Consider the following 201,958-nt stretch of genomic DNA (forward strand, 5'->3'; position numbering starts at 1 on the left):
AACTGGTTCCGTGGTCTAGTCGAAAACGCGAAGGAATGGGACAACTTTTGTGGCCTAAAGTTTCAGGCGTTTCTCTCTCGTGATAATAGCCGTGCGCAACGCAGGAACAGGAGCTCCTTCCAAGCAGGATAACAAGGATAAAGACAGCTGACGACAGTTTGTGGCGGCATTTAAGCTCTACCTCTGTCGCCTTCACTCGGTGGTGGCAACTGTGGCGAGGGGGCGACTTCAAAGTAGCGCCCCACAAAGTAGGCGTCACAATGAGTAATGGCAGATCCTGTGGAAAGGAAGGTAGCGGAACAGCAGCACGCCTCATAACGCATCCTTCTCGCTTATCCGTGCCTTATCCCCCATCCTTATTTCGCGTGAATTTTGCATTAGATTCCGTGGTAATTGAAATAAAAGACGCAGCAGCCGACGCGCTAATGGCCACGCACGCAACGTCTCCACTCCGCTCCGCAGATTCTGATTCTGGTTCTGATTCCAGGAACCGCAGAGACCAGAGACTGCAGCGCGTGGAGGAAGGAGGAGGACAAGATGTGGCACCCAAGTAGAAGTGGCATTCATCACAATCCACGAGTACTGAGTGGCAGGGAGAGGCACTGGCACTGCTACTGGCACCGGCCAAGTTAGCATATCTCTGTCGAGCCATCTTCCTGCCTCTCTTTGTTTTTGTGCCCCACTGTTTCACTCTTATTCCCCAATGGCATTGGGGCAAATCTTTCGGGGAATCTCAAGCATCTGAAACACGCGCTACGCTGCCTGACAGTCGCTACCCCATGCCCCATAACCCACTCCCACTCCCACTCCCGTCACTCCACTTTCAACCCACTTTTCAACGGAACATAACCCTTGGAAGGACACTGCCTCCCGTTCGTCCTGCCACTCGGGCTCTCAATGAAGCGCAAGTGGATCCCAGGGTCCGGTTCACCAGTTTTGCCTTTGCCTTCTTTGGTTGCGTATCCTTTTGCGTGGCGCTGCGTGGCGTGGCGTGTGGTATGGTGCGCAATGGTGTTGATGCCACAGAGGCTGCTGCTGCTGCTGCTGCTGCTGTTGTTGCTTCACCTTCACTCATAAATTGTACAACGAAAAATAAATCAAACTCAGCCTCAGAGTCGAGACTCTGCTCCTGATGCTCCTGCCTCTGATGTTTGCCTCTGGCTATGGCTATGGCTGGGCTTGGGCTTGGGCTTGGGCCTCTGCCTCCGCTGTTGCTGCCTGAGACGTTGTCAGTAACAAATCATGCTCAGGGCTACAGCCAGGCCTGGCCGGCCCGCCCAGTAGGAGCCACAGAATCAGAGCCATAACCCGAGTAGGAGCCATTGCTTGTAGACTTATTTACGGGCTTAATGCGGCATCCGAATCAGGCATCAGGCAGCAACCAGCAGCAACAACTTCCGACTAAATGATACCCCTGCAAAACATATTTGTACTTGCTCTCTCCCTCTCTCTCTCTGTCTGTGTGTCTGCCACTCTGCCACTTGTTCATGCAACGCACATACGCTGCTTGGAGAGTAGAGAATGATGTAATTGGGATTCAACTTCGAGGAAAACAACATTCCGTTCGACACTGATGTGGAGCACGGGGGCAGGGCCTGCAGCTAATGCGAACCTAGTGGGATACCCTGGGAACGACAGACACAGGCTGTACTCGCATGCACATAGGTATAAAAAGTGCGTATATGCTGCATGAGGAGAAGTCTTTTGCGTCATCCGCAGGAGCAGGAGCGGGAGGAGCAGCCAGAGGTGCGGCATGGGCAGCAGGGAAGGAGGAGCATCAGCAGCAGATTCGGAATCGGAATCAGCAGCAGGCGGAAGTGCGGAAGTGCTGGCTGTGCGAACACGACGCAACGACGGCGACGACGACAGGGACAGGGACAGGGACAACAGACGCAGGAGAATAGAGTATGAAAGAGGGGCACAAGGGGCAAGCGGAACGGGCCATGAAACGGGGCAGAAGGGGCAGCAGTATTGTGGAGACACTACGGGGCGTAGTCGCGCCGGAAAACATTTAATTACTAATGAGTTTTTCGTGCTGCAACAGAGACAGAGAGAGAGAGAGAGAGAGAGAGAGAAAGGAAGAGGAGGGACAAACGCTTTAAAAACTAAGGATTTTTAATTTGCTAATTAGGAGAAGCGGCAGCAGCAGCAGCAGGACCAGCAGGACCAGCCGAAAATGTTGATTGATTGGGTGTGTAACATGGCACATGCCATAGCAAGAGTGCCACAAAGTGAGTCGAGAATCGAAGTCCATCGGCGGTGCCATCTATTGATGGAAGTTTAAGGAGAACCATCAATTATTTAGGCAGGCATTTAGCAATTGATTATCTCAGGTATGGCGAGTATTCCGGGCAACACGAGGCTGTAGGCTGTGGGGGAGTGAGTGTCCTGCCAGAGTGTCCTGTTCGCATGCATAAGTTATGATATCACGCAGAGCAAACAGAGAGGAGTCAACAGAGAGAGAAATAAGTTTCTGACATCCACAAAAACAATGACATCTTTCGACAGCATTTAAAAGGCCTTAGTCATCGTTAAGAATCTCGTCCTGGGTTCTGCGGCCTTCGTCCCTGCATGCTCCTCGGAACTGTATGGACTCCAGGAAAAAGTTTATCTTCGATATTTGCGAATATTATTATTGGGCCATGGATGGCTCTGTCTGCTACGCTGTGCCTTTCGTTGGCCATAAATCAAATTAGTCCTCCGCCTGACACTTGGAAACACATAACAAATGCAAAAGATTCCATTAAATATACAAACAAAGAAGCAAAAACTAGACAAAACTAAAGCAAAACTAAGGAAGTAATTGAATTGTCAAATTCTCTGCTCAGCAGAACAAAAGAGGGAAGAATATCCTTGGTGTAAACAGGGCCCATCCGCAGGACACCCTTGCTGCCATGATGCTCCAGGAAAGAGTATTTCTGGGCAGAAAGGGGGGGCCTAGGAAAACATTTATCATGCGATTTACGGTTAAGTTCATGCCACACGACTTTTGCTTTGCACACAGGATAGATTTAAGTGATTTGCCGACTGGCTTTAAAATCAAAGTGCGGATAATGAATGGCTTCTACGCCACTCTCCGCACTCTCTCCGCACTCTCTCTCTCTGTCTCTCCCTCTCTATGGGTCGTTGGAATTCGGGTATCCTCTATTTGAATTGCTCGCCAAACTGTTTGTTTGGGCGGCGCCTCAATTTAAGTTTTGTGGCGTTTTGGGGCAGTGCAAAAGTGTGCAAAGTGTGCAAAGTGGCAGGCATTTTGCAGCAATTGCAATCCCCACAAGGGGGTGGGCGGGCACAACTGTCTGTCATTCTCTGTCTCTCTCCCTCTGTCTTGCATGCCACACGCCATGTGCCATGTGCCATGTGCCATGTGCCATTGCCTTTCGAGGCCATGTTGCAATTGGCATTTGCCGCGAGTTGCACTCGCAGGCGCAGAGCCGGCAGTCGCTGGTGTCGGACGGACACCGTCGTGTAGGTTAATCTGCAAACAAAATCGTTTGATCCATATCATCAAAAGCGGAGACTGCTGCACGCTACTACTGGCTACTGGCTACTGGCTCCTGGTTAGCCCCACCCCACCGCTTTGACAGGAGTTTAATTTCCCCCAGGAAGCGCCCTTAAAGCGGCAGCAAACAGAAAATAGCAGCAGCAGAGCGCTGGCTCAAGGAAACTCTCACATTAACACAAAGCCAGACCCAGAGACCGAAAAAGGCGAAGGGGAAGCCACCTGCTTGGCAGGACTCCGGCAGGATTCCAGCCGGCAGGCAGGCAGGCAGGACTCGACTCGACTCGATTCCTTTGGAGGAACCGAACAATGTGGAATTACCGCCCTGAAATACGGACCCCCACTGAGATTTTATAGCATTCAACTTTGAATTATTAAATATGTATTTCCCCCCTCCCCGTGCACCCTTCCCGGTTACCGGCATAAGAAAATGCCAAAACCAGAGACGCTTAATCTCTCTCTAACTTCCCTCCCTCTAAAGCGGAAGTGGAAGTCAAAGAAGAAGCAGAAAAGTGCGTTAGATTCAAGTCGTCCCTGAGGATATTTAAGAAAATTTCCCTGAATTTTAATCGACGTTTTAAGGAAATTCGCCACCTAGGGCTGAAGAAAACAAAATGAGGGCACCACCTATTGGATGGCATCTTTTATAGCTTTTTTCATTCTGACAAAAGCTGGCTGTCATGAAAGTGTCAAGGGAGTGTTGCAGCTAACACGCCACCTATCGCTGAAGAGTGTTCTCTTAACAGTGAGCTGTTAACTCTATGCTGATGCTGAATGTTAGCGCCCTAGTTAAACGGTTCTGGTGCCCCCTTACAACCCATTCCTCCGGAGGAATCATTTGGTGGCAGACAAATGACAGACCATTAAGCAGTTATGGCCTCAATGTCCTCGTGGCTGTAGCACGACACTGTTAAAACACATTAGCAGCTCCTCCTTCTGGTGCCACAGGCCGCTAATAAATATACACGAAGAATATTCCACTCAAGTATAAATTCTCATTTCTCTCCTCGATCGCCTTGTTGCCTTGTTTCTCACTTTTTCTATTCGTTTCGGCTGCTCTGCAGTCATTCGCCTTCCTTATTATGACTTATTTCTTTTGCAACTGCACTTTTGCACTGCGAGAAAGAGTTATGGAGGATAAATTCAAGTAAATAAATCAATGCGAAGGAAATATGTTTCAGCAACATAAAATATACTGAAAATTATATTTCAGTAATTATACCCGGTACTCGAAGAGTAAATAGGGTATATTGTATTTGTGCGAATAACGGTTGTATGAAACGCACAGAAGGAAACGTTTCCGACCCCATAAAGTATATATATTCTTGATCAGCATCAATAGCCGAGTCGATTAAGCCATGTCTGTCTGTCCGTCCGTCCTTCCGTCCGTCCGTCCGTCTTGTTTGTCGGCTAGTTCTCAGAGACTATAAGAGCTAGAGCCACCAAATTTTGCATCCAGACTTCTGTATGCTCACACTGTTATAAGTGTATTTCAAAAATTAGCTCCGCCCCCGCAAAAGGGCGAAAACCTCCCAAATCTACAATTTTGAAGATAAAAGAAAACTAAAAACGCCCTTCTGTAAAAAATGACCATATCTATCAGATCACCAAATTGGGATCCGATTGGATCATTATTATAGCCACAATGGAGAAATTAATTTTCAGTGGCCAAACCCACCCCGTCCCGCAGCATTCACACTCTGCTTCGCGCTGTTTATGGCCTCTGCCCCTGACACATCTCTGCCGCTGCCTCTGCCTCTGCCGCGACTCTGCAGTGTGTGTCTATAGGGGAGGGTGGCGAGCTAAAGGAGCGTGGTGTTGGCGTGAGCAGTGTTGTTGATGTAGATGACAGATGAAGAAAAAATGTAAAATTGGACAAATAACCGCTAAAGTGCAGATGTAGTACTGAGTGCCGGGTATAAAAGTTGTGACGCGTAAGAAGCGTCTCACACGTCCCTTTTCGTTAATTTTTATTTTTAATTTTTAATTAAAAGAAACACAATGACTGACCTCTGCCAACATACATATTATGAAAGCTCAAAATTAAATATAAAGGAAAATAGTAAAATCCTTTGAACTCGTCTTTGAAGGACATGCGTAGTTTAACATGAAAGGTATTCTCTCAAAGCACACCACTCAGTTCAAAGGATAATCAATTTAACTTTTATTTTTAACTTTTAAAACAAAAGTTACGGAATAACTCTTATTTCCAACTTTCAAAATAAAAATCAAAAACAGCTCTTGTTGTATATAAAAAAGTTTAAAATAATTCTCAGATTGCAATTTTTACCTAAAATTAAACTTATAACAGTTACGGTCTTTGATTAAATACATACATACATATGTACATATATGTACTATTTATGTATATGTAAATTATATATATATACCACATATTTATAGTTATAGGCTTATTCACTCACCTTTATTACACATTAATTGCTTCCCATCTCTGTCCTTGTCACTTTCAACTTCTGTTGGTTTGTGCCCTTACGGCTTTATGCTCTTTCTGAACTCTTCGCACTCGAAAAAAATCACAAAAACCGTTAGAGAGCCACTTCTTTCACATGCAACTCGTTCTTTTTACACCCCAGCACACACACACAAACACACACACACGATACCACGAACCCCCAAAACCGCGTGACCGAACGGAAACTGGAACGACGGACTTTGCTGTACTGGCATTCTTCCTGCATACTTCAAAAAAATAGATTAAAACTTCATAAAATAACTGTTTTTCACATACAAGAAATATAAAATAAACTTGTTGCACTGCATCTGGGGCCCGATCTGCCCCTTTTTGTGGTTTCGGGAAATACATATTGTCACATACCCACTACACCACACTACTGCGCGACAATTTTTTCTGATATTTTGCACTATTTTTCACCTTTATTCCGTTTTTTACTGGCCGAAAAACAGAGCGACCGCCGCACAGTGTCGCCTCAGCCGGAAAAAGTTGGCAAAATTCACCTTTGATTTCTTGATTCGTTCAAAAGTAATTAATGTAGCAAGCTGCAATGGCCGAAGTCCCCACTGTGCGCCGCAATAATTATAACTGGGAGAGAGCGGCTCAGAAGTGCGTACTTAGGTGTGTGTTCGCTCTCCTATGCTCGCACTTCTTCGCTTCTCTACTCATCCTACAGAGATATCAGACAGATCAAATGGGAGTATGACAGGTGGATCCAACTCTTGTGTAAATTCTGCTTTAAATAGTACTACAGGAAGCCGAAAGGAACCGAAAATAACTTGAAGGGAGAGAGCAACTGAATTAATATCTCAATGGTTTTAGATACATTTCTGAGTGATCCTAAAGGAGATGCAGTCAGTTTGATATAGTTAATAGCGACTGAGAGAGTTTAACTGCCGTATCCTCATCAATTGTTCTAGGCCAGAAAGTGCCTCCCCCTCTCATCTGCCACTCCTGCGGTCGTTCACTCTTCCGGATCATCACCTGTGCAAGCAATAGCAGCCGCTGGTTGCATTTTTCGTTTACGCTGCTCCTAATTTTAAAGTATCATCAAGTGGTGTTGCTGCTCTCTTCAGCTGTCTCCCTCCCAACCTCTCCCTTCTTTTTCTGCTTTTCTCTTGCATTTGCTTGTGTTTCTATGAGTCTGGGTGTGTGTGTGTGTTTGTGTGCGGCAAACATTTGCAAAAAGCGACACACGCTGCAAAACTTCACAATTTCTCCCTCTGTCCCCTCCTGACCCATCCTGAACCATCCTCCTGCACATTGTTGCCTTGTAGCTTAACAAAAAGCATTAACACAATGCAGGCGCAGCATGACGACGGCTACGACGACGGGGGCCACGTTTTGGGGCCACAGAGAGCTCCGTGGAACAGCAGCAATGGAGCAAGGGCTCCACACGGGTCGTGTTATGTACTGTACCGACATTGTCGTACATAGAGAATACGACACCAGGAGGCAGTGAAAAAGGCTGAGAGTTGCAGGGGGCGGAGGCGGGGGCAGGGCAAAGAGAGAGTGCAGCTGCTGCCGGCGGCATTGCGTGGGACTTCCGCTGAAATGTAACCACAGCAGAGAAAGGAGCGGCTCCAGCGGTGGAGATATAAGCAGCCCCTGCGGATACTGGTTGGGGTAGGGCAGGGGAGTTTCTCGGGTTGCCAGACGAATTTGCAAGCCGAGAGTGGGGTCATAGGGCACAGGGCCGTAATTGCTAAGCAATTACCTTCTTTCCCAAGATTAATGGTCATGGAAGAAACTTGAAAATGTTGCCGCAATGCCAACAATGACCCCAACACATGACATGGCTCTCTGCCGCTGCTGCTGCTGCTGCTGCTGCCACTGCCACTGCCACTGCCACTGCCGCTCTGGATACCGCTCCTGGGTTGCAGCTTCGTTGAGGATTTACTTTTTGTTGTGGGTGTTCCTTCCCACTCCCTTCCTGAGCCGTGGCAGGGATAAATGAGGGCGTTATGGCATTAATTAGATGCACAGTGGGCGCGGCGACGCTATGGGATGGGATGTGCGGATGTGCGGATGTGCGGATGTGTGTGCTCTGTTTTCTGTTTCTGTTGCTGTTTTTCTCCTGTCAAAAGCGTGCAGCAGAAAAAGTTGAATTATGCAAATTGCAGCGCGCATTTATTGCTGCACCATGCCATGCCACACGCCGATCCGTTCGACCTCTCTGGGCTTTTTCCTTTCAGTTTTTCCCATTTTCCGCACTCATTCATTTGCAATTTTTGTAATTCGCACCGGATATACGTACTTTCAGGGCATGTTAAACTGCAATCCCGATCCCGATCCCAGTCCCAATCCCAATCGGAATCCCAATACGCGACACCACAATCACCTCACCCGAGGAGTGTGGGGTGCCGCTGCCGCTGCCGTTCCAGTCTCAGCCTCTGGGGCTTCCCATCGGAATCTGTGGCATCCACAGCCCCCTCCCTCTGTCGGTCACCCACTGCGCTTTACATAAATTATATTTCCGCCGGAAAAATTAACATTTTTATGAATTTCCTTTCAGCAGACGCGCGTTGTGGTGTCGGGCGAAAAAAACCAAAAAAAAAGCGAGAAGGAAAATGTCAGTGCACTGCACTACACTGTACTACACTACACTACACTACAGAAACACAGAGCGGGAGAGAGAGAGAGCGGGTGAGCGGGTGAGCGACTAGAGCGCACTGTGGCGCCAAAGACTTAGCCGAGGCCTCGCTGCTCCCCAGAGAGTGTTTCTGGCTTTTTGGCGAGAGCTATGACGAGGGAGAGGGTGTAAGGGTGTAAGGGTGTAAGAGAGGATAGGCTGCAGGGGCAGGCACTGCAAGCTGCGAAAATGAAATGTTGTTATTGAAATTGGCAAAGTTTTATGTGCGCACTTTTTACATAGAAATGTTTGGCCATGACTTGCTGCTGCCGAAACAGAGTCCCTGCGCCAATCCCTCAGTCCCCAAAGCACCCAAGTCGTCGTCGTCGTCGTCGGTTGGCATTGCCATTGCCTATTTATGCGTGGTTGAGGTTAAAATGAAGCGATTTCCCCCTCCCACCAACTTTCTCTCTCTGCTTTTTTTATGCCTCTTTATGGCTCGCTTTGGTTTAGGTTTTAGTTTTTGTGGCCTGCTGCCCCCTTTTTTTGTTGCGCCTTTTAGGGCAGTGTGTGATGTCCGTTCTCGTACATTTGCGACCAGTGTTGTGTTCCAGTGTGCCGTTTGCCTTTTGCCCTTGCGTTGGTGTAAAATGCCACAATACGGAACAGCAACCAGAGAAACGGCAACACATTTAATATCTACGCATAAAAATAAAAGGGAGCTGGCAGGGAGCCCCGGACCCTGGTGAATGGAAGAGTGTCCAAAGCGAGCGGAAGCAACAAGAGAAAAAGAGACAGCAACAGCAAGCAAAGTAACGGACAATGTCCAAGAAGAGTGAGAGAGAGAGAGACAGAGAATGTCGGTTGGAAGGTCTTGTTTATTACGCTCGCATAGCCAAATGCATAAATTTACGGACCGATGCGTGCAAACTGTAAAAACTAAAAAAAACCTCCAGAAAGAGGCGGTGGAAACGAAGGAAACGAAGAGGAAGAGCGAAAGTACGGTAGGGGGAAGCGGAGGCGCTGCAAATGAAAAAGCGCACGAGAACGAGAGCAGCGACAACAACAACAACAAGAACAAGAACAACTACCAAGCCGAAGCTTACATGCACTGTGCGTAGGAGAAGGAGCGCGTGCAAGAGCAAAAGGGAGAGAGCGTGCGAGTGTATGTAGGAAATTCAATTTTAATTTAAATGGAGAAGAATTACAGCCACAACCACACTCCCACACACCTACTCTTACATATATGTACATGGAGAGAGATGAAAAGGGAAGGTACATACATATGTACATACCTAATGGAAATAGATTAGCCAAAAGCAACATCAAACGGAGGAGGAGCTGAACCCCACTCAGATGCACGTGTGCCCCACTATTATTTAAAAGAGGAAATTCCCAAATAAAGTTAAGTGAAATTCTCGCAGTGCACAATTTGCACTTGCCAAAGAAATTACCCAGAAAGTCAAAGGAAAGTAGATAAAGGCTGCAGGTACGAAGCTGCAGAGTAGCGAAACGAATGGAAAGTGTGAAAAACAAGGGAAAAGGCGATCGAGTCGATTCGATTCGAGTTAATGCTTATGAGTCGAATATTCGTTGCTTTCCTGCCCCGTCCTGCTCCGCTTATTAATGCACACATAAAGATGTATGGAGCCTTCGGCCCTTCCGGCTTGCTACATTAATCAATTTTGAAAGAATCAAGCTTTCAAAAATTGTTCGACTTTTGCCATCTCTTCCCGGATGAGGCGCCCCTGTGCGTCGGTCGTTGCAAGTCATCTTCCGCGTTTTCGGTCAGTAAAAGCGGAATAAAAGTTGCAAGTGAAAAATAGTGCAAAATATCAGAGAAAATTGCCGCACAGTCGAGTGGTGTAGTGGGTACGTGACAATATGTATATCCCCAAACGCCAAAAAGGGGCTGGTCGGGGCCATAAATGTGTGTGAAGATGTGAAAGTGCAGCGCAACAAGTTCATTTTATATTTCTTTTATGTGAAAAACAATTATTTTATGTATTTTTAATCTATTTGTGTGAAGAATGCAGAAAGACTGCAGGAAGAATGCCAGTGAAGCAATGTCAGTCGGTCCAGTTTTCGTTCGGTCACGCGGTTTTGCGGTTCCGTGGTTTCGCGGTATCGTGTGTGTATGTGTGTGTGTTTTTGAGTGGGTGTAAAAAGAACGAGTAGCCTGTGAAAGGAGTGGCTCTCTAACGGATTTTGTGATTTTTTTCGAGAAAATGCCACAAAGGCAAAATAAACAGAAGTTGAGATTGACATGGACAGAGACATAAAGCAACTATATAAGGAGGTCTCGTCGGCAAAAATAAGCAGAACTTGCGAGTGCAAAGTGCGAGTGAAAGGGCTCTCGCTGTAACCTTCCGCATTGACAAGCAAACGAGCACTCAAAATAGGCAGAAGTAGCGAGTAACTCTGCCACCGACGAGACCTCCTTATATAGTTTCTTCATGGACAGAGATGGGAAGCAACGCGATTGTACAAAGGAGAGTGAGCGTCATAAATAAATGTACATACAGCAACGCAGCTTATCCTCTTTTCGTTTAAGAGCTCTCCTTTTAACAAATTCCAACAGCTCTCGTATTGAAGTTGCCTTCTACACAATCACTAGATCTCCCACACGCTCTCTTCCGTTGGGCTCTCTCTCCCACCACGCTGATCAGCTTATAATGAACCGAAAGGAACCCGCCATGGCCGCTCTCCCACTCTGTTTTCCTTTCGCTGGAATGGCGCTTAAACTCAAGCAATTAATGCGAGTAAAATAAAAAGCAAGTGCCTCTGGCCGATGGCCGAAAAGATAAACCCGGAATTGTCCGGCTTTTTGTTAGCTCTGTGGAATGGCCAGCGTTTTGACTTTTGTGATACTTTCGGAGATAGTTCTGCCCGATAAAGGGGCAATGGAATGGGACTCTATTCTCCTATGTTCTCCGCATATAAATACATATTTGAATGGCCTCGAAAGCTCCTTCAACCAGGTCCTAACTGTGCCACAAGCACACGCACACACTGTGTCACACTCTCGAAAGTTTGGTTCGTTTGTCGACACTCGGCGGACGACACGGTTCAAGCTGGAAACTCAAATAGGAAACTGCAAGGTATTTACCTATGCGCCACACTCTGAAACCCCAAAACCCAAACCCTGCAACACTCCAGGATCCAAGTCCAAGACTCAACTCCAACTCCGAACTCAAACTGAAACTCCAGCTGCCAGAACAATGGAAACTTTTATGCCCAGCACCTCTCTCTCTCTCTCTCTCTAGTTTGCTGTTTACCTCTCTTTCTTTCTCCATCTTACTCTTCACGACAACTTGCAATTTTCCAATAAGAGTGGCCGTTGGGCAGAAGGGGGAATAGGAGGGGAGGGAGGGGAGGGAGCGAAGGTAACGCCGAAAAATTGTTCAAGCACAAACAACGCACGTTATAATATTATAAAACGGAAGGCAGCGGCAACTTACTCAAGCGATAAAGTTAGTGGAAAGGAGAGGGATAGAGAGGGGATTCGGGGGGGATGCGGAATGCGGACCCATCAAGAAGTAAAACAGCTGCTCTTTGGACAGAATCCTGCTTCAGTTCAGCTTCTTCTCATGGCTCCTCCTGGCACCTCCTCCTGGCAACAAATCGTTGAAATAAATGAAGCGCACTGGGCGAAATCAGCAAAGTTTTCTACAATTTTTCTTCACTTTTGCAAGGCGCCCAGCCACTCCCTCTCTCTCGCCGCTCCTTCCCTTTCCAATGCGACATTTTCGGATTTCGACTAATGCTTAGTCCCGCCCCTACCCCCGGCCACTCTATTCCACTCGTTGTCCTGTGCCCTCTCCTTCTGTCGCTCGTTCTTTCTTTCCTTCTCCATTGTGTTGACTTACAAATTTAGGTTTCGTTCGACGGCAGCAGCAAAAGTTTGTTTTTGAATTGTAAGTAATTTCTGATACCTTCCGAAAATCTAAGGAGACGCAGAGAGGTTGTCTGTGCCGGTGTGAGCGTGAGCGAGCGGTAGAGGGGAGGAGGGAGAGGGAGAGTATGCCAAGTACATATGAGTGCATACATATGTGTGTGTGTGTGTGCATGTGCGTGTGTGTGCATGTGCGTGTGTGTGTTCTCAATTTCATGTTCCACTCAGATTCAGAATTTCAGTCAATTAAAGTGTCAGAAACCAGAAACCAGCGGCATATGTTTTTGGCTGAATTCACCACCCACCAGCCAGCAGCCACCACCCACCGCTAACCGCTCTTCATCCTTCGTCCAATCCCCCTCTTACCACCCGCCATTCTCAGCAGTTTGTCTCATAAATTTGTGCATATAACTGTCAAAAGCAATTGCCCTTAGCCTTTGCGGCAGTTTAAACTTTCTGGATGATATATTTGTATATGGCATAAATACGTATACGTATACGTATACGCAGACTCCCACGCACTCTGACGCGAGGCATGCCACAGCGAGGTAAGATCGAGAAGTTTCACGGAGCAAGAGAGAGAGCGAGAGGGCGCGCGTAGTTTCAATGCCAATATCTCTCGTTCTGGAGAGAGAGGGTGAGATCTCTTTGCAAAGAGAAAAGAGAAGAGCCTAAGAGAGAGGAGTTTCAAGAGAGAGGCAGATGGGAAAGGACAGTTGGGAATCCAGCTCGGACTGCAAATTGAATCGAGTGAAATGAGGGATATCCTAAGTGACTTTCCAGAGCTATTCGGGAGTTGCAAGGAAGAGATGGAAGTTCTACGATTGAGTGGAATCGTTGTCAAGAGGATTTCTCTTCGGGCTGCTGATTTTTGAGCTGCACATAGTGTGTACAGCTGCACAATCGCGATCTATTCCGAAAGTTTTGTGGCCAAACACGGGCCCCAACGCCAACAACGGCAACAACAAACCGCCAATGAACTCCTGCCACTCCCCCAGCCACTGTTTTCCATCAAACAATGAATAGTTGATGCGCGGGCGGACAGCCGCAAACTGAATTTTCCCAATTTCCACGTGGCTTTGCTTTTTTCTGGTGCTTGTTCGATGTTTGTTGTATTTCCCATTCGCGGAGCACGACGGCGCGGATGCGGATGTGGACGTGGTGCGGAGCGGAGCTTTGCTTTCGTTATTGCACAAAATAGTGAATTTAATTTGCATCAATTTTTAAACGGTTTAGCAGAGCGCGCGCACACACTGAAATTGCCAGAAATTGGCAGGAATTGATGGAAATTTAGTGGACGGGAGAGAGGGAGAGAGAAGCGAGTTGGTAAATAAATGTATTATGTACGCAGCTGCTGCTGCTGCTGCAACAACCCGTAGCACACTCCGTAGTAAAGTGAGAGAGAGAGAGACAGAGAGAGCAAGTGGGTGGGACGTACTTTTTGGGGAAAACCTGTCTATGCTCCTAAGAGGATCTACGGAGATCGACGCACTGCATGCATATTGTATGGGGAAAACTGTGTTTATACTTTCCTCCTCTCACACTCCCTTGTCACTGGCCATTTGCCATTTGCCACCTGCCACACCTACTCCAGTGGCAACTCTCGCGTGACAGCCGCTGTAATGCAAATCGGCGTATTGTGCCCTGACAATAGCAGATGCCGTGACATTGTTGTCGCTCTATTGTGCGGTTCTCCCACAGCGGAGCACACGCGGAATGATGGTTCGTTCTGTGGCATGCACCCTCAACCTCCCTTCTCCAGAGAGAGACAGAGACAGAGAGAGAGAGGTGTCCGTGTGTGTGATGGTGCCACACGGTGGCGGCCACTCAACACGAAAGTCAATTTATACTAATTGTAAGTGTCACATACATTTGTCAAAATTTAAGTTATGGTCTTTCTCCTCGACGTTGGGTGTGTGCCTCTGCCACTGCCACTGCCACTGCCACTTTCCCATCCTGCGGTTGTCCTGCGGCTCCCTCCTGTCTGCTTCTGATGTTGCTGATGTGGCTGCCACACTGTGGATGTGCTGCTGGTGCTGTCGAATGCCTCTCCGCTCTTCTGTTCATCTGTGAAAAATCGTTTTATTGTAATCTGTTGTCCAACAATGTTTGACACCCAACGGGGCAGGCGGAGCAACAGTATGCCAGAGGTGGGGAGGGGAGGGCGGAGGGCGGAGGGCGGAAAAGTTAAAGTGGCTTTAAATACTTCACAGCTGTTTTCCCTCCAGAAACTTCGGCCATTCTCACTGGCAAATGTGCCAAAAATTACAGGGGAAAAAAGAAGTTTTGTAAGCTGCTTAGCTGCAACTTGTGATTAGCACACACAGAGAATGCGCCATGCCCCTGCCACACCCAGCCACACAAGCTTGCGGCTGGCGTCCTTCATTAAGGGAAAAAAGAAAAGCAAAGCACCACCCCCTGGGTGCCGCCGTGGCAAATGCGGGACTCCTCCAAAGGAGGAGGAGGAAAAAGGCCAAGAAAATGGAATGAATTTGTGGAAAACCGAACGAAGACATGCACTTAATGGGCGCAAAAGAGATAGAAGAGATAGAAAATCCAAGAAACAGACAGAGACTGAAAATGCCTGGAATTCCATTCATTGAGCAAGGAATTTCCACCCATCTCATGCACACACAGAGACAGGCAGGGACAAAGCAGAAAAGCCCCCAAACAAAGCAGCAAAATCACACACAAAATTAACAAATCAATAAAATATTTCTAAATAGCATTGCAATGGCTCTCCACACCAAATATGCACACACACACACACACACACACACACACACACACACACACACACTCACAACGTCTTTCGTCGTCTGCGGCAGTGTGTCCGGAGAGACTCCGGACGGAGATTAAACACATTTCCACATTAAATATGTTTCGCCTACATTTTCGGCATTTAATCCATTTTAATTGAGATCTCGCTCTACCATCTGCCCCCAGATGAATGATGTCGCACAGGGAGACAGGGAAAATGGGGAGACAGTGAAATATTTGCAGAAGAGTTTGTTAAAATCTTAAAACTACTCAGAAATGAATTCCACAAAATGGATTCCACATCTAAAATGCGCTGCAGTTCGGTGATTGGACAGAGGGAGATCGATTAAAGGAAGAATAATCAATCCTTAAGGCTTTCTAAACTGTTCCCTCTACTTCCCGCTTCTCTCTCTCTCTCTTTCCGCGGCGGATCTCTTCGTGGAAGTTCCATTCAACTCCCGAATAAATATCTGCTTCCAATCATCGAGCCTTCCATTCAGAGCTTCCAATTAGTGCCCGAAGCAGCTCCAGCTGCCTTCCAATGTTCCAATGGTAACAGCAGCTACTTTTCCTGCTGGCAGAGTATAAGCCTTCTACATTTTATACCCGGTACTCGAAGAGTAAATAGGGTATATTGTATTTGTGCGGATAACGGTTGTATGTAACGCACAGAAGGAAACGTTTCCGACCCCATAAAGTATATATATTCTTGATCAGCATCAATAGCCGAGTCGATTGGGCCATGTCTGTCTGTCCGTCCGTCCGTCCGTCCGTCCGTCCGTCCGTCCGTCCTTATGAGCGCCTGGATCTCAGAGACTATAAGAGCTAGAGCCACCAAATTTTGCATCCAGACTTCTGTATGCTCACACTGTTACAAGTGTATTTCAAAATGAGCCACGCCCCCTTCCGCCTCCGCAAAAGGGCGAAAACCTCCCAAATCTACAATTTTGAAGATAGCAGAAAACTAAAAACGCCATTTCGTAGGGAATGACCATATCTATCAGATCACCAAATTGGGATACGATTGGAACATTTTTAAAGCCACAATGAAGAAATTAATTTGCAGTGGCCAAACCCACCCCGTCCCGCAGCATTAACACTCTGCATCGCGCTGTTTATGGCCTCTCCCCCTGACACGTCTCTGCCTTTGTCTCTGCCTCTGTCTATGCCTCTGCCGCGACTCTGCAGTGTGTGTCTATAGGGTGGCGAGGGTGGCGAGCTAAAGGAGCGTGTTGGCGTGAGCAGTGTTGTTGATGTAGATGACAGATGAAGAAAAAAATGTAAAATCTGACAAATAACCGCTAAGTTGCAGATGTAGTACTGAGTGCCGGGTATAAAAGTTGTGACGCGTAAGAAGCGTCTCACACGTCCCTTCTCGTTTCTATTTATTTTCCCATTTTTTCGGTCGGTGAGTGGCTGAGTGGGTGGGTAGCTGCTTTGGCTCCTTTGGCTGCTCCACCTCCTCCTCCACCCGCTCCCCTACCCACTCTGCCCGCTGCCTGGGCAAATTTAAATGTTTTTAGTTAAAGCGGATTAAAAGTTCGCTGCATGCCGCACATACATAACCCATGCCCATGCCGCATGCCTCATGCCCCTCAAGCCGTGTGCCTCGTGGCTGGGCCGCCTGCTGCTCTCACTCCTGCCTGCAGCAGCAGTACCAGCCCAGCACCAGCACCAGCACCAGTTGACCCTCCTCGCATCCCCGCAGCATTCCTCCCCTCTAAACCATGTGGCCTACTTTGGGTTCGGGGCTCGGGCTATGGCTCTGCTAACCCCATGCATAATTAACGTGGCCCTGGCATGTCCTGCCACTGGTGGTGGCACCGCCAAAGACCTCTTGCCCCTGCTGCTGCTGCTGGTGCTGGTGCTGCCTCTGGTGCAAGGATCTCCTCTACGCACATCGAATTTTAGGCACGAAATTGATGGCCAGGCACCGAATAGAACCAAAGCTGAAGCGATGCAAGGCAGAGCGAGGCGTGGCGAGGCGAGGCGTCTATTTTATTGGCAAGGCATAAATTATGTCCCCGAAAAGAAGAAACTTGTAAGCCGATGGCACACAATTTTGATTGTCTTTTCAGCTGGAATAGGCCAGGGAGGAGCGGAGGAGCGGAAGAGCGAAAACTTTCCCAAGAAGCTCCATAAATTGTGGGGCCTCTTCCTTTCAATTGAAAATTAAATACTGCCCCGGATTATGTCCAGCTATGAAGTGGTGGAAACAGGCAGGCAGAGTGACAGGAAAGCAAAAAGTATAAAGCGACAGGACATCTGGTTTGGGCAACTGATTTAAGGGGATGCATGGACATACATACATACACACATACCTACAGTGTATGGTGCATAAGTAGGCGCGTTGAAGTTGAATTTACAATTGATTTAAAAATCCCCCAACAAAAGCCACTGTCAACAGCTATCTTTTTCTCCCTTTCTCTCCCTTGCCTCTCCCTCTCTCACTCTCTTTGTGGCATTCTTGCATTGTCATTTGGTCCGGCAGTGTGCACGCCTCCCTCCTCCTCTCTTCCACACCCCTTTCGCTCTCTGCATGCATTCATGCATGTGTGGAGTCAGCGAGAAGCAGCCCGCCCAGCTCCCATCTACCACCCATTCGAAACCCACTCGAACATGGAGCTCGAACGAAGTGAGAACGGCAGGAGGGGAGGGAAACGGGGACACGGGGAAACGGGGAATTACGGTGGAATGGCGGCTGCTAACGGTAACAGTTTTCAATAAATACTTTTGCCTACGTGTGTCTGTCCCGTCTCTCTGTCCCCCCACTCTCTGTCTCTCTGTCCATCCATGTGCATTTGTCGGTTCTGTGTGTGTTTGTGTCTGTGTGCGTGCATAAGTGTGCGACTATGAGGTGTGTAAGTGTGTGCGAGTGCAACGCTGAAAACTTTTTTGCCTGCTCATTTCACCCGTTGTTTCTGCTGCTGCTGCTGCTGCTTCTGCTGCGGCGAATATACCCTGCCAAACGGAACGAGGGAATGGTCCATGAACTAGCGACTGATGGAGATCAAGATTCGGCTGGAAATGGAATCGAATCGAATCGAATCGAATCGTCGAATGACAGATATGGGGTGCTCTCGAGGAGCTCCACTTCGGGAGAGAATTGTGAGATTAAGTGAGTGAAATCGGAAGCGCGAGTGACTGATCGCGAAATCAATTGAAATCACTCTTAAAATCCACATTGAACTCAATTGAATTTCCCTCCAAAAGCAAGTAAAATAAATCCATTGATGGGATCGCTTCCAAAGGATCTCAAATCTCCTTTAAATCCTGCCGCAATCCACTTGTAATTGTGTCCCAGGGGCAAAAGTCATGTCTATCCGTGGACTTATCTGCGGCACAATATTGTTGGCGGGTGATTTATTCGCCGGATGCAACGGATGCGGGTTACGTATCCGACGGAATGTACATATAACTAATTGCCGGGCGGACAAGTGATTAATCCCGCAATCGAATGGCTTTCAGGAGAGCATTGAAGCTTCGATTTACCGACTTTTGCGCGCTTTCCCCGACTTTCCCGCTGAATAATTCAGTTTCTTCGGTGCGATTTTTTAGCTTTTTCCACATTTTGCTCTGCTCTTTTTGTTTTTTGTTTTTTGACTGCTCATTTCCATGACGCGCATTGTGTAGAGGCGTGCCCCAGAGCGGTACGGCAGGGTGGAGGGGCGTGCCGGGGGTGTGGCGTGTGCTGAAAACTTTGCGCTTTGTAATTGTGTAATTATGGGAAATTAAAACTGTTGGCAAAACTTTTCTGCACACACGGTGGGAAAGGAAGGGGCTGCAAGAGGGATTCGTGTGCCAGAGGGATGCATATACATATGGATATGTGTATGTGTGAAGGGAAGGGGCGGCATAGAGATAGTTTCGCAAATCGATAAATGTTTTGCATTGCAGTTGCAACTTCAGCTGGTTTTTCCACGAGGAAAGGCAGCCGAGACCTCCCTGTGCCCGGTACACGGCTCTGAATCTGTTACTGCCTCAGATTCTGTTACCTGATTCGGTTTCCTGGTTTCCTGGTTTTCTGGTTTCTGGTTTTCATTTTCTATCCACGTGTTACCCCCCATCGCTCTCCATCTCTTTCTCCGTTGTCTGTCCCTTCATATCCCCGTTTTCTCATTCCCCTTTTTATTTGTTCGAATTTATGCAACTGTTTTCAATGAGTGAGCGATTTATGTTAAGTACACATGTTCTCATTGGATTCTCTTGGTTCTAGAGGGAGAGAGAGAGTGTAGAGGGGGGCACAGGCGAGAGGAGGGACAGTGTGTGTGGCATACACATAAAAGACATCTGCAGAAAATGAGTGTCGCAAACACGCAAACAGATACAAGGACAAGAACAGAACACGAAAGAAGAACGTTGCACGTGTGTGTATGTGTATGTGTGTGTGTGTGTGTGTGCCCCATAACAATAAAAATTTATTTTCAACTTTTTATCATACTCCCCTCCGTCCCCCTGCATACCCTTGAAAGGCAGCAGTCCCTCGCCCCCCCCCTCCTTGAATTCCACTGAATGTGGCAGCAGTGTCTCTACCTCTCCTGCTGTTTTCTCTGGCCATCGTTATGCTGCATATACGTCGTACGTATACATATTATTATAACGCATTCGCCTAGGTGTACGGCCATCCGCCTGAGCAAGAGAGCGGAGATTTCCCTTCGTACGTTTCGTTGGTGCGCAATTTGTGTGCCACATGCCCCTCTTCTTCCGCTGCCGCTGCTGCTGCTGCCTGCTGCCACTGTGTCCTGTGCCTTTGGTTAACTGCCCCATGTGTGTGTGTGTGCGTGTCTGTATCCTTGTGCCTGCAGCCAAAATGGAGGATGTGGCACTGGGTTCTAGGTACGTACAACAGTGCCACATGGACTATCAAATTGTATTTGTAGCCAATACAAATGAGCATACGGCAGGCCATTTACCAAAAGGCAGGAGGATCCTACGCCCACCCATTACCCCCACTCCGTGCTGCCACTACTGCCCCACACGCCCCTTGTGGCAGCAGCAGCAACCACTCCCACTTCTCTATTCATGATGCAGCATGCCTCATGTCCATGTCCATGTCCCTGGGAATGAAATGAAGCGATTTGGGGCTGCCATTTAACCCATTAACGACGACACCTACCCCACAGGACGGAGCCACCCCCACAGCTAGAATGCTCTCTAATGGAATAACAGTGATAATGCCCCATGCCACAACACCCTGCCACACGATACACAACACACTGGCAATATTCATGAAGGAGAGGCAGGACTTAAGGCAGAGCTTAAGCCCAAAAAAAACACTGGAATACTGGAAGAACATACAACTCTTCTGGGCGGTGGGTAGGGCCATGACAGACTGCCTCCAGAGAAATGGCAGTCGTTAAACGGAACATCAACCGTCAAGAAGCGACCGCAAATTAATTCGTGTGTCATCAAAAAAAGAAGAGTCCCTCAGAAAACACACACACAACAGCAGAGAGATGCTCAAGGATCAGCGGCTGGCGGGATTAAAGTTTAAGGAGTGGAGCCATAGACTATTACACTTCAGTTCAGTGTTGCCAAGTGTATTTCAGTGTTGCAAAGTGCACATTGCACATCCCAAAGTGCACAGAATATTATTTAATTCAACAAAAACCAAACGGAACGAGAAACAAGTGACAAATGAATATGTGAATAAGTGAATATTTGTTCCGTAAACACTCTTGAATATTGGATGGCACTGCCACTCGTTGCACTTGTGCACGCTGTGGCGGCGCACTTGTCCAGCATCTAGCATCCACTTCCATTTGAATAATAATTTCGTGTATTTGCGTGTAGTTGTCTCTGGGTTCGTGTTGGGTCGCTTGTCCGGGATGGGGTGGATGGGGTGGATGGAGTGGAGGCGTTGTATGTTGAATAATTAACCCGAAACTTGATTGCTTTCGAATTGGCAATCACTTGGCCGAGCATCTAATCCTGTTTGTGCCGGCATTAGGGGGTTAAGCTCTTCTTCTGCTGCTGCTGCCACTAGTACTGCTCTGCTCCACAAAAATTCAATTGCTGAAAGAAGGAGAAGCGACAGTGGATGTGGCAGTGGATGTGGCAGAGCCCTGAAGCAGCAGCTGTCAAAGCTTTAAGCAGAAGAGGAAACCTTCGTTATTTCCAGCATTCCACTCAATCTCTAGTTGGATTGAGCTTCTGTCTCATACCCCACCGTGCCGTGCCGTGCCCCTTGCCACATCCTTTAGGGGGATGCTGCTGCTGCTGCCACTCGTCATAGCAGACGTCATCGTAGATGCTGCTGCTGCTGCTCCTGCTGCAGCAATGTTGCATGTCAGCTTACAAGCGTCGCGCTTTTTATTGTAATGTCGTATTATAACTGTGCAACGTCTTCGAGGAGACACGACTGACTCCTGGGAAGCGGCAGAGAGAGAGAGAGAGAGAGAGGGAGTGGCAGAGAGGCATCCGCATCCATTGAAGACAATTGCTGGTGCACGCTAATTGGAAGAGTAAGAGGCAGCAGCAGCAGCAAGGCAGAGGCATGAGGCACACAATTCTGCTGCAATCTGATGATGAAAATGGGGTTTGGGTTGTATTTTTTAAAGACCGAATTTTCCCCCATAAATCCCATAAATTTTGCTGATGGCTTTTGCACCCGTTTCTTGTTGTTGTGGCTACCACATGCCCCATGCTCCATGCCCCATGGCCTATTATGTATTATTATTATCCCTTGCCACAAGGGGTGGTTGGTGGCATGCACCTGGCCACAGTCATAGCTCTACCCATAATCATAGCTAGGAGAGGAGTGGGAGAGGGAGGATGAGGGGCTTTATGTTCTCTCTTTTGGCCACTTTTCTGGCCACACGGATATCCTGCGGCCCAAACACCGACACACAGAGATAAAAGAGTGAGGGGCCGGCACGGTGGCTGGGCGGCTGGGTGGATGTGGCACGTAGACAGAGGCTTACGCATGCCGCAATAATCCATGGCATAAACATTGGCAAATCCGTTTGCGTTTTGTACAAACATGGCTAAAACGTATTGGCAACAAAATTGGTCTAAAAAGGCGGGCGACACAAGCGGCGCAAGTGGCGCAGAAAAAGAGTCAGGGCTGCTGCTGAGAGTTGGACGATTATTTCTGTGGCACGTGGATGCGTTTGTTAGCATTAAGTCATAACAAAGTGGCAGGGGGATGGCAGGGGGACAAAGCAGAGAAAGTGGAGAGTGGGTTGTACAAAGAGAGAGAAAGGAGAGAGGACAATCGAGTAGAGTATTTTCTATGGAATCCGAAAAAGGGAGAGAACTTAGATGGAAAGGGGAGACACGCTGGGAACTTGAGAAAGAAATGGAAGTGGCACACAACTAGAGGAAGTTGTCGAAGGACTAAGGACTCTGCCATTGGCATTGTCAGGCTGTTTATCGTTTGCTTCTGAAGCTCCTGCGGAAAGTCACTCGCATACCCCGAAACGGAAAGGAGGAGACAGAGACAGAGACAGAGACAGAGTCAGAGCCAGAGCCAGAGGAGGGGGGAGGCGAAGTGTATGGTGTGTATGGCCACGGGGCAGGCAGAACACAATGGGGCAACGCTTTGGGGCCAATTGCAGGGACAAACACACGTACACGCAGACAAACAGACACACACACAGCCAGAGGACTTTTGGTTGCCATTCTCCACCTGCGGAGCTCCTTCCGCCCCCCATCTCTCATCTTTCAATCTAGCAAGCAGCAAGTGGTTGCCCTCCCCATCTGCAACCCACTCTTCCTTCCGCCGTCCCTTCTGCCACCATCTACTTTCCTTTTGTTTTCCCTTTGCAAACTCTCCAGCAATTTTGTGGTTCCCTTTGTCTCTGAATCTGTCTTTGGGCTCTCTCCCACTCTCTCTTTCTCCCTGTATCTATGTGGCATGTTCCATTCATTCATTGACAGCAGCAGCAGCAGCAGCAGCAGCAGCAGCAGCAGCAGCAGCGTCCTTCGCCCTAATGCAATCTCACCTTGTTATAAACTTTTCACAGCCCCCATCTCCACAGAGAACTGCTGCCTCGGAGAGGTGCGGGGAAGTGTTTTCCTTATCTGCTTGTGGGCCAATTATCGGCTAAAATATAATCGAGTGGCAGAGACAGAAACAGATAGAGATAGAGAGATAGAGATAGAGAGAGAGAGAGAATGGTAGATCCGATAAACCGATTGCCCCGCAGCCGCAGAGGCATTTTCCACTCGATTGATCTGCTGTCAGAAACAATATGGGGATTATGCTGTTACCACCCCCTTCAGACAACCCTCCCTTCCCTCTTACAGGATGAGGCAGAGGCATGCCTCCTGTGTTTACCTTCAACGTAAAACGTATCCCCGTATCCATCGATAAATATGTATCTTTTTTGTCTACGAGACAAGCATATCCTCTATGCAAATGTCGATTGGGAGACGGAGCGGATAGATAAATCATCCTACCCGAGAGCCGAAAAGGTACAGAAAGACAGACATTAGGGGGGAAGAACATTAGAGATGAAAAGGGGCAACAGCAGAGGGCGTATGAAGGTATGGAGGTTGAGGAAATTAGCCTAAAAGTTTTGTCCCTAATTATACCCCCCGTAAAACTCGAAGAGAAAACTAAAAACATTCCGTAAGGGGACCATATATTGAATTTGAATTTTGAAGATGAAAAAATTTTAAACAAAAAACGCCATTCCGTAAGGAAGGACCATATCTATCAGATCACCGAATGGGGATTATCTGTCCGTCCGTCTGTCCGTCTGTCCGATTGTAGCCAGAATGAAGAAATTTTGCATTAATTTTCAGTGGCAAAAAACTCCGCAAAAGTGCGAAAACCCCCAAATCTACAATTTTGAAGATAGCAGAAAACTAAAAACCCCATTCCGTAGGGAATGACCATATCTATCAGCAAATTGGGATTTTTTATTTGTTGCACAATTAATTTTCATTCACACTCTACTTCTGCAGTGTGCGGCCTCTGCCGTGCCTCTGCAGTTTCCGGCTCTAGGGGAGGGCGGCGAGCTTAAAGAGCGTGTTGGCGTGAGAAGTGATGATGTGGATAACAGATGAAGAAAAAGTATAAAATGTAACATTTAAAATTTGAAAAAACCGCTAAGGTACAGATGTCCTACTGAGGGTATAAAAGTTGTGACGCGTAAGAAGCGACTCACACGTCCCTTCTCGTTTAGTTGTAATTTTCTCGCATCTGGGGAGTTTCTTCTCCACCAACTCTCTCCATGCTTCGTAGGGTTAGGAGGAGCTTTTGGTATCTGATTTCGGGGTGTGTGCGCTTAATCCCCTGCTAACTGCTTGTAGAACTAACTTTTTCTCAGAAGAAACGAGACAGAGACAGAGACAGAGAGAGAAAAGTACTCCTGCAGCAGCAGCAGCACACGCATTCTGTTGCACGCACACAGTTTTCCACACACTTTCCATGCAATTGGCCACCGAATTATTTTCCCTTCATTTCCCAACCGACACTTCTGCTCGTTCTCTGCCTCACTGCCACACTCCTCCTCGTCTCGTAGAGCCCACTCTTGTTTGCATCCGATTAGCAATTTCCATGCACTCCAAAGAACTGTGGATGAGATTTCATTATGAGAGTTCCTTATGTTCTTGCTGTTTCTTCTGGTTTCGCTCTCCTACTCCTTCCCTTTACTCCATTGGGCCCTTAAGCACTTTCCATGCATTTAAACAATTTTCATTCTATACTATTTTCCATTTTGCAAATGCTTCTCCCGTTTCCTCCTCCTTCGACAAGGAATTTGTTGCTGTCAAAATTTTTGATGAAAATTTCATACATTTATTTGTCGAAGGAGCTTGGGAATATTTGAAAATAAGTTTGCAGCGCACCCAGCGATACCCTGGGCAACTGTAAAAGTTTAAGGCTTTTCGGAGCCATGCTTTACGGCAGATCCTTGGGTTTTAAATTTAAATCATGTTTACATATTGGGAGAGATTTCTCTCTCTCTTCAATTCGTATAAAGATCTGAGAATTATCATGAGTATTGATCCCATAGGGGGGCCTAGGGTATGAGTCCTGTCGAACCACTCACTTTTCTCCATCTTCCACTGCTGTTTGTTGTTGTTGCTAGTGCGTTTCACTCGCTCGTACGTTTCTAAGCCATTAACTTTGCCACACCACTCACTTGCGGGTGGGGGGGTAGCCTCAGAACCAGCCAGCCACCGAAAAGGGATAGAGTAGAGGAGACTCCACACTGTGCATGCAATTTGAGTGAAGAGAAAGGTAGAGGCACGGAGGGACATGAACAAGTTGCACATATCGTAAAATATTTAACGCTTTTAAGAGTTCGGAAACTGCATCAGCAGCAGTCGGAAGGTACTCTCTCTCTCTCTCACCCTCTCTCTCCATCTCGGCCTCTCTGTGTCTGTGAAGCATGTCCCCTACCGTAAGTCATCCGCTTACGAAAAGGCGACCATTTGTCTAAGTCTCTCACTCTGCCACTGACCCCCCACACACCAATGTCTGCCACACTTGCCACACAGCATTTTATATTAAATTTTTGGGGGGGAAAAAAAGAGAAAGGGCTGTGCCATCGATGTATGAATATTCTCTGACCTTTCCTCAATAAATATCGTTCGTTGCCTTTCCTCTCGTGTGGCAACGAAGAAATTTGGACGTGATTTTCGCTTCACGCACGCATGCCGCACCTAAGAAGAAGAAGGGAAGGGAAGGGAAGGGGAGTTGGGCCAGGGGACATGGTCTTGTCTCAGGGATTGGTTACGTTGTCCCATGGTCCCTCCTGCCACGCCACGCCACCTCCTGCTCCCGCTCCCGCTCCTGCTCCTGCTCGTGTGTCCTTCCTTTGGCTGTTTTCTATGTCATGGCACGTATTTTGGATTTCTGCTACATTTGAACTTAATATTTCTACCCCTCCCCCCTCTCTGCTCTCCTGTGGAGAGTGGAAATTTGCTCGCTTTTTTGGCAACATCTCTGTTTTAGCCAGGGGAATTTCCTTCGTTTGCTTTTCCTTTGGCGTGTTAATGCCTTTTGGCTATCAATTGCCCATTATGTGCCTGGGAGGGTCCTGTCCCGCCCGCCTCCTGCCTGGCTCCACTCTGGGCTTCCCTTTCTTCCGCTACACAACCATTACCAGAGACTCCTGTAATTCCGTTGTGATTTGGGATTAGGTTTGCTTCTGGTTCTGGCCAAAAGCCGAACAGAGACAGCAAACATCAGAGGAGCAGAGCAGACCGGAGCAGACACATGAACACGCCATAAAAATATCTTGGCCAAAAGGCAATTGAATAAATTGTGACCTTTACATTGATTCCACGCGCTCTCTCCCCCTCTCTCCCCCTCTCTGTGTTGCAGCATCCACTGCTTGCCCCTCGAGTAAATAAAAGTTGAAAAACCATTTATTTTCTTCGACTTTTGCACCCTTTTGCATCCCTCCCCCAGAAGCACGTAAGCTGCTGCCGTTACAGTTTTTATAAGTTTATTTTCTCCCTCCCTCCCTTCCTTCCCTACCACCCACATCATGTCTCTGTATCTGTAACTGTAACTGTAACTGTATTTGTGCGTGTGGTGGCTGTCTCTGTATCTGTGTATTTGTGTTTGTAGCTTTGTTTTGCTATTTTTAAAATGGAAATATAAATACATGTTGGTTTAGCCACTCTCCTGGCAGTGACTGTTCTCTCTCTCCACCCGCTGAGTGTAGTTTTTGTATTTGTATCTACAGTTGTTGACCCGCCCGCACACACACACACGCACACACTCCCGCACACTCTGAAACATGCCTGAGTCCTGACCACAAACTTCGGTCTATTAATACGCGCAAATAAGCCGCTTAATTAGTCTTTCATTTTCGGGGCCAACATTCGGTCGTCGTGCCACACCGGGCTCTCTGGTGCTGGCTCTGGCTCTTGTTCTGTCTATGGCTCAGTGCTCCGTGGCTCTGTGGCTCTGTGGTGGCAGCAGCACAGCTCTAGTGGCAACCGCCGACTGCGGCCAATAGCTGTCGGATTTGCAGGGGGCATGTGGCAATGAGGCACTGGGCGTATGCATAATGAAGATGATCGAATCGAATCTCCAACGCCCCCAAAAAAACCAACCGAAGCGACAACCAAATCGGACGTTAATTAAACGCCTCCCATAATAGGATAAAAAACTTTTGCCCGCTCTTTGCCCTTCCCATCATATTGGGCCACCCCGTTAAGCTGCCACAATCTGTGGCAATCCTGCTCCTCCTGCCCCGCGGCCAGGGAAATTAAAGAACATTTAATGTGATGGAAATGCTAAATGGTTTTTTTAGTTAACCAAAAGCAAGTTTTTCAATCATTTTCCGTAGTTTCAGCATTCGATTGCACTGGAAATAGTAGAAAGTAAACTTACCTTTTAAGCCACTCTGGGAGAGAGAAAGGGAGAGATAGCTTAGCTGCCACAAATAAGAAGGCCAGCAATTCCCTGAAGTTCGCTATTTAAAAGCGTTTCAGCCATTAAAATAAATTAAAGAACGTTTTCTTTTTTTTTTTAACCATAACCATATTCTCATTTCATTTCTTTATTATGAAGAAAATTTTGTTTTTGTTTTTGTTTGTTTGTGTTATTTTTGCATTTTGCATTAAAACAGAAAAACATTCTTTTAGCTTTCATTCTTTCTCTTCTTCCTTTTTGTTTTGTTTTTGTTAATAATTTCTGTAATAATCTGTCTATTTTGCGGTTAGCAAGGGATCGTATCCAACCATCCAATCCTTCCGCTTACAGCTTACGTTAATGCGTTAATACGTTAATCCGTTTAACCCTTTCAAACCGCACTTAAAATCGAGAGTCTAAATGTACAATTTATCAGTAAATGAATATTTTACACAGTAACTAGATGATGGACTCTACGTAGAACATTTTCGTTTTGTTTTGTTTTCTTTCTTTTTCTTTAGCGGTTGACAACCAGATAAAAATCCTATCCATAAAATACACCGAATAATCGTCTATATAACTTGTCCTCCTTTTTGTTTTTTCATTTAGAGTGTGCTGCGTGGGGATGAGGCATACAATTTGGAAGAATTCAAAAGTTAAGTCAATCTTTCATAAAGAAATCTCAAGGAACGAAGAAAGGACTTTTAAGAGTTGGAATTTGATGCCTAAACTGCAGGTATTTGTGATCTGGAATCCAGACATTTATCTAAAAGCAGGAGAACCTTTTTCTTTTTCTTTTTCTGTCGAGGCACAATCGGACGCATTTCTGTGTCGTTCATTTAAAACTTGTAATTGCAAGAAAAATAAGAACCTTGAAAGTGGTTTTAGGATGGGGTTTCTATGGGAGGCACATGCTGTGGGAGGAGTCCTCTTTCCTTTATTAAGAGTATCTTCCTCTTCCTCGCAGCAGGCACCTCTACAGTGCGTGCTGTTGCCAGAGGACTTGTATCTCGTTTCCTCTGTTTTCCTGGTTAAAAGTTCCATCGTAATACTGCCACCCGCCTGTTAGTGCTTCTGCTTCTGCATCTTGCAACAGGGATGGATGGGATGTATACCCTATACATATATGCATGTCTTATAGATAATACTCTTCGTTCAAAGGACACACTGTATATACACTATAGTTCGTAATAAACGCCGCCTCTGCTGCGAGTCCTCTGGCTCTCCGCATTAAATGCATTCCTTAAGGAGCAGCAGGAGCAGAAGGAGCTGAAGCAGGAGGAGGAGGAGGAAGAGGAGCAGGAGATGCAGTCATGTGGCAGCTTCTGCTCTGGATGTTGCTTCTGCTTCCTCTGGCGCTGTTGCATCAGCTCCAACTGCAGACATTCAGGAGGCCTGCGGCAATGTTGCTCCAGTTGCAGCTGACAGCCGCCGCCAACAACCACATCGTCGTGGCGATGGCGACCAGTGGCAAAGGCAAAGGCACTGCTGATGTGTGGCGGAGACGGAGGCGGCGCAGGAGGCAGCTGGCGCTGCTGTTGCCATGTTGCATGGCCGCCGGGTGCTCACCGTTGATGACGTGCACCACCACCGAGGCAGAATCTGTATGGAAAGTGATGGCGGGGAGAATGCTGCAAATGTTGCTGGAAAGCCCGGGGGGAGGCTGGGGAGACTCACCTGAGCTGCTCGGGGAGCAGGTGTAGTTCCCAGAGTCCGCAGGTGTCGCCTTGGCGATGAGCAGCTTGCTGGTGCGCGTCGAGCGCTCTGTGATGACGTTAATGCCACCGCGTTGCGAGTAATTCATCACCCGCTTGCCCTTGTACCAGTAGATGAACGACGGGGGCACTGGCGACTGCATTGCGAGGCACGTGAGATTGATGTCGCTGCCGCTCTTGATGAACAGCTCCGCGTTGCCCAGAATCTTGGCCCGCGACACTAAGAGTGGTAGGTGGTAGGTATGGCCCCGAAGGGCACGACTCAATTAATTACTTGGGCCCCTTGTCTCTCCTTCTCTGTGCACTTACCCACGACATTCAGGCGAAAGCCCTGGCTGATCTTTGGCTCTGTGGACACCTGGCACTCGTATGTGCCCGAGTCCCTTGGCTGTGGCGACGAAATGCGCAGTGTCCACTCATCGGATCCCTCGGAGTGCAGCGACTGGAAGCGCTGGTCATTCGTGTACGTCAGAATTCCCACCGTGAGGATGTGCAGGTCCCGCTTGCGTATCCAAGAGACCTTCAAAAAAACGGAAACAAAATCAGAGTTTTGTTGGGGGAAACGCACACAGTCGTGCCGCTCTTCAAGGCCCTAAGGTTCCGTTCCCTTCCAAACAAACTAAAACAGAACACACTCTATTATTATGAATAATACGAGCACTGCTTTCTGTAAATCATCGACCTTTCGTGTGTGCGTGGGAAGCCAGCCGGAGTCCTTTCATTGTAATTGGAAAACTCTTGACGTCACTAAGAACACAACCATATTATTCCACAGTGTTTAAGTGTAACCCCACAGATATTAAACTACAAAATATTCTCTCGCTTCCTCGCTTCTACGCTTCCTTCGAGAGGGAGGAAGCCTTCACATTGGATCTATTCTTAGAATTGGGAGAGTGGGAGACCTCATAAATTAGGCTACCTGAGAAACAGAGCCAAAGAGAGAGAGAGTCCTGCTTTCACCTCGTTCGTTCGTCCGTTCGTCCGTCCGTCCGCCCGTCCGTCCGTCCGTCCGCCCGTCGGTTGGTTGCAAATTGAGCAACTTTAAATGCTGCTGCCCCAAAAACTTTTCCCATTTGCGGGGGAAGAACGAAGGAGAGGCTGGAGAAGAAAATTCATTAATTGCCTGTTTGGGGGGCTTTGTCTGGGATCTAATTTATGGCTGCATTTTCGGGGGTTACTTAGTGTTCTGTTCGCTGTTCATTGCTGTTCGGTGTTCGGTGTACGGTGTTTGGGGAGTAGTTTACTTTAGTTTACTCTTGAATTCCCTGCTGTTTTCCCTGATAGTTTCCCCCCTGGAGACGTACTTAATTCTCCGCCATTTGTTTGGCTTCAATTAATTATGGATTAGCGCCCGACCGGGCTTAAAACCGAGCACACAAAAGAGCCTTTTGATTTATTTTTAAAATTAATATGCATTCATTAACCATTCGTTTCGCTAATTTTCAATTAAAATTAATTGCATTTTACCTCCACCACCTCCACGCCTTCACGCCAAATGCAAATAAGTTCAAGGCGACAGCAAGAGCGAGCGCCCGAACGCGGCTCGAAAGTCGTCCTTCCGTTCCGTTCCGTTCCCTTCTGTTCCGTTCGTTCATTAATTGATTAACGCTCGTTCGTTCTTGGCTGGGCAAGAGGTAAGTGGAGGCAAGTGGCAAGTGGCAAGAGAGCGCATGAATGTGTGTGTATGTGCAGCATGACGAAACAGATCTGTCTTTAATTATGATTGATGGGGGGATTCCATTTCATTATGTCATTGGTTCAAAGGATCATTTAATGTTGGGGCCTGTACATAACATGACACAATTAAAGCATAAATCATGCCAAAGAGTGATGGTGTTAAAGAGACCATTATAAAGACCATTAACTACTCTCGATATACTGACATTTTCCCAGTCATAGACTATCCAATTTTGTCAATAACTTCCACTCTTCCACTAACATTTTGTGTTATATTTTAATTTATTGTTTGTTTCTATTAATCCAATCATTTTGGTGCATTTCCTGGGTTTTTCATTAAGTGATTTTTCTGGCCAATTAGCCAAAATTTCTCTTCGAGTTTTCTGGAATTTGTTTTTATACCCGGTACTCGAAGAGTAAATAGGGTATATTGTATTTGTGCACATAACGGTTGTATGTAACGCACAGAAGGAAACGTCTCCGACCCCATAAAGTATATATATTCTTGATCAGCATCAATAGCCGAGTCGATTGAGCCATGTCTGTCTGTCCGTCCGTCTGTCCGTCTGTCCGTCCGTCTTGTTGAGCGCCTGGATCTCAGAGACCATAAAAGCTAGAGCCACCAAATTTTGCATCCAGACTTCTGTATGCTCACACTGTTACAAGTGTATTTCAAAAATCAGCCACGCCCTCTTCCGCCCCCGCAAAAGGGCGAAAACCTCCCAAATCTACAATTTTAAAGATAAAAGAAAACTAAAAACGCCATTCCGTAGGGAATGACCATATCTATCTGATCACCAAATTGGGATCCGATTGGATCATTATTATGGCCACAATGAAGAAATTAAGTTGCAGTGGCTAAACCCACCCTGTCCAGCAGCTTTTGTTGCTTTTACACATTCTCTCATTCACACTCTGCTTCGCGCAGTGGCAGAGGCCTCTTCCCCTGACACGTCTCTGACTCATCCTCTGCCACGACTCTGCCGCTGCCTCTGCCCTGACTCTGCAGTGTGTGTCTCTAGGGGAGGGTGGCGAGCTAAAGGAGCGTGTTGGCGTGAGTAGTGTTGTTGATGTAGATGACAGATGAAGAGAAAATGTAAAATTTGACAAATAACCGCTAAGGTGCAGATGTAGTACTGAGTACCGGGTATAAGAGTTGTGACGCGGCTTAAGACGCGTCTCACAACGTTCCTCCTCGTTTAATGTATTTTTAGTTATTTTTTAGCTAAATGTGGCTAATTCGAATTTTCTTTCGCTTGGGTGACCAGCAATTATGAGCTATGAGTGTACATATTTTGCAGAAAGATATCCCCCAACTGCAGTTAAGTTTAAGGACCCCTAATCGTCCCTTAGGTTAGAGAGAAACGGCTTCAAACTACTTGCAGCAACTGGTTCATGGGACTTGAACTAGTTCTCAGAACAGCAAGCGTGTGGCGTGTGGCACACACAGCTCCAACGGTGATTAGGCTTCACTCACTTTTCCGTTGCACTTTCTTTTGGCACTCGTTCTCTTGAAGCGTGCCACACAAAATGTAGAAAAATCCCATTTAGAGGCAAATTTCGGTGTCGTGCTGCATATTGCGACTATCAATTAGCACAGAACGAAGGAGGCACGGAGGAGCAATGAAGCAGCAAGCAAGCTGAAGGAGTCATGAGGCACGAGGGGGAAAAAGTTTCTCCGTTGCCACATCTTTGAAAGTGAATCCCGAGTTGGGAATCGTGACCTGTGCATTGGGAATCATCGTTGTGAGATGCGAAGGATGCGAAGGATGCGCAGGACGGAAGGGGAGTCTGGGTGTTTGGAGACATTCGCCAATTAGCTGCATATAACAGGAGACAATGCGTTGTCAGGGTCTTGTCCTGTCCTGTCCTGTCCCTTCTCATCCTCCTTCTCATTCTTGTGGCATGTGGATTAGGGGCAAGAGTTTCTCGGCTCTGCCTCTGCCTCTGACTCTGCTGGGGCGTTAATTACTCAATCCGACGACTGACTTGCTGAAAGTCGGACGGGGGGCGGCTCGGGACGGGGCGTCTTGTCTGTCGCCACGCCACGCCAGGCCACGGCAGTGAGCGAGCGCTGACATCGTTGTCGCTTCCTGGTTCGAACGGAGGGACGCAGGGACTGGCGGAAGGGGGGGTGGGCGGACAGGGCAGGAAACGAGGGGCACGAACTGGTGGCAAGACACGGACAACGTAAAATTTATTACACCGCATAATTGCACAGCCACAGAGCGCTTTCAGGACAAAGAAGGGTGCCTGCCACAACGGGGTGGCACTGTGCCACTATGGCTGTGTGTCTGTGTGGCAGTGTGGCAGGGTCCGCCGCCTGTTGTTGCATTGCTAACAAATCGCTCGGAGCGGAAGCCGAAGCCGTGTTACAAATGTGCAAACCAGAACGAGCCGCAAACCATGAGAGAGCGACTGAAACTGGGGGCATGGGGCATGTGGCAGGGACCAGGGACCAGGGAGAGACCACCAACTTTATGGCGTAATCTTTTAAAAGTAATCTACAAATCTGCCACACGACCACCGCCGCAGGTCGTTTGTTTTGCCACATGGCCCCGCCCATCGTCCCTCGACCCTCGTCCTCGTTTCGTTTATGCGAATTTAATGCTGCACCTCCCTCGACCCTTGACCAGTGGACCCTCTGGACCCTCTGGATTGACCCCCACTTACCGCTCGATCGCCCAGATTGCGAACGCGACAATGGAGGAGCGCCGCCTGGCCCACGGTGGCGGTGACCTCGCGCCTCGAGGAGTTGTCAAAATATGGCTGTGAGTACGGCGTCTCCCAGTAGTGCGGCGGCACCTCGCCGAATACCGCCATGCCGCCGCAGTCTGTGAAAAGGATGCACATATGGAGAAGCACTCGAATTATGCTCTATGCAGTAGATCTCACCCAAGAGGAGGAGCAGCAGCAGCTGCCACAGCCACAGCGGCACACAGGACATGCCCATGGCCGTGCCCGTGCCCGAGCCTTTCACCGGTCGCTGGTACTCCTTCGGCGACATATTTCACGTTGCTCTTCTCCTGTTGATGGATTCCCTCTGCGGATGGTATTCCTCTTTCGTTTCTGTTTTACGATTTTAAGGTTTAATAATCTGCAAAAGAGAAGAAAGAAGGAAGAATATTATTACCAACGCTTTTTATGGCTGCCAAAAAAAAGGTGAAGGCGGAAAACAAATTATGGATCCCAGCTGCCAGATGCCAGAGAGAGAACCCACAGATAAAGAGAGAGAGAGAGAGAGTGAGAGATTGGTAATTGCGGTTCCATCAAAGAAATTGCATTTAAATTGCGTTTCAGGTATACAAAAAAAACCCATGAAATTTTTAGGAATCAACTTTGGAAAATTACTTAAAAAATGTACATTTTCATTCGAGCTCTAAGCAATAATGAATCATTAAAAAATGATTAATTAAACTACTCGACACGATTGTGTCGCTTCGATCCAGTCCAACTTTTTCTGATAGAAATAGGGCTAAGAAATGGTTTGATAACATTTTGTTTTCTATGACGGAACTTTTTTAAACGAATTTTTAAAATCTTTTTTTGTTTTTTTGTTTTTTAGAGCTAGCACTTATTTTTTCACATAACTTAAGTATCTAACGTCTGGTTGTAGTGAACTTAGCCATTCTTTAAAGCTGAGAAATGCATCTATAATGTATACCCAAACACTTAGTGTTTAGTGTTTTTGGCATACCGTTTGAATAATATTAAGCTTTGAAATGCAAAAATGTTGATTTTTGTGAGGTATTTTTTAGGAATTAAACCAATTAAATCCTGTGTCGATTTGATCGAGTGCGTTATCAATTATACCACAAATTCTGTCATCTAAATGTCATGTTCTGCCATCCATAATATAATGAAATTAATCACCAAATGGATTTCCCTATTGCTTTAACCATTCTCTAGCTTCAGTAATCTATTATATATCGATTCAAGACCGCATTCCAAATGATATTTGACCCAAATCGGAATCAGTTTATGGCCTGATTCGAGGTCTGCAATTAATTCTCGTATGGCGTTCCCTCATTTATCGAATGAAATCAAGAATGGAGATAGGAATACTGTGGGTGGGCTTTCATTAGCCATTCGAAATTACACTCTACTAGTAATTTTCACGTAGAAATAAATTATATTGGAACTCTTTAGAGGTGGAAATATGAAAGCGAACAAAATGAATGTCCGGGAAACTCAATGGAGCACTGCAAAGGCATTTCCGCAGAATAAATTCTTGGTAATTTCATTTCCGATTTGACGCACAAACTGCATTTCCAAAAAGGCGAAACAACACAGATTGTTGCAACAGCACGAGCAGCAGGAACGTGCAACGCGTATCTTGCTGCAGGAATCACAACTTCTGCTCCAACTCCCACCTCCTCCCTCTTCATGGATGTGGATAAGGCAATTACGAAGTGCCACAAAGAAGAGAGGGGGCACGGAGCGAAGAGCAGAAGGAAAAACTGAGTAAAAGTCAAAAACTTTGTGCAGGATGAAATTAAAAGTTTCGCCTGCAGTTCTCCTTGGTGTGGCATCATCAACTGCAGTGCCAAAGCCCAAGCTAAACGACCTTGTCAACGATATACTTTTCCATCTTTTATCTACTGGATAAATCAGATGGACAGAGATATCATATTAGGGGGGAGAGAGAGCTATCCCTGACACTTCTGCCTTGCCCTCCCTTTGTGCTCCACCTTTCTCCTACCTCTCGTCCGTTTCTCTCTTGCGGAAATTTGTCAGTCTGTGGCCTGCGGGAGTCTCCTCGAGTCTCCTCCGCCCTGCTGGCACTCATTATTTATGACTCCAAACTGAGTAATCAGTCAGTGGTCGTTATCCCGCTCCGCATTCCCTTTCGCTCAGAGAAAGGGGCAATAAAAGTCCGCTCTCTCTCTCGCTCTCTCTATCCCTGCCCTCTCCACAACCTCTAGAATGGAAGGGTCTTTCATAATCCCGGGTCATTACTCAAAAATATACATTTGTTGTCACTCCAATTAGCTGCGTGACTCCGACTCCTTGCCAAGGGTCAAGCCACGTTCAACGGGTGGCACGGACTCTCCTTTGTGGCTCCACCATTTGTTTTGGTCACTTTTTCGTTCGTCGGCCTTTGCCGTCGGCTTCTTGACTGTTTTCTGGCTTCGTTGCCTTCTTTCGGCGCTGCCTTTCGTTCTGTGTTGTTTGATGAAGAAAAAGGTTCTCATAAGCAGCATTTTTTCGCGGCTATTACAACGGAATTATCGCCTGTCCAGGGTGTGAGGTGTTTCCTATCTGCCCCTCCTACTGCTTCGCCCACAACACGCCCCCTTCTACCACCGTTCTGTGGGGCTCCTCCGTTTTGGCTCCTTCTGCAAATTAAACAAAAGTTGTGTGTTGTCCTGTGTTGTGTCCATTTTTTATCCGTCTAGCAGCGAATAACATTATTCCGGCTGTTGTTCTTTTTCGACTTTTTCCAGGCCGCCTGTCTGTCAAAATGAAAGGACGAGGAAGGGACAAGCGGACAGTGGACCTTTGCGGGCAGGACACCCTCCGCTACAGTGGAAGCCCAATGGACAGTGGAAGGGGCAATCTCCCATCATTGTTTGCTTTTTTCTGCCTCTTTGCCACTCTCTCCCGTGTCTCTGTCTCTGTCTCTGTCTTCTCTTTCTGCCTGTTTTATCTGCTATCCTTATCCTTGGGTATCCGTTTGGCGCATTAAATTAAATTCCTCTTCTCTGTCTCTGACTCTACTCTGTGTCTACTCACGGCTTCTTTTCGCGAAATGACTTCCAAATGACATCAACGTCATCATCATCGAGGGTCCTTCAGCGAGTCCTGCCTGTTGGGAAGTTCTGCCTGTAGTCCTGTGGCTCCCTTTGGGGGCTCCTTTCTCTTTGAGTTTCGCTTCTTTCTTTATGTTTTCAGCCAACAATCGAATCGATTGCGCAATGCGCCATAATTAGCCAAAGGCAAGGAATTCACGGATCGACGAGGCCGGGGAGCGCGGCCCAAGCATTGCCGCCTCAACAACTGTTGCCTTCAATCAGTCAAACCGAAACCGTCAATCTACCAATCAAATCAAAACCATGCAACAATCGGAGTCCTTTCTTTTCATTTCTTTTGGCTTGTTTTTGGGATTTCTTTTGAGTCTGTCCGTGGGTTAATAACGCCACGGATTTGGGAAATATTTCCGTTTAGCAGTCACACTGGGGCACGGACAGGGACAGGGACTCACAGCTATGTGGCAGCCACATAATGTGGTAGGGACATGGACATGGACACGCACCGATAGCACAACCGACAACGACAGCGACAGCGACGATGGCGATGGCGACGACAGCGACAAGGACGAGGACTTTCGTATTATTATATTCCCACCGTTGTGGAATGTGGGATGTGATGTGTACTCGTATATATGTTGTTGCCACATTAGGTGGCAAAGCCAGCCCTGTAGGACACACACACTGCCACAGACTTAAACGTACACGTACACGTACACGTACAGGTCTCACTGACGCACACACGCGAACAACGAGGAGGAGGACGGTGGCCGCAGGAGCAGGAGAAGGGCTCGAAGTCTCATTTTGTGTATCCGTCTGCCTGCCTGCCCGCCTGCTTGCTCGCTTGCTTGTCCAGAGACGTGACCAGCGGCGCCTCCAAGGGATTTAGTTATTAAACGGCTCTTGGCCCTTGCATTCGTCGCTCCTCCGTTCCCGTACCCGTTCCCGTTTCCGTTTCGTTACGTTTCGCTTCGGTTTGTTCGTCTCACTCTTTACTTCATTTTTAAATGTGGCACAATGTAAGAGTGATTGCCACTGCTCTTGCCGCTGCCTCTCCTGCTGCTCCTGGTGCTATTTCTGTGGCTCTTGTGCCTCTAGGAGTCTAGGAATCGTAGGAGATGCCACGCGCACGTTGCATCCTTGCCGTAGGATTCGCGTACTGGAACTGAGACCATCTCGGAGGAGACCTTCGCAGGACACGCTAGAACCTGCCACACACCGTACACTGTACACGGTACTCCGAAACACTCCGAATGCCGAACGCAGGCGCAGGGAGAGAGCGCGAAGAGAGGGCGGCAGAGAGAGAGAGAGAGTAGGGAAAGAGAGAAGAGAAAGCCTTTCCTTTCAGAGAGCATATCAAATATTAATTTGCCATCCATTTGTTGCCTTCTGCCTGCGTCGTGTGACGTCGTGTGGCAGCATGCTTAATGAGCAGTTTTTGTTGTTGTTTTGCATTTTTAAAGGCAAGGGTTTGACTCCCGTTTATCCCTTCGGTCGCTCGGTTGCTCGGTCGCTCAGTCGCTCAGTCTCTGAGCCTCTGGGCCTCTAAAAAACCGCAGAGTAAGTCGCAGGATCTTGGTTTGCTCTCTCTCTCTCTCTCTCTCTCCATCTCTTTCCAGCTCTGTCTCTTGGCAGCCGCTTTCTGGGTTATTAGCACAACCTGCCTCAACGGCCGCATGCCGCACGAATGAACGAAACAGCAGCCCCGAGTTGCGAGCAGGACGAGCAACCTGCAGCTCTGAAACGAAAGCGAACCAAAACGAAGCGACTCCTGGCGAGGCGAGACGAGACGAGACGAACATAATATGCTGAATAGTCACGTACAAATGAATATTCGTAGTCGTAGTCGCCTCTCTCTCACTCTCTCCCTCTCTTTCGTTTTCTGGCATATTAATATAGTCTACATTTTGGGGCACCAGCCGCAGACGTACATCGGGCAAGTATGGAGTGGGGTAGGCCTCCTCCTCCTCCTCCTCCTCACATGAATGATTTACACTACGACCCATGTTTGGGGCATGAGACTCATGGAAATGTGATTTTTACCGCAATATATAGGTATGTATGTGTGCATCCCCCCACCCACCATTACACGGATGCCCCTGTAGCCAACCTTTGGGATGGCAGAAACAATTGAACAGACAGTTATGGGCCAATTTCGCAGTTTATGTACATGCGTCGGCAGTCGTGAGAGATTTGTGGCGCCTCCCCCTACATCCAAAGGGGTCTACCCCGGGGAGGGGTCTGCAGCACCTGTCCCTATAGCCTGGCTGCCTCTCTGCTGGTTTGGTCTCTCTCTCTCTCTCTCGACCATGTCAAATGTTGCGTGTTATGGCCCGCAAATGTTCCTGTCGAAAGCGAAACCCCTCTCCTACTAGGTGGGGAGGGGGAGGTGGTGTGTGTGTGCAGGGAGGCCTTTCAACGCATACGCCTCTTTGGCTTGGAGCATCATAAATAAAATGTCTGCCCTGATGGTCTTCCCCGATACTAGAAGGACACAAGTGCCGCCAATGCCTCTTGACTGAAGGAATGCCCTGTAGGGCTACTTATGCATCCTCCATCTCTCTCTCTCTCTCTATATCTCTCTCTCTCTCTATGTGGGAATGTGTAATGCAAATTAGAGAGTGGGGGGATATGGGCAAGGGTAATGGGTGCACCGAATTGACAGACAATGGGCCCTGTAATTGACACAGCACCTAGCGGCACATTACGAATGATTAACAGAGCACATTCCACCCATCCCCCTCCTGCTCCGTTTCAAACTTCATCGTGCCTCCTGCCTCCTGCCTCCTGTAGATGCAGCTATCCTATGGTCCAGTGTGTATGCATTGACATTTGATTATGGAATTCCATTTGGCAAACGGCAATTGAAAAGGGAGTTCAGATTCAGGGATCACTTTGGGGAGCCACACAATTTCTTAATTAACGGTGAATTGTTGCACCGACACTTGTGGTACAGAATGAACCTTGAAACAATGGACTCGCTACATTTACAGGGTATCCCATGACCGCCTCCATGGGGCTCTATGGCCATGGGCTAGGGGGCGATACTTAACGCTTTCTCCTGCTGGCTGCCTCCTAAAACCCATTCAAGAAATCAAATTAGTGGAGCAATCTATCCAGCAGCGGAGGCGCCTCCCGCCATTCCGATACGATTACTATCTGGCTTCACCTTTTCGCCAGGCGAATTTATTGTTGCCAATTAATTTGTTAAAATTAGTAGAGTCTTGCCTCGGCGACTGCGCCTGCCACTGCCACTGCCACTTCCACTGCCTATTGTTGTGGTAGTTTGGAATTGCCTGCTGCCACTGCCACTGCCACTGTTGCTGTTGCATGCCCCCGATTCACACAATGAACGGCCTATCGATAAGCGAAAGTGGGAGACGCAGACGTCGTCGCCTCGAATGTGCCACAGAAAATGTATTCCACGTACACGTATTTATCCATTGCTTAGCCTCCATCCATCCATTCAGCTACAGCTACAGGGGCAGCTACAGCGGCAGCCATTTATTGCCTGCCTCATTGGGTGGTGGGGGGGCAAGAAGCATGAATGGGTGTCTCTCTCCTGCCCCTGCAACTGCTTCCGACTCGTGCAGCGCCTCGTCGTTTGCCTTGAATGAATGCTAAATTAATTTCAAATGAATACAAATGGCTTTTCGCTTTTAAGACCCAGGCCAAAACGGCTGAAAGTGGTGGGTATGGCGGGGAGCCGTTGGAGACGCAGCAATAAAGCCTCCTTCTCCATCGGATCTGAGACTCATTCTCTCCTTCTCCACCTCGCTGTTTCTGTTACTCTGTTTTACATTTCTTGCCTCGCTTCCTCCTATTTCTGCTCCACAACATTGGGGTATAACTCTTCGGGCCTCCCCAGGCCTGCTTCTCGTTCGTCTATCTCCCGGCCTAAGGCCTCATCCTCCGCCTCCCACTTCGCCTCTAGCTGTCGACACGGCTCACCTCTGGGCCTCTGCATCGTGTTTTTATCAGATGCACCTCCTGCTGAAAATTTACAGCGCCCGCAGTCGGACATCCCTCGCCCATGCCACAGGCAGCACAGCACTGCGCTTGGCCGTTAATTCAATTCATCGTAAGTTGCAGAGCACCCCTGCCCCATGCCCCATGCCCCCTTGTGGCATGAAGCTATTATCCAATAACTAGGAAACGCTGCTAATCGCGTGAATAGTTTTGGGGGCGGCGCGTAATTGATGTTTACGGGTAAGCGGGGCACACACCCTCCCTCCCTCCGCTTCCAACGCTTTGCTGGGTGGGGGAGGGGTGGATAAAATTTCCATTTCGTTGCCTACTTTTTGGGGCAGTGCCGCACACACCTGCCACCTGCTGTGTGTCCATGGGCTCTTCTGTGCGCCTCTGCCACTCAACGATGCCTTGATTTAATGCATTTCATTGAGCAGCGATACGAAAGGGAGTACGAGTCGGGGTAGGGCGTGGAGTGCTAGCCACGCCCACTGTAAAATCCACTACGCCTCTAATTCAGTGCAGGAATGGGCCATGGAATGGGGCATTGGATTGTAGAATGTAGATTCGAAAGGCACTCGTCGAATGCCGGCCACTTTGCATTCATTATTCAATTTGGAGCCGCATTTAGATGCGAGATCCCTGATTAAGACTACCCTCCCCCCGCACCATCGCCATCGCCATCCATCTCTATGCCAAACAGAGGGGAGAGATGGGTAAAGGGATTAGAGAATAGGTTACGTTGCAACAACAGCAGCAGCAGCAGCAGCAGCAGCAAAAAGCAGCAACACACAACGAATATATCCCCTCCATAAATAAACGATGCGATTCCCTTTGAGGCTCCTCATTTCAACGCATCTGGGGACGGTAGGATGCCGCACTGATTGGCCCTCCCTCCTGCGCTCTCAGGACTCCATTCCCTCTCTGACTTTTTGGTTCTGGTTTTCGGTTCAGTTCAGTTCAGTTTTTCTGTCTGTCTGCCAGGTGGAAGTCGACTCCTCGACTGTTGCTGATTTTAAGCCATGATGACGGTACAGGCACAGGCAGAGGCAGGGGCACAGGACGGGCATCGCATCGTTTTGGTCGGATGCTGTCCGAAAAGTGGATCGAGGAGGACGGGGGGGTGATGCTGCTTAATTGAATTAATGCGAAATACGAAAAACGAATTGGAATCCAGAATCCAGTATGCTCCATTTTGGATGCGGATTATATAATAAATATTCATTAAGGTCTTCAGGTCTCGGCGAGTAATATAATAATAATTCTGCTGGGAAGTACGGGAGAAATGAGAGACGGAGAGATCACACTCTCCCCTGTCCACACTCGCTCTCCACTGATGTGATGGCCATAACAATTCATTTTTCCCTCGCCCCCCCTGGTTGATACCCCTCTGTACTTTCTCCCACATACAGAAACACACACACACACACACACATTCACATATTTATGTGTCACATGGACTGTTAAACTTTGTGCATTGGCTCTTCCGCTCTTCATCTGTGTGTATCTATTGATTTATGGCCAGAGCACAGACAGCAGATATACATTCACATCCACATCCACATCTACATCCACATCCACATCCACTCAGACACCCACACACTGACACACAAAGCAAAAGGCCATGAAGGAAAAACAAAGAAAATTGCATACAGCACAGAGTGCGATAGGAGGAGGGAGAGGGAGAGGCAGTAGAACAATATTTATTTATACAACAGACACACACAATAATTAATTACTTTTCTTCCATCCGTTTTGTGCAAATAACATCATGGGCATGGCCAACAGACAGTCCGTTTCATGGCTTTAGGGCCAATTAGCAGCAGGCGAATGGAAAGTTTTAGCCCCTCGATGATTCGTAAAGTGTTTGCCACTGCAACAACCACACACACACACACACACACTACCCGAGGGGCTGACAGGGGATGCACGGTGATGCGGATATGCCTTCTATCCACGCTGTGGCCATTTGTTATCGATTGAAAGATCGATGATTTGATATGTGTATCGATTAATGCCTTCAAAGTGATCATAATTGTAAGTGGAGGGGAGCTCTAGAGAAAATAATTACGAATCTACGATTCCCATTAAACTTTATTTCTTTGTTTCTTCTTCTTCCACTTAGTCCCTTCCTCTCTTTAAATCTCAATTACCAGCATACCTTTCCCCTTGTAAGTTTCATTTTAGCTCTTTTAGTTGTGTTTAGCTCTCATTTTCCTCAAATATTAGCCTAACATCTATAATTCCTGCATGTTCGCGACCGGTTCGGTTACATAAACACGTCGCGCGTCATTCGGCAGCGCCCCTCGGTCGGTGTGGCGCGAGGAGGGCTGCGATTCTGCTTGGTGTCGCTGGGGCCTGGTGCAGTCACTGCAAATTGCATCGTCCAGGCGATTGAGAAATGAAAACTGCTTCGATTTTTCATCTCTCTAATGCTGATGCCACAGTATGACCGTAGAAATAAACAAACTGTATGTTGTGTACATTCCAAATTTGGATATGTCATTTTCCCAGAAAACATTCGAATGCCCGTTCGTACTTCAGATTCAATGAATGTTCTTTCAACGTCTGGAAAACGAAATGGAAAATCTGTCTGCTGCAGGGGATGTTGTTCCACATGTTGTTCTTCCCATACTTTTGACACGCACTGTGTATGCAAATACACACAGGGTACAGTGAATGTCTCCTCCTCCATCGCTGAGGCACCCGTAGTGCACCCGAACTCGATAATCCCCCTGCTTAGGTTCCTCCCTACCCCCTGGGGGGCATTTACATAGATGGTTGAACAGTGGCGCAGGGTGAGGCAGAGGGGCATTCGGACGAGCATAAGCATCTGATATGCATCAAAATCTCTAACTCGATTGTTGGGACAGCGGGACCCAAAGAATAACCAGGAAATACTTGCGTTTCGGACTCTCGGACTCTGGGAAAAGTTTTGCTTCCTTCCTGTATACCCCCCCGTTACCCGTAAACCCTTGCCATCGCATGTCCACTGAATGGCTGCTGGCCTGCTGGTCTGCTGGTTGGCAGGCTGACTGCTCCTTGATGTCCTGCCTGCTGATGTCCATCTCCAGTCGACATTTTCCTTTCATTTGCGCCAAGTGGCTCAGGCGCTTGGCTTTTTATATTGGCATCCTGGTGGCAGCAACAACAACCATCCGATCCCTGTCCCTGTCCCTGTCTCTGTAACTCCTTTTCCTTTTTCTGCCTTTCTATACAAACAAAAACAACGTCAGTCGGACGGTCGGTCGGTCTTTGTGTATTTACATAAGAATTCCAGAAAATACAGACAGATAGACGGACCCTCTCCTCCACACATACAATGTACATGCATGTAGACTATGTACGTATGTCTGTGACTGTATATAGTATATGTACATATAGAAAATATGCACATGGCTGTCGCTCTTTGGGGCTGTCTCTTCTGCTCTTGAAGATATTTGGCTAAAGGCTTTTAGGGACAGCTTTCAGGACTCCTTCTCGTCTGTTAGCTGCCGCTGCTGCCGCTTCAAGCGAACATAAAAATGCCCTTAAAAGCAACAGAAAAATCTCAACAGAAGGGAGACTCCAACAGAGCCCTGCCCGCTTTGGGGGGAACAAAGAAAAACATTCAAATATAAAAGTTATACCCAGAAAAGGGATTGACGGATATAAATGGTGATATGACCTAAGGTCATTTGTATAAAATTAAGTTGGAACATCATAAAAAATAGACATAGAGAGAAACCAAAGAGAAACAAACGACACAAATGACAAAAAACTTTCAGCCTCAAGGGGCGTGCCGCCTACACCTCCTCCTCCTTCTCTTGAAGGAGGAGTGTCGGGATGTACACGCCCTCCAGGCTATGGCTATTTCTGGGGCTTAATCAAGGCAAAACTTCAATTCGATTTACAATAAGCCGCTGTCTGTGGGTCTGTGCTTCTGTGCGAGAGGGCCGGGAACAAGCAGGAAGCAGGAAAAACTAAATTGCGATACTTACACTCCACGCAGGACTCTCTCTCTATCCCTTGTGCCCTTTTCCCTTTTCCCTTCCATCTTTCCCTTTTAATAAACATTTTTATATGCCGTATGCTAATAAGAGATTTTTCTCTCTTCTCTGCTCTGTGTCTCTTTCTCTCTGTCTCTCTGTCTGATTGTCCGTCTCTCTTCTGCCTCAAGCTATTTGCCGGAGCTGCGGCCCGGGCGAGAGCTCCAGCCGCCAGGCCTCAGCTCCACTTTTAATATTCAGCCACGTATGTCATGGCAAGGAACCATTAAACACAAAAACACAAGGCAGAAAAAAAGGAATGAAGGCGAGCAGGAAGAAGGGGCCGAGTGGAGCCAAAATGGGAAGCAAAGCCAAAAGGAAAAGCCAAAGCAAAAGCCAGGCAGCAGGCAAACAGCGAAAGCAAAAAAATTATGCCCCAGACGCCGCTGAATTTTAAATGAGCCTCCTTTATGGGCTTCATTTCAGCGTGTAAATTATCTCATTTGTCAGCAATTGCGCCCCTTGCCGCATGCCGCGAGCCGCGAGTTGCGGCACACACTGTGGATCTGCCTCAAGTGGCAGCGACTAGACCTATAGCTCTGTGCCGCCTCTCTCTCTCTCTCTCTCTATCCTTATGGAGGACACACCGCCCACACCTCCCGCATGATGTTCATCGACATGCGACATCCTATCCTCCATGTACTTCAGCCATTTGTGAAATGATTCAATGACGTCTCTGTCTCTGGCATTTAATGAGATAACACGCTCGCTCCCTCGCTTTCCCGCATCAGATAAGATGCGATTTTCGTATCTTTCATATCGTACTATTAAATATTCGAGTATGTGCGCGCCTGCGAGCTTGTACGTCCATCATCCTCCAACGACGAGTGGGTTGATTCATTAATTTTGAGACCATTTTTCACATCTTCCAGCATTTTATTTTCTCTCCTCCCCTCCAACGTAAGTCGCATAAAGTGATGAAAATCCCTTGCAACGAGCTTAAACGAAGCTTTGCTTCGGCATTTCATTTCTCTTTTCCTCGTCTTGTGGCGTCAAGAAAAACAAACTTTTTGGCATGGAGAGTATGTTGTTGGTGCCAGAACAAATGTTGGGTTAAGCAGCCTCTAGGAACCACTCTGGATCCTCTCTGGATCTCGATCGTTTTTTATTCAATCACTCCATCGCAATGCCCTGAAAGGCCCAGTGCTGTTAAGGTGAGTAATTCATTAATCAGTTTTTATTATCACTTTTCTCCACTTTATCTGAATTTACGTACCTCTCAAACGAACCCTGGAAGGCGTGTGTGTGTGGTGTGCCCGTTCCAAATTCCAACGCCCATCAATTAGTGTTGGGCAGTGTCATGGCTAAGCCTTGTAAGTGCCAGTGTTGAGTAAGCTGCACTTTCTTTGCACCAAGCAGCGGGCTGGACTACTGCACTACTCTCCATTGAGCACCGTTCTCCATTGATTGTCAGCTTAATAGCAGCTTAGTTGGGGCTTCCACTGGCAGAAGGGAGCGAGAGTGCTGCCACAAATACGGCTCAATGATACCGTGTTGCAAGTGGATCCTGTGGCACAACACAACAAGCAAACAAAGAGGGGGCTAAACCCAGCCTCTGCCACTGCCACTCCTTTCGTGGCAGGAGGAGTCGTGTTGCAGGTTTCAGTTTGGTTTTTTTGTGCTTTTTTTTCGGCCAAAAAGTGAATTTAATGGCCGCTCAAGTGGCCGAGTCGAGTATAACTTTTGTGAGTTTCCTTAGTTTGTGAGCAAATATGAAAAGCTCTCCGCTGCAATGGGAAAACTCTTTTCACTGGAAGTGGAGCCAAGCCTCCTCCTTCTTTTATCCAGTGGCGTGGCATTGATGATTCCGCACTTTCCTGGGCCCCGCATGCATTTGCAATCAATGGTGTGTATTCCAGACGTAAGTATTTTACGGAAACCTCCTCCACCGATCCCAATGGCCAGATTTCATTTCTATATAAATTTGTATCCAAAAAACGAACAAAAGGAGCAGGAGCCGTAGCCGTAGCCATGGACAGAAATGGCATTCCTTGGATGGTCCCGGGTCCTGGGTTCCACCTTTTGACAAGGGCATAATTAAAGCATAACAGCAGGAAAAACAGATGGGAGGGCCCGTCCCAGTGCCCCCTCCCAGGCAGGAGCAGCAGAAGGAACGGAGACCTCCCTGCGACACAAAGACGGCGAGAAACGACGATGGCTGTGGCGATGTATGGCGTTACGGGGTGAAAACAGGTTGTTACTTCCTTGCAAACAAGGTTCCGTTACCGTTATGTACACACACATCTACATACAATCTGCATACACACACATGTGTACCTACATATGTGTGATAAATGTCTGTGTGTGTGTGGCTTACACATACATATGCATGTATGTAAAAAGAAAAGCACGTTATTGCCAATTTAAGTTACATTGTGCATGTGTCTTTAAACAAAGATTTATGTACCCAAGCGTTGCATGCACACCCACCCCCCAGCCCTCTCGCATGCCAGGAAAGTACGACCCCAATCAGGAGTCCACGATCCCTCTCCCTCGTACCGTAGACATACGATATATTTGCTGGTCTGGTCCGGGCTCTTGGGGGTCAGGTGTGCGGGCAATAACTCGCTATAGATGGGGAGCATTACTTATATTCGTACTCGTGTGTGGTGCTCCCTGTGTTCGCTGTGTTCCACACACTTAAATCAGCATAATGATATGCACTTATTGTTGTGGCAAATTTGTTGCGGAAATGCTGTGAAAACCGCACAGGCCACAAGCAGCGGGGGAGGTAAGACCTACAGGCCACTGAGCCACTGAGCGCCTCTGAGCCACTGACTCACCTCAGACCTCAGCCCTCAGACGAGGCGACCGCATGTCGATGTCGATTTCTTCATTTGCCTAATACGAGTCGACGCCGTCATTAATCTAAAATATGACAGACTCGCACGCACCCACACACACACGCACTCATGCTCATGCACGCTCTCTCTCTCGCTCTGTCTCGCTCTGTCTCTGCATGTAATTATGTTCAGGGAGCGGAAGAGAGAGAGTGTGAGGGAGCGACGAGGGAGGCAACATACCACAGAAGACACACATTTGCGTAAGCCTTGTTAATCGTGACAAAAGCTTATTGCGGGTTATTTGGACTACTTGTTTCGCATCCGGCGTCGTCGTCATCGTCAGGCGTCACCAGCAGCAGAACAGTGTTGGTTGCGAAGGGGGAGTGAGAGGTAGAGTGAAAGGCATAGAGGCGAATCAACATTTGCTATGTACAAGGTATATTTTCGGAGTGAAAAAGACTCGTACAATAGGCTAAACAATTACCAAGATCATGCATGAGGCACCAAAAAATGCTTCTCTGTGGAAGGGCTATGTCCCTCAAGCTGGACTTACCCTTCTGTTTCATGTGACTTTCACCACACACAGACGACTGCGGGGGGAGATATCTGTAGCAGTAAGCACAACAGTTATGTGTGTGTGTATTTCTGGTGCGTTTGAGCCTGTCATCTCAAGCACAAGAGGGGTGAGGGGAAGGCATACTAGGCATGGTGGCGGAGGGAGAGTGGCCCAATAGGGAGTGTGTGGGGCCCTTCTCGCGTCACTTGCACACATAATAAACATTTTAAACATTATTCTCGTGTTAAGCAGCTTCTTGGATTGCTGTTGCCCGTTGCCACATGCCACTGACTCTGCCACTGCCACTGCCACTGACTCTGTCTCTGCCTGTGTGCGTCTCTGCTGTTCGTTTTCGGTGAAATTTACGGGTTTTAACGAATAATGGTGCATGTGGGAAATGAACGTTTTGTGTTCGCTTTTGCTTGTCATCGCAGTATCCACACATGCATACATATACACACACACACATACGCACACGCACACTTGTAGGGATTCCAAAACATTTGCCACTTTATCAGCATTTTACTTTAGCCGTTATTACCAGAGAGATCCACTCAGAGTACATTAGTACGCCCCCACACTCACACTCTCACACAGATGCATACGCACACTCGCACACACACATACTAGCTCTCTCTCTCTCTCACAGGATGGCTCTCGCTCCCCCCCTGACACGCATGTGTGCGCCTCTTCTCTGCGTGAAGGTTGCGACTCTCCAAGGAAATTAAAAAACAACTAAAACATATTAACAATGTAATGACAAAAGTCTTATGCCACAAATGTGGCAACGGTTGTGGCAGCAGCGGCACACAGAGTGCCACACAGCGGCAGAGCTGCAGGAGAAGCACGAATAATAAGCAGTCGAAGGAAGCGGAGCAGCCCAAGGACATGGATTAGGTCTCGCAGCTAAATGGCAAATCAAGCATTTGCACAGAAATTGAATTACCTACCCAGGCACAGCTCCGGACCAGCCACAGCCACAGCCCCAGCCCGAGCCCCATCACCATCACCGAGCACCACCCACGTTAAGTATACGCCATGGATTTCAGGCCCAATTGGCACTGGAAATGTGAATGGGAATGGGAATGGCACCAGCAACAGCAACGCTTTTAATGATGATCGATTTGGGTAAACAATGAAATTTCCGCATTCAAATTTTATTGCCGGCAATCAGAAGAGCTTCCTGCAGCAGCAGCAGCAGCAAAAGCAACAGCAACAGCGATAGAGATACACCACAAACATATGCCCCCGACTCGGCGATATATGAGATGGTGATGGTAGCAGGAGAATATGGGGGTTATGGTATATGGTATGCTTTAATATTAATCTATGGGAGCAACGCCTGTTTGCTGTTTGTCGGCTAAATTTGAGTTGGAGTTGAATGATGGTTGTTGTCGCTGCAATTACCATATAACATTTACATTATCGCACTTGCAACCCACCACCCCTGCCATGACCCACGATCCCATGTCTGTCATTACATGGCTTTCAAAACGAGAATGAAATTTACATTTATTGAAATTGAAAGACAATTCAAATGTGGCGCCAAACAGCAGAGCCGCAGCTGTGTGGCCAAAGCATGTGATATTGTCCATGCAGCCGACCGAAATTCAAGTCTCGCGCGCTTGAATTATATCACTTCTCCTGTCACTTCTCACTTGTTAAAATTCATTATTTAAATGATTTAATTGATCATTTCAAAGTATTCACAGCGTTCAGAATATCGAAAATATCAATTTGAATATATCGATACATGGAATTCTTTGCGGTATATGGAAGTGTGAACGTATATTATTTTTGGTATATTTAAGTGCTCATTTTTGAAACGCAAAACGAAGTATTTTTTTGCATTTATTTGGAGTTTTCTCATTAGTTGTAAATTGAAGAGACGTAAATGGTCGCAATGGACTTAAAGTATTTATTTTCGATATCGAATTTAAAGTATCTGGCGGGCTAACTTCAAATAGGAAGAAATCTTAAATCAACAACTTAAATGCTCAAGTTAATTAACACCAGTTCTTAGGTGCTTGTCCTAGGGTCTGTCAAACTTACCAACATGCTCAGCACCCAGCTGAATAATTGAATAGCTGCCAACCTATGCGACATGATTTTTTGATGATTTGTATTTATAATCCGGAATACGTTCAGAATTTTGATTCTTAGGGATTGTCCGAAAGCCTCGAGCTTTTCACAATAGCTTGCAATTCCGTCAGCTCCTGAACGTGAACAGCGTACACATTGGCCGGTGGATTGACCTCCTCAATGACTGGCATCTTCTGCTCCCAATTATTCCCATACATTCGAGTAGATATGGACGTGAAGGCAACATCACAATGGCGGTACAGGTCGGGATATCTCTGCGAGGCGTACATCACTGCCTGCTCGTTGGCAACGGCCATCAAGTTGTGATCCAGGTTACGGATCGGCAGCATAAAGCTTTTGCCACCGCCTTCCACACGCCAATTGAGGGGAAGTGGTACTCGCTCATGACCAAGAACGGCTGCCTGTAGTCCTTCAGGTGTCCAAATCGTTTAATTTTGCCTTGATCCAATTTCCGTTTTTGCGAAGGTCGCCTAACTTGATTGAACGTCTGGTTGATGTCCCTTTTTCGCCTCGGAATATGTCCTATACCAATAAGCACAAATTTTGCCAAAGTCCCATTATGCTGCAGAGAGAGCACCTCCACCACTCCACTGACGCAGAGCAATCAAAATACCAGTCACGGACACTGCAGTCCTCTTGCTCAGCGCAGTCCATCGTCATCGATCCGGAGAGATCTGTGGAATTTGACACTGTGGATATTGTTGCGACATTGAAGAGAAACCAACACTCGCCTTTTGTGACAATATGTGGGTGGAAGGGGCGGATCCACATTTTGAAATACAGTGGGATCAGACAGAAGTCTGGATTCAAAACTTCTTTGCCCTTTCTTTTATGGTCTCTGAGAGCGAGGCGCCAAAAGAGCTTTGTGAAACATATTTTTTTATGATGTTTGAAGCTTGACTGATAATGTTTGTGGAACATTTTTTGGTATTGCCAACTGCTTGGTAAAGTCCTTCAGGACATTAAAATGAAAGTGATTTCAAAGGCTTCAAATAAAGCTCGCTGCAGGCCTGTTTGATGCAATTATGAAATGGTTTGTCTTCCAAATTTTGACAAGACTCATATCCTTTACTTAAAAGCTCTCCCCATAAAATCCCTGTACAATTCTGATCAGGAGAGAAAAAAAAACTTCAAATTAAGGTGACAATTTTAGACTTTAATCCACCTGTTTTCTCAAGTTACTGTTATATTTCGTACCCACACAACCTTTCGCATGAACGAGCACGCACTGAACATTAAGTGACCGAACACACCCGAACGCCACCCGACGTGTCCTCCTTATATAGTTACTTCATGCGGCTGACAAGCCACAAGTTGTCAAATAACGTAATTCACCCACACGCGTAACGTTATGCTTTTTGTTTTGGTTGACCTTTTTAGTTTGATGCTTATTATGCAAACAACCTATATAAAGGAAGTCATGAAAAGTAGCCAGTCTTATGAAAAATTAATTGTTGAATTGGATGAATCTGTAGTTTTAGCGATGAAAATCCGAACTAGCTAGTAATATTAAATAGAATCGCAAACACGATGAAAATGATTAACAATTTACGGTATATGGTGAAAATGCGGAGGCATATTTTTGAGAGTTTTAAGGTATATTTTATCGATAAATGCGCGGTCACACTGATTCTCATTTAAAACAGCTGTTGCAACAACATTATTAAGAATCCGAAATTTAAATAAACAAAAAAAGAAAATAGACGAGGTGAAATGCAATTAAGTGTGCAATAAGTGAAGCTGGAACTGCTGCAGCTGCTTCGATTCTGACCAGACAGGAACAAAGTGACACAGAGCAGAGCAGCGAGACAAGACACCGCGACACAAGACACAGACACAGGCATTCCAATGCACTTTCTCCAGAGCAAAACCCGTCGAGCGGCTTATTTGACATCCATTCGGATATCAATAGAAAAATAGAGGCCACAGCCGCACAGCCATAGCAGAGTAAGCAGTCGACAGACTACCAAACAAGCAAACACCGCACCTGTGCTGGAGCACACACAACCATAGAAATAGCAACAAAAAGTTGATTGCCGTCTTTTGCCGTTTTATTGGCGGCAGCGGCAGCGGCAGCAGCAGTGGCGGCATTAGAGCCTCAGTCACATCTTGGCCACTCTTGTGATCGCTCGCTCGTTTATTCCACTTCGTATTCTACTTCTACTTCCACTCCCAAACGCAAAACTAAAAAAAGCAAAGCGCAAAAGAATTCCATAATTTGCATATACCACACTCGCATGCACAGAGATCATCATAATCGAGAGGGGTAGTGTTGTGGCGGGAGGAGGAGCATGCTTGTCGAATTAAGTCATTATTTGAGTGCCAGTGCCCAGACAACGTGAGTTTTGGAGAAGAGTGTGCGCTTGCTCATCATAATTCCGTTCGTTCAACATCGTTTTGCACACTTTCTCGACATAGACACGGAAACAGACACAAAATAGAAGGATGCCTGCGATTGGGGAGAAAGTGCGTCGACTGCTGGAAGCCAAAGATTTGGGCGATATCACCACAGAGTTGTGCGACTTCTCGCTGAAAGAACAGAACGCCACAGCGGAGGCGCAGGGAGTGCAGCCATCGTCGGCATCCGACTTTGTGCCCATACTCGGACAGACGGTCACCTACGTAGTGGCCTGTGTGCTGATCAACGAGCACGACGAGCTGCTCATGATCGAAGAGGCCAAACAGAGTTGTGCTGGTGAGTGAAATCCCCCCAACGTTCTTCATCACACCACCAATGATTTCACTTTACGTTGCAGGTAAGTGGTACCTCCCCGCAGGACGCATGGAACGGGGCGAGTCTATCACAGAAGCAGCGGCGAGGGAAGTGTTTGAGGAAACCGGACTGAATGCGGAGCTAACGACACTTCTGGCTGTGGAGGTGGCTGGTGGCTCTTGGTTCCGATTTGTTCTGACGGGACGCATCACTGGCGGGCGCTTGAAGACACCCGCCGATGCAGATGCCGAGTCCATACAGGCGCGATGGGTGCTCAATCCTCAGGAGGTGCCACTGCGGGCCAACGACATCCTGAACATTATTGACATTGGACGGGCCTACCACAAGGGCGTGAAGACGGGGGTGGCAGATATTTCCAGCGAGCCGCTGTGGCACGGTAGCATCCTGCCCACGCGATACCCCCACAGGCGGAATTACCTGCGGGTGCTGGCGGTGGCACGGAAACGGGCCAGCAACTCGTTGAACATTTTGATCAGCGAGAAGAATGCCCACCACTTCCCCACGGTGGAGCTGAATCCGAGGCGCAGCCTCCACTCGACGCTGCGCAAATTCATGATTGAGCTTTTTGGGGCCGAACTGCCGCAGCACAAGCCACACGGACTCTTGAGCGTGGAGCACTGTGCCTCCGAGGAGGAGAACACGGACGGGATCTGCCTGAATCTCCTGGTGGCCTTCCGACCGCCCATCGAGCAGATATCGCTGATTGGAAAATGCATTTGGCAGGAGCTGGCGGCACCCCTGGACGAAAGGCTTGGGCGCATTGTGAGCAGTAAGCAGGCCTCGATACCACTCAATGTGGTGCGATAGAAGGACCGTGCCTTAGTCTTTAGTTGTAGGTTAAGTCCCCCACAGTCCCCTATCTAATATATGTATGGTGCAAGCAATCTATAAGCCACAAACTAGTTGCAATTAAAGGAACACACAGATCACAGATCGAACACAAAGTTTCTTTTTTCGATGTTAAATGCTTTTCTCATTCTCTACAAATATTATGTATAATTAATACGCAATAGGGCGTACCCGAACGTAATGTAACGTAATGAAACCATAGAAATGCTCTCTCCAGTGGAATATATCATATAGATCATGCAAACTAGCAGTCGACTAGGTCAGGGGTTCAGAGGGATCGGAACTAACACTAAAAGCCTGTCTCGTCTCGTCTCGTCACGTATCTCTACTTCCACACTGTGTTGAAGAGATCCATAAACGAGTCGTAGATCATGAACGTGATGGCCACATCGAGGCAGACACGTCCCAGACGCGGCACCGTTCCCTTGTAGAAGGCCCCCACGCCTTCGTTCTTCAGGATCTTCATGGCACAGTCGGCGGTGTTCTTGTACTTCGATGCCTCGAGACCCTGCATACGCGTCTTCACGACATCCAGTGGCGTGTTGCCGAAAACGGAGGCGGCTCCGGCCACAGCGCCAAAGGCTCCGACCAGAAGCTTGGGCACCGGTTTGTTGTGATCGTCGCCCTTGTACAGATCCTTCAGGGACTCCAGGACAAAGAAGCGGATGGCCTGGTTCGAGCCCTGCTTCAAGATGGTGGGCGTGAGACCCTTGTAAACCCCACTGATGCCCTCCGCCTTGACGATCTGTCCGACGCCGTGGGCGAAGCCCTTGAACTTTGGATTGGCGCTGCGCTGGTCGTTGATGAACTTCACCTTGATGGTCTCCATGGGCGTCACGGCCAGAATGGCCTCGCACACGCCCGCCCCCAGGCCGCAGAGGAGTTTTCCGGCTGTGGAAAGTTGTCCATTGGCATCGACAGCGTGTCCGCGCAGGTACTCGAAAGCTCCAAATCTGCAAAGAGGATCTTCACTTAGATAAACTTGCAAGGATTGTGGCTCCATTGCTCTTACCTGGCAGCCGACTTGGGTATGCTGCCGTAGAGGAGCACACTCAGGCCTCGGTACAGGCCAAAGAAGCCTTTCTGCTGGACGGTTTTCTTCACGCAATCCGCGATGCCGTTGTACCGCTTGTTGGCCCCCTTCTCGTCCAGCTGCAGCTGTGTCTTCACGTACTCGGTGGGATACGTGATGCAGATCTCAATGCCGCCCGTGATGCCACCAGCCACAATGCCCTTGAGGCCCTTGCCCCCACCGCTTGGTGCAGCGGCTCCAGTGCTCGTCATCCAGGGACGGCACTTGTACGGACTGACAAAGGATGCTAGACTCTGGCGATCCATTCTGTAGGGGGATTATCTGTGGTGGAGGAGAGAATTGTCTTAGAATTTCCATTTGGGAAAGATCTCCCCCAAGGTGTTATCTCTTTTGGAACAGAAATAGAAGTCTTTTGTGTGGGTGCAAGATCTTTGGGAAAATCAAGAGATGTCTGTCTATAGATAGTTTTCATTTTTCATGGTCGTTTTTTAGTACCCTCTTCCAAAGGTAATTTCCTTTCGATTAGGCCAATAACTTCTTTATCTATGTGTATGAACATATTTATCATTGAAAACACAGTACAAAACAAATCAGAAGAGTAGATTATGAATGTCTCTGCTTCGTCATATAAGAATATTTGGGAAAGTTTCGAGCGATTACTTAAGATCTGGTGATAGTCAACCGATTCGATTCGATTCGATTCGAGTGGGAGAGGTATTATATGTTCATCCATATGCACATACATATGTACATACATATGTATGTACATACATGTGTACAGCTTGCACGTATCAGCAGACGATGTTGGGTTCTCTTTCTTTCGTTCCCTGCTCTTTGCACTTGACAATCGTATTGTTTGTCCGTTTTTTGTCGTGTGTGGAGGGTTATGTAACATTTGCATGACCATAAATATCAGGAGAGAGCGGACTTCGTTCATAATAATTATTCCATTTTGCGGTGTTTTATTTGCATTTGTTTAATTATCTCCCCCGCTCTTCTATATCGTGCTTCGATAAACATAAACAAATGTCTCTCTGATAAGTCGGTTTCTGATTCGCTGGAAAGTGGAATAGTGGAAGACTTCCAGTTTTCACAGACAGGCAGACAGACAGATAGAAGCAGACACAGATGCACTCCATAGTGGTTCTCTGGTTACTGGAACCGCATGGAATTTCTGCACTGTACTCACTTTTAGGTTGGGTTAGCACAAATACTATTGAATATAGTATATAAATTCTGAGGAATGCGCGACAGAGACAGAAGGGGAAGGAACGAGGAGCGGCGATCGATCGTATCGTGGCCAGGGCAGCGGCTCAACCTCAACTGCTCGACTGTTCCGGCGGCTACAAAATTCCAATTTCCAATCGCAGGGAAAGCTACAAGTTCCAATAGCAGCAGCAGCAGCAGCAGCAGCAGCACAAATTGTAAACAACAACGCAGTCATGCCGCTCTCCATGGTGCTCTCCCCAACTGCAAAGAGCGGGAGAACGGACGAGCGTTGGAGCGGGCTCCACAAAGTAACGGCGATGCTAATACTATGGCGTGATATGACAGCCACTCGGCAGCAGAAGTGAAACGCAAAAGAGATCTCTCTTCTCTCCACTCGACTCGGCCGAAAACCCGTTTCTGGAAAGAGCTTTTGGCTGGAAATTCTCTCGCAATGTGCTCGCCCGCTAGAATCGAGGCAATTTAATTGTTTAAACTTTTAAAGACGCCGCAAAGTATGCAGCTTTTATTTATTGATTACACAACATTCACACAAACACCCGCACTCTGGAAGGCACATAGAAACACTCATAGATACACCTATACTTTTGCAGGAGGGGCTCGCACCTGCAACATCTCCTACAATCAGACCTCCATTCCATTTATTTCAGTTTCCCCATATCGGAATGAAATCCATATATGTTTATGATATAATAAAATAATTCTTATGAACAAATAACTGCATGGAAACTATTTACCGATAACTCAGTCCACAGCGGCCATGAAAATGGATATGGAATGTTGCAATCGGACTCCTTCTGTATGCCGCAGCTGTGGAGCCGGCAAACGGCGAATGATAACTAAAAAAATGTGCCCATGTTGCTGCACGCAACCAGTTCCCGGGAACTGCGCCTGCGTCATTCCACTGACACCCACTCTTGTAGCACGGTGTAAACATGCCACATACCATACTCAATTGGAGCTCAAGTCGCGAATACTTAAAGCGGAAACGCTCGGGGAGGGGCTTCATAAAACTCAGAGGAATATTTATGATAATAGGCGTGCAAACTATGTATGTGGGAGTAGGGGGTCATTCCTACTGTTCTCTTGTGTTCTCTTGACTGAAGGATCCAGAATCAAGAAAACAACACAACACCATAATCGATTCATTTGAGAGACTATGATTTATGCTGCCCAGGGAAATAATATTCACTCGATTTAAGAAGCACCACTCTTGCAGTGGTTTCAGTTTATTCAAAATGCATTCAGAAATAGTCATACACTGGCTGTGAATGTACGAGTGTGTGCTGCATACATGAGGATTAGCGGTGCAGTTTGGTTTATGTTTTGGTCAACTGTTAGTCAATAACAAGATGAGTTTAATGCGATTCATTTAATGGTTATGTGTAGAGTAGATATAGTCAGTCGAGACAGCTCTTAGACGGCCTTGTAGATGCGCACGCTCTTCACGTCACCGAAGGTAAGGGTCTGAGGAGAGGCATTGAGGAAGGAGAAGCAGTGGATCAGCACAAGGATCAGTTAATCGAGGATATCCAAAATAATACTTACGGTGGTCAGTTCGCCGTCGGTGAACTCACGGACAATGGTCGAGGGCTTGTCGCCCTTCTGCTCCTGAATGAGCTTGTTTCCGTCGAGGGTGATGATGCTCTTGACCTTGCGGCCATCGAGGGTCTCCTCGTCGAACTCCTCGCCCAGCTTGAAGCTGATGGCGGAGGTCTTGAAGGTCGAGGTGGTGGTCAGGGTGTACGTATCACCCTCGAGGGTCACTTCCACAGTGGGGCTGATGCTGTTGCCCATTTTGCGGAGAACCAGACCAACGCCTGAAAAAAAGATATAAGGGACGATGAGTCTTGCATTCGGTATGACATGATTTATGTAGGAGAGAGAGGATGAGCAGGGACAGAAAATTCCCCTAATTGAATTAGCCCCCGCCAAAGAGCAGAGCTCAATGCAAATCATATTATATTTAATTAAAAATAATAAAGCTGAATTATGAGAGAAGTTTTTCTCCCTTGCAGAAGTGGACGCATATGGAGACGCAGACGGAGATGCAGAGAGACGTCAAAAGTCGTGCTCAAGGTTAACGAACAATGCGGGCCGACATCTCCTCCTCCTTCTCTTCTCTTCCTCTTGCTTGCTGCTTATCAATTGGCCAGCCAGCCCCCAGACCCTCTCTATATATAGCACGACAAGCAAGACCCCACCTTATCTGTCGAGCCTGATGCTGATGCACCACGTATGCCACATCCTATAGAGACAGCTCTAGCTCTCCCCCCTCACTATTCTCCCAACAACCTTATATCAAACGGACAAATCAATTATGTTCAATTATGTATAGAGAAACGAAGAGAAGTCAAATGTCAAGTGTTCTCCGTTCGATTTGTTCCCACCGATGACCACCGATGGGAACCCCAGCAACTGTCCCAAAGTTCGAGGAGAACCTTGAATAGATTATCCGCCTAGCACCTCCCCTCCCCATCACCTCTTGTTTCCTACGGACCGAACGGAACCGAACCGAACGATAAGTGTTGCGACGCCGTCAAAGTGCAAAATCCGTAATCGGATCGCAATTATCGAGCCCATATATACACATAGTTTATAGCATATAGTTTATCACTCCCCTCACAATATATATGTATGTACATACATATATTATATAGACGGCTGATAGGAGAGGACGTGCCCCATCAACAGGTTGCCCTCCATCGTCACCCAACGGTACCGAGGGTTGTACCGGTGAGTACATATGTACATACATATGTATGTATGTTTTTTCACATCTACGGGGGAAACCGCAGAAAACCAAATACAAAATTTGAGAAAATCGCAGCCGCAAACAGAATATGTTCTACGCCACACACAAAGCGATGCGACGCGACAGCTCCGGTTTCCATCAACCGATCTCGATCCGACACCCGCGCCACACTTGTATGTCTAGACTCCAGACCTCGACGATGACAAGGGCGAAGATCGGAGGCACCTACAAATCTATCTATGTATGTATCTCTATGGTGGCTAGGTTTTTCGGTCGAGTGCAAAGTTCAGTTCCGAACTTTCACCCATATGTATGTACATATGTACAATACATATTCGTTTATGATAGCGCACCTGTCACAAAAGCACCATCATCATGTGCTTGTGCTTGTTTTAGAGACAGTCGAAATTATAGAGCAAGAACACTAACTACTACATAAAGAGAGAGGGGAGAGAGAAAGAGACTAAACCGCGTTTCGGGTGACTCAAAGAGGCCGTTGACCAAAGTTCATCATTTGCCTAATTATTTTTTTTCTTTTTCTGGGCTTACTTCCAGTTTACTACCTTACTTTACGACCATTCATGTCCCGATAGGTTTTTATGACTTTTATGCGCTTTGCACTCGAAATTCGCTAACACAACTGTAAATTTTCGGTACAGCAGCCGCATAAACGCACCAGCAGCATCAGCACGTTTATTTCTCGTTTCTTTTGTCTCCTCCTTCTCCCTTACTTCATCTTTATATTGATTTAACACACACACAAATGGGAGATATACTCTCGCGAAAAAAAGCCGGCCGGTGATTTTACAGTGGCGTGTTTTCCGCTCCCATCCCTCTCTCGACACACACTATTATATTTATTTCGCCTGCATTGCGCAAATATATTTCAATCGATCCTATTTTTGGCACTCACCCAATTCCTTCATGTACTCGTCGAAATTCTCGGATTTCTCCAGCTTGAACTTCTTGCCAACGAAAGATGCCATCTTAGTAAAGTATTTGATTTTATTCGCTCGCTACGAAAAAAAAAAAAAAACAAGAAGCAACGGAACTTTTCGAACTGCAGAGCTTTGCAACGCTCGCCGCCTTTTATATTCGAGAGAGTGCGATATATTTATTTGTATGTATCGGTTTCATGTGTACGTGTTATACTCACAATCTCATTTAACGCATACAATAACATTTTCGCGATGTCATGGGCATGATAAACTATACAAGGTGGTCTCGTCGGCAAAAACAGTCTGCTAGTCTGATAGAGTTCTGTTTAGTAAGTGTGAGTGAAACGACAGTAGAGTGTTAAAGCTCTTAGATGGCATGGGGTTAAAAGTTGCCCATTACAATAAAAAGAGTTTAATATATTAATTTGAGTTTTTAATAAGTCATTACTTGAGAGTAATCGTTATCTAAGATAGTCGATTTTTTCAGCTTAGGCTCAGCTGACACACAACCTCTCACGTCAACAGGAGCACGCACTGACAACCGATAAACCCGCACGCCGACCGACGAGACCACCTTGTATAGTTTCATCTTGGAGCTGTTCAGCTATTTCTCTCTCATTCTGCACTCAGTCTGTGAACAAAGCATGCAGCCTCAAAGACATAAAAGCTCTAAGTGAGTCCGATGCATCGTTTAAAACCACTTTTAAAATGGCAGCTGTTCTGTTTTCTGTTCTGAACTGGACATGAATGAGCCCATAACTTTCATATATTCACAAATATCAGGATACACAGCTTATAAATCTTACGAAAGAAGCCCAAAAAAGACTCCTATATAAAGCCCAAGTATCCAGGAACCAAACACAGTTGTTTTCATGAAAACAACTTGCTCCAAATACGAAATATTTGAATTAAAATGCGAATGCGCCTGTCGTTTCTACTATTATTTCCACCACTGTATGTGTTTACATATGTACATTGCAGTCTAGTTAGGGCTTGCGCTCTCTGAAAGCTTGCTCTCCAACGGTTGTTCAATGGCGAATATTAAAAGTTCTTTCTGTGTGTTTTGGGTGTCAAGAGACACCTCGCCGTTATTTAATGGGTCTGACGTGTTAGCCAGCCGGAGACCAGCCCCCTTGCACCTTGGCTTGGCGTGATCAATTCGGGCGCAACTTTAATTGATTCAAAGGGACCGACTTAATAATCTTATATATGTACATATGAACATATGCCTGTATCGCATGGGGAATTGCATATTATACATTCTCAAGTCGAAGGAATTCCCATTATTTGGGTGAGCCACAACGGCCCGCCCATCGTTGAAATATTTGAGCGATCTGGCGACACAATTCATTGCATATATCTTTTGAAATCCGTCGAATTGTAATCTAATCGAGCATTTCCTTCCACCCCTGCCCATCCAATCCAGCGTCTATATTTATATTACACACGATCTCTTGACCAAGTGGAGAAGTCGCACCTACCGAACCGTGATGTTTGTTATCTTATTAATTAAATTACTGACTTTTTGCTCTCTTTCTTCGTTTTCGAGATAAAAAGGAGGTCGCATGGGAGTTTTTTTTATCGGAGTGCTTTGCATACATAAACATACATACATATATGTACATACATATGTATATACATATGAAAATGTGTATCCACATATAAAGGTTTTATATACTGTGGAAATAAGAATACGCTTCTTTGTCGATTTAAAAAAATCGTTCAGCGTTCGCCGTTGATTTGATTTCTCAATAAGGGCGCAAGCTTTTTAAAAATGCGTGTAGTTCTCAAAAGAGATTACTCCAAAAGCTGTGGTGTATTGAAATTGTACAAAAAAGTATCGTTCTCATTTAAATTATAACGATGTGCCGCCATTGCAAATGGATTTCAAACAAGTCGGAGGTTTGAGAGATATCCCTAGCCACAGGAGAAATCGCCAAACAAATCCATTTACTCTAAATACATTTATTCAGATTTCAATAGTCTGATACTATTTGTCTTTACATTAACAACATTGAATGTATTGAACAAATATTAACAAAAAATGGCAACAAAAAATTATTATTTTCTTAATATCTTTTTTTTCTAACTGAAATTAGGGACAAGTAAGTTAATTCTTTTGTGCATTCAAAGGATGAACCACCTACCAGCCTATGTTCATTGTTATGAGCTATGTTTCATAGATCCATTTTGTTACATACATACATATGTATGTGTATATGCCTAGGTATTGTATTTTTAGAATTATCCAAAGGAAATAACAGTGATTAATTATGGTATACCTAATTCGTTATTATTAAAATGTACATTTTGTTGTTGTTTTGCTGTTGAGAAGAAGCCAGTGTCCAAGCCAGGTCTAAATACACATCTGATTTTTTGAGACTCTGACTCTAAATGAAAGGTGGTTTCATGAAGGCTTAAATAATTTAAAAATAGATAATTAAACCAAACCAACCGATTGCTGTCAATGTCATACAGAAAGTGATGGAATCCTCCGATAGAGGCAATAATGGAACATTGAAATCAAAAGAAAACAATCTGTTTTGATTTCTTGCCTTTGGCTTTCTGATCCTAAGATAAGTATTTCGAAGTGTTCCATTCCATTAAGCTGAGTTTTGTGTATTAACTTGATGATACATACAATGTACAATTTATTTTACTTTTTTCTGCATGCCAATTGTCGATTAATTCAATTGCTCACAAGATTGTGTAATATTATAACTAAAAGTTTAACAAATCTTGGAAGTTTATCAATATTAAATTATGTACGTGTACTTGTATATATACAGGGGAGGTTTCGTTTATCTTTTAATTACGAATGTGTAAGTTCACCAGGTTCAAAGTGAACGTAATGAGAGATATATTGCTATACTTTACATCATTAGTGTTTGTGTGCATTATTGCAACGATTTCAAGGAAGGATCTTAAGACGTATTTTTTTTGTAACTAAAACATGAATATTTTATTATTTTTTCAGTCAACAGACGAGTCCTTTCACAGAATTCGCTTGTTAAACACCTAATAAAAAGTTTTATTAGTACAGTTAGCAACCGCAACTAAAAGATCAATACAAAATTATATATGTATTTAAAATATTTACAATTATTCCAAGCTTGTGTTGCTTTTTAAATCTAGTTCTAATCGTATTCTTGTTAAATTTTGTAAATGTGTGGGATGCCTAGTGTGTGTGTGCGTGTTTGTGTTTAATAAATATGTATTATATCAGTGCAATGCATTTTTGAGTAGCAGGGTTCCAGCTTTCAAAATTGTGGGAATTTTTCTATTGCATTTAACGATTATGGAACAAAACTTTTGGAAAGATTTGTTTTATTTCAAGGAATGGAAATTATAGGAATTTGTCTCTTTTTGGATTTACAGTTAAAGCACGACTTGAAAGTACATATTTTGAAAACCGGATCACTGCATATAATAGTGAATATGCTTCAAACGCAAGAGAAAACGAGGAGGAACGTTGTGAGACGCGTCTTAAGCCGCGTCACAACTCTTATACCCGGTACTCAGTACTACATCTGCACCTTAGCGGTTATTTGTCAAATTTTACATTTTCTCTTCATCTGTCATCTACATCAACAACACTACTCACGCCAACACGCTCCTTTAGCTCGCCACCCTCCCCTAGAGACACACACTGCAGAGTCAGGGCAGAGGCAGCGGCAGAGTCGTGGCAGAGGATGAGTCAGAGACGTGTCAGGGGAAGAGGCCTCTGCCACTGCGCGAAGCAGAGTGTGAATGAGAGAATGTGTAAAAGCAACAAAAGCTGCTGGACAGGGTGGGTTTAGCCACTGCAACTTAATTTCTTCATTGTGGCCATAATAATGATCCAATCGGATCCCAATTTGGTGATCAGATAGATATGGTCATTCCCTACGGAATGGCGTTTTTAGTTTTCTTTTATCTTTAAAATTGTAGATTTGGGAGGTTTTCGCCCTTTTGCGGGGGCGGAAGAGGGCGTGGCTGATTTTTGAAATACACTTGTAACAGTGTGAGCATACAGAAGTCTGGATGCAAAATTTGGTGGCTCTAGCTTTTATGGTCTCTGAGATCCAGGCGCTCAACAAGACGGACGGACAGACGGACAGACGGACGGGCAGACAGACATGGCTCAATCGACTCGGCTATTGATGCTGATCAAGAATATATATACTTTATGGGGTCGGAGACGTTTCCTTCTGTGCGTTACATACAACCGTTATGTGCACAAATACAATATACCCTATTTACTCTTCGAGTACCGGGTATAATAATATAGTATTTCTAATTTAAAACATACAAAGAATTTCGAGGGTTTGCGTGCATGTTTCCATATATTATGGAAATAAACCGTCTTCAAGAACTACCAAAAATAAATTATAGAATTTAATGGGATGGGAGGTATTAATTTGTCTGCACTGTTCCGATTATTAAGTAATGGATGTGGATGTGGAACTGCATCATTCCGTGTACGAATTTTAGCTTTGTCTTGATGTTTCGATCCACTTTATAGTGCCAGATTATTTCGACGACCGTTTACCTTATTGACTAAATTGCATATTTTTAAGGCTGGTCCCAGCTTAAGACCCATGTACTTCATCATCATTTCTGAGTTAAGCAATAATAATGCTTTCCCATCGATTTCCTGTGTGCAATAGATACATTATTAGAATCGATACAACATTGTCTAGACCGACTTTGTGTTTACTTACATGCTTTCTAAAGAGATCCCCGTGGACTGAGAGCGAGTGATCATTGCTCTCGATGTACTGGATGACTTCCTCGATGGTCCAGTCGATTGGCTGTGAGCGCAAATGCGAGGAAGATGCAGACGAGTGTGTGCTGAGGGGCGAGGTAATTGCTGTATAACTGGTGGAAGCTGCCTCTGCTGCTGCCCCTGCCGGCGCTGTGGCTGCTTTGGGTGCCGGCACTCCCCCTGCAGCCAGTGCAGTGGATGATGCCGATTGGCAGCCAGTGAATGGAGTCGACACAGATGTTGGCAACGAGGCGCTGGAGGAGAGTGTTGTGGGTGATTTGTAATAGCTGTTCGAGGGCTTCACATTGATCTGTTCCGGATGCACTTCGGCCACCAATGGGGCTAGGTATTTTCCAATAGAGCTTGCATTAGCTGTCCCACCTGCCGCCAAACTTGTAGTCGACGACGACGATGACGACGAAGAATTGCTCACTGGCGTGGTTTGGTTTATCTCTGTGTTTCCATTGTTGATGATGCTAGTGTTGTTGTTGTTGTTGTTTGTGTGATGCTGGAAGCGTACCTTGCGCAGAGCCTGCGTTGTGGTGGATGTCCCTCCACCAGTTACACCATTGGGTTCTGTTTTGATGACCACCTTCGCACTAGGTTTACTTTCGCTCACGTTGTTGTGGCTATTTTGAGTATTCTGATTCGTCTGCTCTTTCCCATTATTTGGCAGGGGTTTGGACTTCATTTCCGACGGCGATTTGGCGCCCGTTTCTTGCTTGATCACCATCTTGTCAGAGGATGGCCGATTTCGCTTGTCCGAAAGCACGGGCGATGAGGGAGGTGTAGACGACTGTGTCAGTTGACGTTTTCTACTATGGGCGCACTTCTTGCATTCTTCGGTCTCATGGACGAGCGAAATGAGATTGGCACATGCCCGGCATGTGGTACACAGCGTCTCGATGAACTGGGTAAGACTCTCGTCGTCCTTCATGCGCATTGGCGAGGGGATTTTAACCTAAACCATACCCTTAATTAATACAGATTTGAAACTTTGAAATATCACTTGGTGTGAACTTACTGTGAAATTCTTTCCTGCCGCAGTCACAATGTGCACGTCTCCTTCTAAGGCGAATAGCAGCTTGGACAGCTGCTGTGTATCCGTGCTGGCAGCTAGGACTTCCTGCAAACACAGCTTGGCCAGCGTTTGGTACGTCGGTCCCGTCACCATGCATGGCAGCTTCGAGTTGTTGATAAACGGACCGCCCTTGCAGTTCGGATGGAAGTGGGCGGTGACAGGAGAGGCCGGGACCATGGCCTCCGATTCGGTGACAACAGTGTAGCGGGGACGCGCGCAACGCTGCTTGCTCGAACTGGAGTCCATGCGGGACTTGTGGCCTGGCGGCTGCATGGGGTGACAGCTGCGGGCACACCATCCGGCGGGAAAGATGTCTCTGGAGCGGTAGTTGCACCAATAGTCGAAGGCACCACGCCAGCCATCAAATGTCACGTGTATCTGATCATCCTTGATGGCATCCACAGTGGCGCAGCAGATTAATTGCGGATTCTTCTTATCAACCGCCTCCAGTTTCTGGCCAACTTTGAAGAGATTCTCCTCCGGCGATGGCGGCTCTGGCTGAAAGATTTCCTCTGGAGCCACCATGGCGTTGATGAGGATTTTGCACAAATAGCCTGGCCAACTAGAGGCATTCATTCGGAATCCCAGCGGTGGCTGCAACATGCCACCATTCTTCTCGCAGTGACCGATTGCATGGATCTCTGTGGAGTCTACCAGGCGCCAAAAATCATTCTGCGAGTCACTGCCGTCGAGACGCAACCGAAGTCGGGATCCCAAAACACCCACGACTGTGGCAATGCAGGTGGAGGTGACATTTCGTGGATCCAGAGCTTCCAGCTTCATGCCAATCTTGAAATCATTGATGGGCGGATTCTGGGCCTGTTTAAAGCACTCCGCAGGGGCGGCATCGCTGCCAGTTTCCTAAAACACACACAAATAGTTAATAGGGATAAACAGAATGCATATTTATTTTACTAACCTCCAGGTAGGCATCCCAGTCGAAGACATGAAAGCTTTCATATTGGAAGGGACCTGCTGGGGCGGGCGCTCCACCGCTCAGCAATTTGCGCTCGCTTTCGGGTATACCCTTTCCCCCGCCCGACCCAACGCCACCACTATGCCTAGTTGAGCAGTTCTTCTTCTGATGCTTGTTCATGCACATAATCGAGCAGAACTCCTTGTTGGGTGCTCCATCCCTGATCACATTGTCGCACTGGCTGCATGCGCCTTTGCTGTACGCCTTGCGGAACTCGGCAATGCACGTCTCCGAACAGAACTCCTTCTTCCCCGTCTGCGTGGGCAAAACGTACTGCAGAGGCAGCTTCCCCTCGGCGCACCAGGTGCAGGTGGCCCTCTTGGCCGGACGACCACGCTGCCTCTGGGTTGACGCAGGAGATGTCGCTGCAGCTGCGGATGTGGTGGAGTTGCTGCCACTGCTGGTGCCACTTGTGCTGCTGTCGCGTCCCCCGGACATTTCGTTTCGTTAATTTGGTCTTTCAATTTCACTCGGGCCTGGATGATGTTTTACATTTGCATCTCAATGGATGCCCGTTCTGTTTCACTTGCAATGGTATTTGTATCTATGTTTGTATTTGTATTTAAGCGGCAATTGGCAAACCAATTTTATCAAATTTACTTTACTGGATTTCAATTAATTCTGGTGCGCTTTTCCTGTTTGGTTGGATGCGAATGCTGAACGGCATTTTTTTTTTCTTCGGCTTTCTGTTTTTGTGCAAACTATCTTTTGCGGCGTTTCCGAGGTCACGTAATAACAATTGGGCGCATTGCGACACGACACCCAAAAAATACACTCCACATACACAAGTTGTCGCCGATTCGGTATTCCCATTGAGCATATCTCAAAAACGTGGCAACATTTTTATTTTGGTTGGCAAAAATGGCAATGTTTTATTGTTAAATATATGTACAATTAACACCGAAATTTTACATTTTTCTACTTTTGCTTACAGATCCGCCATGTTTGTTTTCCTATAGTGATGGACACACGCCGATATTTTCTTGAAGAGGGTATGTTCGGTGTTGATGTCGATGATTGTTGATGAGGGCATGCAAGGCATTGCATTGGAGCTTGGGCAAAAGTGCGGTAATGTGTAAGAGTTTAACAAATTATATAATGTAGTGCGATGTAATTGCATGAATTGATTGATTCTCTAAAAAAAGAGTCTCTTTTTTGAGCAATAACTCCTTTAACTTTATTTTCTTATGGTGGTTTCAAATTATTCGATGGTATCGATACTACAGTGGAATCTATCCATGATGGTCACAGTCGATGTTTACCCAGCCCTAGTTTGAAGCGGAACCATCGATAAAATATACCAAAATATACCTTCTCATCTTGCAAAATATCCCGTAGTCTCAAATCTTATTCCTCGAATTTGATGTTCTGTTTGATATTACTAGTTAGTTAAAAGTCTCAGCGCTAAAACTATAATTTTATCCGATTTATCAATAAGTTCTCCACAAGATTGGCTGGTTTTCACGACCAGTTTTATAACTAAAAAGAGGAATCAACAAAAATAGCATAAAAAGTTACGTGAGTGGGAATGGATTGCTACGTATTTGAAAATTTGTTGTCAAACGATAGATATAGTATTTGTATTTCTATACCCTATTTAAATAAATTAATATTTTAATTTCATTTTTAAAGATGCCCTCAAAACATAAATAGTGACTTAATCTCTAACTGACATGTTTTAATTCTTTTCAAATTCGTATTATGTATATGCATATGTACTATATATAAATCTAGATTCTAGATACATTCTCGATGTCTATAATCTATAACCTGCAAAATTTCGTTAAGATATATCTTTTATTGCATTGATTGGAGCCTAAGATCCTCAACTCCAGGATATCCTTCCTACTAGGGGTTCTATTTTCGTGGCAAATGTTGGGGAACAAGGATGCTCCTTTCGCAGCATGATGCTGGCGCACACAACTTATGTTGCAAACGGTCAAAACGTAAGTTCCGTTGGAGTTCAACGTAAGTGGGGGATGGAAAAAAGACTCATTGCTACGATGAAAATGCCCATGCTGCGAGAGAAATATCCCTTCGAAAGATAGAGAAAAATATCCACAGATAAGGGAGAAACTCCTCGAGGGACATTTAAAAAACATTTTTATGTAAGGTTGAAGTAATATACCTTAAATGGTCACCCTTGTGCATCGCAACAGAGGGGTCTGAACGATTTATGCTTGTCGATTCCCTGTCACATGTATTTTTAAGCACTAAATCACTGTTTTGTGGGAACTATCGGAAATGGTAAGTACATATCGATATCGATTAGAAATGTTTTAATCTCTCTCTTGAAAACCAAGGAAAGGATTTCCCTGACCGTTTAGTAACAGGAGAGGATTTCCCTGACCGTTTGGTCATAGGAGAGGATTTCCTTGACAAGAAAATCCCAAACCACGAAACCCACAAATTCGCGCGCACAGAAAAATTTGAAAATAAAATATTTAGATTGTAAATTGTTCTAGAGTGCCATTTCCTGTGATAATGTACATATTATGTTCATAATAATAGAACTGGTCAGTAAGGTCCTTTCTTAGGCCTTCAGCCAATAAATCTGAAACCACTTGCGAAAACTTTGCTCTGGTTGACGGATTTGTAGTAAGCATTATTGATTAGGTACTCCCCCTCAAGATTTCGATGAGACTTCGGTCCACGGTCCACTGTTAATCTTCGAGAAAAGCGAGCTTTCTTTTTCTTGACTGTTTCGGATGATTATCCTTACTTAACGATCCTTTTTAGAAACATTTTCCAACTAGAACATGAATTGTATAGATTTTCAAGTATAACTACATAACAATTTGTGTTCAATACTCAAACGCTCGACAATAATGTGCTATTTTAAAAGAGCTAGACCTTATGTCCGGGAGAAATTAGTAATTTGTATAAGTAAGCACTGTAGCATTAAGATATTGAATTGTAGCATTTCGTGCAATTGTACAGTACGTACACTCTCAGAAGATTGTTGCCATAGAACATGTATGTAATATGTGAATATCGATACAGTAAGAGGAAGATTACCCTAGCAAGATTATTAAATCGATTGAATTCCGGGTCGAACCAGAGCCCTTGGAGATTTTGATTCTGGTTTGCGAGTCGGAAACAGTATACGTATGTATGAAAACCAAGGAGGATTTGTCATGCGGAGGAATAATTGATAATGCAGGCTTAATTTTTCGACTAGGTTATGGCTAACTTAAGTTACTACTTATCCTTGACAGCAACAAAATTAGACAAAAAGTTAAGCAAACGCCAAACCAGGGCTTAGAGGCCTTGGAAAACTTTTCCACTTCTTTATTGGTTTATGTATACCCCTGCCCAGCTTTGGTTCAAGCTTGATTTAATTGAAAGGCTTCAACACTAATCCGCAATAAAACTTATTGTAGTTGTAAAAGAGACTGGAACAGTGGAAGCCGAAAAAGGTTGCTAATTAAATGTTGTTGCGAACGTTCTGGAGATTTATTTTGCATTGTTTCTTAAATTATGATTCACTTGGTTCGACCGACACTGAGACACTGACGGGGGGTTCTTTGGCAGGATATTATTGCATATTAACGTGTATAATTGGATGAAGCCTGTTAAGCCTTTGCATGTCGATAGCCTGGATAAAGGATAATTGGATGTATTGAAGCGGCTGCCTCTTGGCTCTTGGCTCCTCATTAAATGACCGTTTACCACCGTTTACTCGCTTAGAAGTCGATTAGAAAGGTGGTGGGAGTGGAGGGGTACAATCTGGTCGAGTCATTGACTTATTACGTAAATCAGACAAAAGATTTTGCCCCACTGGGGCTGGCGAACTGAGCTTTATCCGTGTGTTAATAAATAAATTAATGAGTTTTGTCTTTGGCAGCTGAAGTGTATGGCAGGAATGAACCCTGAAACTGTTCTAAAGGAGTGCATGAGCTTGCGCTTAGAGAGGTCTTCTCGTGAACAATTTTGGCTAAAACTTGAACAGAGATTGATTTGATTGATTGTATTTTTCGCGGTTTATCAAGAGTACAGATACACACTACATAATTGTAAGCATGTCTGTATATCTTTGTAAAAAAGACACTTAAAAACTCCCTTGCCACACCCAGGAAAAGGTCCCAGAATTCAATCAGCTATAAAAACTGCTGGAAGAGCCGTTTGGCTACGGCTACGGCTACGGCTACGTGCTTAATTACAAAAATCACATCATACATACCACGTCACAGACACGTTTTGACAGCAATTAAAAGCATGTCAAAGTTCGTAGGCGTACCAATGTGACGAAAAGTCAGATCACATCCCACACACTCCTACATTGTTTCCTTGAACATTACCATTGGGGAAACTGGAACCGGCTTTCGCTTTTCCAAGCCTCCAAAGCCAATAATTTGTATGTAAAACCAATCCTGTCGGTTCCCCCAGTGCATACGGATGGGTTTGACGGATTTATGGCGAGCAATTTTACACCTGAATGCGATGCGAATGCGTTGGCCAAGAATGTCGGAAAACGTTAGCCATCGGAACGACATGACATTGAGCGCCTGCTCCGGCTCCTGTCCCTGTCAACTTCCATGGCGAGAGAACAGGGTGAAACAGAAATTAATGTGTAAATAAAATGCATTAAATATTAATTGAGTTCAATAATTACACTGTTACTCCAGCATTTACGACCATACTGTGCAACATGTTGCACGAGTACCACAAGTGAGGCGCCTGCGCTGGTGAAACTTTTGCAAATTACTTTACAGTCTAAACTTCAACTCACACCTTATGCCATATACATAAATATCTACATATCTATATGTAGATCCCTCCTGTCCACTATTTCTATAATTCCACTATTTTCTTACAATGAATATCCACTAGGGTTGGGGGTGGTGGCTTAGAAGGTGCGTGGCGCACGTTTCAGTTCATTCATAACCAACTCGGCCGCACGGCTCAACATCGGTTCCTTCCTCTGCCACATCGTTCCTGCCACACACTGCCACTTCGTGTGGCAGCTTCGTTTTGTGTTTAATATAAAAACAAGCCGTGAATGCTCTGGAGCCTGAGTTCTCCGTTCGTCGTCAGCCTGTTGCGTTCATACTAGTCGCCAGAAGACCACCGAGCTTCAGGCATCGTTTCCAAAAACGCTTTTGACATCCATCGCGGCGCGGCTCGTGAATACACAATACAATCGTAAAATACATCAAATTCGAAGTTCGGAAAAGATAAATCTCTATTCTCATACGATAAATTGAGTAGCAGCACTGCAGATACAAACAAATTTGGGGTATAACTATTGAAAAGGTGATTTTCCTCTTATTTGTATGTGAATATCTCACAACGGTTGTTCTTCCATCGAGCTAAGATCTGAACGTTAGACTCTGTTTGGATTTTACAAATTGAAAAAAAAACTTGATACAAAATTTTAAAATAGTGTCGGAAAACATAAAAAGTGTGGAAGTTTTCTTTCGAAATATCACAATATATAGCACAATAGCAAATAGATTTATTTTGGCATTCGAATTTCGTTAAAAGATTTTCAAATTGAAATAAATTACATGGGACTTGGGGAGACCCAGCAGCTTCTTCTACATACAAATGTACATACATATATTAGGTGGTCCACGGAAACCTGCTAAAATGTTATTCTTTATCGTTCTTAAATATGTATCATTAAAGAACCATCACCCTTGTCGTTTTACAAGAACCAAAACTTTTCTCTCTTTTTTGTTCTAAAGATATTTGCATATAAATATGTAGATTTACATACATATGTATGTATATATGTATGTATTTAGTACATAAAGTTCAAAAAGATAAGACTGGAATTTGGTTCCTTTTGTTGAGATATTTTCTTCCTTTTTTTATATTTTTATTATTTTACGGATAAAGTCAAGAAGCGTCCTGGCACACAGCTTGAGGCAATCACGTTTCCGACAGTGGCATATTACAATGCCTGACGAGAGCACAATTATCAGTGGGACATTGAGACACTGGAGTGGAGACTTATATCTCACACGACTGACTATTTGGGGGGTGTCCAAAATCAATATTCATTCCACTTCAAATAGAAGAATGTGGGTGCCAAATAACTTGCCATAAGTATTATTAGAAAAACTCTGTTCTCGATTCCGTTGGGACGCTCGTTGCAGGCCAACACCGTGAACTTTAGCATTTCCCTCTGATATCTATTAAAGAGGGAATCAATAGTGGTCAGGTGTCAGCCAATAGTCGTCACTGCCAAAGTGCGGGAGATGATGGTGGAATTCGTAAATCCTTTTGCCATGAAATGGCACTCATACAAATTTGACATGTGATTACCGACCGGCACTGCTAATGCTGCTGCCATTTTAACATTTACTTATAGATACTTATTTGACGGCAAATGCTACTCTTCATTCGAGTAGTTATAGCATCTAATGCTCCTTCTGACAGGTGAAATATCTCTTGCTGCGCCCCACACCCACCATCATGTTCGATACAAAAGAGGAAGCTAAAGGATGGCTTGAAAGAGATGAAAACCATCCACATATACACATGTACATACATGCATACCTCTGCTTATATTAGAATAGTTTACTCTTAATATTTCGGAAATATTTCAACCCAAAAAAGAGTCCCCCGACGGCTTAAATTTAAAGGTCCCTTCGGCATGGATGGACCGACCGCACTCGCACTCGTATTCATATTTATGTGACCCATAAATTATACCGAGCGCTTCTTGTTGTCAGAATATGATGCACATTTCTCACAGGTTAGCTGTCAGCGGTTTCACTTTTTCTATTCTATTCCAGCGGGAGGAAGTGGTAGGTCAAAGGTTCTGACTGACCTCACAGCTGAATTTAATGCTCCTATTTCAATTCCCATAAGAATATCCACCAATTTATTGTGTTAGGTGGAGTACCTGCAAATCTTGTATACAGGACTGAAGCATTTTTTGTCACATTTATTCCAGAAATGATGAAAGCCACAGCGTGGTTTTGTCCGGTGTTATTAACTTTACTGTGTGCAACGAGGCTCGTTTGTACGGCACAGAGAGGAGGCGGGGCGCAGGCGGCACAGAGCGGCGGGGAACAGCCCGATGGAAACAGCCACATAAACGGATATCCTTTGGACTACCTGGATGCACGGAACATACAGGTGCGAATATTGCGTGTATTTTCATTCTGTTTCGTTTTGTATAGCCAACAGTTTCCTTTGAATGTTTTTTTGTTGTTGTTCTGAATGGATATTCAATTACTCGCACCGAAATCACCTTTTCGAAACAGGCCTTGAACAGGCTGCTTGTCACTTTTTGTCATCAATTGATGTGGTTTTTATTCATCCACATAACTAAATTTATGCGATTAAGTCGGCAGTGTCAGACACAAGTTTATACCAGTTATAGCTATCTCACAAATTAGTTTTTAGTCAAGTGGCCATAATCCAGAATCCATTCCAAGGAATCTCGTTCGTTTTGTAATCTAATCTCGAAAGCACTTAAGTCCTTCAAGCGTTGATCAAATGAAGAAGTAATGACTTAAGTACCTATGAGGCATACGCCCAAAGTTCTTGCCATAGGTTGGCATTGAACAATTGATTGTGTCGTCTGACCTGACAACATGAACAACAAATAGGAACTTTGATTTTTCTATGCCTCACGGCCCATGCCACCACCCCTAATTAGGCGAACAACACAATGTTTATTTGCTTTTACAACTCTTGTTGACAATCAAAAGAACTTTTAAATAAGTTTTTGGGGTACTTAGGAGAACAAATAACTTATGTATGTACATACGCATTTGTTGTATTTGTTTAGAAGACAAGGGAGCAGAGCTCTCCCCTTGTATTCGAAAGTTAAATGCAATAAACCTGCGGCTTTGAGTTAAGTTTGTAATTACTATATTTAAAGGGAACTTCCGCAAAACATTATTGTCATAGGAGGTTCATTTATATACTCGTAGTATTTCGTAGAACTATGGCTAAACCATTTACTTTACTCATGCTTGGAAGCTTCGAATTCATGAAAATATAAATCCCAGCAGACAGACAGACAGACTCTTCAGACTGCGACAATTCCGAGTGTGGTTCCGCTGCCCTCCTCGGATGAGGAAGTTGTCTCGGGCTCTTCAGTGGGGGTGGAGTCTTCGTTGTCCGTAACAGCAGTGCTCTCTTCCGTAGATCCGCTGCCCTCCTCGGAGTCAGTTGTGGTGTCATCAGGCACCTGGGTAGTCGTTTCGTCGTCCGTAACATCAGTACTTTCGTCCGTGGATCCGCTACCCTCCTCAGAGTCAGTTGTGGACTCCTCAGGCTCTTCAGAAGATTGGGTGGTAGAGTCTTCCTCCCCGGCATCAGTTGTGGACTCATCTGGGGCCTGTGTCGATTCCACTGGTAGGTCAGTGGTGGAATCCTCTGGCTGTAAAGGGGATTGGGTGGTGCTCGGCACAGCAGCGCTCTCCTCTGATGAGTCTTCCTTGGAATTTTCGTGACTATTGTCATGATGGGCGATAATGGGTTCCCATTCGTTGGCCCTCGAACTTCCTCCGCTGATTCTCCAGTGGCCAGTGAGACTTCCCTTCCAGCCACCATGGGGCTTGGCGGAAACTGTTGCCATTAGCGCGGCCAACAATAAGATCGAAAGAACCTTCATTTTGCAATGTTGTAGAATATACTAAGCGTAACGGCATTTGGCACTTGCTTTTATGAAAGTCCCATAATCATTTCCAGACTAAACGTTTCAGATATTGTGGCCATACACCACACATGGACATTACCTTATCTAATCGGTAGCATGTGCCTTCTGATAGGCCAAAACTATAGCCTAGATGGATGTACATACATACCTATGTACATATGTAGGTACATATGTAATTTTATTTCAATTAAAGTGAATTTTTAATTCGGAAAAGTATCCCAAGACTCTACACTCCTGAAAATCGCTGTTTAAAGGCATCTCTTAGCTGCAACAACAAATGCAATTTGATTTATTGTTGACTCACACAACACGCAATTCGGTGTTCTTTATGTTCTTTTATCAGTAAAGGGCGGTTATCGTCTGGCTGGGCTAACAGTTTTTTAAGTGGAAAAAACCCGAAAAAACAACGATAAGATTTTACAAATTGATTCCAAGCAAAACAACAGTTTTCCATAATTTACAAAAAACAAGAATCCATCAATGCACAGAGCTGATATGATATGCTGATGATATCATTGTCCACCCATTATATTTTTAACACAACCATGAAAAGCAGATGGAAGTACTCGTGAAATATGCAATATTCAAGGCATTTCCATTATACAAGTTTTCATTTGATGTCTTTAGAACTTTTCGCCAAGTAATTGTGTAAATACTTTTTTCATCTAGGATGATTTTTTACTCGCAAAGCGCAACAAGCCATCCCTGTCCATTGTCAATCCCTTGGATGTCCTGCGTCAGAGGTTGCTCCTGGAAATAGCGCGCAGGCAAATGAAGGAGAATACACGGCAGGTGAGTGAGAGAAAGTGCGATAAATGGTATGGTGGTGCGGTCTGGGTATGGGGCCACAATTGCCACATTGTTTGACCACTTTGCATGGTATTTTTAATAAGCTAAACAAAAAACCCACAAGAAAACACACAAACTTTTCCCTAGGTAGCTAGAAAAAGTTGCTTAAGAGTAATTGAATGTGGCGCTAGGTATAAATGAAAATATGGCGTTGGGGCTCTAATCAAAACTAGAATGCCAAATGAGAAATATTTTGAAAAAGCCATAAAGAAAGCAGCTGCACAAAAGTTTTTTAATACCTTAAGCAAAAGAAGAAGCAACTACAATGCACAAATAAAAGTAAATTTATATAAAAGCACTTATCGTACCTGAAAAGTTTTTCTTTGGCGTTTATTTTACGCACCAAATCATTCGAGCATATCAATGAAAAAAGCGAGAGTACTAGCAGGCGAAAGTGAGCATGAAACGTCCTACTTAGATACATAAATCTACGCATATGTATGTATGATTTATGCATATAAGCTCGACCTGACATCCAATATACATATGGGTATGTATACATAGTGTAAAGAGTAGACCTAGCAGGCAGCACCCAAAGCCCAAAACCTGCCACTGCGTATGTGTAAAACAAATATTTTTCCTCGCAACAAAGCGGGCGGGCGTTTATTTGGTAACCAAACGATTTCATCCCCAAGGCGAAATATAAAAGACAACAAAAAATCAAAACGTTTTAATGCGAGGAATTCAAGCGATTTGCCTTGATAGTAGGAAGGTTCACCTTTCGCCGAAACGAAAGCCAGTGAAGGGAAGGAAGGGTTATCCGTGGAGCGTTTAACCAAATTGTTTGCTTCATGTCCCCCTCTCTCACTCTCTCTCCCTCTCTCTCCACCGACAAAAACACTCATATTGACTTGTCCAAGGGTACATTTATGGCATAGATTTCCGAATTAATAAGGCATAGATAACGACGTCCTGGGATTCATGGGCCATGGACTCTTGTAACACATGAAACGGTGGAAATCGAAGAGCAAAACTCGACTAACTGCATTAGAGACTCTGGCAAATAATGAAATAACTTTTGCCATTTAAGCTCATCCATCCATCCACATGTACATATGAGTGCCGGGGGATACTCCTCCGTATGCAACCACTGTAGTAGTTTTCCACCAAATCTTTTAATGTCAACCGTATAACTTTCTTTGCGCTTGCACACAGGTTGAATTGAATCGGGCCATTCTGAAGAACGTGGGTAAACGAGTTTACCTAAAACCGGCGGCGGCAGGGGCAATGATTTCCAGACCTTACTCACAGCAGTTGACGTTGGCTGGGAGGGAGCTGGCCAGAGCAGAGTCACAGAGCAACAAGCGTAAGCAGCAGCTGCACTGGACCAATTTCCCCAGTCCACTCCAGTGGAACTATGCGATGCCACAGTCCCCAGACACAACACCGAGTCAGAGTCAGAGTCAGAGTCAGAAGACACGAGCTCAAAAGTTATTCAACTATGCTAAAAAATCTCTAAGCGGTGCTGGGGCTGGGGCTGGTGCTGGTCAAGGTCTGGCCATGAGTGTGGTGGGGAGACATGAAGCCAACGGAAATGAAGTTGCAAATGAAAAATATCATGAAAATCATGGTAATGGAAATGCTGCGCTGGCCAGCAAAAACGCAACTATATATGTGGCAGACACGGACGTGGACGACAATGCCGATGATGACAACGAGTACGACAACGCGGAGGAGGAGAGCAGGATGGAGGACAAAACCAACTTGGAGCCGAATGGAATAGCTGCAGGTGTGGACAATACAATTGAATATCTTCCCTGGAACTTTCTCTATCGCTATCTGCCGCAAAAGAAGCGCTACAATGATATTTAAGTGGCTAAAGATTGAGATGCAATTACAGATTACATATAACAGACTACGATATACGGTATACGGTTACACATGCACCAAAAAGGGTTAGATGTAATACATAGAAATGCATAGAAATGTACATTGACGGTTCCTAAATGGCTGGCTACAAGACAGGCATGTTGTGTGTGCGCATACTCCACATCCAATACAAGTTCAATCGACTCCACAAAGCTCCACTCAAATCCTTCGATTACCAATTACCAATTACCAATCTTTTTCATGTTGCTAAATGTATTCAAGTTTTGTATTTTATTCAAATTGAAATTAACTAACGATTTATACTACCTCTCTCACAGATACTGTTGAACAAAAAAGCGAATTCCTTCTTTGATTGATTCCAAATCTAATCCAAAGCTGCAAACTATACAATTACCTGTACAATTAATAACACAATCAAATACAAAATGCATTTTATAAAAGCGTAATTGATAGTGATCATTGATTTTGAATTGTTTGCAAATTGTTGCTTATTGGTTTTGTATTACGCACTCCGCGGGCGGACTAAATTGGTTGTTAAGTTTTGTATTTCCTCTTCCTGTTCCTGTCTTTGTGTAACGCATGCTCAAATAATTGATAGTCGTACTTGATGGACTCTTTTGGACACTCTTTTTGTTAAGCACACACTTTTGATCACTATTGAAATTACGTAGTTAACGTTTAAAGTCAACAAAAATGGTTCCAAATCCTCTAGACTCTAGATCCACTTCGGAAGCGAACACAAAAACCGATTTTAACGTAGAAAGATACAAATATTACTCAAGCAGCTACTTCTTCGATTCATAAACACATACGGGTATATAAAATGCCACCAGAGTGTAAATTAACAAGGAATTAAATTGTTTTTTTGTTCTGTACATTGAATACAAAATACAAACTACGAGTAATAATTAACAAATTACTTTTTCATTTATACAAATATTGTATGTGAAGTGAATGTAAATAAAAGCTAGTTTTGAAACAAAGCTAAAATAGTGACAAACAAATCGAATCTATATACACATACATATATTATATAAACAACAAATGTGCGTATTACATAAAACAAAAACTAAAAATAAAAATAAAAACCATGAGGCATTGAAAAGACGATTATTTAAAAAGAAACATTACACACACTTTCTTTATATTTTTTCTACATTTATTTATTGAAATCTCCCTCTCTCTAGCCGGTTACATTGTGAGTTGAAAACTCCTCTACATATATTGTTGTTCAACAAATGGTTTTACAAGCTAATAATTGTGCCTGTGGTGTGTGTGTTTCCACTGGGTCCTCACCCGAGGGTCCAATTAATGTTGTTGTATTTGCGCTAGTCGCTAGATTACACGAAACTTGAACGTTCGCCCAAAAACAGAAGATAATTATCACATTGCCATTAGCAGCCCCACTCACGTACACTCTCTCTCCACGTCTCTGCAGCTAGGACAGAACTTGACATGATGGCAAACAAAGGCACGGGCATCGGCAAAAAAATGAGTTTGGGCTTGGGTTTACGGCCCTACTTGATGTCGCAGAGTAGGGCCACGCCACGCAGTGTCCAGTGTTTGGGATTGAATTCCGTCTCGAAATCTATTGAGCCCACATACTTTAAGTCCGTTCGCTGTGGCTTCCGATAAATGGGACACTCGTACAATTTGGGATCTTTCCCAGCTGTGGTGTTTATGGCGTAGATGTAAATGACGGGCATCTGTTCATACAGGACCTTCATTCTGGACTCCATCAGCTTTCCACTTCGCCGATCCAATGAGGCGCCTACAATACAAGTACAAAGCTCTCATATAGGACACGTTTTAAAAGCCAACAATTACCTTCGAGAAACAGTCCATGGACGTACACTCCTTCCGTTGGATACTCTGTGATGTCTTCTCTATTGTAGCGCGTTATTTGGTTCTGGAGCACAACCGAGTCCAGTGCCCAGCCCTTGTGTGCTCGCGTTACTTCCTAGGACGGATGATGCAGATAAAGTTGATAAACAGATAGAAATTCAATCGGTTCTACTTACTTGTCGCATGGCAGTCAAGAATCCTTGTGGATTAAAAAAGCCAGTCATCCAAAATACCTGTTTAAATACATTTAAATGTCTGCTTACTCTGTGCAGTAGAGAGAAGAGGTGTGGCCTGGCACTTACCTTGGGACGATCCGTTGATATCCAAGTCCGAAACTGTCCGTTGCGCTCGAGTAACTCTGTGTACCAAAAGCCCAGAGTTGTGGACTCCCAGGATATCTGTAAGTGACATTGACAAGAGACATTATCTGGGAGGCAAGATTCAAAGGCATACACAAGCGCGGCCAGGGCCAGGGCCAGGGCCAGGGCCAGAGTGGGCGTTTTCTTAATGCGAACGAGTTTTTATTGGGCCATTATTTATGCAAAAAGTAGACTAAACAAAACAGAATTATGTTTTAATGGAAGGCCGCATCAAAGCCTTTGGTTATCTTAAAGTTCATGTGGCGGCAGAAGGCCTCCATTTCCTTGAACGAAAGCTTCTTCGCATCGTGGTTAAAGGACCTCGGCATATTGGAGACATCTATTTCAGGATGGTGCAGATCGCTCAGCTTCAGGCCCCGTGTCACAGTGAACTCGGCTTCATCAAAGAGTTTCCTCTTCAGCTCAAAGGGTAACTCCTTCTCAGAAATAGCATCATTTGAATTGGCCCATTCTTGCTGTTCAACGATGTCCGAAATAATAGATGATGTTTCCGAATCGGAAATGGTATTATATTGTTTGGGTTTCTCATGAATGTTCTTCAGCTTGTTGTCCAGCAGGCTTGGGTCCAGCGAGTGGGTTGAGGGGAACGGTGTGCTCGTCTTGTTGGCCTTAATGAAGCCATACTGGCGGTGTCCGAGTGGCAAATACGAGGTATCCTGCACATTTTGTTGGTCGAATTCGGTAGTTTTGGTTAGAAAAACATTCCGATTATTGTGCGTAGCACTCGTAATGGCTTTCTTCATGGTTTCGTCTGATTACTCGTACTTGGAAAAAAATAAAGTATTTGCATAGATAAAGTGTTCGGGGCCGAACTCTATTTTTGGTGTATGCTTCAATATTATTCTTGCTTTGGGCAGTGCTTACTAGATCCATAAGCTGTCTTTGCAAGCAACAAAAAAAGGAACCAAGGAATTAAGATTCAACAAGACTATTCCCTTTCAATTGGAGAACGCCCACGGGCCGTTTTGCCTGTTACATTCATCTACACGAACACGGCGTTTCCTAGATTTTTCCACCTGACGTGGTGTCATCCCCTTGTGGTCTAGGGTATGTTGGTGTGAAACATAAAAGTGCAAAGCTTTGAGAGGCGTCAAACGTTGATACGCATAATTACAAATGAACGCTAACTCAAAGTGAAGGTGAAGGGCCAAAAAAATCAGCAGTCTCTTATCATTTCTTGCCACCAGACGGACATCTCCGAAACTGACGATTCAATTGAATCTATTTTTTACACCCGGTACTCGAAGAGTAAATAGCGTATATTGTATTTGTGCACAAAGTGAATGTATGTAACGCACAGAAGGAAACGTTTCCGACCCCATAAAGCATCAATAGCGGAGTCGATAGAGCCATGTATGTCTGTCCGTCCGTCTGTCCGTCCGTCTTGTTGAGCGCCTGGATCGAAGAGACTATAAAAGCTAGAGCCACCAAATTTTGCATACACAAGTGTATTTCAAAAATGAGCCCCGCCCCCTTCAGCCCCCTCAAATTGCGAAAAATCTGCGGTATTCTCAATTCGGAAGATACGAGAAAACTAAAAACGACATTCCGTAGGAAATGACCATACCTATCAGATCACCAAATTGGGATCAGATTGGATCATTATTATTGCCAGAATGAAGAAGTTAATTTGCAGTGGCTGCGCCCACCCCGTCCAGCAGTTTTTTTTTAGTTTTTTGCACATTCTCTCATCCACACTCTGCTCCGTGTAGTGTGCGGCTCTAGGGGAGAGGGGCGAGCTAAAAGAGCGTGTTGGCGTGAGAAAGTGATAAGGGGGCAGAAGTAGAAGTAGATGACACATGTAGAAAAAGTGTACAATGTAAAATTTGGAAAAATCCACTAAGGTACAGCTGTACTTCTGAGTACCGGGTATAAAAGCTGTGACGCGTAAGAAGCGTCTCACACGTCCCTTCTCGTTTTATTTACGGATACATACCTTCATCCAGGTCTCTGGTATGCGCGCATCGTACATGGCATCTAGGGATTCCTTCAGGGCGGGACTCATTACAATGGTGCCATCAATGGCTAGCTTGAGATCACAAAGGCAAGTGTGGACGCGCTTAATAACTCTCTGCATTCGATCGATTTCTTGTCTGTAACATTAAACCATAAATATAAATGAATTCCAACCTACTTGCCAGCTGGAAAAGTTTGCTTTACCTTAGGAAAATGTTCATTGGTAACAATATTCCCATTCGATTAAGATTCTCACGCACCTCGTAGGCGTTGTATTGGGCTGGAAGCTTGCGTAGCATATCATCGGCCAATTGGTAGACAATACTTTCCCTTGTTTCGCCTCCCCCGCCGCCACCCTCCTTTGGCTGTACGCTCAGTATAGTGTCCAGGATGCCTGCGAATCAGAATCAGAACGAGAATCAGAAACGAAAACAGAAACAGACACGAAAAAGGACTTGGGGCTAGCTGGGGATATGCTAATGTGCTAATGGCCGAGTGGGTTTGGCAACCGATTTGATTTTTCATTCACGTTCACTGCTCCTAATTCACAAATTGTATTGATTGGAAGCCGCCACACAGAGTGTGTTTATGGGCAATTGTTTATGCAACAGGGGGGCTTTACATAAAATTAAATGGAATGGCATTATGTGCCATTATATCAGTGCCAATACCTGGTAAAACTATAAACCACGCGTTTCTGGTTATTGATTTTACCGGTTGGTTACAGATCGTCCCGGGGTCGGGCGGATTATGTGCACGTGTTTTTGTTACATTTATCTCTGTTTTAATTATAAGGCGATGCAAACAAATACTCATACCTTTCGCTGAATTTATCTGATACGTGATGTCGGCATTCGAATGCAAGCCAAATACCTCTGGGGTATCGTATGCCGGCAAACTGTTTATGTAATCGATAAAGCCCTGAAGGCTCTTTGTGCCCGGCACCTTGTAGCCCTTGTAGAACTCAAAGGAGTTGGACAGCAGTTGCTCGCAGAACCAGACCGCGGTAAAGGTCGTGAGCAAGCGTTTATCGAAATCATCTGTCACACGTCCACCATATTGCACTTCCCCAATCATATAGACCAGCGTCTGCCAGGAGACACCTTTCTTGGGGTCCATTTCGTCCAGATGATTCTGAACAAACTGCACGCTGGCTGCGAAGTCGGCCTGATTGAACTCGTAGGGTATATTCCAGCCCAGTGGGCCGAACTTTCGTCGCTCCTGGACGATGGTGTGCAGAAAGGCAACTGTGTACAGCAACGGCGGCCACTGCGAGGCTGAGGTGTAATCAAGGAAGTCCTGTGTGAACGACTGCCTCTCGCAAAAAGATTGAAAATTAATAATTAAGTGTGCTTAGGGAATTTACGCTGGCACGCCGCACCTGGTAGCTGCGCTTTAGACTGGCACGTATCCCCTGGGGTGGTTCATTTGTGAACTTGAGAGCCATTTGCAGCAATCCAATTGGAAACTCGTTGTGCGGCTCAGTGGTGACCCACATGCGGAAGGACTCGTCGATATGCTCTGTCTCCACCAGCATGTCGATAATCTCAGTGCAAAAGGGCAGCGAGAGATGCACGTTCTGGAGCAGAACCCAGCCGCCACTGCACATTGATTCCATAATCATTTTCCGCGCATGATACTCCTGTCCCTGTCCCATCGACACACATTTCAGGGCTACTCCAAGAGAGTTTATTAGAAGAGAGTTAGTTAGAAGACCATTAGAGGCACTTACTTATGGTCTTCTGCTTGGCCAAGGCCCCAATTTGTGTGGTTGGATCGGATCCTATCGATAGAAGACAGACGAAGGGGGTGCGCGGCTCCGACTCCAGCCACATTTCCTCCAAATCTAGAATTTGCATCTCACTATACTCGCCTCCCAGGGATTCTGAACAAGAAAAACACTCAATAAAATATTTACACTTATCCTACTCTATGTAGAAACTCACCTTCTATATACTTCTTGGCCTGGGATATGGTTCGGTCGGGGCACCACGAGCGAATGAGTAACAATTTTCGAAAGCTGTCTAAAAGTGCATTATAGCCACAGGGGATCTCCTCATACTCGGGCTTCTCGCACTCGTACCAAGTGCGCCAGTCGCGCTCATTCAGTTCAATCACCTGCAGAACTGTGGAAAAGGTTTCCAGCTTGCTGATCTCCACAAGGTTGAGCCAGGTAATGTCCAGGATCCAGCGGAAGGGCTTTGGGGTAACGGCATTCAGGTCCAGTGAGGCACCGCCCTTGATGAATGTCAAGAACTCTTCGTGGCTAATGTTATCATTGTGATAGTCGATCTTAATGGCCAACATCAAAGTAAACAGTTGCTTGTGCCGCTCATAGAGACTGCGATTGGTGAACTTGTAGACCTCGTAGGTGAGGTACCGCAGGATAATGTTGATGCGTTCCTCCGTGACGCTGGACTTTGTCGACTTGGTGATGGAACAGTTGAAGATGACGAGGAATTGCTTTAGAGAATTCTGGTACATGGCATTCACGTTGCTCATTTCGACAATCAGAAAGTAAAGGATTGATCCTCGTTTGGCCACCGCCCGAAACTCCTCGCGTGCCTTCATTATTTTACGCTCCGTCACCTCGGAAATCTTTAGTTTTTGGTTCACTTCTTCGGCTGTGGTTTTGGTCACGCGAAGTACTTCGATTAAGGCCTCATCGTCCACCAGAGATCCTTGGGAGGAGCTCAGGCGCAGCAGGAGGTTGGCCTCCAGCTCCTTCATGTTTCGTTGGTTCTGCATGACCGTCTCGAAGAGCGCCACTCGCTCGGCTTCTAGATCCGACTTTTCCATGAGGATGACACGGCCCAAGAGCTGATCCTCCAGACCGCGCATCGTGACCGTGAAGTCAATGATCGATGTCTTGGCGCTGACCTCGGGACTGAAGGCTGGATTGGGTAGCTTTGTGGTAATGTAGAGCATGAACCCGGGCATCACGTCGCACTCCTTGTCGCCGACAAGCACCTTCTCAATGCTGCCCGACTTGATGAAGTTCTTCTCCAGGACGTTGTCTATAACCGGATCCAGATCAATGCCCACATCCTCGATCAACAGTGGCCTGCCCAGCGAGAGCGAGTCCTCCAGATGTGTCCTAAAGTACTTGTGATTCAGGGAGGTGATCTGCAGCTCATTTCGATCCTCCTTGCACTTGATCCAGATCTTCCCCTGCGTCTGCGGATCGACCAGCAACGGATAACTGCTGGACTTTGTGGCTATCAGTGCATTCTGCACGGACAACTCGTCGTTCGGCAGTCCCTGGAGTGTCCATTCGGACACTGTCGAGGAATCGACCAGCATGTTTATGATGTTCAATCCAGTGGTGAAGGGAATAGTCTTCTGCTTCAGTATGCCCATCCAGGTCTTAATCAGGTTGGCCCGAAACTCCTGATTGTAGGGCCCGCAGTAGGAGAGAAAGCCGGTGGCTAGGAGCACATCGCCAACCAGTTTACCCAGCTGTATCTTGAACTCCTTGCTCTGGTTGGTCCAGCGATGCTTTTCGTCAGACAACCCGTTTATCAGGGCCGTTGCGGCGGTCATTTTCCGCAGGCATACGTTTGCAGCATCTGTCAGACGCTGCTTCTCACCCACGGCCTTGTCATACTGATCCTTTACCGCCTGCAGGGCATCCTCACGCTCTCGCAGCTGCTCTTCGGCTCCAGCCAAATCATCCATTGCAAGCTTGGAACAGAGTGGGAATTTTATACTCGTCCATATGGTTGTGATTGGTGGAGAATCCTTTTCAATACCCGGTACTCGAATAATAAATGGGGTATTTTGTGTTTGTGGTCGGAGCAATGTTTCCGATCACATAAAGTTTAATTTTGATCAGCATCAATATCCGAGTCGATATAGTCATGTCTGTCCGTCCGTCCTCCTGTCCGTCCCAATGAGCGCCTAGTAATCAGAGCCCATAAGAGCTAGAGCCACCATATTTTGAATCCAGACTGCTGTATTATCACACTGCACTATGGGTAAAAAGCCCGAATTTTTGGCATTAATGTAATTGTTTTTGGGTAAAATATTTGAATGCGACTTAAATTTTCTGATTCCTGAATATCAAGATAGAATAAAACTGGTTTTAGAAGATTTTTACGGAGTACTTTTTTTGACTTGTTAAAAAGTGCGGGAACCATTAAGCAACTTGCAGCTTTAATTGTAACAGTGCCCTGCTACAAGTGTATTTCAAAATCTACAAAAGGGCGAAAATCCGCTACATCCACAATTTTGAAGAGAAGGGAAACTAAAAACGTAGTTCCGTACAGAATGTTCATATCTATCGATTTGGGATCAGTTTGGATCATTATTATAGCCAGAATGATTAAATTCATTTGCCGTGGCTATCCCCCACCCCTTCCAGCAGCTTTGTTAATCTTTGTTGCTCATACTGTCTTGCTCGCACACTCTGCTTCATACACTGTGTTGCTCTGGGGGAGGGCGAGCTCCCCCCAACGGTGTGTCGGTGTGAGAAGTGATGTACATAGGTGTCGATGACATATGACAGTAGGAAAAATGTAAAATGTAAAATTCGACAAAAAATATAAGGTTACATACGAGTGTACATATAAGTGTACATACATACGAGTACGTACAATATACTGACTGAGTACCGGGTATTAAAGTTGTGACGCGTAAGAAGCGTCTCACAAGCGCTCCTCCTCGTGGTAACTTACCTTAAGGCGCGCCTCTTGCATGGTTAGATTTGCCTTCAGGGGCAGTACCTCTTTGTTCACGCTGTGGAAGAAGGACATGGCTTTGGTCCAAGAGAGCAGGCCCGCGACATCGCCGCACACACGTCGTGCCATGTCCATGTTGTAGTCCTCCATCCGAAAGTACGGCTGCAGTAGGTCGATCATCTCATCGTTGATGGTGTCCTTCGGGTAGTTTTGCAGTTGCAGCAGAAATGTGGCACTGGCCATCATCTAAATGGACAGAACAAGAAAGGAGAAGGGGAAATGGAAGGAGAGCACCGTGTGACCACCTATGGGGCACCCACCTTAAGGGATTCTTGCCATGATGGCTTGGGGCACGGTGTACACGAGTCGGGTATACAGGGGTGCAGCTTACGCTTGAACAGTATTAAGACGCAGTCCATAATACGCATAATGAGATGCGGCGGACGTCCCAGCTTACGCACGGTGGCTATGTGAGCCGGCTTGATCGTGTTGAGTGCATTCTCGGCCTCCTCGAGTGCCGGCTTGGCCGCCTCTAGTTTCTCCTCGGCCAGGGCCTTCTCGTGGGCAATGCAGGCAACGAGAGCCTCTGCCTTGTCCTTGACGATGAGGACCTGATTCTTGACAATCTCCGCTTGCATCGCACGCTCCGTCACCTCCACTAGCACCGATTCAGCGTTCTTGGAGGCTTCGACCAGCTCCTCCTCCATGACCACAAGGTCCTTCTTGAGGATCTCAACCGAGGCGGAGGCCTCTTTCAGTTTCTCCAAGCCCGTATCCATCTTCTCCACACCATCGCGCAGCTCTTGCTGCTTCATCTGATATATATTCTTGTAGCCGGCAATGAAGTTCAGATAAGATTTGGGTGTCACGTGCGTGGCGCGACGGAAACGCTGGAAGTACTCCTGTGACGTTTCGGCGACAACATCCTGTATGGAGCCGAGCGCATTAACCAGCTCTTCCTTTACGGCCGATGTACACTCAATTTCGAAGTGGCTGAGAAAGTGTCTGGCAACCGAAACCAGGGCATCCTTGGGCCACGGATGCAGCCAGTCAATGGTGCAGCCGGAGACCAAGGCGGGAAAGCGCTGCACCCGCGACCGGAACGTCTCGCCCACTGGCGAGAAGCAGAAGGCCACGTGCAGATTGGTGCAGGTGCGCGCCAGGAAAAAGTCCATCACACTTTCCGGGGTCGCTGTTTTGCGTTGATTCTCGCGTTTCATGACCGGCGTCAGCTCTTGCACGATTTCGGCCTGCTCATCGCGCGAGAATAGATTCGATATGACACCGCTCGAGAGTATGTTATTGAGATACTCGAGGAAACCTTCCTCTTTGATATCCATGTCAGTGAAGAGAAAGGTTGTGCCCTTCCCCTGCACGCCGCAGGTGCGGTAGAGCAGCTTTAGATCCTCTAGAAAATTGGCCACATTGTACGAACGCGTCAACGCAATTTGGAATGTCTTGTAGCCAGCTATAAACGATGCCAATTTCGTAAGCGACTGTTTTCCAGAACCGCCGACCCCGACAAGCATGACCGATCCTCTCGGATGCCGAATGATGCGGGAGATCTTCACCAGATGCAGCATTGCATCCGGGAAGAACACCAAATCCATTCCAGACCCTCGCACCATTTCATTGAATTGGGCGAGGAACATAACGAGACGCTCGCGTAGCACTTCATTCGAGTGTACCGGCTCGTACACTTTCGGCAGCTCCATGTCGGTGTCCTCGCCCTCCTCGCCAGTCGGCTCGGGGGCGTCGCGCATAAAATCGACGAATACCGGATTGGGTACGATCATTTGGGAATGGGCATCGCCCAGTTCCTCTCGCACGAGGCATGCCAGCTCTGAGCCGAACCACTCCCTATCCTGGAACGTGGTGAATCGGTCCGCAAACACTCGCGTGCACTCATGCTTCCACAACGCCATGAGCACGCTCTCGGAGGTGATCACTGTGGATAAGGTGCCAACCATGCCCTGCCAGATGCGCGACAGATCGCGCAGACTGAACACATAGTGGAACTTCGCCGGCGTTGGCAGTAGCTTCTCCCGTGTGCGCTGCCACAGGTGCCGCGTTACCACGATCAGTTTCTTGACTAGGCTGCGAATCTCGGGCACAAAGCCTCGCTTGGCATTGTAGTGGCCCTCGCCGATAACGCGGAAGATCTTATCAATGGAGTCGTTGTCGGGTATGTTGCAGTTGAAGACACAGAACTGGCGCTTGAGACGTGACGGTATGTCGTTGCGACCGCCACCGGGCAGCCCCATGGCTGCCACGTACTGTACGTCCACAATGGTGGTGAAATCGCCAGGCTTCTCCAGGCTGTAGAAGCCCTTCATGTCCATGGACTGGCGCACAATTTCATTGGTCACCTGATCGCCCCACTCATTGATCTCGGGCAGATTGATGTCGTCTATGAAGACAATCAGCTTGCGGCCACCAGGGGGGCCGAATGTGACGCCCACGCGCTTCTCGACATAGCTCTCGATGGTGCGCTGAAACTGGTAGGGGCTGGTGGCCGACGAGAAGTTGAAGGACCGCCCCATGTACGTCTCAATGTTCATCTTCTTCATGAAGTTCTTCATAATCACTGTCTTGCCAGTACCCTGTTCGCCGATAACCATAACGGCGCGCTCCTGATTGGCAATGGTTCCGATCAGGTAGTCGATACGCACATTATCCACAATGGGCACCAAAATGCTCAAGTAGTCCGGTGTGGAAAGCTCCGGATACATGTAGGGTGTGACGAGCGTCTTCCACGACTGCCACACGCCCGTTGGAGAAACGAAATGATCGAATATTGTATTCTCGCTGGCACTACCCTTGGGATAGTCGAGGTGCGGAAAGGATTCCTTCACGAAGAGATTCATTCGAACGCGATCGCTAGTTGAGAGGTAGCCCCCGAGGCCCCAGGCCAGAGCGAATATATACAAGCGGTGCAAGTGTTCCGGCGTACAGGTGTCCTCTTTCTCCTCGACAGCACTCTCGATGGGCAGATCCTCTGTTTGAATAATATTTGGGATGGTTTGCAATGGCTTGGGTTTAGTATGGTATCACATGAAGGCACACACATATGTTAGTTAGTTAGTTAAATAAAGAGGCTTAGACGAGACAAATAACTCTATTGGGGGTTAACACAGACACAGACTATAAACAGAACACACAGAATTACATTACAGAAATACACATAATGAAGGGGAAATCGACTAGGAACCAAATCAAGCGGAGACCAAGTCTGCCTGTTGTTTGGATCTAAACAACAATCAACAGTACAAATGAAATGCTAATGACAAGACGCACACACACAGAAGCAGCGACACACTTAGATACGTAGATATGTATGTATGTATAGGGATATGGGGTATACTTTACCGACAATCTGACTGCCAATCGATTGCCGTCGCGCCTCTTCGATTTGTTTTTGATGCTCTAAACGTTTATTCGCTGAAAAGTGTCAATTCAATTTTGTATGTTTCTGTTTTCGGATTTCGGATTTCGATTTGAATGTACGCTTGCAGGGGCTGTTGGTGGGGAGGGGGACTTTATTCTGTCCTTATTCCACTTACCGTCATGGCTCTCCTTACTGGACAGGCTCACAGCTGGCTCGTCCTCCTTCTTGACGGGTATCAAGCCCTCCAGGATGAACAGCATCTGCTGCACTATGTTGCACTGCAGCACTGGCATCTGAAGCTTCACCATTTGTGCCCCCCAGTTGTATACCTCGACGAATGTCTCATCGAACAGATCGGAGAACGTAGACTTTTCGCCAGGCGCGCGATTCTTAAGCCAGGCCTGAACAACTGTGAATGAATTCATTTTTAAGTGATGCATCAAGAGAATTGGAAAACCCACTTGGTCGTGCATCCAGGCCAGAGGAGCTCATGTAAACCATTCCATTACGAGACACGGTGGCCGGTGAGGCATTGTCAATGTTGTGCGGCTCAAAGATAATTTTAACTGTGGGCGCCATTGTGAGGCGATCGCCATTGGCCAGGGTCAGGGTTTTGTTATCATCCAGCACGGAGTTCAAATTCTCTATCCAAATACTGTCCACTGGGCCATCGAGCACCAGCCAGACGTGTTCGCCAGCCTTCAGCTTGAGCGTCTTGCGCCACAGCGCCGAGAAGATGCCGTCGGTCCAGTCGTTGGTCGCCACATCGAGGCGTCCAAACATTTGGGCTGCTGTTATGGCCTTGGGGTTCATGCGCATCTCGCGATGATTGTCCCCCATTTGGGTCATTGCTTTCATTAGGGTGTGGATGCAGGTGGTTTTGCCCGCGCCACTGGGACCCAGAGTCATGATGCCATGCCGGACGTTCTGGGTCTCGTACAGCTGTATCAGCTTCAGGACCCAGGGCGGATGATAGATCAGACTGGCCTCGTCCGTTTGCTGCAGAATGGCCGCCTCCAACTCTGGATAGTTGGTCTTTTCGAGAGTCTAACAAAAGCAACGAGAGGGTAAGGAACGAGGAGGGCTGTGCATATGTCTCGTACCTGATTGGGAAACAAGTCGGACACCAACGACATGAACAGTGGCTCATCATCATCAATCAGCTTGGAGAGATTCATGTCGCGAAGGACACGCATCACAATCGTACTCTCAGTATCCTTCGAGTTCCTTCGCTTGGCTGCACCGAGAGTGCGCAGCACAGAGAGTATGTTCCTGAGACCAAAGTCGTAGTGGACCTGCTTCGTCAGCTGCTCCTCGCACAGCTTGTAGAGCGTGTAGAATTTCCTGGCCAGCGTTATGTTCTCCAGGAAGCCGCAGCTGGCCAGCTTCACGCGGATGATTATCTGTCTGTCCGGCACCATCATCGCAACGGTACGGAATTGTATTTTCAGATTCTCGGGCAGCTCCTTGCGACCGGCATACCCGGGATTCTATTCAAATATTTTAATACTATGAATATTCATATGCAAATAAGTGTTAATAGAGAAGTGCTTTTGAATCTACGTATAGCGTCAACATTTGAGGTAACTTTATGCCAAGACAAACCTTATAATGTGCTGAAAACAGACAGGCCACTCCCTACATCACACAACAAAGGATTTCATCATTAAACTCAAACGCACACACCGTGCGAGAGCCAGACCCAGACCCAGACCCAGGACAGGACGGACAGGACAGGACTGTGTGACACAACGACTCATTAAATTAGAATGTTACATAAATGGGCCTAATAATTCAATGCGCAAATTAAAATACATGCGAGAGCAGAGAGCCCAAAGCCAAAGCCAGGATGGGCAGAGGGGAGAGGGCAGAAAGGGTTGGCTTGGCGTAGACAACAAGTGGGAGTTGATTGACATATACCATTATTGGCGATGTCGCCGGGGTTAACGCTAATCGCATTACCCCCGATCATAGTTGGCGTCGCTTGTAATTAAGCTACTGAGCCCAAGTTAGTTTACTTTGCTTTGCTTTGCTGCACCCTACACCCTACACCCTCGCTGGGCTTTCCTTCGCCTGGCTTCTTATTTTGCCTGAAAGCATTCAATTCTGATTGTGCGTAGAGCCGTTCCGTTGGTGGGCTATGCAGGGTGGCCCCGGTCCCATGTGGCAGGCAAATTAATCGAGTCATGCTGCCGCTTAAATGTAAATACTCTTACACCGAGCAACAAGCACAGGGCTCTGCTCTGCTCCTCCTTTGCTGGCTGCTGTCTGCTGGCTGCTGTCTGCCGGCTTCTGGTTTCTGGTTATTTGTTTTCCCTTTTGTGTGTTGGTTATTGGTTTTTACGGTTTTGGGGTGGGATGCTTTTTGGCACGGCATAAAGGAACATGCGAAAAAGCTATGGTAAATTGTATTACAGCTTCAGTGGGGTTGAGAAAAATTGCACATGACTAATATCGTTGGCATTATGTATGTGCATAAAAGCGCCTGTCACTTTCCATTTTGCAACAAGTTAAATTGGGAAAGCATTCGATTAAAGCATAAAACAATTCAATTCCTATGCTCCAAAAGCGACTCTACTCGTACCCATGCAAATCGCCTTCTCGTAACCCGAATGATGGATAGTTTTGTGTATTCCAAGTACTCAGATCAGATGGTCAAAGCAACAGTTTGGTGCTAAAATAAGTGTGGGATGTGCGAGTATCTAAACATTAATCAAGACTTCGCACGGAAGCGGCTTTTGTGGCTGTCCCTGCAATCTGTCTGTTATTTACTTTAACCGGCACTGGGTGAGCAATTGTATTCGTGTACACTTATATACAGGCCATCTTTCGACCCCTTTAATCCTTGTTACTTGCTCTATGGATTATTTTAATTGTAATTCATCGACCAAGAAGTACCAGAAGTGAGTTAAAAGAGTGAATGCTAGGTGAGGTTGTGCAGCAGATTGTGCAGAGGGCATTGGTAATATGTTACCATCGTTATGAATATTCCAAATTCGGGATTCATTTCAATCGTATCCCCATCTGTGAAGATGAACGTTTTCTTTTTCTCCTTTTTGGCTGTCAACACGACAGCCACTTGTTGAGCGGCCACGGAAAGAACCGGCAGCTCGATGCGGTTGAACTCATCGAAGCAGCCCCAGCTTCCAGACTGGGCCAGACCCTTATATATGCGGCCCAGCCCTCTAACCAAAGCAAAATGGTAATTTGGTAAGCAAATATTTCCCAGTGGGAGGCAAAATAATGTGCACAAACTAACCTGTAGTCCATTTGATCGGAGCAATTGAAAACGACAACATACTTGGCCAATGTTTTGCCCATATCCTTGACGGTTTCCGTTTTTCCAGTTCCAGCTGGCCCGCATGGCGCACCCCCCATGGACAAGGTGAGAGCCTGAGCCAAAGTTATATAGCAACTGAAATGGAACAACAATTTAGATGGAACTTTGTCTCATGTACATATGTGCATATGGCGGGGGCTGGCATATTAAATGTCACCACATAATAAAGACAAGACGCTCTTTAAAATATCAAAGCAGTCCCGCAGTACGGCCACTAATGTGCGATGACATCGAAGGAACAAAGTGAGTGGAAAGCAGAAATGCCTTTAGGAAATAGCACCGCCACTTTACAGCTTTCCGGAGGCAACTGGCAACTGGCACTGGCTGACGCTGTCAAAACTTTATTTATATTCCGCTAAGTGAAGTTTATCTTTACGAGCATGTCGACGGCGCGTCGGTTGTTGAAATTCCTTTCGGTCCCCCCCTCGCGTAGTTGCTCTTCCTTTGACTACAACGATGAATATGACTTTATGCTGCTTCCAGTCATCAACCGCTTTAAATTGCTGGCAACAGTTTTGCCAATTGTTTGCATAGCAAAAACTGACGAGAGTAGAGTTCAAAGTGCGAGTGGGCTGAAGGGGAGAGCAGCCATGGCATTCCAGGGTGTGCTCGATTGGGGCAGGGAATGAGCAATGTACGAGTATATTTATTAGCGGAAATACTTCAGTCAGTCAAATGCCAAATAAGTGATTTACTTTCAATTTAAGGACCGTCTGAATGGAACAGTTGAACTTTGCTCGTAAATGTATTCCAAAAGTATACTCACCGATCTGTCAATGGTGTAATAACCAGCCGATCTGTGCAGCCAAGATACTCGTTCTGGTAGGTGAAGGTGACATCGGTAACCGATATCCAAGTCTTGTCCAAGTCCTCTTTGAAGTAGAAGCGACATTGCTTGAGCCATTCAAAGTCGTTTGCCGACTTGATGTTCATGCGGCACTGAAATTATTGGACGAATATTACGACATGTACATATGTATGTACAACCAGATGGTAGATGGAACATAAATAATCTGTGTATAATCGAGATAACCCACCAAAATATCGAAGATATCGCGCTGATGCACATGAATGGTGATGAGGGTCTCGAAGTTCGTGCGCTCGCGCTTGGACAGATTGCGAGTGGTTTGGTCGATGAGTGTGTTGAGTATTTCGAGGAACTTGTTGTTTGTCTCGGACATGACCTTCCTCTCATGTCTGGCCTGCATCAGAGCCATTTCTGCGTCTCGAGTCCAAACCATTTGGATGCCAAGCAAGCCGATCTGGGCCGGCGCCTTCTCAAGGAAGCTGAGAAGGGTGAAGTTTGGATCGTTAATGGTGGCATAGGCGGTGCGAATGATCGAGTGCAGTGACTGCTGTGCTGTGACCAGCAATTGAGTTAGCCATGTCTCGACAGAGCCCTCCGCACGGATGGCGCGATCCAACTGGATCATCTCGCCCTCGCTGCTGATAATGGCCATCATTTTGTTGTACTCCACGTCGTGGAACTTCACGCACTTTGTGTTGTCGAAAATATTCAGGAGGTGGTTTTGTATGGTATGCGAATCGGAGGCTTGACCCAATATCTCCAGCAGTGCTGGATCTGACACAAAGAAGAAACGTGGAAACATCATGCGCTTGCGCTCCAGATAACCACTCAAGGATTTCTGACAAATCTCCAGCTGCTCCTGCAAGTGAGGCAACAGCTGTTTAAGCAAATCATCACCGACGCAGCAAGCCACAACACCAGGTGTCTCGTGGGCTCGCTGCATGATTTTTTGCCAGGACTTGTCTATTTTCGAAAACCTTTTCGCCTCCTTCGGCAGCTGCTTCGCGATATCGCCCCCAACAAACACTGCCTCAAGATACACCCACATGTTCTGCACCAGGAGCCATCGCTCCAGTATCTCATTCGAGTTGGAGAGGTCGTAGACCCACTGTTGAATTTGCTTCCGGAAGGGAGCGTTGTATCGGTTGGACAGGAGGGATCCCAGCACCATCAGACTGTCCTCCAACTGGCCAATCGTCTCGGCCGTGGTGTCGCCACGAAGCAGGAGTTCGCCGCGATTGTTGAAGCTCATGAATTGGAGCTCGTGCACGGACCACTCGTTGGTCACCTGCTTCAGCTTGGCCTCGATGTCCTTCTCCTTCATGGCACTGATGCAAATGTCCTCAATGTCCTCCTTGTGCTTGAGCAGCGGCGCCTCCAATATGTTCTTGAGCGAGAAACCCTCCGAGTCGAACTCGAAGATGTAGCGAGTAACGTCCATGATCCGTTGCCAGTGGCGTGGCTTCATGGCTTTATTCGCCATCAACTCCAGTAGGGGGCACATATCGTTAAAGTCGTCGATTGTCTTCTTCAGAGCATGGAAGGCCGGCCACTCCTTCAGTCCCTTGGGCAGCTTGCGGCAGCGGTTTTGGAACTCCATCAACTCGTTGTTGATCTCCTCAATGTCCACCTCATTCCAGGGTATGTCGTAGTAGCTGCTCACTCTGTCAATCACATCGTTGTAGAGCTTGTAGAGCTTCTGCAGCAGGTTCAGTTCCTTGCGTATCTGCCCCAGCTCTGGATAGTCTGTTTGCGGCAGACCGAAGAGTTCCTCGCCACTCTGGTACGTCTGCAGGCGTCGCCACATGCCCTCGAATCGGTTCTGGAACAGTATGAGCCGGTCGGAGGCCTCTCTCGGAGTTAGCCCCGCCTGCATAGGTCCTGCCGTGCGGTACTCCGTCACGTACGAGATCTTGTCCTGCTTAAAGTTGTCCAGATTGGTGCGCAGGTCGTCCTGGAAGGCTGGCTGCATGTCCAGCAGCTTCACTTGTGCCTGCAGTGCCCCGGCCAACAGATTCTGGAATGTGATCCGCAAATTGTCCACCAGGTCGAACTGCTCTCGCTCCACTTGCACCTCATAGCGCGTCAGGACATTGAATGCCTCCTACAAATGTACAGTGAATAAAGCGAAGTACTAGTGGTGCCACTTCCTCACTCACCTCTATCGGATCTATTCGCAGCTCCATGTCCACCTCCTGTTCACGAATCTTACCCAAAGTCTCCATTATCATGCGCACATCATCCAAGTCACGTATAGGCCTGTCCAGCTTGCGATCCATTTCATTGATTACAGCATAAACATAGTCCATTTCCTTCTTGTATTTCTTCTTCATGGCCTGTCCAATTTTGTGGTTGCACGCTGAAAATAGAAACAGTCTAAAGTGTTCGTGTGTTGTGTTGTGTTCGTGTTCGTTTTCGTTCATTCTCCGTTCCATGCCTCTTTCCAGCCCATCTTCTTCCTATCCCTATCCCTATCCCTATCCCTATCCCATTTCGTGGGCCACACAATGATATCGATGTCATTAATCAAAGCCAGGCCAAGGGCTAATTTATTTTCACACAGTCACATCCTCCTGCTGTGTGGGTCTCAAGGCTCTGGGCTCTGGGCTCTGGGCTCTGGCACTGGCTCTGGACTCCTTCCTCCCAATCAGTTTGCATGGGGAATTTATTTTTGTATTTCTGGGTATGCCTTGTGTTCCAGTTAATTTGGTTAGGCAAATTTGATTATCTAATTGGAGGCCAATTTATTTGAATAGCTTTCTATTTGTCCGCAAAACAAAAGAATTCACGAGGGTGCCAAAATTTATGGTTGATTAACCTTTCGAGTATCTCCAAATGGAAAACACAGACGAAACCCCCCCGAAACACCTATGGGTGAGATATAGGAAGTGCACAAGTTCCATGGGGATAAGGAGCGTCGGACTGTACTACTTACATTTGATTTCAATGGCCAAACCATACTTAAGCCTTTCATTGTACACTGCCACGCATTGGCCGAAGACCTCCATGTCTGGCTCAATCAGCAGATTGGCATCCAGGTCTGAGAGGCAGCGCAGGGTTGTCTCAAACTCCTGCAGGCCGAACTCCATGAGCTGACGAGTGGTGCGATCGTTCTTCCACAGGAAGTGATATGGCTTCCAGCGCTTAATGTACGTTTGAATCTCGGGCTTTACATTCTTCGTGCAGCTGGAGAGCTGATTGACAGCCTTGGCCACCTCCTTGTTGTCCATGATGGCCGAATAGAAGCTCTTGAGCATATGCGGCATCTGTGGTCGTTCCTCGGAGGCCAGACAATAGATCTTGCGACGTCGACTCTTGCCGCCGGCGCCGCCAGAGGCCTCGTTGTGGTTGCGTCCGACGCGCGGCTGCGTCACCGTCATCGAAACTTGCTGCGGTTGGTAAGACAAGATTTTGGAGAACATTGCGAAGCTATTCAGTGGGGCTGTACGCACCGGCGGATCTTTGCCGCTGCTCCACTGAGCCACACCCTTCGCAATGCCCGTGATATTCTTGCCAGCCGTCACCAAAATGTCCTGCAGCTCGTCCAGATTCGGTTTGATCACCACATGGGGTATCTGCAGCTGCGCGTGCAGCGCAAAGATCGGCTTTTTGAAAACCGTCTCATTATCATCGGCTATGAATCGACGTCTCAGTGTATCCAGTGCGGCTCGAATGACCTTAATCAGTACGTCAATGACCTTGCGGCTGTAATAGCGCCGCATCTCGACCACCGCATTGCATACCATATCCTGCAAACAAAAAAGAAAACAACAACGAATAAGGATCATTGCATATCCTTATATATATCCTTTACAAGTCTCACCTGCATGCCCTTTGGCAGGCATTCTGTGGTCGAGAGAAGTGACAAGGGATTCTCAAAGCAAGACCACAAAATACTCCAGTCCTGCTGCTGCCCTCCTCCACCGCCGCCACCACCGCCACCTCCACCGGCACCACTGGCAGTCGGGGCAGCAGCACCTCCTCCACTTTCTTCAGCTTTTCGTCCAGTCGATCCAGTGCCCTCTCCTTTTGGAGAGACTGCTGCTCAATAGTTTCGAGTTCATAATGTTCATGGGATTCCAGTGCCAAGTCTTACCATCGAAGAGGGTCGTCACATCATCGCCCGCAATCTCCTTGAATGTGGCCGTGGCTTTGTCCACTAGACTTAGAACCTCTTCCACGGCCTCCGAGACCATTTGGCTCTTACGATTCAGCTCAATGGCCGCTTTCCTAGCAGAACACAATCGTACATCACATGCAATTTAGATACAATAATAAAATGTGATGAAGAACCCATTAAAATACACAGATTCAACTTTAGACAGCTGAAAGTGACTTCACGTGCACACGCGTTTAAGTAATTTAGGAGCCAAATTGTAAATGAATAACCCCTGAACCCCTTGTCACAATCAGGGACTCACCGGCAGGCCTCCTCGCTGCGCTCCAGAAACTCATCAACTGTCCAGATTTCATCGTCTGCTCATGAAACAAATGTGAAAAGTTTTCAGCCAGCATACAATTACAGACGAGAGACCTGAAAGATACTCGTATGTGGGAGCCACCAACCTGCTGGTAATATTTGCAGCGAGACGTCCTGCATCCACATGAGCACATGGAGGATGCGATTGGAGTAAATGTCATGGACACGGGCCACAAGAACCTCAAAGTTCTCAATGGCCTGTTTGCAGCGCTCATAGAATTCGGTCCAGTTCTGATTAGTCCACTGGAAAGGAAGAAAATACAAAGAAATTTAATGTATATTTCAGAGGAGATCTGCACGTGGCAGACTCACATTTATGGTATGAAGACCTGGTTTCAGCATCGCCGTCAAACGCACCAGCTGAGGCAGAAACAAAGGACGCACCTCCAGCTTCACAGCTCGAACCGTTGACAGAAACATTTTAATGAGACACTACAGGACAAAAGACACACAATGACTACACTAGTATGGGGTTGTCTATGGTTGAGTGGTGGAATAACAAACATTTAAAGAGTCCTGGATGGTGATGAAATACTGCTGGCGACTCATCAGTGTGGCGGCCACAATCGGCAGCTCAATCTTTAACTTGGCCAGCATTTTGGCTTCTCTGATCAGCAGTGGTATTGTGGGGTGTAGATTGACAAACAGTTTGTCCCCCTGCAGGCTGAGTAGGGGCTGCAGGAGGCACGCATCGGCCACGCTGACATCTTGGTCCAGCCAAATGGAGACAATTTCGTCCTCGTATTCCTGGAGCACACCCAAGACGTTGTGAAAGCGCATATCCAAGTCCTTGGCCATGGGAAGGCTACTTAGCACAGCATGATCCATCACCGCATCTATGAGCTCTGTAAGATGTAGACTCAGGGCTCGACACCAATGAATGCGGCCGGCAATGGGCGGGAAGTTTCTCGCCAGTGGGGGATCATCTCGTTGCTTGCGAAACGTTTTCAGTATGCGATCCACTTCCTTCTCAACGTACCGCAGTATACGGGTGTACTTCTCATCCATTTTGGTCAGGGGAATCTTCTCGCTGACCTTTTCGAAACGCACCAAAAACCGTATGCACTGTGGAGTCTCCCACACCGTGTCGAAGTCCTTTTCAATCAGTGTGGCTATTGTATCCTTTAGGGAGTTCGTTTTGTGTATAAATCTCTCAAAATCGTCATTAAAATTGGAGTTGCGATGGTCTAGGTAATCATATTTCTTCGAAATAACCTCCTTTTTGGCCTCTTCGAAGTGATTTGAGGCATCCTCCAAGGCCTCCCCTAGCAGAAGCCCCTCCAAGCGGCGCTCGAACAAATGGTTGTAGTCGTCAATCAGGTTAAACATGTTTATAATTTTCGAAAGGCGCTCGCAGAATGTATCAAATTTTCCTGAAATGATCATCCATTAGGAGGTTCTTCAATTACAGTTTTCGTGTTGATACCAAAAACAAAGTTCTCTGAAAAGCCAAATGGAGTCTGATTGGGCAGGAAGGGCTGCTCGCGCACCGTGTAGTAGGTCTCGTGGTAGATGTGATTCAATTTAATGCAGTTGCTGAGCTTTGTGCGAATTAAGCTGCGATCCTGGGACCAAATTGTTTCCTTGCAACGACAAGTTATGTACGACTTGCAGGTCTCAATCATTTGGTTTGTTATCTAAAAGGAAAATATATTGTTTTCTAATCGTTGTACCATCAAATAAAGCTAGAGTTAAAGGTAAAATGTATTTCAATTCTCCATAATGCACTGAAAATGAACTTGTTGAAAAGCACCCTAGCACCATCGACGTCAGAGAGGTCTTCGACTTGTTAATGCCACAACACTTACCTCTCGGCTCTGCGGGTCACTTCAAGGTGACTCAGACGAGAGAGCTTTAACGTGCTTGAAGAGCTTATACCAAAAGTCGTACCACAAGTCCGTGCAACGGACAGTGCAGAAAATGACAAGAAATATTCATTCAGACTATTTGGAAGGGCAGGAACTGTCGAATATCCTCCAGAGATGGACTCAGATATAACTCTCATCATAAATACATATGTATGTTTATCAATGTGTTTGGAGTTTATATTGTTTTACCAGAAATTGCACTCACCTTAACCATCAATGCTGAGGTTCTCTCTGATGTATTGTAGAACTGTGATACACTGTAAATAAGTCGCACAGTTTGCAAAAGACTTAGAATGGATTCCTTCATGCTGACAGGGTCGTCCAGATACAGCGAGTGACAGCACGTTTCCATGGCTTGTATGAATTTGGAATTATCCCGCGCTTCATTATAGCAAAATGTTATTTTGCGATCGGTCTCCTTCCATTGCCTAATTATGCGAGAGCCCGCCAAGAAGAGGCAATGCAGCGTAAACTGAACTTCTTTATCCTGCAAATGGGCTAGAAGCTGTGAGAATTGTGCGCCACGTTTCTTCCAATACTCAAGCTCGTCCTGGGGGCCACTGTGATCGTTCTCCTTGCGGAGCTGTTCGCTCTCGCCAAGGATTTTCAATATCCCCTTGGTCCAGTTATTGACACGTTCCTCGAGCTGTGTGCAAAACTCTTGATTCTTGGACATGTCCTTAACCTCATCCACCAGATCGATTTTCTCAAACATATCACAGCCATCGGCGAATACGTTGTGATGATCGCACACCTGCTCGCAGACGCGCAACGCACTGCAGAATGATCGTAGTCCCGGAAGGAGCTGCCCTTTGATAAGACCGCAGCTAACGTCCTCCTCGTCACCTTCCAGACATGGAAAGGCCAGCGCTTGCATGAATACAAACTCAACGATTCGCTCAATGGAAGTGACCAGGCCAATGTTTTTGGCATCGATTACGCCGCAGTACCTAAGATGAAATAAAAAGGAGTTCTGTCCAAATGGGTAGGCTGAAGACTTACAAATCCTTTTGGAATCCCTCTTCGGGGAGCTGCTTGGACGTATTCACACGAAATATATAAATACAAACGCCTGTAAAGGCGCAGGTCCAGCCATCGGTTAGGAACAATTTCTTGTGCTTTGGCGGAGCCATGCCACTGGGAGAAGCGCCACCTAATGAAGAAGCAAACAGGTAAGTGCGGCTCATTCGACAAACAGTAGTCTTTATACATAGATGTAAATATATATAGATTATAATATTATTTTATTCTTATAGTTAGGACCTTGCGGCGTCTTAGAACTGCTCGATGCAATGCCACTTCGTGATGGTCCCGGCTTGTTGGCATCCGGAATGGGTGTAGGCTCAGGTTCATCCACTTCCTGATAAAACCAAAGCAGCTTGTTTTTCATATTCGGCAAAAACAGCTGATTGATTTCATCGAGCTACAAAAATTAATGTGTCAGAAATATGAAGACTTTAGCTATCCAATAGGATAAAAAGGAACTACCATATCCCCTTCGAATATGTAATCCATGAGCTGATGCCTGGGCAACTGAGTAGCGTCGATCTTAAATAATTAGTCAAATGTAAATACAAAGATACAAATAAAATCAATACTTTCTCATGGAGTATTCATACCAATAACTGAAAGGTAAACTCCAGTCGGGGATCCATCTCCCCACGGCGAGCCTTGCGTTCGCATTCTTCGCGCCGGCGCTGTGCTTCGTCCGGATCCATGTTTCAACGTTATTGCGTATCACATTCACGTATTACACATATATGGTACATGTGTTAATGGTTTTGATTTTGTAACACGTGTAGGACCGTTGGGGTTCCAGAAAATAATTTTTTGGATCAAAAGTTTGGAAGTGCGGTAGGTTTTTTATTTATATTTTTTCAAAAATCGAATATTGATTCAAAATTTGTATCAAAATTCAAAAACGGGAGAGATCAAAAATATGTTAGTTCCAAAAATCAATTTTTGAAAATTCTGTAATTGTTCTACAACTAGAATCTAAAATAAAACTCTAACTACATTTGCATAAAAACAGATAATTCATCAAATCAAAATCGGCTCTACATACAAAAGTGTGTGTTCAAAAATATATTTTCCTAGGAGTTTTTGTATTTTTTCATTTGCTTCTTACTCAGCTAAAACGAAATTAAGATAAGTGTATTAGTTCTTAATGACTGCCCTCAACCAACATATACATAGGCATTTACATTCGCTGTACGAAATACATAATAGGTGTTTGCGATTACGTAATCAGTCAATGGGGTAACAAGGATCTAAAGACATTACATATTACGGTAGTTAACAAGCAATGTTTACACTTGCATTAATTACACCTAATATGGTTAATTACTGATTCTAATTTGGTTTCGAAATTTTGGCACCTGCAAAATATCTCCCTGGTCCTCTTCTTCCTCCTCTTCATCACTACTGGCCCCTTCGCGACGCATCGCCAACACATGTTCAACCAGCTTTTTTTTCTGCACGAACATTTTGTCCAACAATTCTACACAAAAAGCAAATTCATCAAAAAGAGGGGCGCCCAAGTGTGCCACCTTAATCAGATATCATTATAGATTTACTAGATTTGCAAATTGCTATCCGTTTTTCTTCACTGCAATAGTTTACGTCACTCTGGAATTAATTCAATTGAACCAACAACTGCAAATACGCGCCATGTTGCTTAGCAGCCGATCAGTGTTATCAGCGCACAGATTTCAGTGCTGTTAAGCTCACCAAATGAACTGCCTAACGAGTGTCACTATCGACACTAGTTCGTCATATCGGTGCACATATAGCAAACTAGCCGAAGTAGAAACTCAAACTTTTTTATTTCAATCTTATCCAATAAAAGGTAGTCATGAAAATAGGCCAATCTTGTGGAGAATTGATTGAGGAATCGAATAAAATTATAGTTTTAGCGTTGATAATCCGAACTAGGTAGTCATTTTAAAAAGAACTTCAAATGAAACTTCTACTGAAAACCATCACGTAGGATGTAATTCGCCGTGTAATTTACCTGGCGCCACTGGAATTTTTGTGACATTTACCTGTTGCTGACACCCTAATTTTTGGTACAAGTTGGGTACAGTCGGAAAAGGAAAAACAAATTTTAACGTCATCAGCATGCATTAATGCAACTGAGTGTACTTACAATAACTTGAGGCAGATCTTTCACAAACAGATTGAATTCATTCAGAAGAGTGTGCTCAGGCCAAGCAGACGGTTCCAAAGTTTTGGATACAAGAGAATCGGGAAGAAGAATTTTGAATGATGAGATATTACGCTTTTGTGTAAAATTAAATGCATTTATAATGAAGTTATCAGGCTGCGATTTGAGATTAGAGCTTAGATGTAGTTTGACATCTTTCGGTGTGGCTTCTGGTATAAGATGAGAGACAACGATTGCTTTGCGGGGGATCACTGCCATTAATGGTACTCCAGAAAAGCGAGCTGTAGCTACAGCAACTGAGTCCGAAGTTAGATTGACAGTGGTATGGATTTTTTAGGCAACTATCATGTTGTTAGGCATGAGAAAGGCTGGAGCCTCTGACGGCGGATGGACATCCATCGGTGAAGGTTGGCCTCTAGGAGTAGAAAAAGAGTCCATCCGTTGTAGGTGAGAGTATATAAACATTAAAGAAAAGATATAAAATCAAATAAATCGTTGATTAGTTAGACGATCATGATGATTTCTTCATCATTATCCGGTGTTCCTTAGGAAAAGAAAAGAGTAATTACAATGTATAAACCGGAGTCTAGCCCCAATTATGTTGTAAAGATAGAAGAGCTGCCCCCAAAGAACTCCCTTATCGCCCAACGCTTTGTGCAATTTTCAGATAGAATTTCTTTTCCTCTTTTGTTCCGCGCGCTTTTACTAATTGTCAAAAATATCAGTTAACATATGTATATATGTGTCTCTGTTAATAATTTACATACGTTTACATACTGAAGACAAAGCTCCCGGGCTTCCAGAAATGAAAAATTCAAATACAAATTTGTCAAATATAAGGTCATAAGGTGAAAAATTCAATAAAAATTAGTATTTAAGATAAGCAAAATTGATTCTTCAATGGGATTAAATTATTGTTTCAGTGGTGAAAGTCTTTGCAAGCTAGTAATATGAAATAGAACATCAAAATCGAGGAATCTAATGTAAGACTACGGTATATTTACGGTATATTTTGAAGATGCAATGGTATATTTTGGTATATTTATGAGGGTCAAGTATATTTTTTATCAATAAACCCGCGGTCACACTGCTATTGACGCGTGCTTCGCCGAAAAATATTAAAAAGTGTAATAAAATAAGTACAGAAGGAATAAACTATTCTTAAAGTGCAAGACCAAAAGGTAGGCAGAATTAGCAACTTGAAGTTGCATTTTCAAAGCGTTCGAATCTAGTGTATGTACATAATGTACAAGATGCCATGCTCGAGAGGGTGACTGCAAATCAAAATGGCGTACGCTGTGCAAAAAAAGGCTGGCGTCACAAGCAATAAAGTCACCGGCTGAAGAAAACGCGTAACAAAGCATTTCCATCTTATACATTAAGTTGTGTTTTCTTTTGCATTAATAAGTTGTAGTGGATTATTTTTAGATTGCAAACACCTGACTAAAATGGCAAACGCTGATGTGCAGTATAATTACGGACAGCAGGACAACGGCGATGACTATAATGACGATAGCAACCAGCAGGATGATGATGATCAGTACGAGGACAATGGCAATGATGGATTGAACGTGAAGATTGAGAACGTGGGCGAAAGCCCAAAGTTTATACGCCTCCGCGGTCTGCCCTGGTCGGCAACGCACAAAGAGATCTTGGACTTTTTGGAGAATGTAAATGTCACCAATGGCTCGCAGGGCATTCATTTGGTGACGAGTCGCGTGGATGGAAAGAATACGGGCGAGGCCTATGTAGAAGTTTCAACACAAGAGGACGTGGAGGAGGCACGCAAGTTGAACAAGGCCAGCATGGGACATCGCTACATTGAGGGTTTGTGTAAACCTTTTTTTGGATGATTGTGGCTGTACTTGTGGTTGTTGCAGAACCAAAGCCAGACGCATCTCCAATGTGCAGTATCGAGAATGTATCTTAAAATCGTTCATATCTTGTATTCTTTTTAATCAGTCTTCACCGCTACGCCTAAAGAAGCCAAGGAGGCGATGAGGAAGATTGGTGGCCATGGCAATGCTTTCGTTGTAAAGCTGCGAGGACTGCCCTATGCCGTCACAGAACAGCAGATCGAGGAGTTCTTCACGGGTAAGTCTCGTTTTTCCGTCTTGTGCATTTTCTTAGGCTCATCAAGCAAAGACAGTCAAACGACTGCTTTACAACTTTTGTTTTTCTCTTGCTGAAGCCGACGAGCGGTTCGACATTCCTTTTTTAACGTATTATTCGTATCAACAACACTTCTCATACCAACTACACATACATTTAATTTCCGAAAGATTGTAAATCTGTAAACCAATTTGATTGGGATTAAATCTATCCAGAGCTCACCAAAATGAAAGGATGTATTGGGTTTAGACCAGCACGGCATTTCCCACATAAATAAAGTAAACAATCACTCTTGTTTAAAGTCGACGACCGAGTTGTATGTGATCCATGTCCGTGTGTCCGCTAAATCATCTTGAAAATTATAATTGCAAAGTTTCATAGTCTTTAGTTACATGTACTATGAATGAATGTATGTACGTATGTATGTATTTCTGAAACTAGGTTCTCGGAACATTGTGGTCGGGAAATCTCGATTGCAGCATTCCCACATTAAACGGTTATATTGAAACGGTTGTCGATTTCAAACCTGCCAATCTTCAAAAACCTGATCTAGGAACCAAATTAACAACATATATCAATCTCTCTGTTTCTCTCTTATTTTATATCTTAGTTTAACCTTGCATCATTATGTATATAAAAAATCTATATATTTGTATAAATCTTTGTTGGTTATCGTCATGGGCAGGGTTGGAAATCAAAACGGATCGGGAGGGCATACTTTTTGTTATGGACAGAAGGGGTCGAGCAACTGGGGAAGCTTTTGTTCAGTTCGAAAGCCAGGATGACACTGAGCAAGCCTTGGGCCGAAATCGGGAAAAAATTGGGCACAGGTGGGTTCTTATACATCATATCTTCAACAACTACAACAACAAACAGATGCTATGAAAGCATTCCAATGGTAAAATATCTTAAATACATACTTAGTCAAATATTCAAAAGAACAAATCAAAAAAAACAACTTTGTCATGGAATATTCATACCATACGTAAATATACATATGTATCTATCATAAATAATCTCTATTTCAGCAACAACCATTTTCCATGTGCGTTGCGCAGGCTATGGGTCTGGTTGGGATTTTCATTCTTGTTGAAACGCCGCGATATGTGTGTTTCCATATATCGCAGTAATACAATCACACGAATCGCGTGGTTTTAATAATTTTAAAATGAAAAATAACTGCCTCAAACGCTTTTATTTTAAGATTCAGTTCAACATTTTACTTGAACTTTACGATTTTGTTCATTGGATAGTAAACCCTTAAAAAAACAACCGACCCTAGCATAACAACATTTTGGTTGGGGCTCATTATAATGGATCTACGTTCTTTTCTCAATTCTCGATTATGTAGATACATTGAGATCTTCCGCAGCTCAATTGCTGAGATGAAGCGTGCTACAGGCAGCGGTGGAAGCTCTGGCGGTCGCCCAGGCCCCTATGATATTCGTGATCGCGGTGCCAATCGTGGAGGAAACGATTTCGGAGGAGGACGAAATGGTCAGGTCAAATTCTTGAGTCATAAATAGCTTATTTAACCTTGTTTCTCCCACCACAGACTGGGGTAACAATGGAAACTTTGGTGCTGGTGCCAACAACATGCTGGGCTTCAACAATTTGCCCAGTTTGATGAACTCTGGAAACTTTGGCAACAATCCCGGCGGTGGAAATGGGAACGGAGGTGGAGGAAACTTCGGACCAAATTCAGGTCCCAGCAATTTTGGAAACTTTGGTGGAAACGGCGGAAATTCGAATTTCGGTGGAAACCTAGGTGGTAACGGCGGAGGTGGCAACAACGGCGGCGGTAATTTTGGTAACTTCGGAGGCAACAACGGAGGTGGTAATTTTGGCGGTAACAACAGCGGAGGAGGCTTCAACAGTGGAAGTAACTTCGGATCTCCAGTGGGTGGCAGTAACTTTGGTAACAACAACAATGGAGGATCCAATTTTGGTGGCAACAACGGAGGCGGTTTCAATAATGGTGGCAGTAACTTTGGCTCTGCAGCAGGCGGTGGCAACTTTGGCCCTATCGGTGGCGGGCGTAACAACAATAACGGCGGCAACTTTGGAAATTCCGGGTTTGGAAACTTTGGAGCCAACAACAACGGCGGAAACGGAGGCGCTAACTTCGGCGGAGTTAACAATGCCGGAGGCTTCAATAACGGCAACAACTTCGGGTCATCCCTTAGCGGTGGAGGCAACTTTGGGCCCATCGGCGGTGGCCGTGGAAGCGATGTGGAGTATTATACAATCCATATGCGAGGACTCCCGTACACTTCATTTGAAAATGATGTCTTCAAAGTAAGCTTTCCTCTTTATTTACATTTTTCAATCATTTTTATGTAATCAATTTCGTTTTTCTTCTAGTTCTTCGAGCCTATTAGGCCTGCTAATGTCCGCATAAACTACAACAAGAAGGGACTGCATAGCGGTACTGCTGATGCCTATTTTGACACCTACGAAGATTCTCAGATCGCCATGAAACGCCACCGCGAACAAATGGGTTCGCGCTACATTGAGCTCTTCTACGACGGAAAAACCCGAGGCGGTGCCAATGGAAATGGCGGTGGTAGCAATGGCGGAGGCGGCGGTGGCGTAGGTAGCGCTGGCAACAGTGCAGGTGGTAACAATGGAGGAGGAGGAAATTTCTCTCGTCGCATCTGAGGCTCTTCTTCCACCTGGGGGCTTGATTACATTAACTATAATGTAAGCGCAAGTATTTAATAAATTTATGAACAAGCCGCAACCATAACTCGCTAAGGCACCTTTGTAACCGTATAATACACTATCAAATAGATTTTACACAGCGACACATTTTGGTAGTGCATTAAGAAAAATCTTTCCATACCGATAGCCAAGGCGTTTAAATAATAATAATAATAATAGAAAGCAAAAAACATTGTATTTAAGAAATAATTTTCGATAAATTTCAATTATAATATCTTAAGCTTCAACTGTATTCTTATGTTTTGGGTGAATAAACTTTAGTTTTTACAAAAAATCGAAACAAAGAAGTAAATTACCGGATATTTTTCCGATTACAGGAAGCTACGTCACGCCCAGATTGGCAGAGAAGACGAAATATGTACATATGAAAGGAAAGAATCTACAATTTCCTTTACACTTGGCGAACACTTCGTGATCGTGAGAATTTGGGTGCTGGCATGAGAAGATGTAGATTTAGAGACATTGTATGTGTTTAGAAAACATGTAAAATTTAAAATTAAAAAACAAAACCGCTAAGGTTTAGACGGTCTTTTGAGTACCGGGTATATAAGTTGTGACGCTTTAGAAGCGTCTCACACGTCCCTTCTCGTTTACCTTTTTTTAAGTTAATTTTGATTTAATTTTATACCAATTTCCATTTCACCGTTTCCAGACCGGATGATCTGTGCTTGATGTGTCTTTTTCATGATCAAGAGAATCCGTTGGCACCAAAAAAGCCACCAATTTGTTCAGGCCTTGTACTATCTAAGGTTCTCCCTTCATAAATAAAGTGCATATCTTTTTTTGTACATGGAAACCATAGAAAATAGACAATAGTAATCTCTCTAATATAAGTCAATGACAGGTCTCACATTTCACTTACTTTCAAGACAAATGTCAGCATAGTATCTCTGATAGATAAGAACTTGTCAATAAATTCTTGTTTATTTTCTTTCTAATGATCATGTTCATAATTATACCAATAAAATTTTTGCTGAGAATTGCTACGTAGAATAGATAGTTGTTGCCTTAAGCGGGATGTTGTGTAAGTGGGTGCTACATACATAATACGATTTCAAGTGCAAGTCCATTCTACTTTTGACAGGATGAACAAATTTTAAAAATATAAAAGGCTGAAAATAGAGTTTGTGCGTTCCTGCCATTTTATTCTCGTCTCTCAAATGCGCTAATGAATCAAACATGTTTGTTGATTTGTTTATTGCGATCACAGACAAATTTTAGGCAACAAGCGTAAAGGTGCTACTATGGACCTAATATATGTCTGAGATTCATATGTACTTGTATCGTTTATAGACTGAAAGCAAGAGAGTCAATATTTTGCTTCTCTGGTTGGGTCGGCAAAGGGAGTCGAATGTTACGTATATTTTTCACCTTTATAAAAACTCAAACGTAAACCTAAACTCACTAACAATACGAGTAGTCCCCTTGTTCACTGATTATACTAACACAGATTTTTATTTGAGGCCATAAAGACCTCCCAAACTGAGATAAGCAATTTGAAGTCGTGATTACTTCGAGCTCCCGTGCCGAACAGAATGAAAATCTGCCTCAGAATTGAACCGGATAATTGATTACGTATGGTTCGAATTCAATCGATTTTTAATGCAAATCAGCAACGAGCACTGGAAAATGGTAATTTTAGCCGGAATTATTCTTAACAGAACGAGGGAGTTACCAGATGAACCGATAAGCGAGCTCCAAACACCTAGCCAACGAGAATAAGCAGCACAGCAGCAGCGCGACGGACGGCGCCAGTCAATGCCAGAGCGCGAAGCGGTCGCGTTGACATCGGAGCTGCTCTCTAATAATACATTGGAGAGATACTTATTTTTTTGCTTATACGCGTAGTACTAATTGTCGCGCCGTGCTACAATTTTGTGAAATCTAAATGTAAAACCGATGGAAACTGGAACATCCATCACTGGGGCTGTGTCAATCAGAAATCAGAAATTGAATCAATCTTAAATCGGCCGCTCGTATCATATGGCTTGTGGATCGGAGGGAACCGAACCTGACGATCACAGCAAAAGTGAAACACGCGCTACAAGTGTGAGCAGGTGGAACGCAAAACAGGTGACGCTACTGGGAGAGCTGTTGTGGGAAGAAACGGCGGAGGTGTCTGTGTACTGTGTACTCATTATTCTCATTTGTATTCGAATCCATGACGTTTTTTGTGTGTGTTTGCATATTTCTGCCAAGTTAATTGATTTTGTAAAACATTGTATATAATTTGGTGTTATTACAGTAAAGATATACGGGGAATGAGCAATAAATCCATGAAATATTTTTCTGTGATGTAATCTACATATGCAAAAAAGGTACATCACTTTTTATGAAATACTACAACAAAATAAGCTTTTCAAACTTATTGCTTAATCTTCTGTTGTGCTAGCAATAAGTACTACATATCTTCAGACATTTTTTGGCAACCTTTGTGCTTATTATAGAATATATTTAGCAGAGACGTACAGTAAACACTGCCTATTCGGTCAACAAGCAGAAGAAGTGCTATTCAGCACTCAAAACGAATTACTTTAGTTAGTCTTAACCTCCAAGAGGTTGGCTTAAGTTCCCATTAAAAAATGAGTTCAAACTTAGCAAGCAATCCACTTGTCATATCGTTCCCCTTCAAAAGATTTGTCTTTCTTATCTACAAGAGCAAATATGTACATTATTAATATTTCTCCTCGAGTGGATTAAAACATTCGTTTCGTAATGGCATGACACAGAAACCGCAGAATAAGTTACACAAAAATGCACATACATAAGTTATTACTGCAGGTGTGTTTAAGCCTAATCAGAGAGGCATATTTATCAGGAAAAGATCCTATTACTTATGTAGACAGCCAGAAGAGGAGAATCCACTGAAAAAGTCGCATAGCTATCAAATAATTTGACAGTCGTTTAAAATGGTTATTGGCTGTATCAATGTTTAGCAGATCAATAAACATTTAAACATTTAAAGCGTATTCATACATACATATGTACATACATACATATGTACATAGTACATATATTATTCAATAAAATATTTTGCCCCGGAATTCGCAAGCCCTGTAAATTTTCACAATCCCCATCATAATACTGACAAGAGATTAACAAGTGTTAATAAATCTTTAAAGTAGAGCCAAAAGTTGCTCAATGAAACTGGGAATTTATAAATACATAATAATAAAATCATAAATTATTTCGCCTCTTGTTTCTCCTGCACTGTGTCTTAGTCAGCCTCAATCCAATGATTACAGCCTTATCAAACGTATGTGTGTATGTTTGATCGTTCAGTCGGAAGCTATTTGCTTTATTGTTGCAAATCAAAACAATTATAAACCATATTTTCACATTTCCTACTCATTCCAGATCAGTTTCTTGATGGCATTGCAAGTGCTATTCATCGGCCACCACATATGCCTTTGATAAGAACATAATTACCCTGTAACACACATATCATATTCCGATATGCCATTGTTGTGGTCGTTATGCCTGTTGTTAATTAAGCCTTCACACAGTTAAGTGCACCACTTGAAATGTACACATGGGTATTGGCCATACAAAAAACCTCTTAAACACTCCCTTATCGCCAGTCGGATTCGGCCCCAAAGGGTAGACAAGAGTAAAAAGTGATTTCTCCAGATAACACAAGAAAGCGGGAATGGTAGCCGGTAGACGGTAGCGGTATCAGTAGAAGTAGAAGTTTCCCAGGCAACGGAGACGTCGTCGTCGTCGTCGTCGTCACTGTCGTTGATAGCAGAGGCTACTCGTACGGCGAAGAGTATAGGAATACTCGTGAATAAACTTTGCGAGCGACAGAGCTCGGATCGGAGCTGTTGTCTCCTACCCACCTACAGATCGCCCGAGCTCGAGCCCTTGGATTTTTAAAGGAAGTCGATCTTGTGACTTCATCGTCGTGTGGTGCAACACAAATGCATTGTACATTGTGCTAATTGAACTTAATGTAGAAAAGAGCCCAAGAAATTTGCTTTTTTTCAATTAAATTCAAGTGACGAATGCGACTCCATCTCCATGGCCATTCACAAGTGACGAATGTGAATAAGTTCAAAATTTAAAAGGTTCTCGTGCGTGGAAACTCATTCGGAATCGCCGCGGAAAACATAAGATATAAACAATGGCGAAAGTAAACAAAACGAAACCGAATCACTGCTAATCGCACCATCGTCAACCTCCCGGATTCACCACCCTGTCCGTACACATTCCAATGCGTCCTCTTTGTATCTGAATATGGGTCATCATCAGCATCAGCATCGTGGTGAACAGAGCCCCATGGTCGAAGGAGATATGGAAGAGGGTCTTGGCTACACCCACACGCTGGTGAGTAATCTAAAATGAAAGTTGATCATATTTATGTTAAGGTTTCTTGTTAAAAGCAAAGGAATTGAAGAAAACTAGAACACACCATTACTTTTGGACTTCTGAGCTTAAGAATGCAATTTTCTCTTGACTATCAGCAGACAATCCTCACCGTTTGAATGCGTCAATATAGACGTCATTTACATACATATGTGCTGGCGTTTCGAATTCATTTGCGGTTGGTCTAAGATTACATTTTTTATTCAATATCCATGGCTCGCATTCAATGAATCAATTCAATGCTACGTCACGTTTCTAGCAACTTATTTACTTGAAATACTTTGCCCGTTTAGTAGAAAATCTTACATATGTACATACATATAAGTATATTGATTTCAAATTTGTTTTTCTTTGCGTCTGGTCTGATTATTTATTTTCCATTTCCCAGTTGTCTCTAAATATTAAAAATAGGAATGTGGATCCATGTATGGAGTCGATTTTCATTTGGGTAAACGTTTCACTTCTTCATTGGTGGTAAAAGCTTCATAAGACCTAAAATTGCTAATTGATTTTTTGAAATCGTCCATCGGATTATGAAGCTTAATAGCAAGCAAACTGCTTCATCAAGTAAATAGAAAAAAAAGTAATGTGCCTATCTACGAAGCCAGGTAATATCAAGTAATTCCCCCATAGATAAATACTCGATTATTCAAAGAGCCGTAAATACATACGATAATATTAACACACATATGTATGTACTTATGTATGTGTGCATCTATTGTCGGGAATTCTATTTTAGACCTACATTGCATGTTTTAATTTGTATGACAACAGCAAATAATTCGTCCAACTGCACCTTGGGGCAGCGCCCTTCATTTAAACAACTTGTGGAAAGTCCAAGTTGATAATGAAATGTATTATCTGTATCTACATATATACAGATAGGTACTCGCATGTACATCTGTTGAGAGCGGAGTGTCGTTCTCATTTACAAACAGCAATATATCTTAAGCGCTGGCAAACTTGAGGTCTTGTCTCTTGCGCTTTTATCAAAGCAAATTCTCGTTTATGTTTTACGGCTAGGAGCAACTTCTAATTAGAGTTAATTCAGCATCCGTCTCATTTTTGGAATAAGAGCAACAGTATTACGGCCATGTGCCTAGGCCCTAGGGTATTCTACCATGCGGTTTCCTATTTCCTGTTGTTTCTTTTGTTCGTCTCATGTGATAAACATGTGACCATTTGTTTATTTTTAATTTAATTTTTTGTTTTTGTCATGCGTTCGGTAATTTGTTGCTCGAGGTTGGAATGTATGAATTAATCCATGGGATAATTTCGACTATTCAAAAAGGTTTGGCTGCTAGAGCACTGATATTTGCAGTAATTCATTGGAACTTTATTAGGAGCCCTATTAATCGATTAATCTCAATGGGCGACTGTTCTTATCGACGTCAGTCGATCTTTCCATCAATCATAATAACCTCTTACCCTGATAACGAACGAAAATTCGATGGGATCAATCGATTAAACAAAGCCCAACCATTTAGCTTTCACTTTAGAAGGTTGAGTTCAAATTCAAATTCTTGTTCGCTTCCCCCAAAGGAGGCTGAGGAGATATTTAAATTCTGATACCACATGGACCATTAACAATTTCAGATAAAATTTGTTTTCATAGTATTTACCCTCCACGCGCCACGATTTAATCTGTTGGCAAATTCTATTTACACAAAGATTTCATTCAATTTTTAATTAATTTCGGTTTCTTTTGTTGTTGGTTTATCCTTCTGGTTTCTACATTGCACGCGAGTGGAGGTATCGTAGTGAATTTCGAACCTTATCGTGTGGGTTCCAGCGACCTTAACGGTGTCTCTCTACTGTAGAAACCCAGCGATGCTGGGACTCCATCCAGTCGCCATAAAGTTTTAGCCAAGATCACTTTGGTTTTGTCGCACCGTTGCTAATTTTCAACATACGAGTGGTTCAGTTTACACATTTTGCCGACGGAAGAGTAAGTAAATTAACATATCAGCGATATACGGAGCACAGAGATCACACAGATGATCGATCATCAGAGCTCAATGTTCGATTCTGAAATTAGGGGTTAGTTATGGTTCGATCTCCATCATTATGTAACAAATTCAAAGCTCAACACTTGTTTGCCCTTTTGCCATTTGAATGTAATAAATGGAAACCCTTAACCTTTTATAAAGCCAAATGAGATATGATTTTTAATGATAATATCGGCCTAAACCTGTGCATTGAAAGCGTTTAGTGGGGAGCAATTGCGGGATATTCTCTACCAAGGATACTGATGCAATGCGCTGATGGTGCCAGCCAATGCATTGTTATGGTACAAGTTAGGGGTGAGCTCAAAGCAAAGAACTTCAAAAGAATTCACCTCGGGGCCACCAAAGTTAAATGATGTCCAATATCATAGCTAATGCTCAGGCATAGCGTGTACAACAACCGCTCAACTTAACAGAAATTATCACGTTCAACCAGTGCTCTAGAAATCTAACAGCGCGAAAGTCTAACGCGAAAAAGCTTTGACTCTCTCTTATGTTTGTACTACTTAGTATTCTCCCTTAAATCAATGATACGAACGAAAGAGAGTACAAACTGGCAATTGCATTTCACAAGGAACAAAACGGATTATTCATTTTCATTCTAGACGAGTATCCAGGACTGCAAATTAAATTTTCAAATAAGAAATTAAATTGGGAAAATCCAAACCTGGAGGCACGGGTTAAGCGACCGTGCAGATGGACTAAGCCAAAAGACACATACACTTAAATGTCCAGCACAGAAATCCAGCAAAAGATGCAAAGATACAGCAGAGACATGTGACCCAATGCCTAGTCCGCAGTTCGCGGCACATTGAGGCTATTAAAGCAAGTAATCGCAATTTGTGGAGCTTAAGTGATCAGACATCAGAGACAGTGGGACAATATGAGCCAAAACAAGATACAACGAGACGCGAACACTTTGTGGAGGCAATACTTCCGCGATAAGAACTAGTTAGATTCGAAATTCTCCCACTGTGCACCGCTGAGCGCTGAACGCTGAGCATTTTCACTTTTGCGGTTGACCAGACTGCACAGACCACAGATTATTAAATTTATGAAATTCTATTGATATTTACACGCAAACTTTGACCGCTCGAGAGCCACTGAATACATCCACACACAGCACACATACTCGTAGATGGATGAAGACTGGCTGGGGACAGGCATCTTCTAAGTAAAAAACTCGAGACTGAAGGGAAACAAACTGTAGCCTTACGAGCATACTCGTACATATGAGTGCGGTGGCTTGGTGTTTGTGTACTAAATTTAATGGAATCTTGAGTTTAAGCAAGACCAAATCGGCCTAGCTTCATGACACTATTCAGTTCGACTGCAAACTTTGTTCGGTTCGCACATAACGAGAGTGGAATATCGCATTTTGCATTCAGAAATTCAGATATGAGCAAAGATTAATTACTATGTTCCAAAACATAATTAATGCTACGAAAAGGGGTCTCTGATTGATCGCCACTGAACGTGTGGGACGCGTGTTAAAAGTAGAGACTGAATGCTTCCACTGATACAATAAGAATGGTTTATTTTGGCGATCGACAACGCGATCGTAATCGCGATCGCAGTAATCAACAGAAAGTCGAGCGAATTATTCACGATGAAGAGTTTGGCGAAGAGAATGTCGAGCTGGTCGACTCTGAGTGGGCGGACTTTGAGAAGTTCATTTGCCAGTTACGCAAGCGGCGCACCAGTAATATGTCCATGGAGGAGGAACTGCGTCATGTACAGCGTCATCCGAAGATCAAGTCGCAGGCATTTTATCCCTGCCCACCGTCAGCAGAGCACACAAGGGACTCGGATTCATCAGACGATGATGATCCCATTGGATACATCGACACACTTGTAAGCAACAAAAACAAAGTCCAAAAAATACTCAGAATATTGAAAGGTCTATCTGTAATGCAATTTCCCCGTTGATAGCGAGGTACTTAATGGGAAGTAATTAAATTCTTATCAGTCTGCATACATACATATGTACATATTTATCTTCTATCTGCATATGTATATCTTTATACTCGTTTATAGGTCTTCGAATAGCCGCGATTGTTACGCCAATAAGTCTGGTTCGTGACTGTAAACGGAATAAATCTTTCCACTTTCCCAATTTTACTATCTCTAATGATGATAATGAAAAATCATTGCCTGCGTGCACTGTCACGTAAGATGAGGTACATATATTTTTATATATGTAGATAGATATCTATAGATATCATCAACAAATTTGATGATGGGGGGAAATCCGTAGAATAGCAACGAATAATTGCAGAAACCCGTTTCTATGGAAACATTTTAATCAGAATATAAAAAATGTCATTGAACTTGTCATTTGGCTCGTGGAGCACTTGGATTTCAAACACAATTAATGCCAATACTCTGAGTCCTGTGTGGATTGTATTATCTTCGACCCACTCTAGTTGTCCACTCTTTGCATTCGACATCTGTCAAGGAATATTTCAACACAGAAATAAGTTCTTATGAATGAATTTACAATACTTGAAAGCTTTTTGGTCGCTTCTCTTATCGCAAGCTGTTTTCTTTATGCTTGTTTCTTAGCTAGGCCTCTGCAATTCTCTTCTGTAAAAGCAATGCAAAAGACAAAAACAAGCACAAGACATTAGCTATTTTTAATCCGATTATAATGAAAAGTGTTCATTATATTTAAAGCAAAAATAAATATTTCATTGCTAAGGATAGTAGGGTGATGCGACGAAAAGAAAAAGAGTGGCCAGCCACATTGGGGAATTAGAGCAAGTGAGCAATTATTTTAAGAGCCTTAAAATCAAAGAAAACATCAGAAATTCATAATCCACTAATTACTTTCCCATTAAAATCGATTCAATCCGATCCGATCCGACCCGCCTTTCGTAAATCCATAAACTGATTGACTTTTATTGCCAAGAACTTGAACAACTCAACATTCCATTCCTCCTTCAGGGGCAGTTTTTTGGGATTTTTGAGATGTTTACACTTGGCGCAACATTTTCATAAAATTTCATTGTGTTTTTTGTTGTTCATTTTGAAATATTGGCATAGCATGTAGCGTGCTACCCTGCCACTGCCACTGCCACTGCCACAGTCACTGCCACTGCCACAGCGTGTACTCGCAGATCTAGCCAAAAGAAATTTCAATAATTTTCCACAGGGCACAAACTGGGGGAAAAGCTCGTCAGGGCAGTTCAGTTTCAAAATAAAGTTTACGCGAGCACGAGCGCTGGGTTGTGGTCAATGGATTCAATTAAAAAACCAATCTTAAAAAATATATCAAAATAATAGAAAAGAAAACCAACTACTGGAACTCCATCTGCGTGGAAAATCGTGTGAAATTGAATCAAAATGCACTGCACAGACCGCCGTGTAAAATGAATCAAATAAATTGAAACGAATTTCAAAACTTTCTGTGCTGCTCTGTGCCGACGAGACGGGGCTGGGGCACAAGGGCGGGGGCAATATTACGCCTGGCAATGAGAATCAAAAACATTAAATGGTAAAAGAAACAGCGCGAAAACTAAAAATAATTGGCAAACAAAATGCGACACAAAAATTTGGCCAACAACCGCCGTCGCAGTGTCAAAGGCCAACAGAAGAAAGATACAGATAGATTTTGACTGCAAATTTTAAGTACTCTTGATGTACGTGCGCTACGGGACATTGTTCGCGTAAATCTCTTGCTTGATGTTTAACAATAGTCACGCGCACCAGGATGAGTACATTCGCGAATATACCTTCGAGCCGGAACTACTAATTAATCGCGAGGAGTACCTGCGGGAGGAGACACGCGCCCACAAAGTGCCCTCAACGCCCGTCCGCCTACGCTGGGATGAGGCGATTGCCAAGCAGAAGGAGAAGCATCGCAGGGCCAGCACTGATGTATCCAATGATGATACAAATCAGATCGATATCGAGATTGAGGCTTTCTACTATGTAAGTGGTGGTCAAACCTTCACCCACAGTGGGTGACACCGGGCCGACGGCTTTTGCCGTGTCGCACTTGACCTCCAAACAATTGGCAGTGGTCTTTACCTTGCCCTGAATACCATCCATTTCTTGTAGCGATATTTTCTTTGAGACTGTAATGTAAACATATTTACGCGAATGTAGCTGTTTTCAGCTTGGGTCTCTCACAAGAGACCTTTGTTTTTATCGACTTTATCAAACTGTATTTCGTTCACAGATGTATGGCCGTTATACCAAAGATCTAGGAGAATTTGCTAAGGATGAAGCCAGGAAGCTCAAGTTACTCGAAAAGCGACGAAAGCAGGAAGACAAACAGCGGAATAAGGTACAATTAAATACAAACGTTGAATTCAATTCTATAAATCCTCGAAATAATTCACTTGCAATCTCTTTAAAATGCAAATTGTATGAGTAAAACCAATATTCAAGGTACGCAGCCTTACGCATATCATATTATGTCCAGTAATGCTTGCAATCCCCGACGAGAGTAGCCCAAAAGTAGCTAGTCTGCTAGGGCACTCTTGACACGTATCAGTTTATAAAGCAGCAGTGCTGGGATGTGTTTGCAGGAACTGCTGGGAACACAATCGACAAGAGTGAAACATATATCGTCATGGATCTGGAGGCATACGGTGGCACGACTGGGCGAGGACTGGGTCTTCTTAGCGCTACTGGGTATCATCATGGCCCTGCTCTCATTTATCATGGACAAAGGCATATCTATATGTACAAACGGTAATTGTAGTGAGCCCGCAAATGAAAACCAAACAAACCAAACTAACCTTTCTTAATTGTGCTCTGATTCTGATCTAGCGCGTATCTGGCTCTATCGCGATCTGACGTCACATCCATTCGTGCAATATATATCTTGGGTTTCATTGCCGGTCTGTTTGATATTGTTTTCTGCCGGCTTTGTGCACCTCATCGCTCCGCAAAGTATAGGTGAGTGTTACAACTGCTACAAGACAAATACATTTGGATAGTTTACAAGTTTGTATGTTGTTCTCATTGGTAGAGTAGCAATCATTGATTGTGCGAGTCTTATCAAGGGGGTTTTCCAAATTTGCATGAATTTTTTGCTTACTTACTTTACTTCTATGGTTTTTTTGTAATGTAAAATCTTCTGCTTTAGCCCAAGAATGATAGGGATTATTATGTGAACATAGATCCCTTTCGGGAATAGACTGATTCGATTGAAAAGAGAGTACGGAGTAGGAACACGAGTAGTACCACTGCACTCTGGCAGCTGCCCGCACCAAGCACACTTGCTACCAGTCCAATTAAATCCATTGTCTATATGTTAAATACTCGAACTAACCCCCAACTACCAACTACCAACTACCAACTACCAACAGTAACCAAACAATAACCACTCTGCGCGTATGATCAATGCAAATCTACATATGTATATCTAAACTATAGGTTCCGGTATACCTGAAATGAAGACCATACTGCGTGGCGTTCAATTGAAAGAGTATCTCACATTTAAGACATTAGTGGCCAAGGTAATTGGTTTAACGGCAACTCTGGGCAGCGGTATGCCATTAGGAAAGGAAGTAAGTATAAAAATTGATGTCGCCCACTGCTGCATGCAAATGTTTGGAAAATCTACAAATGGATTCTTTCGTTTCCCCTCTGTCTCCCCCTTCTCTATCTCTGTCTCTATCCCCCAGGGCCCTTTCGTACATATAGCAAGTATTGTAGCACAATTATTAAGTAAACTTGTCACATCATTCCAAGGCATCTATGAGAATGAGTCGAGAAACTCTGAAATGCTAGCGGCTGCATGTGCCGTCGGTGTGGGTGCATGCTTTGCGGCACCCGTTGGCGGTGAGTACCAAAAGAAGGTGCCACCAAACCCCTTCTTCCTCTCTCTCTCTCTATTGAAAGTACTAACTAATACAGCCGTCTCCTTTAGGTGTCCTCTTTAGCATTGAGGTTACCACCACGTACTTTGCAGTGCGCAACTATTGGCGTGGCTTCTTTGCTGCCGTGTGTGGTGCCACGGTTTTCCGACTGCTGGCGGTGTGGTTCCAAAATGCCGACACTGTGCGGGCACTGTTCTTGACCAACTTCACCACCGAATTCCCCTTCGATCCCCAGGAGTTGTTTGTCTTCGCCTTGATTGGGTAAGGGCCCCACAGATTTGCCGATTGAGGATGGTTGCTGATTGATTCTTCCACAGTCTGGTGTGCGGCTTGGGTGGCGCATCCTACGTCTGGGTCCATCGACGCTATGTCCTCTTTATGCGCTCGAATAAGCGCATGAACAAGTTCCTGCAGAAAAAGTACGTACAATACGAAAATTGTGTATCGAAAAGAGATTTCTAAATGCATCTCCTGGCTGTTAGTCGGTTCCTGTACCCTGGATTCCTGGCATTGCTGGTTTCCAGCATATCGTTTCCCCTGGGCACCGGCCAGTTTCTGGGTGGAGAGCTCAGTACCCACGAGCAGGTCACCCAACTGTTCAGCAATTTCACTTGGTCCCGCGATGATCTGACTGTGGAACAGGCGGCAGTTGTCACCCACTGGATGACCAGCTACACCAGTGTGTTTGGCAATCTCGTCATTTATACCCTTTTCACGGTAGGTACTCCCAAAACAAAAGAGGGTTTTGCATTACCAAACGGAAATCCCTTTGCAGTTTATCTTCTCGATTGTGGCCTCCACGATACCGGTTCCGTCGGGCATGTTTATTCCGGTTTTCAAGATCGGAGCGGGCTTTGGTCGTCTGGTGGGGGAGTTTATGGCGGTGACATTTCCCCACGGAGTACGCTACGGCGGACGTCTGTCCCCAATTATGCCCGGGGGATACGCCGTTGTGGGGGCCGCTGCCTTCTCTGGCTCCGTGACCCATACGGTGTCTGTGGCGGTGATTATATTCGAGATGACTGGCCAGATCACCCATGTGGTGCCTGTGATGATTGCCGTACTGGTGGCCAACGCAGTGGCAGCACTGCTCCAACCCTCCATATACGACAGTATTATATTGATTAAGAAGCTTCCGTACCTTCCCGATCTTCTGCCCTCGAGCTCCGGCATGTACAGCATATTTGTGGAGGACTTCATGGTGCGGGACGTGAAGTATATCTGGCACGGCATCTCCTACCAGAAGCTCAAAGAAGTCCTCAAGACCAACAAGACCCTGAGGTCGCTGCCATTGGTCGACAGTCCCGACAACATGATCCTGCTGGGGTCCGTGCAACGCTACGAGCTGATCAAAATGATTGAGAAGCATATTGGCAGAGAGAAGCGCATGGAGGTGGCACAAAAATGGCAGAAGGAGGCCGAGGAGCGGGCCCTGGAGGAGGAAAAGAAGAAGCAAGAGGTTGAGCTTCGAATGCGCCGTCCCTCGCGATTTGAAGTTCTCCCAGCTCCGGATATCCTAAGCTTGCGACAGATTGCCAACGATGAAATGCTTCCGCCCAAGAAACGTGCCGAAACTATGCACAGTTCGCTCACGCCCAGGAAATCCATCCTGAAGAAGACAAACTCCTTTAATCTCAAGACCTATGCCCCCGCTGGCCTGCACCACAGTCCGAGCATCACGCCGTACACCACGATAACCGGCAACTCCGAGTTCCGCATCCGTTCCGCATTCGAGGCCATCTTCAAGAAGTCCACCACGCTCCAAGATGTCCAGCCCGACGCCGAAACGGGCTCTCTCTCTCTCTCCCCGGCTGCCAGCAACAACGAGGTCGAAGCACAGCAGCGAACTGCGACGCCCAGCACGCCTGGTGTATCCAAAAAGGTTCAGCTGGTGAGTGTCCTTCTCTTTTACTACAACAAACACATGCTGGGGGTTTCTGGGGATCTCAACATATCATTAAGGAATGAGCTCTTCTTACAAGCAAGCACAAAATAATTGGAATTTCGTGACAGATCAAATTATGCTGGTAAGTAGTTGTCACTGCCAGAAACACTCACTAAAACATGCCTTCAGCATTTGTTCATAAAATACCTGTAACCCAATTTAATGTTTGCAAGCAAGTAAATCCCATCTCTACGGATGTCTCTGCGGCACAAACGGCAAACAATATGGTATGGCACCCAACAAACTAACTTCTGTTGCATTCAATAGTTAGAAATTGCAAGCCCTCCCACTACTCCTCACTGATTCGATTACATTTTGATTTTTCCTTTAACAAGATCTTACAAGATCTGTGTATGTACAATATCTGTGTATGGTTTGTATTAATCCTTGCCACATGTTCTGCTTTTCTGGAAGCCGGCTGAGAAGGACACCAACGAAATGTTGGTCGAAAATGGGGATAATGGGGATACATTTAGCTCGAGTCGAACTCTTTGCAAAGAAGTTCTTGGCGATCAGGGCAACATTAAACACAACTCAAATAAAGTTGCGGATTCGGATGCCAGAATGCCGTTTGTAGTGCAGCTCTCTGCGGAGAAGGATATGCCGAGTGTGAATAGCAAAGAAACCAAGAAAAAGGCAACAAGGATTCGATTTTATGATGAAAATACGAACCAATATAATGACACCGAAACGATAAGACCTAACACAGGGGCTGAGGTTAGTGGAAAGTTGTTCCTTAAAGTCTGTTACTCTGTTCCCGTAACCAACTCACAATTAACGCAACTTAAAATTTCTGTTTTATCTGTTTTCTCTCACTAATAACCATATAAAATATACACAAAAATAAAAGACAAACAAGACCAGTCAAAAGACGAAGTCCGTGCAACTGGTATGTGCTTTAGGAATCCAAAGAAAATATTCAATCCACTGGTAAATACACTGCAATTATGAATACGCTTTCCATTGCAGCCAAGAGAGCGCGTTATTGACATGTCCCCCGAGGATCAGAAGAAATGGGAGCTCGAGGAAATGCTGAAGGCCATCGATTTGCAGAAGGCAAATGTGCACATAGACCCATCACCGTTTCAACTTGTGGAACGCACCTCAATACTTAAGGTTCATTCATTATTCTCGATGGTGGGCATCAATCACGCATACGTCACAAAGATCGGAAGACTTGTGGGTGTTGTGGGACTTAAAGAGGTACACACTCGTGCATCTGCTTCACGAATAACTATTTCTTTTATTTAATACTTGTGTTTTCTTGCATTTCGAAGCTGCGAAAGGCCATTGAAGACATCAATAGCAATAGTTTTGTTGTTTCCACACGCGACGAAGAGGTAACCGAAGCCGAGACCAAGACTGCAGTGGAGAAGCCATTGCTGCCGTTGAATGCCAGTGACAAGGCTGTGGACATGACAGTAACGTCAATGGACTCGGCCTTGTCGAACTCTGAGAACTGTTCCGACATCGAAATGGAACACATAAAGCATATGGAACTAAAGCGGCCATCGGTGACTCTCACACATGAGACATCCGCACCGAAGGACACAAATGCCACTGAAAAAAGCAATCATCAAGCTTGAAAACCTTTGAAGAGCTCTAAAAATATGCAATACGTTTGTAAAGATCAGTTAATGTCTATAATAAGCGCAGTCGTCGAAAGTTATTATGTATTTATATCTCGCTAGTTCATAAAATGACAAAGATATCGTGATTTACGTTTAAGTTGAAAGGAAATGGAGAGCCAGTACTCGCAGTCGCCCTTGTGTGTGTGTATTTTCGAAAGTAAATGCCCAAGAGTTTTCATTCAATGTGCCCTTCTGGCGTTCCTATTTGTTTAAACAATCAAACCAAGCCAAACCAACCACCCAAGCACATACTTTCAGTAAACAAACAAAATAAAATCAATTTAAATTTACAAAGTGCCACCGAGAGGACATGCGCAACTTAAGCACTCGATGCAATAACGTTTTGGGACAAACTTGGACCAAGCAATGTCAGGGAAGATACTCGTATGACATTAAGGTAAAATACGGCAATCGTTTGGTCGATCCAGGCGATCCCTATGTAATTCATTACATGCCACCTCACAAATATCTCATAACCATGGGCAAAAGTCAGCTGGACAAGGCCGAGACTGTTGTGTTGTCGCCAAAAGGATTCCTTGATGCGAACAACAAAACAATTGAGAAACTGAATTATTTGGGCTGCGTGCCATATCGCTTGCGATTCACTGAGGATCTTGTTGCCCACTGTAAGGGTCCTGGTTTCCGTGGCTATGCACACTTTTCGGTCCTGAATTATGCAGTTTATGATTTTAACCGCAAACAAGCGTGGGAGAGTAGTACGTCATTTGATGATTTTGAAAATGCCACCTACTTTTCGAACAGCTCGGCCAATTCCGTGGGCGGACTGCAATGGTGGCCTTTGCTTCTAATGGGTTGCCTGCTGTTGGTAAAGATATACAGAAGCTTGAACAAATAAGACAGAACAGTTTTTGGCGGCTATTCTAGTGATGAGCACGCAGGCGATCAATAGGTAGTTATCGAAAATAAAAATACCGACTTGGTAAGTTGGTATTTTGCACCAGCTGATTCAACCAGTACTGGAAAACATTAAATTATTGTGTATTGCTTGCATCTATCTGTCCTTAATTTATTAATTTAGTAAAAGTTAATAATATTTCAACTGGATGCGCTGCGGTGATTTGCAGCAGATGCAGCAGCCTCCAGCACGTGCGTTAACAAATCTGCGTTTTGTTTTTTTATCTCTTGCATCTGCATCTGCACCTGCACTATACCATATAGCATGTAGCACTTCTTTTGCGTGGCGGGGTGTGGTTAAAAGAAGTGGAATATCAAACCAGTGAAGACTCTGTCTGAAAAATGCCTTAGGTCGACGACAATAACAATTTGCTCAGTCGATGTTGGGTATAATTTATGCCAAAACTGAGAAGAGAGCTACGTGCTTCGTTTATTGAATTTGAATGTTGATTTGGTGATGTGATGCAAAATTGAAGTCGGCGCTCGCTCTATGAGTATTGTGTATGTGTGTGCCCCAAGCATCTGATTATGTGAAAACAACATAAAACATTTGCTTTTACTTGCTTTAATGATGCACTCCATAGGTTCGATCAACTGCGTTCAAGAGGAATAAATAGCAGGTGGGTTAGTGTGGACCGGCAATGTGCTTTTCAAGATGTCCCGGCTTGCTGATTACTTTGTAATTGTTGGCTACGACAGCGATAAAGAGAGTAAGTAAAGTGTACACATGAATTGCATTGCATTGCAGTTGGAATGTACTATAAAATGTACTACATGTTTTCTTTGCAGAGACTGCGAGCAATGTGTGTGGGCAGCCAATATGCGGAAAAATTGTTCAACGCTTTCCAGAGAAAGATTGGCCCGACACGCCGTTTATCGACGGAATTGAATGGGTGCGTCTTCCTTCTTTCGTTTCGCATACACACAAATAGTGATACATACTGTTCCGTTTGCATACATTTTATCTGTTTGCAACAGTTCTGCCAGCCCCTGGGATGGAATTTATCGTATGAAAAACAAGAGCCCAAATTTTTCATTTCTGTTCTCACGGACATCGATGCCAATAAGCATTACTGTGCGTGCCTGAGCTTCCACGAGACGCTGGCCATCACACAGACGAGAAGCGTGGACGATGAGGACGAGACCATAGGAGGTAGCAGCAGGCTGCTGGGCGCGGTAGCCTCGCTGGAATCGGGTATCGCTGAAGCGACATCTCAAAATACACACCACAGCGTCATGTATGCGCCAAAGTGTTTGGTGCTGATATCACGCCTGGACTGTGCCGAGACCTTTAAGGTAAGGAAAAGGCTATAAGTCTGGTAAGCCTGCCCCTAACTTGAACCTATTTTCGGTTGCAGAATTGCCTGGGGACGATGTACACGGTGTACATCGAGAACTTGTCATATGCCATGGAGACACTGATAGGAAACATCCTTGGCTGCATTCAAGTGCCCCCCGCGGGAGGGCCGCAGGTCAGGTTTTCGATTGGAGCTGGGGACAAGCAATCGCTTCAGCCACCGCAAAGTTCCTCGCTGCCCACAACCGGCAGTGGTGTGCATTTCCTTTTTAAGCAACTGGGAATTAAGAACGTCCTCATACTCCTCTGCGCAGTGATGACGGAAAACAAAATCCTTTTCCTCTCGAAATGCTACTGGCACTTGACGGAGAGCTGCAAGGCTTTGGTGGCTCTGATGTACCCGTTTCGATATACGCATGTCTACATACCCATACTGCCGGCACCTCTCACCGAAGTACTGTCCACTCCCACGCCCTTCATTATGGGAATACACAGCTCGCTGCAAACTGAAATTACGGATCTCCTGGATGTCATTGTCGTAGATTTGGATGGCGGTCTCGTCACCATTCCGGAGGCCCTTACACCCCCGGTCCCCATTCTGCCATCACCTCTGTGGGAGCAGACGCAGAATCTGCTCAGTATGATACTCTTCCCGAACCTTGCGCAGGCAGATCTCGCGTTTCCCACCCAAGAGCGCCCGGCTGCACTGGCCAAGACAGATGCCCAGATTGACAAGGAACTTCGTGCCATTTTCATGCGGCTCTTTGCCCAGCTGCTGCAGGGCTATCGCTCTTGCCTGACCATAATTCGGATCCATCCGAAGACCGTCATCACCTTCCACAAGGCTGGTTTTCTCGGCGCTCGCGATCTGATAGAGAGCGAGTTTTTGTTTCGCGTCTTGGATAGCATGTTTTTCACGACGTTCGTCAATGAGCGAGGACCTCCTTGGCGTGCCTCGGATGCATGGGATGAACTCTACAGCTCTATGAACGAGCTGCTCAAACTGGAAGCTCAGAATCGGAATCTCGTGAGTAGAGGGCCCGGCCCCAATACTAAGAGCATACTAAATCCACCCTTAACTACATTTGTGTTGCAGATAATACCACATATCCAGGAATTGGGACGCACTCTCTTCGATAATGAAAGCTCCTTTGCGCATAGCAATTATGCCCAGAAGGTTTTGCGTCCACCGGAGGGAGCCTTTCAGCGCATACATCAGCCCTCTTTCCCGCGCATCAGTGTGGAAAAGGTAGAGCTGATTATTCAGGAAGGCATTCGAAAGAATGGCGGGGCACCGCGCTTCCACGTGACGCGAAATCAACACCGGATCATTCCCATGGGACCAAGGCTTCCCGAGGCTTTGGATGTGCGTCCAAATGTGCAAAACTCGGCCCGTCGACTGGAGGTGCTGCGCACGTGTGTGTCTTACATCTTTGAGAATCGGATTGCAGATGCACGCAAACTGCTGCCCGCCGTTATGCGCACGCTCAAGCATCGAGACGCAAGGTTGATCCTCTGTAGGGAGCTCTTTGGATACGTGCATGGGAACAAAGCGATCCTGGACCATCAGCAGTTTGAGCTGGTGCTGAGATTCATGAACAAGGCGTTGCAAAATTCATCTGGCGTGGATGAGTATACCGTGGCAGCGGCTCTGCTGCCAATGTCTACGATTTTCTGTAGAAAACTTTCCACGGGAGTGGTGCAGTTTGCGTATACCGAGATACAGGATCATGGAATATGGAAGAATCTTCAGTTCTGGGAATCTACATTCTACCAGGATGTACAGGGCCAAATCAAGGCACTGTATCTGCTGCAGCGTCGCCAGAACGAACACCACAAGGAGGCAAACTGTGTACTGGACGAGGTGCCGCTGGAGGAGCCCACAGCGCTGGAGATAACAGCAGAACAACTGCGGAAGAGCCCCACCATCGAGGAGGAAAAAAAGGCCGAACTGGCCAAGTCCGAGGAGTCCACTTTGTACAGCCAGGCAATACATTTTGCCAACCGAATGGTCTCACTTCTGATTCCACTCGACGTCAATGTGGATGCAGCCAGCAAGCCGAAGCCAGCCTTTCGTTTGGAGGAAAATCAGAGTGTTTCCAACAGGTGGGTGTCCATAAATGTGTCCGCTATTTTATCTATCTTAATAATATTCGACTGTTTTTGGCAGTATTTTGGGCTCCCATAGTCTGAGCGAACATTCCGACGAAGGCTTCGAGGAGAACGATGCCCTGGAAATAGGTGTCACGGTTGGGAAAACAATTTCACGCTTCATTGACTGCGTCTGCACAGAGGGTGGCGTCACATCAGAGCACATACGCAACCTGCACGACATGGTGCCGGGGGTGGTGCACATGCATATAGAGTCCCTAGAGCCGGTTTATTTGGAGGCCAAACGACACCCGCATGTCCAGAAGCCCAAGATTCAAACACCCTGCCTGTTGCCAGGCGAGGAGCTGGTGACCGACCATTTGCGCTGCTTTCTGATACCAGATGGACGCGAGGATGATACGCAATGCCTGATACCCGCCGAAGGAGCTCTGTTCCTCACCAACTATCGTGTTGTCTTCAAAGGTTCGCCCTGCGATCCCCTCTTCTGCGAACAGACCATCGTTCGCTCCTTTCCCATTTCCTCTCTGCTGAAGGAGAAAAAGATATCAGTGCTGTACTTGGCACACCTTGATCAGACGTTGCCGGAGGGCCTGCAGCTTCGCTCCAGTACCTTTCAGCTCCTGAAGGTGGCTTTCGATACGGAGGTGACGCCAGAGCAGATTGAGAATTTTCGAAAAATATTAAGCAAGGCTCGGCATCCATTCGACGAATTCGAGTACTTTGCCTTTCAGTCGTATGGCACTATGCTGCAAGGTGTCGCCCCACTGAAAACAAAGGAGAAATACTCCACGCTTAAGGGATTCGCTAAGAAAACTCTGCTGCGCACGGCCAAAAAGGCTGGGTTCAAGCAGAAGCAGCAGACCAAGCGGAAGCTGGTGACAGACTATGAGCTGGCCGGTGGTGCAGACGCCGTGGAAACCCAATCGATTGACGATGAGCTGGAGGATGGGGACGAATTCGAGTCCCAGAATAATGCATTGCCTCGACTGTTGACCACAAAGGACATGGAACGCATGCGAGAGCGGAGCTATGTGTTGGATTGGAAGCGACTCGGCTTCGATGCAGAGTCCCAGCGTGGATTCCGGATCAGCAATGCCAATGCCAGCTATGCCACCTGTCGCTCGTACCCAGCCATCATTGTTTCGCCTGTGCAGTGCAGCGATGCAGCCATTATACACCTGGGGCGCTACTTTAAGGGCCAGCGCATACCGCTGCCCACCTGGCGGCACGAGAATGGAGCACTGCTCATCCGTGGTGGCCAGCCCAACAGCAAGTCAGTCATCGGAATGCTCAAGAACACCACCGGGGGGAATGCCAATATCCATCACGATGTAACACACTTCCCCGAGCAGGACAAGTATTTCTTGGCTCTAATCAATACGATGCCGAAGCTGGCGCCCCTGAATTTGACCCAGTACACGGGCATGAATCTGTCGATGAGCTCGCTGCTTGGACACGGACACGGCTCTGCCGATGATCGCCCATCGCTCACTCCGGAACTGCCGCGCAAGCACAAAAACAACCTCGATTCTAGCAATGGCAGCAAGTCAAGTGGGGCAACCAAGAGTGGGACAATGAAGGGAAACTCGGCCAATACATCCGCGAATGCCTTCCGCAAGATGCGTCTGTATGCTCTGGGTGAGTAAGATCCTTGCGAGCCTTAGAGGAAGGCTTACACACAAATGTGACGCACTTTTCTTTGTTCTTTGTTTCGTAGGTGAAAAATCACAAGCCAAATCGAATCTGAACGTGGACTACTGTGCAGACTTTATTCCCGTGGACTATCCAGACATTAGGCAATCGAGGCCGGCATTTAAAAAACTTATACGGGCCTGCATGCCCTCGCATAATGCCAGCGATGCCGATGGCCAGAGCTTTGCCAAAATGGTGGAGCAGTCCGATTGGCTGCAGCAAATCTCCTCGCTAATGCAGTTGTCTGGCGCTGTTGTGGATCTCATCGACCTGCAGGAGAGCAGTGTTATGCTGTCTCTGGAGGATGGCTCCGATGTGACCGCTCAGCTGTCATCGATAGCACAGCTCTGCCTGGATCCGTACTACCGCACTCTTGACGGCTTTCGCGTGCTGGTGGAGAAGGAGTGGCTGGCCTTTGGCCATCGGTTTGCGCATCGCAGCAATCTGAAACCCTCGCACGCGAACACAAACATTGCCTTTGCTCCGACATTTCTACAATTTCTTGACGTGGTTCATCAGCTGCAGCGACAGTTTCCCATGGCATTTGAGTTCAATGATTTCTATCTGAGATTCTTGGCGTATCATGTGGTGTCGTGTCGGTTTCGAACGTTTCTCTTCGACTGCGAATTGGAACGGTCGGACTCGGGTATAGCCGCCATGGAGGACAAGCGAGGATCTCTGAATGCAAAGAACATATTTGGCGTGAGTGGCATCGCGTCGAATGGCTCAGATGACGAGTGCAATGTGTACCCTCTCGACTTACGAAGCCCACGAACTCCCACGCAACTGAATCGCATTGGCCATTCCATCTTTGACTACATAGAGAGGCAGCACAACAAGACGCCCATTTTCTACAACTTTCTCTATTCGCCCGACAAGGAGATGACGCTGCGTCCGCAAAACAACGTGGCTGCCCTAGACCTCTGGAGCTACTACACCAATGAGGAACTGGCCCAGGGACCACCATACGATCTGGAAGTCACCACCGTGGATGATGAAATAGATCTGTCCGAAATGAGGGGCAAGCGTATGGTTATTACTGCCGGCTACGACAACATGGAAAAGTGCAATCCCAACGCCTATGTCTGCCTGCTCAGCGAGGTCAAGCACGCGGAGACGGAACGTGGACACCTGCCACAAAAGTGGCTACAGGTCTGGAACAATCTGGTTGTTCCGAAAATAGAGCCGATACCCCATAATGCGTCGCTCGGCAGTATTTTTGTCCAGACGCATCAGCATAAACGGTCCACACTGGAAATCATAATGAAAGGTCGACTGGCGGGCTATCAAGATAAATACTTTCATCCGCATCGCTTTGAGAAGCATCCGTATACGACGCCCACAAATTGCAATCACTGCACAAAGCTGCTTTGGGGGCCCGTTGGATATCGTTGCATGGATTGTGGCAACTCGTATCATGAAAAGTGCACGGAGCTGTCGATGAAGAATTGCACAAAGTACAAGGCCATCGATGGGGCTGTCGGTGCGCCGAATGTAAATATGTCTCAGGGAGACACGGCCAGTATTGCCTCAAGTGCTGCCACCACAGCTAGGACATCCAGTCATCACTTTTACAATCAATTCAGTAGTAACGTGGCTGAAAATCGCACGCACGAGGGGTTAGTATTATGAATTGTGCTTTGCTCCTTTCACTTTAATCCTTTAATTCGATATCCCTTCAGTCATCTCTACAAGCGTGGGGCACTGCTCAAGGGATGGAAGCAGCGCTGGTTCGTCCTCGACTCGATTAAACATCAACTGCGCTACTATGACACGTCAGAGGATACTGCTCCCAAGGGAATTATTGGTAAAAGAGGAACAAAGTGTAATATTTATTTTATTCGTATAAACGATTGGATGTATTGCATTGCAGAATTGGCGGAGGTGCAGTCGGTAACTGCGGCACAACCAACACAAATCGGCGCAAAGGGCGTGGACGAAAAAGGATTCTTTGATGTAACATTCGTACTATTTACAATTCGTACCCCCATTCACATTCCATTTTCAGTTGAAAACATCAAAACGCACCTACAATTTCTATGCCGTCAATGCAAATCTGGCCCAAGAATGGATAGAAAAGTTGCAGGCATGTCTGCAATAAAAAAAGGAGAAGCAAATCCGATGCGGATGTCTATCTGGATTGCCGTTTTGTTGTGTGCTGAATCTTTCATTTTGTTATAGGATAATCCAGGTATTCCAGTTCATGTGCGACGTATGCAACTTCCTTCTTTGGCTCTGTTGTTCATATCATAAAGAAGCAAATTCGGCATACCTTAGCATTTTCTTCGTTCATATTCATTACACACACAAGTGTTTGGCCAAGCAACAAGATCTATAGCCTTTGCGAAATGTGAATACGTGAAGGAACCTACAAAGTTATGTGATTAAACAACAAAATATGATGATAACTAACGATAAAAACGGAAAAACGCCAACCCAGCAACAATTTTTATATACATTTTTGATATATATGTATATGTATATATAGCTATAGCTATATGCATAAATATAAATCTACATACACATATAGGGATATAGAAAAATTACCAAAGAATATTCCACCTTTGTTGCGCAATTGAAATGAATTGAGATTTCTGAATTGCTTCCATTAAATTAAACATAAACTAAACCTTTGTATGATTAAACGCTTTGCTTTATTTATTACCATATAGTAAATCAATATATAATACATATTTTTAATGCAATTATTTGTGGCCTAAACGATACGATACGATATATATATATACATTTAGAAACAAATGCGCTTGGTATGGTATTTATTTCGTATCTCTTCATTCATCCATTCAGCATCCATCATAGGAACGTTGTCCAGTAGACAATGTTGAGTATAAAGAACGAAAATGGGAAGAAAAAGCGCGAGAATTTATCTATATAAATGGCTGTAGCATGGCCATGGCAGAATGTGTCATATTGAGGCTCAATTATCGATTCACGATGGTGATGCTGTAACATTGAAACATCGAAACTTTCTTTAAAAATACTTTGCTCACAATGTATTAGAAAAACTCACCTTTAGATCATCCATATCAGTGATATTCTCATCCGAGTATCCTTTCATGGCCTTGGTGGCCACGGGGCCCATGTAATTGTTCACTACAGCAAACTCCATCAGTGAGAGAAACACAAACACTGAGCAGGATGACATCCATACATCTATCGCCTTGACATACGACACGGGCGGCAGCGACTGTTGGGATTGTGTGTTCTGTGTGGCCAATGTGAGCAAGGAGGTTACACCGAGGGTGACTCTGGCCGGTATGGCTTCCGGCTTAATCCAAAAGGATATCCATGACATGACCACAATAAGGGCAGAGGGTATATATGTATGGAATAAATGGTAGCCCAATCGTCGTCTCAAATTGAACACAATGGCTAGGCAGGTGAAGTTGCCTAAGAGGAAGGTACATATGTACGGGCACTAATCATTAAATGAAAACCCTTCTGCTTACCGGTTGAGTACTCTATGGTGCAATCCGTCGTGTAGTTGTTGGAAATGTCCAATTGAGGCAGCTCTATCTCTGCATTGACCACAAGTGGATCGGTCATATTCCAAATAAAGACCAAGTCCTCCACTGTATGGGATACTGTCATTGAAAACTCAATTAAAATTATCAATTATCAATAACAATTTGTACGAGTACATACATATCGAATAAGAGGCAAGAGTAAAGTTTAGAGCATAAATAGCAACAAAAGAATAATTCTTATTCACTATTAAACATATTTCCACCTACAACTCTCGATCATCATGGAACAGATTTGTGTGTCATGCGGATAGGACTCGAATTTCATGGCGCAGGACAGAACCAACGTTAGCTTCGACATGTAGAGCAACGTTTTGTCGTGATATAACCAAAGATAGTGATTCGGTATGCTCATTTCATGGAAAGTAACCTTTTTGGCATTCTTAAAGAAGCAATCGGGCCGCCAAATACTGTGCAGCCAATCCACATCCAGTATACGATACTGTTCGCTCATGTTCTCGGGCAGCCGTAGTCGAGGATCGCGCCAGCTTTGTGCAAGAAATATGTCCGTCACGTAGGTCTACAGAAATAAGAGATCATCAGAAATCGAACATAAATGGCAAGTATGGAAAGGAAAGGGGCTTAACATACCATTGATTCCTCGTTAATTGAATCCAGGGAGAGTACGGTAACGTGGAAGTAAACGACCGTTGGCTGGCCCAAAAGTTTGGGGGCACGGTTCTTATCGTATGTTTTCGACGGTATGGGCAATATGTCGGGCAGCGATAAACTCGATTCGTAATGGGAAACCAGCTCTGCGCTCTCCGTGTTGTTCCTATCAGGAGAATAAAATGTAATGGAGACAGACAACCTTGTAGAACTTTTAATGAAAAGTGCATCCATTTCATGCCATTACGTTGGGTATTTACCTGAAACCATGAACACAATTGCACAGCAAAATCGATTTCTCGACTATATGCAAAATGATTGCTACTGCCATAAGGCATTTGTATTTTCCCAATTGATTAATAATTTGTTGCATTATGAACACAAAACTTAACTTTGAATTTTAATTGTGATACGAGTACGAGTACGATGTAGTGTTTCACGACACATTGCTCTGCAGTCCATGTCATTTTTCGAATTTTCCGAATTTATGAAATTTAACTTGATCGCATTATGCAATAAATGCTGTGAATTTCTTCGGTTTGGTTCTTTTGTGTAGCAAAACCAAGTTATTTACACGATTGTGAGGCACTGCAAAGTGTGATAAATTAATTTCTAAGGTTTCATTCGTTTTCATTGGCATTCCTCACACACAACTTTTCAATTTGACAACTGACCCCGGTCTGCGAAAGCAGGCAGAACAATTATGCGTAAACGGTGTGACAGACATACGACAGGGGACTTCATTTAAATATGCAAAATAGTATTAACAGATATAATGCAACATCAAAGTTTATGCTCTACGTAATTGCGCAATTTGAAAGACTTTCTGCAAATCAAATGAGCCGCCAACTATCGCTGCCACCTTGCTCTATCGGCTGTCGACACACAAAAACACATCGATATTTTCCTCAGAGCCATCGATGGTTGCGCCAACAGCTGTTTCATCAATTGCAGTAACATTTAAGGGTATATTATCAAAATTCGGGATATTTTAATTAATTATATTCAATAATATAGAGGATCCAAATTCCCATACGAATGTTTTTCAAATGCCCCCCCCTCGTTAATCGAGGAGTTTTTCTCTTATGTATTTTACCGTTGGCAACATCATTTCTATGGGCCAGCAACATACTGCGAAAAATGAACAGCATTGTTCCCCAACATTGGCACGAAATAAGCAACATTTAGTACACCTCATGTATTGCCTAGAATTGAGAAACTTTTGGAAATCTCAGGATCCAATCAATGCAATAACAAGTCAATCTGCTAGAAGTCCATCTTAACGAATTATAGATTACACACTCGACAAAATCCAACTTGTTATACCTGGTACTGGAAGAGTTAATAGGGTATATTGTACTTATTTGTTCACAAAGTGGATGTATGTAATGCAGAGAAGGAAACGTTTTCGACCCCACAAAGTGTATATATTCTTGATTAGCATCAATAGTCGAGTCGATATAGGCCTGTCTGTCCGTCCTTACGAGCGCCTGGATCTCAGAGACCATAACAGCTAGAGCCACCAAATTTTGCATCCAGTTGGCAAACAAGGTTATTTTTTCATCCAGTTGAAAATCTACTCCCCGCCATTATGTCGCTGAATTGAAGATCAGATTGGACCAGAATGAACGATCTGTGCCACAACGGCAAGATGGAGAAATACTTGGTTGAGTTATTCTGAGTCGGATCTCAGGATTGTCGGAGGCATAGTCGTCTGTATCGTAGATATGGTTGTCGGTTTTAGAATATAGTCGTTTTCTTTTTTTTTTTTTTTTGAATTGTCGTTTTGTTTTGGGATGTGTTCGAGATGTCCGAACAGTTGGTACATTGTGGGCTTGGGAATTACTCAGCCCTGGGATGACTGACTAACCGGCCTTTCCCCACCACCAAAAAGGTTCGTAACATTTTGTTGGTTGACCTTTTTAGACCTTAAACTTAGTATGGAAACATTCAAAAAAATGTTGTGAAAACTAGCCAATCTTGTGGAGAATGAATTGATAAATCGGGTAAAATAATAATTTTGGAGCTTAGACTTCCTAACTAGCTAGTAATATCAAATAGAACATAAGAGTAGAGGAATATGATCTAAGATTACGGTATATTTACGGTGTATTTTTAAAATGAGAAGGTATATTTTGGTATACTTTTGAGGGCTTACCGATAATTCCGCGGTCACACTGGCTAGATGTCCAAAATTGATTTTTGAAATTTTTAAATAATAAATATAAGAGCAAGTGCATTGGACCGAATGAAATAAATCACCACCATCGAGAACCACACCACGCTTGAAGTAAGCATGGGAGCGAGCAGCAAGTGTGAAGGTAAGATAAGTGTTTAAATCTGCATGCCAATATTTCGCCGTGTCGTGTGGGGTGGTGACACGGAGGTGGGAGGTGACTTCATCTCCTTTGTTGTCCGCCTGTGCAGTGCTGCGGCGCATTGTGCAACTTGTGGATATTGATTAATTGCAAGAAACTAAAGATACATACACTTTGGAATTTCGTTATAGGGGGAATCGGAAATTAGAACTACAGACAGACCTTTCCAATCGTTACTATCCAAATCGCGGACGACTTTAAAAACCATCACAATGGATATAATGGAGCCACCAAAAGTCAACAACAACATGAGCAACATGAACAAAGTGTCCCCCGTTGACAAGATGAGCTCCAGCATCAACAGCACACTGGAAGACACAACGCCCAGCGATTCAGGGGTGCAGTTGCTCGATTCCGAGAACAGCGATGTGATGCTGGAGTCCATGTGCTCCTATGAGGAGAGCTCGAGACCCATGAAAGTCACTTCACCAGAATTACCTTCAATGGATCCGAACTCCAATGTGGCACCGGCTGAGTCCATGATTACTAGTGACTGTTCGACCTTTGACACCACTGAGAAAATTGTGTATAGGCGAAAGGTTCACAAGACTTCATCCACATCCAAAGCCCCGAAAAAGCGCGTATCCTTTCACGAGGATATTCTGAAAAACACTCGCACCGACAATATTCACATAGAACATGGCTTTATAACGTACAAAAATGGCCGCAAGCTGGCCTTTGCGAACTCTGCGGGTGTGGCCGGAGCACCCGGCCGGTATTCCTGGTGCCCGGAGCGAGATCGTTTCGAGGGACCCAATGAGATCTCTGCAGCTGGCAGAGACGATGATGATGGCGAAGATGCTATGGCTGGCGGTGGCAGAGGTCGCAAGCGACATTTGGTGTATAGAAATGCCTGCTCGGATGTGCTAGACTATGTCAACACGGACATGTTCGATACGAATGAGCCTGTTGGCCTGCAGTACGACACTTCGGGTGTGTTCGAATATACCCCGTCTGCACAGAAACAGGCAGAGCCTGTCCTTTATAATTGCGTTTGTAGCAGCTCCAACTCCAGCCTGGACTCGGATGAACAGGACAAGAACTCCAACTCCAACAATCGAAAGCAATACGAGCAGGCCAAGAGCAGCTCTTGTGATTGCATAGGCATGAGTAATGCAAACAATAATTTAATTGGTAAGGCAAAAGAAGACTCCGGGTAACTTAATCGTTATATCTATATATATGTATATCTATAATCTCTATCAAATAGGTGACAACTGCTACTACTCGGAGCCCAATATCGGCGATGTCGATGGTCCCACAATGAAATCTGTTTGGAACAAGGAGAAAAAGCCAAAGTCCAGCTGCCTTAAGAAAACAAAACGTCAGACGAACATCATTCTGGAACAAGATCTCAACGGCCGTGTCAAGACCTTTAATGTGCACGACATTAAGCATCAACTACTAGACAACAGCAGCAAGATGATCTTTGGATCATTGAAAAGTATTTTCACGATGCCCCTGCCAGAGCGCGGGGTGCCCGAAGGCTCTGAGGACCTTCAGGCGGTGGTAGAGTGCGTGCCAGAGCTGGAGCACACTCTGGAAACGAAAGCAAATCGTCCACAGGAGTCCCCAACGCTCAAACCCAAGCCATTCCTGAGCAAAAGTCTCGATGGCAATAAGCAGACACAGTCGGTTAAGAAATTTGTGCACAACGTAGATGAGCAGCTTCGGCACAAAAATGATGACAGCTCCGTGGAAGCCTCGCCCACGGAGACAAAACCATCGCACACTTTGCAACGTCAGGAGGAGTTCGATAAGGAAACAGCCGCCATAAGCAGCATTCCCAATGAATTCCGCAGTAAATTTATTATCAATTGCGAAAGCACAGTCTTCGAGCACACTGGTGTGTCCTACGAGACTGGGCAACCGCAACCAGAATTCTCCAGCACAGCCCAGCACTCCAGTGTAGCCAGTTTGCTAGAGCAAAACACACCCATTGCCGAGCCAGCAGCTAATCAGATAAAGAAGTCGTTCATGGATGCACCCATAGCCAAGACGTTTAGCAATTTCTTTCGCAGCCTTAAGGAAAGCACAAGTGCTGTGGGAACTCCAATTGAACATCCAGAAGAAAAAGCAGCCCCAGATGATTGTGCTGGTAAGAAAATGTAAACAAATCTATAATCTTATGTTATAATGTTTAATTTATTTAACAGCTTTAAAAATGCCTAAGCCGCAACAACAGCAAGCGCCATCCAGCTGCAAGCTGTACAGAAATCACTCATCATCTACCTTATCTGAACCGACAAGTTCCACCAACAACAGCGGCAGCCACCACATCAACCAACAAGCTAATAATACAGATCGCCATTCGCGTCACCTGCCCTCTCCTCTGAAGAAGCATGGCCAGCCAATGCAACCAACTCGATACTACGACCAGCAGCTGCTCCACAGTCGTAGCCTTCACAGCCCCAACAGCTATCTGGCAGCCCACGGGGGTGGCTGCGGGGGTCCTGGCGGAAGCGGAAGCGGACGCGACTCAAAAAGCACCATCCTAAGCGAGGAATACGATGATATACTCACAATAACCACCACAGATACGACCAATGATAAGCGTTCCATGGACAGCGATCTGGTCATCATTGACTACACCGATGTGGACTATGCTCACCTTCTGAAACCTCCAGCACCTGCAGCCAAAACCTCATTAATCAATCGATTCCTACGAAATGTCACCCAGAAGAAAATACTAGAAACCTCCATTCGGAAGAACAATTTCTTCGCGGATAAACTACGAAACGAACAGAGGCTCTATGTCAAGGGGGCTCGACCCAAGAACTATGAGCTAATAGACGACCTCAATGCGGAGATCGCAATGGAGATTGAAATGTGTGGAGCGAGCTCCCCGCGCCGGGAGCTGGCTGTGAGCCTTGATACGGCTACGCCAGAGAGTGTATCCAGCTTTGAGCTTGGCATTGGAGAAATATCGATTGAATTGTTTCATGGAAAAAGTCTGCTGAATTTACGAGATTCCAAGGAGCAGCTTTTGAAGGTGTTCAAGCTCTATACGGGTTACAGCACCGAGGGCGTTATGACCCCAGTCTTGGTCTTACTTACTGACAGGACACTATATGTGGCAGATCTGGATCGGGATAGCCTGTGCGCCAAGTTCGTTTTGGCCTACAAAGACTTAGATGTCATTTTGGTGAGTACTCTCTGGTTCAGTTCATTGTGATCTCTATCTATAATAATTCGAATTCCAATAATTCAAGATGGGTCCCTTCGGCAATACGGTTCTTCTGAGTAACAGCATGCGGGACATGCAGCAAGTTTTACTGTCAGGTGGACCATATCCAGCCGGATCCCTTGTTGCCAACTTGGAGCTTTGTGCCAGACGCAGCGGCGCCACTCTACCGGCTGTGGGTCAACTGACATTAGAGCACTTGGCCCCGCTGCAGGCTTTTGTTCGAGCCAACAGTTGTGTGGGCCGGGATGAACGCTGGCTATTCTATGCCGTTGTCAATGTGCCAGCTGTCGATTCACTGAGAGCAGACTCACCTGGTGAGCCCCTGGGACCATCCATTCGAGGATTCCTCATGCATCGACGGCTTAAGGAAACAGCAACCACGACAGCTGCGAGCAGGGTGCACTGGCAAGCGGGATACTTTTTATTGAAGTCCGTTGGAGTTTCAAGCTTTTTAATGATAAATTAATCGAATCGAATTATTTTTTATAGAGCCGGCGTCTTGTATATGTTTAATGACTCCACCCAGAATCTTCCCAGTTGGGCCATGGCTCTTGCCGAATGTCAAGGTGCCCGACGGACACTCAAGTCCGAGCGCCCTCATTGCTTTGAGATTATGTTAAAAGGTGAACTCCTGCAAATGGCCGCTCCAGATGAGTATGTCGCGTCCGAATGGCTGCAAGCCCTTCTGCAATCGGCCACTGGAGTAAGTCATAATACAATTAAATTAAACCCTTAAACAGTATGTTGAATTCTGATTTGATTTTAGCATTTCATACCGCAAGAGAAACACAAAACCTTGGGCTGCACTTTGATCGTTACGGAAAATCACTTGATAACCTTGCGGGAAGATTTTTCGTCACCATTGAGGCCACTCAACCATCAGGTGGATACTAACGTAGTTCCACAAACCAAACAACTCTTATGTGAAGAAGAGCTATTGAGTGTTTTTGAAACCAGTAGCCTAGTACGTATATTGAATATCGTATGCCATAAATATGAACAACTTAATGCTTACATATTGTTTTCAGATGGGCTCTACAATGAGTACGCCGACTCGGGGCACTCAACGATCTTTCTCTTCTTTAAGCTCCACGCCTACGAAAAATGGAAACGATCCGGAAATACCTAAGGAAAATTCGTCCCCTCCTGGAACATCACAGCGAATGAGTAGTGTCTATGGAAAGAACTCTGGTCTGGCAATACTTACTTGTGGGGACATTAAAGCCATGACTGGCATTAAGATAACATCTCGTACCGAGACCTGGTGGTGCATACTGGAGTTCTCGTGTCAAGAGGCGCCCTTGGAAAGTGTCGATGATTTGGTTATCTTTTTTGCCAGCAGCATGGAAATGCAACGCTTTTTGCGATTACTGGAACAGTTGTGGCAGGCCAAGAATGTATGTAGGATCAAATGGGTCCCACAATCCTTTTAATAATTACATCATTTTGGTCAAATTTTAGAACGATCTATTTCCAATAACAATACTGGACGACGGTGACGATTTAGCCGAGCAGTGTACCCTTCTTTATATAGAGACTAATCGAGCATGGGAGCCCCTGCTATCGGCTGCAATGGGTTAAGGCGCTTAGTGCTCAAGCTTATATATCCCCATTTACAAACCTAAATATACACCATTTATTTCCATGAATAATTATGTCTAAAGTGTTAAAAATACTATCCAGAATACTCAAACTAGCTAAAGAACATTAGTATTTATATGCGAACGTAGTCGGTATTATATATTACATTTGTATTTTCAATTTTGTATTGCCTGCTGCCTTCGCTTGACTCATTTCATTGATTTGCGCTGTTGTTAAAACTACATTGTATGTATGTATGTATATTTTTGTGATATTAAACGTAAACCTTTCTAATCATTTTCTTAGGTTGTATTTCAGTTATATTTATTTTTAAAATTAAATATTCCTACCTTTTATAAATATGAAAATACAATACGTAAATGAATCTACTTATACGAGTATCAACTCAAAAATATAATTAAATAAAATATGTTGTTTCAATAATGGTCTACTGGTACATATGTATGTAAATATGTATGTATGTAATATGTAATATTATGTACAGTGCAATATTTTATTATGCAGAAGGGGGGGATTTGTTTTGTTACAGAATTCCGCAGTTCAATGCATGCAATTCCATTTCAATTAGCAAAGATTAAATGCCGTGCCTCCTTACGCTCTCAGCCACATCTCAACCTTTGCCAAAAGGAATAAACGTTATTATGCCCCTATGTACTTGTGAACACACATGCTACATACTAAGTATTTTTTTATATTATCTTAAGCTCTTTGAATGATGAGCCTTGGTGTTTTCAATTATTACAAATGGTGATAGGGTTGAGCAGTCCGAGTAAATGTGAGGTGGTTTCCTATTCTCTAGGCCGCGCATCAGTTGCAGCAGCCGCGGGGAAGCAATCTACATACATACATATGTACATAAATATATACATACATATACATATGCATGCCTACATATGTATGTATCTTTCGAAATGATGGTCTTTAGAGGATGCTGAAGAGGGATACGAGTTAAGTGTGTTTGTATGAACAAACACATATGTATGTACATATGCATGTACATATCTGCAGGTTTAATTTACTCTATGTATGCACATATTATGAATGTACACATACATATGTACATATGAATGTATGTACATAGATACATATGTTTTGTTTCTAGACAGTAAAAAGTTCCAGTGATCGAGTAACACGGAAACTCTCCGAAATCATTTCGTACACTTATGCAAAACATATAATTACAATAATGGGAAAATGTGGATATAAATTCATTAAAAACAACAATGTACACGTATGTATGTATGTACATATGCATGTACATATATATGTATGTAACAGTTGCAGCTCAAAAATCAAGCTAAACAAAGCATTGCATTCAAACGTCCAAGAGGGAGAGAGAGTGAAAGAAAAAAGAGAGAGAGAATGAGGAATATGGAGAGAATGGGAGAGAAACGTAAAAAAACTCCAACCCTCTTAATAAGTCAAACGAGTAGAAGACAAGACTGCAACAGGAAAAAACAAGAATGAGAAAAATATACAGACACACAAACGTGCACATGTACATTCTCACACATTCAGCTCAACATACATATAAAAGAGAATTTTCAGTCGCAGCGACTTGAACATGCGCTACCATGTTTTAAATATTATTTGAAACAAGTTCGAAGTTTTTGCAAGATCCTGAAAGAAAGGAAGAATATTCTGAGCTACTTTTGCTCAAGCAAGCAATACGTATAAATAAATATATGTATATAAATACGAATGCATGTACATATGTTTGTGTATGTATGTACACATGTTTTTAAGTCTGAAAATCTAAACTCCATGTTTGATTGCTTGAACTGATCAACGGATAGCGATATGTACATACATACATACACATGCACATATGTATGTATGTATGTTTGTAGATGCAGTGGATCCAGAAATACTAAAAAACTTGCGGACCCTTGAAAGAGAACACAACTCTTGGCAGTTCATGCTTTCTTCTGCTGGACTCACTTTCATTAATACAAGCATTGGCGAGCAAACGCAGCAGCAAACCCAAATGCAACGAGAGCAATGCGCCCGAGAATGCTCGCTCTCCTCTGTGCCTCTCTCTCTCTTTCTCTCTCTAGGCAAACAGATCCCAGATACATGCACACAGTGTATGTATGTGCGTTCACATGTAAACGTATAAGTGCACAGCAATACCACACAACCCCAAAATGTTGGAAAACCAAATAAAAATACAAGGCGCATTGTATGTGCGTTTTCTTGTTTTAGATATCACCGACTTCTGAATGCACTCTGCTGGCGAATGCAATATATGAAAATGGTACACAACATTTTTGGTATACGAAATCTGTGAACATTTTGCAACACAGCTAATAACATAGATACATCTCTGACTCATGTCCTGCATCTTTTCAATCCACGAACCACTGGCAAGCTTACTTATTCGAAGCGAAACGCAAATGTATGTACATACAACTAAATCCACATTCAAAAAGTCATCCTGCTTGGCGCTGTTGTCAATTCATTGTTTTTGCTTCAGCAGCAACAAAAAAAGTAGCTCATCTCAGTTGAAAACCAGTTTTTATGCTGTTAACCGGTTTTCATCCTGATAACTTACAGCGAATTTCGTGTCTCGCTGGGTCTGTGGCTGCGGCTGCGTCAGTTCCAACATAAATTGCAGTTCGCTTGCACGGGAGATATTCGGCGGCGGACCAATTCTAACATATAGCTAATCAAGAGGAGAGGTTGGGCAAGTGTCATATGCCCAACGCTCAATGCAGCAAAATGTAAGGAACGTACAAATAAACGCGCATTTTCCAGAGAAGTAGAAAAACTTCCACCCTCAAAGCGGCACACAACATGCGCGCTTACTTACACACAGACAAGCACACCATACATACATACATACACAGCGAACTAACACAAACATGTAAGAATGCTGCAGTCGACGAAGAAATAAGTGCGAGGGCTATTCGACGGCTGCGTACCGAGTACCTGCATTCATCCTAACATATGCGTCCCAGGCACGCTCAAAACAGGAATTATCACTTTGGCTTAAATATAAATAAACGGCTTGAGGGACACACGCACCCGGAGCATGTTTTAAAATGTCTCCCCCCTCATCCTACGGCTCCGCATGTTCGTGTGCACAAATTGACCAGGCCTAATATACCCGTGTACCCTATGGTATGTCACTGTCATTTGCGTCGCAGTCTCTGCCGCCGTCCGCGTTGTGTCTGTGTTGCCTGCCCCAGTGTTTCCGCTTTCTTTCGTTGTAATGTTACTTTTAGTTTGAATTCGGAGCCTCGACGAGCCGGTTGGAAGCGAGATTTTAGTTTAATTCTGCTTGGGTGTGTGCGTGTTTAGTTTAAACGAAATTGAAAGTTGTACACTTTACTACCCCCGAAAAAGCGAAGCACAGCATAAAATTGTGCGCTCATACGCGCGCGTTTGCGACTGTGTGTGTGCGTGTGTGTGTGTGTGTATGTGTAAACGCGAGCGTGTGTTTGCATTAGTGTGTGTGTGTGCCACGCCACGCCACACCAACGGAAACCAACCCCCACCAACAACAGAATAAAACAAGAAAACAACAACAAACAAGCAAAGTTAGCACCACCCACTCTTGAAAAACTGCCGCATAGAGTTCGGCGTCATCGTCATCGCCATCGCCGTAGCCGTAGCCGTTGTTACCGTTTCATCATTGCCTGTGCCCTGTGCCGCCTGTCTCTGGTTTCGGCTTAATAGCGATCGGATCGTGTTGTGTAAATTGTGCAAAATATACATACAAATATCTACTAAAGTGTAACGGATAAGTGAAGCAAACCGATTTGAGAATACAAGATCCGCTATTTGCCGAGACGAGGCGAGACCCCCGTCCGCCCCCATCCCGCCGTGACAACCGCTAGCTTACAAACTGCTATGATGAATTTCTCCGCGTTTGGTGGCCCGTTCTCTGGCATACATCAATTCGCCGCTAAATTTGATGCACAAACGCCGGGTGCATTTGGAACGCCGCCTGCGAACGCAGCAGCCGCTGCAGCCGCAGCAGGAACCGATAATCATGTACAGCGCTATCAGACCAATGGCAATCATTTTAATCAGAATGTGGCCAACGGTAAGTGCATATACCAACTCCCATACAGAGGCAAGCATGCACGTGCTTGTGCGAGAGTGTGAGAGTGTATGAGTGCGTGTATGTGTGTGCTTGTATGTATGTATAACATAATCACTAAAAATTTATTTTATTTTTATCGATTTATTTTCGCCCGCTGCTAGCAGTTCAGCAGCAGCGTCGGCGACGCCAGCGTCATAGCGTCAGGGCATACACTCTCACTCGGCAGCGACGATGTTCGGCTGCCGCTTATACCCGTCTCTATGCCCTACACAGCGCTTCGCTTCGGTGTATTATGTATCGATGGTATGGAAGGAACTGAACTGTTGTTTTGTTGGATATGTTATACGTACATATAGGGAATTACGTTACGTTTTTGTATTATGAGTGTTGGATTGGATGATAACTATTATGTTTACAGGTTAATTAATTGTTGGATCCTTGGAGGAAGTCTTCTCATCCCACTTCTTAATATCTCCTTTGTTGTGGTCTAGGGCACTTTTCGAATACTGACCGATCAGTTTCTCATTGTACACATCGTTGCAGGTTTTTAGTTTCTAGTAACTGCAAGGGGAAGGAGATTCATTTGTAAATGTACATACATATGTAAATACATACAACTATACACATGTACATATCTACGTATGGATGTATTTCCACCCCCATCCCTTATACATAGCACTAGTAGACATCTTCATACGAGGGCTAGTCCAATTTGTAAACCGCACTACAATTGGGGGTTGGTGAGCGGGGAACGGAACGACTTATACCCTGTCATCAAAGCAGAATATAACGATTTTTTTGTTTTTGTTTTGCGCTCTTTTTTATATTCTACTCTATGTTTTGAGTCATTACCACCCTCCCCCTTTTCGCTAGTGGGTGTAAGCTTTCGAGAGTGTGTGTGTGTATGTGTGTAGCCTCTGCTGCTGCCAGTTTTTCTTGGTGTGTTGCTGTTGTTTTGCTTGGCTTGAAAATGCAATGAACTCAAATAACTTTTGAATTTGCTGCATTTCACTTTGTTGTTTGGTCGGGGTGGGTTTTTCTCTCAGAGCTACTTAAGCACATACATAGAAATACAATTAAACAGACATGCACACACCCATGCATACATATGCTACATGCAAACATACATTTAGGTATGAAAATGCATATAGGACAGAACATATGTATGTTATATGTATAATATGTATGAATGTTACATACATACATACATATGTACATTTTACAACCCCCAACCAAAAAGCGCCTGCTATTGCTTTTTTAATTGCACTGACTTCCTGCCAAGTTGCAATATTTCAGTGGAAGGGTGTGACCGACCACCAGTGCAACCCCTACTGGGCCTTAAATCTCTCGCCTCCCTTCCTGCTCTTGTGACGCGAATATGTACGTGGGGCAAGCCAAGCATCCCAGTTGCTCCAATCACCCCCTCTTCTTTCTTACATTGTGTTTCTCCAGCTCCTTATCAATTCTAATTAGTTGCATTTGCTTGCATAATTGGATTCCCCGGCCAGGCATCCCACTACTCCCGTTTTTCATTTACCAGCCCATCCCCCATCCTCCTGAGAACGCATTTCATAATTTATTTTTGCTATGGCAACAATGCTCTCGTACATAGTATGCATTTATTGGAAAGTAAAGAACTAAACGCAGACCCAAACTCCACAACTCCATCGTGGATGTAGAGGTTCATTGATCCCGGCTTTTGAGCTACGCATTATATTTCCAGTTTAGCGTTTTATATTTTTTTACCTGCCATAACAGGAAAATTTCTATACTTGTGTGTGCGTGTGCGTGTGCGTTTGTATTGCTGTGGGTTGCTCTTTTATCTCGCTTTTACGTGCATACATGTATGTGTGTACATATGTACATGTAGCTGTACGTAATCTATGCAGTCTAGTGTACGAGTGTGTGCATGACTGTGGTTGATCCTATGCAGGCAGGTAGGTAATCTGTCCCACGTCGATGCCGGCTCTACGGCTACTGCATTTCCTTGTCGCTTATTAGCTGTATTATCGCTTCGCTTTGCAGCGCCAGTGCCTGAGCTCTAAGGCTGTCCAGGAGGTTCCAGCCTCCAGTTATCTCTGCTGCAGATGCATTCGAATATCATTTCATCGCTTTTCGGTTGTAAAAATTGTTATTAGGTTACCAGGAAATATGCACATACATATGTACATATAGCTGCTCGCCTACCCTTGCCCTTACCATTTCGATGTTGATTCAATAGAAGACGAAGTTATGTTGAGGATAGGAAAACGCTTATGAGGCACATTTCTTGGAATGAGGCAAGATTTTCTACATCCTAAGTAAATAAAGTTATGGTCCGCGATAGGATTAGACAACGTCACCAAAAGTACTTTATTAATCTGTTAAATACTTGGTTAAATCGAGGATTGTTTTGGGTTTTTTTCCAACGGGTATCTTGTTGTCGAGGACACTTTCCCCAAAGTATGTTTGTTCGTATTCGGACTGCAGAGGGGGTCTAATGTGCCGCAGACACCCAAGCTATAAACCATTTGCATTTTTATGTACCCATGTACATATGTACACACATTTGTACATATGCATGAGTGTGAATGGCGGGTTACACCCCCAACGTTGCCTGGATGTATGCAACACTAAAAATGTGCGCATGATAAAGCAATGAACGGTGGGTGGGATGGGGAGGGGAGGGAGGGGAGGAGACCGCCACAGCACCAGAACCAGCCCCAATCCCCATGCCATTCATTCTGTCATATCTATTAGTAGGATGGTACATGAGTACCAGCATTCCATGATAATTTTCCTCCCTGTCTCCCGAATAACTTTAAGACTTAAAGCGGTTATAGAATCGTTGTTGTCATGCTGGCGCGCTGATGACTTAAACCCTGCCACTGGCGCCGTGTATCCCCCATTCAGCCTTCCCTCAAACATTGGACACTCATACCAACAACCGCATCAAACTTCGGGTCAAATTTCGCCCAACCCTAGGGGTTGCAGTTTTTCCTAACCACGCCATGGATGGTCTCTCTCTCTCGTATCAGCTCTCTTTCACTCATTCTGTCACGAGGCCGTCTCTCTCTCTCTCTCCATGTCACTCCCTCACTCTCTGGGTTTTTGGCGCGGGCGCTCTCATCGCTTTCACTGCCTCTCACACACACACCAACATCCGCACACGAATGCAAGCATATATATGTATGCCGCCACTATTGCCGACACACATAGACATAGATAGGTTCAGATAACCGCCATCCGCCATGTTTTCCAAACCGTAGCCTAGCCCCCCAAACCAGCCGACCCATGTCGTATTCCTTTCCATTTTGTTCCACTTTGATGTGAATGATCCGCCCAGGAACCCCACTTGAACTGTCAAAGCCCGCCATTGTATGGGGTCTCTCTCTCTCTATCTCTCTCTGTGTGTGCTCCGTGTTCCGTAGTCCGTGCTCAGTTTGGGGCGCCTCGCTTTTACTCTCCCTTTGCCTGGCCCCGGTATCAACTTCACCGACTTTAACTCGTTGCTCGGCAAAATGGCAACAACAGAGGCGACACCGACATCGACATCGTTCTCTTCTATGTTGTCGTCATCGTCATCCTGTTTCATGGGAAAGTGAAGTGAAAAGTGAAATGCTACGAGCAGCGCAACGCATGCCATGCCGGCTTCCATCCACGCATGCCTCCTCTTTTGTGTTGTTGCTATGGCTTCATTATAGTGTCTTCTTGGTGGATAAAGAAATCATCACTTTTGAACTTATTTAATTGTAAAGCAATAGTTGGGGTTGGCTGTGATTTATTTAATTTGTTTGCAAATGGAATACTTGTTGTAATTATCGCTATATCTAAGAGGAGCAATTCCAGAGTACTGCACCGTGGAAAAGTATGTTAATTTTTAGCTCAAGGTCGTTCGCTAATGTATTCAAAGAAAAAATACATTTGGACACTTTTCCCTTTTCCACTACTCTTTTGATGATTATTGTCCTTTCCGTCTGGTCTAATGCCCAAAAGTATCCATCAGAAAAGTATGTACACATGTCACTGGGTACTTGCGAGGGTCTTGGCTGTAAGGAAAGTGTAGCCTGTAAAACAAGTCAATTGGCAACAGCCAGAAATGTTATTTTTAAAACCGAGCACCCGGCTAAGAAATATTTCAGAAGGCAAAACGCACAGCAGAGCCGAGCAGAAATGTACAAAAAATGCACACCCCCCGAAAAAAGTGGGGAACGTTTTTTCTATGGCATACATTCAGGCGTGTGCGCGTGCTGGTTGTTGTTGGCAGGAGGCCGCGCCGCGGCCGGCATTTTCAGTTTCAGTTTTAATTTCCTTTTTCCTATGTATGCGTTGTCGGCGCACCCGAAAACACGTGTGTAAGCGTCCGTGCTGTGCGTCAGTGTGTGTGGTGTGTCTGTGTGTGAAAATTTGGCCTTGGCAGACGGCAGGCGTCTGGCAGAAGGAGGTGGCGGCAGGGGAGGCAGGGGGGCAGGCGACGACAGCAGGCAGACAACAACAATTGTAGGCAGGCACACGCACGTTCTCGACACCGCCGACACCGAGTAGGAACAGAACAGCGTTTGTTAACTACATATGCCTGGACATATCTACATATTCATACATACACCCGAGTGTACAAATACCCAAGTTTGTAGATATGTGTGCACATTTATGTGTCTGTATACTCGGAGAGCTTTTTCGGCGGCCTACACACAGCACTCACACACAGACGATGCATGGCGATACTTGGCCATGTATATACACGATGCCCCCTACAAATACATATGTACGAGTATGTATGTATGTATGTATGTACCTTCTCTTATATGCATGTATCGTGCCATATCGTCGTTACTTTGGTCGTTTCTCTGTTTTGTTGTTGGATTTTGTGCCGGCACCCGATCTTTATTCGGCTTGCCAGCTGAGAGCTAGAGTAGCCGGAGGAGGAGGAGGAGCCGGGAAAACTCCTCTAGTCAGCTCTCAGGACAGAGCCAGAGCAAGAGCCCCAGTCAGCAGTCAGTTGTAGTTAGTCGGCCAGTGTACATTGTTGAGCTCGCGAGTGGCGGTCGAAATTGAATTGGATTGCTCTGAGTTACACCTAAATCTAAATCTACAATACATATTACATACAAATATACATACATATACTATAAACAGGCTGTGATAATCCACCCAGTTGTACACCAAAATGTGTAAATGAAAACTCTGATGAAATTTTCCATTGCCTGAATTTCCCGATTGCCGGTTCTTCAGCCTGTTCATTAATGATTCCTTTTTGTCATTTCAGTTTCGGCAGCAAATAACATGCAATATGGTCAGAATATATCCATACCATACTCATCACAGCCGCAGGGTGATCTAAATTTTCTAAATGCAGCCGCTGCAGCCGATCATAAGGGTAAAATCCATCCAAAAATCGAACGTGACCGGGAAGAAGGTGAGTCGTCGTGGGTGGCTATGAAAATCAGTTGAATAGCAGTACTGTGGCGAGCAGTAACAGTACCGTGCCGGTTGTGGGAGGGGCAGGAGGGGAGGCTGAATTGTACATAGGACTGGCACACACCCGGACATACACATGGGCCTTGTACATATGGAGTATACATAGTCTTTGGGTTGGTATATGTGCATTTCAAGGACGCACATTATTCTTCGGCACATGAGCTTCGGCTTCTCGTTATTTATAAATGTTTTTGGGCCTGTCTGGGACACTGCGTGGGGATTTCAGTAGAAGAGATTTCATAGCATACTTTTTCACTACAAGTGGATATTATTTTTTAATTTTGATTACGGCTCTGCCTCTGCAAATCTTGCCCCGGAAAATTCGTCTGAAGTGAAAGCTTTGCCAGCGGCAGAAGGGTAGAGAAGAGATGGAGATGGAGCTGGAGGTGGAGGTGGAGGTACACAGGAAGGAAAAAAGTAGGCTTTCCGTTGCTGACGCCTGTGGCCTTGGGAGTAAATGGATAGTATCCCTGGGATTACATATTAAGAAAATAGACGCACTAGCACGCCCACGCCGCAGCCCGCCGTCTCCCAGGTTGTCAAGGGGAAGAAAATTGTTGTTGGGGTAGGTTTCTGGCTGTAATTGTAGCAGAACGAACCCAAGAAAACCCAAGGAAGGCAGGAAGCTTTTAGCTGAAATTATTTCATGTATGTAGTTTGAAACTAAATCGTTTTGTTCTCCCCCCTCTGCAGTTCTCAATCAGCAGATCTTACAGAATGTCAATCAGTCGTGGCAGACGCTGGCCAACACGGCCAACACTGTGGACTATTCATCGCACTTGCTTTCCGCAACACTGCCAATCTCCATTCAGCACTTCCTCAAGTATTCGGAGACCATCAAGAAGGAGTCCTCTGGCGATGTCCTGAAGAATGGCACGAATTTGGCCAGCCTGGCGCTGGGAGGCGTGGCCCTCACGCCCAGCAATAATGGTGCGAACGGAGGCCACCACAATGGCGGATTGGTGGGAATGGATCACGGCGGTCACATGACCAACATGACGGACGCGAACGGCACATCGCTGACCAATGGCGGGGCCAGCAATGGCGTCAACGGCAATACCAATGGAGCGGTCGCCAACGGTGGAGCTGGGGCAGTGTCCAGCTCAGGGTCAGTGGGTACCACCAACGCGAGTGGGGGCACCACCACAGCCAGTGGCAAGAAAACCAAAAAGAAGAAACCACCAAAGGAGAAGAAGCCACGCCCGAAGCCAGGCGAGATCCGAGAAACGAAAGCGCTGGACGGATCCACGCTCTACTGCTGCCCCGAGTGTCAAATGGCATACCCGGATCGGAGCTTAATCGAGCAGCACGTCATCTCGCATGCCGTGGAGCGACGCTTCGTTTGCGACATTTGCAATGCGGCCCTCAAACGCAAGGACCACTTGACCAGGCACAAGCTATCCCACATACCGGACAGGCCTCATGTGTGCAATGCAAGTTTTACAATTGATAGACCCTTTCGCTGACCCCCCCTCCCTTTCGCTGTCATTTGACTGATTTGTGACTTCTGATTTCCATCAATAGATCTGCATGAAGTCCTTCAAGCGCAAGGAGCAGCTCACTTTGCACATTGTTATCCATTCCGGCGAGAAGAAACATGTTTGCATTGAGTGTGGAAAAGGTGAGCATTATCAAAGCAACAAGGCACCAACGCTTACTTACATAAACGACTTAAATTACTGATTTGTTGTGTTCTTTTGTTTAGGTTTCTATCGCAAGGATCACTTACGCAAGCATACGCGCTCCCATATTGCCCGACGCGTCAAGTCCGAGGTATCGGCACAGAACGTCAACGGATCCGGTGGCAACAATGCACAGAGCAATGCACTACACGGTTCCTGAGGATCGTACAAGGACTTTTGGTAAACTCTCAAACAAATTTCAAGCCATGAGGGCGGCCGAACTGTTGGCAATACCATGCGCTCCTCCGTAAGGATCGTGTGGTGCTGGCAGCAGCTGTGCCGCCTTTGAAATTTGTTGAAGAGTTTATTAAAGGTCCTGCTGAGCGTCACCAAACTCCAACTCCAATAACAATAACCCTCTGAATAAAAAGATGTTATACTTACAATTTGCAAGTATTAGTACGATTTTGTTCACGACACTTTCAGTTCTTTAGCTTTAGTTCTTTCAGTTTAGATTTTCGCACAAAAGTTAAGTCAAGTATAAAGTATAGAAGAGGAGAGGAGAGTAAATGTACAAAACAAAACACAACACAACACAACAAACAAATATATACGGAACAGATTTAAAAAGATTTCGAAATTTAGTAATGCGCATATTTTAAGAGAAAACCATACCATACCATACCATACAAAAAGTTACTTTCATTTCTCTTTGAGGATCTGTGATCTGTAATTGCTGCATAAAAAAAGAAACAAAAAAACACAACAATTGATAATTGAAAAACTATCGAGCGATAGCTGTTTTATGAATAAGTTTTTAATTTGCTTAATTTTAATCAATTTATGTGCAATTAACAAACATTTTGATTTGCCTTTTAGTTGTTTTGGTCGGCACCTCTGTTCATCGCGAGAATTATGAATTTTATTTCGAGAAAAAACACTTGGCTTACATGTGTACATACATATCTATGTACATATGTACATTATGTATTGTATGTATGTGTGTGCAAAGGTCAAAAGAATAATTGTTTCATTGAGTTGCAACCTACTATTACTCACTCTTTTGCGCATATTAATGAAGTAAGAAACCCTAAAATGAAATTTATTTCTAGTCTTGTATTTTATTTTATCCATAGACATAGTAGAGGAACGGAATCCTCAGAACAAGCCCCTCAAATTCGAGGTCATGTAATTTTAAGCTTTTAAACTTGAACGTTCAAAAGGAACGAAGGGAGAACCTCCTACGCGAAACACACACTAAACAGAAAATGCAATACAAGGATACTTGCATCTTTGCATGCCCAACTTCCAGCCATCGTCATTCTTTAGAGCAGAGAACTACCATTAGAGGAACTGCAACAATATCTATGTGTAATATACATTCATACCGCGGTAGATGCAGATACACACACACACACACACCTATATCCAGCTTACCAATCAATAACTGATAACCAACAAAACAAATTAAAAATAAGAACAATATATACAGAAGCCACAGATACCAGAATACCAGAATACGAGATACCAAGATAGCAGCTAGCACAGAAGATCAACAAATATTGCAATTGCTAACCAATAACAGAAACAATAACCGAGACATAAACTGTATAAAACAATATTTTTATATATATAAATACAAAAGTAAAAAGGAAAACGGAGAGCAGAGCATATGACAGAACAGAATAGGAATAAAGGCATAAAACAATAACCGAAATAAAGTGCAAACACTTCGTGCGAGTGACAACGTAATTTACTGTTCAAATACAAAGCATTTTTTGAGATTAACGATAGACGTACATACATGATTAATCCAGTAATCCATATGCATACATGGCTATGTTTTACTCATGATATGCATCCTCGTCGTTCACTTGTATAGTTAATATGACTGCTTCAAACTAATATACGCTAAATTACAGAAGATACAACTAGACTGTAAAGCGAACAACACACAATTCCTTGTTTGTTTCAATCACACACACGCACACACAGCTCCCAAATGACCCTTTGTGCTCGAACTTGAACGGCGAATGGTACAGTACCCCATAGAGTTCGAGCCGAGAGGGTCATTCAATATGCTATGGTTCAATATTTATTCGAAGAAGTACCTATTCGACACCAGTCTTTGGGTTTACAGTACAGAGCAGAATGGAATGTAATTCAAACACTTGCAGCGAAGTACAAATATATTAACAATACACACCTTCAAGAAGAAGCCCCCCACTAAACAACAGGCAACAAGCAGCCAAATGCATACACATAGAAGTAAATCGAAACGAACCACGAGAAAAAATTAGCCAAAAGTAAAAAAAAAAAAAAAAAGCAATAACTATGCAAAACCTAAATACAGTTACTACATTAGAGGGTAGCATATTATTAACAAGTTTTTTCTGGCCAAGCAAGCGCTAACTTGGCGACTCTCCAATGTTGTAACCCATCCATCATCATCCACTCACCCCCAGCCCAGAGACAATTTATAAACAAAAGTGACAATTTATGAATAATTAAGCGACCTTCACACAGCAAACAAGCAAAAAAGCAAACAAGAAGTTATTATTTTGCAATTGATTTTCTTGGTCTCTCTCCTAACATACAATACTTAAAATCGCGTAAGAGTATATAAAACAATAAGTTAATAAAGAAAAAGTTGCAATAAATGACAAACAAATGAAATTAAATCACTCAGGGATAAAGCCTCCAAAAGAAAAACAAACATAAAATAAAATGCAATATTTTAAAAATGAAACAAAAGAGAAACAAAAATGAAAACGAAAACGAAAACAAAAATTTAATCTAATGAGAAAAGTACATTTTAAAGTTAAAAAATATTTTAGTATAATACAAGAAGGACGAAAACAAAACAACATTTTTTAGAAATTTGCACAAATTTTTGGCATTTTATAAACGCAAAATAAAAGATAAAACTAAAAACAATACATAAAAAGCGAACAAACAAAATGACGAAATAGAAACATATTTTCTCACATTTCATTGGCTTAGCGAAGGTTTAAAAACAACAGAATAGATCGGCAAAAAAAAAAAAAAAAAAACACAGAAAGAAACATAATTATATACATACATTCATAGACAAACGGTCCGTGCAACATTTAGTGCATTTATATAAAAACAAAACCATAGATAAACAACAGTTCATATTTACAGGAAAGGAAGTATCGATCCATCGTATGGAGTATTGAGAATACAAAATGGGAAATGAAAAGAATGAAGCGCAGTTGAAGGGGAAGGTCGGTGGCCAAAGATGAAGTTTTAAGTGTAGTTAGAGAGGTGAACACGTCGAACAGAGAATAAATTAGAGCGAGAGTAGGTGCAGGTGCTGGGTGCAGGCACCAAGAGACGGCAGAATCGAGTATACATTACAACTTTGATAGATTTAAAGAGTTTAAACACAACCCAAGAACACTTTATGACAACTGTGTGTATTGAATTTATGTTTAGTGTCTGCAACATGCTAGGAAAGTTGTGCGTTGAGGGAAGATCGAGAAGAGCTAAATACTTTTAAGGTTAGATTTTCTGCGAAAGGACTGAAGTTAAGGCAACGTAGCGTTTAGATGCAAAATTGAATTGAAATCGAGTGTTATGGATAATGGAGCGTGCGCGAATGCGAATGCGATTGGTGACGAAAATTATTTGTTTAAGGCTGGACTTTGTAATTTCAAGCAAAAACGATAGACGGTAGACAAAACGAATGAAAACAAAACATGTAAAATGCAGATACAATATTTTTATAATTAAAAATGGAAACCCAACCAACCCCTGTTCTTAATATGTTTAACTCAACTGCAATTATCGTTAAAGACGTATTTACTGTTTGTGATCCAAATTCATTAATTAAACGTAAATCACAAAGAAGATAATATTTGTTGCATGGGCAAGGTTTGAAGTAAACATCAGATCAGGGTTCGTTAACAGCCTCACAACGTACTTCACACATGCGTTTTTAAGACACAATGCAAATAGAACATAACGAAAAACTCGTGATTTATAATACGAGCCATATGCAAGGTTTAAAACTTTATAGCGACTCGACTCGACTCGACTCGATTTGCAATGTTTTTCAGGCAATGTCAAATACAATACCTGACTCGGCCTGACCTCGACTCGACCGTGGAGTGCACAGTACTTTTGAGGATTATACGAACCCTTAGAAATAGAGCAGGAACAGTAACTTGTACTTAAATGAATGAAGATAAAAAAAACAGCCACTTTGAAATATATTTACTTGAATCAAATAATATTAATGAGTATATATAACTTTGTACTTGAATAATATTTTATTTATATATACCTTAAGTCAATAAAAATTCTAATAAATTATAATCACCTAAAAATGTGTTTCATTCAAATATATGTATGTTACGGCTTATATTTTAAATATTTTAATTCTTTTATTTTAATTTAACGATATGTTATCTCCCTCTTCACCTAATCAGCAAAATAAGTATAATTGAAATTGAAGTCTCCAATTGTTTCCGTTAAACCAACATTGCCATTGAACCTCAAGGCCGCCTTAAGTAAATTGTTTTCAATTGGTATATTTAATATCTATTCATCCACAAATATATCGATAAGAAAATCATTTCGATATATTGATGTCATATATCTGACATCTCTATTTTCGTCGTCTGTCGGAAAAAAATCTCGAATGATGAATTTGAAAGCTGGCTAGTATGCAAAATTCAAATACATATTTCTTAGATATAAGGTGATAAGGTATGCAATCCAATAAAAAGGAGGATTTATATTACGCCAAATTGATTCTTCAATCTTTGCAAGCTAGTAATATCAAAAAGAACATTCAGTTTTCGAATAGCAACATGGATCTAAGGACACTGCGGACTATCTTCCTTGATCTGGACATTTTCCGAGGACGAGAAAGGGACATCATCCGGACTTGCAAGCATGTTAAGCGGGCGTCGCAAAAACAGCAATTAGCGCGAGGCAAAATCAACCTATTTGGGGCCCTTGAGGACTACAGGCAGCCCTTTTTCTTGGTCATGGACGAGTACCACTTCTCCTCCATAGGCAGAGAGGATCAGCACAGCAAGTGGAAGGCGTTGGCGATAGCTTTATGCCATATTGATGGCAACCACTTCCGTACCGTTCATATGACTGTGGCATCGCGGAGACTCGAGGCGTTAGGAGGATGTAATCGAACTAATCAATCGATCCTGCTGCAACGCCGCTGCAACGCCGCCGCCGCCACAAACACCGGCCCTTGTTGTAACAAGCGCAGCGTCGTCGTCCCCACAAGAGTCCAGCTGGGACTGCAGTCCGCCGCCGCCAGATGATATTGCAATTTTGGAAAACGTTTTGATAGTTAAGGTAGCAATTTTATATTATTTGAAAATCTATACAACGAACTTCTTTTTCCAGAGCCCCCAATACCCGAAAAGGCGCCATGGAGGCGCCGAAGTAAGGCGGGAGCAAGTATGCTTGCCCGAAAAATTTTGCCAAAGCCCGACCTAACGTCACGCTTGAGGACGGGCAACACAAGTAACACCAGCAAGGAAGAGACCAAACAACACTCGTCATCTATGCCTTCTTTCTCGGCGAACTCCGGTTTCGACTCCCCTGTCTTTCCTAAACTATATGTCAAACTCCCACAGGGATTTGAAGATGCGCCAGGCTTCATATATGCGCAGCAGTGCCCAGGAGTGCGGCAAGGCCGGAGCCATGGCACTAGTGTTCTATACAATAAATAAATAAATAATAAATAATGAATAAATGAAATTCAATTTTAAAATTATTGTTAAAGGAATATGCTTTTCTCTCTCAACTCTATTTCTTTAAATCAAGTACGTTTTCTCTTGAAGATCTTAATATTTCCCGCCAAGTACTTTCAAATTCTATATCGAAAATAAATACTTTTTCCGACTTTTTACGCGTTTTCAACTTTCAACCAATCAAAATTGTTTTTGCTGTTTGCGCTCTCTTTCTCTTTTCCGTAGGGAACTTTTCTCTCTTTTGAAGGGATATTTCTCTCTCGAAACATGGGAATTTTGCACCTACGTTTTTTACCGTTGTCAGCTTAGTTTGGAAGGGGCAGCAACATGCCGCGAAAAGTGAGCAGCATTGTTCCCCAACATTTGGCACGGAATAAGCATAATTTAGTACCCCTGGAGGATGGATATGATATCCTCGAATTGAAAAAACTTTGAAAATCTCAGGCTCCAATCAATGCAAAAACATTCCATCTGTGTTGGTAAGCCATCTCAACAAAATTATGCGGAAACCGAGAGTATGTCTAACATGTCAGTCTAAGATAAAGTCATTATTAATGTTTGAGAGAAGCTTTGAAAATGAAATTTTAATATTAAGTTATGGAAATAGGGTATACAAACGACCTTACTGTACTATACATGCCGGTTGACCAGCAACAAATTGTCAAATTACGTTGCATTACATTCTCACTCGCGTAACGTTTTATCCCATTTTGTTGGTTGACCTTATTAGCTTTAAGCCTAGCAATCAGATCCGAAAAAAAGTTTGCTAGCAAACAGTGAACGATTTTTTTCTAGCGGCAGAGGTGACCAAAGGTGAAAACCGCTTTCCGTACGGTTACACTTCTCAGGAAGTTTTACCTTTATGTTACCTTTTTAAAAATGTTTGAAAATTGAATAAAAGGTTAATAAAAAAATGAAAGCAAAATGGATCCATGCAGGAGATTGTTTTTTGGGATTGGCGGCTCTTGCATTAGCGGAGGAGGAGGACAATCAACGAAATAAGCGCCGACAACTTTGATTAAGCCCATAGCTTCAGGAAAGAAACCAGGACGGTCGTTTGTCTATACATGTATTAGATTAAATGCAATATCATCAATCCAGAATGATTTTTTACTTTTGGGCCGTAGATGGCCTCAAGCTCGTTGATAAGCACGGTGGTCATTTGTCTTTCAACTTCAGCGGCATTATTGTCTCCATTTTATTGAGACTTTACTCTCTGTTTGCTAGGTACCCTCGCGGATTATAAAACAGATATATATATGTCGAGCTGCTAGAAACATACTTTTGAATACCACAAAATACTATAGGATGATTTTTTAGATTTAATGGGCCAGTGTACTTTCTAGCGGCTGTACGCCGGCACTAACCTACAGTATCCAGATTTGACATTACTTGGAAGCAAAACGTCACCGCGCAGTATGTGCGTGGTGAAGACCCAGAGGGATCAGATTGGATCATCAATATCAACTCGCTGGTAATATCAAATAGAACATCAAAATCGAAGAAAATGGTTGAAGACTACGGCATATTTTTAAAATGAGACGGGATATTTTCGAGGGTTTGCCGGTATATTTTATCGATAACTTCGCGGTCATACTGCTGACGTAGGGTTGTCAAATATTTACAAATTATCATATCGGTGATATATTTTTCTTGGAAAAAATATTAAAATAAAGTACACAAAAATATCGATAAATTTGATATTTTTTTATTGCATGTATTTGCTAAAATTCAATTCCGTGCGCATCGGAAATAAAAAGCTCCATCTTTTATCATTTAATCTTTTATCCCTTTTACACTTTTCTGTGTTTTAATTTGACTTATTCAACTATTCTTCGCTTTACATACATAATTTTTTTTGGTTTTTGGATCAAAACACCCACAGACGAAAATCCTCCAGATCATATTTCTATCTCGCACACCTCACAGAAACCCCCACTTCTGCATAAATTGCACCTTCCTATATTTCTAGAAAACTCTAAGAAACAATTTTTTTGCGGAGGTCTTTTCCATTGGCCTTCGTTGTAATTGGGACCAAAAAACTAACCATTTAGTCAACGCACACATGCGGTGTCCGTGTAAATTCTAGAAAAACCCAGTTTCGAGTGCTAATCGAATAGGGACGTGTGAGACGCTTCGCACATACACTTGAATCAGTGTGATATCACAGCAATATACGAGCAAAATTCGATGGCTCTAGCTTTTATAGTCTCTATATCGACTCGGCTATTGATGCTGATCAATATTACTAACAACAGGATATATATTATTTATGGAAACATGTCCTTCTGTGCGTTACATACATCCACTTTTGTACACAAATACAATATACCCTATATATTTTTGTAGATCCTGTTGTATAGTTACCGAAGTTAAAATATCAAAAAATATCGCAAAAACATAAGAAATATCAACAAAAAATCACGATATAAATATATTTTTATTTTTAAAAATATCGATATATTGATATTTTGATATATATCTGACAACTCTATGCTGACGTCGTCTGTCGGAAAAAAATCTTCGAACGGTGAAAAATGGATCGGTAGCTGGAAAGATACTTTTAAGCGAAATACGCAAAAAAAACGGCTTTTGTCCGCTATTTCAGCGATTTTTTTTGTGTTGTAATCAGCAGGAATAATTTTTAACAACGACCACTACACCACCACCCGTCAGTTCCAGCAAAAACAACACAATACCTGCAATAGAACTACTTCTGCACCACACAACACCCAACTATTGCACAGCCAGCCAAACCCACAAAGGAAAGGTGAAACGCAAAAAAAATAAGAAAACCAAAACGGAAAAAAGGAACAAATTGAAATTTTTGCTTGCTTTGCCGATGTGATGAGAGAAATCTGCAGTCGCCTACACCAACAATAAAACTACTAGTAAATTTGAACCAAAATCCCGTCGTACGAAAGAATCAAATTAATTCACACACCACACACACTCGCATTTCTTGGCAATTGGATTAAAAGAGTATCACAGGCAGAAAAAATATTTTCAACCAGCCACCATTTTGAATGAGCTGAAGCAGCAGAAAGAGCGAGAGCGCAACGCAGCCGACGCAGCAGCAGCGTTTCTTGGATTGCAGCTGGCATCACAAGCCCCCTTCTAGCCTATTCTGTTCCTGCTATTTGCATCTATTAGGAAGCCGAGACTGTGCCTGGCCGCCTGGTGTTCATTCTGTGGCCATAAATAATCTCCAGCGAAAACGCCAACTCCCGAAAATATGGTTGAGTTTAAGGAAAAAAATGCCAGCACAGCTGCAGCAGGCAGCGTGAAGCAACATCAACGCAACGCCAACGCAGGGAACGGGAACAACAACCCTAGAGGTTCTGGAGACAGTGTGTTATGCGGCAGTGGAGTTTCTTCCAGCAACACGGATAACAGCTGCAGCCAGAGTCAATCAGGTGAATATATAGAGATTACTCCTAGGTTTGGGTAACACATTATACACATATGTATGTACATATGTTGTTATAGTGCTTAGTCATATTGACAGTTAGGAAAGTTCTCGACATTTCCTTTGCTCGACTTCCACGTTACGTTTATGTTTGTTTTGTTTCATCATCAAAACTTTTTCTCCGCTCCTATTGATTATATCAAAATATATGTATGTAGCAGTAAACATGTACAACATACATATGTAGATGATGAGTCTATTAAAGTGCAATTGGAAACATATGCAAAGATCGACTCGACGTGGTCGAAAATACATTTTCTCTTTGTTTTTAACGAAATACCGGGGCGAGCAACAGCTGCTGCTGTGGAAGCCAATCAAGCAAGACGGAACAAGAGAGTGACACGCAAAAGAGTATCTACGAGCTGAATGTGCAGGCATTTAAAGTAACGTGAGTCACTCTACGGTCCATGCAATTTGTTCGAAACGAATGTTTTGGTAACAAAGTTTTATAGCTTGAAACAACGACGTTCATAGCGGTAGCTACGATCTGGCAGAGCAGCCTGCATATAACCTTGATGACGTTTATTGCTCTTGATGACGTTTATTGCAACCCAAAATAGAACGACAGGCCAAAGCGAATTGGAAAAAGCAAAGTGAACGAATGAGCGGACGAACAGGGACAAAGCGATGAGAGCGGCCTCTCGGTTGCTCGCCTCCTACACGCTCCTATGTTGACCGAGTTTGGGGGCAACTGCAATGGCTGCAGATTTCAAATAGAATGGACCGAACCGAATCGTACGCGCAAACGAATAGCTAAAACCTTAGACCAAATAAATGAAACATTTCTACCGAAATAAATTGCTGTAGAATACACCATTCACAAGCTAGTACAAGCTGGTGTTTTAATTGAGGGCGGTGTTATTCAATAAAACCATTCATACTGTATGTACATATTTATGTACATATGTATGTATGGATGTGTATGTTGTCTGTTCTATGCTGGAATAGAAAAACATGGAGGACAGCTAGTGCCTACGTGCAACTTTACATTCGCGACTCTTAAAATCCCTCACACGCCCGCTCTCAAAGCCCCGCGAGAGAAATTGTTACATGTGGCAATGCCGCCTTTAGCTTAACAAAACAATATCAGCTGAACTTGTTGTTTACTTGGGAAAGACAAACACAATGCTACATTTAAATGTGTTTTCCTTTGCCCTTTCCACGTTTATGCTTTTTAAAGAATTCGCGCACATCAGGCCACTTTGTAGAAGTCGACTCATCAGTGTGTGTGTGTGTGTGTGTGTGTGTCTGTGCGTCTATTCACGCTCCAACCTATCAAAAGCCATGAGCTACGTGAGACAGAATCTACGTTAGTGTTTGTGCTTGTCCACACTCGTAAACAACAGTGGAGAAACAGAGCTGCCAACCACAGATGACGAAAAAAAGCCAGTTTCAAAAAAAAAAAGAATATAAATGAATGAAAAACAGTATTTACTAGTAATTTTTAATTATCAAAATTTCGATCTTTATTATGTTGACTTGTTTTAACGACACTGCTTTATAGTTTTTCCGACGCATGGTTCCAAAAAGTAGACATGTAGTGGCTCTTAAAAAGCTGACTACAGCAGCACTGGTGATGAAGAGAAACCGACAATTTGATTCAAAGAGTATTATAGGGTTATTTGTGTTGTATATTGGTGCCGCTCGCTCTTTTTCTCTCTTTCGAAGAGTCTTTCGGCTCTCATATGTAAATTATTACTTTCGACAGCATGGTGGATAGAGTATTCATTGCATCATGGAGGGATTTTGCTAAACATCATGCTAAACTACAAACATACATAATAAGGCTTCATACCGGTCTTTCTTCTTCAACGCAAACTCTTAACTTTTCACCGTTCTCTTCTCTTCGCCCACCTTCTGTTTTGTTGCTATTTCCCCTGTTGCTGTTTTTGTTTTGGGCTGACACAACCACAAAGCTGCCATTTGTCGCTGCCTTTACTTGTTGTCAAAACTGGTTTTGCTAATCAATGATGTGGCTTTGGCTTTAGTTTTTCTCTTTATTTTTTCTCTCGCTTTTCGTACGCTCTTAATTGTTTGCTGTTTTATGTGTGCCTGTGTGCACGACTATACATACTCTATGTATATGTATGTATGTATGTACTACATATATGCAGTATTTTCCATGTTATCACCACAGGTATCGTATCGGCTGATGCCTTTTAAGTTTGTGTGAGTGAACTGGACACTTACCGAATCCCAGTGATTTCAATAATAATAAGCATCAACCGTAAATAATTTTAGTATCCCGGTTGCTGTTGATTATACATATGTACATATATGGAAAATATACAGGTATTCAAATATTGACTTTTAATTGGTTCAAACACACACATGTATTATTGCATTTGTGCAACCAGAATTTATTATACTTCCGGGCAGCTCTGCTTATTATTTACCCTGGCATAAGATAATATATTCTTATTGGTGTGGAGAATTCGGCTTTGCAAAGCCGATATCTCCAGCGCTTTGAGGAGACTTCTGGTTGCTTTTCTTCTATCTGCAATACATATGTACATATGTGTGTACACACATATCTACATACATAGTACATACATATGGCACGTGTAAAGAGGGAAGCAGAGAAACAAGAATACCAATGTACATAAATACACTTATTTATTACAAGTCACAACAACAGCACACTCTCGCTCTCATTCTGGCGCTCTCATCCGGCAAAATAAGCTCACTCTCGCGTCACGTCGTCGGTAGTTTTTTGGCTGCTTGTCCGCTGTTCGCCAACGGGCGCGTGTTCGATTCTTTCCTCGTTGGCGCCGAGTACGTTAGGTCCGCTACAATTTGTCCGTGTTTTTTATTTTTTAAATCACTTCTTTCACCTATTGGTTTAATTGTGCACCAACAACTTTTCCGCATCCACCGGTACAACGAATCCCTTCCGTTATCTTCCACCCACTAGTTATCAAGAGCCAAAAATTTTCCGTGTGCTCCACTCATCGCGAATTGTTGCCATCTTTGGGGAAAAAAACGCAAAAAAAAAACTCAAGTTGTGGTTAATAATAAAGGCCTAGTGAGTGAAAAATAAAATGTGGATATCGAAATCACAGACGGCTTGTTTTTGCGTATTAACTTGAAAATTAATCCAGAATAGGGTTGAAATTAGCCCAAATACAAACATCGAAACCACAAAGTAGCCGGAATACCGACCGGTAGCAATTTTATCTACGCATTGCAAAAACGTGCCGCACAGAAGCGAAGCGGGCGTTGCTTAGACGAATTGCGTTGCGATTAAAAGGCGAGAGAGCAATAGCAACAACATCGCAGCAAACATGTTGGGTAAATACAAAACAAGCGTAGAAATAAATAATAGGTGTGTGTGTGTGTGTGTGTTTATTCTTAAAGTTTAACCAACACAATTGCGAAAGCCGCATACATACATACATAGTACATTGTATGCATGTATGATTTGTATGTTCTTCAATACGGTGCAAACGTGGGATCTGCATGGGGAAACGTTTCAAAATGCCGGTTTTTGATTTTTGATTTGGCACCTTTTCCGCTACCTATTAAATCAGGTTGCTGCTCTTTCAATTTGGATTTTGCGTTGGTGTTTTCGTATATAGTGCATGAGCAAGCAAGTGTTGATGTTTATGCACAAACAAGTGTTAATATGTACATACATACATATGTACATCATACATACATATGTACATACAAAACAAGTGTAAATAAAGTACAAGTGTACATGGGGCGTAAGAATTAAATTCAAGCTTGTTATTGTTATTTTATTTTGTATTCATGCTGTTTATTCGATTCTTTTTCTGTGGTCGCTTTTGCGTTGGTTCGCCATTTTTGTTTAATTTTTGCTTTTACAATTTCATTTTGCTGCGCAATAATTTTCTGCTTCTTTACAACACAAACACAAACACTCGCATACCGCGCCTGCTGTGTCTGTGTGTTTTTGCCCATGAAGTCATGCAAAACTAGAAGGTGGCGCAATGAGCAGACTGACTGAGCTCTCAGAAATTTCAATCTTCGCTACTAGCAGAATAAATATGAATTTATTCCATTAAAATCTCACGAATTATAATCCCTTTACATATGATCAGGGGTGCGATCTTTCTCCCACTCACGCCACGCTTCAGTCAACATTGTGAGAGCTCGAAACAGTGTGCGTCTCCTTGTTTTACATTCGTCATGCTATGAAGTAATACCAAAAGAGAGATACGCCTTATCTACTGTTCGCTCTCTCTCTAAAATGTTGCTCTCTTTCTTTCTCTCTCCACTGAAAGCTCGAACCGCATGTTTTTTTCTTCCATCAGCAGTCCATGCTAGTGATAAAATCAGCACAAGGGGTACGAAGCGAAGGAACTCAATACAATAAGAAAGATATTTTCTATTTCCCGATTTTACCGCACAAACACATTTTGAAAATTTGTGTTGAGTTTATCAATATACCATACTCGCTTTTGCGTAGTTCACTCTTATCGGCATTTTGTTTATTCGCATAATCTTTGCCACCGTACTCCTGCGTTTCTATACGTTTCTATAGACTGTGTTTATTGTTATGGCACTTTGAAAATTTGATTATGTTTGCTCGTAAACCACGAATCTCCAAGGTTCTTTCCAGGCTGATAATTATGGTTTCGCTATCAGGTGCGTTTTGTTTGGTTAACAGTATATCTGAGCCCATGCTATATTCTTCATCCTGACATTAAAAGTTACACTTTAGATTGCAAATAATAAGATGCAAAATAGCCACGAGAAAGAATGGAATTCGAGGTAAAAAGCCGGCCGGCAATCAATGATTAATTGTTTATTTACATGCTTACATATATGTATGTATGTAAATATACATATGTATGTATTTCTCAAAGTTATTTCAGTCATTTAGAGGATACATACATATCTCTATCTCACACGTTGCATCTTTATTTGGTATTTTTAAGGTTATCTACGCAATTGATACAATTTAAGACTTCCCAATAAATAGGCCAAATATAAATTTAGACAAGAACCGACAACCGCCTGCGCACACTTTTGTGTACGTAAGCATGCGAGGAAGTCCGGAAGAAGAGACCGAGAGCATCGAGGTCGTACAGATGAGACGAGACGCGTTGCGAAAGACGCGATGACGACTTCGAATAGGGGTAGAGTTAGTGTGTTGGACACACGCAGTAAAAATGTTAGTTGATGTGAAAATTCTATCTGAAAACACACCAAGTATCAATATCAGATATTTGATGCATATTCCCCACTTAATCCTCGATGACCTAACCCTTAACTTCCCTTCAGTGTTGGAGTGGTTGCGGCGGCAACCAACCGCGAATTGCGATGTGATTAACGTGTCGCCGGCAACCGATCTTGTGTGTGTGTGCAAAGTGCAACGGGCTTTAAATAGTCAAGAGCTGAGTGCGACAAAAAAAAAAATCACACACAATAAACCTAGCTGATCGTCAGCCGCCTTACTTTTATCGCCATTGGGTGTGCTGTGGCCTGACTTAGCTTTAGACAAGCCTCTGTACATACATATATTTCCATACAGAAGTTTTCTATAAAGCTGTGTGTGTGTGTTTAAATATTATTTATATATTAAATACGTTATACCCATTTTCTGCTGCTGCGAGAGTTGTTTACGTCTCGCGATTTGCATTCTACGCAGTTGGGCAAAATAATTTCTTATTTCGAATTCCTTTCTATTTCTAATTACTATTTATATGCATTGATAAATGTTGAAAACTACTTAAATAAGAAAGAGAAAAATAACAGTAATCAATAAATTCGATCGTTACAGATGGCCAGAATGAGCTTACGCGCTACAGTAGCGAGGATGTGTCGGGAAATGAGTCGAGTGAAGCACCCAACATGACCGAGGTGGAGCGGCAGGCCGAACTCAACCGGCACAAGGAGGAGATGCAGAAGAAGCGCCGCAAGAAACGCATTAGTTCCTCTCTGCATTCGTCAACGTTTCAAGGTTAGTATGGTGGAACTTGTGGAAGTATGTACGTACTCTCGAGCAGTAATTTAAAAATAAATCTCGAACACTTTATTAGAACTCTACAAGCTGACCGGTGAAATACTTGGCGAGGGCGCTTACGCTTCGGTACAAACTTGCGTTAACATTTACACCGACCTGGAATATGCTGTGAAGGTTATTGATAAGATACCAGGACATGCGCGTGCGCGTGTCTTTCGAGAAGTGGAGACATTCCACCATTGTCAGGGACATCTGGGCATCTTGCAATTGATCGAGTTCTTTGAAGATGACGAAAAGTTTTACTTGGTGTTTGAGAAAATCAATGGCGGTCCTCTGCTCTCCCGCATCCAGGAGCACATCTGCTTCTCGGAGCATGAGGCTGCGCAGATAATCAAGGAAATTGCCTCAGGATTGGATTTTCTTCATAAGAAGGGCATTGCCCACCGTGATCTCAAGCCGGAGAACATTCTCTGTGTGAAAACCGACTCGCTGTGTCCGATCAAGATTTGCGACTTTGATTTGGGCTCTGGAATCAAGTTTACCACGGATGTCTCCTCGCCAGCAGCCACTCCCCAGCTATTGACACCAGTAAGTACACCACAACTCCGAATCAATCTTATCTGATCCTTGTTCCATGTTTAACAGGTCGGAAGCGCCGAATTTATGGCCCCCGAAGTTGTCGATTTGTTTGTGGGCGAGGCAAACTATTACGACAAGAGATGCGATTTGTGGTCCTTGGGAGTTATTGCTTACATTCTGCTCTGTGGCTATCCACCATTTTCGGGCAACTGTGGAGAGGATTGTGGCTGGAATCGCGGAGAAAACTGTCGCACTTGCCAGGAGCTCCTCTTTGAGTCCATTCAAGAGGGTAAGTTATCTCAGTTGCCATTAATTTAATGTTTTTAACTTTCTTTGGACGTGTGTCTATTTCAGGACGCTTTAGCTTTCCGGAGGCCGAATGGCATGATGTAAGCGATGAGGCCAAAGACCTGATTAGTCGTCTGCTGGTCAAGCAGGCCTCAAAGCGTCTGAGCGCGGAGGCTGTTTTGAATCATCATTGGATTCGTATGTGCGAGCATGAGCCGCCGACTAGCAGGCAGTCTGGCCGCCACAAGGCACTGCAGACCCCAAGCAATATTCGACGGTAAGTAATAAAGAACACCAAAGATAATGCCAACCAACCGATATATCGGATCTCTTGTTTTCGAACTTTTAGGAATCACCAGTCTGCGAGGGAAATTTCTCAGTTTGCCGAGTCTGCCATGGCTGTTAAGCGCGTGATCTTGCAGCATTTCTCCATGCGCTATGACTACATGAAGGAGCGTCCCAACATCTACCAGCCATCACAGGCCTATATGGATGCATATAGCGATGAGAACTATAATCCCAAGCCGCCCTCTCATTACACTCGAAATCGCTCACAACGCACAGCTGCAGCAGCAGCAGTAGCAGCAGGAGCTGTGGCAGGCGGCTTGTCTAGCTATGGAGGACGCATGTCCTCGATTCATGGCCAGCGGACGAGCAGCCGTCACTCTTCCAGGAATGCTTCACGCAACGCATCTGCGATATATCCAAGCAGTGGAGGATTTAAGACGTTGAATGTTCACGAGGAAGACGATGATGATGACGCACTCGAGGCCTTTGGACGTTTGGATGATGATGACGACGAGTGGGCCAAGTCAACACGTCGCTATCAGCAGCAGCGCGAGCTGCAGCATCAGCAGGAGGAGACGCTTGGCGATGATCACGAGGATCACTATAGGGAGAGCGTCAGCGAGGGAGATGAGGGCGACGATGGAGAGAGCGAGGACTATCAACACTATAAGCATTATTGGCGCGAGTTGGACGAAGATGAGGGCGATGACTATTTGTATGAGCAGCAGCAGCAGCGCGTCGATGATATTGCAGAAGAGGAGGAGGAGGAGGAGGAGGAGGAGGAGAACGAGAACGAAGAGAAGGAGGAGGAGAAGGAGAAGGAGGAACGAAACAAACAACATGCTGACAATCGAAACCAATTGAAAGCTAAAGTGGAACAATTTGGCGCAGCCAATGAAAACGAACAGCAGCCGAAGAATGGTGGGTGTGAGAAAGATCTTATTATGGATAATATGGAAAAATCGAAGCAAAGTGAATTTGCTAAACTCACAATGACAACAACAATGCGCAATGATGCGCAGGAGAAAGAGAAGGAGAAGGAGAAGGAAAAGGAATGGAGGAATGAGAAGGAAAAGGAAAAGGAGAAGAATGAGCAGGATGATGTTGATGGAGCTGAGAGGCAAGGACCATCAAGTGATATTAGTGCTACTACCATCACCGATAATAACAAGAAGCAAACACCAGTTAAGACTACAACAACACACATTAACAACATAAAGCAACAATGTGAGCAGCAGCAAACTGGCGATAATGATGATGATGTTAAACTATTGGATAGTATTAGTGATTTAAATGAAAAGCTACCTGAAATTTATGAGACTGCAAATATTGTTGTCAACTCAGCGGCAGTGCAACCAACAACAACAACAACAACAGCAACAAGAACAGCAGCAGAAACAGCAACATGCCCACCAATCGATAACATAAATGATGATGATTTGAAAGCGATCAATAACGCTCCGAAGACAACTGCAGCTGAGGAGACAACAATGCGAACGACTTTTGGTAAAACACACGAACAGCAACAACAACAACAGCAACAGCAACAGCAACATACAGGCTACAGCAAACCAACACGCAATGTTTGTTTTGCACTTGATGCATATCAAAATGACGAGGATGCCGACATAGACGAGGACGATGACGATGACGATGACTACGATGAGGATGACGAGGGAGAGGATGAAATGGAGCCACAGTGCAATAGTTCAGCAGCTTTTAAGCAACCGCTGCCATCTATTTCCAATGCCTATACACGAAAGCAGCGCCAGCAGCAGCAACGATACATTGTGCCACGGTACCAAGGTCAGGGGGTCCGGTTTCGGGTCAAAGGCAACCTGAAAATTGGCGCTATCGCACTCATCACTCGGAGCAGCAGCAGCCGGCCGCTGGCTATCGGAAGTACCGCCCACCCTTTAGCACTGGCGGGGGCGGTGGTCACTATGGCAACCAGCAGCGCAACTATTTGGGTAGTTTCTCGCACAGCGGCGGTGCCGCTGGCTACAAGGTAGCTCCATCTATGCAGCCACCACCGCAGCGAAATAACAGCGCTGGGAGCAGCAGCGGCAGTGGCGGCTCCCCTCCATCAGATGAGCAGTCTACATTGCCGTCATCTGCGATCCGCAACTGGCGCCAAGATTGCGTCTACGTAAGTGCATCCCCAATGCGCAGTTGTGGAATGAATCAGACGCAGTCGCGGGCCGCTGTGCAACATCGGCAACAACATCAACAGCCAAGAATTGGCAGCGGTCGCTTTGCCCATTCGCAACCAGCCCTGTTGATGGAGGAGCTGCCCAACATTCGCATTGGCCTGTCACCTCCAAGCGAGAGCTTGCTGCTGCAGCGACGCATGCGGCAGCAACAGCGAGCCAATGATCTGTCAGAGTATTGTGAAGCTGCAACTGCTAGTGGCTAGGCATGCCTTATGCCCCTTTCAGCTTTTAGAAATGTGTACTGCGCCCAAATACATAGTTTTGTGGCGTTTTTTACGCACATTCTCAAATTCAACTTTCCAGTTCTATACCTTGTTTGGTGCAACATTTCAACCACACGCAAACATTTCATTAAACCGTAAACGCAAAAATGCAAAATCCTACTTAAAATTCCGTCATCCCAAGATAAACAGATACAAAATTGTGGTAAGGAAGGAACGAGATAATTAAAAGAGCGAATCGCCTTCAAAGAGCAATTGTCTACGCTGTTTTGAAACGAAAGCCAAAGTCGTTCATGATAAAAAAACGTACTTTTTTTATAAAAAAGATTCAAAAATTGTAATTTGTACTGAACTTTAATTTTTTATTTTGAAGAATAAAAACGAATACAAGAAGTGTTTGAGCGAGATGCATTAACCAATTAACATTTTTCTGTTCTATAATCCTGTAATATTTCATGTAAATTGAGCAAATATGAAATTGTTTGAAACCCTGAATATTGTAATGAAAGTAATGAAAGGAATATTTGAAGATCTTGCAAAGTATCTGTGTTTCAAATAACAGATAAGTGATTAATTAAAAAAACAAACTCATGCAAACATCCACAGATTTAGAGATGTTTAAGATATTTCAAACAAATCGGCGTGCAGATGTGTTTAAGCTCTTCGACATGCGGAAGTGCATTCATTGTCTATTCAGTTTTCAGGTCTGCAGTTGTAAATTTTATTAAATTTTCTAAAAAAAATCTTTCAAAAACAACTGAAAAGTATATTTTTTTAAGTCCTGAAAAATAAATGTACACCCACTAACAAAACACTATAGACAAACCCAAGGGTTCTTGACATTTAACGATGCTGAACATATTTTGATGGGCGTAAATAAAGGTAAAACAAACAAAAGAAATTGTGTTAAATACATAATTATAATATTTAAAAAAATTGTGATATAAAATGTAAATGTAAATGCACCTGAAGAAATCTATCTATCAAATGACGCTGTGCCATCAACAACATCCACACTTCTGACTACTGTTAAGGCCGCCAGGAAGAGGAAGTTTCTGCAATCTTTATTTGTTTACGCCCCCAAATCAATGTCAAGTGCATCATCAATACTTCTATTTTTCCAACAAACTGTAACTTACACTAAAAACTTCCAACCAAAACGAAAAGTATAAAATAAACTCAAAAAATCCCTATTATAAAATGTATAAATGAAATGGAGAGAATCGATGGCAAAACAGCATCAGTTTAGTTCAGTTAAAGTTTAGAACATAACAATTATAAAACGACAGCATCCAGAACATTTTTCACTATTGATCTATTCCTACAGAAGCAATTAAATTTGCATTAAAAATTTGAGAATATGGAAATCGCATTCGTTTTAATTTGTTAAGCTGTGAAGAATGTTTCACAAAGAAACAAAAAAAATTACTAAGACACGATACTACTACGCTCACTGGAGATAAAATCCTTAGTTTTCGAATGTCCGTTAAACGTATGAGTAAACTTAAGCTGTTGGATACTGGTCAAGAGCTGCTTTAGTAAGTCCGGACAGAAACAAAAGTGAAACAGAAACAGTTGTAAAAATGCAACAATTGATACAAAAAAAAATTAATAATACCATTAATTGAAATGTTTGTATGACAAATTTGTTTTGAAATAATTGCTGCAAGAGATATAAATAAAAGTAAAATGAAAAAAATGAAAATGCGACTAGGACAAAGTCAACATTCAATAAACGAACGAATAGATATTGTTTTATACATAAAAAAAGTCAATAAAAATGCAAAATATACAAAATGTTAAATCTTGTGTTGTTGGTCTAAGGACAAATATCCGGCGGAATACAAATATTAAATGCATATATATGGCCGTAAAAATAAAATTAAAAAGCTCAATAAACAAAGCAGCCAGCCTAATCCAAACAAGATATTTCCTTCACTTGCATTGGGTGACTTCTGATCACTTCTGATCCGGGAAGATGAAAGGCCGCGACAGTCGGCCCTGGAAATTGAACTGGACCCATTTTGATAAAACAGTTGATAGACATCAACCTATTTGTTGGATTGTTCATAAATTATGACACAAGACTTTGCTAACTAACTCAACTTGGCTTAAATACAGGGATAGCCTCACGCGAAATCATTAGATTTCCTCTCTAGTCGAACTGGATCCTAACTGGCTGGAAGACATCGTTTTGTATCATGCTATCTCTGTCTTTGCAGCAGGTCAGTCTGGTTGTACGGCACTACACTTGAATTGAAGAAAGAATTTAACATTCAGACGTCATGTCGATATATGCCTTAAGTATCGGTATGTTGTATCGATACAGCACAGACATCCCATCTCTATGCATCGTCTAAAAATTAATAATAATAATTTTCGATGTTAAAAAAGGGTCCAGCTGAAGAAGGCAGCAGCAGGTGGGTTCAAAATTCCACAGCTGTTTGGATATCAGTGCGGTCTTCTACCTAAAATTGACTAATTGTTGGTCATTAGTTGGCCGAAAAATGGCCACTGGCCTATTGGAGTGTGTATTCAATGGTTGGAGCAAAGTATTTTAGGTATTCAGTTTGAATGTACGTATTTTGCACTGCATTTTCAAGTGATATTTCAGCACCTGTTCTGTTCTCCCTTTATAAAAGTAATAAATCAATATTGAAAAGTAGTTTGTGCGTGCATGTTTTTGCGGATGTGTATAAGAAATGTAATATATTTACACATGTACGTACGTACAATTGAACATATGTATGTACATGTGTACATACATACATGCATATGTATACATATGTATATAGGTATAGCCAGCTCAGACTGTTCTGTCGTACTCTGTGTATACTGTGTGTTTTCTATACATTTTCCACATCAAAACAATTGTATACTGTTGTGTGTCCTTTCAGGAAAGTTTGGCACATGTGTGTAAAAACCATTCCTTGTCATTCGGATATACCTGAGAATTAAGACACAAGCAGCATGGAAAATGAGCAGGAAGAGTTTGGACACAGACATATGCAGCATGCACACCATCCACGAGTTTCCATGCCATACGGAAATGTGGGTCAGAATCCAGACCAGGAGACCCGTAAGGGGAGTCTTAGCCAGTTATGGGTAATACTAATCATTTGGAACCTTTGCAGATGGCGGCCCTTCGTATACTCTATACTCCATATACGAACAGCCGCGTGATACCATGGTGGGCCAAGCCTTATCTGATAGTTACATGCTAATGGGCCCATACATGTCGACGCCCGAGTCGATTAGTAGCCGTGCTACCACGTTCCAGTCACAGCCTTCCTTCACGGCCCTGGTGGCATCATCACATCGCGAAATAGCCAGCACCAGCTATGGGACGAGTTCTGGTCGATGCGACAAATGCAGTTCTCTCACAACAGTGTGCCGCTGTCAGGTGGTATCACCCGCGGCCAGCACAAGTCGGTACGCAGAGCAGGTGCACTCCACCCAGAGACTGCCCCAAGAGTCACCGCCTCAGTTCTTTGAGCTGCCCTCTTCGTCAACATCGACTGTGTCAATGCCAACGACGACGGTAAACTCCAGTCCCGGAGTCATTCCAAATCCCAAAAAACAAAAGACTGAAACACTCCGAGAGCATGTGTCGTTGGATCAAGACAACGACAATGCAAATGCCCATGCACATGGAGTGGTGGCCTCTGTCGACGGCACTTGGCCAGCTGCAGCCATTGAAGACCACGCAATGGATGCCTCCGCAGTGGTTTACGAAATGCCATCCAGTTCGCTGCTGAGCAGCAGCCCCTTTGAGGCCAGTAGTAGCAATATTCCACCGAGCTCTGGCCTTGCTAGCGTCTACGATGATGTAACATCCAGTGCATCTGATACAGAGCACGTGCAGTTCGCCCACACCCGCACAACCAACACGACCACAACCACGTCGGCCATTCAGGCTCACAAAAAGAAGGCGAATCAGGCAGCAAATCGCTCCGGAAACGGGGATGCTTCATCCTCCTCTTCAGCCAATGAACTGGATGCCACACCGAGCACGAGTGCGCAAGCTCGTCGACAACAGAGAACAAATTTATTGAATGGCTACCAGCAGCACCCTAACGTCCTGGAGCCTGAGAACGATAGTAGCGACGATGGCTGGGATCTTCGCATGCGTTATCCTCCTTCATTGAAGCCGTCTGAGCCTGTTATAAGGGGCAACAACACCAACAAAAACCTGACTGACCGGCATACAGATCATAACTACTACAATAGTCGCCGAGATGTGTCGAGGGCGCCTCCAGATAGCACTTTTGTGTCCGCAGCTTCATGCTCTACGGCTACACACACTACCCGCAGTGTGGATTATGGGGCTAGAGAGCTTTGCGGGGCTCATCGAATGCGCCAGAGATCTTCAGAGCCTGCTGACGCAGTGTCTCCTCCTTCCACTACATCGGATCAAGAGCTGGAGCAGCAGCAGCAGCTGCAACAGCTACAGCAACAGCAACTGCAACAGCAACTGCATGAGAGACAAGATACACCAGCCCATCGTAACTCCTTTGGTTCTAATGCGAACTGTGGTATTATTCGAAATCGTGTGCGTTCCATTGACGAGGTTGCGCATCCACCCAGAAAACTCGCGCGCTTGGAGGCCGAAGGTGCATCGTCTTCGAACTGCACCACAAAGCTCTCGCCGACAAACTTTAATTCCTTTTTGCCAGGAAGGACAAGGCATCCCACCTATGCCGAGCCCGCGAGTAGTTCCTTACAGCAGGTTAGTAGCTCAAAGAAATTTCATACTAAAAATATACAAAATAAATTCTCTTGTATTCGCCGTACAGACTTCAGCACAGACGCAACAGCCTTTGAACGGATCTTGCGTAATTACCTATGTGGGTAGACCAAGAGAAAGGCAGTCCCCTGCCGATGCACAGAGTCAGAATCAGCCTTCAACTTCATCGGGAAGGCGAAACCATTTGAACCGAGGCGACGTTGTGCTCACTGCTCCAGATCTGCAACTGGACGATTGGTCCTCCGACTCAAATGATGATGACGTAGTCTTTGTGCACTCGACACGAGAGCCAATACTCTCCATTGATTTGACATCTGACGATGACGCCGCCGTTAATGAAACCCAACAGCAGCGAGCACGGGAATGGGCACGGGAACAGGAGCACGTGTGGGAACAGCCAGTTTCAGCCCTCGGCCTTCCCGCGGTCAGTGGCTCTGAGGAAAGGCGTCCCATTTTCAACTATGCCTACTCCATTCCATACCCTCGAAGGGACCGACGAACAGAGCCGAGCAATGCCGGCACCTCATTTGCCTTCTATAGCGGAGGGCTGCCGGATCGAGCTGCCATTACGGATCACAATTACAGCTACGATCATAATCATGCGCAAGCACCAGCTACGCTGATGGAAGAGCCCGGCCCGGCAGCAAGTAATTATTTTACGCGTCAAGGTCAAGGATGCACGCCTCGGTGTCCCACGATGGACTCGCAGCGGTACTTCCAGCCGATCACTCCTCCATCCATGTGGCTCTTTGGAGCACCTCCAGAGACCAACCCCACAGAGGGCTACAGTCGCATGCCCAGAACCGCCCCCACTACGACTTCCGGCTCCGAACAATCTGGCCAGCAGTCCCGACGTAGACGGACTAGTCCAGCAAACGTCTACCACCGTTACCAGCCGTATTACGTGCCTCACTATGCGATCACTCCACTTCCCACAGTTATGGAAGCCGTCTATTCGCCCAACCATCCACATGGTCCGCCACCTCCAAAATCCCCATCCCCATCCGCACCCTCATCCGCATCCGCATCCGCATCCACACTATCAAGGCGGGCAAGGTGGGAGCAGTCGGAGTTCGTTAAGAGGCGCCATGAGTGCTGCCGCTGTGGCGGCAACAGCAGCTGCGGCCCAAGCTCAATCCTTCAACGAGCTCTTGTCCCTGGCCAGTGTTCACAATGAGTCAGAAGCGAGCATAAATAATCGATTGGACAGAGGCCAATCACCTCTTCCAATCGTGCCCCGAGCCCATCCCATGGCCCCATCTGTCGGTCTGGTTAGCCAACCACCGCCTGTGGCAACGACCAATGGTACTCTGGCCGCTGCTGGTGTCTCGCCTCCTCCACCGCTGGAAATGTATTCAGGTCGAGCCACCATACCCTACTGTGGCTCACCGCCCTTTAGCGTGCGGCGTTCGGAGGCCGCGTACAGCAATCGTCAGCATTATCAGCCGCAGCCGCATCAAGGCCACCAGGCTCCTCAAAATCAAATGCATGCACACATTCATCCCCCTCATCGAGCAAGTGCCATTGTGGCCACCTCGCTGACACCTGCTCCGCCATATCCGGTTCATCAAAATCTGTGGTATCGTCAGCAGAGCATGCAGGAAATGCACCGTCGCCACATGACTCCCACGCCCATTGATCTCTCTTCGAATGCTCCCATTTTAACCAGCAGTCTGCGGACCCGATACCTCCATAGCATTTGCAATTGCGTGCATGCCAGGAATGGACCAGTCTCCAGCTTGGATCCGGCCTACTATCCGCCCTATGATGGCAATGCGAATGCTGCTGCTCCGTCCCAGCAGATTCCCTCTAGTAATGGCCAGGCCACGGCCGTATCTGCTGCCCAGCCACAGCACTCGCAATCGAACATGCGGCACATTCAAGTGCAACACCAGCAGCCTCAAGCCCAGCAGCAGCAGCAGCAGCAGCAGCAGTCTCCGCCTGTTCTGCAGCATCTGCAGCGTCAACGAGCAATCCATCATCACATGTTCCATCATCATTACTCGCCGTTGCATTTGGAAATTGGACTTGCAACGCCACTGTCGCTCGGCTCACGGATACTGATTGGAGCACCACGCCCCAACCGTGGGGCAACTTTGGTAAGTGCCGGTTTTCCGTGCCAAATAAAACATTCGGCATCATGGCTATCTTCTCGTAGGAAACAATTGAACGAAATACCTTGCCCCACAAATACCGGCGTGTGCGTCGGCCCAGCGAATCAGATGAGGACGCGGAGAAGTGTGCCATATGTCTGTCTCTGTTCGAGATTGAGAATGATGTGCGGTAAGTTTATTGCTTGGTGCGTTTATCAGAGCCATCGTAATATATGTAAACGTGTGTTTTATGCTGTTCTAGGCGCCTTCCCTGTATGCATCTTTTTCATACCGATTGCGTTGATCAATGGTTAGTCACCAATAAACACTGCCCGATTTGTCGTGTCGACATTGAGACCCACATGGCGAATGATGCACTCAACTCCAGTGGGGTCTCTGATGCCGCCAATGCCGCGGCCTTATGACATTGTGTGCATGGAATCTTCATGTAAAACTTCATGTGGACCGAGTTCGCGAGGGCTAGCCAACGTCGTTATATAAACTAATTAGATAACCTTTGAATCCCACACACTCTTCAACGACACTTGTAGAAGGCTAAGCACCAAACCAAATTTCAGTGTGGCGCTTGAATATCAAAAGAAGCCAAAATCCGTTTGGCTCAACCCCTCCCCTCCCTATATAGTGTATACTTATCTTAAGTGTTTTGGCTTATAATTTCCTAAGAATATGTACAAATTGTCTACGTTTTGTGTAACAAAATTCTTGTGATAAGAATTTCATAAATGCTTAAATTGTTATAGCATAGAACCTCCCACAATGGGAAATAATTATATTTTTTTTGCCCATGCCCATGCTGTTGTTATAGTTTTATGTGTCACAATTACAATTGTTTTTAAAAACACCAAGCCCATAAAGCTCTATATTTTTAGCAGTTAAATGTTTATGATAGAGCATTTGAATTTTAAAGATATGTATCCCAAAATGACAAGCAATTATGATTTAGTAAAATATTGTTTTTCCCAACAATATGCAAAATATCCACACTTCGGTTACGTTACGTTTTTGATTTATCCCGAAAGAAAGAAAGATACCTACATACATAGTTGAATTATAAACTGATGTACTGCTCAACGTTTCATGTCGTGCCATATAAGCGGGTTTGATTCGATACAGTTTTAAAGTGCTTCGGCTGCAGTAAGAAACATGTGTTATGGATGCTTCAAACCTACTCGTATGATTAACTTGTGACAACACTTGAGAAATGATGCTAAAAGTGGTCAGAGCTTAATGTTGTCAATTCAAGTTCGACAAATACATATACGAATAATAAAATAAACAAACCAAATCAAGTCGCTTCAAAATGGAACTTACATCTAGATTCTAGAAGAATGAAAGAGAGAAACGGCGTGGCATTCGGATTCTATTGCGTGAATTTAATTATAATGGGTAACAGTTCATTGCAAAATTGAAATATCTCAACATTGTTTATATTGTTTGAATGATTTCGTGCAAAATTTTAAAAACCTACAGCTAAAGGTAACTTTTTAAAACCTTATAAATACGGGGAGATAGTGCCTAGTAAAAAGGCTCCGTTAGGCCGAATTACTGGGTCCAGCGGATGCGTCGTTATTGTCTTCATTGTCCTCATCTTCTTTGGTTAGGTCGGAGAAAAAGTCCGACGCATTGGTGCACTTGGAAGAGGGTAAATTGTGACGCTTCTCTTTATAGGCATTGTGCTTATCATTATACTTGATGTCGCCAAAGTCCTCAAAGTATTTGACGTTCCAAAAGCGTACGTCGTTGTTGTGCGAAGAGGAGGCCAGCAGCTCCCCATTGGTGTTGATGTCCAATGACTCAATTGGCATATTGTGCTGACCGACAACTCCGAGGTTTCGGTAGGGTGTGATATGGCAAGCTCTTATATTGCCATCCTCTCCGGCCACACAAGCGATGCGATCGGTTATGGGTATCATGAGGCTTATGGGACTCTTGATGCCAGGGTACATGTCGCAATGGTAGCCGAAGGAACCCCAATTGTATGTATATAGTTTGCCCTTGGAGGTGCCCACCACAAGCTTAGAGTTTGCCCGATAGATGCCCATGCAGTTGAGCTCCTCCTCGTACGGCTCTGACTGCACATACAGCTTTCTGGCAGCAATGTTAAATGTGGTTAGATAGCCGTCGGCGCTGGTTGCCAGCAACAGTTTCTTCTGTTCGTTGGTTATCATTTGCGTAATTTGATCCTCTAGTTCCTTGAGCTCAAATATCGGGTTCTTTGTGCGCAGATCCCAGAGCTTCACTGTTCCTGCATCATCGCCAGAGGCGAAGAGGTTCTCGTCCAAGACATGCAGCTTGTTTATGGCATCGTCGTGGGCCGTCTCATACAGCTTTTTAAGCTTCTCCGTCTCCACGTCTGTGACCATCACACTCTTATCCTTAGAGGCAGTCAGCAAGTAGCGGCCATCTTCAGTGAACTCTACATCCCGACAGGCCTTGGAATGAACCTCAATAGTGCGCAGCAGCTTGTTGCCTTCGTTGCCGTACTCGTACAAGTGAACATCGCCTATTATGGTAGCCAGCGCAATGATGTCTCGGCCGGGGTGAAAGCAAACATCCGTGATGAAGTCCTCGAGCTTAATTTCTGGTGGGGCACTCCGAGGCTTCTTTATGGCAGCTATGATGGCACGCACTGTTTCGTCTGTCTCATCATCAGCATCCAGATCAAAAGTGGCCGATTCGCCTGCGCTTCCGCATGGGCCATCGTCATCCTTGCGCCGCTTGGCGCTTGTGGCGCCACCGCTACTGGCTCCTTCCGCCTCGTCTTCCTCTAGCATGGAGTCATCCGAGTCGGAGTCTTCCGCATTGGGATCAAAGCTGCTATCGCTGCTAATGCTCTCGTTTTCATCTGCCTCGTGTCCTGGTCCTGGCCCCCATATCCCCCAGATCGTCGTCATCGATGTCGCTATCTGACTCGTTCAGTGCCTCCTGTTCGATCTCCTCTATGACACCAATCACCATATCGTCATCTAAATCATCAAGCTCATCAGCATCTGAGGGCGTCTTGAAGTTGTTATGCCTGAAATGAAGAAATGTGAATGAGAACGATGAATCTGTGCACACGTTCTAATAAATACTTACGTATGCATACTATATAGTCGCTTAAATTCCCAAATTAATATTTACCACGCCACGCTTTGTTTAATAGATACCAAGAAGGAGCAAGAAGAAGCATGGAACACAACACATGTACATAGCCTTCACAGCTGTTTGCTCATCTGGCCGTTTTCCTAGACTAGACTAGACCGTTTTTCCTTTCATCAGTAGCCGTAGCTCATGTTGTCCCAACGAATTACACATGTGTACTTTATTGAAACTAACCATAATTGGATTAATTTTAATTGTATTGCTTCAATTAAAATAGAGATTGGTTAATGCAGTAACAATTTCAACTCATCTGGCATCTCCGATCAGCTGACCGAATCGCACGACGGTGGTGTGGTAACACTGGTTTTTTGCAGCATTATTGCGCGCGTTTTTAGTGTTTAATAAGCGGTTTATATGTTTAATGTTTAAAGTTTAAGGTTTTAATTTTAATTGTAAGTTCACCAACCGCAGTGTAGGATCATCATCATGTCGAGGAAACCCTCGGCGCCGAAAAAGCAGCTTAAACTTAGCAGCTTCATCGGCTCGGGCAGTAGTCAGACTAAAATACAAACTAAAAAGGGTAAGGGAGCAATGCTTCGCTTCTGTGGGATATATTGAAGTCATGTTTATCTTTTTAGCGTCTGTGGCCAACACCCAAGTAAGTAAAGTCTACAACCCCATATTTCTGGACTCCTCTTCTTCTGACGAGGATGACACCCAGAGCTCCAACACAAAAACCGAATCACAGGATGATTCCAATGCTACCCAAACATTGGAAGAGCAGCCTCTGTCTCTACCGGAGGCGCCTGTTGCGTCGCAGCCTGTAAATAAATCCGAGCTGAGTAAATGGGGAAGGGCAGATACAAAAGTGTCTAAGGATGTCTTAAAAGACAATCAGCTTACTTTCAAAGAGGATGTCTTGTCCGGCTCGGAATGGGTGAGAGATTTTCCCTCCCCACCATTCGAGGATTCGAGTAATTGGCACAGAACTGAGACAAAAGTATCTAAGGATCAGTCCACTTTGAAGGAGGATGCCCTGTCCACCTCTAAGAAAATGCATTCAGAACGGGGGGGAGATGTGCCCTCCACCCCACCACTTGCGGATTCGAGTAATTGGCGCAGAACAGAGACAAAATTATCCAAGGATCAGGCCACTTTGAAGGAGGATGCCCTGTCCACCTCTAAGAAAATGCATTCAGAACGGGGGGGAGATGTGCCCTCCCCTCCATCAAGGCAAGCGTCAAAGTCCAAATTGAGCATGGTCTTTGATAACTCCCTGCCTGACTACCTGCGCGAACTGGCCCAAAATGACAATTTCACAATAGATCCCAGCCGCCAGAGTGTGGAGGCCCTGAAGGCCACGCTTAACTTCTTTCGCACCACGCACATTGACCTGATGGACAAATACTGCACACTGATTGATCAAATTCCGGCCAATCACTTTGAGGAAATATCCGGTTTCCAGCCAAACACATTCATTAAACTAAAGGTCATGCGGCAAAAATTCAAGGCTCGATCGCAGCTGTTGCAAAAAACCCTGGAGCGACAGCAGTGCCATCGCAGGAACGAGCAAGAGGAACAGGATGCCATGGAGCGGGAGGAGAAGGAAATCGAGGCTGAGCAAAATCGCGAAAAAACAGCCAGCCATGCAAATTTGACCCCGCCACAACACCACAACAGCAACAGCCTGCGCATGGCGCCTCTTAATCAAGTCGTGCATAACGCTGAGGAATGCAAGAGCAAGCCAGATGAGCAGGGGATGCTGCGGAAACGGGAAGAGCTCATACACGACTTGTGTGAGGACCCAGAGGATGACTACTTGGCTCAGAGCATCCTGCTTGACAGAGACCTAGCTGATGAAAGCATTAACGGGTATGCGCAGGAGATGGATTGCGAGATGAATGATGAGGATGATGATTTGGATGGACTTTTGGCCGACATTGAGAACGAGCACCAGCAAATGCAGGGGCGCAAGTCAGCGTATAACGGCTATGGTTATAAGGACTTTGAAGCAGTTCAAATTAACCAGAAAGGTGAAGGCTCTAAAGACAAGAATAAAGGCTACAATGCCATTGAGGCAGTAAAACCCAAGCCTAAAGAGACTCCGACCAAAGCGCTTTCTTTGGATGATGATGGCTTTCCTGAGTATGATGAAACTCTTTTCGAGCAAATGCATTCTCAGGCTGCCATCTCATCTGCCAGCATTACGGATCTAACTAGCCCCAGAAAAATGACCGACTTAACCGGTCCCAGCTGCAGTCGAAATCCACCCAGCCGCCTTCAACCGGCATCGGCCGCTGTTAACAAGGTGACAGGAAATTTTCATGCAAATGTGCACAACGACGGCATCACCGGCGAGTTTGACGGGCTACATTTTGAGCACTCGACCCGCCTAATGCACGGTTTAAGCTACAGCTTCGGCCTGAAGAGCTTTCGTCCTAACCAACTGCAAGTCATCAATGCCACCTTGTTGCGCAATGACTGCTTTGTGCTTATGCCAACGGGAGGAGGCAAATCGTTGTGCTACCAGCTGCCTGCCATCCTTACGGAAGGGGTGACCATTGTTATCAGTCCCTTGAAGTCGCTTATCTTTGACCAAACCAATAAACTGGCTTCTCTCGATGTAAGTATTTTAATTGCTTTAATTGTGGCATCTATTCAATCCTGATTACGTTTCAAACAGATATGCGCTAAGAGTTTATCCGGCGATCTGGGAATGGCCGATGCTATGGCCATTTACAGGGACTTGGAGTCACATCCTCCCATGGTCAAGCTACTGTATGTCACTCCTGAGAAGATAAGCAGCTCTTCTCGCTTTCAGGACATACTAGACACTCTAAACGCCAATAACTACCTCAGTCGTTTCGTCATAGATGAGGCTCACTGCGTATCCCAGTGGGGCCATGACTTTCGTCCAGACTACAAGAAATTGGGAATTCTGAAGAAGCGTTTCCCCAACGTTCCCACAATCGCCTTGACGGCAACGGCCACGCCTCGCGTGCGATTGGATATCTTGTCGCAGCTCAATTTGAAGAACTGCAAATGGTTCCTTTCCAGCTTCAATCGAAGCAACCTGCGCTATAAGGTGCTTCCGAAGAAAGGAGCGTCCACTGTGGATGATATGAGCGCATATATAAGGACAAAGCCACCGCACTCAAGTGGGATTATCTACTGCCTGTCGCGCAAGGAGTGCGAGGAAGTGGCTAAGAAAATGTGCAAGGACGGTGTTCGCGCGGTGGCCTATCATGCCGGTCTCACGGATACGGAGAGGGAGAGTCGTCAGAAGGACTGGTTGACTGGAAAGATCAGAGTGATCTGTGCCACCATTGCATTTGGCATGGGTATCGACAAGCCTGATGTTCGATTTGTCTTGCACTACTCGCTACCCAAATCCATTGAAGGCTACTATCAGGAGGCTGGACGGGCAGGGCGAGATGGAGAGGTGGCAGATTGCATCCTGTACTATAATTATTCGGATATGCTCAGACTCAAAAAGATGATGGATGGTAAGTAGCTCAATACATAAATACAGGGGTGATTGCACATTCAATTGCATATTCCAGGCGACAGAGCTCTTCAGTATAATGTTAAAAAGATGCACATCGATAATTTGTATCGCATTGTGGGCTACTGTGAGAACATTACGGATTGCCGGCGTGCCCAGCAACTGGAATACTTTGGTGAGCACTTCACCAGCGAGCAGTGTATGGAGAATAGGGCCACGGCCTGCGATAACTGTGTGAATAAGCGGGCTTATCAGCCCATTGATGCGCTGGAGCCGGCCAGAAAGGCGGCTCGAGCTGTCAAGGATCTATGCAGTGGAAGGTCGCGCTTCACGCTCCTTCATATATCCGACGTCTTGAAGGGCAGCAAGATTAAAAAGATTGTGGAATTCGGGCACAACAATACCCCACATCATGGATCTTTAAAGGACTGGGATAAGAACGACATACACAGATTGCTGCGCAAAATGGTTATTGACGGCTTCCTACGGGAAGATCTGATCGTTATGAATGACTTTCCTCAGGCATATCTTTACCTGGGCCACAGCATAAGCAAACTCATGGACGGTACTCCCGACTTCCAATTTTCCATAACGCGAAAGGATGCAAAAGCTGCAGTGGCCACTGTATCTGAGCCGGGAGCTGGCAGCAGCAATGATGGGAAGACGAAGATGCGCGAAATACACAATCGCTGCTACACTGATCTTCTAGACTTGTGCCGCACCATAGCTAGCCAGCGAAACGTGACTATGGCTAGCATAATGAATATACAGGCTCTGAAAAGTATGGCGGAGATTCTGCCCCTCACTGAGAAGGACATGTGCAGCATTCCTCATGTGACCAGGGCGAACTATGATAAGTACGGCGAAAAACTTCTTGAGATTACGTGTAACTATGCCTCGGAGAAGCTCCTGATGCAAGCAATTTTGGACGAGGAGGAGGAGCAGGCGACTGCAGCAGCATCGGCAGCAGCAGCAGCCGCAGCACAGAAGCCGCGGGCCGGGAGCTCGGGTTGGAAAAACGACACTTCTGTGGATTGGAACAAGGAGGTTGCATCGCAAGGTACCAGTGGAAGTAGTTATGGTTCCTCCTTCCGCGGCGGAAAACGTAAGAGAACCTTTAAGTCGGGATCGAGCAAGAGATTTAAAAGTACTTCAGCCTCTCCAGCACCAAAGAGAACCGCTGCAGGTCGAGGAGGTCGTGGCGGAAGAACGACAGCTAAGCGCGCAGATAGCACTGCCGCATCCGCATCCGCCTCTGGCTCTGGCTGGAAAAGTAAAAAAACAGGAAACAGCTTTGGCTTTGACCTGATGCCTTGTCCAGGATCAAAATAACGTCATCTTTACATTTTGTGGAAACGAAAACGATGGAGATCAACATTAAAGTGTCTCATTTCAACTTTCATTTCATGTTCAACAGTAACAACTTTGCCCTAGAGAGTAAGACTTAGATAAGTAGGCGCTGGAGCCGCTTGCATCTTTGGCTGAAACAGCATAAACAGAAACTCGCATTTCCAATTGTACAACGTCGGTGAATTTCACTTAATTAAGTACTCAAACAATAGCATCCATTAGTGTCCCACATATCGCCGATCTGCAATCACCGATCCCTTACTTGGCGGCTTGACGTAATTTGTCTTCAAAATCGTATGCCCCCATGGACCATATTAAGTTGGCGTCCGTTTCCACTTGAACAAACTCTGTGGAGTAGGTGTTCGATGTACTGACCATGCCGCCAAATTCCATCTGTGTGTGATCTTCAAGATAAAAGAATCGCATTAAATATAATTTCACGGGTCTAAAGAGTTTGTGTACAAACATAGATTCCACTTCAGGCCCGTCGTCGTAACATTGTGCGCCATTGATCCCACGGGCATCAGAGAACACCATCGCTGAGTTTTCACCAGATCGAGAGGAACCTGTATTGTGTGCTTGCCAGGCCGCAGAAGCCACGTGATGGAGTCACCGCTCAACAGAAACACATTGCAATTGTCCTTCTGAGCTTTATACAGGGTGTTCAGGTTGGCCATAACCTGATCGAGGCGCCCGGAGGTGTCGTGGAATACGACAACATCGTGGATTTTGCGCTGCGCCATCACTGGTTGAAGCACTGATATGGCCTTGGTGAAATCCGTTGCGTCTTGATCGGGAGTGTGTATTTTAGGTGTTGTTTTAAAGAAATCGACTGTTTCCTCCGTTATTGAATCAAAGTCGCCTGTTATCACATCGAGTGGTTCGAGCGGCGCTGTTGCCGGCGCACCCTTGGGCCTTTTGGCTACGGCTTGACCTAGCAAGAACTCACGCCAGTGATTAGAGCCTCCATCAACGGCGCAACGCACGGCCGCTGCACAAAGAGTTTTGATTCATTAACAGTTATCATCTAGGGGCTTGCTTGTATGCTCGCAGGGGAGAGTTCTTTAGTTACTTACCATTCGTCCATAACGATTTCACCACGTGAGCCGGAACCTGAATCTGTCGATTGAGCACAACACATACGTGCCCGTTGTCGCCCAGCTTGAAGTTTTCGTTGATCATATTGCCAGGCGTCCATTTGAACTCTTTGGGGGGCACTGTGTGGTCCATTTGTTGTCGAAATCCAATGGTTGTTTTGGTGCAGAGGCTGCGATTATCGCCATCCGCTATCGCCATTCGCTGGGCAGCGCTGCACATCAAATTTAAAACTGTAATGCGCCTATCGCCATCCGTTATCGCCATTCGCTGGGCAGCTGCGCTGCGTAGCATGTTTAAAACTGAATGGCGGTTTTTCATGCTGCTGCCATATTACGACAGCGTCGTAATAAATAAATAAATAACAAAATACATTAAAACTGAAATAATATGCTCGGCCGCCCTTTAACATGCTGTTTTCTGTTTTGAAACCATTTTTAATTTCAGTTCGATAGGCTTTAGGAATTCGATTCCTCCTAGGGATGGACGAAGTCTTTTCGATGTGGCGGCAAGTTTGAATTTAGCATAATCAGTCAGAGTACTATGTTTTGGATGATAGATACTCCTTCAGAGTACACATACTCATGCATTTTAGAGCTACCTCATGTCTAATTTTCCAACTAATCTGACGTACAACTTTTGTTGCTAAAGGTACTGCAGGACGGGGGCCATGCGCCTTCCCCTTTTCATTAAATGGGGGGAACAGGACAGTCGTCTGGAAACCAGACAAAATGGGGCGCGGGGATGTCATACTTTTGTTCTTGTTGAACCTTCGATGTCAGCTGTATCAATATTGTTGCAGTTCATTTTGCTTGCTCTATACAAATACGGCAGTTATACAGTGGCCATCAGCACTGGGCTTACACCCCCATCCATTGCGCCATGCGAACACGGCTTTTGGTCAGCCTGGGCTCTGATTGCTATTCAACGACCGTCCATTGATGTGGACTTGTGCCGTCTGCATATGCACACGAAAATGATTCAGATTTAAATCCACAATCCTTCATTTTGAAGGTAATTTGTAGAGATGCAGGGAGCATGCAACCGGAGAAGCTCGAAAGAAATTCGCACAAGTAGTTGAAGTCGCTGAATATCGTTGCTCCCAACGCAGTCATAAATATATGTATAAAATTCCACTTTTACAAATACCCGAGTGTTTCCCCGTGAACATTGGGGTACGCACATGTGCTTGGCATATTTGTTCGCCATTTATACAACTTTGAAATAAATTACATGAGTCGTCGGGTTTGACATTCCACCGGGTGCTCCCAGGGTGTCACGCAATTTATTTATCAAGGCAATATAAAATGTCGGACTGCCAGATTTAACAAAGAGGCGACAATCAGGAGCGTCGCATTCCAAAACTAATTGCAATCCTGTCTCCGCACGCTGATCGGTTATGTGTGTCACACGCACCCACACATTAGCAAATGGGATCAAGGAGTTCGCAGTACTTCAGTCGAAACGTATTTGTTCGTCCATTTATTCAGTGCAGTTCAATGCACCGCGATGACGTGATTAGAAGTTATTAAGTCACAATACTCGTGGGCAATGGCGGGAAGGGTGGACACTTGCCGGTTTACTTGACGTTTCAAGCAGCAGTCGACTTTTAGACCTAAGCCAGCGGCAGGAAATTCATCAATGTCTCCGATGATGGTCAAAAACAGCGTGGGACATTTTTAGCCTAAGCCTGAAATGCATTGCCCGATGATGGTAAAAAACAGGACGAGGACTCCGAGAAACAGAGAGCAGAACACACAGCGGCATGGAAGGAAGGTGCGCTGGGGGCTGGAATTGGATTGCTAATGGTGGTTGAGGCGGAGGAGAATATTTACGGACGAGAAGCAGAAAGCGAGCCACAGAAACGGATGCCGAATGTCCTTTTTTTCTGCAGCCAAGAGGAAATTATGAATTTAGGTGTGGTTGTGTCGTGGCGTTTTCTTCCTGCTTGCCCATTGCAGCAGCTCAGCAACAGCTGCTGACTGTTTATGTTCTCTTCTTCTCGAATCTGGATTGACTCTCGGACTTCGCCTCACTTGAATGTCCACAAAAACAAAGGAAAAAAAGAACAAAATTGCCTTTTACTATTCCATACACATAAATGTACATATGTGTGTATGTATTTACGTTATATTTGATCTTTGTCGGTTTTACATTTGACCCTTTCGTATGTTTGTGGATCCTTCTCCATGCACTCGCACTGGAATTGGACACTTCCAGCGATTACTTTTATTGTATTCCGTCAAATTAACTTAATTGGTACAACACCGCTGCGTGCAACGTGCTCTTCGAGTGGTAATGCCAGTGTCCAGTATACTTGTCCGGTCTGTGTGCCTTTGGGGTCCACGGCGACTGCTAGCGGGGAATGCGCTTAGCCCTGCTGGCAGGCATAAACCACAGTTTGTGTGATCTACATCCATATGCGTATTTATAGATACTTTTGTGGTTGCACTTATTCATACAACATAAATATTTAAATGAAATGCTAGGTCATAAATCTATGCAGTTTTGATTAGCTTAGTCCACAAGTGTAATCGAGTTTCGGCTTAGATATCCCATTTCCCGCCCATATAATCTGTACACAACACATGTATGTATGTATAAGAATGCATATGTGTGTGTATATTGTGCATTTCCAATTTGAGTTCTTGTTTCTGTTATTGTTCTGCATTCGGCGGCACTGGATATGTACACGCTTCAATTGCCGCCGTAGTCCTCGATGAATGTGTCGATGATGTAGCGCTTCACCTCGTTGATGGACGTGCGCTTGTTGCTGCACTGAAGCCTCTCCTGGTGCTCGGGCATGACCAGAAGCTGCTGCAGCTCTCCCTGCGGAAGCGAAAAAAGCGAAAGCAATGTCCATATAGTTGTCAGCAAACAATACACAATTATCAGCGAATTATTATTTAATTCGATTGCTGATTGGCCAGCGTGGCGGCGGGACGTATGCGCTATCAGAGAACACACTCCACAGACCGAACAGTCAACGCTGTATTTATGGTTATCGGATTAAATTGCTGCCACCATTTGTGGATGCCCCTTGAATGCAGCTGTGCTGTTAAGACCAACGCACAGTGGGACAATCACCGATTATACTCACAGTAAAGCCGCGTCCAATCTCCACGTCCGCGTCTATCGGCAGTGTGTACAGTCGTTTCGAGACAACAAAACTATTTGTCCACGCGCAGTCCACGTAGATCGATATAAAGTCGCCATTTTGTATGCTGCATTGGCAGAGTAACAGAAAAACAAAACACCAGTTACATGAGACCAGGCGAAAATAATTAAAATATTCAATGAATGCATAAACACATACAAAGTACATATGTGTCCATACTGTTCGAATGTGGAGTATATATGTACAGATATGTATGTATGTACATATGCATGTGCGCACAGTGAGTGTGCGAAATGTGCCGACGGCCGATGACAAATGGCGCCCACTTGAACCAAGTGTCAATTTGGCCGTGTGTCGTCGCAAAACCAAAGCCAAAAACCAAAAAAAAGAGAGATAGAAAAAGGCGTTCGATATTCATGTGCAGAATGTGTGGGTGTGGCTGTGTGGCTGTGTGGTTGTGTGGGTGCGGGTGTACTCTTATTTGCATGTGTGTCAAGTGTTGGGCTGTGTGTGTGTGTGCGTTTCATGGCACAAACATTTATGCTAATAAATTGAAAATGCAAATAAAAAGGAAAGTGTCAACGACGATGGCCATCAGTTGGAGAGTTGGACGTGAGTGCCATGCAGCGCACACACACACACACACACATAAACCATGTCGAACACAGACACAGTGATTGGCAATCAACAATAACAACGACCATTGAGAAGCACACAACAAGCATCCATTGCACTCATTCCGGTCCCCGTCACACTCACCTGATGGCCACTTGATGCCACCGATAATCATATAAATTGAATTTCACCGGCAACATTTCCGTTGTATTGTCGCGCTCCAGATACAGGCGAAGTCCGTCCTTGCACGCCTCCAGATACAGATTATGCGTGGCATTGCGTATGGAGAAGATGGTCGCCGTACTTTTGGTGTCGTTCTGCAAGAGACAGAGACGGACAGATGGGATAGGAGATTGTGGCTCCGCTGAGCTTTGAGTTCGTATTCACCTTTGCCCTCAGCGTGATCATCAGCGTAAAGTTAAGTATGTTCCGCCAGCTTCGAATGTAGCCCATGTTGTAGGGTGTAGAGGGGGCGGGCGACGATGGGGTGCCTGCCATGAGAGCGGTAGTCAGATCCTGCATCTGCGTTTCCGGAAACGCCGAGGCCATTGCTGCTGCGGACTCTGAGGCCTGCGTGGGCAGCTCCTCCATGAGCGGCAACTTCTTATAGAACTTGAGCAGATCGCTAATGTCATCTGTGTGTGAGTGTCGATGGTGAGCAGAGGTTGTATCTGGGTCTAAGGGCTTTAGGGGGTGTCTCTCCACTTACCACTGCATTCGAAACTGTTGCAGTTGCGCTGCTCAATGTTGTAGCCCTCGCAGAGGAGTGTGGACAGAGCCACACTCTTGGCCGGCTTGTGCTTCTTGTGCTGATTGCTGGCACGTGTCTTCCTGCGACCAGCTGGGGCTCGAGCTCGGGCTTGGGATGGGGATGGGGCAGGGGCATGGACACGGGCACTGGCACTGGCTCCCCCACCATCATCCCGTTGCACAAATCGGACACTTTTGCCTCCCGCTGCCTCATTACTGCTGTTTGTTCCCATGATGGGGCCAGGTGCCTGGGGCTGGGGCTGGGCTTCTGCCATCTGTGTGAATTTATGCAGCGGCTCATCGCTGCTCGCTCGTTGGAGGAGCAAATCCTCGTCATCGGCCAGTACTTCATTATTATTATCATCGTTGAATTTGTCCGTGTCTGTTGCCATGCTGTCCAGAGTGTCATCGTCATTCGCCTCCTTGGAACTGGCAATCTCATTTGCGGTATCGTCCATCTGCCCTTCCATTTTCATGTCCACATCATCGTCTTCCTCCTCCTCCTCCTCCTCCTCCTGGTTTTCCAGGTTCATGTTCAAATTCATATTCATGTCCACCAGCGGATTGTCCAGCAGGCAGCGGCGGAATCGCTGCTGAACCCCCTTGCCGCAGGTGACGCTGCACAGGGTGAAGTCGCTCCAATCATCCCAGCCTGTAATTATCAGCGTGTTAAAGAGTTACACTTTTCGTCTCTAAAAAGTATAAAAATGCCTGTGGATCGTTGAGTCTTAAATTGATGTCTTAAATGAAAGGTCTCTAATGGTGTTGCCGCAATTCATTCGAGGGGGGTTGGGGCGTGCGCTCTCAGTGGGCGCCACGCCGCTTGACACAAAAGTCAAGTGTTTCTTCCCTCGAGTGCTGCAGCCAGTTGAAAGCATCTCTCGTCCTGTCCTGACTATGCGATAGGGCAGGGACGCAGACGCAGGCGACATCTGCTGCGTCATCGAAAAATCCTTTTCCTATTTTACTTTATTTTATTTTATTTTCTTTTCATGCAGCAGCGTCACCTCTGGCACCGGCACAGGCACAGGCTGACTGCCTGACTAGTTGCCGGTCGCATGGTTATCAATCTTCATAAAAGATTCATCTCTGAAGGGAGAGGAGAACACGGCGTCATAATAAACTGGCGAATAAACCGAGAGACTAGCAGAATTTTAAGTTCTTCTCCTCTCGGGATATGCCCAGCGGGTTTGATGGAAACGTGAACCGGTAAAATTGCGTAGCTCCGTTCGGGCTTTAAGGACTCGGCTTTCAAGACGCAGCAATTCATTGGCCAACAGCAACATAGCACTGCTGTCCCAAAACCCTCATGTGCCAATTAATACTCCAGTCTGCGAATAGTTTCGAAATTCTATCCCTATACGAATCCCCATCCGTATCCGGGTCCGTGTGGGTTCCATGGCAAACGTTCGAGCCAAGCGATTTGTTCAACAATGCAACTAGCAAGCAAAAGCGATTAACTAACGGAGGCAATGGAAGCAACGGAAGCAACGGTGGGGGGAGGAGGGTACAGTAAGTGGACACAGGATGTTAAAGCTTACCCAAATGCTTCCAGATATGATTCTCGAACTGCGGTGTCCAGCGATGCAACCCGTTGATGCTGATGTGCAGAACATCAGTGGCCCCTGCGGCAGGCGGTCGTGGCAACTGTCGGCCAGAGCTGGTGGCTGCTGCTGCGGCAGGCAACAATTTGCCAAAGGCAATTAATTCCGTTGGCAGCATTTTGAGCATATTAGCATCGAAGCAGCGCAGCGGCTGGATTGTTGCATTCAGCTGGCTGTGGGATGAAGTAAAGAGGCAAAGAGTGAACATTCTGTATGGGGTTTATCACCATAAAGCAGTGTCCTGCACCTACCCCTCGTACTGAAACGCTGACTCAGTGCCACTCCAAGCGCTGCCACCACCGGATCCATTGGCACTTCCCCCACTGGGATGGCCGCCGCTGCTGGACATCCCTCCTCCCGAAGCCCGAATCGACAGTGTGGCCTCTCCGCCGCTGGCGCCATTGGCCATTTTCAGCAAAGAGGCTCCTTTGTATATCGTTTCGGGGGTTAATGTTATTAAAATACCGGAGGACAGCTTAGTTGCAGTGTCCCCCGGCCCATCGTCAAGCTCCGCATCGGTGAAGACACGGGCTGCGAGGGCCTTTACAATCACAGGACTCGTGCGAATCAGCTCCACTATGCCCTTGTGTGCACAACGCTGGGGATCCGCTGCTGGTGCTGCAGTGGCACCAATCGCCAGTAGCAGCAGGAGCAGGACCAGGACCAGAATCCGGGCATGCGACTGCGAAAGATGTCGCCCACTGTCATCCCTGTTCATCGCTGAGGCTGTGGCTGTCTCTGTGGCTTTTGCTGATGCACCCAGAGTGGGTGCCATGGGCAGCACGTAGCGCATATACAGATCCTTTATCTCTTTGACTGCGCGAATCCTAGCGAAATTCGCAGGTTGGCATGGCACCTTTTATCACTGCGGTGGCCGGTGGCTCAATTTACTTTTGGCAAAAGTCACGTTCCGGCTTTGGTTTCTTTAGGGCCTGCCGCTTTCAGTATAGTGACGACACTTAAATCGCGCCGACATTCATTGTGGGGCTGAAGAGATAGAAAATATAACTCTTATTAAGGTGAAATTCAACTCTTCATCGACAAAAGAATGCACTTCAAGTAAATGCTGTGCCGCCACCAGGTCGCACAGAACCATTGGCTCTTATCATGCCACGATTTTTGATTGATTTTCGGGAGAATATTTGTTTATTTAGATTTAACAACGTCACCTTGTTAGTAAATTCAACTTGAACGCGCGCTTGGCAAATAGAAACGGTAAATTAAGTTCGCTCTCAAGCTTGCGCTCTTCTTTCTGAGAGGAAGATGTAGGAAAGGAAAGAGCAGATCAGCAGCAGCAGGGAATGAGTATTTCACAAATCCACAGTTATGTCTCATGTTAATTCGGTCGGTCTCGCGGCTAAACGTGTGCTTTTGTTGTTGAGTGTGTGTGAAAGTATGTAAGCCTCTCAAACGGTACCTTTGCACTCTCACTGCAGTCAAAGAGTGAGATGAGAAGACCCACTGGACCCACGCACGTGTGTGAAGAGAGCAGATAGTGTGGCAGAAGAGGCAAAGCAACGGCAAAGAAATACATGAAGCGACATGATGGAAATAAAGCCAATACAGGTCTGCCCATACAAACGTATGCAATAGCTAAATAAGCGCTCTTGAAAGCTGCATTAAAAGCCTATAATTCTGTTTTCAAAAAAAAAATATGTACATAAAGCACACGCATGCAAGCACACACATACACCCATACGTAAATCGCTTAAGCACTGTGTAGTGACTTCCCAAGGTTCCGTTGCAGCAGGTCTACTCTTGCCCCAGTTGCCACAAAAATGGAAACACAAAACATTCTGCCAGATACATGTGGGCCTCCCTTTTCAGTTTGCAACTTTCAGCGGAACCCCAACAAATTTTGCGACTGCAGCCCAAACCGTTCCGACTGTTCATATTCCCGGTTGGGGCCTTTGGATACACTGAGGGCCGGGGGATGAGCAAAAATGAACAACAAATGTGAAACTGAATGCAAATGCGGCCGGGCGCGCAAAATTGAGCCCTCAATTGTTTTATGGCCGGGACCTGTCCCAGAAAAACTGGCCAAGTCGGCCGTGACGCGACTCAGTTGCGGAACCTGTGCTCTGTCCGATCCGTTATGCTCCGTTATGAGTATTCTGTTCTGTTCGTTTCCGTTTGTCCACTCACCCCACCCACTCTCAACATATTCTCCGGGGGCGGCAATCAGTGTAATTGTTATTGTTCTGCTACCCTCTAATCGCGGAGCTCAGAGTGTTTATTGGTTCTCGTGAATCAAGAACATCAAAGATGAACTTAAATGGAAGTTACCACAAAAAAGGTCAATTATTGTTTTAGGTTGCTTCTCTTGTGTGCGCCGTTTCAATTATTGTCGAGTAATAGGTATATTGCAGTCGATTTATTATATGTGTGTAGTGTTCTCACTTGTTTTTCTTCGTTTCTATTGCCTTTAATCCGTTTGTTTTGTTCCCGTTGTTCCGTTGAACTTTTGCGAATTGGCAAAGTTACTTCTTGCGACAATCTGTTAAAAGCTTTTGAGTTCCAAATAAACTTCGGTTGGCATGCAATCTCGAAAGTACGTTAAAGGTAAGTACTCCATGAACGAGTCGAGGGGCGTCGTAAATCAGGCAGAGAAATTCCTACGGATAAGCTAAATGTATATTTTATGCACCTGCCAGCGGAACTTACGTACGTACAGACGCTCCTCTCCGGTCGTAGCTGACCTCCGGGGAATAAATATCAAAAAATCGCAAAACACCAGACAAATATTAGCATTGTTCTCCCTTTCGACCGAGTTCATTTTGAAGTTGAAAACGAAACAACGAACAATAAATGGAACCCACTCGTTGATTACTGCCTCTCTTTCCCCAACACCTTTTGTGTTTCCGCCTGTTTACACCATTCGTTATACATATGTACTTCAAAATACCTTATTAAAGGGCAAATTGAAGGCCAGCTGAATGTCAGGCTTAGCACATGTGTGTGGAGGGATGGATACCATTCCAGGGTGCGATTCTAGAGATGATTGAATATCAAAAGGCGGTTGGCGAACGCAAATCTCTGACATGTTTTAAGTTGTCCCATGATGGCCCCACCTCCCCTCCCCAATTCCGCCCCAAAGTCAGGCCCTGACCTGACAACAATGTGAGCAGCTCGGAAGGCAAGTTTAGTTTAACAAGTGCGACTCTCAAAGGACTCGTAAAACTGATAGCTACAGCAATCATGAGGCCCCCACTCCTGGCTCCTGTGGAAGTTTTAAGGCTCCAGCACGTTTGCCGTCCGAACTTCCACAAGTGGTGGGCGGTTGCTCTCCATATTTGGGTCTCAGATTGGCTAAACGCAAGGGAGGGCTGGGGGCAAACATTCTGCACAAAGCAGCAAAAATATTTGGTGCCCAAATTATGCCTAAAATTCCAGGCAGAGGGACTCTGGTCCCGGCCTCTTGGATCCCAAAAGAATCAAGCCCACAGAGTGGAGTCCTTCCGTTCGTTCGTTCCACACGCATACGCAATTATCCTCAGGGACAACTGTCGCCGTTTATCTGTGCGAATGATTAGGCCCAAAGTGTCTTAAAATTAATTTAATAGTGAAGCCAGAGCCGCCCAAGGTTGCTGCGTAAGCTGAATCCTGAATCCTGGCAACCATTAGATGGATCACGCAGATTGTATTCGTTTTGTGGTTTAAATAGTTTTATCTGCCTCACACTCGAACGCCAGGCAATGGAGTTTTATTATTGTGCGGCTCTTATCCAAAGTGTGCAACGAGCTACGAGTATCTGGAAGACACTTGAATGAATGCCACACCAGCAGCCAGCAGCCAGCCAGCCAGACAGACATCCCGACATGTAAATCACTTGGCCAAGAGGACAATTCCTTGCTCTCTTCGCTGGCTGGAAGTTTGTCAATGAACACGAAATTCTTGCATAACAATTTCAACTTGCGCCCTCAGCAGCAGCAGCAGGAGCAGCAGGAGCAGGGCTTCTGCCGCCTTTTCTTTTCAGTCACGCGCTGTGGCTTTATTAAATTCCTATTTTATTGATTCACATCTTTGCAATGTTCTCCTCGATGTGTCTGTCCCCACTCGTGCTGAATGGCAGAATGCTGCTGAATGATATCCGAAGCACGAGTTGTGGTGGCTGAGCTTGAGCTTGGATGATTGAGGGGCCCATCGAGGTTGTCTATCATTACTATCATTACAATCAACAATATGGCTATGTCCAGGCCGAATCACAAGTTGAAGTAATTGCAGTTTATGGCTAAACAAACACTTTGCAGTGTTAGGAAGGGGGCTTAAGAAGCGGAAGACATATTTCAATTTGTTGTATTTAAATAATGCAAACTCATTTGAGACGAAAGCGAATTTATGGCCCCCAACGAGGGGGCGGCCTTAGTAAAAACAAAAGCCAAAAGGTTGCTCCAACACTGTTACGATGGGATGTGGCTCTGCTCCGGTGCTCCAGCCCATGCTCTCTGGGAAATTTATGTGCACAATTAATTCTAAAATCCGAATCTCAGTAAATATCATCGCATAAAAACAAGATACACATTGGGTATACCTGCTGCAGCAGTCGATTGTCAGCATAAGGGACCAGGATTTGGCTCGGACGGGGCAGGCAATTAATTAAAATCTGAGTGGATTATTTGCCAAGCGGAGTATTTGCTAATTGGCTCTGCAATGGCTCAGTCCTGCCCTTATCCTCTCCTCGCACAATGCGTATGGCAAGCAAGCCAAGTCCTAGCTTCTGGCCTGACAGGCGTCTAACGTTCAATTCTGCTAAGCCCTGGCCCTGACTTAAGTGGCACCTCTTTGCCCTTCGCTCGTTCTTCCAGCTTAATGAGCCGTTCCACTGCGAACTTTATAGTCGGGATGGGGTTAAGGGTCGCGGTGCTCGGTGCTCCTTTGAGCAAATTGTAATTATAATGCCACTTAATGTCATAAGAGCGTATCTGTTGTTCCTGTTTCCTGTTTGCTGTGGGATTTTGTTATTGTTGCCAATCATCTTTTATATGCCGTCGATTAGGCGATTTGGCTGCAAAATAAAATACGCTGCTAATGAAGGGTTTGGCCAACAAGAGATCAAAATGCAATGGAAGGCAGAAACCATTCGGTCAGCGATTGGAGGTCTCTGTACCAACAAGTTCCTCCCACAATTGCCAGTGGGCCACCGTTTGTTCATTATGCAAAGCACACTTAACTGGAAAATTAGCATAGATCAAGCACATGCGGGGGCAAAACACACACAAACATGCACACATGCACACACGTACACACGTACACATACACGTACAGATACTCTGCAGTTGCCATTGCCATTGCCCCATTATCCATTATCTATACGCTGGGATTATTTTTATTACATCCTGGAAAGCATTTCGCTGGTACAGAAACACAGCCGCAGATATTTTCCGCTGAGGCAGCAACAAAAAAGCAGCCCCATTATAAAAGGACAACGGCACATTAACCAATGGGTATGTAAATGGTGCCTGCAGACCCCAGACCCCAGACCCACTTCCTGCCGCTGTCTGGGAGACCCACATTAACCCATTTGGCCATTTGGCAAAGCGAACACACAGATAGAATCGGCAGAGCAGAAGCAGCAGAGCAAGCGACTGTCGGGGGGGTTGCCAACGGACATTAACAATGCAATTTTGTAACAATATGAAAGTGTGCAAAATGCTCCCGTATTCGTATTCGTAATCGTAAAATTCCTCAGAGCATAGTTTCAGTAGAAGGAGGCACACCACATGCACACCACAAAAGTACAGAGCACATAAATCAATCCGCAAAGCAAGCCACACTACAGACAACAATGTGCTTATCATTTGGACTCGAGGTTTCCCTGTGGTCTCTACAAAGAGTGCTGCCGATACTCGTAGTGTTGGTGGGGGGTCTGCTTACCCAAGTTGGCAGGATTTGACGCTTTCTCTGTTCACTCGGAATCCATAGCAATCAGCAGGATGGGACGCTGCAATCTTGACTCGTTCTTTAGGGGAATATTTCCCACAAACGCCAATGCAATCGACCAGAAGAGCACACCGCTTTTGCGTTTAATTTGATTTGAATGCCAATGAAACTGGCATCACAATCGGATTAGTGTCTGCGGTTTTAAGAACATTAATTTGATTCGAAAATTGTAATTCCACAAAGTTGTTGAGGGTCGGTTGTGTGTGTGTCCGTATTGTGTTTTGTTGCAACTCTTTATTTATTTCTCACATTTTGCACTTTGCCACTTCTCTCGCCATGTTGCTTCCTAATTAAATTTCGAAAATCCACAAGCGAACACTAATTACAGCTTTTATTGCTTCCACACCAGCAACACAGCAGCATAAGCGAGCGTGTCAGCATGAGCATGTGGCATGTGGCATGCCACGCACAGAGTTCAGAGTTCGAAGCAACGAAGCGACTTTGTTGCTGATGCACTTTTAGATCCTGATTCGAGGACTATACGGATAGAGCGCCGCGAACCGACTGCGTGGCCATGTCCACAAACAGAGGCTTTTATAGCAGCCGCAAACGATCCGAGGCCAGCCAGGCGCCTGCGCGGATAAGCTCTCGTTTGCGGCTCTGACTTCCGCTGCCAAAAGAGATGAGAGGAAAGCCGGCTGGCTATAGCCGCTGCTCATTTAGTGGGTCCCCTCCCTGCTTCCCCATTCAGGGGAGTTTGTTTACATGGGGACAGCTGGCAGAGGTTGTGTGGGGACAACACAAAGTTTGAAGCCAACCAAGGCTTGGCAATGCCACTTGCCACTTGCCACTTGGCTCGAGGTGGGTTGGAGGGCATGTCCTCTCAGGGCTATATACATACAATTATTTGTATTGCTGCGCTGTGCGTGGGTGCATCCTGGTATTACATTGAAGTTTTAATTGAATTGCGGCTGCTGCAAGTTTTTTAACTGCATTTTGCTCTCGCAGATCCCCCCTTGGAGACGCTCGGGCGTCCCTCTCGACCGCAAAAGGTGAGAAAAAAAAGCACAAGTTGTGCCACAAACTTTGTAGCTTGAAAGTTTTTCACTTTTCATTTCTTGTGTGTGTGTTCATGGGTTTATGTGTGTGTGTATGTATGTGTGTTTGTTTCTTTCTGTTTAAATGCAGCAAACATATGCAGCGAACAGAGAGAATGAGCGGCCTGCCATGTCCCGCACTCCGCCGAATAAAGCGAGCGCCTGGACCAAACCAAACACTTCCGAGTTCTATTTATGTTTTCGCTTCCCCCATAAAACACCTGTTGTTTCCACTGTTGTTGTCGTTGTTGTTGCCCACTGGCCTCCTTATCGCCTCCTTTGTCTTTATACCCGGTACTCGAAGAGTAAATAGGGCAAATAGCAAATGTATTTGTGGGGAATAACGGTTGTATGTAACGCACAGAAGGAAACGTCTCCGACCCCATAAAGTATATATATTCTTGATCCGCATCAATAGCCGAGTCGATAGAGCCATGTCTGTCTGTCCGTATGTCCGTCCGTCCGTCCGTCTTGTTGAGCGCCTGGATCTCAGAGACCATAAAAGCTAGAGCCACCAAATTTTGCATCCATACTTCTGTATGCTCACACTGTTACACGTGTATTTCAAAAATGAGCCACGCCCCCTTCCGCCTCCGCAAAAGGGCGAAAACCTCCCAAATCTACAATTTAGAAGATAAAAGAAAACTAAAAACGCTATTCCGTAGGGAATGACCATATCTATCATATCACCAAATTGGGATCCGATTGGAGCATTATTATAGCCACAATGAAGAAATTAATTAGCAGTGGCCAAACCCACCCCGTCCCGCAGCATTCACACTCTGCTTCACGCTGTCTCTGCCCCTGACACGTCTCTGCCTCTGCCTCTGCCACTGCCACGACTCTGCAGTGTGTGTATAGGGGAGGGTGGCGAGCTAAAGGAGCGTGTTGGCGTGAGAAGTGTTGTTAATGTAGATGACAGATGAAGAAAAAATGTAAAATTTGACAAATAACCGCTAAGTTGCAGATGTAGTACTGAGTGCTGGGTATAAAAGTTGTGGCGCGTAAGAAGCGTCTCACACGTCCCTTCTCGTTTCGTTTGTTTTCCCGAGCCACAAAAGTTTTCCCCACTTTTCCTTTGCTCTTCGCTGATATCATTTTTTGCTTGAACCATTGTGTGCCTGCCGATTGCGGAATGGGGGAGTTTTGGGGGTGCTACGACTATGATTTATTGCGGTTTGGTGAACTGCTGGAACAACTTCATTACGGAGCAGCTTACGGCCAAACGGACAATGCAACAATGGAGGATGGCTGATGGTATTACCTATTTATTAACAATTACAGACATAAATGGGGAAAGTGCTTTCCACACACGGAATAACCAATCAGCAGTCAGGAGGAGCTATGGCCCCGATTGTGCATGCCTCTTATCTGCCCCAGTGCCACAGTGCCACAGCCACAAAGGCCGCAAAGGCCGCAGTGGGTAACCCATTTAGAACAATTTAGACACTCTCCAAAAATCAGCCAGCCAGTGCTACGCTCAACAGATCCTTTGTTCCCACTGCCACGAGCTCTCTG

At 44.9% G+C, this 201,958-nt stretch overlaps 21 protein-coding genes across 38 annotated transcripts; 10 read left to right on the top strand and 11 right to left on the bottom strand.

Moving 5' to 3' along the window:
- Nucleotides 1–28,034: 28,034 nt before the first annotated feature.
- On the bottom strand, nucleotides 28,035–37,200 carry LOC117897974 (limbic system-associated membrane protein). The gene is made up of 6 exons (XM_034807086.1): nucleotides 36,653–37,200; nucleotides 33,812–34,013; nucleotides 33,590–33,750; nucleotides 29,549–29,759; nucleotides 29,202–29,459; nucleotides 28,035–29,126 (listed from the first exon to the last, which is right to left on the bottom strand). The coding sequence occupies exons 2-6, from the start codon at nucleotides 33,921–33,923 to the stop codon at nucleotides 28,891–28,893; spliced, it is 978 nt and encodes a 325-aa protein (XP_034662977.1). The 5' UTR covers nucleotides 33,924–34,013; nucleotides 36,653–37,200; the 3' UTR covers nucleotides 28,035–28,890.
- Nucleotides 37,201–51,749: 14,549 nt separating this feature from the next.
- Nucleotides 51,750–53,772, top strand: LOC117899574 (8-oxo-dGDP phosphatase NUDT18). Its single transcript, XM_034809687.1, has 3 exons — nucleotides 51,750–52,443; nucleotides 52,524–52,800; nucleotides 52,862–53,772. The coding sequence occupies exons 2-3, from the start codon at nucleotides 52,551–52,553 to the stop codon at nucleotides 53,644–53,646; spliced, it is 1,035 nt and encodes a 344-aa protein (XP_034665578.1). The 5' UTR covers nucleotides 51,750–52,443; nucleotides 52,524–52,550; the 3' UTR covers nucleotides 53,647–53,772.
- Nucleotides 53,773–53,815: 43 nt separating this feature from the next.
- On the bottom strand, nucleotides 53,816–56,058 carry LOC117899575 (putative tricarboxylate transport protein, mitochondrial). Its single transcript, XM_034809688.1, has 3 exons — nucleotides 55,911–56,058; nucleotides 54,701–55,042; nucleotides 53,816–54,641 (listed from the first exon to the last, which is right to left on the bottom strand). The coding sequence occupies exons 2-3, from the start codon at nucleotides 55,024–55,026 to the stop codon at nucleotides 54,014–54,016; spliced, it is 954 nt and encodes a 317-aa protein (XP_034665579.1). The 5' UTR covers nucleotides 55,027–55,042; nucleotides 55,911–56,058; the 3' UTR covers nucleotides 53,816–54,013.
- Nucleotides 56,059–57,140: 1,082 nt separating this feature from the next.
- LOC117899576 (probable fatty acid-binding protein) lies at nucleotides 57,141–59,778 on the bottom strand. The gene is made up of 3 exons (XM_034809689.1): nucleotides 59,617–59,778; nucleotides 57,497–57,768; nucleotides 57,141–57,415 (listed from the first exon to the last, which is right to left on the bottom strand). The coding sequence occupies exons 1-3, from the start codon at nucleotides 59,687–59,689 to the stop codon at nucleotides 57,365–57,367; spliced, it is 396 nt and encodes a 131-aa protein (XP_034665580.1). The 5' UTR covers nucleotides 59,690–59,778; the 3' UTR covers nucleotides 57,141–57,364.
- Nucleotides 59,779–64,138: 4,360 nt separating this feature from the next.
- LOC117899573 (polycomb protein Scm) lies at nucleotides 64,139–67,404 on the bottom strand. Its single transcript, XM_034809686.1, has 4 exons — nucleotides 66,389–67,404; nucleotides 65,413–66,330; nucleotides 64,345–65,349; nucleotides 64,139–64,277 (listed from the first exon to the last, which is right to left on the bottom strand). Exons 1-4 carry the CDS (start codon nucleotides 66,881–66,883, stop codon nucleotides 64,140–64,142), a joined length of 2,556 nt encoding a protein of 851 aa, XP_034665577.1. The 5' UTR covers nucleotides 66,884–67,404; the 3' UTR covers nucleotide 64,139.
- Nucleotides 67,405–71,476: 4,072 nt separating this feature from the next.
- On the top strand, nucleotides 71,477–78,769 carry LOC117898062. 2 transcript variants are annotated; one of them, XM_034807229.1, is made up of 4 exons: nucleotides 71,477–71,701; nucleotides 73,353–73,537; nucleotides 75,741–75,863; nucleotides 77,076–78,769. In XM_034807229.1, the coding sequence occupies exons 2-4, from the start codon at nucleotides 73,355–73,357 to the stop codon at nucleotides 77,730–77,732; spliced, it is 963 nt and encodes a 320-aa protein (XP_034663120.1). In that variant the 5' UTR covers nucleotides 71,477–71,701; nucleotides 73,353–73,354; the 3' UTR covers nucleotides 77,733–78,769. The 2 variants fall into 2 exon arrangements, with proteins under 2 accessions (XP_034663120.1, XP_034663121.1); XM_034807230.1 differs by lacking the exon at nucleotides 71,477–71,701 and having other exon boundaries at nucleotides 73,336–73,537.
- LOC117898063 (mucin-22) lies at nucleotides 74,262–75,043 on the bottom strand. Its single transcript, XM_034807231.1, has 2 exons — nucleotides 74,441–75,043; nucleotides 74,262–74,392 (listed from the first exon to the last, which is right to left on the bottom strand). Coding segments are annotated over exons 1-2 (588 nt in total). The 5' UTR covers nucleotides 75,027–75,043; the 3' UTR covers nucleotides 74,262–74,390.
- Nucleotides 78,770–79,018: 249 nt separating the features above from the next.
- Nucleotides 79,019–102,989, bottom strand: LOC117897065 (dynein heavy chain 5, axonemal). 2 transcript variants are annotated; one of them, XM_034805669.1, is made up of 36 exons: nucleotides 102,873–102,989; nucleotides 102,114–102,191; nucleotides 101,983–102,042; nucleotides 101,758–101,917; nucleotides 101,497–101,647; nucleotides 100,700–101,444; nucleotides 100,053–100,263; nucleotides 99,131–99,999; nucleotides 98,939–99,058; nucleotides 98,713–98,869; nucleotides 98,568–98,622; nucleotides 98,243–98,376; nucleotides 97,970–98,184; nucleotides 97,599–97,895; nucleotides 97,082–97,535; nucleotides 96,306–96,505; nucleotides 94,376–96,250; nucleotides 94,105–94,277; nucleotides 93,258–93,413; nucleotides 92,973–93,183; nucleotides 91,102–91,488; nucleotides 90,460–91,045; nucleotides 90,174–90,407; nucleotides 89,980–90,051; nucleotides 86,931–89,608; nucleotides 86,608–86,856; nucleotides 83,878–85,615; nucleotides 83,664–83,816; nucleotides 83,313–83,605; nucleotides 82,750–83,242; nucleotides 82,136–82,325; nucleotides 81,912–82,068; nucleotides 79,898–79,993; nucleotides 79,772–79,828; nucleotides 79,578–79,710; nucleotides 79,019–79,521 (listed from the first exon to the last, which is right to left on the bottom strand). In XM_034805669.1, the coding sequence occupies exons 1-36, from the start codon at nucleotides 102,978–102,980 to the stop codon at nucleotides 79,268–79,270; spliced, it is 14,199 nt and encodes a 4,732-aa protein (XP_034661560.1). In that variant the 5' UTR covers nucleotides 102,981–102,989; the 3' UTR covers nucleotides 79,019–79,267. The 2 variants fall into 2 exon arrangements, with proteins under 2 accessions (XP_034661560.1, XP_034661559.1); XM_034805668.1 differs by lacking the exons at nucleotides 89,980–90,051; nucleotides 100,053–100,263; nucleotides 100,700–101,444; ... (3 more) ...; nucleotides 102,114–102,191; nucleotides 102,873–102,989 and having other exon boundaries at nucleotides 79,268–79,521; nucleotides 97,082–97,895; nucleotides 97,970–98,172; nucleotides 99,131–99,993.
- On the bottom strand, nucleotides 80,120–80,755 carry LOC117897066. The gene has a single exon (XM_034805670.1). It carries the CDS (start codon nucleotides 80,716–80,718, stop codon nucleotides 80,170–80,172), a length of 549 nt encoding a protein of 182 aa, XP_034661561.1. The 5' UTR covers nucleotides 80,719–80,755; the 3' UTR covers nucleotides 80,120–80,169.
- Nucleotides 102,990–104,720: 1,731 nt separating the features above from the next.
- Nucleotides 104,721–108,642, top strand: LOC117898382 (heterogeneous nuclear ribonucleoprotein H3). 4 transcript variants are annotated; one of them, XM_034807733.1, is made up of 7 exons: nucleotides 104,721–104,841; nucleotides 105,089–105,487; nucleotides 105,623–105,754; nucleotides 106,458–106,602; nucleotides 107,124–107,269; nucleotides 107,328–108,070; nucleotides 108,137–108,642. In XM_034807733.1, exons 2-7 carry the CDS (start codon nucleotides 105,109–105,111, stop codon nucleotides 108,431–108,433), a joined length of 1,842 nt encoding a protein of 613 aa, XP_034663624.1. In that variant the 5' UTR covers nucleotides 104,721–104,841; nucleotides 105,089–105,108; the 3' UTR covers nucleotides 108,434–108,642. The 4 variants fall into 4 exon arrangements, 3 of the variants coding, with proteins under 3 accessions (XP_034663624.1, XP_034663626.1, XP_034663627.1); XM_034807735.1 differs by having other exon boundaries at nucleotides 104,743–104,841; nucleotides 105,075–105,487; XR_004649137.1 differs by lacking the exons at nucleotides 106,458–106,602; nucleotides 108,137–108,642 and having other exon boundaries at nucleotides 107,328–107,469.
- Nucleotides 108,643–110,237: 1,595 nt separating this feature from the next.
- On the top strand, nucleotides 110,238–124,399 carry LOC117898380 (chloride channel protein 2). 9 transcript variants are annotated; one of them, XM_034807726.1, is made up of 17 exons: nucleotides 110,238–110,569; nucleotides 111,854–112,822; nucleotides 119,051–119,158; nucleotides 119,403–119,568; nucleotides 119,647–119,775; nucleotides 120,256–120,389; nucleotides 120,507–120,663; nucleotides 120,752–120,962; nucleotides 121,019–121,120; nucleotides 121,184–121,418; nucleotides 121,477–122,592; nucleotides 122,684–122,728; nucleotides 122,820–122,873; nucleotides 123,061–123,363; nucleotides 123,497–123,535; nucleotides 123,616–123,849; nucleotides 123,924–124,399. In XM_034807726.1, the coding sequence occupies exons 2-17, from the start codon at nucleotides 112,733–112,735 to the stop codon at nucleotides 124,230–124,232; spliced, it is 3,432 nt and encodes a 1,143-aa protein (XP_034663617.1). In that variant the 5' UTR covers nucleotides 110,238–110,569; nucleotides 111,854–112,732; the 3' UTR covers nucleotides 124,233–124,399. The 9 variants fall into 9 exon arrangements, with proteins under 9 accessions (XP_034663617.1, XP_034663618.1, XP_034663615.1 ...); XM_034807727.1 differs by lacking the exon at nucleotides 110,238–110,569 and having other exon boundaries at nucleotides 119,384–119,568; XM_034807724.1 differs by lacking the exons at nucleotides 110,238–110,569; nucleotides 111,854–112,822 and adding an exon at nucleotides 116,324–116,721.
- A 756-nt stretch (nucleotides 124,400–125,155) lies between these two features.
- Nucleotides 125,156–132,825, top strand: LOC117898379 (myotubularin-related protein 13). 2 transcript variants are annotated; one of them, XM_034807723.1, is made up of 11 exons: nucleotides 125,157–125,384; nucleotides 125,777–125,902; nucleotides 125,982–126,085; nucleotides 126,171–126,488; nucleotides 126,551–127,516; nucleotides 127,586–128,595; nucleotides 128,660–130,239; nucleotides 130,319–131,912; nucleotides 131,976–132,100; nucleotides 132,167–132,249; nucleotides 132,302–132,825. In XM_034807723.1, the coding sequence occupies exons 2-11, from the start codon at nucleotides 125,848–125,850 to the stop codon at nucleotides 132,392–132,394; spliced, it is 5,928 nt and encodes a 1,975-aa protein (XP_034663614.1). In that variant the 5' UTR covers nucleotides 125,157–125,384; nucleotides 125,777–125,847; the 3' UTR covers nucleotides 132,395–132,825. The 2 variants fall into 2 exon arrangements, with proteins under 2 accessions (XP_034663613.1, XP_034663614.1); XM_034807722.1 differs by having other exon boundaries at nucleotides 125,156–125,384; nucleotides 126,551–128,595.
- Nucleotides 132,826–132,928: 103 nt separating this feature from the next.
- Nucleotides 132,929–135,143, bottom strand: LOC117898383 (glycine receptor subunit alpha-4). 2 transcript variants are annotated; one of them, XM_034807738.1, is made up of 6 exons: nucleotides 134,708–135,143; nucleotides 134,430–134,613; nucleotides 134,049–134,358; nucleotides 133,764–133,898; nucleotides 133,325–133,686; nucleotides 132,929–133,257 (listed from the first exon to the last, which is right to left on the bottom strand). In XM_034807738.1, exons 1-6 carry the CDS (start codon nucleotides 134,818–134,820, stop codon nucleotides 133,108–133,110), a joined length of 1,254 nt encoding a protein of 417 aa, XP_034663629.1. In that variant the 5' UTR covers nucleotides 134,821–135,143; the 3' UTR covers nucleotides 132,929–133,107. The 2 variants fall into 2 exon arrangements, with proteins under 2 accessions (XP_034663629.1, XP_034663628.1); XM_034807737.1 differs by having other exon boundaries at nucleotides 133,325–133,704; nucleotides 134,708–135,136.
- A 1,469-nt stretch (nucleotides 135,144–136,612) lies between these two features.
- Nucleotides 136,613–141,936, top strand: LOC117897064. The gene is made up of 9 exons (XM_034805667.1): nucleotides 136,613–136,768; nucleotides 136,957–137,959; nucleotides 138,036–138,923; nucleotides 138,982–139,970; nucleotides 140,038–140,441; nucleotides 140,502–140,715; nucleotides 140,779–140,976; nucleotides 141,041–141,409; nucleotides 141,474–141,936. The coding sequence occupies exons 2-9, from the start codon at nucleotides 137,038–137,040 to the stop codon at nucleotides 141,591–141,593; spliced, it is 4,104 nt and encodes a 1,367-aa protein (XP_034661558.1). The 5' UTR covers nucleotides 136,613–136,768; nucleotides 136,957–137,037; the 3' UTR covers nucleotides 141,594–141,936.
- Nucleotides 141,937–144,766: 2,830 nt separating this feature from the next.
- Nucleotides 144,767–155,061, top strand: LOC117896857 (transcription factor che-1). The gene is made up of 5 exons (XM_034805385.1): nucleotides 144,767–145,665; nucleotides 150,911–151,060; nucleotides 151,816–152,555; nucleotides 152,647–152,743; nucleotides 152,828–155,061. Exons 1-5 carry the CDS (start codon nucleotides 145,470–145,472, stop codon nucleotides 152,962–152,964), a joined length of 1,320 nt encoding a protein of 439 aa, XP_034661276.1. The 5' UTR covers nucleotides 144,767–145,469; the 3' UTR covers nucleotides 152,965–155,061.
- Nucleotides 155,062–160,988: 5,927 nt separating this feature from the next.
- On the top strand, nucleotides 160,989–173,035 carry LOC117895973 (probable serine/threonine-protein kinase MARK-C). The gene is given in 8 exon segments (XM_034803933.1): nucleotides 160,989–161,907; nucleotides 167,710–167,889; nucleotides 167,969–168,480; nucleotides 168,538–168,760; nucleotides 168,826–169,036; nucleotides 169,109–169,820; nucleotides 169,869–170,852; nucleotides 170,855–173,035. Coding segments are annotated over 8 exon segments (3,612 nt in total). The 5' UTR covers nucleotides 160,989–161,726; the 3' UTR covers nucleotides 171,464–173,035.
- Nucleotides 173,036–173,798: 763 nt separating this feature from the next.
- LOC117899322 (E3 ubiquitin-protein ligase Arkadia) lies at nucleotides 173,799–179,127 on the top strand. Of its 3 annotated transcripts, XM_034809256.1 has the most exons (7): nucleotides 173,846–174,057; nucleotides 174,379–174,560; nucleotides 174,616–176,210; nucleotides 176,278–177,190; nucleotides 177,237–178,327; nucleotides 178,387–178,511; nucleotides 178,584–179,127. In XM_034809256.1, the coding sequence occupies exons 2-7, from the start codon at nucleotides 174,452–174,454 to the stop codon at nucleotides 178,744–178,746; spliced, it is 3,996 nt and encodes a 1,331-aa protein (XP_034665147.1). In that variant the 5' UTR covers nucleotides 173,846–174,057; nucleotides 174,379–174,451; the 3' UTR covers nucleotides 178,747–179,127. The 3 variants fall into 3 exon arrangements, with proteins under 3 accessions (XP_034665146.1, XP_034665144.1, XP_034665147.1); XM_034809255.1 differs by lacking the exons at nucleotides 178,387–178,511; nucleotides 178,584–179,127 and having other exon boundaries at nucleotides 173,799–173,901; nucleotides 176,278–177,555; XM_034809253.1 differs by lacking the exons at nucleotides 178,387–178,511; nucleotides 178,584–179,127 and having other exon boundaries at nucleotides 173,845–174,042; nucleotides 176,278–177,555.
- A 567-nt stretch (nucleotides 179,128–179,694) lies between these two features.
- On the bottom strand, nucleotides 179,695–181,545 carry LOC117899323 (WD repeat-containing protein 55 homolog). The gene is given in 3 exon segments (XM_034809257.1): nucleotides 179,695–181,210; nucleotides 181,212–181,358; nucleotides 181,421–181,545. Coding segments are annotated over 3 exon segments (1,491 nt in total). The 5' UTR covers nucleotides 181,429–181,545; the 3' UTR covers nucleotides 179,695–179,874.
- A 233-nt stretch (nucleotides 181,546–181,778) lies between these two features.
- LOC117899321 (Bloom syndrome protein homolog) lies at nucleotides 181,779–186,298 on the top strand. Its single transcript, XM_034809252.1, has 4 exons — nucleotides 181,779–182,006; nucleotides 182,065–184,049; nucleotides 184,110–184,932; nucleotides 184,990–186,298. The coding sequence occupies exons 1-4, from the start codon at nucleotides 181,913–181,915 to the stop codon at nucleotides 186,261–186,263; spliced, it is 4,176 nt and encodes a 1,391-aa protein (XP_034665143.1). The 5' UTR covers nucleotides 181,779–181,912; the 3' UTR covers nucleotides 186,264–186,298.
- An 18-nt stretch (nucleotides 186,299–186,316) lies between these two features.
- LOC117899324 (thiamin pyrophosphokinase 1) lies at nucleotides 186,317–187,592 on the bottom strand. Its single transcript, XM_034809258.1, has 3 exons — nucleotides 187,358–187,592; nucleotides 186,748–187,272; nucleotides 186,317–186,685 (listed from the first exon to the last, which is right to left on the bottom strand). The coding sequence occupies exons 1-3, from the start codon at nucleotides 187,575–187,577 to the stop codon at nucleotides 186,540–186,542; spliced, it is 891 nt and encodes a 296-aa protein (XP_034665149.1). The 5' UTR covers nucleotides 187,578–187,592; the 3' UTR covers nucleotides 186,317–186,539.
- Nucleotides 187,593–189,513: 1,921 nt separating this feature from the next.
- On the bottom strand, nucleotides 189,514–199,884 carry LOC117898129. Its single transcript, XM_034807323.1, has 8 exons — nucleotides 199,338–199,884; nucleotides 193,715–194,450; nucleotides 193,401–193,636; nucleotides 191,819–192,511; nucleotides 191,497–191,744; nucleotides 191,254–191,426; nucleotides 190,477–190,600; nucleotides 189,514–190,205 (listed from the first exon to the last, which is right to left on the bottom strand). Exons 2-8 carry the CDS (start codon nucleotides 194,254–194,256, stop codon nucleotides 190,074–190,076), a joined length of 2,148 nt encoding a protein of 715 aa, XP_034663214.1. The 5' UTR covers nucleotides 194,257–194,450; nucleotides 199,338–199,884; the 3' UTR covers nucleotides 189,514–190,073.
- Nucleotides 199,885–201,958: the final 2,074 nt, after the last annotated feature.

This window comes from Drosophila subobscura, chromosome O (assembly GCF_008121235.1).
Source record: "Drosophila subobscura isolate 14011-0131.10 chromosome O, UCBerk_Dsub_1.0, whole genome shotgun sequence".
NCBI lineage: Eukaryota > Metazoa > Arthropoda > Insecta > Diptera > Drosophilidae > Drosophila > Drosophila subobscura.

Excerpts from the sequence above, each read along its gene's own strand:
- LOC117897974 (XM_034807086.1), bottom strand. The coding sequence starts at position 33,923 with ATGTCGCCGAAGGAGTACCAGCGACCGGTGAAAGGCTCGGGCACGGGC. Across the intron at positions 33,751-33,811 it reads GCTGCTGCTCCTCCTCTTGG|ACTGCGGCGGCATGGCGGTA; the intron begins GTGAGATCTACT and ends TCCTTTTCACAG. Across the intron at positions 29,760-33,589 it reads GCAATCTGGGCGATCGAGCG|GTCTCTTGGATACGCAAGCG; the intron begins GTAAGTGGGGGT and ends GTTTTTTTGAAG.
- LOC117899574 (XM_034809687.1), top strand. The coding sequence starts at position 52,551 with ATGCCTGCGATTGGGGAGAAAGTGCGTCGACTGCTGGAAGCCAAAGAT. Across the intron at positions 52,801-52,861 it reads GGCCAAACAGAGTTGTGCTG|GTAAGTGGTACCTCCCCGCA; the intron begins GTGAGTGAAATC and ends TTTACGTTGCAG.
- LOC117899575 (XM_034809688.1), bottom strand. The coding sequence starts at position 55,026 with ATGGATCGCCAGAGTCTAGCATCCTTTGTCAGTCCGTACAAGTGCCGT. Across the intron at positions 54,642-54,700 it reads ATACCCAAGTCGGCTGCCAG|ATTTGGAGCTTTCGAGTACC; the intron begins GTAAGAGCAATG and ends TCCTCTTTGCAG.
- LOC117899576 (XM_034809689.1), bottom strand. The coding sequence starts at position 59,689 with ATGGCATCTTTCGTTGGCAAGAAGTTCAAGCTGGAGAAATCCGAGAAT. Across the intron at positions 57,769-59,616 it reads CGAGTACATGAAGGAATTGG|GCGTTGGTCTGGTTCTCCGC; the intron begins GTGAGTGCCAAA and ends TCTTTTTTTCAG. Across the intron at positions 57,416-57,496 it reads CCGACGGCGAACTGACCACC|ACCCTTACCTTCGGTGACGT; the intron begins GTAAGTATTATT and ends GCCTCTCCTCAG.
- LOC117899573 (XM_034809686.1), bottom strand. The coding sequence starts at position 66,883 with ATGTCCGGGGGACGCGACAGCAGCACAAGTGGCACCAGCAGTGGCAGC. Across the intron at positions 65,350-65,412 it reads CGGCAGGAAAGAATTTCACA|GTTAAAATCCCCTCGCCAAT; the intron begins GTAAGTTCACAC and ends GGTATGGTTTAG. Across the intron at positions 64,278-64,344 it reads GGGATCTCTTTAGAAAGCAT|GAAATCGATGGGAAAGCATT; the intron begins GTAAGTAAACAC and ends TATTGCACACAG.
- LOC117898062 (XM_034807229.1), top strand. The coding sequence starts at position 73,355 with ATGATGAAAGCCACAGCGTGGTTTTGTCCGGTGTTATTAACTTTACTG. Across the intron at positions 73,538-75,740 it reads TGGATGCACGGAACATACAG|GATGATTTTTTACTCGCAAA; the intron begins GTGCGAATATTG and ends TTTTTCATCTAG. Across the intron at positions 75,864-77,075 it reads TGAAGGAGAATACACGGCAG|GTTGAATTGAATCGGGCCAT; the intron begins GTGAGTGAGAGA and ends GCTTGCACACAG.
- LOC117898063 (XM_034807231.1), bottom strand. The coding sequence starts at position 75,026 with ATGAAGGTTCTTTCGATCTTATTGTTGGCCGCGCTAATGGCAACAGTT.
- LOC117897066 (XM_034805670.1), bottom strand. The coding sequence starts at position 80,718 with ATGAAGAAAGCCATTACGAGTGCTACGCACAATAATCGGAATGTTTTT.
- LOC117897065 (XM_034805669.1), bottom strand. The coding sequence starts at position 102,980 with ATGTTCGTGCAGAAAAAAAAGCTGGTTGAACATGTGTTGGCGATGCGT. Across the intron at positions 90,052-90,173 it reads CAGTAAGGAGAGCCATGACG|CGAATAAACGTTTAGAGCAT; the intron begins GTAAGTGGAATA and ends GACACTTTTCAG. Across the intron at positions 83,817-83,877 it reads GGCCAAGAAGTATATAGAAG|AATCCCTGGGAGGCGAGTAT; the intron begins GTGAGTTTCTAC and ends TTTCTTGTTCAG.
- LOC117898382 (XM_034807733.1), top strand. The coding sequence starts at position 105,109 with ATGGCAAACGCTGATGTGCAGTATAATTACGGACAGCAGGACAACGGC. Across the intron at positions 105,755-106,457 it reads GATCGAGGAGTTCTTCACGG|GGTTGGAAATCAAAACGGAT; the intron begins GTAAGTCTCGTT and ends CGTCATGGGCAG. Across the intron at positions 108,071-108,136 it reads TTGAAAATGATGTCTTCAAA|TTCTTCGAGCCTATTAGGCC; the intron begins GTAAGCTTTCCT and ends TTTTTCTTCTAG.
- LOC117898380 (XM_034807724.1), top strand. The coding sequence starts at position 116,398 with ATGGTTTATTTTGGCGATCGACAACGCGATCGTAATCGCGATCGCAGT. Across the intron at positions 119,569-119,646 it reads CATATCTATATGTACAAACG|CGCGTATCTGGCTCTATCGC; the intron begins GTAATTGTAGTG and ends ATTCTGATCTAG. Across the intron at positions 121,419-121,476 it reads TCATTTATACCCTTTTCACG|TTTATCTTCTCGATTGTGGC; the intron begins GTAGGTACTCCC and ends ATCCCTTTGCAG.
- LOC117898379 (XM_034807722.1), top strand. The coding sequence starts at position 125,848 with ATGTCCCGGCTTGCTGATTACTTTGTAATTGTTGGCTACGACAGCGAT. Across the intron at positions 130,240-130,318 it reads GATGCGTCTGTATGCTCTGG|GTGAAAAATCACAAGCCAAA; the intron begins GTGAGTAAGATC and ends TTTGTTTCGTAG. Across the intron at positions 132,250-132,301 it reads ACGAAAAAGGATTCTTTGAT|TTGAAAACATCAAAACGCAC; the intron begins GTAACATTCGTA and ends TTCCATTTTCAG.
- LOC117898383 (XM_034807737.1), bottom strand. The coding sequence starts at position 134,820 with ATGCAACAAATTATTAATCAATTGGGAAAATACAAATGCCTTATGGCA. Across the intron at positions 134,614-134,707 it reads AATTGTGTTCATGGTTTCAG|GAACAACACGGAGAGCGCAG; the intron begins GTAAATACCCAA and ends TTCTCCTGATAG. Across the intron at positions 134,359-134,429 it reads CAATTAACGAGGAATCAATG|ACCTACGTGACGGACATATT; the intron begins GTATGTTAAGCC and ends TTATTTCTGTAG.
- LOC117897064 (XM_034805667.1), top strand. The coding sequence starts at position 137,038 with ATGGATATAATGGAGCCACCAAAAGTCAACAACAACATGAGCAACATG. Across the intron at positions 137,960-138,035 it reads TGCAAACAATAATTTAATTG|GTGACAACTGCTACTACTCG; the intron begins GTAAGGCAAAAG and ends TCTATCAAATAG. Across the intron at positions 141,410-141,473 it reads AGTTGTGGCAGGCCAAGAAT|AACGATCTATTTCCAATAAC; the intron begins GTATGTAGGATC and ends GTCAAATTTTAG.
- LOC117896857 (XM_034805385.1), top strand. The coding sequence starts at position 145,470 with ATGATGAATTTCTCCGCGTTTGGTGGCCCGTTCTCTGGCATACATCAA. Across the intron at positions 145,666-150,910 it reads TAATCAGAATGTGGCCAACG|TTTCGGCAGCAAATAACATG; the intron begins GTAAGTGCATAT and ends TTGTCATTTCAG. Across the intron at positions 152,556-152,646 it reads ACAGGCCTCATGTGTGCAAT|ATCTGCATGAAGTCCTTCAA; the intron begins GCAAGTTTTACA and ends TTCCATCAATAG.
- LOC117899322 (XM_034809256.1), top strand. The coding sequence starts at position 174,452 with ATGGAAAATGAGCAGGAAGAGTTTGGACACAGACATATGCAGCATGCA. Across the intron at positions 174,561-174,615 it reads GAATCCAGACCAGGAGACCC|ATGGCGGCCCTTCGTATACT; the intron begins GTAAGGGGAGTC and ends GAACCTTTGCAG. Across the intron at positions 177,191-177,236 it reads GGAAGCCGTCTATTCGCCCA|ACCCTCATCCGCATCCGCAT; the intron begins ACCATCCACATG and ends ATCCCCATCCGC.
- LOC117899321 (XM_034809252.1), top strand. The coding sequence starts at position 181,913 with ATGTCGAGGAAACCCTCGGCGCCGAAAAAGCAGCTTAAACTTAGCAGC. Across the intron at positions 182,007-182,064 it reads TAAAATACAAACTAAAAAGG|CGTCTGTGGCCAACACCCAA; the intron begins GTAAGGGAGCAA and ends TTATCTTTTTAG. Across the intron at positions 184,050-184,109 it reads ATAAACTGGCTTCTCTCGAT|ATATGCGCTAAGAGTTTATC; the intron begins GTAAGTATTTTA and ends CGTTTCAAACAG.
- LOC117899324 (XM_034809258.1), bottom strand. The coding sequence starts at position 187,577 with ATGGCGATAGCGGATGGCGATAATCGCAGCCTCTGCACCAAAACAACC. Across the intron at positions 187,273-187,357 it reads GAAATCGTTATGGACGAATG|CGGCCGTGCGTTGCGCCGTT; the intron begins GTAAGTAACTAA and ends CTCTTTGTGCAG. Across the intron at positions 186,686-186,747 it reads GGGCCTGAAGTGGAATCTAT|ATCACACACAGATGGAATTT; the intron begins GTTTGTACACAA and ends TTTATCTTGAAG.
- LOC117898129 (XM_034807323.1), bottom strand. The coding sequence starts at position 194,256 with ATGCGCTACGTGCTGCCCATGGCACCCACTCTGGGTGCATCAGCAAAA. Across the intron at positions 190,601-191,253 it reads TGGCATCAAGTGGCCATCAG|CATACAAAATGGCGACTTTA; the intron begins GTGAGTGTGACG and ends CTGCCAATGCAG. Across the intron at positions 190,206-190,476 it reads AGATTGGACGCGGCTTTACT|GGAGAGCTGCAGCAGCTTCT; the intron begins GTGAGTATAATC and ends TCGCTTCCGCAG.